The sequence below is a fragment of the Megascapheus bottae genome, chromosome 17, assembly GCF_031878675.1.
Source record: "Megascapheus bottae isolate mThoBot1 chromosome 17, mThoBot2.hap1, whole genome shotgun sequence".
Taxonomy (NCBI): domain Eukaryota; kingdom Metazoa; phylum Chordata; class Mammalia; order Rodentia; family Geomyidae; genus Megascapheus; species Megascapheus bottae.
Genome location: NC_143525.1, coordinates 26,055,041 through 26,301,154, shown reverse-complemented (window position 1 = coordinate 26,301,154; position 246,114 = coordinate 26,055,041). Strand labels below are relative to the sequence as shown.

The 246,114-nt window shown below is 52.8% G+C and overlaps 2 protein-coding genes across 8 annotated transcripts; both read right to left on the bottom strand.

Annotated features, from left to right (window-relative positions):
• Nucleotides 1-2,556: 2,556 nt before the first annotated feature.
• Septin9 (septin 9) lies at nucleotides 2,557-137,483 on the bottom strand. 5 transcript variants are annotated; one of them, XM_090350406.1, is made up of 12 exons: nucleotides 137,450-137,483; nucleotides 123,584-123,640; nucleotides 62,278-62,913; nucleotides 11,820-12,011; nucleotides 10,820-10,948; nucleotides 10,439-10,520; nucleotides 9,996-10,133; nucleotides 8,560-8,677; nucleotides 7,785-7,880; nucleotides 7,512-7,608; nucleotides 5,233-5,284; nucleotides 2,557-4,308 (listed from the first exon to the last, which is right to left on the bottom strand). In XM_090350406.1, the coding sequence occupies exons 1-12, from the start codon at nucleotides 137,466-137,468 to the stop codon at nucleotides 4,173-4,175; spliced, it is 1,752 nt and encodes a 583-aa protein (XP_090206532.1). In that variant the 5' UTR covers nucleotides 137,469-137,483; the 3' UTR covers nucleotides 2,557-4,172. The 5 variants fall into 5 exon arrangements, with proteins under 5 accessions (XP_090206532.1, XP_090206534.1, XP_090206533.1 ...); XM_090350408.1 differs by lacking the exons at nucleotides 123,584-123,640; nucleotides 137,450-137,483 and adding an exon at nucleotides 111,764-112,114; XM_090350407.1 differs by lacking the exons at nucleotides 123,584-123,640; nucleotides 137,450-137,483 and adding an exon at nucleotides 85,405-85,812.
• Nucleotides 137,484-161,659: 24,176 nt separating this feature from the next.
• Sec14l1 (SEC14 like lipid binding 1) lies at nucleotides 161,660-212,907 on the bottom strand. 3 transcript variants are annotated; one of them, XM_090350394.1, is made up of 18 exons: nucleotides 212,751-212,907; nucleotides 211,128-211,210; nucleotides 186,762-186,911; nucleotides 186,545-186,676; nucleotides 184,938-185,066; nucleotides 183,218-183,455; nucleotides 181,514-181,623; nucleotides 179,708-179,897; nucleotides 177,233-177,321; nucleotides 176,516-176,586; nucleotides 175,627-175,798; nucleotides 175,357-175,491; nucleotides 172,916-173,050; nucleotides 171,392-171,643; nucleotides 170,143-170,321; nucleotides 169,839-169,940; nucleotides 162,053-162,150; nucleotides 161,660-161,951 (listed from the first exon to the last, which is right to left on the bottom strand). In XM_090350394.1, the coding sequence occupies exons 2-18, from the start codon at nucleotides 211,188-211,190 to the stop codon at nucleotides 161,872-161,874; spliced, it is 2,325 nt and encodes a 774-aa protein (XP_090206520.1). In that variant the 5' UTR covers nucleotides 211,191-211,210; nucleotides 212,751-212,907; the 3' UTR covers nucleotides 161,660-161,871. The 3 variants fall into 3 exon arrangements, with proteins under 3 accessions (XP_090206520.1, XP_090206521.1, XP_090206522.1); XM_090350395.1 differs by lacking the exons at nucleotides 161,660-161,951; nucleotides 162,053-162,150 and adding an exon at nucleotides 167,710-168,197 and having other exon boundaries at nucleotides 212,751-212,906; XM_090350396.1 differs by lacking the exons at nucleotides 161,660-161,951; nucleotides 162,053-162,150 and having other exon boundaries at nucleotides 168,248-169,940; nucleotides 212,751-212,906.
• Nucleotides 212,908-246,114: the final 33,207 nt, after the last annotated feature.

Sequence of the window (246,114 nt, the reverse complement as noted above, 5' to 3'; positions counted from 1 at the left end):
TGGGAGCACATTTGAGGCTCGGAAGTTGGCCTCGGCCAAGGGACTTGGAGCCTAAGAATTTTCTCCAGGTCGCCGTGGTGCACAGGCCCAGGCAGAGAAGGCTCCATAGGGTGTCGCCTCAGCCGCAGGTTCCACCTGAACCTTTGAGACAAGGGGGGTCTGCCTTCCTGAAATTTCTGCCTACCTCAGTGCTGCTGCACTCAGCTTCCTTTCCATGGAGGCACAAGGCAAGGGTCTCTGCCCACCTCCTTTCCACCTGCTGACTTCAGGGAAAGACCTCATCCTGCCTTCAAAAGATGGATGGCAGCGGGGTGCTGGTGGCTCATGCCTGTAACCCTAGCCACTCAGGAGGTGAGAGCTGGGGGTCACAGTTCTATGCTAGCCCAGGCAGACAAATCCAAACAAAACACAACCTCTTGTACCTGTCTCCAGCCTGACGGTCCCCCAATCCAGCCCAACAGCCCCCGGACTCCTGCCAAGGACAATGTGAGTGCAGGTTCTGCGGACTCACTCAGGCTGGGCAGAGGTGGAATGGAAACCACGTGGCAGGCCTCCAGGGTGGGGCCAAAACCCTGACTCTAAGCAATGTGCATCCAGGCTGGGCGGATGCCTTTGCTGCCAGCTATCCTGAGGGACCCAGCCTGGGACTCAGTCTCTCCACAAAGCCATTGCCCTTTGGGGACTCCGGTTTCTCCATGGGACGGGGTTCTGATGATGTTACTAATCAGGGAGAGGGAAGAGGCCATGGCAACTTGCTGTGCTGGGACTGGTGGATGAGGCAGTGCCGAAGGGGAGAGGGGAGCAGCCGGCAGCAGCCAGCACTGCGAGGCTCCCTGGAAGCCAGCGCTCTCAAAGTTATTAGTTTTTCAACCAGGCAGACGGTTCAAGAACCACTTCCTCTGGGCAGCTTCAATAATTCATGCTCCCGTCTTCTGATTATTAGGACTGTCCTCTGTGAGAGGGAAGAGGGGGCGTTTCCTCCACTGGGCAATCTGTTCACTCAGCTGTATGAAGCCCAGCGGAACCCAGGCTGGGGACAGGCTAATGTGGCAGTATGCCTGCTGAGCAAGCAAGGCCTTGAGTTCAAATTCTAGTACACACACACACACACACACACACACACACAGGTCTAGACCTGGAAGGTGCAGCAAAGCTGCTTTCCAGGGCTGAAAAGACAATGAAGATTCTAGAACCTGGTACAGTGGGTGCTAGTTCCTACTGGCCCCTGGCACAGCTCAGAATCCATCCTGCAGTGGGTTTGCCAGTGTGAACATGGAATTCCACCCCCATTCCCCCCAAACTTACATTGTGCAGAGGTGTGACTAGACCCTGCGGTTCTGGCCTCGTGTGTGTGTGTGTGTGTGTGTGTGTGTGTGTGTGTGTGTGTGTGTGTGTGGCTGTGGGGGGAGAGGTGGGGTCCAGGATTGGATGGCACTGAAAGGAGACTGAAAGAGGCCAGAAATGGAGTCCAGCTGCAGGAGGCAGTCACTGGGACATGTGTGGCTCTCAGGGGTGGCATGCAAGTCCACAGAAGGAGGTCCTGCCCTCCCAAGAGCAGGAAGCAGAGTCCTGATGGAGGGAGGAGAGGAGGAAGAGAGCCAGCCCTAGAGCGGGCCCTGCTGACTTCTGACCCAGGACTTGGGTCTGAAGATGTCATGTAGGACTCAGCCTTGCCCTGTGCAGCCGCCACACCTCTAGAGCCCACAGTCTGGATGAATTCACTGGCCACTTTGCAGGGATTCATATAATAGGACCATTTTGTGCTAGTCCTGGGGCTTCAACTCAAGGCCTGGGTACTGCCCTTCGTTTTGGGGTTTTTTTTCTTTCTTTCTTTCTCCTCAAAGATGGTACTTCACTTCCACTTTTTGGGGGTTAACTCAAGATCAATCAGTTTCCCACCTAGGCTGGCTTCAAAATAAGATCTTCCATCTCAGCCTCTGAGTAGCTAGGATGACAGGGTGAGCCGCGTACTTTCAAGGTTCCATGACTTACGAGGTGGCTCACAGCGCCTCCCTCTGGAGAGCCCTGCTTCATCTTCCCCCCAGTCCCTCTAAAGCCCCAGGATGTTGGGAGCTGGAGTCTGCATAACTCTTCCCAAGAGGCTGAACCACCACCCCAGCTGTCAGCTCCCCTCTCCCCCTTTGTTTAGGAAATGCTCTGAGCTATCAGTCCCTGGCAGCTTTTTTTCCCTCTTAGTCGGTCATGGGCCTGGGAGCTTAAACTCAGGGCCTGGGAGCTGTCCCTGAGCTCTTCAGCTCAAGCCAGAGCTCTACCTCTCAAACCACACTGCTATTTCCAGTTTCTATGTGGTTAACTGGAGGTAAGAGTCTCACAGGGATTTTTCTGACCAGGCTGGCTTTGAACTGCGATCCTCACATCTCCTAAGTAACTAGGATTACAGGTGTGAGCCACCAGCACCTGGCTTTCTGTGTTAATTTTACCTTGAGGAGTTCTACCTCAGGAGCCTGGCCTGCTCCTGATCCACCCCCACTGCCAGTCCTGCATCACGAGCGGCCCTCTGCCCTGTGTCACAAACATGCTCCCATCGAGCCCGAGTTTGCTTCGGAAACATTTATTTCAGGAAATACATTTCAACACTTTTGTTATTTATACAAAAAGATGAATTTCTCAGGAGGCACATAGCAAAAGGCCATTGTGGATCAGCCGGTGAAAGGACATTTTTAAAATCTGGGTACAGAGAGAGAACACAAAGCTACCCCAAAGCTGGGCTCTGTGCCCCTGAATCCTGTGACCCCAGGACTAGGCCCTGGTACTGGACATTTCATTCAAAGTCTTGGTTTTGGCAAAAACAAAAACATGGCAAGGTGGCAAGTAAACTGCCCAGCTGGGGGTGGGGGGATCTTGCCATGCCTGGGGGGGGGGGTGGCTGAGGGCGCCCAGTGCAGGAATACACACACACACACGCATGCACGCACGCGCACACGCACACACACACACACACACACACACACGCACACGCACTGGCGTGCATGCAGCACACGTCTGTCTGCACCCCGTCCTCCCCCATATGCTTGGGCTCCCTGGGGTCTGGGGTCTGCAGATGGACACACCTGTGTCCTACCTCACCAGACTCTTCCGGAGTAAAGATGGGAATGGAGGCCGGAAGAAAGTGACTACAATACAGGTGTTCGAGCCAAGGTGTTACCATGAAATCTGACACAGCCTCGCTGTCGGGCACTGCCAGCCCCTGTCTCTCCCACCTTGGGGATCCGACTGGAGGGCACGGGGATCCTGCACACAGAAGAACACGCATGGCCATGCTCTCCGGGCTCGTGGCCATGTGAGTCCGGATGCTGTGTCTGGGGGTGGTGAGACTCAGAGCCAGTGTAACCAGTGTCTCTGGTCAAACCAAAGACCTGACAGGCAGACAGTTGACCTCCCCTACACCCAGGCAGGGCAGACCCTACCTGTGCCTCCATCTTCCTTCCAGCACCTTCCATGGCTTTCTTCTTCAACTCCTCCACCAGAATCACTTGCTCAGACTTTCCCAAGACTGGAGGCGGGGAGGGGGTGGGGTGCTTTCTGAACCTGTTATCCAGAACCCGGTGTCTGGAGGTGAGGGGGTGTTGGGGAGCAGACATGTCCTCTCTGCAGTCTGTCCCTGTTTCTGGCTGGCGGGGTCTGGGGGGTGAGGGGGAGGCGGTCACACACACAGAGGCGCACCGACGGCGGGGATAAAGGCACTTTCTGCTTCAGTACAGGCTTCCAGCAGGGCCACAAAACCTTGCTGTGTCCAAGCAATCGTGGCAACTGGGTTGTGGATTTCTAGCCTCTCCTTGGGAGCAGCGAGTGAGCTGCTCTCTGAATCATGGCCTGTGCCATGTGGGAGGATGGGGGCCTCCAGGGACACCTGATTGCCCTGTCCATCCTGGCACCCCTACGGGAAGGAGGGGCCTGGTCCCCATGGGTAGGAACTTGGGGTACAAACTATCTGGCCCCCCAGGGGCTGGGCCTGGGTGGAGGTCAAATTCCTGGCTCCTTCCCCCAGCCACTGTCCAGCCTCTCCAGTGCAGGGCGAGGCCAAGCGGGGGCGCTGGTGGGGAGGTCAGAGAACGAGGACAAATGGAGAAAGTGATATAAAATAAGACGGGGTGGGGGCGGGCCTAGGAGGGGCGGAGGGAGTGGGGGCAGGGTCCTGGGGCGGGCGGCATCTACATCTCCGGGGCTTCTGGCTCTTTGTCGTCCACGCCGTTGGCCATGGCACTGTGGCTCTCACTGAGCCGCTTCACGCGGTAGGCCTCGAAGTGGATGCTGCTGGTGATGTCCTTGATGTTCTGCATGTGCGTCCTGTGGGAGGCAGGCGGGGTGTGGGTGGCGCTGCCCGCCTGCCCAGCCTCCACACACCCTGCGCATTCCAATGCGGCCTCCTGGCCAGCAGGAGGCAAACCCCAGCAGCTAACCCCACCCCCGGCCTGGGGTGGACAGAGGCCCTGGGCCACATCCACTCCGCCTTGTCCTGGGCCCAGGACTTGCTATGCAGGCCCAGGGTGGAGCCTGGGAAGGGGCCTGACCGGTGACCCCAGACCTCTGAAAAGAAAGTCTGTGAGACTCTGCCTATTAGCCATCAAAAAGATGGAAACAGAGGTGTGATGGAGTTGTGGCTCAAGTGGCAGAGCACCAGCCTTGAGCAAAAAACACTAAGGGGCTGTGCCAAGGCCCTGGGTTCAAACCCAACAAAAAGAAATTTGACAAGGATAGGTACAAGGGTTGGGCTCCCCAAGACAGCAAGGTCACCTTGAAAGCCCCCATCCTGTGTTTTGACATTGCTCCTGGCATCCCAGTCCCGGTGGCTGAGGGGGCAGGAGGACCCAGCACCACCACCACCACCACCACCACCACCCACCTCCCTCCAGCCCCGGGGCCCTGCCTGTGTGGCAAGTTCAAGAAGAAATCCCAGCCAGGTCAAAGGGCGGGGCCAGGGGCTAACTGGGAGCAGCACTGTGGCCTCTCGGAGCCTCAGTGGCCCTGGTGTGCCAGGCCTCGGCCCGTCCTATCTTGGTGGACTCACCCAAGCCAAGAAGATACTTCTTGCTCCATTCACTGCCAAGAGCTGTTTTTGTTTATTTGTTTGTTTGTTTGTTTTTAAGAACATGGGGTTCTGAGGGCTGGGAGGACCGCAAGCAGGACTGTGCCCAGGGCCCCTGGCTACTCCCGGCCACCCACCACACAGAGGCCCTCAGAGGCCCTTAGGGGTGATGGCTGCCAACTCACCTGATGAGGAGGTCGCGCAGGTAGGCAAACTCGCAGTGCGTGGTGTTCTCCACTGCAAGGGACAGAAGTGTTAGTGTCTCATGGGTGCCTTCCACGCCCCCAGTAATGCCAAGGCCAAGAGCCACTGCCCAGAAGAGCCCTCCAGGCAGGAGGGGGCCCCTGGCACTGGCCTGGTGGAGGGGACACTGGATGGCAAGCAAACTCAGCTTCTGCTGTCTGTAAGATTTTGGCTCTCCTCACCACACCTCCCATCCGAGACTGGGACTTGAACTTGCAATCTGACGCCATAGCCTCATTGTCAGGCGCCCCACCCTGAGCCCTTCCGCCCCGCCCCCCCCGGAAGGTTTTGGTGTAGCGGCTGAGGCAATGGGGGCAGAGGAGCCATAGTGTGGAGGGACAGGGCCCGGCCCACAGGGGGACCAGGGCTTGAGGGATGAGATTGTCCAGGCTGTCCATCAGAGACCCACGGATGGACAGGCCGCAGTCCTGGAATTGATGCAGGGATTTAGAGAAAGCCTGGGCACCCCGAGTTTATTCCACATACCTCTGGCTGCCACATGGGCGCTCGGAGATAGCAGGGGACACACAGGAGATACATGAAAACAATCATAAGTGGTCCCTAACACCCAAAGCCAGCAAGGCTCAACATGACACTATCTAGGACACATGCACATGACAGGTAACAACATGGAAGAGCAGGATGGCAGGGGCAGATAGCTCAGGACAGCAGTCGCTTCTGGAGGGCGCAGGAAGACAAGGTAGGGCTCTCAGGTCTGAGCTCACTGCAGGGTCCCAGTCTCAGCAGACAGACCATTCTGGTACCACTTCCTGCAGTGTTCTGTGGCTCACCGCCGTGTACACACACAACTGGTACGTGGGCCTGCGATCTATGAGGACCCTCCCCACAGAGGGAACTGGGGGTGCCAGGGAGGGGTGCAGGACAGAGCTCAGTGGAGGGTCTGGTGTGGGCAGGCAGGGAGGAGGCTGAGAGAAGTTCTCTTCCACATCACACCCCTGGCAGTCAAATCTAAACTAGAGCCCACACAGACTGGCACTGGGCATTAGTAACTGACGCCCAAGTGGGTGGCGTGCGACCCTGCTCCCTTGCTTGGTCGATTCATCTGGGTCTTCCTGACCCCTGGTTCCTCATCGGCAAAAAGATATGACTGTGTCACCATCCCTCAGGGCCAAGGAGATGGAGCGAGGCTGCAGTGTGGTTTAGAGTAGTACCCTGGGAAGATTCGACAACAGGAAAGGGACCCAGGTGTGCTCACCTAGAAGGAACCAACACCCTTTCTTAAGCCCCCAAATTTTCAACTCTCCAAATCATGCCTTTCACACAAAGGTACTGAAATGCAGGGAAAAGCCTGTGTAAAGGGTAGAACAAGCAAGTAGCTCCCCAAGAGATCCACCTGTGCTGTCAGCACCCCTGGGCCCAGGGCGGAGCTGCAGAATGGACAGGAAGACATCACAGGGTGGTTCACATAGTAGCATCCCCACGGCTCCATGCCTGGCCACAGTGGGGACGGGGGGGGGGGGGCTGGGGGAGCAGATAGGTTATTACACCCCAAAAAGGCCTGTGCACTGCTTCACACCTTCATCCAGCCGCAGACTCCCAACTCCTCATTCAAGGGGCCCGGGAGCAAGGCTGAGCCTAGCTTTGAGAGCTGCCTCCCACTCGGGGCCTTGATGTACCTCCTTTCTGTAAGAGGAAGGGCCCAGGGTCTAAGGGATGGATAACTCCAGAGTTAAAGGAGATACTGACATGGCATGCCTGCCCTGTGAGCCCACTGCCCAGAGATCACCACTATGACCAGTTTCTTGGGATACTCGTTTCCCCTGGGAAACCCTACATGTCTTTGGGTTTTGCCCTCCATTTGCTGGAAGCATTCACACAGTATCCATTTTAGAGCCAGTGGAAACTGAGGCCCAAACTCCAAGTCTCAACTTGTTATCCCTTCTCCGCTCAGACTTTCAGCCAAGCTATTCCCAAGGACCAAGTGGCTCTTGTCCCCTAGCCCACTCTGCCCTTTTCCTCCCCCAGTCTCAAAAGGATGGCGGGCACAGAAGGGCCAAGAAAGGCCTGGGTCCACCCCCTCCAGGCGCTGCTGCCATCAGAGGGGCCAAACTGTATCCCGGCCAGACTCTGCTCATCCCGACCCCGAGACCCCAAGCCTGTGACTGGAGCTTTCTATGAAGTGTTTGTAAAGTAGCTGAGGATTTCAAAGCAGGCCAACCCCAGTCGTGACTTATTTTTGGGATCTCTGGGGTCCCAGTACCTTCGATGGTGCCCCACTTGGTCTTCCGCCCGAGGATTCTCTTGCCGTTGACTTGGTACTCATGGTCGCTGCCCACCACGGCGAATGGAATCATCTCCTGGGAGGGGACGGGGATTGAGTCATGTGAGGGAAAGGCCAAGCCTCTGAGCCCTGGGAGGTGACCTTGCCCCTGAGAACTGAGGGTCTTGGCTGGGAGGACAGGGTGAAGATGCCCTGCCTTCCCTGTCCACCACCTGCTGGGGACGGGAGAACAGCTCCCCGCTGACCACTCACCCGGAACTTCTCATTCACCAGCCGGTCCTCCGAGTCCTCGTCAAACTCCTTCTGGGGGTACACGTCGATGCCATTGGACAGCAGATCTGCCATGATCTGGGGAGGAGAGGGGAGATGCAGGCCACCCCGTGAGGTGAGCTCTGCCCACTGCCAGCCCCAGCCCATGCCATCACCCAAGCAGGAAGGGGTTGACGCCTGGGGCTTAGGGCTGAAGGCAGTCCCTAGAGAACCATGTCCCTGGCAACCTCCAGTTCTGATACCCCTGGGGAGCATCTATCTGCCTGGAGATGCTGTGGAACCCCAAGGGGCTCAGGGTCACAGTCCTGAGTGTCACCCTGCTTTCCTCTCCAGCTCATCACTGCCCCACCCTCACCCCAAACAACAAGGTCACTGAGTCCTTCCTTTCTTGTAGTAGCCTCCAAGCTCAGCACAGATCTGCCCCTCCTACAGATGGGGCGGGGGGGGGTTATACCTGCACTGCTTCTCCCCTGCCTCCCCCCATGGGCCTCCCTGGACTTTCCCTCCAACGGACACTTCCCTGAGCATCCAACCACACCTCCCTAAGCATGCTGGGAACCTCACACTGGCCCTGGAGCTTGTGGAATCCAAAGGTCTCCGTCACACCCATTGGGCTGCAGCCCAGACTCCTCCACTAAAAGTTTCCAGATGGTTGTGAAGGATGGCCCCATCAGGACAAAGTAGCCCAGGAATGGCCACAGCTTGTCCCCGTAGTCCCCAAGAGCAGGGTCAGTGTAGCAGCCCAGGGTGCTCCTACCCGCTGTTTGAAGTAGGCCCTCTCCTCCAGGGTCAGTGTGTCAGCCTTGGCGATGACAGGGACGATGTTGACCACCTTGCTCAGGCGCTTCATGAACTCGATGTCCAGGGGCCTGAGACTAAAAGAGCACAAGGTGATGAGACTCAGGTGGGGGGGCCGGGGGGGAGGAGACTGTCCTGGGGGCCCATGCCTGGGTGCACTGTGGTTGAGCACTGGTCAAGTGGCAAGTGTGGGGGCTTTTGGAGGCCTTGAACACAAGCAGTAGCAGTGGGCAGAGGCAGGAGTGGCGAGGGCAGGGCCAGCTCCAGGCACCTTTGTCCACCAGGCCACTAGAGCCCCTCTGTCCCACCCATGTCCACATATGAGGCAAGCCTGATGCCATCTGACTGTGGGGCTTTGACTGACAAGGACAGGAAAAGAATGGGGGCTAGTACCCAGAAGCTCTGGGGACCCCTAAGGCAGGCTGGCTGCTCCCCAGGAAACCTAGGGTCTGACATGGGGAAGGGTTGTGGAGGTGGAGGCCAGTGGGGTCCCTGACAGGGTGGGAGTGTCTGTCTACTGGGGAAAGCAGGCTTCTAGGCAGAAGTCTCAGCCAAGATGGCCAAGGACCACCCCTCCCCTGGGACTAGGAGCCAGGCACAGGGCCCAGCTGAGGTCCCAGCCCAGAGGGTCAGCTCTGGGGAACCACCCTTGGCTAGCCCGGATGGCGCCACATCAGGGCCCCTGTCTCTCACTATCAGCCCTCAGCCTAGGCAGAGCTTGGAGTGGCCTGGCCCATGGCCACAGGACCCTGAGACCAGCTCCCTGCCTGCAGAGGCCCCATGGCAGGACTCAAAGCATCCTGTCTCAAGTGGACTCTTGCTATTCCACAGGGAAGACTGCCCTGACCCTAAACCCCAACAGATCACCACTAGCTGCTGCCCAGGGCCTCAGCATGAGGTGGCCAGCAGGGGGCAGAAAAGGATCTAAATCCTGAGGATACAGGAGTCCCAAGGAACCTAGGGCTGGGAGGGAGACCCCCATGGGGCACCCAGGGCCGGCCTCTGGGTGCAACTTCAAGGTGGACGGCATGAGAAGACAGTCCTGAACAAGTCAGCCTTGGGCTGCAGCAATGGTCACCCAGCCTTGCCAGAACAGTTGCTCCTGCCTTCCTCCAAGTGGTCCGTCCACAGGACAGAGGCAGAAGAAGGTGGTGTGGGTGGGGCTATACAATGGGCGGGGCCATGGTGGGTGGGCAGGGCACATGCATGGGTGGGGCTATGGAGCGGCAGGCAGCTCAGGGGCTGGCTCCCAAGGGCACCTCGCCCATTTAATGGCATATTGCACTCCCAGCTGGGCCAGGATGTGGCAGCTGGGTGGAGAGCCCCGAGGACTATCCCAGTGGTGATGGCACCCTGGACCCCACCACCAGGACCCAGGGCCCAGTGAGGACATACGAGTGGCCGGTGGCAGGGATGAAGTAGAGGCAGCAATGGACACGCGTGTCTGGGATTCGCCTCTTCCGGTTGATGTTGACCTCCTCCTGCAGGTACCTCTCGTACTGGTCGTTGATGAATTTCATGATGGGCTGCCAGCTATGTGGAGAGACCCACTCAGCCTCATGTAGACCTCTACCTCTACCACCGCCATCCCCCCACAGTAGGGCAGCAAACTCTAGAACTCTGGGCTGGTGCCCAACCTTCTGATGACAGCCTGGGGCACAACGCATGGCACTCTGCACCCAGTTTCCCTGTGCTGACCTCTGGCCTGGGAGGGGCCCACGATTTCCAGGGTGACTGGACCCCAAGGGAAGTGGTATTAGCAGCACATTGGGCCCAAGTCCCTCCAGGTGGGGCCTGGTAAGTGTCTCCCACCTTTACCAGCTCCCAGAGCCGCTTACCAGTTCTCATTGTTGATGTGGTCCCCGAAGCCGGGTGTGTCGATAACGGTCAGCTTCATGCGGACACCCTTCTCCTCGATATCTGTATGACCCACAGCACTGGCGTCAGAGGGGCCCCAGGGGAGGGAACAGCCTCCCCTCAAGCCCACAGATCGTCACCTGGGTGTCCCCTAACATGGTTTTTGGTGGGAAAGATCCCAGGTATCTCTGGGGTGGGGAACCCCCAAGCAACCATGCCAAGTTCTAAAAAGCCGATGGGATCCCAGGGAAGCCCTGGGCTGGCCTGCCCAAGGGCTGCCTTTTGCCTGTGGAAGGAAGGGCCTCACGGCCCAGGCCCCACCCTCAATGTCCAGGCGCAGGCCCTGCCCACACAGTGCTGACCGTGGGTGATGGACTTGATCTCGATGGTCTTGGGGATACGCTCCTCAGAAGAGGGCTGCACGGATTTCCGGCTGATTTTCGACTTGAAGAGGGTGTTGATGAGTGTGGACTTCCCTAAACCGCTCTGCCCTGGAGGGAACAGAAAGCCAAGTGGTGAGCTCTCCTCTCAGGACAGTTTGTGGGCAAGGGTAAAGGGATGCTCAGGCTCATACTACGTGGTTCCTCATTGCCTGGGAAGCCTGCTGGGGGCTTTGCCTCCCATGTGTGGGTCCAGTGACACAAGGAAGAGATACAACTGGGCTCCAGGGCCTGGCCTAACTTGGCCCCTTTCCTAGACAGGGACGTTCAGCCACAGAGGCCCAGAGGAGCTCAGAGACGCTAGGCCCAGGCAGGAGCAGCAGGTATGGGCTGTGCCTACTAAGCTAGATTTCAGCCTGGGATGCATGTGTGTTGGGGGGGGAGGGACGGACATGTGCCCAGACCCCTCCTGCCACCCCAGGCAGCAGCCTGAGCGTGTAAAGACAAGGGAACGTGTGCTCCTAAAGCATGGGTTACCATGACAACTGCATACAGTGGGGCTGGACCCCAAGGCCAGCAGGAGGGGAGCTTCTAGGTCATCTGGACTTTACCGTAGTGATATCCAGTGCCCTGCAGCCACCAGGAGAGGGAAAAAGCCCCTGGGCTTACTTGCCAGTGCCCCAGACCTGGGCTTCCAGGTCGCCAGCTGGGGAGTTGGGCTGAGCTCCTTCAGGCCAAAGGAAGGAGGAACTCAGCAGACACTCCAGGCACAGGCAGGAGTCACGGCTCATGGCTTGCGCACATTCACCAGGTCATGCCAGGGGTTCTAATGCAGTGTGGGCCCCTCTTCCGGGGCCACGCATCCACACATGCATCCACATGCATTCTTCCTCCAGGTCACAGGAGGAAGGACTGACCCAGGGGGGGCAGGAATGGACGGCTCCCCGCGCTCAGCTAGACTGAGGGGGCTCCAGGGACTCACCGACCACCATGATGTTGAACTCGAAGCCCTGCTTCATGGCCTTCCTGCGCATCTGCTCCAGGATGGAGTCGATCCCCACGTAGCCCAAGTCCACTGGGGCCTTCTCATTGCGCGGCGCGGGCGCCTGCTTCAGCATGCTGTCTCTGGAGGTGTCTGCCATGTCGCCCACACAGCCGGGAGCTGCTTCGGAGGCTAGGGAAAGAAGAGCAGAGGTGTCAGGCTGTGATGCAGCCATCCCCAGGCGTCTTCAAACCACCCTGACACCATCAGATGGAGAAGCTGAGGTTCAAACAGCTTGTCCAAGAAACCCATGCAGAAGGCCCAGGGCCTGGCACCTCCAAGCAAACCACACCCTGAGGGCACGCTGTGCTCTGCTCTCAATCGCCTGCTCTGCTAGTAATGCCTTCCCTGACCTCTCTCCTCCCAGACTCCAGGCCGGCTGCCTTCCCTCCTCCTTCAGTCCCCAGGGCCCCTCATCCACAGCCCAGCCCAGGTTCCCTCCGCCTTCAGTCCCAGGGCCCCTCATCCACAGCCCAGCCCAGGTTCTGCATTCAGGTCTGCAGACAGTGGCTGTGAGTCGGGGCTTCTGTGTGAGCCTCAGTGCCTCCCCTGGTCACACATGCAGGTCAGGGGCTGGGGTGGCCAGAGGAACTCAGACACTCCTAACTGACAGGGGTGCTCAAAACCTCCTCAGGGCCCCAGGGGGACCAGTCTGCCCCATCCCGCCCCATGTCAGCTCATGGAGTCACAAATGCCCCCTTCACAGAGCCATACTTCTCATCTCTTCGACCCCCTCCCCAAAGCTGCCCTACCAGCCTGCAGTCCTTCCTGGTCCACAGGTCACCACAAAGGCCCTCTTCATCCTCCGGCCTCCCCCACTTTCCCTGAGCACCCTGAGCTTCAAGGAAGTGCCTGTGCAGGGTACCTGATGCCTCTTCAGACACCTGCTGGGGCCACGGGCACAGCAAGCAGGGGCACTGGCGGTGCAGGTATGCTGCCCTCCAGGCCTGCCCAGCTGTTCCAGGACAGAAGGCCCCAGACAGGGTTGGATTAAATTGCTCTTCTTCCTGGACTGACGCTACACTTGGGGGGGGGCGGGGTCCCCTGGCCAACAAGTGAAGGCCCCATGGCCCAGCCAGACCTCTCTTGGGGTGACCAGTGGGACCCCACTATCTGTCCACGAGGTGGGGGACAGAGAGAAGGCTTACAATGTCAGTTCCAGGAAAGGGGGCAGCAGGCACAATTCCGGGTCAGTGACTCCTGGGCCTCTCCACATGCAGAGCAAACATCTCCACTTCCCGGAACCAGGGGCCAACACAACAACTGAACGCAAATACAAATGCCAGGAACTGACTGCCACGGGGAGGCCAGGCTCTGGGCGCCAGGCTGCCCTACCAGCCCCACCCGCCCCGCCTGGGGACACACAGCCCTGCAAGGCGTTGAGGCAGGGGCTCTGCTCCCTGCTCAGAAATATCCTCCCCAGCTTCCAGCATCTTTAAATAAACAAAGACACAGTATTGCAGCTGGCCTAAGGAACTGTGGCTTTGAGGCCCCGCTTCCTGGAGACAGACAGGGGGCCCTGCCTTGCAGGGCAGCGGTTCAGCCCTCACCCATGTGACTGAAAATTGCTTCCATCTGTCTGTGGGTCTGGGAGCCATTTTGCCCATGCTGGAGCCAGTTTCCTCCCCCACCCCTGCCCATCACCCCAGGCAAGGCAGGAAGGTCTGCAGTGGCTCCAGGTGGGCCCTCCACGGGCACCAAGGTTCAGGCAGAAACTCCAACCAAAGCAAACAGCCTGCCCACCACGAGCCCTAACTGAAGTAACCATCAAAGCACACAGAGGAGCCCCAGCCTTTCTAGAAGCAACCAGAAGTTTCTAACTCCTCGCACAATCTTGTACAGAGCCTGCCTGGCTGGGAGGTGAGTTTTGGAATCCTGTAATCAGGACCCTTAACCCAGAAAAATCACCAGGGTCCTAGCCAGGCCCCCAGAAGCTGGAGGCAGCAGGGAAATCATACCAGAACCCACCTACTCAGTCATCTGTGCAGGGCCACAGCTGGGCCAGGCACAGCTTGTAAGAACTGGGGTGACCGTATGGTCCTAACCATCTCAACATGGACAGCCCACAGGGGGAGGCAGACACACGTCGCTGTGCAGCCTTCCGGATGTTCTGACCTTGCAAAACTGCAGCCTTGTGCCCAGCCTGCTTTCTGCCTCTGAGTCTGACTGCACCAGAGCATCAGAAGTGCAGTCACACAGAACTGGCACTCCTGTGCCTGCCTCTTTAGTTCTCTTAGCACAACAGCCTCCTGGCTCATCCACATGGGAGCATGCGCTAGGATTCCCTTCCTTTTCAAGACTGAATAATATTCCTTAGAATTGGTATAAGCATATTTTATTTATCCAGTTTTAACTGCTCACATCTGACTTCAGAGCACTGCAGACCAAGCTGTCAAATGAGGGACTGCATTTTTACTCATTTAAATGTAAATAGTTACATGTCCTTAGCAAGAACTCTTCTAGACAGTGCTAAATCCTAGCCCAACCCATCTGTTACACACAAGACCCTGGTCCACGCAACAAATGGCTTCCAAAGCTGTCAGGCCAATAGGAGACCCTCACAGAACCCACCGATCCAATATGACAGACACATACAGCATGGGATACTCGATGCTCATCCCCTCACGCAGACCCTGAGCTCTGGGCCCTGTCGACCTGCCTGGGGACTGGTCCCCACGTCTCCTGACACCCCGATCCCCTCCAAGACCTATTTGAAGCCCCTACTGCCAAGGCTCTGCTCAGTGCATTTCCAACTCTAAGGCCAATAAATATCTAAGGCCAGGCACCATGATGCCTGGCTGTAGTCCCGGTACTTGGAAAGCTGAAGCAGGGAATCCCAGGCTAGCCACACAGTGATACTTGTTTCAAAAACGGTGTAGAAATTGTATAAGGCACCCACCCATCCACACACACAGGAGTGTGTGAGGAGGCTGCCTTACAAAGGACATGCCCCTTCCCTGGAGGAATGAAGCTCTGAATGAATGAAGGAACGGAGGACAGCATGGATCAGACTCGAAGCCACCATGCTGAGTGGAAAAGATCTGGCACAAAGTGCCAGGTTACTGGTGACTCCATGCATATGAAATACTCCACATTAGTGTTTGAGGGGAGCTGGTTGGGGTGGGGTGGGGGGAGGGAACTGTGTAAAGAGCATGGAGTTTCCTTTTGGCAATGATGAAAATGTTCTGGAGTCGAAGGTGATAGTTCCTGGCCACCGGGAATGAATGCCCAAGCTGGACAATCTGAATGGCAGAATGGAGGGGTGGGGAGGAGGCAGGCTGGGAAGGAGGGAGGGAGGGAGGGAGGCGCTCCTCTCTTGCTACAGCTGGGGGGACAGAATTCCTCTTGTAGTGTGGCCAGGCAGTGGCAGTGTTCCTGGGGAGCTAGGGGTGGGGGGCCTGGCAGTGTCTCTGCACCTCACTCTGGCCCTCTCTGTGGCTTCCTCTTCCTACTTCTGCCTCATGTTCAGAGTTGAGGGGGCTTCCTCGGAGAGAAGCCTGTCCAGCTCTCCGTAGGCTGGGCCCCTGTGACAGACTGAGTGTCCACCCCAGGGTCCACTTGAACTCGAGGGGTGCTCCCCTTGCAGCCTGCTAGTGGAGACAGAGATGGGTGTCATGCATGTTGGGATGCTCTTACTTCATGGGCCTGCCTGGTGGGGCTGGCTGGCTAGAAACAAACACCCCCAGCCAAACCCACAAGGCCCCCCTTTCCTGCTATGGGGGCAGAGGAAGAGGAGGGGCAGGGACAGGGCACCCAGGCCACTCTCCCACCCGGCTCTGCCTCTGCAGGGAAATGGCCTTGGAGCCAAAGCCCAACAGCTCCCAGTTCCAAGAGACAGTCAGGTGGTACCAGTGCCTGATAGACCTGCACCCCAGACAGAGCCAGTGTCATCCTCACACTTCACCCCAACACAAGGCCAGCCCAGACCTCAATCTCCAGGAGCCAGAACCATCTGCTCTACTCATCTGGCCGGGCCAGCCTGTCCATGCAGCCCATGTGGCTCACGCCCCACATTGGGGATCAGTCACAAAGAAGGCCCGGGGGCAGCTGAGCCCTCTGTTCTCATAAACATCAGATGTTCCCTGACCCCTGAAAAAGGTGTGTGTGTGTGTGTGTGTGTGTGTGTGTGTGTGTGTGTCTTTCACTCAAGGCTGATGATTTTCAGCCATATTTCCACTTGGAGCTTGTGTGTGTGTGTGTGTGTGTGTGTGTGTGTGTGTGTGGTCTTTCACTCAAGGCTGATGATTTTCAGCCATATTTCCACTTGGAGCTTTTTTGGAGGTTAACTAGAGATAAAGTCTCCTGCACTTTCCTGCTCAGGCTGGCTTCAAGTCTTCATCCTCAGAGCTGAGCCTCTTGAGCAGCTAAAATTTCAGGTGTGAGCCACTGGCCGCAGGCTTGCAAAGGGCTTTTTTTCTTTTTGCCACTCCTGGCTTGAGCTCAGGGCCTGAGCACTGTCCCTGGGCTTTCTCAAGGCCAGAGCTCTACCACTTGAGCCACAGCACCATTTCCAGCTTTTTCTACGTATGTGGTACTGAGGAATCAAACCTGGGTCTTTGTGCTTGCTAGGCAAGCATGCTACCACTAGTCCAAACTCCTGGCCCACCAAGGGTTTCTTAAAGTGGGTGAGTCCGGGGTGGAAGAGAGGCAAGGATTCCAGCCCCCCTCTCCTTCCCTCCCATTTCCCTGGTCTTGCACAGTCCTTCCCACCCTCCTGGCTCTCTTAGCCTGGGAGCTTCTCCCTAAGTTCCAAAACCTGTGACAGACTGCTACTGCTGCACAAAGAGCCCTGCACAAGGGTGGGATGTACCCAAAGCCCAGGCACATGGAGGCTCACGGGTATAACCACCACCAGGTGCAGGGAGCGCCACCCCCTTAACCACGCACACATGAGGACATGGGCTAGATCACAGAGCTAGCCAGAGGCAGAGGCAGGATTTGAACTCGGGTTCAGGACTCCACAGGCTGGGTCCTTCAGCACTCTGGAAAGCTGGAAGGAATTGTGATTTCCCACAGCTACAATCCAGAAGGGGACTCTGGGTGCAGAAGGCTCCAGGGCGCCCCAGCTGCTGGCCTCAGGGAAGCAGGATCCGGCCCAGCCCCAGCCTGCAGGATCTCTCACAAGGACTTTACACATCTACCTCCACAACGACCCAAAGCTGGCCGAGCCCTCTGCCAGCTGCTGGGACCTGTCCTGGGGCCTGAATCCACGTGCCCAACGCAACGGGGTCCTGGTGCTGGCACAGGCCACTCCTGGTGTGTGCCAGGCCCCACGTCTTTAAACAAAGAGGCCCAGCAGCCTTGGGGGTGCCATCCCCCATGCGTGGATCCACACCCTGAGTGGACAATACCCCACTGTTGGAAGCCACCCAGGAGGGTCTGAGAAAATCCTCAAAGATGATTCCCCACTGTGGGCAGGCATAAGTGGGTGGAGGGAGAGGAGGACACAGTTCAGGAAATAGGCGGAGAATGGGGCCCAGACAGAGCTGCAGATCACACACACACAGAGGTATGTGGACGGCTGGGACAAGATGCTAAAGACCTAACTATCACAATAAAAGTAGAAAATGACCCTGGGGCCCTCGTAGCTTGGGACTGCAACATTGATTCCTTCCACAATTCAACAAGCAAAACAGTGACATCCCAGACCTGAAATCAGGTGACAAACCATGATGCTGGGTGACGTGCCATCCCTCAGCCAGGACTACCGGCAGGCAGACAGACCACAGATAAGAAGCTCTGGGCTAACCCAAGCCCAGCACGTTCTTGTGTCACTGTCCCCTTTTAGAGGCTGATAGAGGCTGATGAAAGGCAGGCTAAGGTCATGGCTCAAGTGGTAAAGAACACAAGGCTCTGAGTTCAAACCCCAGTAACACACACACACACACACACACACACACACACACACTCAGCAGTTGATTATATGTATGGACTCTTCTTGGCAAAGTACACAGAAGATGTACACATGTACACATACAAGACTCACACATGTGCCCACACATACATATGTACAAATTCACACATGCAAACACACTATCGGAGTAAGCAATGAACCCCTGAAGCCCAACTTAAGAAAACAACTTGGTCTCACGAGGCCCTAATCAGGTTGTCTGTGCATTGCCTCCAGCACCCATGACTCTTTTGCAAGACACTCAGAAGCAGCCTTGGGTTTCATGCTGGTGTGAATCACAGGAAGAGGAAGGCAAAGAGCAGGAGGGAAAGGGTCAGGGCCAGGGCAGGCTGCCAGGCTCCGGGGACTTATTCTCTGCTGTGTCACACCACACTGTGTGCCCACCCAAACCCCAAGCTCCTCAATAATATCACAGCACTCCAGGACCCCCTGATCTCTTCTAAGTGGGATTGAAGCAGGTGCCAGTGGCTCCTGACTATAATCCCAGCTGCCCAGGAGGCTGGGATATGAGGATGGTGGTTCAAATCCAGCCTAGGCAGCTAAGTCTGTGAGAATTTGATCTCCAAAGAACCAACAGAAAGCCAGAAGTGGAGCTGTGGCTCACTGCCAATCTTGGGCAAAAAAGCTAAGAAACAGTACCCAAGCCCTAACTTGAAGCCTCAGTTTGGGCATTAAAAAAAAAAAAAAGCTAAACTGGTGCATCTTTGCAAATTTGTACAGGCCTGTTTCAAGAACCAAAATTTCAAAGTGTATGCAGCTCATCTAATTTAATAAGGAACTCCAAATCAAATTACACTTCACACTTTGTTCCAGGCAGGAAGTGTCTCCAAGGGGTCTGGTTAGGAACGAAGATGCCAGAAATTTGAGACTTCACCCTCCTGCCTAAAACTCTGCTTAGAAACCCAACACAATGGCAGGCGACGGAGGAGGGGTGCGGGGGGGGGGGGAGGGAGGGAGAAGCAAACACAGAGAAAGCTGTGCTGGCCTGAGAACAGCTGGGGATGCGTTCTCTCTGTGGGCTGCCCTTCGTGGCTGGGCACTGTGCGGGAGGTCCAGAGCTGTGAGGGTCACTCCCCATCCATTCCTCCATTCATTCACCCAGGAGCCTGAGGCACCCCAAAGGCAGGGGCAGGGTCCCCACTCTGGCTGCCAGCCAAGCCCTCCCTCCACCACTGTGGTGAGGAATCTCAAGGAGCCCCGCCATTCTGCCAACGGGGCTTCGATTGGCATCAGTCGGCAAAGACAAACTTGGACTGGGTCCAAGGCGTGCCCCACCCCCACCCCCCTCTTCTGTTCTTCATTTGCAGCCCCTCCTCCACTGCCTGGCTGCCCAGACCTATTGAGACATCAGTCTTTGTTTAAAGCAGGCCCCAACCTGCACTCGGCCCGGCCCACTCTCCTCCTCCAGTGCTGAGGCTGAGCTGCACTGATTCTGGGGGCCCTGCGGGTCGGGATGCTCTCCAGGCTTCCGGTTCCAGCCACACAGGCCCTGCCCTGTGGCTGCTCTGCTGCAGAGGCAGGCAGCAGCTGCAGCAGCGCAAAGCCACCCTAAGGCCCAGCGGCCCCACCCCGCTTGGCCTTGCCCAGCCCCGCCCCTGCTGAGTCCAAAGTAGCAGCTGGAGCAGAGATTGATTAATTCTTGGCAAAGAGGAATCCAGACAGAAAGATCCACTCGGTGGGTTGGGTGGAAGTAGGCCACTCAGCGCAGGGTGGAATTCCCTCTGAACAGGCTATCCCCCTGGGGAGGGGTCAGGGCCAGCTCCCGCCCCTGCCCGCTCCCATCAGCCAGGCTGGCAGTAGACACCAGAGCTGGCAGTGAAATGGACAAAGGCTCCCCAAGCAGAGGAGGACCTGTGGGTGCAGCTGGGCCCCTCCAGGAGCCCGAGGAGAAGGCCTGCCCCTCAGCAATGAAGCCGGTCCCCCAGCTGCAGGAGGTTCCCGAGGTCTCGGTCACGTGGGGGAGGGGGAGGGGCTGACACCAGGATATCAAGACCTGCAGGGAAGGGGGACACATTCCTCCACTATGATGAGAGCTTGAGCAACGAATCCCCTAGGGAGAGGGAAGCACCCGGACTATGTCCAAGGGCTCAGGAGGCGAGTGGGGAGGAAACCGGAGGGATGGCTCATCTCCAGCCTTCTCTCAGGATCGGGGACATTGACTATCAGCCTGGGAGCCTCAGGGTCACCGTGGGAGCCACCAGCATTCACTAGCCCCACACAGGTCCATCTCCCCTAGTCTCTCGCTTCTGCACCCACCTCACAGCATGTCTGCTTAGAATCCTGCGCATCTGAAAGGCCTCACCAAGTGCCTGCGCCCAGCTCACCACGGATGCCAGTCAGCCCAGCATGTGAGTCGGTACAAGTTCACTACCCAGCAACCTCAAGTGCCCTCTGAATCCAGGGTGGGGAAGCCAGGCGCCGTCGCTTACACCTGTAATCCTAGCTACTCAGGAGGCTGAGGTCTGAGGATCACAGTTCAAAGCCAGCCCGGGGAAGAAAAGTCCATGAGACTTATCTCCAATTAACCACCAAAAAGTTGGATGTGGAGCTGTGGCTCAAGGGGCAGAACACCAGCCTTGAGTGAAAAAGCTGAGACACAGCACCCAGGCTGAGTTCAAACCCCACAACCAAAAATAAAATAATAGATCAATGAGAATAAAAATGAATTTAAAGATAGGTAGATGAATGGGTGAGTGCTGTGGACAGATGGACAAACAGGTAGGTGGATGACACAGATGGACGTTGGACAGCCTAGCCAAGGCCTCGTACCTTCGCCTTTCCCAGGTATGCGCCTGCTGCGTGGACAGCTGCCTGGCCATCTGGGATACTTCCATCACCTTTGGAACACTGCCCAGAGATGCTGCCTGCAGACACCCAAGCTCCCCTGAGACCAGCGTAACACGAGAGTGATACCTGCATGCCATGCAAAGCTTGGATGGGACAGACACAACCTTCTAACCTCCAACAAGCCCAGGAACAGGAGCCCCCCCCTGCCCCCACCACACACAGAGGTATGTGGGCTGGACAGCCCAGCCTTCCCTCCCAAAGGCTCTGGCTGTCCCAGTGTGTACCTGTGCTGACTCTGGCCGCCCCAACAACCCTTCTGGGTCTCTGCTGGCTCCTTCTCCTCCTCTCCACCTGCCAAGCCAGGTCTGGCAGTCCTCAGTGGACACAGCCACTGGCTCACTTTATCACTTTGCCTGGCCTTCAACGCAACAGTGCCAAGGGTCCATCCCTGCTCAGCAGGCAGGATGCAGACTGGGCATCTATGGCCACTGTCTGGCTCAGCCCTGAACATTCAACCTCAAATTAGACATTGTTGGACTGAACCTAGGACCCAGCCCCTCTGCCCCCACCCTGGCTTCCCACTTCCCACAGGGCATCTCTAGCCCCCAAGGGTTGGAGACCAACCCTCACCCAGTGCTGCCAACTCCTCTGGGACCACAGCAAACTGTGCAGCCACCAGCGTTGACTGTCACGTCCCCATCTCCAAAGCACAAGAAAGTGGGGGGGGTCAACTCTCAGTACTTCCCCATGGCTGGTGCACACAGCACTGCGATAGCTTCAGAATCCCATTTCACCACAGGCATGCTGACAAACCCCGAGAGACCCTCTGAACCCTTCTGTGCTGCCCTGTTCTTGCGTGTCAATTCGCAATGGGTCAGCTTGGATCAAACAAGGCACAGGCGAGGCACACAGGCTGCGCCCGCACAGAACCATGCAGGGTCTCTGTTGGTGAAACGCTTTCCTCAGCTTGCAGGCCCTGCCTGCCACCCTGGCTCCCACTCGGTCTCCTAACCAGAACCTTCTCTCCCCTTCGCTCCTAGGATGTCCCCTATGTCTCCTGGGCCAGGGTGGCTAATCCACGCTGGGCCCTCTGCCATACCCGCCCGGGAACTCCAGGGTTCTGCCTCACTCACCCTTTACACAACCTCCCACACGAGGCACCCAGGAGGATGCTCGGACTGAGTGAATGGTCAGCCAGCTGCTCTGTGCCCAGCACCTCTTCTTCTCCCAGGCATCTTGGGGGCAGCCACCACTCCCTCCATGCCAGGACCAGTGCCACCTGGGCCACTCTCTGGGGGCGGGGCGCACGTGCAAAAGCTATATGGACAATTCCCAGTTCCATCAGCAGCAGGAGGCGCACAGCACAGGGGCCTGGGAGAAGGCTGGCAGAGCATTCTGGCCACCCTGTGGGGGTCCACGCAGGAAGCTGCTTCAGCCGTGTCAATGGGAAGAGCAGGTAGAGATGGAGGGGCAGGCTGGCCTGTGTCTGTGTCCACACACACACACACACATACACACACACACACACACACACACACACAGGAGCACGCATGAGTAGCATGCTCCTGAGACCTGAGGGCACTCACTGCCCACAGCCAGCTTCATTCGACACAAAGCTTCACAGGGGCTCCGGGAACCCCAAACCTAAAAGTCCCCACTCCCACCAGAGCAGTGCCCCACTACACAGCTCACGAACGGCTCTGATACCTATGGCAATGGCTGTGCCTTGGCAATCCCACCAGTGGAACGGGAGGCCAATAGTCTTCTCTAAATGCAGCGAGGAGAGACAGCTATATGGGGAAGTCCAGAGGTCCTCCACTGTGAGGGAGGCATGCCCCACCCACCTGTGCCCCCCTCACTGAATCCCCCTTCCTCCTCTTCACCCAGGCACTGGCTGTCCTGCTGTGGAACCCTCGGGAAATGTGCTGGCAGCATCCACTGGCCAGTGGCTGATTTTGAAGCCAATGCAGGAACCTAGAGCCGCTGTGGGAGGGTGGGAGCAGCCCCCTCCCAGGACCCTCTGACCCAGGGGGAGGGACCACATTCACATGGTAATTCTGTGGGGGAGGAGGAGGCGGGCCTGGCAGCCTTCCTGGGCCAGAGCCCAGTGGGCCTTCCAAGTTGGCTCAGGAAGTGTCCCCAAGAGTGGATGCACCAGCGGGGTACATTGTAGAGCCCCCCTCCCCACGCAACCCTACTGGGAACCCAACAAGCTGTGCTCCATTTCCTGTTTCACGGGCAACAGTGTCCACAGCCTGCCTGAGTCCTGCAGAAACACAAACACCCTACTTACCTGCTAGGGCCCTGGGCTAGCTGGGAGGAAACAGTGGTGGGACCTCACAGCTAAACTAAACGGCTGCTCCCCCCACCCGCCCACCCGTCACTCAGGATATGAAGCTCTGGAGACATGAAAGGGCCTCCTTAGACCATGGGAAACCACAAATGCCCACAACACAAAACCTAAAACAGGAGGCCCACAGACACAGACTGGCCACACACCATGTTCAGATAGGTTCAGAGGCTTGGCAATGAGTTCACGAGACCCAACAATGACCATGCTATCACAGCAATGTTCACAAGTATCAAAATAAAGTCCATCATCTGATGGGATGAATAAAGGTGTTTTATCCCTACCGTAGAATATTATTCTATGTGAAAAAGAATGAAGTATCAGCAGAGCTGTGGCCCAATGGTGGAGCGTGTACCTAGCATGCTGCAGGTTGGATCTCAGCAGCACAGGTAAACAAAAGGGAGAGGAAGGACCAGGGAGAAATGAAGGAGAGGAAAGAGGAGTGAGTGGCGAAGGTAGTTCTAATACATGCTACAATGGACACGCCCTGAAATGGGCTAAGCCAAAGCAAGCAGACACAAAAAGCCACGAACCGCCTGGCTCCATTTTACGAAGCATCCAGAATGGGTGAATGAGCAAAGCCGGGCTTGAGACCAGTGGGAATGGAGAGTGGCTGGTAGTGGGCTAAGTGGGAGATGACAGACTACTGGACAGTGGTGATGGCTCGTTTTAATGTGTCTGTCACCTTGACTGGTTACAGGCTGCCCAGATCATCACAGACCTGCCTGGTGTGGATAGGCCTCATCCCGTCAGCTGATGACAGCCGTGGGCTCGGGTCTCACTACCCAGCATCTATGGCACCAAGGCATAAATGGCTTTCTTCAGCTGGAGGACCGTGGGGAGGGCAGGAGCAGAAGGACGTGGTCAGCTCCATTAAAGCAGATCTTAAGGCCACCATGGAAAGGTCTCCTTGCTATCCACAGAGGGGCAGCTTTTCCCCAGGGCTTTCTACTCCTCACCAAGTCTCCAGGTCAGGTCAAGCCCAATGCATTTCCTCCACTCACTGTCCCTCCACAGCCTGAGCTCACAAGCACGTGCAGGCGTGCCAGTCAGCCCTAGGGTGCTGGAGGCTGCCAACCTCCACAGAATCCCTCTCTTGCATGGCACCCCACAGTGAACCAGGTGAACAGCAAATGCAAAGTTCCACAAATAATTCAGATAAATAACTCAATAACTTTGAGTACACGATCTTATGATAACTGCTCTATTTCCTTTCTTGTTTGGAACTACTGGGATTTGAACACAAAGCCTTATGCTTACTAGGCAGACACTTTTATCTGAGCTACATCGTCTAATTTTTGCTCTCTGTGTGTGTGTGTGTGTGTGTGTGTGTGTGTGTGTGTGTGTGTACGCGCGCGCGTGTGTGCTGGCCCTGGAACCTGAACTCGGGACCTGGGTGCTGTACCTCTGCTTTTTTGCTTAGGGCTAGAACTCTACCAGTTGAGCCACAGCTCCACTTCTGGCCTTTCGTTAGTTAACTAGAAATAGAAGTCTCACAAGCTTTCCTGCCTGGGATGACTTTGAACTGTAATTCTCAGGTCACAGACTCCAGAGTCACCAGAATTACAGGTGTAAGCCACTGGTGTCCAGGAGCTATTATTTTTTAATAGGATCTCACTCTTGCCTCCTGTTCTCATAGGCTTAGACTTCAAGTCTATTTATGCTTTCTTTATAGTTGAGATGACAGGCAGGCACCACCACACCCAGTTTTTTTTAATTTTTATTGGTTGAAATGGGGAGTGGGGTTCTCCTGAACTTTCTGCCCAGATGGCTTTGAGCTGTGATCTTCCCCGAAGCTAAGATCACAAAGTACAAGCAAGGAGTGCCCAGTTGTAATTGTTCAGTTTCATTATTAATGTTACTCTCTTACCGTGCCCAATCCATAATTAAACTTTGGGAGAGATACATATACATAGCTTAAAAAAATTTTAAAGCACAGTCTAATGGGGTTCAGGCACCCACAGAACATCAGAGATCAGAGGAGGGTCACCAAGTATAAACCTTCTGCTGTCTGGAGAACTCTGACTGCACAAGCACTCGGAGCTGTATACTTCAAATGACTGACTGCTATAATGCATGGATTACATCTTATAAAGCAATTATCAAAAACATTTTAAAAAATGGCTGGGCACATTTCCCCGGAGGGGGAGCGATGCCCTCCTCACCCTCTCCAGACCCCACCTGCCACCCCCACGCAGGCCATGTGCTGTGTGACTCCCACCAAAAAAAAAAAAAAAAGAAGAAGAAGAAGAAGAAAGAAATCCTATCTCAGGCCCTGGCTGGGCCCAGTGGTGTACACCTGTGATCTCAGTGAAGAGGCAGGCACAGGTAGGATTATGGTCCTAAAAGCTGATCCAGGCAAAAAGTGAGACCCTATCAAACAAAGAGGAAAACACAGCTCGGAGCCCACATTCTCTCCACAGAGGCTTTCAGGGAGGCAGGAGAGGAGAGATGCTGCCACCTCTGTCACCAAGCTTGACCGCTCTGGGTCACCACACCAACTGGTGGTGGCCGCATGCAGCCATGCTCTGTGTCCTTGAGTCTCAGCCATGAGCACCCTAGGGTGTAGCACTGGCAGGCCCAAGCCCCCAGTGAGCCAGAATGCAGCAACCCCTGACTTTGGCTCCTGCAAGGGTGCCTGCCCTGTGGCTCTCTGTGCCAGCCTGGTGCCATTCTGCCAGCCACAAACAACAGCAGTTGTCAATGGGCCACTGTCTGTGCGTCATTTGTCTCAGTGCTGCCCTGACAGCCAGCAATTGGTGGCATTTCCTCAGCTCCGCAAACTACACAGGAAACCCCCACTGCTGCCCTGTGACCCCTACTCACATGGGGAATCTGCGGACTGGAGAGCCATCCGTCGTCCTGTCCTCTGCCCTGGGGCACTCAAGTCACCAAGGAAATGGTGCTTTTTGGTCCGGTAGAGGGGAAAAAAATATTCCCGGAGACCTCAAGGCTGGGCCTCCGCAAACCCACAAAACATCAGGATAGAAGCAGCGAATGTGTCGTTCTGCAAGGCCGGCCAAGTCCTTCAATGAAACATTAACCAAGCATCCAGCTAACACCCAGGAAACCCAGCACCTGGATGCAGAGACAAACCTGACACAGTCCTAGCAAGAGACAGACAGACAGACAGCGTTCCAAGGTCTCCATGCAGCAGGGCCCACTGGGTCTCCTGGGAGCTCCGACAGCCTTGAATGGTCAGCAAGTCCCCTCCCTGGCAAGGACATGGACCCAGGCCGGGCAGCTGGATAAGATATGGATCTGGGAGGGCAGGAGCAGGCTGCCCACATTCCCCTGAGGACATGTGCAAGGACAACTGTCCTTATGACCAGCCTGCTGGCCACCTCCCTGGCACCGGCAGGGCCGGACCTGCAGGCTCTGGGGGGCCCAGGCACAGGAGGGGTACAGAGAGCCGGGTGGGACAGAAAGGTGAAGGCCATGCCCTACCTGTGAGTTAGGCAGGGGGTGATGATTGGCATTGACCCCATGTGTCCCCCCACACCCAGGGTTGGGGTTCCTGCAGCCCTGGGAACTCAGGATCTGGCATCTTCCACTATACCTCCTGCCATCAGCTTCAGGAGGATGCTGAAAAATCGGGGGGCTCTGCCCAAGATCTACATACTGCACTTGAAATAACATGCACATATCACATCAGCTGGTCAGCAAGGCTGGCGTCTTTCAGGTTCTTTGCATTGAACTGCAGCCAACTCCTAACCAAACCACAGCTGACTGGTACGTGGGGCACTACAGGAGTGAGGCACTACAGCCTGGGTACCCCGACACTGGGTAGAGCGTCTCCTTTGTGGGCCCTTACAGCCCAGAGAAGTGTGATTCCCGGTATGGATAAAAGACAACAGAGCCAGATGCCAGGGACTTACCCCTGTCATCCTAGCTATCCAGGAGGCTGAGGTCTGAGGATCATGGTTCAAAGCCAGCCCAGGCAGGAAAATCCATGACTCTCATCTCCAAACAACCACCAAAAAAGCTGCAAGTGGGGCTGCAGCTCAAATGGTAGAGTTCTAGCCTGCAGCAAAAATGCTAAGGGACAGTGCCCAGGCCCTGAGTTCAAACCCCAGTATGACCTACCCTCTCCCAAAAAGCCAGCAGCAGGGCTGAGGCAGATGTGCCACCCAACACTGTGAAGCCAGGACACAGGGCTCCCCGCTTTGCTCCCTGGGGTGGTAGGAACAGGAGAAAGGCTTGAGCCCACCTTTCAGGGGTGGACAGCAGCCCCTGTCTGGCCTGTAATTAGACCTGCTGCAGGTTGGTACCTCACAGGACTAACTCTGCTTTGTGCAGAGCCCGCACCCCTCAACGCCTTCCTGGGAACAACTCCCCAGGCTCCACAGGGCTGGGGAAGGCAGGTCCCTGCCTGTCCATCGACCTGGCTGGGGCTCAGTGAACAAATCGAAGCTCTGCGCTGCAAGGCAGGAGTCTGGGAACAGAGCCCGGGCCAAGGGCTGAGGCCAGCTAGGAGTCCCTCCCTGCAGCAAGCGGACACCTCGAGTGGAATCCCAGGCACTTCCCCGTGGTCAGCACCACAGCCTACGCCAAGGCAAGCGGAGCCCGCAGGGTCACCATGGCCCACCCAGCCCAAGCGTGGCCATTGGCCATCAGCCTCTATCCTTGTACATTAAAATATGATCCTTCTTCACACATACCAGCCAGCCAACCGGACACACAGACAGAGGCACACACAGAAAAAGAAACAGAGACAAAGAGTCAGAGACGGAGGGAGGGAGGGAGGAAGAAGAAGCCCAGAAACTTCCGGGGTGGTGTGGGAAAGCGTGTAGGGGGAACTGGAGGCTTCCTAGAGGACTTCTGACCTGTAGACTGGGGCCGGGCAGGACTCCCAAGATGGGTCTTCCTCTTCCGTGCACAGGCCTCAGCCCTGTCGGGCACCCTGTCTGCCCAGAGCAGCCCGATGTTGCAGGAGGCCAGGGACTGTAAGGGCTGGGGAGGAGCCCTGGCTGTCCCATGGCAGAGGCTTGGGGCAAAGGGCCTGAGCGCCACCCTCACAGCCAAAGGGCAGAGGTGTGTGTGTGTGGGGGGGGAATCTGGGCCCAGGCTGGCCACATTGGGCATTGCCAGTGGCTTCATTCCCACCAGGAGTGTGGATCCTCCACACACATGCTGTGGCCCTAGCGGCCCAGCTCTTGCCATGGTTTCACCAAGAGCGGGGCACAGTGGGCACATAAGCCACCCCAACACAGAACTGGCCAGGACACAGGAAGCTGGGCCAGGTCAGCAGTGACTCAGTTCCCAGAGATAGACATACAAAAGGTGAATCACGGCAGAAGCTGGGCTACTCAAAAGGCTGAGATCAGGGGGCTGCAGTTTTAATGAAGCCAGCCCGGGCAGGAACATCCATGAGACTCTTAACTTGGAATAACCACCAAAAAGGCTGGAAAGCAAGGCTGTAGTTCAAGAAGCAGAGCACCAGCCTTGAGCACAAAAGCTCAGGGACAGTGTCTAGGCCCTGAGTTCAAGACCCAGGATCAGTGTACACACACACACACACACACACACACACACACACGAGTGAGGGGCCATCTTCCTCAGCCACCTCTTGGCCCAAGGGTCCCGAGAGGACAATAGGGCAGATGGCATTTTTCCACAGGGTACTCGGGTGGAGATGGCTGCCTGCCCTGGGAAGTAAGGGCATGATTCACCTTCCCCTCTCCTCAGAGGGAGCTCCCTGGCTGTCAAGGGGAGCTAGGCCAAGAGTGACATTTGGGCAAAGGGTACAGAACCCCCATCAATGTGGTGCAGCATGAATGAGGGGGATCAGCACAGCAGGGAAAGAACAGGGCCTTCCCACCTCCTTCTCTGACGCTTGGCCCAGTGAGATGTAAACCAGATCCATGGGTCCGGCAGCCACTGTCCCAGGGGAAGATCCGCTGGAGACCTGCTGCCAGGCCTACCACTTCCCCAACCAGGGACCCACTGCTTCCCGGTGCTACATTTTTCTCAAGGAAAGGAATTTCACACGTCCCTCGGGGAGCAGAGATGCTCCCCTACCTCTGACAGAAGGCAGGCAGCTTTCCTGTCAGGGAGGGAGGGCGGGAGACCAGAGCAACAGATTGGAAACTGAGTCCTGAGCAGATGGCATTGCCTCTGTCCCTTCCTGCGTGAGCATCACATACCATACTCTGTGTGGGAAGCAGCAGTGGTTCACTTAGTCCTGGCTTCTGCAAAACCTTTAGAAAGTTCCAGAAGTGCTCTCGGACAAGACCAGGGCTCCAAGACGTGGCTTCACAGAGCAGATGCACACACACACACACACACACCCCAGTGCACTCTCTCTCTCCACCCCCCCCATACAAATGCATACCAGCCCCCACCCCACCTGGCACATCCTGGAACCAGAAGCCCACTGCCCGGGGAGGGGTCAGGACTAGGCACCTGGGGAAGGGAGGGCAGCAGCGTGCGTAGCCTCCCCCAGCCCCCTGGAGGCCGGGGGAGCTGTTCACGACAGGAGGGGGGCAGCCACTCTGCGGAGTTAGCCAAATATTTACAAAGAGATAGCCATGGTCGCACAAAGCCCCTTTCTTCCACTGCGAGACTGAAAATCTGGTCCCCGCGTGGAGGACGCCCTGGCCACGCCACCCCTCTTCCTGGGGACTCACGGCCGTCTTGCCAGCCCCGGCGGGGCAGGGTGGCCATCGGTGCCCTCCAGGCAGCCGTACCACCTGAGGGCCCCCCCGGAGCCGGCCGTGCAATGCTGGAAGAACAAAGAGCGTGGAGGACTCACCCGGCAGCTGAGAGTCGGCTGGCTGGAAGGCAGAGCGCAGCCCGCCCACCGGGTCACATGGCTCGGAGCCGAGCGAGCCGAGGATCAAAGGGGCTTTGTGGCTGGGGAACAAGGAGCCTCCCAGAGCGCCAGCAGAGGTAGGAGGGCCGGCGGGAGCACTGGAGGGAGGATCGGAGGGGACAGGCAGGCTCACAGGGCAGGGCGAGGAGAGGGGTGGGGGAGGGGCCCTGCGGCAGCCGCAGGGGCAGGGGGAGGGGACTTCCTTGCATAAAGCTCAGAGGAGCCGCCTCCAAGAAGGGAGCCACAGGGTCCCGGAAAAGCATGGGGGGGGGGGGCGCCAGGCTGCATCTATCCATCACCAACCCCTCGGGCTGGCAGTGGGGTGACAAACCCCTTCTCCAGGTGCCTGCTCCACCCCAGCTACATTCTGTGCCCTCTCCTCAGAGCATCCATCCCTCCACTCAGGGGCACCCCCAGTCCCTGTCCAAGGCATCCAGTGGGGCCAGTGAGAGGCAGCCCTGGCCAGGGAAAAAGAGAAAGGCCGGTCGGAGGCCAGCTCGCTCCATGCCTCTCCTCAGGGCCTAGGCAGTGACTCAGGGTGCTGCTCCCTCTGCTCCCCTGCCCTGCAGGCCTCTGGGCAAGGCAGCTCCCTGGGAGGGTGAGCCAGGGTTAAAGGTTTGCTTGGGGCAGGGGCCGTAGGTGATAAGACACCAGGAAAGGATGTCACAGGCCATCTATCTCTGGGCCTCCAGGAGAAATACATAATTCCCGCCCAAGCCCAGGAGCCTCGACTCCCACACACACAGGAAGCAGTCAAAGCCCCAGGGCTTGCACCCCATCAGCCACATGCCAGAACTCCTGGCCCCTGCCCATTATGCAGCCTCTTTGGAATCTGTAAGATGGGCGCCACTAAGTCACAGTGCTAAAGCAATGCCACGGCCACAGCCCGGGAGAGCCACCCTCTCTCCCAAGGCCTTCCCAGGTGTCCCCCATGGCTGTGTAATTCCAGCTGCTTGGGAGGATTTAAGCAAAACTCAAGAGCCCATCTCAAAACTAAAAGGGCTGGGGCTCAAGTGGTAGAGCACTTTTGCCTATCACGTGTGTGGTCCTTAGGGGATTTGGTCTGATCTATGGGTTCCTTCTTAGGCCCTGACAGGCAGCTCCAGGAACCAGCCAACAGCCAAAGGATGCTGGAAAGGACACAGGTCTCCCCTTCATCACAGCTGCCTTGGAGCCTCAGAGCCCTGTCTCCAGTGCCTGCCGGGCCACCTCCCTCCCTCCTGGGAGGCAGAGGGAGACCCCATGATCTTTTGTTCTCTGGCTCTTGGATTTTCCTTTTTTGTCTATCATCTTTCTGGATACACAGGCCATGTTCCCACAATGCATCATGGCTGGTCCAGCAAGCCCATCCCTCGAAGTGCTCCTCCTGATTTCTGGCCAGGGAGGTGGGTGACCGGCTGCTTGGTACAAGATAGCCTGTGCCCCTCTACAGCGGATGCTCACTGGGCACTGAAGGAGACGGTCCAGCGCAGTGGGGGAATTCCCCTGCATCCCAGCCAGGCCTGACTTTCCACATGGGAATTCTGTCCTTAGGCCTATGTGTGTGGGGGGGGCGGGGGGGACAGGGCCCAGCACTCAGCTCTCCAGCTCTCTCAGCCTTAGGGAAGTAGCCTCACAACCCCCAAATGTTCCCCCCCCCCCCCAGTCCTCCAGCGTAGCTGTATGGTACAAGTGTGACCTTAAACTTTTCTAGACACCACATAAAAAACCGTAAGAAGAACCAGGGGACATTCACTGTGATGTATTTGTAGTAAGAGCCAAAATGTTGTGATTACATCCAACACATAATCACCATAAACATGCCAAGAGATATTCCATGGTTTTTGTTTTTTTTTCCCCTGAGGGAAGATTCCAAAATCCAGAATGCACACGTGTGTGTGTGTGTGTGTGTGTGTGTGTGTGTGTGTGTGTTTTGCTGGAGGCTGAACTCAGGCCCTGGGACATGTCCTTCAGCTTTTTCGATCAAGGCTGATTCTCTGCCTCTTGAGCCACAACTCCACTTCCTGCTCCTTGACAGTGAATTGAAAATTAAAGCCTTGCAGACTTGGCTGTCTGGGCTGGCTTCAAATGGCCATCCCCTGGAGCTCAGCCGCCTCAGTAGCTGGGATCCAGGCCCGAGCCACCACCGCATGGAAGGTTACTCTCACAGCACCTCTCAGTCTGGACAGCCCCGTTTCTGGTGGTCCACTGGCTACCACCATGTGGCCAGTGGTGGCTGGGCCAGGCACGAAGACCTCAGCGGTATCATTTCATCCCAAATGGTCCCATGCCACTGGCTGCAATGCATTTCCTAGAGGCCCCAGTTCACATTTAGTACCCAGTCTACAAGGCACAGTCAGAGCTCGGTGGGACATGTGCTGACCGCAAGAGGGCACTGAGGCCCCTGGCACCAGTGGGGCTCCCTTTCTGGGGACATTTCTCCTGGAGTTCACTATCAGAAAGGACAGTTTCTCCAGAGGAATTACTATGCTGGGCACGGAGCCAAACACCATTAACACCGTGCCGAACACACACCAATCTCCGGGACCGTCCCCAGGCCTCTCCCTTCGCTCTCATGTTGGCATCAGTGTGAGCTGTATCCCAAACCCCCAGGCAGACACTGGCCTGTGGGCCTGGCCAGCAGGGTGGCTGAATGTCAAAATGTCCCTTCTTTGTCAGAGAGCTCTGAAGCCTTGAGATGTACAGACTTGGGACCTAGGAAGTTATGGGGCAGGATGCGAAAGGAGTAAAAATTGGGAGATTTCAAGCCAAGACCCATGCAAAGAAGGAGGAAGAAGAGGAAAGGGCGGCAGACACCCAGGCTCCTTCAACCCCTGCCCTTCCGGAGGCCTGGGGAGCTTCACTCCACTTCCGCTGCATGCCTACAGCTCTCAGGCAGCCAGCTCATCGGCGACGTGTTTATTTACTGTGAAGTCACACGGAACAGCACTTTAAAGAATTTACAGAGCTTGAACGCAGAGGTGGCTGTCCAGGGCCGTGGAGGGGAGGAGGCTCGGACATGGGGCTTCCGCTCTGGTGACACTTTCTTGTGTTCATCCCAAATGCAAAGCTCACCACGCTCCCTATGTTTTACAGCAATATATTAAAAAAAAAAAATAAGAATTAAAGGAAAACACACAAACTGTGGCCTCCCCCTCCACTTCACCCCATTGGTTTTGTTGTTGTACATTTTGAAACCACGAGTCCTCCTAGCCAACTCAGGAGGCTGAGATCAAAGTTCAAAGCTAGCTTGTGTCTCAATTATTTTAGAAGAAACATGGCTCCATTGGTAGAGTACCAACCAATGAGCCAAAGCATCAGATACTAAGTTCGAGTTCCAGTTTTAGACTTAAAAAAAGAAAGAAAAAGGGGCCGGGAGTTTGGCCTAGTGGTGGAGTGCTTGCCTGGCATGCACAAAGACCAGGGTTCAATTCCTTGGTACCACATACATAGAAAAAAGCCAGAAGTGATGCTGAGGCTCAAGTGGTAGAGCTCTAGCCTTGAGAAAGTCCAAGGACAGTGCTCAGGCCCTGAGCTCAAGCCCAGGACTGGCAAAAAAAAAAAAAAAAGAAATAAAGAAATAAAGAAAGAAAGAAAGAAAGAAAGAAATAAATAAAGAAAGAAAGAAAGAAAGAAAGAAAGAAAGAAAGAAAGAAAAGGAAGTCTGAATTAACCAGCAAAAAGCTAGAAATGGAACTATCACACCCACCCTGACAGTGCCCAGGTCCTGAGTATAAAAAGGAAGGTAGTGGAGCTGGGAGCATGGCTTAGTGGTAGTGTGCTCGCCTAGTATGCACAAGGATCTGGGTTTGATTCCCCAGAACCACATACACAGAAAATGCCAGGAGTGGTGCTGTGGCTCAAGTGGCAGAGTGCTAGCCTTGAACAAAAAGTGTCTAAGACAGTCCTCAGGCCTTGAGTTCAAGCCCCAAGACTGGCAAAAAAAAAAAAGGAGGATGTTGAGCTGGGAGTGTGGCTAGTGGTAGAGTATTTGCCTAACATGCACGAAGCCCTGGGTTCAATTCCTTGGTTCCACATACACAGAAAAAGCCAGAAATGGCGCTGTGGCTCAAGTGGTAGAGTGCTAACCTTGGGAAAGCCCAAGGACAGTGCCTAGGTCCTGAGTTCAAGCCCCACCACTGGCAAAAAGAAATAACAAAAACAAGAAACAACAGAAGAGGAGTGTCCAGCAACCCCCGTGGGGCTCCCCTTCCTGCACACCCTCTCCTGGCCCCAGGTGGATCCAGAGGGCCTCTGGATCTGAGATGGAGATCCAATCTCCCCATCTGCCAGGACCCTGCACTGGTCTACCTCCCCACTAATCCTCATCTCATGCAAGCAAGAGGCCTGCCTCAGCTCGCCCCCAGTACCCCAAACCCACCTCCCAGGGCCTCTATTACTGGTGCCCCTACCCTCTCAGTGGCCTCTGCTTCCTCCCACATCTCCATGGTAACAGACCACAAGCAGGTGAACCTCCTTCCTAAGAAGCCTCACCCCACCCAGTCAGGGAGCACGAGGGCCTCCAGACAGCCTTCTTCCTCTTGAAAAGCTATCATTCAGCCAGGCACAGTGGTGCAGGCCTGGAATCCCAGCCCTCAGGAGGCCAAGGCAAACTAGGTTAGGCAGTGAAATTTTATCTCAAGAGGGGCAGGGCGGGAGGACACACATAAAGCTACTAGTACACCAGGAGTGGGGGTTCTAAGCAGGTTCTAAGACCTGCAGGTAAAGTGTGGGCTTACTCTCACGTGACCACCTGCCGATGGGCTCTGGCCTGGCACCCCTCCCAGCAGGCTCACCTCCCAACAACATGCCCCAGCACCCCCTCTCACCCTGGTCCACAGAACTAATACCAACTCAGGCCCGGGCTCTAAGCTCGGGGCTGACAGGAGGCCTCAGCTACGCCCCAGGTCCTCAATGAGTATCAAAAATCTACAGCGATGTGCCCCACTTTTCCTGAGGTGTGTGGACTTGTTGTTTTTTTTTCAGTCCTGGGGTTTGAGCTCATGGCCTCATGCTTGCTAGTGTGAACATGCTGAGCTGTTTTTCACACGTATGTTTAGGGAAGGGCCACAGGTCTGAGCTGTGATCTGCCAACTTTTAGGGGAGTCTCAAGGACTTTCCTACCCAGGTCTGCCTGCCACCAGGACCCCAACCCCAACCTCCCATGTAGTTAGGATGACGGGCCCTCCCCACAGGGCCCAGCTACGAGACAAGGAAAGGGCCTTGTGTACTAACTACTGGGCTCAAGCTGGCCTCCCACTCTCAGCCTTCCACAGAGTTCAAATGAGAACTCTGAGCCACTGGCACCCAGCTTTTGGGGGCTCTTGCTGTGTAGAGTTTCAAAATATGACCAATGCGCAGACAAACCCACCTGCTTAATGTCCTAAGTGATCTTTACTAGTACCAGAACTCTGACTGAAAGGCATACCCATAGTCCGCAGGTAACACCATTCAGAAAACACTGGTGGGCTGGGAGTTTGGCCTAGTGGTAGAGTGCTTGCCTAGCATGCATGAAGGCCAGGGTTTGATTCCTTGGTACCACATACATAGAAAAAGCTGGAAGTGGTACTGTGGCTCAACTGGTAGAGCTCTAACCTAGAGACAGTCCAAGGACAGTGCTCAGACCCTGAGTTCAAGGACCAGGACTGGCAAAAAAAGAAAAGAAAAGAAAAGAAAAGACTGGCTTAGCCCTCAGACCTACAGTCTTGCTGTGAGCCATGGCCTAGCCCGCTCTGCAGGGCTAGAGAACTCGGGCCCCAGAGGTAGAAGGGCTTCCCGGGGGGGGGGGGGAGCGGGGGCAGCAGGGCACCCACAGATCATGAGATGGTATTTTAAGATCCCAATTCCTAAATTACCAAGAGATCAAAGAATGATCACTGCTGTATAGTTTACAAAGGCCAAAAAAACCTGGCAAATACCCAGTGGTCCAATAAATACTGCACAGCAATAAAAATAAACAATCCGGAAGCACAATGTAAACGAATCTCAAACTCAGATATAAAGAGATAAAAGGCTGCCAGGCACTAGCGGCTCACACCTGCAATCCTAGCTACTCAGGAGGCTGAGATCTGAGGATCATGGTTCAAAACCAGTCTGGGCAGGTCTGAGTGATAGACATTTTATCTTTTTGCCAGTCATGGGGCTTGAGCTCAGGGCCTGAGCACTGACCTTGGGCTTTCCTCAAGGCTTTAGTGCTCTACCACTTGAGCCACAGAACCACTTCTGGCTTTTTTCTGTGTATGTGGTACCAAGGAATCGAACCCAGGTCTTCATGCATGCTAGGCAAGCACTCTACCACTAGGCCAAACTCCGGGCCCCAGGAAAGTCTGTGTGAGACTTGTATCTCTGAAAAAAACAGCAAAAAGGCAGAAATGGAACTGTAGCTCCAGTGGTAGAGCACTAGTCTTGAGCAAGAAAGCTCAGAGACAGTGTCCAGGCTCTGAGTTTAAGCCCCAGGACTGGCACAAAAGTAAAAAGCTGCAAGATCCAGGGTGCTTACTCCTGAAGCCATGCAACATGACGGCGCAGATGACAGAGGGAGGCACTGTGCAGGGAGCTGGAGAAGGTATGAACAAGAATAACAAGCAAACATGCAAATTGGGCGGGGAGGAGGATATGGCACCCAGGTACCGGCTGTCTGTCTGCAATGGTACTTATTTTTAAAAACCAAAAGCAGATGGGCTTGGTGGCTCACACCTGTAATCCAATCCTACTTGGAGGACAGGGACCCAGAGGACAGAAGTCTGAAGCCAGCCTGGGGAAGAAGTTAGTGAGACCCTCCTCTCAACTCGTGAAGGCTGGGCATGGAGGTTCACACCAATCATCCCAGCTAAATGGGAAGTGCCAATGGACTTGCCGAGGAGGGTAGAAACGAGACCCTGGTGTAAAGTAACTGAAGAGGGATAAGGCATGGGTTAAGGAGTAGAGTGCCTTCTAGCAAATGCAAAACATTAAGCACAAACCCCAGTGTCACCAAACGAACCAACAAAATGCTGGAAGAGGAGCTGAGCATGTTAGTGCATGCCTGTAATCCCAGCCCTCAGGAGACAGGAGGAGGGCAGGCCTCAGCTACAGAGTGAGGCCATCTCCCCAAACAAGCGACAACCATGACAGCAGGATCCGGAAAGACCATCCTTCTTCTGCCCTGCAGTGTAAAAGCCGTGAGGGTTCTGTGGCCAAGTGGCTATGCAGCCTGGGAGACAAGCCATGACCATTCTGAGCCTCAGTTTACCTCTCATGGAAGACGATGAAACCACCTGCTCTCCCATGAGTTAACATAAAAACACTGGAAGTTCATGTTACTATAATCCCAGCTACTCAAGAGGCTGAGATCTGAGGATCATGGTTCAAAGCCAACCATGACAGGAAAGACTTTAAGATTTTAACCTCCAATTAACCACCAAAAAGTTGGAAGTGGCACTGTGGCTCAAGTAGTAGAGTGCCGGCCTTGAGCAAAAAGAGCTCAGAAACAGTGCCCAGGACCTGAACCCAAGTTCAAAGATTGGCATAAGGAAGAACAAAACAAAACAAAACAAAAAACTTTGAAACCATGTAAGCAAGTGAGCTGGTCAGCTCAGGCCTCTTTTCACGCCTGGCAAATGTCCCCTGGCCAAAGGCCCCGGCTTGGAGTCCTGTGTCTCAGCCCTGGAGCCTGATGGCTTCACATCAGCCCATCAGCCTGAGGCTAGCTTGGGGAGGGGAGGGCAGGTGCCCACTCTCCCAAACAGGGGAGCAGGGGAAACAATGTCACATGACAATGAGCAGCTCAACTGCCCTGCTTCCCTTCTGCCCAAGCAAACCCAATCAGTGGAAAGGAACTTGTTTTCCTCTCTGTGCTGTTGGGGATTAAACCTAGGGCCTCCTGCATGCTAGGCAAGTGTTCTACCACTGAGCCCTGCCCAGCCCTGCCCTGCCCTGCCCTGCCCTGGGCTAACATTTTTCTGTATATGTGCGCCAGTCTTGGGGCTTGAACTCAGGACCTGGATGCTGACCCTGAACTTTTCCACTCAAGGCTAGTCTCTACCAGGAGCCACAGCTCCACTTCAGGATCTTTGCTGGTTAACTAAGCCCAGGCTGGCTTTGAACTGATAACCTCAGGATCTTGAGTAGCTAGAACAGCAGGCGTAAGCCAGTGTCCTGGGCAAACTTCTGAACCTGCAGGAGGGCATCCCTTCTCCCATCTGCACAAGTTGGGAGACAGGTCAGTCAGCAAGGGCAGGACACCCCGGGATCCCAGTGGAGGACCCCAGGAGGCCCTGCTCTGGGGAGGGGAGGTATGTGTGCAGCAGTGGGAGGGCGGAGGGGAGGAAAAGAACAGCTGTCAGCCCTGCTCCCTTGCACGCTCATGGGCGCTCCAGTGGAAGTGAGCGGAAACAGCTCTGCCCACGAGCCACCTGCATTTGCCGCATCCACGGGATCTGGTGCTGTCTCGAGAAAGTTTGGCAACATAATAAATACCACACACTTTCCACGCCAGCTGCAGGCCAGAGGCGGTGTTGGCAGCCACGCACACTGCCACTCACATGACCTGGGGTCTGGGGCAGCCACCCTGCCAGAGCCTGGGCCTTCACGGACACAGGTCAGCCCACTAGGGCCTCAGAGTCAGAGGGCAAAAACCAAGACAACGATGACGGAGGGCCAGATGGCAAGAACAAGTCCTAAGGAGCTGGGGCTGTGGTGGGTGGGGTGGGAGGGACCGAAGAGCAGCCCAGGGCTGCTGCTGCTGCTGCCTCTCTGCCTCTCTCTCTCTTGCACGCACCCCCCCATACACACACACAGGGAAGAAGAGCACGTGGGGTGAGATGCTGCCGGCCTTCTGGGAACTCCCTACAGGAAAGACTCTGGACACGCCACTCCACTTCCGTTTCCTCACAAGGCCTGAAAATGCCGAGTCACAAAGAAGGAAGCAGATGCACCAGCCCACACATCCACCTGCCCTATGGAAGGGGGAGCAGTTGTGCTCCAAGTCTCTCCCACCCATGAGCTCCCCAAGCTGTGAGGTCTAGAGGTGCCCAGAGGCACCCAGAACCACCACCCAGGGTCTGGTCACACCTTCTGGGCTGTGTGTTTCTTGTTGCCGCCGCCATGTGTGCCAAGTGACTGAAACACTACCCCGTGTCCCACTGCACAGTGGGCTCGGGCCCCAGGCTGTGCCATCCTCCTGGGAGGCTCCTGCAGGCACCTTGGGAGCAGGTGGTAGACTCGTTTTCCCAGCACTAAAGATAAGATGTGAATATCGCCGAGTGTTGATGCTGTCCATCTCACTGGTCAGTGGGGTTCAGGACCCCCACTGTCTGTGACATGTGTGGTGTGGTTAGGGAGATGCACTGACCACAGGCACTCAGAGCTGTGCCTGGCCCGGCCATGGAGTGACCAGCACAAGCTGGCAATGGCCCGTGCCCCCCGGGTGAGCTCTCGAGGGGGGTCTGGAAAGGGGCGGGAAGATGTCTTTCTGTGACCCACACCTGCCCCAGAGTTCTGGACAGCGTCCCCTGACACTGCCTCTACTTGAGGAGTCTCTCCTGGCTTGGCACACAGCTACCCTTCAAGTCAGGGCCTGGTGGACACATGGCGCCTCCCAGGTCCCTGAGGGAAGGACAGCCTGGGACAGCCCTGGACTTCTTGTCCTCCCCTAGAGAAGAAGGAGCCCCCACTAGCATGAGACCAGGTCATCCTGCCTCCCTGACCAGGACCAGGCTGGGGCAGGACGGGGTGGGGCTCTGGTTCTGGGCCTCATTTCTCTCCTGGACTTCCAGGTCTCCCCATCAATTCTGCCCCCAGGTGATCTGACCTCGCTGGCTACTATCCTGGGCCAACCTCACTGTGGGAGAGAGGAGGCCTGGGCTGTGTGGACTGGGGGAAGCCAGAGCGGGCTTCTCCTCCGTGCACAGGGATCCTATGTGACCAGCTCACCTTGGGAGGGGCATTAGGGGCCCAGGACCAGGCCAGCTGCAGGGAAGTAGGGTCAGCCTCTTCTGCCTGGCTTCCATGGAGGCTGAGGCAGCCTTATAGGAGGGAGGCTGTAGGTGGCAAGGCCAGGACCCCACAGGGAGGGGAGAGTAAGGCTGAGGCTCAGAGGGAAGGGCGGTCTGGTCCAGGACTAGGGAAAGGGGAAGTGAGCCTTCCCATCCCTGGCTAGTGGGGGTGGGGAGAGGAAGGGGCTGGGCCTGACCCCCGCCCCCATGCCATCCCCAGGGAGAAAGCAAGGCCCTGGCTTTGCCAAATCCTGGTAATGAATCCCACACACCCCTTCCCCCCCTGAGCACAGCTGGCCAGCAGAAGTAACTGGAATGGAGCAGAGGTGCTGGCTACCCAGCCCTCCACCCACCCGCCTCTTCCCTTCCTCTGCAGATAAGGCCCCTCTGTTCCTGCCTGGGAATGCTGGAGAGGCCAGAAGCAGAGGATCGCGTTAACCCCTTCCCACCCAGCCTGCAGGCCTGGGCTGGGGACTCAGCCAGGGCCTTGGGTCACAGGCGGTTCTGCCAAGCCCTGAGCTGTGGTGGTAACTGGTGGTGGCAGGCCACAGCCACAGGCCCACACTGCCACCGCGAGGAGGGTCACGCACAGCCTCCTGCAGCCTCCTGAAGTTGGGGGGCGGGGGGAGCAACCGCTACAACAGCCACCAAGAGTGAGTTTCCCACACAGCAGGCCCTGCAGGCTTCCCTCCACTGGTGTCCTCTGGGGAAAGTGCGCTATTCTGCTTTAGGCTAAATTAATCCACATTGCCACTGTGATTCTCCCTGCCTGGGTGCGAGCTCTCCAGGTAGAGAGCTCTACAGGAAAGAGGGCGTTGGCACAGGGGTGGTGTTTGGCAGGTGAGTCACCCCAGGAGGCTGCAGAATCAGGGTCTGTGGAACTCACTCCGGTTCTGCCACTAACCTTGATCCCTCAATGCTGTGTGACCTTGGCCAAGTCACTGCACCTTTCTGAGCCTCAGAAGTCTCTATCTGCTACCACGACAAGCAGGCTGGCTCAAGGAAGAGGCTGGAATCCAAAGCTGTCCCCTGCTGCGTGGCCCTGAGCAGCGTGCTCAGCCTTTCAGCTATTGGTGTCTTGGGGCAAAGTGGCTTTGTGAGGAACTCGCTCCAGCCCTGAAGATGGCTCAGGAAGCTGGGGGAGGCCTGGGACCTGTGGTGTGGCCCTGGACTCTGCAGCTCACCGTGGGACACAGAAGCACAGCGGGCACTGTCACCCTGCCGGTTGCACCATGTGTCCAGACAGTGGAGACAGCAGCTGCCTTGGACCAATGGCCCATGTGGGGTGTCTGGGAACCTGGAGAGGCACAGAGAGAGTCGGGGAGGTGCCCAGGTTCCGCAGCCAAGAGACCGTGAGGCTGACCCTGCTGGCGCCCATGCCAAGAAACCAGGTTCCACGGAACCTTCTACAGGAAGCAACCAGGGAAAGCGGCCTCTTGTCCTGAAGGCCCCCATGAAGGCCGGCCACAGACGCCACCACCAGAGCCCGCACGCGGATGAGCGAGATTGTAAGGGTGTCCACCATGACTGCCAATATCCCAGACACACGCCGGGGGCAGCCCACCACCCCTCTTCCTCTCCCCTGGACCACCCCGGGGGCCCTGGAAAGCCAGGCCGTCACTGTGGGCACCGCAGGTGGTCTGGCAGGACCATGCCAGGCTCCAGGCTGGCGGGGAAGCAACTGGGCTGCCCTGAGGGCCCGAGTGGCAGCAGAGTGGCTGGGTGGCCCCAGCCTCACTCAGCCACCAGCCTGGGTGGGTGCTCAATTCTGCCCAACCGGCCACCGAGGTAAACCCGCAGCTGCTCTGCCAGCCTGGCTGGCCCTCCGGAGCCACACTGCTGTCTAGGCCGTCCTGAGCCCCGGGCCAGCGGGGCAGCAGACACACCTCCACCTGCACTGGCAGCCCCTCTGTGATGGGGACACAGAGGCCTGAGTGACAGGACATGGCACTCATGGGGTCCCAGGGTTAGTGCTGTCCCTGAGCTTTCTTGCTGCAGTCTGGCACACTGCCACTTGAACCACAGCTCCATTTCGGTTGTTTTTTTTTGTTGTTGTTGTTGCTACTGTTTTTTTTTTTGTTTTTGCCAGTCCTGGGGACTGAACTCAGGGCCTGGACACTGTCATTGGACACTTGAGCCACAGTGCCATTTCCAGCCTTTTCTATGTATGTGGTACTGAGGAATCGAACTCAGGGCTTCATGCATGCTAGGTGAGCACTCTACCACTAGGCCATGCTCCTCGCCCTCCAGGGGGGGGGGTGTGTGTGTGTGTGTGTGTGTGTGTGTGTGTGTGTGTGTGTGTGTGTGTGTGTGTGTGTGTGTGTGTGTGTGTGTGTCTGTGTGTGTTCAACTGGAAATAAAGAATCTCATGGACTTTCTTGTCCCGGTGAGCTTTGAACCTCCATCCTCAGATCTCAGCCTCCTGAGAGACGGGTCCTCTACTATTTGAGCCACAGCTTCACCTGCAGTCTTTTACTGGTTAACTGGAGATAGGAGTCTCACAGACTTTCTTTCCCGGCTTGGCTTTGAACCTCAATCCTTGGATCTCAAACCCGAGTAGCTAGGAAGACAGGCTTGAGCCACCGGCAGGCGGCTGGTATCTCATTTTATGTAGGAGAAAATTCTCCTTCATGCCAGGACAGCTGGGAGCTGGGTTTCTATAGCGAAGCCCAAGCATCTGCGGAGCGGAGGCAGCCAGGAAGTGTGGGCCTTGTTGGATGCAAAGACGCCGGGCCTGCCAAAGGCTGTCCGCACTCTGAGCCAGGGCCCAGGCTGCCTGGGACAGCAGGGACTGGGGTCTGATCTAGAGCTCCGGTCAACAACTCTGTGCCCATTATGGCAGCCACCCTACTCTTGCTGACTTCCAGAAAAAAACACTGCGTTCCCAATCACTGTCAGGGTCCTGAGATTCAAGAATATTCTAGAAGGGCAAGTCCAACACAAGCTGGCAGTGGCTAGTGCTCGGAGACACTCTTGCCAGCACATCACACACCCCTCAGCCCCCTCCAGTTCTCCCTTCTTCTCCTTCATCAATACCTCAGGAAATGCTCGGAGAGGTTAAGCAGCCTGCTTCAGATCGCACAGCAGCACAGAGCTGCACACTCTGCCCCTGCCTCTCTCTGCCTCCAGAGCCCAGCTCCAGGCCAGGCGCTGAGAGGCCACTCAATGAAGGACAAGTGAATGACTGCCCAGCATGGGTGGAGGGCAACAGGCCTCAGTCCTCCTGCCCGGGTGACCACAGTGGTGTGGGGCAGAGCTTCTCCCTGGCCGGCTGGTTCTAAGCCAGGTGTGCATCCTGCACACACGCTCGCACACACCATCTGGGCCTCTGGAGCAGACATTTGCAGGCATGTGTTCTCTGGACTGGAAGGTAAGTTACCTCCCTTAGCTGCAGCTGCACAGTCAACAAGGAGCTGGCTGGGATGGAGCCAGCCATTGTGCTCCCCAACGCCCTGTCAGCCTGGAAAATCTCAGCACCCACAGCCATTCCCTACTCCCCGCTCTCAGCAATCAGTTCAGCCTCTGCTGAAAATCCTGCCACATCTGCCCCCGTCCCAGGTCCCACCAGGAGGCCCTCAAATGTTTGTTTTTTTCTAATTGGTCTTGGGGTTTGAACTCAGGGCCTGGGCACCATCCTGAGCCGATTCTGGTACTCTACTACTTTATTTGAGCCACAGCACCACTTCTAGTTTTCTGGTGTTCAATTGGAGATAAGAGTCTCATAGATGGGGCCTGGAGCATGGCCTAGTGGTAGAGTGCTTGCCTAGCATGCACAAAGCCCCGGTTTCAATTCCTCAGTACCACACACACAGACAAAGCCAGAAGTGGTGGTGTGGCTCAAGTGGTAGAGTGCTAGCCTTGAGAAAGTTCAAGGACACTGCCCAGGCCCTTAGTTTAAGCACCAGGATTAGAAAATAAATAAATAAATAAATTGGGCCCAGGTGGCTCATGCCTGTAATCCTAGCTACCCAAGAAGCTAAGATCTGAGGATCGTGGTTCAAAGCCAGCCGGGGCATGAAAGTGAGATTCTTATTTCCAATGAAGCACCCAAAAACTGGAAGTGGTGCTGTGGCTCGAAGTGGTAGAATACTAGCCTTGAGCTGAAGAGCTCAGGGATAGCACCCAGGCCCTGAGTTCAAGCCTCAATACTAGCAGTGCGGTGCTCTGGGAGGGAACAGATGGTTCCTTGGGCTGCTGGAGAGGCTGGACCAGGGCTGAAGTCTCCTCAGCAGTTGCATGGGGCCATGGACCAGGGGCCAAGACCAGGCTCCTCCTCCACAGCTGAGGAGGCCCCACTCCGAGATCGTTTCCCATTCAACACTGGCTGCAGGGCGCACGGGTGCAGCCAGGGTTTGCATCAACACAGTCCACTCTGTCCTTGCCCTGGGGGCCCCCACCCTGGTCATGGCAACACCAGAACAAACGCAAGCCAGGAGGGACCTAGTGCAGAAGAGCCCCTTCCCAGGGACAGATGTGTAGATGCGCCACTGAGCCAAGTCCTCCCCCAGGAACCCTGACCGGGAGGCCAGGCTGAGCGAGCGTAGCTCTAGGCCTTTCCTCCAGCCAGGAGCCACGGCTGAGGCTGAGGGAGGTCCAGCTTCACAGCAGAGGCTGCGGGCCGTGGGGAGCCACCCTGCTTGGCCAGTACACCAGGGTGCCGCTGACCAGTTGTGGGCTGCACAAATGATCCCTGCAAGTCCCAGCAGGCCAGCTGTTCCCCAGCCTGAGTGTGGTGTTCTCACCCAGCTAAAGGTTCCAGAAGGCTCCAAGGGTACCCGGGTTACAGGTAGACGTGCAGGCCATGGGGCTGAGCCCACACTCCCTGTAAAGTTCCCGTGTGCACAGCTGATGGTGTTTTCCTGATGGTTCAGCAGGTGCCCGGACTCTGTGTCCAGAGCCGGCAACTCACCCGCCCCCTCTGACTGATCTCAGACCACCACGGCTTTCCTGCCTGCGCCCATGGGAGCCGGTGGGTGCTCAGGCGACAGGGTCGGATGTCAGGCTTGAACCCTGGCACTGCCTGCTCCCTGCTCTGTCACCACAAGTCAGTCTCGCTACAACGTTCAGTGGGCCCTGAACCTGCGATCCTCCAGCCCTGGTGTTACAGGCGTGCTCCACCCCACCCGTCCCTCCATGAACCCCTGAAACGTGTGGCAGCTTTCCTGCTTCCCGTGCTCTCCCTAGCTCGGCCATGCACTGCAGCCACGAGGGGCAGGAGCAGCCCCCAGATACTAACAGGTCCCCGAAGCTGCTCCACTCATCATCCCCACATGCCAGCGCCAGTTTGATCTGTGGACGGAAGGGTACCTCCATGCTACCCTGCACGAACAGAAGTCATTCCTAGTACTCACCCCTCCCCAGAGCCCAGGCACCTGAGGGGCCCAGACCTCTACTATTGACCTTCCTTAGCGCTGACATCAGCAACCCCCATCTACTGCTAAGTCACAGCTGTGTCTAATCTAACACCTCACACAGACTGGGTGACTCTTCCAGGAAGCCTTCCCTGACTGCTCCACATACTCAGCCTGCTCTCCCTCTGTGCTCCCCAGGCCTATGCCGGGCACGGTGATGCAGTCATGCCCTTTCTTTCATGGAGGTCATAAAAACAAATGACAGGTCATGGGGAGTCCATCGGGCCTTGTGGAAATTCCCCAGGGCCAGCTACACGAGCAGCTGACGCAGCATGGTATGCAAGACCATGGCATGGAGGAGGCCAGGAAGAAACCTCTCCGCAAGGAACAAGCAAGGCGACCAACCTAGAAGTGGGCTGCCAACAAGCCTGAGTGTCCTCGGAGTGAGCAGGGGCCACGGCAGGATGAGCTGTGCTCCCAGCAGAACAGGCTCCACACAAAGTGACCGGCTCTCCACTTGGGCACCGTGTGCTGCCGCTGCACACCTCCAGGGGGCGCCCTTTACCCACACCACCCCTGTGGTGCTCCTGGGGCCGGTGAGCCACAGGTCCTGGCCTGCGATCATGAAGCACAGGATACAGGGGGTGGTGTTGGGCAGGGAGTCTGCTTACCAGGGGCCAAGAGAGCGCTTAGATCCAGAATCTATTTTGGAAGGAGATGCCTGGTCTTGAAAATGTATATGAAGATTCCTAAACTTAGATCCCGCAGCTGGGCCAGCAGGGTGGGCTGGGCCAAGCCTGAGAAGCAGCCTTAGAAGGTGACCCCCCCTCCTCCAGAGGCCACTCCCCCACTCCCCCAGGGCAACCCCTGGCTCTGCCTGACTCCTGTCCCATGCTTCTTCAGACAGCGTGAACATTTCCCAGACCCTGGCACACAGCCCAGCAGAGCCTCACCCCAGCTCCGCCTCCTCTCTTAGATGAGAACCTGCGCCCCTCCCACATCCTCCCGCTGGGTCTGTCCTGGGTCACACAGCCATCACAGGACTGCTGCAACCTGCACTTATACACACACACACTCAGTTCACACACAGACTCAAGTCAGGCAGTGTTTGTTGGATGGATGCGTAGATTGGTGGATGGATGGATGGATGGGATGTTCAAAGTCAATTAGGGATGTAGAAGAGAATAAATGGTAATAGAGGAGATAAATGTGGCCAATGTACATCATATGCACATATAGAAATGTCATAATGAATCTATTTTAAAAGAATGGATGCATGATGAATAAACAGATGGATGGGCGATGTATAGATGATGGATTGACGGGTGATTGATGGAAGGATGGGTAGATGATTAATAGACAGATGATATAGATGGATAGATGGATGAAAATGGATGGATGATACATAGATGGACAATGGATGGATGATTGGTGGATGGATGGATGGATGGATGATGGACAGGTTGGTGATGGAGAGATGGATGATGGATGGGTGATGGATGAATGGTGGATGGATGATTATTGGATGGATGGATGATGGAGAGGGAAGTAGGTGGACGAGAAAGGCAATGGAGGAATATATAAAGATAAGGGAAGTTCCTTCAGCTGAGGCTCCAGTTCCTGAGTGGCAATCACAGCCCACTGGCTGGCTGGCCAGCTAGAGAGAGGCAGCCCATGACAGAGTGCCCTGGGCTGGCCGGTCCAGCTGCCCAGTGCTGCTGGAGTCACACGTCCCAGGGTGCCATCCTGAGGCCCCACACGCCTTGCAGTGGGGCACTCGGGGTGGGGAGCCACCTGGGTACCGCCACATGCCTCCTGCTGCACCTGAGTTACCAGTGCCAGCAGGACTCTGGGCTGTGCTGCCACCTGGGTGTCCAGCTTGCAAAGCTGGCCGCTGGCCACACTTCTGGTGCAGATGGCCATTCCTGGGAGGCCACTCTCTGCATATGTCCCTCCCCTGCGATGTGCCCCTGCCTAGGTCATATGGTCAGGTCACCAGAGTACCAGGGACAGCGGTTGGGGGAAGGAGGGGAATTGGAAGGAGAGCCAGCTGTGATCTCGCACTCCCTGTGCTCAGGGCACGAGTTCCACATGTGGCCTTTTGGCTGAGTTGCCCCTTTACTGGCAGGACTCAGAGCTGCCTCTTTGGCAGAGGTCTCAGCTTCCATCTCAAACCCCTCACCCTGCCTCTGAATCCACACAAGCTCCACGCCCTCAGCACTCCCAAGTTGCCCTGCAAAGGGCAACTTACATCCTCCTTCAGGATTCCCAAGCCACAGGGGGAAGAAGACGCTGGTTAACCCATTTATAGACGAAGTAGTGCAGTCACACATGGCGTGCCTCTGCCAAGTCAGTGCAACAGGGTGGGAGGAGAGAGCCAGCCTTGTCCCTCAGATGTAGCCAGGGTCAGCAGGGGTCCCAAAGACCCCCATGGGAGCAGAAACACAGAGAGGTCAAGGCCTGAAGCCTGGCCCCATGGCACCATCAAGGGGGCCCCTGAAGGGCAAGACATTAGGCCAAGCAGGGTGGCCCTGTCCCCTGCCTGCCCTCTCCCACCCACCTCCAGAAACACAGGGGTGCATGTCACCCAAGGGAATGGCCTTCAGCTGTGGGCCTGCTGGGCCCAAGAGCCCAAACAGAGGCTATCCACTTGGCATAGAAACTGCAAGCCTGGAGTGGGGCCAGAGGCTCATGCCTATCTGTCATCCCAGCTGCTCAGGACGTTGAGATCTGAGGATCGGGTTTTGAAGCCATCCCAGACAAGAAAGTCCATGAGACTCTTATCTCCAATTAACCACCAAAAAGACGGAGCTGTGGCAGAGCGCAGCCTTGAGCAAAAAAGCTCAGGGACAGTACAGTGGACCAGGCCTTGACCAGTGGATTAAGTCTTGAGTTCAAGCCCTAGGACAGGCACAAAGAAAAAGAAAAAACAAGGATGAGAGAGACAGAGGGAGGAGGGAAGGAAAGAAAGGGAGAGGAGACTAGAACCACAGGCCTTGGCCCCTGTCAGCAGGACTGCCCACCCCTGGCTGTGTAGCCTGCGACCAGCCACTCAGTCGCTGCACCTACAATTTTCGCAGTAATCATCTTCTAGAGTTTCGAGTCCAGTATTGGGCGTATACAGTAAGTGCTCATTTATGATTAATGAAAAACTAATAAAGCTGGGGGGGGAATAACTGCTTCCAAAGCGGTCCCAAAATGGAAACACATCTGTCGGGCCTCGGAGCCTCTGAGAGGAGCCATGGCAGACTCCCAGGCAGGCTCGGGCCCGTGGCCATTCTCCCAGTGACCTCACAGCTGGCACCTGCTTCCCAAACACGGGCTGACTTTCCAGATCTTTCCTCCCCTCGCTCTGACCTTCCCCCCCACACACTTTCTTACTCACTCTCTCCTTTCATTCCTGCTCAAAACACAAATGATGGGAGCCAAATGTGTCAGCTGGCTCCCTGGAAAAGCGCCCCTGGAACGAGGAGGGGTGGCAGGCGAGGGGCGGGGGGAACAGAAGACTACTCAACACAAACCTCGTGCTCTCTGGGTGCCGTGGGGGAGACACTGGGTGGGATGGCTCTTGTTCCTGTTGCACCACGCCCACCCCATGATTCCATCTCCCAAGCAGAGGTCTCTCTTGTTTGTGTCAGTCCTGGGGCTTGAACTCAAAGCCTAGGAGATGTCCCTTAGCTTTTTTGGTTTGGGGTGTTTGTTGGTGGTTTGTTTTACTTAGCTTAAGGCTGGTGCTCTACCACTCGGCCACAGCTCCACGGCTGGCTTTCTGGAGATGAGTCTCATGGACTTTTCCTGTCTGGGCTGGCCTTGCCTCACCATTCTCAGATCTCAGCCTCCTGAGAAGCAAGGATCACAGGACTGAGCCACCAGTGGGGTCCCTGCTTTTAGGAGAGCTAGGAGCTGGAGGACAGCAAGGTTCATGATGCTTTCTCTGAGGCAGAGGCATCCCTGGAGGCTGCTGGATAAACAGAGGTGTCCCTCCTCAGAGGGGGGAGGGGAGGGAGGGAATGTGCCAGGACACTGGGAGTGGAGTCAGAACATCCAAATACTCCCTGAAAACAAAGACCAGGAGGGTTGGACCAAGGCCCACTCGTCAGGGAGGCAGGGGCAGATACTGCCACAGAGCAAGGAACTTGCCGTGACAGTACAACGTCCCAAGGGGCCCGCCTGGGGTGTCTCAGCTTCCCTGCCCTCTCCTGAGACCCCAGGCTTGGGGACAGAGGGGCCTGGGATGAAGGGAGCATGGCTTCTCAATTCTCCCAGCCTCTTTCTCTCACCCCAACCACATGCAGATCTGGAGACGGGCCCTGGGCCCAGAGCCTGGAATTAAGGCAGGGAATGGAGGGAGACGAGGCAAGAGGCTCCCCTCCCTGTCCCCTGGGTCACACTGACCAGCTGACCCATCCAAGAAGCCATACCGGCCATTGCTACTGTCCTGGCTGCCCCTCCTGGCCCTGAGGCAGTGGATACAAGACCACCTGCTTTCCCACCAAGGGGTCAGGCTGGGGCTCAGGAGACCAGGGTGGACCCAGGCTTGGTTCAGGGCAATGTAGAGTAGCCTGGCCCAGAGCCTCAGGCCCAGGAGGCACCTTGAGAGTGACACAGGTCTGGAACCTGCTGGTCCCTGCAGTAAGCACCCTGGTGTGGCTTGGTGTGGCTGAAAGTCTTGGGGGGAAGAAGGTTGGGGGGGAAAGCTTGGGACCTGCACACTCGATCCTTCCCTCTTCCTCCTCTGGGCACTGCACTGGGCTCAGCCCAATCAAACACCAGCAAAGCCTCATCTGGCTCCAAACAGAACGACGGGTAAGGTAGGAAGGTCTGTGCACTCTTAGCACCTGGACAAAGGACACAGAGAGCCCCAACAAGCCGAGGGACGCCAGGGCCCCTTCCTCCTAACAGGGGTTTTTGTTTGGTATAATTTCATGACCAAGGAAAGAAGCAGGAGACAAGCCAAGTCCTGAGCCCCCGGGGTCCCCACTAGAGATCCTGGGCAGGGGTCTCAGTCCTTGTGGATCAGTAATGGCACTGCCTGCTCTGCCTGCCTCACAGCGCAACTCAGCAGGGCTGTGGTGACCCAGGCAGACGACTAGACCTCTCTGGGCAGGAAATGGGCAGGGCAGGACAATGGGGAGTGCTATGATGGTCAGTGTCTGACCTCAACACCCCCCAGCAAAGATAAGGTTTTAGGGGATCTAGAGTGGTCAAGAAAGCCAATCAGAACAATTAGATCCCAGTGCCAGGCAGCCATAGCAGGTGAGGGAAGGAGGAAGCCAGAGGCCTCCAGGGAGGGACAGGTGCAAGAGAGGTGGAAGAGGTGACGATGTCCACTCAAACCCTGAGGAGCACCCTCCAGTGAGACACCCCACCCAGCAGGCCTGGAGAATTGGATCCCCACCGCCGAATGAACCCTGTACCCAGAGGCTGGCAGACGTGGAAGAGGCTTGTGTGGGCAGAGACTGGGCAGACACCCTCGCCAGAGTAGCCAGGGCCACCTGTGCTGCCACAGGCCGTGGGCAGGATTGCCTGCCCAGGACAGCATGCTTACAGGGCCCCAGAGGGAAAACCCCCTTCCTGCGCCCAGCAGCAGCGGTGTGGCGCTCCCCACTGGCTTCCTTTCCTGAACAGGGAGAGCAATGGGAGAGACTGCAGATTTCAGCGCTGCCCTGAGCCTGCTGCTGGCCTTTGCTGGACAGTCCCAGGGGTTCCGGGCTGCAGGAGGCAGCAGCAGGAACAGGGCAGGCCCTGGGCCGCCTCTGAGCCCCAGGGGTCTCTAGGATGATGGCCCCACCATGAAGAGCCATGTGGTCTGCCCCAACACTGTGGGTGGGGAGGGTTACTCTCCCATCCCAGGGGGCTGACCGGAATGGGGGAGGGGACCATCCTCCCCCAACGAGTACAGGTGCCTCCCCAGCCTCACTCCAAACAGAAAACCAGAGCTCCCCCTGCAACACCCAGACTTTGAGGTTACCTGGGTCCCAGGGGCCCGAGAGGTCTGGAGGGTCTGAAATCCAGATGGCAGAGGGAGCCGGGGTGTGGCGAGGCCGGGAAAACTGAGTGAAATGGAGGTAGCTGGAGCCCGTGGCAACAGCACACTGCAGCATTATTAGTCAGCGATGGCAGCAGGGAGCCCCAGCCGAGCCCGTGGCGGGGGTGGGGGGTGTCTTTCTCACAGTGGATGGAGAAAAGACCCTCTCCTTCCTCTGGGACTGCACGGCAGATACCACCTCTGCCAAGCCCTCCCCTCCCCCCTCCCCTCCATCCCCCCTCCCCCCTCCCCCCCACCCCCCCTCCCCTTAGAGAGAGCAGGCACTGCAGGGGTCACAGGGCCTGCTGTTCCCCTGAGCTGGGCTCCAAAGCCGGTAAGACCCCTCCTGGAGGAGGCACGGAGACACTGCCAGACCCCCCCCCCCCCCCCCCCCCGCCATGCCCGGCCCAGAAGGAATCACGTTGGGGAAGAGCAGGAAGTTGTGTCTGGAAGGGCAACCCGCCCTAGGAAGGGAGGAGGGGAGGTGTCCACAGCATAGACCCCTCTGCAGATGGCAGCCTCCTCAGGTCCCTCGGGGTCTGCCCAGGAAGTGTCAGGAGAGCAGCCTTCCACAGTGCCGGCCGGTGCCTCCCCCAGCCCAGCTGTACCTGTGACTCAACGATGAGAAGACCACCGTGCACCACAACGCCCACTTCCTTCCCCTCAGCCTCCTGACACCTCGGGGGGACGGCTGCCCAAGTAAGGAAACTGAGCCACCACAGGTGAGCCAGGCCAGGCTGCAGCCACACGTGGTCAGGGCAGGAGTCAATGCAGCAGTATCACAAGTGGTTACTTGTAAGGACAGGAGGGTGGGGGCTATTACTGTCTGTGGGATTCATAGGAGGAAACCAGGATAACAAACAGCCAGGGGGCCCCAGAGCCACAAAGTGGAGGGGGTGATGGGGTGGGGTATGAAACACCACCAAAAGCTAGAGGCAGGGTCCCCACTTCATCCTGGACCTGCAGGTGAAGTGATTAGCACATGGGATGCGAAGATTCCAAGGACCTGAAACCTGGGGGTTCCATGGTGTGCCGTGTGGAGACCTGCAGTGGGTAAACATGGGGAGCGTGGACTGTCCTCGGTCAGGGCAGGCCCCTCCAGCTAGGAGGACATCACTGGCGCTTTTTTGTGTGTGCTGGTCTTGAGGCTTGAACTCAGGGTCTGGGTGCTGCCCCTGAGCTTTTTCACCCAAGGCTGGTGGCTCCACCACTTGAGCCATGGCTCCATTTCTGGCTTTTTGCTGGTTAATTAGAGATAAGCATCTCACACAACAGCGTTCCAGTCCAGGCTGACTTTGAATCATGATCCCCAGACGTTAGCCTCTTATAAATGTCTTGGATTACAAGCGTGAGCTACCAGCACCTATCACTTGTGCTTTAAGAGGCACGGGATCAAGGGGCTTCCCTCCCTGGCACTTGCTCCCACACTAGCTCAGCTCTGGGGGTAGCTGGCTCCAGGCAGCCCCCATCATGTGCAAATGTCCCCACCGAGCCTACCATACCATCAGTATATCCTCCCATACCATCAGTACATGTCAGAAGAACCCAGAGCCCCTGACCCCTTTCTTATCCCCCTGCTCTTATGGGGTCTCTGTGGGGTGCTTCCTACCCTGCCCAAGCCATAGGCTGCACAGGGCAATGCCCGGGTGGCACAGGTTGCAAAGGGCCTCTGTGCTGCTTCCCCTGGTCCCTGGTCTCCTTCTGAAGAGTCTCTTCCTTCCTGCCCTGCACTTGCCCTGAACCCTGTCCTCAGTCTCTCAAGTTCAAAGCCAAACTCGTTAACACCTCAAACCTCAACCCTCACAGGACAGGACTAGAGCAAGGGGTATGTGTGCATGGGTCAGGCTGGAACCTGTCTCTAAAGTTTGCTGTTAGATCATCATCCAAGTTTTCTGGCATAACTTCAGTTTCTAAAAACATTGCATGAAGCTAGGCGTTGGTGACTCATGCCTGTAATCCTATCTACTCACGGGGGCTAACATCCAGAGGATCACAGTTGGAAGCCAACCCAGGCAGAAAAATCCATGAGATTTATAGTTCCAATTAACCAGCACAGAGCTAGGCTAGAAGCATGGCTCAAGTGGTAAAGCACCAACCACAAGGCCAAAAAGCCAAGTGAGAGCTCGAGGCTCCAAGCTTTGGCCCTGGTATCTGCATAAAACACTGACATCATCTTGTTGCTCATGAGGTGAAGAGCCCCCTCCCCAGACACACACACAATAAATGTCCCGCCAGGATGTTCACAGGCCCAAAGGCAGGGCCACCACCAAAGCCACCGGTCCAGCAAGCCTTTCCTCCTCACCAGCTTCATCCCAAGAATAGAAAGCTACCTCATAGCCTCATGTCAGTGGGTAAAACTTCAATTGTATATGGGTGAATAGCCTATTACTATATGGTTAATAAACTTCCTATCAGTTTGTCCTATAAAAAAACAACAACCAAAACAAACGAACAAAAAAACCCCACAAAAGCCAGGCATGGTGGCACACATCTCTAATCCCAGGACACTGGAGGCTGAGGATCCAGAGTTTGAGGCCACCCTGGATATATAAAGAGACCTTATCTTAAAACCTAGAAAAGATTTCCAATAAGAAGCAGCCCAGGTGAGAGCAGACAGGCTGGGCCCACAGCATGAGATGGCAGGATCTACCACCAGGGATTTTTCTGCACAGCAACAAATGCTTACCTCCAGGAGTGTGTTTGCTCCTCGGGATACAGTTTTCAAGTACTGTACACATTTCCATCTCTTGATTCACTGAACAAAGGAGTACTGAGCAAATGCACAAGCACTGCAAGCTCAGAACTCTTCTTGCAAAAGCAATTAGGCTGGGCTCGGTGGCTCACACCTGTAATCCTAGCTACTCAGGAGGCTGAGATCTGAGAATCAAGGTTCAAAGCCAACCCGGGCACAAAAAGACCTGAGACTCTTATCTCCAATTAACCTCTAGAAAAACGGGAAGTGGGGCTTGGCTCAAGGGTAGGGTGGTAGCCTTGAGCTGAAGAACTCAGGGACAGCGCCCAGGCTGAGTTCAAGCCCCATGACCCACCAAAAAAACGAAAGAACAATTAAGCCCTGCTCTGCTAGGATACTGCTCCTTAGCTGCTTCTGTGTGGATGTGTGTATGCATGTGTGTGCATGTTATATTCTGTGCATGTGTGTGTGTGTGTTGTGTGTGTCATAAGCACACAGAGCACTGGGGTTTAAACTCAGCATCCTTGCTACACGGCCACTCTGCCACTTGAGTCATGCCCCTAGTCCTTTTGCTTTATTTTTCAAGTAGGGTGTCTTTTTTGCATGGCCCGGCCTAGACCAAGGTCCTTCTGTTGATGCAGCCCACGTGGCTAGGATGGAATGACAGACGTGAACCATACACAGCTTTTTATAGGTGGAAATGGGGAGGAAATCTTTAACTTTTTGCTTGGCCTAACCTTAAACTGTATGATCCTCCAAATCGCAGTCTCTTGAGTAGCTGGGATTGCAGGCCTGAGCCACCAGTGCTCAGAGAGAAAAGAAACTATGTTTAAGAAGAAATTAAGAAGCCTCCTCAAGCCAGGAGAACTCACAGCCCCAAAAAGGAAAAAAAAAGAATTGTTAGTTTTTAAAGCTTTCCATGCCCACAAAAGTATCAGGCTCAGATGTTGTCACTGGTAAATCCCTAAAAGTTCTAAAAAGAGATGACAAGTATGGCTGTGAGAATGTTCCAGAACAGAGGAAAAATGAAACACGTCCAAAAGTTTTCGCTATGCCAGCACAGCACTGTCACAAAACTGATAAAAATAGCAGATGCACACACCCTACAGGCTATGAAACATGCTCACAACGCACATCCGTGCAAAGCTGCAGAGCCCCAACTCCAGGCCAAAACCAAAATGAGTTCCAATGAATTAATGATTTCATTACATGAAAATAAAACCACAGAAGTACTAGAAGAAAACACAGGGCGCAGCAAGACCAATCTCTAAAGCAAAATGTGAAAGAAGGAACTCGAAGACAAAAGCCTAAAACTTCTTCTGTGTGGAAGAACACTCCATAAAAGAAAAGGCCAAGCTGGGCACAGTGGCTCATGCCTGTCATCCTAGCTACTTATGAGGCTGAGATCTGAGGATCGAGGTTCAAAGCCAGTCCAGGTACTGAAGTCCATGAGACTCTTATCTCCAATTAATCACAGAAAACTGGAAGTGGAGCCCTGGCTCAAGAGGTTGGGCAGTAGCCTTGAGCTGAAGAGCTCAGGCATAGCAACCAGGCCCAGAGTACAAGCCCCATGACTGACAGGAAAGAAAGAAAGAAAAGGGCAACTCTTTGTAGCAGCTGAGACAGAGGTGTACAAAGAACTCCTATAATAATAACAACAACAACAGTAGCTGGTAAAAGAAGGATTAACAACCCAAGGGGAAAGAGAACTCAGCTGTAAACACTACAAAAAGATCCCCTGTAGAGTCTGGATGTTGAGTGCTGTGTTAAAGACTGGGTCCCAGGGCGCGCGGGGGGGGGGGGGGGGGGGCACCTGTGAGGGGAGGGGGCCTGGCAGGAGGAGGGCCTTAGGTCATTGCTTCCTGTCCATATCAGCAGCCCCTTCTTTCCTTTTTTTTGGGGGGGGGGGTGGTCCTGGGGCTTGAACTCAGGGACTAGGTGCTATCCATGAGCATCTTTTAGCTCAAGGCTAGTGTTCTACCACTTGAGCCACAGCGCCACTCCTGGCATTTTCTGAGCAGTTTGTTGAAGATAAGACTCTCACAGACTTTCCTGCCTGGGCTGGCTTCAAACCTAAATCCTCAGATCTCAAACTCTTACATAGCCAGCATTACATGTGTGAGCCACCAGTGCCAGACACATTGTTTCCTCTTCATAACGGCCTTGGGCAGTATCAACATCATCCCATACAAGTAAGAGACCAATCTGAGAGTCCTTCTGCCAAGTGGCACAGGAGGAACTACCGTGGGGGCAGAGATGGAACTTCTCATCTAAGGGATAACAGTAGTCACATGACATGAACGCCGAACCTCTCCCCCCCGCACCCTGCCTGTTTGGTTTTTGAGAGAGAAGGCCTAGCTACATAGCCCAGGTTGAGTTCCCTGTGCCTCAGCCTCCTGAATGCTGAGATTACAGGCAAGCACCACCACATCCCGCTAAGGCCAGAGTACGGTGAAAAGGTAGACAAGAATAACAGAGAGGTATGACGACCTATGATGTCACAGTTCACAGGAATGTGTTACTTCAAGAATAACAGAGAGGTATGATGACCTATGATGTCACAGTTCACAGGAATGTGTTACTTCAAGAATAACAGAGAGGTATGATGACCTATGATGTCACAGTTCACAGGAATGTGTTACTTCAAGAATAACAGAGAGGTATGAGGACCTATGATGTCACAGTTCACAGGAATGTGTTACTTCAAGAATAACAGAGAGGGGCTGGGAGTTTGGCCTAGTGGTTAAAGTGCTTGCCTAGCATGAGCGAAGACCCGGGTTCGATTCCTTGGTACCACATACATACAAAAAAGCTAGAAGTGGTGCTGAGGCTCAAGTGGTAGAGCTCTAGCCTTGAGAAAGGCCAAGGACAGTGCTCAGGCCCTGAGCTCAAGCCCAGGACTGGCAAAAAAAAAAAAAAAAGAATAACAGAGAGGTATGACGACCTATGATGTCATAGTTCACAGGAATGTGTTACTTATGTGGCATGCATGACGCTCTGGTTTCAATACCCAGAGTCTGTTTAAAAAAGAGAGAGAAAGAGAAATGTGCTAAATCTATAAGGCTAAATATAAGGATGTTACATGTTGTTACTAAATGGAAGGAATAAAAAACTAGGTGCAAAAGTCTGTTCTCAAAATGCCTGCATGGTATTTATATAGTCCTTCCTTCCTTCCTTCCCTTCCTCCCTCCCTCCTTCCTTCCTCTCCTTCTCTCCCTTCTCCTTACAGAAAGAAATAGACACAGTGACTTGGCCTGGGCCTGGACACCAGGCAAATACAGAAGTTCCTTATACAAGGCGTGTTCTTCATGAAATGAAGGCTGTGCCTGCCTTCCATTTATGGGCGCCTCTAGCCCAAAGCTCCTGTGCCAGCACCCGGGCAGCCTGCACAAGTTGCTGCTTCCGTTCTGATGACACCACATTAGAGGAATTATACTCACTTCTGACCAGAAGAAAACAGGCCAGTGGGTCGGTCACAGGGCCAATACAGGGGAGCTGGGCAGGCTAAGGTCCAAGGGTGAGCTGAGGCCCAGAGGCGAGCTAGGCACTGCCACTGGGCTGCTCCTGGAACCTCTGTGGCCCTCTGGAAGGAGGAGGGTAGGGCTGTCGAGCACAGAATCCCAAGTTCGGGGCAGACCCCAGCCTGAATCAGGGAATGGTTTTCCACCAGAAGTGAGGCCCAGTCACCGGTCACCCCTGTACCTCCCCACTGCAGGACAGGAGGGGTCTCTGCGTGGACCCTGGTATCTTGGGGCTCCCAGCTTTAATCCCCTGCTGGGCTGTTTGGAGCAAAGTCCAGTCCAGGGCTGGTGAGGCCCTGGCCTGCTAGCCACACCTTGGCACAGGAGTTCTTGTGACAGGGACATCACCTGCCACACCCACAGCAAGTCTGGAAGGAACTAGAATCCAGTCCTGGCCCCCTGAAGGCCTCAGAGGACGCACAGGGCCAGCATGTGCCACGTGGCACCAGCCCAAGCATGCCTATTGGAAAGGAGTCTGTTCAGAAGCTGTGCACTCAGGGTGCCGGCTGGACGTCAAGTGCCTCCTCTAGACTGAATGCACCCTCTGTCCCAGCCACAAAGAGCATGGCTGTCTGGCCTGGGTGGCCCCGCCCTGCCGTGTAGCCTCTGGCTCCCAGCAGCTGTCCTGACCCAGAGGCTGTAGATGCAGGCACAGCTCCCCGAGGCAGCTGCCCCAGCTTCCTGGGACAAGCCCAGGGAGGCCGGCTCAATGCCAGGTGTCTCCCCCTCCTCTTCTCTCCATCCTGGGTCAGGCTGGGTGGTCAGGGCCCCGCCCCATAAACTGGGAGGGGGCGGAGCAGGACAGGGGTGGGGGAGTGCTGGGGGGGGAGCCCCACCTGCCCCGCCCTCCCCTGCAGCTGTGCTCTGCATCTATTTAAGGCATTCTGCAGCTGCTGCTCCCAACCCAGCCCCCAGCTTGGCAGACAGCTAGGCCTCTGGTAGGGGCCCAGAGTCAGGATCTGTCTTCTCTGCCCTCCCCCCCCCCCCCCCGCCCCGCCATGCCCACCTTGAAGGAGGTCCACCTGGCCTGGCCTCTCCTCCCCTTCTCCCCCTCGGGGCTTCCTGTCTTCCCATCTGAAGGGCTTCAGGGTCAGTTCACAAGAGGGACTGGTGGGTAGAGATCTGGTTCCCCGTAGGAAACTGGGGGGTCCCGGGGTAGGTCAGGAAAACCGACGGACTCTGACCATTGCCAGTGCCCATGACCCCCTGTGTGTTCAGAGCCCCATACAGGCGTATGCAAGCTGAGTGCAGGCAGGCAGGGCCTGCGAGCCAGCCCCCATCTCAGCCTGGCATGGAGATGAAGTAGAGCAGCTCCCGGGAGCTCACATGGTGTGGGCTCTCTGGCCGCATGCCTCCGGTTCCCCCCACATCTCCCAAGCTGGGCCTGGCACCAACTCCCAGTTCCTCACCTTGACACCATGCCCGGAGCTTCCCCAGGCACTGCCTCCTCCCTCTCCAAGGGCCCCTGAGCTTCAGGGAGCCAGGCAGCTCCTGTGTGTCCTCCTAGAGCTTCTTCCTGCTCCAGCCTCTGCCCCGTGCCCTCTGTTCCATGCCCTCTGCCCCACACCAGGTGAAGGTGCAAGGGAGGCGTCAGAGTACCACACCCACACTGTCATTCCCCAGCTTCAAGCAGCCCCTGCTGCCCAGACCCCCAATGGCTGAGCTAGACAGGGAAGAATCAAGACAGCCTTGGGCAGCAGCCCCAACTCGCCCAGCTTCAGAAACTAAGGGCAGGAGGAGGAAGGACAGGCTCCTGGGTGGAGCCTGGCCACGCCCAAGAGCTCCAGGCCCTGGCAACTCCAGAGAAGGTGTGGTACCAGCCCATGGGCACTGCATGCCACCTTATAAGGCAGCCCAGGAAGGCTCGGCTACTGTTGTGCGGAGGCCGAGGGGCAGCAGGGGGAAGGGCAGCCACCCACGGCCGAAACTGTGTCCTACAGCCCAGCTACACCCAGAGACCTCAGACACCAAGAGCCCACCCGACAGCACCAGCTCCCCTTCTAGGACCCCCACCATCCTGGAGGGTACTGCCCACTTCCACCCACCCCTAGCAGAGTGGGCACCACAGCATTGAGCAGTTGCTTGGTTTGGGGGGTTCTCAAGTCATCCATGGGGCCCTGTGTCTGCCTACAATACACCCTTAAAGCAGTCCACCCACGGGCCACTCCTCCAACTTTGGTTTGAGACAGACTTGCTAGGCAGTCCAGTCAAATACAGAACTAGAGAGCCTCCTCCCTGCCCCTCTGGAGTGCTGGCTGCAGGTGCACGCTGCCACACCTGGCTCCTTTACTGCACTGAGCATTTGTGGTGCCAGTCACCTACTGCTTTGTTCCAGGACCAAATCCCACCCTCAAACTACATAGGGCCATCAAAGAACTCAAACGAACACATAGTAACTACAGTAGTGAAGTCTTATGGGTAAATTCTGGAAAAAGTCCACCAGAAGAAAGACAGTCCAGTAACAAAAAATTTACATCCTAGGTCAAACACAGGAGCTTTGTTAGGTAAAAGATACAACTTGGCTCAGGAGTCAGAGGAAATGAGGTTGCTTCCAGCTCGCAGGAAGGTTGTGTAGGGGTCTGAGCGATGTGTAGTTCAACAACACTGTGATAGGAAGAAGGGCGGGGTGGGGGGGATTGAGGGAGGTGTGGAGATGCAGAGTCAGACAGGCAGAGGTGGGGGGTGGGGAGGCAAGGGTGCAGCATAGCTGAGACAGAGCCTCAGCATCGACCAGCTCAGGAAGGCACAGGAGAGAATGGATCTCCTGAGGGCTGTGAGCAACTCCCTGGGGGTCCCAGGGACACCTTGTCCCAGAAGCAGAAGCTGAGGGGCCAATGTCCACATAGAGCCCCTCTCTTCCCATCCCCCCAAGCCAGCTGGACCACAGGCACAAGGGACAAGATGACCAGATGGGAATCCAAGCAGGGACTTCCAGCCCAGCCACCATCAAAGGGGCAGAGCGGATGGACGGCCAGGTCCACAGGAAAGATGGTCAGGAAGTGAGCAGAGGGAAACCGGATGCATGTGGACCTATGTCCAGTGGGCAGGGACGGGCTGTGACTCTGAGGGGAGGATGGAGGATGGAGGAGCACTGTGAAGGCATCTGGAAACACCGCCATGGGGAAGGCTCTGGCTCTCCCTGCCCGGCCCCTCCAGGTCTCCCGCTGGCACTGGGGGCATGGAGCGTACAGCCCGCCATGAGGGCAGGAATTCCTGTATGGGTCCAGGGGTTACCCACTCACCCACAGGAATCCCACCCTATCCCAAGTGTGGCCTCCCTCACCTCAGAGACGGCTTGTCTTCCCACCGCACAGACACCCACAATGCTCCCCAACTATTCAACTCCAGCTGTCTGCCATCTTCTTGCCCATGGCTGGGCCCCTCCAGAGGGCAGGGCCCACTGCAGGACTCATCTCCAGCACCACCCACAGAGTCTACTCGCCAAGGAGGGGCTGAGCTGTGCCCCCTGCAGGCTCTCTCCCACCCTCCAACCATTCCCTAAGCTGCATCCAGCAGCAACTGGTCATCAGAGCCTGGTGGCCAGGTGCCTGCATCTGTCTCCTCAGCCACATCCTGTTTGACTCAGCAGAGCATGAACACCTCGTCCCCGAGAGGGCTGCATCCGGCACACCCCAGAGCGCCTGAGCCAACACCAGACTGCGGGCAGAGGGCAGCCTGGATACGCAGGGCGGGTAATGCCCTGTCACTGGTGGCCCCAGGCACCACGTCAAGAGGGGTAGAGCAGATGGGCCGGGAGTTTGGCCTAGTGGTTAAAGTGCTTGCCTCGCATGCAAGAGGACCCGGGTTCAATTCCTCGGTACCACATATATAGAAAAAAGCCAGAAGTGGTGCTGAGGCTCAAGTGGTAGAGCTCTAGCCTTGAGAAAGTCCAAGGACAGTGTTCAGGCCCTGAGCTCAAGCCCAGGACTGGCAAAAAAAAAAAAAAAAAGAGGGGTAGAGCAGAGTCTGTGTAGACTTAAGGCTGGGAGGAAGCTCCAGACAGCCCAAGAGTCCCCAGCTCTGCAGTATGGTGACATGTCACTGGGAACTGTAGGAATTCAGAGCCCTGGATCTCAGAAGACTGAATCAGGCTGAAGTCAATACACATAGGTGTTCTCCCTACATGGGAAACTAGCAGGAGTCCCCACACCCTCCCCAATCGTGCTGGCTATTGGGAACCCCAAGGCAGAAAGGAAAACCAAGAAGAACTGAAAGCAGGGGCTCAAAGCGCTGGGTCCAATCTGTTCACGGCAGCACTCTTCCCAAGAGCTGGTGGAGCCTTGTGTAGTCCTTCAAAAGGAAGTCCCATGCTGTAACTCGAGTGGGCCTGGAGGTCGTCACACTCAGTGAAACACTCCCGACCACGGGCTTCCACTTACAGGAGGGCTGTCATGTGGGGACAGGAAGCAGGATGGGGCTGCCAGGGTCTGGGGAGGAGGGGTAGGAGCTGGCTTATGGGGACAGAGTTCCTGTCTGGAATGTGGCAAGTTGTAGGCATGGATGGTGGTAGCCACATAACCAAGTGCACGGTGCCAATGAATTCTACCTAGAAAATAATGAACATGGCCCCCTTCAGGGCACACCGCAGGGTAGTGACAGCAGAAGGAGATTCTTGGAGGTGCCCAATGCCCAACAACAATCACTGAGTCCTGAGTCCTGCACCCAGGCCCAGCTCAGCTTCCAAAGCCCTACGGCTGGGCCTGGGGAACCAGGACTGGGGGCAGGCTTAGGGGGGAAGCATGCTTCCTCCCATGGTACCCCTCAATCCCCCTACTCCCTCACAGAGGTCCCGATGTGGCCTGCATGGACCAAGAGGCCTGGAAACTCTGCAGTATGGCACAGAGATGCAAAACCAGTTCCCTCTCAGCACCTGTGTTAGCCAATTTGCATTTCTGGGCGTGTCTGTCTCCTCCACCATGTCCTTTCAGAGACTGCAGTGGGGGACCCAGCCCACTCCTGCAGCCCCAGGCACACAGGGCTCCTCCACTCACCCTCCTGGCTCCTGGGCAGGCCCTCGGCAGCAGGAAGCTTGGGCTCCAGCCGGCTGTGCAGCTGAGACATGGGGAGCTCTGAATTCTCCAAGGTCTGTGGCGGGAGGGGGCAGGCAGGTGCCTCGGCTGGCTTGGGCATCTGGATCTCGACCCGCTTAGGGGCCGCGTCGACGGTGGGGACAGCGGGCACCTCGGGGATCTTGGAGCTGGGGACCTCCATCCTGCGGTGGGCTGACTCCTGGGGCTTGACCAGGGTGATCTCCGTCCTGCGAGGGATTGGCTCTGGCGTCTTATGGCCCAGCCCTTCGGCCCTCTTGAGCCCAAATCGGGAGGGCCCGGCAGCCGCAGCATTCTCCACCTGCTTGGAGGAGATGTCGATGGACAGCTCTGTGCGGCGAGACACGGGCTCGGGGGCCTTGGTGCCCGGGAGGTCCACCCTCCGCAGGGACGCCTTAGGCGAGCGCTGGCTCAGGGAGTCTACGTGGCGGCCCACGGGGTCTGAGTTCTTCACACCCAGGTCCTGGAACTTGTGGGTGGAGCTGGCCACAGTGGAGCGGAGCAGGGGCGTCTGGACTCTCCGGGGTGGGGTGGAGTTGGGTGGCTCGACTTCCTCCACCTCAAAGGATCTCTTCAGGGCTGAAAGACATAGAGCAGGACGTGGTAAGTGGCCCTGCAGGTGGCGGAGGAGACGACAGGACAGGCGGCTTGTGGGGGTGGGGTAGGACACACAGCCCATGGGAGGATACAGGGCAGTAATCAGGCTGTTTTCCCCTCCTCATTCCAGCAAAGGCACACGTGCAGATACCATGGGCCACGGGGAGGACACGACCCTACCGTGACCACAAACCTAAGCTCAGAGAATCACCCAGGAAAGGGGGCAGGGCACTGGCCCCCAACAGCAGAGCCTGGGCGCTTCCTTTAGGCCAGGCCTGGGCTGACCGCTCCTCACCACATGGCCTCCCCACGGACTGGAGGCATGAGGAATGGGACTCTACTACAGGGAGGCCGGGGGCACACCTCTCCCACACAAAGCCAGGCGCAGCTGGGTGATGGGTCACTGAACACCAAAGCCAAGGCCCTACCCAGCTCCCCATGTCACCCTCTCCTGCTTAGTCTTCATACGGCACAGGGCACCAACCACTGGACTCCTGACTCCCACCCGTGGACAAGCACATCCTCGCAGCCACCTGGGCAGGGCCCCCTCTCTCCATCCCATCCCCCCATCCCTGGGCCAAATAAGAACCATCTGCTTGGGTTCCGCAGTGCAGTGCAGAGCGGAAGGGGCCCGCATAGCGGGAATGCTTCACAACTCTCTCCTGGGGGGACCCAGTGTCGCCAGGGCCCTGGCTCACCAGAGCCCTGGGTTTTCATGGAGCCCCGTGAAGGAAAGGCTGGCAGCTAGCCCAGCCCCCAACAGTAGGTTCAGAAATGTGCTGGGGCTAGCCCTCCTTCAGTGATCTTTCCCATCAAGGCAAACAGCCCTCATCTCGGCAGTGTCAAAGCGTCCTTTAGAGGACCAGGGGTTGGTAGACAGCCAGAAGGCTGGGGTCTGGGGTCTGGGGAGGCAAGGTCCAGGGGCAGGGGCAGAGGAAGCCCTGGTCCCGGAGCCTGACCACCAGAACCCCCAGCTTCCTACCCAAGGCACTGGTGTGGGGCCCAGCTCTAGCCCTGGGCACCCCTCCTTCTTGGTGGGAACAAAGGCCTGGGCCATGGAGCTCAAACGTCTCAGGAACCCCAGGAAAAGGCACTAAGCAACAGAGTGGTAGGTGTGGCTGGGTCTCCTGCCAGGGACTGGCCGGGCTGTCATCGCCCTATAGACATGTGTGGCCATGGCACCCAGAGCCTCTCACCTCAACACAGCCTAGAAGCCAGGCACCGGTGGCACATGCTGGCAATCGTAGCTATTCAGGAGGCTGAGATCTGAGGATGGCAGTTCTAAGCCAGCCCAAGCAGAAAAATACATGAGTCCCTTATCAACAATAAATGACTCCAAAAGAGCTAAAACTGCCACTGTGGCTCAAGTGATAGAATGCTAGCTTTAAGTACAAAAACGGCTCAAGGATGGAGCACAGGCCCTGAGTTCAAGCCTCAGGACTGGCACAAAACAAAAAGAGCAAGAGAGAATGCCCTTAGTTCAAGTCCTAGTAAAGGACTAGTAAAGGAAGGGAGAGGACTCTAGAAATCTGGGTTTTATGTACCTCTGGAATACTAAGCACTCGGTGCCTATGGTAAGGTGAGTCCTAACAAAACACCAGGCAGTGTAGTTGAAAGCTAGTGAAATCCAAGGACCCTGTGCATATACTGGCCACAAAGTCCAAAAGCTCAGTGTCCAGAGCCGGGTCCTCCCATGGTCCCCAGGGCCTGCCAAGGTTATCTCATCTACCCTCACCTCACATCCTCTGCCCACGTTTGCCCCTCAATAGCACGCTTGTCCAGAGGCCCCTAGAAGAGGTCTCCCCCATGTCCACCCTTGAAACAGGTAACTCTAGGGTTCCTCCATGTTTGTTCCTCATGGCCTTGTGGGAGACAGGAAACCTGGACACAGGTTTGTCCCACGGTTCCTCTGGGTTCTTTTGAGAAAACCCCTCCCTTTGGGGAATCAGGCACCAAAAGCAAAGTGTGCCCAATTGAGCCACAACGGAGTCTCCACGCAGACATGGCCGCCAGCTCCAGCCCGTCTTGTATACACACGTGTGCAAGGTGATTCCAGAACTGGAGTCCATGCCTCTCATGTACACTCCTTTCTCCAGCTGGCTTGCCCCTCCTCATGCACACACGCCAGTTCCCACTGCCACCTGGTTTCTTTCCACACTTCCCATCTCTGTATCCATGTGCCACCCTCCAGGCCACCATCTATCAGGTGTCCCTTGTCCTCATCCTTGTGTCCCTAGACAGCACCCACTGCTCCCCCTGCCCCCACCATGACAGTGGCTGTCCAGTGAAGATGGGGCTCTCAGATGCTCAGAGCCATCAGAACAGATTCTAAGCACGGCAAGAAGAGGGGCCAATGCAGGCCAGGCTCCATCCACCTTCCCAACCACATCCAGCAGAGGTCCAGACTCCATGAGGAAAGGCTCACCCCCAGACAGGTGCCTCTCCTGCTCCCCAAAGCTAGCTTGCTCCCCCTGAGCCTGCCGGGGCTCCATGCTGCCCGCCCCTCTCTCCACACATGGCCAGATCAGAGATGAACGTACCCCTAAGTCCCCAGTGCAGAGCGGGAGCAACTGCTCAAGATTGCACCAGTCCACTGACCAACACTGGGTCAGGTTTCTCATGGTGGGCGAGGGGCCTAGGGAGCGGGAAAGCGCTGGTGTCTCTTCTGATTCAGTCTGAGAAGCCTCATTTTCCTGAAAGGGTCTGCAGTGCCTTGAAATAAGCCCCACCCCCCACCCCCAAAAAGGGAATGTCCTAGCACTAATGTGAGAGCTGAAGGGATAAAGGGTCAAGACCCAGGGCTCTTCAAGGAGCCCCCAGCCAAGGTACCAGCACTGGGCATCCCCTCCAGGTCTTGTACACACCACACAGCAGGCCATCAATCCTCTTGACTCACAGACAGAGACAAAGAACGCAGGCAAAACCATCCCAGAGCCTGTCACTTTGTTCCTGAGGTCCCAAGGGCCTTTGGCAGAAGTGGCCTCCCCAGGGACCTGTGTGGATGGCAAGAGAGGACAGGCAAGGAAGCCCTGGCTTAACACTGTGAACTAGGGGAAATAAATACAGAGCCAGGTCACACTGGAGGGGTCTCCACACGGCCCCTGGGAGGTAAGGCCTGCACCCTCCTCCCCGGCAAAGCCACGTCTGCTGTCCTTGGCCTCCTCAATTTGTACCACAAGCCTGAAGACAAATCCTGTAAGTTTTGGCCCATTTCTGGGAATGTATCCCGGGGTGGAAAAATGAGAAGTACAGAAAGATTTATGTTCGCGGATACTTGCATCAGTGCTAACATTGCAACACTGGAAATAATCCCTGCGTACCAAGATGCCAAAGTCCCGCAGTCATCAAAAGCACATTTTGGAAAGATGAGAACTGCCGAGAATATTTAAGTAAAAATAGCAGAATATTTTTTTAAAAAAATCTTAATTTCATGTCATGTCATGTACACATGTGCAGTTTACACGCACACACAGCAGAAAATGACTCCAGATAAAATCACGCTGAAAATTCATTAGCTCTTCCTGCCGCATTCCCACTCAGCACTAAATGCGAGTTACTAGAATATTCAGACACTAAAAAGTTGGACTTTTCCTCTGTGTGTGTGTGTGTGTGTGTGTGTGTGTGTGTGTGTGTGTGTGTGTGTATGTGTGTGTGTACTGGGGCCTGAACTTGGGGCCTGGGTGCTGTTCCTGAGCTCAATGCTGGCACTCTACCATTTGAGCCACAGGTCCACTTGCAGCTTCTTGGTGACTTTCTTGGACTTTCCCACCCAGGCTATTCGGGAACCACAATTCTTAGATCTCAGCCTCTTGAGTAGCTAGGACTACGGGCATGAGCCACCAGAGCCTGGCTCACAATTGCACTTTTGTAAGGGCACCTAGTGGTCTAGCAGGTTTGAAGGGGGCAGATGCCCTTCCACACTGGCCATACCCACTCCCAGCTGCTCCACAAAAGCGACAGGAGAAGCCCTCCTTCTGGATGCAAACCTTTGGGGAGGCGGGGTGTGGAGGGGTGCTGAACAGGGAGCAGCCTGGATCTGGGCCTGTTTAGGGAGGAATGCGTCTGTACAAGGGACCATTGTTAAGGCCCAGCTCTGACCACAGGCTGCAGGAACCTCTCCCAGCTCCAGACACCCGAGGAAGCACTTCCTGGTTTAGGGCGGGGCTAGAGGAGCAGCCACAAAGCCCTGCCCCAGCTGGGGACAACTGTCTTGCAAAGAAATGTTAGAGACCAAGATCAAAACAAGCTTATCCCCCCCCCACACACACACCCCAGGAGGAAGTACTTGGAGCCCAGGCTCCAGGATATTTCCCCTGCCAAGATGGAGCAGCAAAGGGGATATGGGGGCCCAGGAAATGGGGGGAGAGATGATGCAAGCAAGGAGGGAGCAACTCCCTGTGGCTGTCCTGTGCGCAAGGGGAAGCCCACCCACAGGCAGCAGCACACTCCCGAGACCAGACAGCCGCCTGCTCCATCTCACTGGAAAGCTGGGCCTGGCCTCTGCTCTGTTCAGTGAGGAGAGGCAGAGGGCAGGACCCACCACAGAGCTGCAGAGGGGCTGCCTCTGCTGCCCACCCCCAGAGGGCCAGTAAGCAGGGGAGGGAGAAGAGATCCACATCAAATTGCCTGATTGTCACAAATACATACAGCCTGGTATCAGTGACTCATGCTTGTCATCCTGGCTACTCAAGAGGCCGAAATCTGAGGATTAAGGTTCAACCAGGCCAGGCAGGAAAGTCCATGAGGCTTTAATCTCCTATGAATGACTAAAATGCCAGAAGTGGAGCTGTGGCTCAAGTGGTTGGGAACCAAACCTGAGCAACAAAGCTAAGGGACAGTACCCAGGCCCTGAGTTCAAGTCCCAATACTGGGACACATGTGCACATGAACGCACATGCACACACACACACACACACACACACACACACACACACACACACACACACACACACACACACACACACACACACACACCTCCCTCAAAAGACAGACTCCAATGCTCTAGATCCTCTAGAACAGGTCTAGAGGACTGGAGGTCAGGGGCCTGGTCAGCGAGGCCCAGCAGAGGGCAGCTCAGGGGCATTTCCTTCCTGAGCTGAAGGCGGTTGCATTGCGGCGCTCACTGTGGCATGGACCTGCCTGTCACAGATCATGCCGTGCCCTGGGCTGGTAGGGCATGCAGCAAGTCTCTGAGCCTGTGTCCTCACGCTGCCCAGTGCCTTGTGCTGCAGGAGGGACCAGGACAAGGCAGCACTGGGTGAAGGCCATGGTTCTTGTATATCACCCTCAGCCAAGCCTGTGGGCACCAGAGGGCAGGCGGCCTGCATCCCAGGGCTTCTACAGTCCTCTTCCCTGGGAAGAGGCTACATTAGCCACACCATCCTCACCGAGGCTGACCTCCCGAGACCTAACTCCGCCTCCAACCAGGGCCTTTCCTGGCAGCCATGCCTGCCATAGAAGGCCGGAAGGAGATAGCAGTACAGCCCTTCCTCATGCTGGGACGTCCGCACCCCAGCCCCGCCATGGTGGGGCAACTCTGGAGACAGGGACTGCATGGACTCAGGCCCCAGGGATGAGCTCCACCCTTTGGCAGATCCCACTAGTATCTCCATGTGGGGCTTCCAGGGTCTCAGATCCACTGCCGTCTAGGCTGTTGGGAACAAAAAGGGTGGGTGCTGGGCAGGTGGGAGCAGGTGGAGGAGGGGGCAGACACAGGGCAGGCAGCAGGGTGCAGAGGAGGGGGTGTCTTCAGGAAGCTCAACAGCCCCAGTGGAAGGGCTAGAAAACAGATGCTAGCCACTTAGGAGGCTGAGATCTAAGGATTCTGGTTTGAAACCAGCCTGGGCAAGTCTATGAGTCTCTTATCTCCAATGAACCAGTGGAAAGCAGGAAGTGGAGCTGTGGTTCAAGTCAAAGAGCACCAGCCTTGGATGAAAAAGCCAAGGGACAGTGCCCAGGCAGGCCCTCCCACCCTACTCCTGCCCCACTGGATACCTCACAGGGGACCAAGTTAACATAGACAGGAATGAAGAAGGCAGAGACTCAATAAAAGCAAAGGAAGCTCTCCTTCCCTCGAGAGCCCCAGCCACACCCCTAAGTCTGCAGAGGCCCTGGGAGGAGGTTTGAACAGGGGAAGGAGCATCAAAGCCTAGAGACCTCCTCTCCCTCTCCACCCTCCCAGAGGACCAAGAGCTTCAGAACAGGCCAGACACTAGCTCAGTCCACCCCCAGCTCCGGCTCTGGGCAAATCTGCACACATATCCCACAGATGAAGACAGGTCTGCAGGACATGGTCTATACAGCCCAGTTCTGCACAGGGTCTACCTGCCTTTCGAGGCCTGGCCCAGTCATCAGGGCCCCAACTTGTGTCTACTAGGCAGCAAGAAAAGGACTGGCCACCCCCACCCATGCCTGGGGGAGGTGCAGGCTGTGTCTCTGGGAATTCTGATTCTGCTAGGGGATCTCCAGCCCACGGGGAAGAACCAAGGTCAGTCATTCAGCCCAAAGACAAAGCCATACCCATGAGCTTAAAAGGCTTTTTTTTTCCTCTGCACCCAGCACCAAGGACCACACCTGCCTATTCCAGCCCCCACAGTAGGGGGGCCTGGCACCACTCATCATGTGAGAATGAGCAAGCCAGTAGGCAGACAATGGGGTGACAGCTGTGGTCAGCAGCTCTTTCTTAGCGTCCTTCTTCTCTGTTGTTTCTGGAGATGGAACCCAGGCCCTTGGGCACACGAGGTAAGTGCTCTGCACTGCGCGGCACTGCCAGCTCTTCTCCCATCCTCCCCAGCCCAGCAGCCACTTTCACCTTGGGAAGCGAGGCCAGGGGCTGAACAAGTACTGGCCCCATCCAGCCGTGTCTCATAGCACGGAATCCTTCCAGAATCCGCAGACTGGTACTCACTCCAGGTTTGTCAAATGTAGAGATGAACAACACCAGAATCCTACACTAAGTCCTACATCTAGTGGCGTGGCCGGCCACTGGACCTCTGTAACATAACCAAGCAAGGGGCTGAGAGGCGCACACCACCCGGGAAGAGCTGGAAAAGCATGAAGGTTTCCAGACATGAGCAGAAAGCCATGCCAGAACAGAGGTGCTGGACGCCCTGTCCCCCCTTGATGATGGACTCATGGACTCCACCATGGAAGAGGAGGGCAGGGGGGCCACCACAGCCATCCCGAGAGCCACATGGGAATTCAGCAGTCCCCAGAAGGGGAATAGCTGTCCTGGATGGGCCTCCACTGGCAAGACTGTCCTCAGCCCTGGGCCATCCCAAAACCATGAGCTCCCACCAGCCTTCAGGATGGCAGGGACCCTGACTCAATGGCCCCGTCTGCTGCCTGGCCCAGGGCACCTCAGGACTCCCCCACCCCTCAGATGCACCCTCCTTCTTATCTACCTGGGGCAGAACTGTAATCACTCCCAGAGCCTAGAGGGCACCGCAAAAGCAGTAAGTGGACACTCTTGCCTTACAGAGGGTACACTCCAACCATGAAGTCAGAGACCTCATCAGATAGTCCCAGGCTGCTTCTCACCGACTTCAGCCAGGGCGCTGCAGGGTGAAGGACCCCCTTGTGCTGCTTAGTGACCCCTCAAGCACTGGTCCTGGCACCCCTGGGTCCCCTCAGGAAGGCTTTAATGCCACCCTGAGACACAAGATTCTTCTTGTTTTTGACTTAGTAGGTTACAAATATAGAAACATGGACATCTAGCCAGGCACTGGTGGCTCACATCTGAAACCCTAGTTACTCAGGAAGCTGAGATCTGAGGATCGTGGTCCAAAGCCAGTCAGGACAGGAAAGTTTGTGAGACTTTTTTTTTCCTCATATATTTTTATTGTAATTAATAGAAGGGTTACATGATATTTGCCAGATAGAAGGTGCATTAATTCACATGCATTGATACCCTTTCACATGTCTTGGTCTCCATTTCCCTCCCCCCACCCCACCCCTCATCCTGTTCCCCCCCCTCCCCGTTCTCTATCCAATTTCAGATAACCAAATACAAATATATCCGATATATCAGGTAACAAAGTAAGATACTGTAACAATATGAGATAACCAAGGGACAGCAAAAGAGATGAGAGATAACATAGTACCTTAAGAACAACAATCATTCATTATATGGCTTATGTTTCTATATCTTAGAGATATAGAAACATACTAACTCCACCAGCACAACAATGTTCATTGCAGCACTATTTACCATAGCAAAGATATGGAACCAACCTAGATGTCCCTCAGTTGATGAGTGGATCAACAAGTTGTGGTATTTGTACACAATGGAGTTCTATGCTGCTGTCAGAAAGAATGACATTGCCCCATTTGTTAGGAAATGGAAAGACTTAGAAAAAATCATATTAAGTGAAGTAAGCCAGACTCAAAGGAACTTAGGCTCAATGGTTTCCCTCATTTGTCATAATCAGTAGAAACCTTGGGCTCTCCTAGCAGAGATTTGCAATAGAGCAAAACCTTGATACAAAAGGCCATATAGTAGGACGCTGAATGAAAGTTTGTGAGACTTTTATCCCCAATTAGCCAGCAAAAATATGGAAGTAGAGCCAGACAAGGTGGCTCTTGCCTATAATCCTAGCTACTCAGGAGGCTAAGATCTGAGGACCAAGACCAAGGTTCAAAGCCAGCCTGGGGACAAAAGGACCTGAGACTCTTATCTCTAATTAATCTCTAGAAATCGGGAAGTGGAGCTTGGCTCAAGGGTGGGGTGGCAGCCTTGAGCTGAAGAGCTCAGGGACAGTGCCCAGGCAGAGTTCAAGCCCCATGACCCACAAAAAAAAAAAAGGAAGCAGAGCTGTGGCTCCAAGTGGCAGAAAGCTAGCCTTGAGTGAAAAAGCTCAGGGACAGCACTTCGGCCTTGAGTTCAAATCCTACAATCAACCCCAAAAAACCTGAACCATACACACCCCTAACATCTGTAACCGTCGGTTGGTGGTGGCCGGGTGCTGCTCTCTGCCTTCCTCTAACAACAGTCGCAGGAGGGGAAATGGGCTCACTGTAGAGGGCAGATTGAAAGAACTTACTGTCCGGCTGGGGCAGAATCCCTAGGACTCAGGGTGGCTGGGAAAGCAAGAAGGCAGCTAGTTCCTCCCCCCCCCACAAGCTAGAGGGGGGCCTAGGGGAAGCTGGCTGGGAGAGAGGTGGAGGGTCATCTGACCTCCAGGCTGCCTCAGGTCAAAGGTTCCCTGATAAAGGGCAGCTGATGAAGGCAGGGGGGAGGCAGTGATGACTTCAAAACCCAGCCTGCAGCTCAGAGGAGGAGTCTGGGGACCAGGCCTCTTTCCTGAGCTTTAATCCACCCACATCCTTCGGGCGGGCAGCCCAGACACCCGGCCTGGGCCATGTCTTGGGGGGGGGGGGGAGAGGATAAGACCTGAGTTCCCCCTCCAGGTCCAGCACAGCCCCACCCCCCTATGGGTTCCCTATGGGTCCTCTACCCCCCCACACACATTCCCCTCTTCCCCTACCCCCAGGCTCCTGGCCAGATCCTTTATACAAATACATGCAGCCCAGCCTCCTGTACCTCCCAGCCTGGGCCCCACCGAGGCAGAGAAGACCCCTCTCCCACCCCACAAGCTGAAGGGGTAATTGTGAAAAGTACTTTAAAAATACACACACATTCCCCCCCCCACCCCACCCCCAAAACCCTAGCACCAGAGGCCACTTGGTCCAGGTGGAGCCCTCCATTAATCAAGCCAGCCAGAGACACTGGAGCGCCAGCCCGGCCTCTGGCCCTGCCTCTGCCCTGCAGCCAATACAAGCTGTGGCCTAATTACAGGGGACAGTAACCCCAGAGGGCAGAGGTCAGGCTCTGGCAGAGCAACACCCAGAAGCCAGGCCCTCTGCAGGCCTCCAGAGGCTGGGCAGGGGGAGGTGGGAGATGGGGGGGGTGGGCATTGAGTTCTGGTTAACTAGCCAAACCCAAAGCTCCCTGCACATGTCAGACTTGCCCGGCTTGGGTTCTGCTGGTCCTAGCCAGGAAGGGGTTCAGTGGGGTTCCATGAGGAAGGGGAACACAGTGCTGGAGAGGCCTCAGCTGGACCCTGGGAAGATTCTACATGGGCCTGCCAAGGACCGAAGATGGTCCCTGCCTGAGCAGTGCCTGGGGGAGGGGTGCTGCTGAGACTCCCCCGCTCTCAGCTCTGTCCAGTTACCCCATACAGATGGGCAAGGACACCACCTGGGCCCACCCACATTGGCCGTAGACCAAGTAAGGGGGCTGCAGGGGACAGGGGACAGAACCTTGGTTCCCTTGCTAAGTCAGCTTCTTCCTCCCAGACCCTCCTTCCTGAAACAGAACAGGAAGCCAGTGGCCACTCCAGCCACTCAACTTGGCATGGCCAGTCCTGATTCCCTGGTCCTCACCTGGGCTCCCCAAGCCTGGAGTAGTCTACTGCCCGAGCAATAGCCTGAAGAGGTATACCCAAGTTCTGAGGCTCAGCACGGGACAGTGTTACCTTGTCACTCCATCCCGGCATTAGGGCAAGCTCTAGATGTAATGCCAAGTGCCCTTATGAAAGCAGAGGCTCAGAAAGGAGGCTGCAGGGAGAGGAGTGACGGAGGAGTCTGTACATCCAGACACCGATGGCCTGGGCCAGTGTAGGGACCAGGGAGGCCCCACCCAGCCCGGAGTCCACAGTGAACAGCGTAACTCCTTTCTCTGTGTGTGATTTTCTCTGAGCTGCCGGGAAGGGCGACACCATTCTAAGCAGTGGGCACTGACCTCCACGGCACCCACAGAGGGTGGCCCACTTCTGCTGCGCTTTTATTTGGGGGTGGGGGGGAGATGCCGTACCGGGCTTGAACTCAGGGTCTGTGTGCCAACCCTTACCTTTCTTGCTCAACACTGGCACTCTACCACTTGAGCCACAGCTCCACTTGCAGCTTTGTGCTGGGTAATTGGAATGTCACAGACTTTCCTGCCTGGGCTGGCTTGGGACCACAATGCTCACACCTCAGCCTTCTGAGTAGCTGTATTATAAGCATGAGTCACAGGTCCCTGGCTATGCCAGGCATCAGACTCCTGGGTGGGTAAGGGGCCTTTGGGTCACTCCTCCCCCACTGCGCTCCTGCAGACAGGTACCTGCCTGTCCCGGGCCACATGCCTTTCTGCTTATGACAGAGAAGGCCAACTGGAGGAGTTATTTACAGTAAATGCAAACACTGGCTACCAGAGGACACAGGTGAGTCCACTGCCCAGCCCAGCTAGCAATTCAACCCCTTAACCTCTGACCTGCCTGCTGGCCACAAGCAGGGGACCTGTCAGTCCACATCCCTGCATTCTCATCTGGGGGTGGGGGGAAGGCAGTTGGGTCCCTCCCTCTTCCAGCAGGCACAGGGGTCTGAGCCAAGAAGGGAACCAAGCCCTCATCCCCGAGTCCCCAGGAAGCCACTGCCCCCGCAAGGACCTGGGGCCTGCCAGCCTCAAGTCAAGGGCAGAGAGAAACTGGATGGCACACTGGAGTCTTTTGTTGTTGTTGTTTTCTTCAAGTAAAACTGAATGCCTGGCTAAGCTGTCTTCTGCACGCAGCTCTCTGGGGGAGCGGCAGGGGGGGACATATGGATGCCAGAGCTGGGGGACAGCCAGGTGTGGCACTCTGCAGTCCTCCCTGGGCCAGGCTGAAAAGTCCCTTCACCCTGGACATAGACCCTGAGGTCTACCCCAGCTCAGATGTGCCCTCACTTCTGAATGGAGGCCCAACAACCCCCAAACACAGGACACAGCTGCCAGCGCGGGGCCTCAGCCCCATGGGCCTCTAGAACCCAGGTGGATGACCCCAGCCACTCCGGGTACCCTGTACTTCCGGACAAGATCCAGCTGGGACGTGAGCACTCCAGCTTGAGCACTCCAGCTTTGTTAAGACCCTGGGAGGCGGAGGTCACTTCTTTGGCCTCTGCTTCCCTGTTTCTCAGAGAGGATGGGAAGTTTGTATGGGTGTTGTTTTTCTTTTTGACAATGAACTTTAAAAGAAAAACAATGAGGGAAAAAGTCTACAGACTCACAACCCAGATAACCAATCTCTGAATACTGACCAGTGCCTCCTTGCTCTTCTTACCTTCTGCTTATCTAACCAACATGTCTATTTTTTGTGTGCCAAGACTGGGGCTGGAAGTCAGGGCCTCATGCTCTCCGTTACCTTTTTCATTCAAAGCTGGTACTCTGCTACTTGAGCCACAGCTCCACCTCTGACTTTTTGCTGATTAATTGGAGGTAAATCTCACAGACTTTCCTCAGATCCCAGTTTCTTGAGAGGCTAGGATTAGAAGCCACTGGCACCCAGCAATATCTATGATTTTTTTTCCCGGTTGTGGGGCTAGAACTCAGGGCCTGGGTACTGTTCCTGAGCCTCTCAGTGCTCAATTCTAGCTTGAACCACAGGGCCACTTCAGGGTTTTGAGTAGTTTATTGGTTATAAGAGTCTCATGGGAACTTTTCTGCCTGGGCTGGCTTTGAACCATAATCCCCAGATCTAAGCCTCCTGAGCAGCTGGGATTACAGGTATGAACTGGCATAGCTATACACTTTTACAGCAGGCTGGTCCTGCTTTAAGCTTGCTCTGTGGAATATTATATGGCTGGGGTCCCACACATCCCGAAGCCTCATCTCTAGATTCCTCTACAATTCTAAATCCAGGTTCTGGATTGTCCACTTCTTAGTCTCTGAATTATTTCGGGAGCTTTGTTTAAAAACAAATCAAAACAAAACAAAAAAAGTTAGACTGTTAGACTACAGAGCCAGGTGCTGGTGGCTCTGTAATCCTAGCTACTCAAGAGGCTGAGATCTGAAGACCATGGTTCAAAACCAGCCTAGACAGGAAAGTCCATGACACTCTTATTGCCAACTAACCGCCAGAAGAAACACTGTGGCTCAAAGTGGGAGAGCACTAGCCTTGAGCAAGAGCCCAGGCCCTGAGTTCAAGCCCCACAACCAACAAATAAATAAATACACAAACAAAACTAGACTGCTAGCTCCCACTTCTGGGCAGTTCTAACTGAGGGCACCCTAGGGTGTTTGTGAGGGGTGTCAGGGATGGTCTCCTGCCCTCAGGTGGCCTTAAATGCCTCCACTACCCAAAGCTCTGTAGAAAGAAAGCCTCGAGGGCTGCACAGCTCAGCAGCAGCCCCATGAGCCCTGGAAGAAAAAGCCACATAGATCTTGGCTTACCTGCAGGCACTGCCCACAAAGGGGACATGCTGGTCACAAGCTCCTGCCTGAAGCCTACTCTGTGTCACCACTGGAGAAGGAAGGTTCCACACCCGGGGCCAAACTAGTCTCTACACTTACACTCAGGTCCCTGCTACAGGAAAGAAGTGGCCACCCCATGCCAGCCCACGTCACCCCACAGACGTGTCCACCCCCACTCCCCATCCATCTGCAAAGTCTCTGCTCTGGGTCACAGCCAACCAGCTGTCCCCTACCATGACAGCTGCCCTCCAGGGTGGGGGGGGCGGAGCCAGGCTGGGCCAGCATTCTGAGCCAGGCCTTGCACCCTACCTGGCAGGTGCAGGAGGCCTCAAGGACCCAGAGAGGGCTCACTGCGTTGAATCTGCAAGCCCCATTGTTCACACTACCTGGAGACAAGTAGTACCCCTGTCCCCATTTTCTAGCTGGGAAACCAAAGCACACAAAGACTGCTAACGCATACGACACTGCAGAATAAGAGAGGGAAGTCAGACTGCCCAGGTGACAGGAGTTCCTGCTAGCTGCTCAGGAAGCAGAGGTCAGGAGGACTGAAGCTCAAGGCTTGCCTTGGCAAAAAGACCCCATCTGAAGCAGTAGCTAAGCAGAGTACTACTTGCCTGTCCTACCAGTTACCCAGGAGGCTGATAACAGAAGGGACAGTCCTCAGAACTCAAGCCACAGTACTAAACAAAAATAAATAAGCAACTATGACAAAAAGGGAGGGAAATGTGACTCAACTGGGAGAGTACCGGGCCTAGGGAGCTCAAAACCCTGAGTTCAAACCTCAGTCCTCCCCTAAGAAAAACAGTGTGAAACAGCATTCTACAGACACACATGGAAGGCTCCCACAGCCAAGAGCTCTGCCACAAGCCCTTTACACATCCCATCTCACAGCCCCACAGCACAAGCCAGGCAACAACAGGGCTGGACTGGGGCAGAGGATACCCATTGTGACCCCAGCTGCCCCATCCATCACAGACAGTGCCCTGATTCTGCCCTCACACCCCAGCTTTTGAGCAAAGAAACAGGAGGGGACAGGGATGGGGTCGGGACATCCTGCCAGCCTGCACTGAGCATCAGGGAAAAGGACCTTGCACATGAAGTGAATGCACAGTCAAAGGAAATGGCTATTTTTTTTTTAAACCAGCACAGATACACTTGGTCCAGAGAGGCCCATGAGTGTGGGGAACAGCTGGATGGGCTGGGACTTGGGTCAGAGACAAAGAATGCGAAGGGAGGGAGGCAGAGCCCAGCGGCTGGCTCCAGGGCAGCTGTGAGCAGGAGCCTGAATTCAGAGGTAAAAGTGTGAGCACCCCACCCCCAAGCCTGCCTGACCTCCCAGCCATGCTGCCAGCCAGAGGGGAGGAAGGCTCCAAGGCTGGCGTCCCCATGGAGGACTGGGGGAATAAGAGGCCTGGCAAGGAGAGGAGACCTCTGCCTGCTCTCCCCACCCTCCTCTCTTTCAAATAGGGTTTGCACAGATGCAAAAAAAAAAAAAAAAAAAAAGCCTTTTCTTCCTTCCTGCCCCCATGGATGGCCAGAGCTCTTTTTTTTTTTCCTTTTAGTAGTTTAGAAGAAAAGGAGAAAAAGCAAAGCCAAGATCCTCAGCAGGCTGAGTTCTGAGGTTCATTATTTGAAGCCAGTCTGAGATCATGAGATTCTTATCTCTAATTAGCCACCAGAAAGCACAAGTAGAGCAGCTATAGCTCAAGTGGTAGTAGAGCAACTACAGCTCAAGTGGTAGAGCACCAGCCTTAAGTGAAAAAGCTCAGGGACAGTGCCCACGTCTGAGTTCCAGCCACAGAACTACAACAAAAAGAAAAGGAAAGCTGAGTAGCTAGTGCCTCACACCTATAACCCTAGCTACTCAGGAGGCTGAGGCCTAAGGATAAGGATTTGAAGCTAGCCCAGGCAGGAAAGTCCATGGGACTCTTATCTTCAATAAAACTACTCAGCAAAAGCCAGAAGTAGAACTGAGGCAAGTGGTAGAGTACTAGCCTTGAGCAAAAATAAGTTCAGGGATATATACAGGCCCTACGTTCAAGGCCAAAGACTGGCACAAGAAAAGAGGGCGGAAAAGAGAAAGGGGAGGAAGAGGGAAAGGGGAAAAAAGCAAAGCAGCCCTGAGGCTGTCCACCTCTTCCTGACTGGGGCAGGGGCAGGGGGGAGGGAGGAAGACCTTGAGTTGTACATCCCTCCTCCCCCAGCACTGAGGGCACCATGCCAGGTCTGGGCACAGAAGGATGCCTGCACACACAACAGAAATGCAGAAGTTGGCACCTTGTTTTACCCTAAAGGAACAACCCCAAATCCTGCTGATTTCCAGCAGTCTCCTTGGCCTGGTCTTCAGTGGGAGACCACAAGCAGGGACGGTGGGGAACTTGACCCCTCTGGGCCTGGTTTGGAGCCAGGAAAACTTGCTGGATTTTACTCTGGATACCATGGGTCTCCAGGGGACTGGGGCAGGCTCCTGGCCACCCACATGGTCGGCAGGCCTCCTCACCCTGAGAGGTGAGCTGCTTCACCCCACCAGGGAGCTGTGATCCACCATCCTGCAGGCCACTCCTGGGAAGACCGAGGCCTGGGAGAGGAGCTCAGAAAGGAGGCCCCTCTTAACCCAAGCCTCTAACTGGCTTGTTCTCGCTTCTCTTACCACCAAAAACAAAGTTGAGGTGGGGGCTGTGTCCCAGGTGGCTCCTCGTGCTCCCAGAGGGACCTTCAGCGGCACCCCCACAGGGAGATGCTCAGGACCCCCAGACGCTGCCCTGGCCCACTGCCAGAGGAACTAGGCTCTTAGGAGAGTCTAGAAAGCCCTTCTTACAACTGGCCTAGGACTAGAAAATCAGGAACTGGCACAGGTTGCCAGCACTCAGAGCCCTGCCTGTTGGTGGGGAAACCCGGAGTAGGGGGAGGAGGGGAGCAATAGCTCCCAGGACTCTCCTGTGAGTCCAAGGAGGAGACAAGGACTGGACACAGCCCTCTTCCTCCCACAGCTCCACCCCTGCCAGCCTCAGCCTTCCAAGAGGAACAAATTCATGAATGAGCACCTACAACGGCCCCAGCCTGTGCCGTTTACTGCAGTAGGTGGGGAGGAGGCTTCGAGCTGGAGCACCAGCTCAGAACAAGGGCCTGGGGGCTTTCAAGGGGCAGCTTTCTGGGCCCGAGGGCCAGGAAGTTCCAAGCTGGGTGAGGAGGGGGCACTGTCAGGCAGTGCCCAGGCCCCTTTGAGCTCTAGATTCTGAATGGGAGAAGCCAGGGAGCTTACAGAAGGAAATTCCTTGGGAAGGGGAAGTGGCAGGGAAAAGCATCAGGAAAGACAAGTGGGGGGGGCTCACCCAGCTGGCCTTTCCTGGTGCCTGAAGATGGTGTGTAAGCCACAGAGCAAGGAGTGAGCACAGGGCTCCTTGTTTATATCTCCCTACTCTGTCTAAATTTCTGGGCACTAGCAATATTTTCAAAAAAATAAAATGACAACAAACTTGAAAGCTTCTAGAATTGCCTGTTGGACTCGCCTGAGTGGAGCCTCGGGGTTCTGTCCAGACCAAATTAAACAGACAGCCCAGAAATGCCCTGCAGGCTCCCAGGGGTGTCCTGAGGCAAGCTGGCTGGAGGATGACAAATCCTGAGGCTTTTGCAACTCTGTTCCAGAAAATTCCCGACTTTGGGTCTCATAAGCAACTCAGAGAGCCTCCAAATTTGGAAGAAACCAAGTGAGCTTTGGAAAAAGGAAAGAGGAGAGAAGAGGAGAAGGGAGGGGAGGGGTGTAGGAGAAGAAAGAGGGAAGGAAGGAATGAAAGAAGGACGGAAGGCAGTTTGGTTTCAGCCTCTAAAGAAGCTCCCCTCCGGCTTCTCTGGCTGCCCAGTGTTCAGTCCTGACCACCCCAGCCCGCCACATGCAGCCACAGTCCTGCATAGGTTTATGAGTGCAGACATGCAGCACACGGGGTAGGGGGCTATTGGGGCCCACGGAGATCCCAAGCCTGGCCTGGAGAGCTCTGTCCTGAGTGTGGAGGTCAACACAGGTCCCCAGCAGGGAGCGGAGGGATACCAGCCAGGAGATAATGGAAAGGAGGCAAAACATGGGCTCCAGGCTGAACCATCTGGAATTGGAGTCTCCTCTGACCCCTAGGGCAGGTAAGACGCAGAGGTGAGGAGAGGAGGACACCCAGCCCTGCCTCCTAGCACCAGGGTGTCAGGCCAGGGGCAGACCATAGGTGAGCCGGCTGGATGAGGCCAGCACACACCGCACACACTGACATTTTCCTTGGCAAAGACTGGCAATGGATGCCCACTCTCCACAAGCAGCCCAGTCTTGCCCACAGGCCCGGCTGCCCAGGCTAGCTATGAACTATTGTGATCCTCAGGCCTCAGTCTCTTGAGCACCTAGGATTACAGGTGTGAGGCAGCAGGCTCTGGCGTCTTTGCCAGGGCTCTCCTGCATGGCACTGCTGCAGTTCAGAGCCAGCTCTGCTGCACAAAGATGCTCAGGCTACCACACACACACCCTCCATGGCCCAACAAGGACCCCCACCTCCAGAATGCCAGCTCTGTGACTATCTGGTGCATGCCCTATGGCTGCTGGCAATTGACCCTGGAGAGTGACCCAGCAGATGTCAGCAGAGGCTGGGGAGATCTGTCAGAGGACACGAACCCCAAACTCCCACAAGATACCAGCCTCCAGGGAGAGAAGACACCCTTCCAGGCAAGATGTCAGCCAGGTGGGAAGAAGGGGCTCTTGACAGCCTTGCTAGGGACTGGGGACTGCCCTTGTCAGCAGACACTCTCAGCAGACTCTGAGCATGCGCCAAGTCCCTGCCCAGCCTTATCCTCAATCCAACAGGCTCTTGCCTGGGGGACCTTCCATGAGTCAGAACCTACCTGCCCTGTGCAAAGACCCAGCTCCAACAGCCACAGACCCAAGAGACAGGCTCCGTGTTCAGTGCTCCTGTCTGCATCTTACCAAATCCAACAACCTGAGAAGGAGCCCACTTGACCGCAGAGAAAACTGAGGCTGGGGGTGCACTGGGGAGGCTCCCCTGACCACATGGCAGGCCCCAACGATCCTAATCACCATTCCTCACAAGCCCCTTCCCTCTGGATGCAAACTGTCCCCCAAACTATCCTGGAAAGCCACATGCCCTCCCACAAGCAGTCCAACTAAAGTCACCCAAGGGGGCTGAGGCTGCCTTCCCCGGATTTCTGGCCCAGATGACCTCAGTCCAGCTGCAGGCTGGTCATGGGGTCCAGCCCTCTCCATCAGAAGCACTGGCTCACAGTGGACATAACCAGCTCGGTTATGCTGCACTCCAGACCCACAAGACAAGTCAGCCAGGCCAATAACTAGGTATTTAAGGAGCCCTGTCCCCCCTTGTGTTCTGTGAACCCTGTGAACCCCACAGGGTTTCCCAAAACAGAAGCCCAGCTTTGTCAGCCACAGAGTTCACACTGTGAGGAGGAGGTGTTCCAGAAGCCTGAGTGCTGGCTATAAAGCAAGAGGCCCACTGGCATTCATTAGGGACAGATCTGCGGCCACCTTCAAGCAACAAGCCTTATTCTAAAAGGGGAAGAAAAATGGCGCTCAGCCCCCAGCCATTGGCAGTGCATACTCCCTTCTCATCCAAGAGTCCCTCCCCACCCTCTCAGCCAGCTTGGGGGGGGGTTCCACTGTCCCCAGGACACAGTGCAAAGCTTCTTGGGGGACAGTGGGATGTAGAGAGTTCTGGAGGAAGGCAACGTCACCAGCTTCTGGGGTCCCCGAGTCTGGGTTGTAGGATAGATCTGTTTCAACAAACATCAAGGACTTTTCCAATTCTTTCTGAGCACACAAATCTGGTTACAACATTGCACAGAAAGTAGGCCAACAGCTGGCACTTGGAAGGGCTTTTGTTACAGAGACCCGGGGTGTAATCATGTTTGCGATAATAGATTTGGCCTGCGTTCACAAAAAGGACACACCGTCCAGTCCAGCTAACCCTGGCCGCCCTCCAGAAGGAAGATAGAAGGGGTCGCCGGGCTTGCTACCCCATCATGACAGCATGACCTCTGTGTGGAGAGGGAGGAAATCACTGAGCTCTAAACGCCACATCGGCAAAATACAAAATACTTCCCTCACCTTCCCTTCCTGGGAAGGAAGGCAAAGGCAGGATGCAGGAAACTGGTGTCCTTGGGGGACCCTGCCACCTTCTCAGTCTCCTGGGAGTCACCGTGGGATACCCTGAGCCAGAGAGGCTGAGCCCTCCCTCCCGCTGCCCCTGGGTCCTCAGGGAGGAGGGGGGAAACAGGAAACTAGAAAGAAAGGGAAGGCTGCTGCCCAGAGTGGGGACAGCTGTGCCCAGGACTGCAGGGGCACCAGTGGAATTTGCACACCCACTACACACACACACACACACACACAGTTACCCATCTGCTCTGTAAGAGGAAGCTGCTTTGGCCTGGGGAAACTCCAACATGCTAAACCATATCAATTTCTCCTGCTTTACTCGGCACACTCCTCTGCGCTAGCCATGGCTGCCAAGCTCTTAACCTCCTAGAAACACTCCAGCATGTCCTTTACCTCGCACACCAGCTCTGATGGACTGAACTGATAGACACCTCTGCTCCTAGCTCACCCTACACCCAAGGAAGGCCTCAGGCCTCAGCCTCTGCTTGGCAATAGCCACCGGGCCCCAGCCTCATGAGCACCGTGGGTGTGACCACTGTGGACCTTGCATTCTCCCCCGCGCCCCCCACCCCCCCTTCCTACCTACCTGGTGAGGCCAAGTGGACAGGCCCTGAACCAGACTCACAGAGAAAGGCCGGTGCTCCTCCAGCTCTGCTCTGAGCCATGCCAGCTGCTTCCCGCAGACAGGCCACACTGATCTCCGGGCCGGCCTGACCCTCCTTGGCCCCAGCCTGCCCCCTGGAATCACTGTAAACTGACCCCTCCTCACACCCCAGACCCCTGATGAGCCTGCTCATCCTGCCCTCTCTTGTGACTGCTGCTCACGGCCTGCCCTCCAAGCACTGGCCTCCTTCCTTCCCACAGTCAAATTCCTACTTTCTTTCTTTCCCTCAAGGTCCGCCTCCCCCGTCCCATCTTCTCCTATGAGCCCGCAGTGACCTTTTTCTCAGCCCTGATTTGAAGCTGCCAGCTCCTATCACCCAAGGCTGGGCTGCACTGAACACTCCTCTCTTCCCCAGCTGCCCGTCCCCAGGTCCAATCAGGCATTCAGCTGTCCAAGGCTGTCTTGGCTCTACGTGCACAACCAACTCACAAACCAACCCCACTCCAAGAGTGGTAGGGAAGGAGGGCTTCCAGGAAGTCCCTCAGGTCAGCCCCAGGACTGCACACCACCCCAACCCACTTGAACACGCTCATGAACCCGCGTATCACTTCCACCTGGGTTGCCTGGAGGCTCCAAGGCTCAGCTGACCCCCTCCGTGAACTTCTAAGGACACAACAGGGAGACTGGTGGTCAAAGAACAGGCTCCAGGCCCGAAGATGGAAAAATCTCCCCCAAGTGGTGAGCAATCAGCTGTCACATTCGCATGCATTCATATTTTCTCTCTCTCTCTCAATAAGACCATTGTCTTGGGTGATTTGCAGGTCAAGACACTGGTTGGGGAAGCAGTGTAGAGGACACCAGATGGTGCAAGGCAGGGTGAGAATGGAGTTCCAGAGACCCCCCAGGAAGGGCACTGATATCCTCATGGTGCGGCCTGGGCCTACTGCTAAGACCAACACAAATGCCCGCCGAAGGACTCGGAACAAGACACCTGGATCTTTCTCCAGACATCCTATTGCCAGCTCCTATCCATCAGCTGGGAAATGAAAGACAACAGAGACAGCCCTGAACTGGGAATGCTGGTAAAGAGAGCAAGTAGAAGCCCATGACCTGAAGGGGGCAGTGTATCCTCCACCAACTCTGGCAGGAAAGGGATCTGATTGGTGGCTTTTGCCAATGGGACATTTAGGACCAAAGAGAGGACCTAGAGAAGAGAGGGGTAAAGGGCAAGTAGATGGCTAGGTCTAGTGGCTCATGCCTGTAATCCCCCCAACTCAGGAGGCTGAAAACCAAGGCGTTCAAAGCTAGCTCAGGCAAGAGAGTCTGTGAGACTTTCATCTCCAATTAACCAGAAAAAAACAACAACATCAACAAGAAGTGGAGCTGTGGCTCAAGTGGTAGAGCGCTAACCTTGAGTGATGGAGCGAAGAGGCAGTGCCCAGTCCCGAGTTAATACCCAGGATCGGCACAAAAGAGGGGTGGGAAGACAGCAAAACAGAACAAAACAGATGTGGGGAGACGCCAAGGTAGGCACACACCCCAAGTGAGCAGGGGCGCAGGTCATCCCAGCTCTGCAGACCCAGAATGCCAGACCCCGAGTCGGGGACGGCATGGATGGACAGTGCTAGAAGCAGGAAGGATGTTTCTGCTCTCGAGGCTTTGTGCAGCCGGCAGCGTCACCCGGACGGCGGGGGCTCCCAGGCAGGACGTTCCCGGGTCTGGCGGCGGCGGTGGGGTGCGGGGGTCGGGAGGCCCGGGTCGGGCGGGCCTGGCACCTGCCGGCCACTCCTGGGGCCCCTCTCCCCACCCGGACCCAGCAGGGGCTCTGCTCGCGGCCGCGGCGCCCTGGGGGGCGGGGCTGGGCCGAGCCGAGGCGGCTGCCCGCGGAGCCCGGCCAGGGAGCCGGACGGGCGGGGACCATTGTGTGCGCCTCGCTCCGCGCCGGGGAACGCGGGCCGGGACGGGAGTGGGAGGGGGGTGGGGAGGGCGCCGGGACCGGGGGGGGGGCGCGCACCCAGTCCCGAGGTCCCGCCAAAGACCCCGGGCGGGGCCCCCAAGTCCCCCCGCACGCCGTGAACACGGAGCGCGGCTCTTCCGCACTCGGGCCCCGCTCCCTCGACTCGGGGGCCCCAGGCTCCGAGGGCCCCCGGAGGCGCCGCGGCGGACCCGCGTGGCGGAGGCGCCGCTGGCGGGGCGGGGGAGGGGAGGGGGCCGGAGGAGGGAGGGCGTCCGGCCCCGCTGGACGGGGCGCGCGGGAGCCGTCTCCTCCCCGCGAGGGGCCCAGCGGAGGGGGCACCGGCGTCCCGGGCACAGCCCTCCCCGGCTCCCAAGCCCGCGAGCCCCCGGGGAGGCGGCACGGCCGGGGCAGGGGAAACAACAACAACAAAAGGCAGGCAGGCACCGGGGCGGCGCGAGGGGCCCGCGGCCGGGCGCCCCGCGGAGGGTCCCGCGCCCCGCGCCGCGCCGTCCCCCCGGGGCGGCCCTGCCCCGCTCGCTGCCCCCACCCACCTTCGAAGTCCGAGATGATCCCGTCCAGCTGCGCGTTGACCGCGGGGTCAGACATGGTGGCGCGCGGGCGGCCGGGCGCGCGGAGGGCGGAGGGAGCGTCCCCGGCCGGGCCGGCCCAGCGCTGCCCACGAGCGAGCGAGCGAGGAGCCCCGGAGCCCCTCGGCCCCAGGATCCGCTGAATGAATGGGGGAGGAAGGCGGGCGCCCGGCCCGCCCCGCGCCCGCGGCCCCCGCCCCGCGCCCGCCTCCCGGGCGGATCAGGTTCCCGCACCCGCCGCCGGCCTCCCCGACTCCACTGGCTGCTCCGCCCGCCTGTCAAGGCCAGGCCTGGGGGGCTGGGGCTGGCGCGGCCACCGAGGGGACCGCCGAGCCCGGGCACACGACCTGAGCGTCCCCCCCTTCCCGGCCCGGCCGGCCGCCGCCCTCGCCCCTCCCCCGACGCCCTGCCGCGGCCAGATGCGGGCGGATGTGGAGGCCGGGCCTCCGCGGGGCGGGCGCCGGCGGGGACGCGGCCTCCCCTTCCCGGGATGCTGGGCTCCGGCGGCGGGAGGGTTTATTTACGCCGCCAAAGTTTGCCGGCGCCTCCTCTGCGCGCCCGGCAGCCACGGCGGGGTCCTGCGGGTGACTTCGGCCCCGGGGGCGCTGGAGGGCGTCCACCCTGCCCTAAGCACCCAGGGCGACTGCCTGCTGGCACCGACACCCACACGGCACCCCGGGAGCCGGGGAAGGCCCGGGGCCGGGGCGGGGCGCGGGTCAAAACGCACACCCCGCCCCGCCCCCGGACTGGGCTTCCTGCGGGCACCGGGCCGGCCTTTCCCCCAGAGGACCGGAGGCCCAGGCCAGTATCTGGAGGCAGGGCCGGGAAGTGGGAAGCACGTGGCCAGCTCCGAGGCCCCCACCCCGCGGCCATCTGTACCTGATGGGTCAACAGCCTCCACCCTTCTCCATCCACTCAGAGAACAGACAATCCTACCACCCACCCACTAGGGACAAACTGATGGGAAAGGCAGAGCCCAGCCCAGGCCCTGGCCCCCAGAGGGTCTCCCCACAGCTCCCCTCTGCTCCCGCACAGGGCCCCTGCCAGGCAGGGCTTCCCAAGGCTGCACTGCGTGGGAATCAGGAAGGTGGCGGTGATGGGAGCTGTCCTGAGCCCCGAGCTGGTGACTGCACCCTCCCCTCCTTCCAGAAAGATCCCAGCGGGTTAGGGGAGAAGGGTGAGATGCTGAGACCTGACGGGCAGAGGCAGGCTGGCCTCCAGGGTCTCTTGAGGAGAATGAACTGTGCTTTCTGTGTTTTTTAAGTTGCTGGAAGCAAGTGAGTCCTTCCTTTTTAAGAAAAGCAGCCCGCCCCTCCCTCTCTCCCTCTGTCTCTCCCTCCCTCCCTCCCTCATGCCTTGGATATTTTGAACTATTTTCAACGAAGCGAGTTTGTGGACATGGGAATTGCAAAACCACAGCCATTTCAGATGTGCGCACTCTGGGCTGCAGAGCTGGGGTTTCAGCACCACCCACGATGCCTCCATGGCTTTTGCAGGTACCTGGTCCACCCCTGGGTTCACCTGCCTACTCCTCTGCCTACAGCCTCAGGAAGATGCCCGCCTCTGGGACAGCATCCAACCTGGGCAGCGGTACAGCTCTCCAGTGCTGTTGTCAGGAGCACCTGCGCGGGCGGGCACACCCATGCGATTGTTTCACCCCAAGCCGACTCGCAGGGTGATTTGTTCCAGAGCCCAGGCAGGGTGCAGCCTCACCACAATGCCCCTCGTGGGAATCCAGAGTACAATAGCCGGAGGGAGCCACCCAGGCACCCCGCCTCCTTGCACACCTACCCCTGCCCCGTCGTCATCTTCATCCCTCACTTGAACTGCTGGCCACATTAGCCGGCCCAGGGTCCTCAGAGGTCCTAAGTCTCCTGAGGAAAGCAACACAGGCTTGGCCCAACCCCTGGCAGGAAGTTCACCCTTGTGTCTAACCAAGCTCTAATTGTACATCATTTCTTTCTCTCTCTCACCCTCTTTAATGAGAAACAGCAGAGTCACAATGATTTCTACAAACTCCAGGATCACCAGTCTACCACCCCAAAGCCCTCTCTCTGTGAGCTCAAATCACCCCCTTCCAGGCCTCCAGCCCACCTCCCCACCCCCCAGTTAACTACTCTCTTGACTGGGTCCTCTCTGGGGGCGTTCTGGGATTCTTCCTAAGACTGGATATCCAGGTCATAGGATGGTGAGGGGCCTCAGCCTGGACAACCAACCTTTGGCAGGCAGGCTAGGCAGATGAGCAGCAGAAAGACAATGCCCGAAAGTTTGGCCAGAGACTCTGGCTCTGTAGGAGAGCATGGGGGGACAGGGCTAATGGTGGACCTGCCCAAGGAGCAAGGCAAGCGAAGAGGGATGGCAAAGGGACCAAGGCCCAGCCACAGGCCCCAGAGTGGGAGCAGTTGCAGTTCTCACAAAGACAGTCCCAGGGGACCTCGGAATGTAACCTGACTTGGTTACAAGGGTGCCTGCGGCTATGACCAAGGTTAAGATCTGGAGATGAAAGCTTCCTGGCTTAGCATGGGCCCTCATGATCAGAAAAGCAGGCACGGACACCAGGAGAAAATGAGCCCAGGTTCCTCAGAAGCAGAGGTTGCAGTGGCCAACCGAGGGCAAGGATCGCCAGGAGCCATGGGGAGAGGAGCCGGAAGAGGCAGGGAAGTCCATCCCTGGAGCCGGCAGAGCTGCCCCTCCACAGACACTAACCAGATCTGTGGCCTCTGATTCGGGAGGGAGGCCAGGCCTGAGGTTTTAGTCCAGGCCACCATTGCGGGATGGTTTGTGTCACTGCCCTAGGAAACCAATGCAAACCTAGGGTTTCCAGCTGGCCCAGCCCTGTCCATCAGCGATCAACATGGCCAGTAGGGTGTGGCTGCCCAACATGGCTGTGCCTGGAAAGGAACTTAGGCTGCAAGTTGAAGAGAGAAGCCAGGGTGGGACAGGTAGGAAGGAGTAAAGGAAGCCAGGGTCAGGCCTCTGTGGGAAGGGAAAGGGAAGGCTGGAGGAGAAACACATGGCACACAGCCTGGGAACGTGGGCAGAGGAGAGGCTGTGCAGGAACACATCTGCACCCCTGACCCTGCAGGGGGCCCAGGTGGGGGAAGGGCAGCTCAGCCAGGAAGCCCAGCAGGCCAGGCAGTGGCTTGGCTCAGCTATGGCCAGGCTGGGAACAGGGAGGCTCTCTGCCCAGCAGTGCTGTGCCTTTCTTTGTTCAGCATGCCCAACCAGCTTCTTGAAGACTGCTGCTTCTCAAGGAGGGGACAGAAAGGGGCTCATCCCTGCCTAGGCCTGCCACATATATAGCAGGGCCTCCCTGGATCTGTGGGCCTTCCAGAGCCCCTCACTGCCCCTCTCCACCCCCCCCCACTGTTCACCTGTCACTCAAGCCAAACACCCACCCACCACTCCTACATCCTGCTGCTCACCCACCCAGCAGGTAGCCCATGCCCTCAACCTCTGGAGTATCTGCGGACCCCCTGTGTTCTGGCCATCATCTAATCACAAGCAACCCGGTGTTAAAAATAACGACAACACCACACGGAAAGCCTTTGCCTATTCCCCGGGGAGGATGCTCCGCGTCTAGAAGGCTCTCTTCATGTCACCAGTGGGCATTTTGTACTTGGACGCTAAGCTGGCCTGTGCCCACAGCTGTCAGTGCCATCCTCCTACCACGTAGGTGCAACCTGGGGCAGGAGGGAGGGAGGGAGGGAGAGAGAGAGAATATTAGCTTGCCCACCCAGCGTGGGGAGCGAGGTGGGGGGCGAGGCACCACAAGCAACTGCTGAAAACAGCCGCAACCGCCACCACCACAAAACCTAAGTATAATTAAGTGATACAACATGTACATGAGGTATGCTATTTTTGTCCTGTACTGGGGTTTGAACTCAGGACTTTGTGTCTCCTAGGCAGGTATAATAACGCTACATCACATCTCCAGCCCTTTTTTTGCATTGGGTTGTTTTCTGTTGTTGTTTTTGTGCCAGTCCTGGGCTTCAACTCCGGGACAGGGAGCTAGGTCTTGAGCTTTCTCACTCAAGGCCAGTGCTCAACCCACTGAGCTACAGCTCTGCTTCCGGCTTTTCTGGAGATAACAGTCTCGGGGACTTTCCAACCTGGACTGACTCTGAGTCTTCTCACCCCATTGACCTTGCAAGTCCCTTATTCAGGCCCTGCCTCCTTCTTGGCCTCCATCTACTCAACCCATTAGCATCCTTCCTGCTCTTCACAGGGCCCCCTGCCCCAGGACATTTGCATCAACTCTTCCCTCTGCCTGGACAGCTCCCTGTCCCTTTCCCCATGCTGGCACCTTATCATTTCAAACTTAAATATCAGAGCACCCACCCCAGGGGCCCCAGGACACAGTGGCTTCCTCAGCTCTAGGCATGCAGCAGAGATGCCTCTAGTTTCTGTTTGGCCCTCTGCAATGTCATAGTGGGGTCTCCAGGACTCCCACAGGGGGATTGATCCAAAAGAGCCAAGTGACTGTCAGCCCTCACAGGCCCGCCTGGCCTTGGGTCATTGTTCTTGGAGCACTGAGTCCCCCCTGCAGGCCATCAGCCTCTGAACCTCCCACCTCCCCAGCAGCCCGATGGTCGACACAGCTGACGCCCACCCAGCCTATCACCTCATCTGCCTGGCAGCCCACAGTGGCCAGGGACTCGCTTCAAGGGGGCTTGAGAGGCGTCTGCTCCCCCAACCTCCCAGTTACTCACGGGATGTCTACAGCAAACCCTGACCACAGCACCAGGCGCTTATCTCCCAGGCAGGGGGTTTTCTAAACAAAGTATTAGTCTTCTAAATGCAGGCTTTTGAGTCATCCATGAGGCTCTAAGCCCTGGAGTTGGGCTGTGCCCCTACGCCAAGCCCCCACCCCTGTACCCATGCAGCTGGAGCCCCAAACCACACATGCCTGAGAACATATATACTAAGCCCCAGGGGACTCTGGGAACAGAGAACCGGTGGAGATTAGGACCCCCGAGACTCCCCCACGCCGAGCCAAGCTCAGACCCTTGGGCATCACGTATTTTACTGCTGTCCAGTGCACTTCGATGGTGAGTCCCCACGTCTGGGAGGCCAAGCTGGCCTCCGCTGTAAAGCACAGAGCCTCTCCTGGGGCTCATGCTTCCTCCCTGGCCACTTCTTCCATGCACAGTCTCTTCATTCTCCTCGGGGACACATCCATGGAAGGGGCCCAAGACCCCAACCCTCCAACCAGCCCCCGAGACTGGAGGTGGAGTGGTAGGGGGAAGGGCATCAGCACCCCACAGCTTCCAGAGAATCCCACGCTGCCCCTGAACCTCCTGCCCACAGAGGTGGCCAGCCTGGCACAGGCCCAGCCTCCAGGCAGCGTGATGGAGGCCCTCGGCTGTCCTCCAGCTCTGCCAGCCTGGAGACTGCAGTCACCTGGGCTTCCAGGACACTTGGGCCACAGAAGGACAGGCTGTTCCCGAGGCCCGCAGTGTGCTGGCTGTCCCCCTGGTCCTCTGCAGCACAGCCCCTGGCTGTGAGGCTGGGGCTGGGCACAGCTTGGCACTGCTGTAGTGTGGGGACCAGGGCTGAGTCACCAGCCTCACAGAGTCCACGTCAGCAGTGCAGGGATCCGGCAGAGAAGAAAGCACTTGTTTTTAAAGTTACCATAATGGCCGGGGTGACATCACCATCAGGGACCCCCCCCATGCCCAGCTGCGTTGGTGGACATGGTTCTAGCTGTGGAGACCTAGCAGGTGGACAGCAAGGGGCTTCAGGGGGGAAACAGAGGCCAGGGAACTGGAGAAGGGAAGTATGGATCCCACCCCTCTTTCCCAGCACCCTCGCAGAAGGGTCTGCCAGCCTGCCCTCTGGCACCAGTGCCCTCTGGTACCCTTTACTGTCACGTGATCCCGACAGCCTCCTCCCTCTCTTCTTGAGCACTCCTGGTGAATGTCACTGTCTCTGGCAAGTCGGGGTTGTTTAACTGGGACAGAGGCTGGGGTGTGGCTCGGGGTACAGTACTTGCCTGGCATGCTCAAGGGCATGGGTTCTATCACCAGTGATGCAAAAATAAATACAGAGAAAAGAGACAGAGAAAGGCAAAGAGCCGGGAAGGACAGGATTGGAAGAAAGAGCAAGATGGGAGGCAGAAGAGGAGGCGGCAGGTTCTGGCCTGTGGGAATGGGCATCCACTTTGCTCACTGCAGCACAGAGGAGAGGAGGAAATGTGGGATTTGGGGTCTCTGAGGACATCAATGTCTGCAGCAGAGCCTCGGGGGATCCCCAATCAGGGCTTTCAGGGCCAAGTAGAGCCCCAGAACAACCTGGCTCTCGGTGGTCACCCATCCCTGGGCCCCAGCAACTGGGCCCACACTGCCCAAGGCATCCTGAGGGGAAAGGTGGCAGTGGAGAGCCATCGGACACACCTGGACTCTGGAGCCACATTAATCAGTGACCCAGGACCCTGGCTCACACGTAGAATCCTAACTGTTCAGCAGCAGGCTGAGATCTGAGGATTCTGGCTCAAAGCCATTCCTGGGAGCAGACATTGGAGAGACTCTTAATCTCCAATGGACCACCAAAAAGCTGGAAGTGGAGCTGTGACTCAAATGGTAGTGCTTAAGCAAAAAAGCTAAGAGATAGTGCCTAGGCCCCGAGTTCAAGCCTTGGTACCAGCAAAGAAAAGAAAAGAAAAAGCCCAGGGGGAGTCCACCAGGTACAGAGAATAGAGTGGAGCAGCCCTTTTGCCGTCCCCACAGAGGGGACACCATTCGACCACGTCTCAAGCCCTGGCCCGCCGTCTGGGGAACAGCATGCAAGGGAGGCTGGGAGTGTGGCCCGGAGGGCTCCCGCTCCTCAAGCTGCCTTCCTTCCTTGGTCGTGTCTCCTCTGCCCCAGATGGGGCAAGCAGCAGCAGGCTGCCATCTTCCCTGGCTGGAAGGCAGCAGCCTCAAAACCCGGCCTACTGCTAATGGCAGCCAGTACCCAGCCTTCTTCCCCAGAAGGAGCTGCTGGACAGGGTTCTACAGGCCATGCGAGAGGAGGGAGGCAAGCAGAAAGGACAAAAGGCCTGGACTGCAAGCTGGGGCACGGCAGGGTCTCCACCTGGGCAAGGCCCCGGATGTGTCATGGCTCCGGAGGACCTGGTAGCCAGGCTCTGACCCAGGTGGCGACAGCTGTGAAGGAGGCTCACGCCTGCAGGGATCTAGAGAGTAACCCCCGGTGACAGGGGCCAGGAAGGACACGAGCAGCACAGGCCAGTGCCCCTGGGGGTCAGTGACCACCTCTGCCCTTCAGGGTGGCCAGAGAGAGGCTCTGGTTTGCCTGTTTTTGATCAATAATAAGCATGAGTCGTGGCGTGGCTGCAGTGGCTGTGAGAGAGCACCTGTCTGCCAGCACCACGGGAAAGGGACACCAAATAAAGTGAAATGAAACAAAATGCACAGCTTCCCCCGCCGCCCTCCCACGGGGCTCGGGTCCTCCCGACACCTACTCCAAGCAAGCGGTGGCAGGAAGGCCTTTCCAGGTGCAGGCAAGTCCCGTCACCTCCCTGTGTGTGGCCTGGTGCTGTCACCTGCTGAGCATAGTGCATGGCCCTTGGCCTCCCAGCCACATCTCCCTCCCCTCTGCAGTTCCCTGTAATCCAGGTGCCCCACCTCTGTCCTGTCCTCCTCCATGCCCTCTGCCTGGCAGAACCCTTCCCTTCCTTTCTCCCTCCCTCCCTCCCTCTCTCCCTTCCTCTCTTTTTCCCTCTCTCCCTCTCTCCTTTTCTTCCTTCCTGGCTGTCTTCCTTCTTTGGGCCTTAGCTCTGATGCCGCTTCTTCCAGGAAGCCTTCCTAGAGCCCAGAGCTCTGGGCCCTTCCCCAGCGTTTCCAGTCCCTCAGGCCTGTGTCTCTGGCTGTACCACCAAGTAGAAGCTAAGAGCCTCCTCTAAGTGTACAATGACTTCAGCTGAAGGCAAAGCACTCAAAAACGCCACAGGGACTTGGATATGTTGGGTCTCAATTGTAATCCCAGCTTCTCAGGAGGTAGAGACCAGGAGGATAATGGCTTAAGGCATTTGGACCAAAAAAAAAAAAAAAAAGCTAGACACAGGGGTCCATGCCGGTCATCTCAGCTGTGTGGACAGCACAAATAGGAGAGTAGTCCAGGAAAAAAGTGAGATTCATTTAGAAGCATAACAAAAGCAGAAAGGAGTGAAGGTTTAGCTGAAATGGTAGAACTCCTGCCTCCAAGCCCAAAACCCTGACTCAAACCCCAGAACTGCCAAGGAAAAGGAAGGAAAGAAGGGAAGGAAAGAAAGCCAAATGGGTCACATTGTAGCTCAGAATGAGGCAACACGTAGTGGAGGCTCCCTGTCCCCACCAGCTCCAGAGCCATCCTAGGATGGAGGGAGACACAGGACAGAGTCCTCCTGCTGCCGCCCCCTCCACACGCCCCTCTCCAGCTGCAGACATTCCTCACCTTCAGGGACAGGGCGGGGCCTTCCCCAAGGAATTAAGTCAACACTGTGGACAGGGACCACAGAGACTGGGTTTGGGTGGCTCCTGCCATCATGTGGCCACAGGCCTGGCCCAGGGCCTGCCATGTCCATCCTATACACCCACACCCGGAGGGGCGCAGCCCCTGGGACAGTGTGGAGCACTGGTCTGTCCAGACCCAAGCCAAATGGTACATGGAGTTTTCTAGGAAAATAATGTGGACACTGTAGGCCAGGAAGTCCCAGGATGAGCACATATCTCCACAGGCCCCAGGCCCACCCCTGACACAGGAGGAGGGAGGCCACGGAGCCCAAGTGGAGTAGGAAGATACCCAACGGTGTCCAGCTGGGGATGTAAACTCTCAGGAGAGTCACATCACTTCCGTCTGCCCCTCCTGCCAGCCCCTCTGACAGCTCAGCCGCCTTCCCAGAACCGTCCCCCCCCTATAGGTTACCCAACCTCCCAGTTCACTACTTTCTCCCCATTTCTGAGCCAGGGGAGAGCATGAGCAAGCCTGAAACTAAGCAAGGCCCAAAGGAGGCATGCACTGTAGAGGCAGCCACATTAGCAAATGCACATCGGCGTGAGCCACTAGTGTCCAGCTGTGTTTTGATATCTGAAATTGAAAACTAATGCTCTGGGGCCAGGCGCCAGTGGCTCACACCTGTCACCCTAGCTACTCAGGAGGCTGAGACCTGAGGATTGTAGTTTGAAGCCAGCCGAGGCAGGAAAGTCCATGAGACTCTTAGTTCCAATGAACTACCAGAAAATTGGAAGTAGTTCTAAGGCTCAAAGTGGTAGAGCACTAGCCTTGAGCTAAAGAGCTCAGGGACAGTGTCCAGGTGCTGAGTTTAAGCCCTACAAATGACAAAAATGGTCTGTGTTTAATAAGCAAATAGTGTGGCTCATTTGATAAAATGCCTGCCTAGCAAATGCAGCCATGAATTCAAATGTCAATAGTGACAAAACAAGCTAATATGAGGCCGAGAGAGCCGCAAGAACTGCTCAGGGAAGGCACAGACCTTGAGAGGCGGGGACTGAGGGTCAGATGGGAGAAGGACAGGAAGGAACCAGGCGTTTCCAGGCAGGGTGTGATTTCCAGAAAGCTGCAGGTGCCAAGGCCTGGGCCAGGCACCAGTCCTGTGATGCAGATCCCATGTGGCCGTTCACTGGGACCTCAATATGTCCCTGAACCTCGATGGGCTGCACCCTGGGAACGATACTATCTAAACTGAAGGTCTCACTACAGCTTTCTCAAGCAGCCTGCATGAAACAGGAGCCTGGTGAGTGGCAGCTTTCAGATCTAAAATACATACTTAACACCACCATTTTACAGGTATGAAATAACTTGCCAAAGGTTTGCTGGGTCAGTGGGTTGACAACGGAGCCAGGATCGGAACTTGAGGGTCCCAAATGTGCCTCCAGCACTCGGGCTTTGCCACAGCGCTCATCCCACAGGATGGGATGGAATGTTGGTGAGAAGATTTGAAAATACAGAAATCTCTGACTGGGAATCCAGAAGCATCCAGGATGCCTGACAGCAAGGTCCTTGACATGCATAAAATCTACAACTGAAGCTGGGTGCAGGGGCTCACGCCTGTAATCCTACCTACTCAGGAGGCTAAGATCTGAGGATCACAGATCAAAGCCAGTCCAGGTAGGAAAGTTTGTGATACCTCCAATTAACTGGCCAAAAAGCTGGAAAACTTAGGGAATGAAGTCCAAGCCCTAATAAGATCAAGCCCATGCCTGGCAACAAAGAAAAAGAAAAAAAAAAAGGCACAGATGGAAGGAGAGACAGAAGGTGGCCAGAGAGATGATAAAGTTGAGGAGGTTTGGTGTTCATGATGCATTCCAATGAACATGGGAAACGTAACCACAGAATGCGTTCAGCTTTGCTGTGTCCGAAAATTCTCACGGTGAGAGGGAAAGCGTAATGAGCCACTGTCACACTGGAGCGGGGCTGCACCCCAGCACAGCATGCCCTGGGCAGACTGTGGAGGAGAGGGGATCTTCCCTCCTCTACGATCCTAACACGTCCCCTGAGCACGCATCTCAGTCCCTCCGGCTCCCTCCCCTCCCCTACACACCTGCCCTGGAAGGGTCTTCCTCACGCCCAGGCACAGTGCCCAGCCTATGAGGATAGCCAAGGTCACCCTGCCCTGACATGCCAGGTCTCTAGCAGCCTGGCCACCCAGCCGACCCTCTGATGTCTGACAGACAGCTCCTCAGCTGTGCTCTGATGCCCCCATGAATGCTCTGAGTCAGAAATAAAGCATGCACCTCTGTAGCTTCCTTCCCGTCCCCATGCTTGTCCTCATCAGTGTTGCCCTCACCATGGGGCTGTGTCCACAAGGTCACCAGCAGCCCACAGAGGGCTGAGCCCTGCTGTCAGCCACCACGCCGGGGCCACCCTCCTGTGCCTGAGGCCCCAGCTAGAGAGCCAGCTTGGACCACAGAAAAGAAAGGAGAGGAAAACTGAGGTGGGGCAGCCCCCGCTCACCTGAGGGCCCACTGCACCTTCTCCTCCCCCAGACCCTCCATCTGTCACCTGAATCCTCCCATACGCATTCTGTGGCCGGTCCTCTCGGGCAGAGGGCCCCAGCCGCCCCGAGTTCCACAGCACACAGCTGCACCCTGAGTCTCGGCTGGGTGTCTAGACACAGAGCTGGCGTTGGAGGCTGCCAGGGAGGTCCCTACCTGCACCCCAAGGAATGGGCAGAGGAGTCCTGCACAGTGACATGAATGCCATCAATCACAGCACCAAGAGGCCAGGATGCAACCTGGCCTCCCACTGTGGCCCCCTTGGGCCCAAGCAGAGGTCTCAGACTCCCTGCTCGAGGCATAGCTGTCAGGTGGGGGGTGCCTTTCCTGTGGGACAAAAATGCACTGAACCACCAGACCTTTCACAGACTGCTTTTCATCCAGAACCCTAGCCCAGAGGAAACCCTGCTGAGCCTTGCTCAGGCTGACCCTGTCTTTGCGTGGGAGCCCATGTGTGGGACTAGGGGTCTCCACCCAGAGCACAGACACGTGCAGAAGCAGGGCCCACTCAAGCTGGCAGCCAGGGAGGGGAGCATCTGCACAAATCCCTGCACAGCTCTTTGCACATGTCTCCCTCGAGGGATCTGGCGCACAGCCGAGCAGCAACAGGGCGCTGGAATCCCCAGCTGCTGCTGGGGCCTGCAGTGACACCATCTGAGCAGGGATGACAGCCACTCTGGACCTGAGGAAGGAGACCAAGGCCGCCGGTGTGCAGCCGCCAGAGTCCCTGCCTAACCATGGGTTCAATGTTAGAGTGAAGGGGTGCAGACCACCCTAATCACAGACACCCAAGAATCAACCCGGGATCTTCCCAGGCCTGGGACAGCAGGAAGAACAGAGCTGGGCAGTGGGCAGCAGGAGAAGCAGGTTCCTTCTGCCTGCCATGCAGTCCTCATGAGAGGCCATCAGCAGAGCACCAGGAGCCCGGGGCCCCTCAGCTGGAAGAGAAATGGCCCAGCAGGTATCACCCCTTCCAGACAGCTGCCCGGGGCTGTGGGAGTGCAGAGTGGTGGAGTGGTGCTATAGGCACTGGTGAGGGTGGGGTGGGGGAGACACCGGTCCAGCAACCCCAGAAAGTGTGGGTTCTCCTTCTAGCCAAGAGTGGGGCTCCAGACTGGGCCCTTGAATAAACCCAGCTCCTGGGAGCTGAGCCAGACCACCCGAGGATGAGGCTGCTAGCACCTTCTTCAGTGCCAGGGCTTCATGTGAGAGGGGAAACCATACTGTGGAGTAAGAGCTACACGTGTGTGTAAGGGAAGTCACGTAGGCCGTGGGCAAATCTCCTTTCATCCCTAGAGCCCAGCTCTCTGGTCCATGAACTGAGGAATTATCCAATTCATAGTCATCATTAGGAACTGAAGAGATGAGAACTATATCTGGTTTAAAACAAAACTGGCTCACACCTGTCATCCTAGCGACTCAAGAGGTTGAGATTGGGGATTATAGTTCAATGCCAGCCCAGGCAGGAAAGTCTGTGCGACTCATTGCCAATTAATTAGCCAGAAGCCAGAAGTGGAGATAAGGCTCAAATGGTAGCATGCCAACCTTGAACAAAAAGGCTCAGGGGCAGTGCCCTGGCCCTAAGTTCAAGGCTCAGTACACACAGACACACAGACACAGACACAGACACAGACACACACACACACACACACACACACACACACACACACACCACACAGAACTAAGAACCATGCTTGAAACAGCCGGACTTGCTGTGAGCATGGCCTGCGTGGCTGACATTCTCCAGCACCATTCCAATGCAATCCCCTGAGAGCAAAGAGGAGCAGCTGATCCCAAGCCTGTGCCAGGTGCCCTGAGTGGGGGCTCAGCCCTGGACAATGGAAGCCTACAGACGCTTCTTTTGCTGTTTTCTTGCATATATATACATGTACACACACATGCCCCCCCACACGTGTGTGTGTTCTTACCCATATTTAACTACATGTGCATTCACTAAACCACAGCCCTTCTGCAGCCCCCAGCACCCTTCCACAGTCCTCCCATAGTCCCCTCCCCACATAGTCCCATATCCCGGGGCTGCACCTCCTTCCTAGGACCCCCCCCATTCACCTCCACCCTCCCTTAGGACTGAGCTCTGCAGAGGGCACCGCAGGGGAGAGGGGGAGGGATGGGAGGAGAACTGCATCCAGGGAAGGCACCCTGGTGCTTGGTGTGTGCGGTCCAGTTGTCACAGAGCCCACGGGCAAGGAGCAGCTCTAGCTGGAGTGCTCAGGACGGAGCTCTCCAGACTGCAGTGAGGCCTGACTCTCCATTCCCAGGCACTGCCCAACTGCCCCTGAAGTCATAGCCAGCTTACAATAAATCTCAGATATTTACTTTATCACTCCAATTAAACGCATTCACCTTTTCCTTGCTTTTTGAGGAATCATTTGCTTTTTTTAAAATCTTTTTTTTTTTCTGGTACTAGGGCTTGAACTATGGCCCTGGGTGCTGCACCTTAGCTTTTCTTGCTCAAGGCTAGCACTCTAGCACCATGAGCCATCGTGCCACTTCCGGTTTTCTGGTGGCTAACTGGAGATGAGTCTCACAGACTTCCCTTTTGGGCTGGCTTTGAACTGGGATCCTCAGATCCCAGCCTCCTGAGCAGCTAGGATGCCAAGCATGAGCCACTGGCACCCAGCAAAGTCCAGGTTTTAAGTAAGAGGTTTCCCAGGTCCACTTCATGGCTCAGCCATGGAGTCAGCTGGGAGGGTCAGGGCTGCCATTGTCCCAGGCTGTTGGCATAGAACCTTCTTGGCCAAGAGCTGAGAGGCAGAGCCAGAGCTGCTCTGAAGTCAGCCTTCCCACTGGTGACAGCCTATGAGGAAGAGGGCATGGCAGGCTCTGAGAGACCCCTGGGTATACCGCTGAGCCTCCAGGTCCCCCAGACCCGAAGGCCAGAGCTCCTTAGCCTCACTGCCACTACCAGGGCACTCTGTTCGGGTCCAAACCTGCCGTGCGCCTCCCCCACGCCACTGCCTTGACTGCTTTGCAACACACACTTGAATGTGGCTCCGTGCCAGAGGTGCAGCCCACACTTTCCCAGAGCCAGTTTCCTGCCGGCCTAGGTACAGCCAACAGAGGTGCTGGCCCCTGGCAACAATGCCCAGAGTAAGAGTGTGTGTGTGTGTGTGTGTGTACACCCATGCACTAGCAAGCATGGCCCTCCGTGAGTTCCCTAGAGCAGGGTGGGGACCTAGTGGCCAGGAAGACAGCAAGAGAGCCATTACCTCCATGCATCCATGCATGTACAGGCACACTACACACACACACACACACACACACACACACACACACACACACACACACACACACACACACACACACACGTCCTTTCCCTCTCATCCCGTGGGGCTCTGGGCTTTGGGAAAGGAGACAGAACCAGGGATATTTGTTCCCATCTGTCCCAGGCCCGGCTCACCTCCATTGGCCCTCGGAGCGTGGGAGGCGCCTGTCCTTGCATCCTCTGTTCCCAGCCTCTCCCCAATCCGCTTCCTCTCCTCTCTCCTTCCACCCTGCACTGCCGTTCCTGCTGACCCTAGCTTTGTACAGGGTATGAATCATTTCCTCTATAGAGGCTACATGTGCATACACACGCACACACGCACACACGCACGCACATACAGAAGCTAGGGAAGAACAGGCCTCCTTCCAGCAATCAGCTTTCCTCGCTGGAGCACACACTGTCAAATGCTACCAGGAGAAGACACAACAGAGCCACACAGAGGCCGGGCACCTGGCGGAGGCAGTCCAGCAAACCCGTGGCCTTTCAAGGGACCCCAGGGGTCCCAGCCTGAACCACTGCCCCTCCATCTCAAGGACTGGCCCCAGGGCTCTGGGATGAACAGGAAGGAGCACAGCCCTGCCCTACCCGGCCCCTCAGGTGGGTTCCAGAGGTTCTGTCTGAAGATTGAACAGGCCTGGTGCTCCACACCACGGAGGACAAAAGGCAGCCATGGGGAGCCAGGGGTGCTGGAATGTAGCCCCCAGGCCAGCTGCAGGTTGTGCACTGGTCTAGATGACTACATACTCCACTGCATGAGGACCAGGCCCTTCTCTGTTCTGGCCTCTGTGGATGTGACACAGACCCAGTGAGCTCTAGGTAGGGGGGGTTTTGGGCCTCGGGTTCCACTGACCATCTGCCCGCTCAGAGTCTTTAGGAAGCAGCAGCTGCCAGGCTGGTTCTCCAGGGGCCATAGGTGACTTTAGGGCGAATATGTCACCAACACCCACCACAGGGCCTCCCAGTGGCCTCCTCACAAAAGAGGAGCTGGGTGGCTGGGTTTCTATGCTTGAGGCCTTTCCTCTGAGGGCAGCCATGGAGCCACCAAACCTGGCAGCCAGGGGGAGCCAGGACTCTGGCAGGAGCAATGCCTAATGCACTCTCATCAGAAGCCACAGAAACAGGCCACAGATACTGCCACGGTTATTTTGCTTTTGATACAAGTGCTGGGGTTTGAATTCAAGGCTGGAGCATTGTCCTTAGTTTTCGGTCATTGGGTTTCTGTTTTTGTTTTTGTTTCGCTCAAGGCTAGTGCTCTATCACTTGAGTCACAGTTCCACTTCTGGCTGTTTTGGTACATAATTGGAGATAAGATTCGCCTAACTTCCTGTCCTGGCCTTGAACCAACATCCTCAAATGTCAGCCTTCTGAATAGCTAGAACTACAGACATGAGCCACTGGTGCCTGACAAATCAATTTTAGATATATAGTAAGAAGTAGTCTGTTTTGTTCCTTAAAAATAAGACAAAACAGGGACCAGGAGTTTGGCCTAGTGGTAGAGTGCTTGCCTTGCATGCACGAAGACCCTGGTTCAATTCCTCGGTACCACATACATAGAAAAAAGCTGGAAGTGGTGCTGAGGCTCAAGTGGTAGAGCTCTAGCCTTGATAAAGTCCAAGGACAGTGCTCAGGCCCTGAGCTCAAGCCCAGGACTGGCAAAAAAAAAAAAAAAAAAAGACAAAACAGTGGACCGGGGGTTTGGCCTACTGGTAGAGTGCTTGCCTAGCACGCACGAAGAGCTGGGTTCAATTCCTTGGCACCACATATACATAGAAAAAGCCAGAAATGGTGCTGTGGCTCAAGTGGTAGAGCTCTAGCCTTGAGAAAACCCAAGAACAGTGCTTAGGCCCTGAGTTCAAGGCCCAGGACTGGCAAAAAAAAAAAACTTCTGTGTTAATTTTCTGTACGCTGTATGATTTTTTTCTTGTTTTCTTTTAAGACCCTGTCTCACCCTCTTGCTGCCTCCGCCTCCTGCTTGCTGGGGTTACAGCTGTGCACCAGCAGCACAGCTGGCTAGTAAACTGAGTTTTGTTCACCACGTTTGTCAACTGTTCGGTGACTGTTCTAGGTTGTCTGGCTGAGTTACTCTCATGCACACAGGGCCCCGAGGGCAGCTTCATTTCTCCGCAGTCCTCCCTGAGGACTGGTTCTGCCCCTCCAATCTCATCAACCTCACCAGAAAGTTATCAGGCTGTAAATCACTTTAGAGAACCAATTTTCGACCTTATTTTTTTTTTCTCTCAGTTTCCACTTCCTTGATTTTTGTCCTGATCCCCGTCACTTCCTTCCTTCTACCTACGTGGGTGTCCCGGGCAGGAAACTGCAACCACATCAGCCGTTTCAACAGCAACTTGAAGGTAGCATGTTCAGGGTTTTGTTCTGTGGTCAATGCTGTGACTGTACTCTGCCCACTTGAGCCCCAGACCAAAAGGAACCCTTAACTGACCCTGGTGACAAACTACCCAAAGGGTTAATTTCATCCACAGTGGCCTATGACTGAAGCAATCAGGACAATAGTAACGTCTCCACAGAACCCCAAAAGGATAACACCACCCAACAGTACCAAGAAAGAAGGAAAAAAAAAAAGCCAGCCCAGGAAGAAAGATCTGTGAGACTCTTATCTGCAAATAACCACAAAGCTGGAAGTGGAGCTGTAAAACATGAACCCTGAGCACACAAGCTAAGGGACATCTTCCAGGCCCTGAGTTTAAGCTGCAGTACCAGCAAACGTGTGCACACACACACACACACACACACACACACACACACACCTGGAAATTTTGTTCATGTGCAACCTCAGACTTTGATTCTCCTACTTAAAAAAAAAAGCACAAATCAATAGAAAGTTAAGTTTGAATATAAGTATATATCTGAAGTTTATCTTTTCTTTTGTGTTTGTGTGTGAGGAGGATGGTCATGTGGCTTGAACTCGGCCTGAGTGCTGTACCTGAGCTCTTCAGCTCAAGGTTACCACTCTACCCCTGGGCCTGGACCTTGTCCCTGAGCTCTTCAGCTCAAGGCTATGAGCCCTACCCTTGAGCCAAGCTCCATTTCCCTTTTGTAGAGGTTAACTGAAGAGAAAAGTCTCAGGTCCTTTTGTGCCCGGGCTATCTCTGAACCTTGGGCCTCAGATCTCAGCCTGCAGAGTAGCTAGGATTACAGGCAGGAGCCACCCGGCTTTATCTTCCTTTCTTCAGACAAAATCAGCTGGCCTTGAGCTCATAGTCTTTAGCCTTAGCCTCTCAAATGCTGGGATTATAGACATGCAGCACTAGCTTCCTTCAACTGATTTTCAACAAAAAGTGCTCAAATCAATCCAAAGGGGAAAAGTCTTTCTAGTAAGTGGCCTGGAGAGCCAGATACACCTAAAACAACACTAATAGCCAGGTGTTGTGGCTCATGCCTGTCATCTTAGACAGTGAAGAGGCTGAGATCTGAGGATCAGGGTTCAAAACCAGATAAGACAGAAAAGTCTCCCTGAGATTTTTATCTCCAATAAATTACTAAGAGAAAGCCACATGTGATGCAGCGGCTCAGGTGATAGGGCATCCTTAAGTACAAAAAGGCTCCCGGACAGACCCCAGGTCATTAGTTCAAGCCTTAGGACTGGCAACAAAACAAACAAAAAGACAATGGTAACAAAATGAATGAATCCTGACCCCACCCCACACCTCATAAAAGTTGTAACTATAAACTGACCAGATGAAAACACTGCAAATATCTTTGCAGCTTGGTATAAGCAAAGGTTTCCTATAAAGAACACATAGAGTTAGGTGCCAGTGGCTCACGCCAATAATACCAGCTACTCAAGAAGCTGAGATCTGAGGATTATGGTTCAAATCCAGCCCAGACAGTAAAATCCATAATGTTTCTATCTCTCTACACACAGACACACACTGTAGCAGACAAAAGACCAGTATCCAGAAAGAATAAGGGCAAGTCAAGCTGTCCAAATGAGTTTGAAATGAGCAATAGATACTTTGAAAAGATACTTTGCAAAGAAGAAACCTAAGACTAGCTGGTAAGTACATGGAAATGCACTCACCACTGAGCAATGCAAGTCGGAGCTGTCACACAATGTCACCACACGCCCACGAATGACTAAAACCTAAGTGGGACAGCACCAAATGTTGGCAAGGAGTACTGGCCCAGTGCATACCGCTAGAGGACCCCAGGGTACCTCTCCTGCTGCACAGCTCAGCCTGTGCCTCTCAGAATTCAAGTTGGACTTATTGTAGGCTCAGCAATTCTTCTGTACAAGAAAAATGGAAGCATTTACCCATAAAAGAGAAATGATGAGGATGTTTATTACAGGGCTTTATCCTTACAGACTTGTGAGCAGAATAAGCATGAACTCTGCCAGGCATGGTGGCTCACGCCTGTAATCCCAGCTACTCAGGAGATGGATGGAAATTGGGAGGATTAATGTTTAAAGTCAGCAGGGGATGGGAGGGACCAGTTAGAAAAACCACATCTCAATCAATAATACCTACGTATGGTGACACACTTCTGTAATCCCTGCTATGGCCGAGGCAGAAGTAGGAGAATCTCAGTCCAGGCAAAAATATCTGAAAATAAATAGCTAAAGCCCAAGTGGTAAAGAGCCTGCCTAGCGAGTACAAGGCCCTGATTTCAAAACTAAGTGCAACCAAATATAAATAAGTCTGGAGATAGCCCAGCACACCAAGCATCTGCGAATCTCATGACACAGCCATGGATCACAGGCAGGCCAAGAAATGCATCCCAAAGGAGTACGATGATCGGTGGGCAGAGGGGTGGATACAGGAAGCCCTGGTCACCACAGAGGCTGAGTGGGGATAAGAGGGGCTCTGGTCATCTCTTTCTTATGTGTGAAGTTTGTTTGCACAAACTCAAAACATGAAAAAATAAATTATTAAGTGGGGGAGGTATCCGAGACCCTCGCTGCTGCTCCCCTGAGCCTCCAGCTCTGACTGCGCCAGTCCCGAAGGCTGGCAGTCCACCTATGCCATGGGAAGAAGTTCCTTTTGCCCTTCTCTTCTCTCCCAATTCCTCCCCTCTCCCCATTTCCTTCTCCTCCAGGGAAATCACAAGGCCAGGTGCGCCATTCTTGAGGGCTTGCACTGCCCCCTGCTGGAGAATGCACACTCTGTACCGGCTCCCACACCTTTGGTCTGGGGCCCTGGAAAACACCCTTCAAGGTACACCCTGTTTTCCACAGCCAATCAGGGGGGTGCTCATGCATGGGAATTGACTGCCTGCAAAATGACAGGTCTTTCTCTTCCAGCGGAAGGCAAGACCCCTTCCTCCCCTAAAGGAACTCCAGCCTCCAGCCCCTTCCTTTCCTTCAGACAGGGCACCATCAGGGCCTGGACACATTGAAGATGTGACCAATCTATCAACTGTTCTATTGCTCTGTGTGTGTGTGTGTGTGTGTGTGTGTGTGTGTGTGTGTGTGTGTGTGCGCGCACGCGCGCGCGCGCGCGCGCGCGCACACACGTGCATACAGAGAAAAAGAGAAAGGGAGGGAGGGAGAATTTTCTCTTTTGATACTGGGGATCAAGCCCAGGACAGTGCTTGCTAGCAAATGCTTTGCCACTGAGCTACATCTTAATCCCATGTCAATCATTCTCTGGTCCTGGACAGACCAGGCCACACTAAGGCCTTCCAGAGTGAGGATTGGGGGCAGTCAGGAGGTGAGGGAGGGGGCTGGAAGTGACCACGCAGTGCCAGGAGATGGAGGAAGGGACAGAAGTAACCGCAGAACGGCAAGGCCATGGAAAGGGGAGCTCCAGGACAAGGACCCTGATGCTTCTTGCCCAATGCTGCAGGTGTTGTCCACCAAGAAGCAGGCAAGGCCCCGGGAGTGGAGCCCTCCGGACATTGCAGGGTGGACTGCAGGGTGGGGTACGCAGCCTTCCAATTTATTAAAGAGGCTCCCAAATTCTCCTTGTCCGTCCCCACTCCCCCCCCTCCCCCGCCACATACACCTGGTCCCTGCCCTTTCCATGTGAGAAGAAATGCACAAAAAGGCTATACAAAGGCCTGGCTGAGCCCCTAAGCGCAGGCCCCGAAACTGAGGAGGTGATGTCCGCCCCAAGGGGACCCCCAGCCAGCAGGAGTCCATGGCCCCTTCCTTCCTGTATCAACTCTACCACATGGGGTGGCCCTGCGCTGCTCCTGGGCCATCTGTAGTCTCCAAGTCAACAGGGGAGACTAGAGGCGAGGTCACAGTCCTTCTGGGAACCCCTAGAATGCCCTGCCCATGCCCCATCCTCCTGGCATGGCTTACAGGAGGAGCAAATAGCTTCCGCTCTGAAGAAGAGATAAAGGAGAATGGGAAGGTAGATGGCGGGCTGATGGAGGGCAGGATGGCGGGAAGGATGCAGCCTGAGAGTGGGTAGGGCGGTGGATGCCCCACCCCTGGCCCTCTGGGACTGGAGAGCTCAGTCCTTCCACTTGCCTCTCCCCAGGACTGTGTGGGAAGCCTTTAACCCTGGCCAGGGCTCTGGTCATGGGAGGGAGGTTCTGACTCAGCCTCTAGCTCGCAGGGTCACAAGAGACCATCACATTGTCCCCAGAGTTAGAGCCCAAAGCTGGGGAGAAACCAATGGGCAGACGCAAACCCCAAGCACCAGACCCCAGCTCTGGCACAGGGCAGAGACGCGGCCAGGAACTGGGTGTCACCCTGTCTGGCTTCCAGTACTCCACAAGACACAGTGGGGTGGGACTCAGGGCAGGGTGCCTCCTCCAATGCCGTGACCCTTCCTGGAGCGCCCAGGCCCCCAGGGCTCTCTCCCCACCGCCATGCCCTCAGCCATGCACACCACACAACAGCCAGCACCTCTGGGCTCTCACGCAAAAGGCCTTTGCCTGAAGGAGGAAGGCAGGGCAGGGTGGGGCTGGCCTTGACGAAGGTCCACGTCAACGTCCAGTGCCTTCCTTCTTCAACCACCCAGGTCCATGTAGCAATCAAAGAGCCTTCACCAGGGCTGGGAGTTTGGCTTAGTGGTAGAGTGCTTGCCTAGCATGTACAAAGACCCGGGTTCGATTCCTAGGTACCACATACATAGAAAAAAGCTGGACGTGGTGCTGAGGCTCAAGTGGTAGAGCTCTAGCCTTGAGAAAGTCCAAGGACAGTGCTCAGGCCCTGAGCTTAAGCCCAGGACTGGCAAAAAAAAAAAAAAAAAAAAGGCCTTCACCAGCCCAATGGCAGCCTCTGGCAGCCCGCCCTCTTTAAGGCCCTTGCTATCTTGCAGCCTCTGACATGCCTGTCCACTCACACTTTTCTTTTTGCCAGTCCTGGGGCTTGAACTCAGGGCCTGAGCACTGTCCTTGGGCTTTTTTTCTCAAGGCTAGAGCTCTACCACTTGAATCACAGCACCACTTCTGGCTTTTTCTGTGTCTGTGGTACCAAGGAATCAAACCCAGGTCTTTGTGAATGCTAGGCAAGCACTCTACCATTAGGTCACACTCCGGCCCTTTGCTGGACTTTTAACTCGGGCGTCTCATGCTTGCTCATGCTTCACACTTGGTGCTCTGACCCCTTGAACCACATCTCCAGCTCGGCTTTTTGCTGCTTAATTGGAGATTAATTGGAGGTTAATTGTTCCAGCAGGCTCGATGATCCTGGGGGGGTCATTTGGTGGCCTGGGCCTCCATTTCCTTATCTGAAGAGGGAGCAGATTGCACCTGCCTCCCCCCATAGCCCCCTTCCTTCCATGGCCTTCTGAGGTCACAGGGCCTGCTGGGCCTCACTGTGCAGCTGGGCACACTGGCTCAGGTCCTCTCAGCTCCTCTGCCCCTTATGGGGAGCCACACTTCTGCCCCACCCATGTACTATTGGCTGGGGGGCTGGGGCTCAGACAGAGGCCTGGCTGGACACATGCCCCACCCACCAGTCCTGAATGCGTCTGGTCAAGCTGCTCCTGCCCCAAGGGCTGGTGAATGAGCAGGCCCAGCAGCTGCCCAGCGGCTGTCCAGGAGGGGAGATGGGAGATGGTGTCTTTAGGACTTTTCTATTCAGGCTGGCTTCAAACAAAGATGCTCTGGATCTCAGCCTTCTAAGTAGCTAGTACTATATTTGTGATGTGTAGCTAGGATCCTTATTTTCAGTGTGTAGCTTTCTGCTGGTTATTTTGAAGATGTGAACTTTTCTGCCCAGGCTGGTCTTGAACAGTCATCCCTCAGCAGTTAGCTAGGGTTGCAGACATGAGTCACTGGAGCCTGACTATTCCAAGACAGAACCCGGAGTACCCCAAGCTCCTAGAGAGTGGTGAACACTCCCAAACAGCAGGAGGCCATCCCATACTACCTCAACACACAGGAGCAGGATGTTACATTATTACACAGAAAGAGCGGGAGAGATCCCATGTGACAAGTAGGGAGAGGCCCCTGGCAACACGGAGAGGGAGAGACCCCGGAAGGGAGGGGAGGGGAGGGAGACATGGAGGGAGAGACTGGAGTGTAGGGCTATCAGCCAAGGAATGCGGAGACTGCCACAGCCACCAGACACTGGAGAGAGGCTTGGGACAGGCTGTCTAGTCTGCCAGCACCCTGAACTCAGACAGTAGACCTCTAGAACACAGAAAGGAGGGTGAGGAGGCACCAGGCCAGCCAGGGGTGAAGACCATCCAGAAACACAGGGACAAGGAGAGGCCAAATGGACAGTGAGATTGGGGTCCAGCCTCCAGGGATACCCCAAACTCTCCCATGACATGGCAAAGGCCCCCTGGGGGAGCTGGACCTTGCTCTGAGCCTCACTGAATCATCAGCCAGTCTGGCTGGGCCCGTCAGGACCCCATGTCGGGCAGTGACAGGGCACTGACGCTCAGCGTTCCTGGCCTACGACTCACAGGCTGGGCCGGCTGCTCTCACCCCTGCCAGCAAGGCCCGGTAAGCAGCTGCCCCAGTGGAAAGTTCCCTTCTTGAGGATTCTCAGTCTGCTCAAACACAAGCTCTTGGAACAAGATAAAACTGCTTCATTTACAAAAGCCACAAAGCCAGTCCAGAGCAATAACAACAACAAAAAGCCTGGCCCTTGGCTAGAAGAGAGGCATCCACGGCCTGGCCTGCTCTGACTCATGGAGCCCAGTGACAAGCCAGAGCACCTTCCCAGAGGAGGTGATAGCCCCAGAGAGCTGGAGGATCTAGGTAAGAGCCAAGCTAAGGGCTGCCCACACCCAAAGCTGGCAAACCCCACTGGGCCACCAGAGCAGGGCCACACCTCCCATCTCCCCTCCTGGACAGCCGCTGGGCAGCTGCTGGGCCTGCTCATTCACCAGCCCTTGGGGCAGGAGCAGCTTGACCAGATGCATTCAGGGCTGGTGGGTGGGGCATGTGTTCAGCCAGGCCTCTGTCTGAGCCCCAGCCCCCCAGCCAATAGTACATGGGTGGGGCAGAAGTGTGGCTCCCCATAAGGGGCAGAGGAGCTGAGAGGACCTGAGCCAGTGTGCCCAGCTGCACAGTGAGGCCCAGCAGGCCCTGTGACCTCAGAAGGCCATGGAAGGAAGGGGGCTCTGGGGAGAGGCAGGTGCAATCTGCACCCTCTTCAGATAAGGAAATGGAGGCCCAGGCCACCAAATGACCTCCCTAGGATCATCCAGCCTGCTGGAACAAGAGCTTGTCCCCCTGGGATGGGGCTTGGGAGCTTGGCAACAATTAACCCCAATGAACTGAGCAAGAGGAGGGATGCCTCACCCAAGCAGACTCTTCCTGGTATAGCCAGCTGCTATATAATGGAGCTTTAAGAGAAAAAGTTCTTAGCCGGCCGCAGTGGCTCACGCCTGTCATCCTAGCTACTCAGGAGGCTGAGATCTGAGGATCAAGGTTCAAAGCCAGCCCAGGCACAGAAGGACCCAAGACTCTTATCTCCAATTAACCTCTAGAAAATGGAAGTGGGGCTTGGCTCAAGGGTAGGGAGGTAGCCTTGAGCTGAAGAGCTCAGGGACAGCCCCCAGGTCCCGGTTTAAGTCCCATGACCCCCCCCCACACAAAAAAAAATTAAAAAAGAGAAAAAGTTCTTATAAACTAAAATAAAAACATATCCAAATGAGGACTTCCTAGGAGAGTACCAATCATGCTGATGTGTTGGTGTGTGCCTCTAATCCCAGCAGTCAAGAGGCTGAGGAAGGAGGATCAGGAGTTTGAGGCCAGCCTGCACTAGAAGGTAAGAATAAAAAGGGCTGGAGGTGTGGCTCTGGAGGTGGTAAGGACTACCTAGGATGCAGGAAGCCCTAGCTTCCATGTGCAGTGTGGGAGGGAGAGAGGGAGGGAATGGGACAGTCTCTCACCCCAATCATCCTAAGAAAAGTTCCCACATCTTCCCTGGCTGTGCTGTCCTCTCTAGTGGGGAGGATCACAATCAGCTTGATTGTGATGGCCTGGAATTGGTGGTCCTCAAAGACTTCCGTTCCATTTATGGAAAACACATGAACTGGGCACTTGCGGCACAGCTATAATCCTAGCTATTCAGGGGGCTGAGATCTGAGGATCTCGGTTCAAAGCCAGCCAGGGCAGCAAAGGCCATTGACACTCCTAGCTCCAATGAACCACCAGAAAATTGGAAGTGGTGCTGTGGTTCTAACTGGTAGCATGTCAGCATTGAATGGAAGAGCTCAGGGAGAGTCCCCAGGTCCTGAGTTCAAGCCTCCATGACCAAAACAAGAAAGCTCACAGGATCTGATCCAAGTCCCAAATCCTTGCTCCAACCCTGTGGGGAGCGCCTCTCACCTGGCTCTCAGGATGCCCTGCTGGCCGCCCACCCACCTTAGGACTGGAGTTCAGAGCTTGTCTGGCATCCTTAAGGCCCAAAGCTGGGTCTCCAGCTGGGCTAAGTAAGTAAATGAAGGCTGGACCCCCAGGCCTCACAGATCCGGCCATCCATACCCCTGGAGTGACCAGGAGTTGCCAGACCCGATGGAGGTGGTCTGCTCCAAGGACAGCTCCCTGGCTCAGGCCCAGGGGTCTTTTCTCAGCACCCTCTGCCCTAAGACTCCTGGCTTGGGTAACCCAACATACCATCACACCCAATGACAGGAGTCACCCCTTGTCCCATTACCGAGCAACCAGTAGGACCCATCCACAGTGTGGCAGGCGGCTGCTTCTCATCAGATCACCTCCCCCTCCCCAGTCACACCAGAAATCCAAGGAGCTCAAAGTATGAGGGGGGCCAGAGACAGGCCTTCCTTCCCCTACCCAGACCCCAGATCACACTGAGCAGGGCCACTGGCATTCATAGGGCACCAGGCTTAGTCTCACCAAAGACACTGCAGAATCTGAGAAGCCCAGAACGTGGCTCAACCCCCAAGGCTGCATTCCTCCAGTCCCAGGCACAGAGGGCACCCAGTCACAGGAATGACCAGCAACAACTGATGGTCACCACGGTCCACACAGCCTGCGACAGAGGGCTGAATACACGGCAGGGAGAAAGGCATTTTGAACCCAGTAGCTAAGGTGGTGTGGAGAGTCCTTCCTCTCCAATATCCATTCCTGCCCTGCCTCCTGCATCTGAACCAGCTCCAAGGGGGTTTCAGGAATGAATGCATGCGCAGACACACACGCGTGCACATACACGCGTACACGCACACTATTTGCCGCCCCAGTAGACCCAACTCTATAATCAGCTGCCCAGAAATGCTATTTCAGGAAGCAGCAGGCCAAGCACTCCTTGAAGACAGACACAAACCCACCGGCATGGTGGACGCACGTGCCAGGCCACCCCCCAAGCCCCAAGCCCCAAGCCCGAGGCGCAGGGCCTCCCCCCACCCTGCCTTGGAAGAGGGGGGTGGTCTCAACACCCCTGTGGTCACAGATGCAATGACAACTTTGCAAAACGACAAGACACAGCCCAGGGCAAGGAGAGGCAAGTTTAAATAAAAGCCAGACTTGGGGCTTCATTTGTGCAGCCACATTCCATCCCACAAACTTACAACAGCCAAAAGCAGAAGAAATCTCTACCAAAAAAGGGGGGGGATGGGGAGTCCAGGAGACCCTTGGGTGTCAATTCCTGTGACTCTGAGCAGGGGTTCAGGGATACGGGGAGAGTGGACTTTGGCCGTCCGCCTACCTGTAATCCGGTCTCTCTCCATTCCTATGGATATATATATATATATGTATATATTTAGCAGCAGGCGGAGTCCCGGCGTCCCCGTTCAGAGGCGTCCCCCCTTCTCACCCCCGGCGCCCTCCCTCTCTCTGCCTCCTCCTCTTTGTCTTGTGTAATTTCTTCAATCTGTTGCAATCACGAATGCATCCAAATTACCACATTTCCATGTGCTTGTCATATGTTTGAGCTCCAAACTGAAGTAGCGTTGTCTCTTCAAACCAGGAGAGGGAAGGGAGCAAAAGAAGAGACGTTAAAAAAAAAGTTGGAGAGTGGGCCCAGGGTGGGCCTTGCAGTGATGGGGTCCCCTCACGTGCGAGGACCTGGGCCTGGCCTCCCAAAAGAGCGAGCGAGCGAGCGAGCGAGCGAGCGAGCAGTGGTTTCAGGGTCCAGCGTGCAGCTTCCGGCGGGTGGCGGTGGCAGCGCGGTCTCTCTCCACCCCCTCCAGCCCCCGCTGCCTGCCGGGCTCTCTTGCTTCTCCCTTTTAATATTCCCTTGGAGATGTTTAACTTAGGCTCTTGGAAACCAACTCGCAGTCAAATTCCTGGCGGCTTCCAAAGCCTTTCCTCTCCCTCTGGCCAGCGAGGCTGGGAGGCTACGATTTCCTTGGGCTGTGAGCGGTGGTTCACAAGCCTAGTTCCTGAGCGTCTGTCTCCCCTCCTCTCTGCCTGCCCGGTCCAGCCGTCCGCGTCCTGTAATGGGACTCCCCCTGGCAGGAGGGCTCCAAGATGGTGCCTGACACCTGCCCAGGTGGAACTCTGAAGTCCCGGTCCCCGGTCCCCAAGAGTAGCTGCCTGAAGTCTCAGAAGGAAATGCCGTCCCCTCCCCAGCCTCTTCCCTTCAGGCCCCGCCAGCAGGCTTGAGACTTCCTGGCAGATTTCCCTCTCCCACACATGAGTCAGTGTGTCTCACGGTCCCCAGGGAGGGACCCTGTCCCTGGCTGTGATTTCCCCAGACTCAGCGCAGCTCTTTGGGAACTGGCTGAGCTTGGGGGACTCGGTGCTGTTTCCGGCTGACAATCTGGAGGCTTGGAGGATGCTGGCTCAGGCTTGGGGAGGAGGGGGAGTGCTCCCCACCAGCCAGACATATGATGATGGACTAAGCAGAGAAGGTAGGAGGGCGACAGCAAGGGTCCCGGGGGCGGGGGGGGGCGGGGACCCTGTCTCAAGGGCTTTTAAAACTCTATGGTGGAGAGAGGGGCTGTGCTATGCCATCTCTAGTTAGATAAAATGTGTATTCATTCCAGTGCCACAAACTCGGGCTGTTTATGAAAATAACTGATTTTCAGCTTCTCTTGAAACAGAAGCTGATAGTGTGATAGAATCACACCAGGAAGCCTTCCTGCCTGGTCTGCACGCCAGTCTACTCTCAGATAAAATGTGCATTTACCACCCTGCTCTGATCCCCATGGGCCCTGGACAATATTTCCTGCTCCCTGGAGGACTCTAAGATGGTCAGCCCTGCCTACAGGACCACGTGAGTCATGCACAGCCAGACAGGGCGCAGTCAGCCCCAGGAGGAAGCCACAGGCCCTGCAATGGCCTTTCAGCTCTGTCCACGGCAGCTTCCGTCACAACCCTGCCTGGGGCAGGGACCCAGTCCTACCCTTTAGGCAGCAAAATTCTCGATAGAGAGTGCAGTTCCCAGTCTTCCTTGAGAGTAAATGACAATGCCTCACCCCCAGGGGCCTGGAGCACAGCCCCCAGGGCCACTGCACAGCAAGAAATGGGACACTATCTGCTAAGGAGGGATGGGGTTCTCAGTCATTCTAGGGGTATCATAGAAAGTGTGACAAAGAAAAAGACCTTGAGCTACAGAGCTGACCCAGTAAGTAACCTGGAAAGGAGACACACACACACACACACACACACACACACACACACGTACGCACGCATTCACGCATGCACACACGCACACATGAACAGGGGCAAGGATAAAGTAGGAAGAGCTGAAGATACTGCCATGAAGTGATCAGAGTGATTTGGCCACAAGCTAAGCAACACCTGGTGCCCCCAAAAGCTGATGGTCAGGCTAAGTCTCCCTCAGAGTTCCTGGGCAGCCCTGGGCACACTGGGATTTCCAGCCAGTGATGCTGAGCTCAGACATGTGGCATCCAGCTATGAGAAGATACCTGTGTCCTGTTTGCCATTTGTTAGGAAAGCCGCAGGACGCAGACAGGGGTGCCAGACACCCCAGGGCCTGCTGCCCGCCATAGATACTCTGTCACCCTGTGTCTTTCTAAACCACTAATGGTCATGGACTCCAAGAGCTGAGAAGCACAGGCATCAGTTGGTTTCTTTGCTCTCTCTTCTAACACTGAGAAAGTACCGTGAGCAGCTTCTCAATACAGATGCAGGGTCTGTTCACTGTGTTGTTTAGAAAGCATGGCGGACATGCAAGACTCTCACACAAAGCTTCCAAAGAGATAGGTAGACAGGCTGCCAGGAACGGAAAGCAAATCTCCTGCAGGCCCTGTTTCAGGCTTCAAGCACAGCCTTGACCTCCATTTATCACGGCCCAGTTTGACTCAAGCTCCACTTTCTCATCATGCCCAAACTCCAGGCACACTGGCCCAAGTGAGGGGTGATTTGAGCCAGTAGTGCCTGGCTCCAATGTGGCCTGTGTTAGTCAATAGCCAGCAACAACAGGAGGCAGTGAGGGGTGAGGTAAGGCCCACAGCTCGCTGGGCTCAGGGTAGGCACTGGGGTCTCCGTGCCTCCATCGTCAAGACCCACCACATGGAAGCCTTTCCATGCCTATAGAACCCTCCTGCCAGCTGGGTGCTGGTGGCTACTCAGGAGGCTGAGATCTGAGGATCACAGTTCAAAGCCAGCCTGGGCACAAAAGTCCATGAGACTCTTATCTGCAATTAACCACCAGAACACTGTAAGTGGAGCTGTGGCACAAAGTGGTAGCAGGAGCCTTGGGCTGAAGAGCTCAGGAACAACGCCCTGGCCCAGAATTCAAGCGACACATCTAACAACAACAAAAAAAAAGGCCTCATGCCTAAAACTAAGTGCCATGGCTCACGCCTGTGATCCTAGCTACTCAGGAGGCTGAGATCTGAGGATTGTGATTTGAAGCCAAACAGGGCAGGAAAGTCCATAAGACTCTTATCTCTAATTAACTACCCCCAATGCCAGAAATGGAGTTGTGGCTCAAGTGGTAGAATGCCAGTCCTAAGCAAAAAAAAAAAAAAAAAAATTCTGGACCATCATCCAGGTCCTGAGTTCAAGTCTCAGGACTGGCTCTCAGGCAGGCTTTACCCCCTCTTCTGAAGTAGGCTGAAGCTTGCTGTCAGAGGCAAGCAAGACCCCAAAGACTATGCCAACCCAAACTCCTCATGCCTGCCCCCAACCTGCCCAATCCTGGACACCAGTACCAGCAGCCCTTTTCTGTCCTTAGGGCATCACCCTCAGAGCAGCCCACATACCCAGGACGCTGCCATGACCCCCATGCTGACCCACAGAGCAGCCCACACACCCAGACACTGCTACAACCCCCACGCTGACCCACAGAGCAGCCCACACATCCAGGACGCTGCCACAGCCCCCATGCTGACCGGCAGAACAGCCCCATACTCAGGACACTGCCACAACACCCCCACGCTGACCCACAGAGCAGCCCACACCCGGGATGCTGCTATAACCTCCACGCTGACTCACAGAGCAGCCCACATACCCAGGACACTGCCCGGCCCCCAGGCACTGCAGAAGAACTCACTGGGCACTGAACCTGCCTGGTGAAGTGGTAAAGGGCAGCAGGAAAAGGGAGGACCATGGTCCTGCAGAACATTCTGGACAAGGCTTTGTTCTAGAACATGGCCCTCAGGGACCATCCTGCCATCTGAGCCTTCCTACTTGGCTTTCCCTCCTCGTAGAAACTTATGTCCTGAGCTGAGAAAGCCTGCAGACAGAGGCCTTGCCCACGGGAGTCAACAGGATGGGGTGTGCTCCAAGGTTCCTGGGCGCTGAGACCAGGCTCATTGGGGGTTTCTGGGTAGGTGCTTGCAGCAGAGTGTTCTGGTCAGCTGCTCTAGGCCCTGGGCCAGCACAGCAGCATCCCAGAAATGGCATCTGCTGGGAGGTGACACAAAACTGCCAGGTGATCCATGGCCTGCAATGCCATCTGGGAAAGAAAGTATCTTCCATGTATTTGATGGGGCAGCAGGAACCCGGGGAGGGAGGGGAGTCAGGGGGCCTCATGGCCCTGCTTCTGGTGCTCCTCCTGGGGTGAGGCCTAAGGGTGGGAAGAAGGCTCTCTGGCTGCAGGAATGCTTCCAGGCTCGAGGAGCAGACTTTCTGCCACCTTAATGCAGGGACTCGGAAACCTCCACACTGATATCAGGTTGTCAGCAAACACCCTCACTTAAAAAATGAGTTTTCCAGTGTGGGTATAGTAGCTCGGGCCTATAATTGCATCTTCTCAGAAGGCTGAGATCTGAAGATCGCAGTTCAAAGTCAGTTTGGGCAGGAAAGTCTGTGAGCTTTTTATCTCCAATTAACCACCAAAAAGTCAAAAGTTGAGCTGTGGCTCAGGTGGTAGAGCGGCAGCTTTGGATGAAAAAGCTATGGGAGGCTGGGAATGTGGCTCAGTGGCAGAGTACTTGCCTAGCATGCTCGAGGGCCTGGGTTCGATTCTTCAATATCACATAAATAGAAAAAGCCAGAAGTGGGGCTGTGGCTCAAATGGTAGACCATTATCCTTGAGAGTAGAGAGGCTCAGGGACAGAGTTCAATCTGAGTTCAAACCCCAGATCAGGCAAAAAAAAAGGAGGAGGGCCGGGAGTTTGGCCTAGTGGTTAAAGTGCTTGCCTAGCACACATGAAGACCCGGGTTTGATTCCTCAGTACCACATACATAGAAAAAAGCCGGAAGTGGTGCTGAGGCTCAAGTGGTAGAGCTCTAGCCTTGAGAAAGTCCAAGGACAGTGCTCAGGCCCTGAGCTCAAGCCCAGGACTGGCAAAAAAAAAAAAAAGGAGGAGGAGAAGGAGGAAGAAAAAAGAAAAATAAAAAGCTAAAAATCAACACTCAAGTTAAAGCCCCAGTATTAACACATAAAAATAACAATAATAAATAAGTAACTTTTCTAAATGGGCTGTGGTAGCCCTGCCTGTAATTCCAGCGTTCCGAGGCAGGATGATGGTGACCTCAAGGCCAGGCTCAGCTACTTTGCAATCAACACCTTGTCTCAAAATAACCAAGAGAGAAAGGGCTTCCCTGTCCCCTTCCTGCTCGTGGCAGACTTAGCTTCTGAAGTCTGTTTGCCTCATTTCTCTGGGAGCAAAGGAACTCTGTGCTGGGCCCTGCTGCCGGCTGCCCCGGCCCTCCAGGCTGGCCCTCGCCCAGGCCACTCCCCAGCCTGGGACCGCGGCATGCCTTACTGGAATCTTCCCTCCACATTTTATTATACCTCAAGATTCCTAAAGCAATTCAACCCAGCTCTTCTCTGACCTGGAGGCCGCTGCAGGGTCCAGTGGAGCCATCGGCCTGGCCCACTCTGCTCTGGGACCTTTCCAGTCAGCCTTGAAGGTGCCAGGTCTTGGGTTTCACACTAACAGCCCTCAGTCCTCGCACAAAGCCATCTGTCCATGGCCAGAGCCACCACGTCACTCCTAGAGGGATCCCAGGGGAGGAGAGGTAGGGTGGGGGTCACGTGGAGGTCAGGGTCCTTCGTGGAGCACAACCTACCATCCTGCATGCTTGGTAGGTGCCCAACAAACGTTGAACAATGAACCTGAGAATCCAATGTGCAGACAATGCCAGCCAGCACCCCCCTCACACACAGGACCAGCTCCCCACAACGGGGCACACAAGCTGCAACTGCTGTGATCAGTGGTGGCTGCCAGCTGCTAGGAGCCTGGCTTATGCCTACAATCCCAGAGGTAGAGACACTGAGGCAGGAGGATCTTGAGTTGGAGGCCAGACTAGGCTACATAGGGAGGCTCTGGCTCAAAGACATTTTCTTTTTTGGGGAACGGGGGAGGGGGAGAAATACTGGGGTCTGAACTCAGGACGTTGTGCTTACTAACTAGGAAAGTGCTCTATCCCTGAGCAGTTCCTCTAACCCCTTTTACATTGGTATAAACAGGTAAATAAGGTCTCATTTTATTCCCTAGGACAATCTGAACTGTGATCCTCCTGTTGTAGTGTCCTGTGCGGCTGGGGTGGTAGGACACCGCTATTGTTCTTTTTGTGAAGCTAGGATGACAGGTATATGTCACCACATCCAGCTACTAGCTGAGATGGAGTCTCAAGAACTTTTTTGGTCCGGGCTGGCCTCAAACTGTCACCTCCCACCCTCCTTCAATTAGCTACAACTGTATCCAGCTAAAATCATTTTTTTCTTATTTTGGTGGCACTAGGGGTAGAATTCAGGACCTTGTACTTGCTAGACAGGAACTCTCCCAGTTGAGCCATATACCTATCCTTTTCTACTTTTTACCCTTTTTTACTTTTTTTTTTTAACATTTATGCCTGGACCGACCTAGTCCTCAATCCCCCTAATTATATCTCCCAGGTACAGATCACTACACCCAGTTTTGTTGGTTGGAATGGGGCTGGAGAAATCTTTGCCTGGGATGACCTCAAATCCCAATCCTCTTCACCTCTACCTCCCAAACTGCTGGAATTATAGGCATGAACCACTACATCTAGCCAAAAGAAACAGGGAAATGTCAGGAATGCCTTGTGGCTGGCCAGCTACACAGACCTGTGCCTTTCTCTCCCTCCCTGGAGACACTGCTTTCCTCAATGCTTTCTTCCCCAGAAGGCAGAGAGACAGCTGCTTCTCAGACAAAGGAAAGGGAATGGACGTTTCCATTTTCAACTAGCTTTTGGGCCCCTCCCTCCACATGTCTCCTATCAGGTCCAATTTGTCCACGCATACCGATCAATCCAATCGCCTGCAGTGCACCAGGAGTCCCCAGCTCAGCCCCAGTCCAGGGTGCAGATAACCCAGGGCCTGGGTTCAGTGGGATGGGGAGGGTGGGGCCAAAGCAATGCTGCCCCACAGCAGGGACCAGAAGGGTGGAAGGAGCTTGGAGCTAGCATGCCTCATGGGCCCCTCAGCTGGGGAGGCTTGAGGCTAGAGAAGGGAGGCCCACAGGCCAGGGAGCAACCTGAGTGAGTGAGCAACCCAGTGCGTGCTCAGATGAATTCCCATCAGGAGACAAAGATGGCTGAGCCCATGGCCCAGCCTCTTGTCACCAACAAGGGCCTTCCTTGGTAAACATTTCTGATATTGGCTATGGGCAGGGGATCAGAGCGGGACAAGGGTCTGGAGAGAGATGATAATGGCCCAGCCAGGACATGGCCAAGGTCACAGGCAGCCCATCCAAGAGCTACTGGAGGGAGAGGAGTTGTGGAGATGCCTTGGAGTGCAAGGTGGAGCTTTAAGACATGGATAGGCAGCCAGCTAAAGCTTCAGAGGCACGGAGGACAGACAAGCGGACACCAGGATGTGGGGAGGAAGGAGCCAGCTGCTGGGATGCCAGTGGGCACCATGAGGCAAAGCCTTCTAGAGATTTAGGCGACCTCTTCCACCAGCAGCCACCTCCACACAACATGCGTCTGCCCATGTACCCAGAGCAGAGGCAGGAGCCAGAGGTTCCCAGGCCTGCAGCATTTCTTGTGCTGAGCAGCCTGGTGAGAGCCAGGAATGAGCGTGGCATGCACCACCCTCTGGCACCCACTGTCCACTGGGGACTCCCCCAGGGAGGCCCTAGCCAGGCCAGAGGCCTGAGTAAGCAGCCTTCCTTAGAGAGGGGGTGTGCAAGGCACAGGGAGGAGAGGACCAGGAGCTTCAGCCAAGGACACAGCGTTTTGGGGGAGGGGCACTCGGGAGGGAGGGGATGTGTCTCCCACAACAGCTGAGGAGAGTCCTGTAACAAAGACCCGCCGCCATGGGCTCACCTCAAGACCTCCCTCTCCCACAGCTCTAGGGTCACAGATTCAAAATCAAGGTGTCAGCACAGCCTTGCTCTCTCCAAGGCTCTGGGCAGGGCCCCCTCAGGCCTCTTTCCTCCTAACCTCCTCCTGGGGCTTCTAGCAGTTTCTCTGTCCTTTCCTCCTCTTAGCAAGGCACCAGTATGAGTATGTCAACCCACCCTAACCCAAGAAGGCTTCACTGAGTTCTTACACAGTCTTTTCTTCAATACTTTCTTTTTTTTGCCAGTCCCGGGGCTTGAACTCAGGCCCTGAGCACTGTCCTTGGACTTTCCCAAGGCTAGAGCTCTACCACTTGAACCACAGCACCACTTCTGGCTCTTTTTTTTTCTGTGCATGTGGTACTGAGGAATGGAACCCTGGTCTTTGTGCATGCTAGGCAAGCACTCTACCACTAGGCCAAACTCCCCGCCCTTTACACTGAGTTCTTACACTAACCATACTTGCAAAGACCCTATTTGCATGCAGGTCATGCACTGAGCCTCTGAGTGGACATGAATTTGGAGCAGGGGTTGGGGGGAGGGGGAGGCGTTACCGCAACCCTATCCAGAGGAAAGGGGGTTGGTGGTGGAGGGACTGAGATGAGGCCACAGATCCCAGAGGTACTGGAAGGAAGAAAAGCAGAATCAGAGACACCGGAAGTGGCACAAAAGGAAACGGCTCTGGGGATCTGAGCCAGAGATAGGGAAACACAGAGCCTCTGTGGGAACCAGGGCAGAGGTCGGCCGAGCCTGCCATGGGGCTGCTTGGCCCACAGCAAAAGGGTGAGTGTGGGAAGACAGCCCGGAAGATTCTCAGAAGGGCACGAGCCCAGTGGATCCACCCAAAGAAACTCATGTGTGTACAGTTTTCAGGGGAGGTTGAGACAGATAAAAGCCCCCACTGCAGCCTACCTGCAAGCTGAGGGACACACCCGCTCACCCACACACTCACACACAGAGCAAGGCTGACTGTAGGAGGACCTTAATGATGCAATGCTGAGCATGTACATAAAGACGGGCTGTTCAGAACCAGCATGCACCAGACCCGCCTCACAAACCCAGCATGCACCAGACCCGCCTCACAAACCCAGCATGCACCAGACCCGCCTCACAAACCCAGCATGCACCAGACCCGCCTCACAAACCCAGCATGCACCAAACTCGCCTCTCAGGGAGGTGGACGCTGCCACGTGGGCAGGAGAGGGCTGCCCAGGCCCAGCTAACACTGCACTAGGTGTTTTGTTACTGTATTCTTTCGTGTGTGTGTGTGTGTGTGTGTGTGTGTATCAGTACGATACATGAACTGAGGCTCTTTTTGGCCTTCTCACTCAAGGTTGGTTCTCTACCACTTGAGCCACACCTTCACCTCCAGCTTTCTGGTGATTAAGTAGAAATCAGAGTCTCATGGCCCTCCTTACACAGGCTGGCTTTGACCCTCGATCGTCAGGATCTCAGCTTTCTGAATGGCTAAGACGACAGGCAGGAGCAATTGGTGACTGGCTATTCTTTTCCTTTTGTTGTTGGTTGTGGGGCTTGAACTCAGGGCCTGGAGGTGCTGACCCTGAGCTTCTTTGTTCAAAGCTAGTCTTCTCCCCTTCCAGCTTTCTGGTGGATAACTGGAGATAAGAGTCTCATGAACATTCCTGCATGGCTGGCTTTGAACTGTGATCTTCAGATCTCAGCGTCCTAGTCGCTAGGGTTAAGGTGTAAGCCACTGGCATCTGGCTAATTCTAACTTTTTTAAATAGGAAGGCAGAAAGTAAGTGATCATGTCCAAGCCTGGCATGGAGCCCAGACCCAAACTCAGTGAAGGGGGATCTCTGTGTTGGAGAGAGCAGAGACAAAGGGAGAAGGGTGCTCTGTGGGGATTTGGGATGGGGAGGCTGGGATCAGCAAGGCCCCTCTGCCCTGCTGGCTGTGGCGACAGGGCTGGGGGAAGCCCGCAGAGGACTGCATGTGTCAGCAGGCGGCCCCACGGGAAAGCCAGATCACCAGCTTGCAGCTTTGTGCTTCTGCAAATTATGCCTTAGGCTGCCAAGTGCTGACGGCACGGAACTGGCTGGTTGGGGCACAGAAAGCAACAGCCAGAAGGAGACCCCATCCACACAGCACCCCAAAACTGACCCCCAAAGTGCTGGGGCCCCCACCCGTCTCACGAAGGCCAGGTAGCAGGAAGAGAGGTGGGAGGGCAGAACTCATCAGTAGTAAAGGAAAAGGCCCCAAGAAAAGGTACTAGACAGACGGCGGTGGCAGGGGCAGGGCTGGAGCTGGGGAGTGGCTTTGCGTGGCTGCAGTGGGCGGAGACCTCTTAACCACTGCTGCTGAGTCGTCCAGAAGCTGGGGGGCCTCGGCCAGCGTGGCACCGCCTCCTCCCACACCCAGACTCATCACACGCACTCATGGGGACGTCCCAGGCACAGGTCATCCATGATGCCCACCCTGGGCCACTCACCAGGGGCGGGCAGCCCACAGTGCTGGAGCGTGGGCAAACCTAGCACAGGTTTATGCTGGCTCTAGAAAAGGACATCGGAGGGGCCAGGAGTGTGGCCTAGTGGTAGAGTGCTTGCCTAGCATGCATAAAGACCAGGGTTCGATTCTTCAGTACCACAAACATAGTAAAAAGCCGGAAGTGGTGCTGAGGCTCACGTGGTAGAGCTCTAGCCTTGAGAAAGTCCAAGGACAGTGCTCAGGCCCTGAGCTCAAGCCCAGGACTGGCAAAAAAAAAAAAAAAATGTAAATGACACAGGAACATAGGCTGTCAGCGTGGGGTCTAGAACTTTCCATTTTATTGCTACTAACCATGTGTCAATATTGAGTGACAATGAATAGAAAATTAAAGAAACCCAATGCAAGTGAATGAATAAACCAATGGGTGTGGCTAGCAGCCTCCAGCCAGCTGTGGCCACCGAACGAACAACCCTGGTCTAGAGGGGAGTGGGCTGGGGGGGGGGGTGCACAGTGCCCCATGGAAGAGCCACCGGGAGAGGGCGGTGTCGGGTTCTGGGCCCCAGCCATGCTGATTCACAGGTGATTTCTTCCCGTGCCTCCCTCACTTCCTCCGCCTCCTCTGGAGGACACAGCCCCGTCTGTCCTGGGTGCATGCGTCCCCTCTGCCCAGCACATAGGCCAGTCCCTGCACCTCCATATTCGGTGTCCTCACTGACAGAGTCCACATGAACAAGCACATCCTCTCACCACTCCGCCTCACTCTGCAGAGCTGAGAAACAGGAACAGCAGAGCTTGTGATGGCCGTCCTGAGGTTGGGCTGGGCTGGAGAAGCCCAGGGGAGCAGCTGAGTAGGCTCAGGCCTCGGGATCAAGGGGATCAATGCTACCCAGGCCAGCCCCAGTGATTGGCAGGGCTTCTTCCTGGCTTTGGGAGGCAACACCTGCTGATGACAGGGGATCTTTGTTTCCCCTCCACACTGACTATTGTCAAATCTCCAGATGCCCCCAGTGAAGTGAGAGGCACAGCCCCAAGTCCACAGCTTTAATCTCAGGCGACATCCCAGATTTGGAACTGGCCACAGGGTCTATGAATGGCCACAAAGCAGCCCACCATCAAAGACCCTCTGCCACAATACACCCACACCCTCACAGCCCAGCCTGGGCCACCTAACAGTATCCACTGCCTTGCCTTCCTCTGCCCTATGCCCACGGCCCTCCTTCTCCCTAGCCTGGGGTGGCTCTCTGGAGAAGTGGGCGGCCCCTGACCTCACCAGAATTCTCTCTGGTGGGGCTGTGCTGCCAGGCCTAGCAGTCACCAGTATGGGGTCTGTCCTAGGTAAGGAGCCCCGGGCAAGAGCGCCCGCCATGCAGGCAGGACCCAAGGGGGCTGACGCCCATCATGACGCTTACCTGGGCCTGCCAGGTCACCAAGCCTCCGAAGACGGCTGCTGGAGGTCCGCGTGGCCCCTACAGACAGAGACAACAGAGAGAGGTCACGCAAGGTCACCTGGGCGCTGCCTCCGCATGCATGCTCAGCACAGGTGTATCCTCACTTCTTCCCTGCCAAGTAACCCCAGACTGGCAGCCACCTGGAGCACTGGTGATGACTGCCAACACCAGGTAGAAGGGTGCCTTGCACAATCCTCTCCCAACCCTCCCACCCCTTCTGTAGATAAGAGATGAGTCTCCGCAGATGGGTACCTAGCCCACAGGTACATAGTGCCTAGCAGCTGTGCCCAAAGGAGGACTCCAAAATCAAGGCCCACCTCCAGCTTCCTCACTGAGAACGGAGAAGGGCTGACACTTGACCTGGTACAGCCACCCCTCCTGGACCCGAGGCTTCTGTGCGAGGAATTAGTTCTCTACACCAGAGACTGTGGCGCTGGGGCAGCCCTGGCCCAGCCACATGGCTCCCAGGGCTGTGGAGAGCTATGCTGGACTTGGAAGGTGGCTGGGGCTTTTCTCTTTCTGCGCTGGAGCAGTGTGGGTTGGTGCTGCAGGTGACCTCCACCAAGGCTGGCACCTCACACATCCCAACTCAAGGCCGCTGCAGGGCACTAAGCCATGCAGACCGCAAGGGCTGCCAGGAGAAACAGACTCAGGAACCCTGCCTGGGCAATGCCATGCAACCATTCTTCGGAAAGCCAGAGACATCCCCAACTAGCCCAGTGAGGACTTCCTCATCTCCCTGTCAACAGCACAGGCCATCCCCAGACATGTCTGCATAACTTCTACTCCAGCAGCTGGCCAGAGGACGGATTCTTCTCCATGGCATCATCCTTGCAGCATGGATTCACCTTTTCATTCATTCCATCCTTATTCCTACCAACCATCCATCATCTCTTCATCAATCCATCCCTCCATCCATGCATCCTTCCATGCTGTGTCCACCCACCTATTCAGCCAGCCAGCCATCTGTCCAGCCAGCTAGCTAGCCAGCCACTCACCCATCTATCTACCCACCCACGCAGCCATCTCTCTATCTAACCAGCCCCACTCACACATCAACCAATACCCATCCATTTATCTGGCTATCCCCCCATCCATCACCCATCCATCCACCAGTCCCTTACCCAATCATCTATGCAACAATCGACTCAGCCATCTACCCACCCAACCATCCCAACTCACACATGTGCCCACTCACCCATCCATTCCCTGAGCCCATGGGTAAACTGGCCTACTGGAGGAGAAAGCAGCTGGTCTTGCTCCTAAGGCTGGGAGGCAGGTGTTCTGCACACCTGCCTTCTTGTCCTGCTCACCAGGGTGCTTCACAGCTCGCTCGCGCGATCTCTCTCTCTCTCTCTCTCTCTCTCTCTCTCTCTCTCTCTCTCTCTCTCTCTCTCACACACACACACACACACACACATACACACACACACACACACACACACACACACACACACACACACTGGAGAGGGAAAATGGGAAATGTGTTCAGGAATGGGTCACTTCTAAGCCTAGTCTCTTCTGATGTTGAAAAAATGACTCCAAGAAGTGCACTAGTTTTAGTTGAGCACATAATATCCTATAAAGTAGCACCGAGAAACCCACCTAGCTGGCAGCTCTGGGGAGGGAGGGAGCACTCAGGCCTGGAGACCAGGGTCTTCAACTGAGCAAGCAGTGAGCAGCGTAGCTGAGTCCTGAAGAAAACAGGGTGGGGATGCTCCCGCCAAGGCTCTGACAATGGACAGGCACCCGGCCAGCAGGGGTTTGAGCGAGGCCCCCAGACCTCAGGCTGCAGGCCTCCCTCCAAGGCATCTAAGGATTCCACATTCCAGTTGAGAATTGAGTTATTTTTATATGATTTAAAATAAAACACATCTGGAAGGAGAGGCACTGGTGTGAAACCCCGCAGTCTGGAGTGGTCCCCGAGGTGGGGGGGTGGTTTGAAGCCAGAGCTCCTGGGAGCCAGCAAGACTCAGGCAGTCTAACTTCAGATCCAGGTCAGCTCAGACAGACAGAGTCAGCATTCTCTGAGAGTAGGTGAGAGGGTTAGAGAAATGGGTATTGTAAGCTTTCACCTTCAATCATACCAAGGACACACGCACAGAATCCTAGCTCCTTGAGAGGCTGAGAGCAGGAAGACTGTGGTTCAAGGCCAGCCTAGACGTACTCATGAGACTCCCACGCAACGGACAGCTGCATGCAGTAGTACAAGTTTGTCATCCTAGGTATGTGAGAGGCTGAAGTTGGCAGGACCACAGTCTGAGGCTATCCTAGGCAGAAAAATCTGAGAGACTCCATCTCAGTGGAAGAATCTGGACACGGTGGTATGCCCTGGCCATCCCAGCAATAAGAGAAAGCCTGAAATAAGGGATTACAGTCCAGGGCACACCCAGGCAGCAAGTCAGATCCTATCATGAAAGTAACCAGTGCAATGGGATGGAATGATGGTTCAAGTGGCAGAGTACCAGTGGAGCAAGCAAGTCAGCCTGGGCAGGAAAGTCTGTAAGACTCTTATCTCCAAAACAAGTCAGAAGTGGAGCTGTGGTTCAAGAAGTATCATGCTAGCCTTGAGGGGGGGGAGCTCAGGAAGAGTACCCAGGAAGTGGGGGGAGAAGGAAGGGAGGGAGGGAGGGAGGGATGGAAAGAAGAAAGGAGAGAGGGAGAAAGAAAAAAAGAAAGGAGAAGGAAGGAAGAAAAGAGAGCGGAAGGGTAGAGAAAGAGAGGGGAGGAAAGAAGAGAGGAGGCAGGGGAGCTCCAGCCTGTAATTCTATTTGTAAGGTGGAGATCTGGAGCCTGAAACTCAGGGACAGTCTGAGCACAGGAAATTCAGGAGTCCCTCTGAAGGAAAGCTGTGACTCTGGCTGTGGGGCCGCATGGCTGGGTGGGACAGGGCGCAGGTCATTCTCAGCCACACAAAGAAACAAGCAGGAGCACTGCAGCCCAGGCACAGAGACCCTGCCTCAAAAATAAATCAACAGCGCTTGCGGAGATAAAAACGCTCAACCTTGGGCTCGGAGTTTAGCCTGTAACTCTGCTGCTGTAACACACCGGCCTGATCACCTGCACGGTCCATGCTCGGCTGCTGGTGATGACATGGCTGAATAAAAAATGAGTTACAACCATGGCCCGGGTGCTGCCACACCCAGAAAGACCCCTGCTCCCACAATCCAGGGGAGCCAGCACCCTGAAGAGGAGAAAATGCAGCACTCGACAGCAGGAAAGAAGACATCAAGAGGAGCTGACACACAGAGCGTGTGCAGGTGATGGTCCTTCTGCAGGGCTCCGCCAGGCCTGGGCCCCGCTGGCACAGCGCTCTCCTGTCTCTGCCCACTGCTCACCAGGGACTTCTTCAGAGGAGAGGGAGACCTGAGCAGGTGGGGTGGCGACAGCTGTGACACAACCCCCACACCACCTGCAGCTGTCCTCATCTGCCTACACCCGGTGCACCTGCGCCTTCATTTGACGAGAACACCCGTTCCCTGAAATGCGCCCCACCCTCCTGGCCTCATTTTGCCCTCCTGTCTCCCTCCAGGGCTGGTCTCCATTCAGCTGCCCTAGGCTGAGGCACAGGGCGGCTGGTCACGCTCACAAGGGCACCTGCTGAAGACCACAGAGGAACTGGGCCTGGGCCAGGCAGGTGCTTCAAGGAGCAAGGAGTGGGGCCCAATTGCTTCCTGCCTAGACGAAGTGTAGGGTGGTTTCAGGGTCCCATTCCTCACCCAGTCCAGGCCCGCCTTAAGATAGCAAGGCTGACTGATATGGACTAAAGGGCTCCTGGCCTCCCACACCTGCTGAGGGAGGGGAAGGGGAATGGGGAGAGCCTGGGGGGTCCTGTCCCCTTTGAGCTGTAGAAGGTGTCCCCAGCAGCAGGTCTAGTCTCTTCTGAGAGGACGCAGTGTCCTCGAGCTCTGACATAGGGTAGACTCTGCTGTAACTCTAAGCTGCCTCTACCACATTAAGGAACCTTCACCTCAGAGGCCCTGCCGAGCCACACTGAGACAGGCCCTGATGACACGCTCACGTGGCTAAAAGCTGTAAAATGCATTCATTGTGCCGGGTACAGTGACGCAAACCTGTAATCCTGGCTCCTTGGGAGGCAGAGATCAGGGGTTAAAAAAAAAAAATTCCAGGCAGGGAGTTTGGCTTAGTGGCTGAGTGCTTGCCTAGCATGCACGAAGACCCAGGTTCAATTCCTCGGTACCACATACATAGAAAAAAGCCAGAAGTGGTGCTAAGGCTCAAGTGGTAGAGCTCTAGCCTTGAGAAAGTCCAAGGATAGGGTTCATGCCCTGAGCTCAAACCCAGAACTGGCAAAAAAAAAAAAAACAAACCATAGCCCCATCTCACTCAATGGCTGGGCACTGTAGATTATGCTTATCATCCCCAGTAACACGAAAAAGGACCACCCCAGACATAAGAGGAGACCCTACTTTGCAAATAACTGTCATAAAAGGAGCTGGAATAGGTGCTCACACATTCAGGAGGCTGAGACCTGAAGGATCACAAGTTCAAAGCCAGGCTAGGCAGAAAAGCCTGTGAGACTCTTATCCCCAATGAAGGAGAAAAATGCCAGACTGGAAATGTGGTCAAGTGAGTAGAATGCCAACTGGGCAAGCAAGCTGAGCCAAGCTGGCACAGGCCTTGAGTTCAAGTCTCATACCAACAACAGAAGTGATAGTCGTAGTAATAATGATAATCACTCAATGGAAAACGTTTCGCTAAGATCCCCATTTCTTTCTGCTCTGAGCTCCCGACCTGGACGAGATGACACCACAGGGTTGCTGACAGCTGGGAGCCGCTACAAGGGAAAGACATTTGGTTTGGCTGGAGTGGAGTAATATTTATGATACTCCCAGCAATTTCCACGTAGACTCCAGGCAGCACTCTGCATCCCAAGGTGGAAACGGATTCCAGAAATATTCCTTCCTCTGACAGATCCAGGTCCACCTCTGGCTCAATCCAAAATCATCAGACACGAGCATGTCCTGCGGTGCCTGGCGCCAGGAAAGTGCAGCCAGGGAGAGGTAGGATTTGAACCACACACTAGATGTGAGGCCAGGGCAAGGGGGTCTCATCTCTACAGGAGGCATGGTGAGCAGGGATTTGACTCTCGTCCACGTGGTCAAAAACAGACCACTAGTGGGCACCGCTGGCTCATGGCTATAATCCTAGCTAGTCAGGAGGCTGATACCTGAGGATCCTGGTTCAAAGCCAGGCCAGGCAGGAAAATCCATGAGATTCTTATCTCTCATGAACCACCAGAAAACCAGAAGTGGAGCTGTGGCTCAAGTGACAGAGTGCTAGCCTTGAGCAAAAGAATTCAGGGACAGTGCCCTGGCACTACTCCAATATCATTATACACACACACACACACACACACACACACACACACACACTCCATTTCTCCAAACACAAGTGCAGGCAGTAGGGACCGGGAGTGTGGCCTGCTGGTAGAGTGCATGCTTAGCATCCCTGAAGCCCTGGGTTTGATTTCTTGGTACCACATACAGAAAAAAGCAGATGTGGCACTATGGCTCAAGTGGTAAAGAACTATAGCCTTGACAAAGCCCGAGGACAGTGCCCAAGCCCTGAGTTCAATCTCTAAGACTAGCAGAAGAAGAGGAGGAAGAAGAAAAAGGAGGAAGAGGAGGAGGAGGAGGAAGTAGTAGAAGTAGTAGCAGTGCAGACAGTAATACAGCAGATAGATTATCAAGCACATCATAGGTTGCTAGGCCTCGCTGGGCTCACAGCAGATAAAATTTGGCAGAAGTCTGGGGTGTTTAGAGCAAATATTTGTGGCAATACCACAAACCATGTTGACCTCATTTTTTAGGCATCCTACTACCAAAATAAGAAATAATCTTATTTTTGACTCTAGAGGATTAATTTTTTATTTGTCCAATAGAAAATAATATTACAGAGCTTGGCATGATCCCAGCATAGGCTGAGCAGTGAGTTCAAGACCAGCCTGGGCTATAAACTGAGATATTTTCAGGAAGGGAAGAAAGAATGAATGAAGAAAAAAGAAAGAAAGAAAGAAACAGAAACAAAGAGGAAAACAGAAAGAGAAAGAAAAAAGCAAGAAGAAAAAAGGGAAGGCGGGAAGGAGGGAGGGAATGATATTACAAGGTCTTCTTATAAAGAAACAGTGGAAAAACATTGGAAAAAATGTTACTTTGCAGACATGACAGGTAGTTGATTGATAGTTTTTCTGGATTTTATGATGCTTATAATACTTGACAGCTGTTTAAAATTTTCAACTTGAGTGCTTGAGCATGTAGCTGGGGTACTTGCCAACTTGAGCGAAGCCCTGTGTTCAATCCTCAGCACCATCCAAAACAAAGAAAAGATAACTTAGAAGAACACATTATAACTTTTCCTAACGTTTTCCTGCCAGTGCCAGGAACTCAGGAGTTCACACATGCCAGGCAGGCATTTCTACCACGAGCTTCACCCCCAGCCCCAAGATAGAAATCTTTGAAGAATGGACTAAGCCCCAGCACCCTGGATTTGCCCTATGACCTCCCCTCCCACCATCTGTAAAACCTTCCTGTTAGAAACCCTCACAAAGGTTCTACTTCCCATACACTGTGTGGTCTGCCCAGGCATTTGACAGCCATTCACAGCCGAGGGCCAAGGGATCCAGCAGAACACCGGAGATGGGACAGTACCCAGCAACCAAGCTCTGCCGACCACCCCAAAGATGAGCTACTCCAGGGTGCCCACAGTGCCGGGAGCACTGTTCTGGCCTTTGACCTGTTCTGTGCCACAGACACCCACACACCCACCCTTCAAGAGCCAGCCCAGAGCCAGGAGTTTGGCCTAATGGTAGAGTGCTTGCCTAGCATGCAGGAAGACTGGGGTTCAATTCCACAGTACCACATATAGAAGAAAGCCAGAAAGGGTGCTGTGGCTCAAGTGCCAGAGTACTAGCCTTGAGGAAAAAAGTCCAAGGACAGTGCTCAGGCCCTGAGTTCAAGCCCCAGGACTGGAAAAAAAAAAAGCCAGTCCATTACAACCAAGGAAGTACCACAGAAACAGGGATGGTGTGGCCAGAGAGGCTCTTGGAGGACTAAAGAGGAAAGGAGGAAGACTGAGAGGAGCGGGCGGGCGGGCGGGGGAATAGCCACAGTTCCAAGCAGGGCCAACCTCTGGCTCTGCTGACTGAATGGCCAGAGGAACTGGAAGATTCCAGAAGAAACGGCTGGAAAGTGGCCAGGTGACAGGAGAGTGACCACCATGAGGTCAGGTCAGATGAGGCGGGCCAGTCTCGTGGGGTGACTGGATGGTCTCCAGGTCTGCAGTGGGCCGAGAAGCAGTTACCTCATAGGGCAGACAGGAGAAGGTGTGGCAGAGGGCCCACACAGAGCCCGGGCATCACCAGCCTCACACAGCAACAGGCAGAGAGGCAGGCAGACAGCTTTCCAGCAAGTGACCTGGGACTTCTCAGTGACCCACTGGCATCTTCCATTCACTGTCTCTGAATAAAATGCCAGGGTGAGAATCCTTGGGTGGCTCTTGGGAGCCCTAGGAGTGCCAGTAAAGAGTCTTACCTTGGGTAATTATCTACTTGAAAAAATACGCACATGAGCGCGTGCACACACACACACACACACACACACACACACACACACACACACACGTCACTGTAAATGTGCCCAAGAGGCAAATGATGACAGAACATTATTTCAAGAAGCAAGAAACAAGCTTCAACCAGTGCCGTGGCTTACGCCTATAATCCTAGCTACTCATGAGGCTAAGATCTGAGGATCATAGTTCAAAGCCAGCCCTGGCACTAAAGTCTGTGAGGTTCTTACCTCCAATTAATTACCAGAAAACTGGAAGTGGCACTGTGGCTCAAGGGGTAGGGCAGTAGCCTTGAGCTGAAGAGCTCAGGGAAAACACCCAGGCCCAGAGTTCAAGCCTCATGACTGACCAAAATAAAACAAAAGTAAAGAAGCAAGCTTCATGACTAGAGCTAATCCCCAGCCAGTCAAGCCCCACCTACTGTAACAGGGTCAGGGCCTGATAGACAGCCATGGTTAGCAGACCCTTTATAGAAGCTGGGCCATTCACTTGAAAAAAAACATTAACACAACCATCTGAGCCATGCCAGTGATTTGATTTCAACTGAAAAGAATTACCATGAAATACTTCCCCCGAGCCCCCCGAGCCCCCCCGTGCCATCAGTGGGCTTGAACTCAGTGCCTGGGTGCTATTGCTGAGCTCACTCAAGACTGGCACTCTACTCCCTGAGCTACAGCTCCACTTCTAGCTTTCTGTTGGTTAATTGGAGATAAGAGGCTTTCAGACTTCCCTGCCATTCTGGTTTTGACCTGCGATCCTCAGATCTCAGCCTCCTGAGTTGCTGGGATTAACGGCATGAGCCACTGGCACCCGGCAAAACACTTTCTATGCAGAACACAATTCTGAAAACACAATTCTAGACCTCTGACAATTCAGGGATCACTGGCGGGGACAAGTCCTGGCGGGAACGAAGAAAGGAAATGTTACAACTGAGCCACTGCTGGATTTACCAAGGTCGCCTTTCAGTTTTGACTTGGCATTGTTTGGCAAAAAAGTAACAACACAAAACTAATAGCCACCAACAATACCAATAGGAAAGGAGAGATATCGTGTGTGTGTGTGTGTGTGTGTGTGTGTGTGTGTGTGTGTGTGTGTGTGAAAGAGAGAGAGGGAGAACAGAGAGAGAGAGAGAGAACAGAGAGAGAGAGAGAGAACAGAGAGAGAGAACAGAGAGAGAGAACAGAGAGAGAGAGAGAGAGAGAAAGAGAGAGAGAGAGAGAGAGGACAGAGCCTGGCAGTAAAGTGTTAAACCCCAGCTACCAGGAAACTCTATCCACACTGACTCACTCATAGCTGAGGTTTGCCACACCTTGGAAAGCGGGGAAGCAGTGAGATGCCAATCTTGGCAAGAAGTCACCACCGTGTTCCTCCCCTCACCCCATGAGGCCAGCCGCTGCGTGCGTACACTTGGCTGTTCCACTTCCCAGCGCTTCTACCCAACAGGGTCTCTTCTGAGCCCCCCCCAACCCCTCAATCTGCTCACACATTTGGCCCTTGTGGCCACAGGGCCAGAGTCACAACCCTTGTTAGTGAATTTCAGCAATAGCCCAGCAAATCGATCTATTGAGTCAGCCAGATTCTCAGCCAGCTGCAAGACGACAAGGTGAGCCCACTTCCAAGGGGCCTGGGCTACACAAGTGCTATTCCCTCGCTGGGGTCCGACCCTGGTGGAAACAGGAGCCATGACTGATGGGGAGGCTGGGAAGGGAGGCCCCAGGATGCAGATCTAGTGGACCTGCAGCACAAGGCCCGGCTGCCTGCCAGCTCACTTCACTCCCGCCCAGCCCTTCCTGTAGTCACCTGCAGCCCAGTTCCCAGTTTGCCCCAGGCAGAGTCCCCACTGTTCCCCAACACGCTTGGCCCCGCCTCACTTAGCCTGGCAAAGCCCAGGTGCTCCGGATGTCTGCGCAATGCAGGGACCAGAGTCCTGACCATAGCCTGGCTTCTCATCAAGGCTTGGGGGGGGGGGGCAGGAGGGAAACAAGGTGGACAAAGAGAACAATGGAACTAACCTAGACGGGGCTGAAGCCATGGCCACCACCTGGGCTCCTTCTCTGATACCCCAAGTCAGGGCAGGGTGAGGAGCCAGCAAATCTGAGGCTCCAGGGAGGCCTTCTGGGCTCTCTTTATCCCTTGGTCTAATGTTCTAAGAGCCCAGGGGCCAGGATGGTCTCCCCTCCCTGCTGCTTCCTGTCCTCAGGCTTCCCTGCTGCCAGCAGTCATGCTTCAGAGAACCAGGTCAGATTAGGCTGGAACAAAGCTCAGTTGTTGCTGAGCTGCCAGGAGGCCATGGATAAGTGAGACGCCTGGGGACCAGCCCCCTCCACTGCCCCTTCACAGGGCCGCAAAACCCAGCGGCTCAGGGTGGAGCCAGGAAGATACATGGAGAAGATTAGGCCAGGAACTGAGTGATCACTCCATACTGGGGACCTGAGGCCAGGTTGGTGCCCAAAACTACCTGGGTATAGCCAGAACAGAGGCTGGCACCCAGAAGTACCTAGGAGACATTTCTAGAATGAACAATCACATTCACATGGAAAGATAAACAGACCAGGAGCCTCAGGAGACAAGGTCCTCCCAGCCCAGCTGTGCTGCCCCAGCCCCACTGCCAAAGTTCCTGGGGCCAGGGAAGGGACAGAGGTGATCGGACTCACAGTAGGGCACTTCACTGTTACCGGGGAAGCTGGCGCCCAGCAGGCTTGGCAGCTACAACCTCTCCCTGCCTGCCATCACAGTGATTCCCCCTCAGGGGCCAGTATCCACCAAGATAGATCCCCTCCAGTTTTAATCCCGGGTCAAAGACCTCCAGTCGTTGTCATGGAGCCCATCCGAGGCCTCTCCAGGGTCCCAGGTTACTCTGCCATACAACAGCGCCCGTGTATTATGCAGCCCCAGGGGGCTTCGCCCAATCCTCCATAAGTCCTTGGCCAGGGCATTCCCATGGTAACAATCCCAACAAACAGAGGAGTAGCAACTCCTTACTCCAGAGGCTCACACCCCTCAGGCCTGGGGCCTCTCTCTGGAGCCTCAGAACCAGAAGGCCTGTCTAGGATCCTCTGCTTATCACGGGGCCTGCTCTGTGGTGTGCTGTACCTTCCTTATCAAGAGCATCTTAAGCAAACTGCAGAGCCCATGTAATACTGCCCACAGACAAACAGGAGGAAACCAGGGCCTCCAGGTCTTGCCCACGTGGGGGCTCTGGGGTAGACTGGGACAGGAAGGACAATTTGAGGAGGGCAGCCCACAGACTCAGTATGGTCAGGGAGCACTTCTCCCAAGTCCTTAGCTAAATGTCTTCTGCTGATACCAATCCAGGACCTTCAAGCTTACAGCCCACCACCAAATCCAGCTGGATCCCAACTCCATGGATAGCAATCCCAACTTCCCTCTGCACTCATTCCGCCTTGAACTGGCCCAAGATGGGCTGTCTCCTATTCGGCTGTATGGCTGGATTCACTGAAATCTCCCAGAACCCCCTGAGGCAGGCCAGGAAGACACTAGTGGGTGAGCAAGCAGGGTGGGGAGGCCCCGAGCCTTCTTACTGCCATGCTATGCTGGCAAGTGCTTGCCCAGGCCTCGACTCAGGCAGCTCATGACGGGGAACTCAGGGTGGCATGAGTCCAGCAGAGCCCTTTCCCTGCAGTCAGGTCTCCTGAATGAATCTCGATAACAAGCTTGGGCGTGAGGGGACAAGTGGCAGCGAGAATGGACACGGGTTGGCACAGGGGCCTCTGCTGAAGAGGAAGACAATGTCAGCATCCTTCTGGGAATCTGAAGGTTCTGGAGGATCTTGAGGGCTATGCTGGCAACCGCCTCCCTACCCAGACCTTCACAGATGCCACCAGTACAGAGCAGGAGCTCGACTGTCACCCCTTGACTGGGACCAAGAAAGTCCCTAGACATGCTGTCACCCCTGTTTTGGTCACTGGAAGAAAATGCTATGCAACCTGGGGTGCTGAAAGAAGCCTGAATACAGAGCCCAGCGGAGGTGGCAAGCACAGCCTGCAGCAGCGCAGGCGAGGGAGGCCAGTGGCAGGTCCCCGCCCACCCAGGATGGAAGCAAATGGCCTCCTCATTCCGCCCACCATCCAGGCGGATAATGCCCACCGTCTGCTCACACATAGACTCAATCTAGCAAACGGGACACCTGAGATCACCACAGCAAGGTGGCACTTGGGATTCAATGCCAAGAGCCTGTCCCACCTCGGCCTTGGCTTGGGTCTATGCATGGAAAGAGCCGTTTTATTCCTTACTGCCTAAGAACTCCTTCTTCCAGCCTGCAAGCCCCTGCCCCTCCTTGGGGGGGGGGGGGCAGTGGAACAAATTGATGTCCCTCACCAGTATCACCAGGAGAATGCAGGCTTCCGCTAGCAAGGACTTTTTACTGTGGAGCTCTGACTCTGTGTGCCAACACACGAAGCCTGCTGTGGACATGCACAGGAACACTGTCTGACATCCACCCCACACCTCCCATTTCTGCAGACGGTGTGACAACCACTCCGAGCATTTTCTAGTAAACAGGCCAAGAAAGATAATCCCCTCCATCTCTAGGAAAGACAAAATAAAAAGCTTCCCGATTGCCCTTGGATTTTCAGACAATAGAAAGATTTTTAGTATTCCTTGCTACTTTATTTTTGTGGCACTGGTGGCAGCTTAGAGTCCCAACTACCCAAGGCAAGGGTCCCCTGTTTAGAACAGGAGACCTGGAAGGCACTCAGCCTTCCAAGAGCCCCCAGTCGGCTGCCTGCAGCCCTGCCAACCTCCACACTGCCACAATGCAGACCTGGGAGCACAACCAGGTGGGACGCAAACCAGAACAAGTGCAAGGCCTCCCTCTGTCTATCCTGGGGGTGGGGATGACGCTTGCCATTCAGGTAAACATAGGAAGCCACCGAGCCTGGTTGTACCAGAGGTGGCTCCTCTCCCCCTATACACTTTATGTCCACCTGCTGCAAAAAGTTTTGCTGCTAAAAATAAACATTTACTTGGTAGGGAATGGGATAAGTTCAGATGCCAGCAGAACAAATGCCCACTCTTCTCCGAATAACTTCCAGGCTCAGAGATCTTAAACCTGTTTCCCAGGCCCTGGCGTGGTCCAAGCAGGAGGGTTCCCACACCCCTGCAAAGGGGCAGGAAGGATCTGGAACCTACCTGGGAAGCCCCCAGCAGCGGGAGATGAGTTAAGGAAGCCAGTGCAGCCTGGGGCCGCCATACCCACAATCACCCCAAACATCTGCAGCATGCTGGGGGCCGGAGGGGGGGGGGCACCTGAAAGCCCTCTCGAGACCACAGTGTCAACACCCGCTGTGCTCAGGGTCAGCAAGTTGGCAGTCAGGAGGTGGATGGTAATTCTAAGCTTCTGACCCAGAAAGTTATTTTAGGGCAGGTTCTGAATGATCTTCTTTGAGTCGAGGTATTTATTCTTTATTACTCATTTCAATCCCGGAATACAGAATGTAGGAGGAAACAGAAAATGGCCTCAAGGCAGGGGGTGGCCCAGGTGACCTCTTCTCCAATGCAGCCCTGAGATTTCATACTCTCATGGGGAACAATCAATTCACCAGAGCTGGCAGAAAGCTTCCGGCCCAACGGGATGAAGGGAGAGACCTCCTGGGAAGGCTTATGAGACAGTTTGGGAGGACTGGGGAGGACAAAAGATCCTCCCTGGGTCTCCAGGGGAAGGGAAAGAGGCAGGGGACATGGAGATTGCCCACAACCTGCCCTGCGGCCTCAGCGCGTCCACCTGTGAAGTGGGGTGCTCAGCAAGGGTTCTGAGCCAGACCTCCTCCACCTGTGTCCGGTGGGACCCGCCAGGGGGGAGCTAGGATGCGGGGCACTGTGGGCCCCCTGGGACCCAAAGGATGAGCCCGAGCTACCAAGCACGAGTGCCCCTGGATGGCTTCGCTCGAGGCGCCCCCGTGCCCCGCCAGGCAGAGGAGGATAACGCCAAGAAATAACGCCATAGCCTGGACCACCCGCCTGGGAGAGAGGCGCGCAGGAAGCTCGCGCCCCGCCCGCCCCGCCAGGCACGGCCACCGGGGGCTCAGGGCCCGTCCCGGACGCGACTCCAGGGCGGAGGTCAGACGTGGCGCCCCGGGCACGCGGAAGGCTCCACGCGCCGCGCCCTCGGTCCCGCGCGCGTGGAGGGGCCCGGCCCACCCCGGGCGCCTCGACCACTCCCGGCCGCCCGCGCTCCCGCACCGGGCGCCGGCCCCGGCCCCCCACGGGCGCTGCGCCCACCTGAGTACGACTTCTTCATGGCGCCGCCCGGACTGCCGCTCCCTCGGAAGACCTTGTGCGGGGAGGCGCGGGGCGCGGGCTCCCAGGTCGCCGATCCCAGCCGCGGTGGGCGGGAGAAGGCGGCCCCGCCCCGTCGAGGTGCGCGCCGCGCCCTCCCTCCGCGCCGGGCTGCGCTGCACCTGGCGGCCCCCCGCGGGGGCGCGGAGCCGGGCCCGGAGGGGGCGTCGGGCCGCGGGGTCCGAGGTCGAGGTCGGCTCGGCTCGGAGACCCCGCGCCTCCCGTCCCCGGGGCCGGGAGTCCGTGCGGGACGGAGCCGGGCCAGGTGGAGGCTCGAGGGAGGAAACTCCAGGAGCCGCCCCGGCGCAGCCCGCGCCCCGGGCGGGGATGCTCCCCCAAGGGGCGGGGCCGGCGGCTCGGACCTGCCCGCTGACCGCCGCAGCCAGGGAGCCGCTCGCTTCCGACGGCTCCGGTGACGCGGGGCGGGGCGCGGGGGGACCGGCACCCGGCTCCCTTACTTCCCTGGATTCTTGAATCCGGAAAGGCTTTATCCCATAATGAACGTCAGAGGAGAGCGGCGGGCTTCATGCGCAAGAGTCGATGGAGACCGACACGGGGTGGGGAGGAGGAGGAGGAGGAGGAGGAGGAGGAGGAGGAGGAGGAGGAGGAGGAGGAAGAAGAAGAAGAAGAAGAAGAAGAAGAAGAAGAAGAAGAAGAAGAAGAAGAAGAAGAAGAAGAAGAGAAAGAAGCACCTGCCCCATGGAGCCGCCCCCCCCCCGTCCCCACTCCGTGCGCCCCCGCCCACCCCGCGGCCCCGACTCTGCCTCCCAAGCCATCTGCCACGCCACAGCCCCCGCCCTTCTGGGGTCTCCAGCACCTCCGCATCGCTGGGTTCTGGGAGCAGGGGCGCACAGCCATGACCTGGGCACCCACAGCCCATCACAGCCAAGGCCAGCACCTGCACTCTCCTCTTTGTCCAGGTCTAGCAGATGCTGAATTCCAAAATCTGCAAGCGGGAGTGGGCGAGAGGAGGAGAGCACTGGGGGGTCTAGAGGGGGGCATCAGTAACTGTCGTGTGACCCCCCCAGGGGGGCATCAGTAACTGTCATGTGACCCCCCCGCATGGGCAACGCTCCAAAATGGATGAGTGAAGTGTAAACGCTGACGCCCTTCCTCTTGGTTCAAGCGTACTACAAACATCGGTTTGCTCTTTTAATAAATGACCACAGGCTATATTGTGCTATCAAAACTTCTGGCCTTGAGCTCCCCGTCCTCCTGCCTCATCCGCCCACAGGCCTGTAGGGGGAATTTTGAAAAAAAAAAAAATTGTCTTTCAAACACCCAGTTCCTCTGCCAGGTCATGAAATGTCTCCACATCTCCGTTTTCACTCTCCTAAATGGAGATTGCAATACTTTACAAGATGGTATGAAGTGTCTCTTCTACTTTAACTGAAAAACCCAAAACTTCGGGGTGAGCAGAATCCTGAGTGGCTCCACCGGTGAGGGAACCAGGGAAGAAGACACTGAATGCCAGAGGACTCTGCTTCCATGGGTATCAGACAGTTTAGAACTGCTACCTGACAGAGCCTGGGAAAAAAAGAATCCATGAGTGTGTGAGGTGCTGAGGACCAGCAGAGGCTTCCAGGCAAAAGGCTGAAGGCATCACAGAGCTTTTCTGCTCATTATAAAAATAAGGAGAGAGATGACCTAACACAACCAGCTCAATCTCCCAGTGGGACGCAGGAGGACAAGCAAAGGGCTGGAGCAGTCTTTTGACCACCAAAGGATTCCTGAAGAGTTTTAGGATTGTACCTCAGAAAAGACAGGTGAGGTGAAGCCACCTGTAATCCCACTTAGGAGGTGGCGGACAAGGGCCCAGCCTGGACGACACAGCAAGACCCTGGATAAAACAGTAGAGGAGCCTCGTAGACCCCCAGACAGATGAAGACATTCTGAGGCGCCCCTGCAGCATCCCACAGCAGTCCTATGGAGCCAAAACTCAAAACTGGTAGGATGTGCACCAGAGTAAGCCCTCACTCAAGCCACTGGCCTTAGCTAATAATCCCCTGTTAATACCGGCTTATTAATACCTGGCCCCACAGGTGCCACACACATATAAGCCTAAGTCCTAAGATGGAAGGTGGAACGCTGGCGAAGTACTTGGGAATTCTCTGCATGTTCTGGGTGACTTTTTTCTATCAACCTAAAATTGCCCTCCCAAAAAGTTCTTTTACTATGACTACTGTGCTAGCTCTGGGAATGAATTCAGGAGTGGTGCTCTACCACTTGAGCCACAGCTCACTTCCAACTTTTTGTTGTCATTGGGGATTCGCGTCCCACAGACTTTCCTGCCCCAGCTGGATTTTTCACAATCCTCCTGAGTAGCTAGGATCACAGGTGTGAAGCTTATTATTTTGTTCATCAATTCTGTGAGCTTTTGTTCTGTTCTGATTTGGGTTGGACAGAGTGGGTTCTAGTTGACGTGTTTAAAAGTCCCAGGCTTTTGGAGGAATCGGGTTCCTGCCCTGGATGGGGTGAAGCCAGGCCATTGTGAAAGAGGCTTTTCACCCGTGAAGAGGGGAGTGGCTGGGAAGGCGGTAGTGCCAGCTCCCTGTGGGAGACAAAGTGTGACTCAGGACAGGGCTGGATGAACTCTCCCTCTCCCCCTGCACCTGCCACCTGTGCCCCAGGACGGGTCACATGACTAGATGCTAGCCCCGTGTGGGTGGAGGAGGTGGGGGGATCCATGTGGCCAATGTAAGGCTTCCTACCCCCCACCCCCCCGCCCCATCCCAGTGTGCTCTGACACTGCATGAAACCCCTCCCTTTGAGCTTGAGGTTTGGTCACAACCAAGAAAAGCAGCCTCTTCTGAGGCTAGGTCAGAAAGGGGCTGATGTCGCCCCTCAAACCCAAGCCTGAGCAACTCCACCTCCTGGGGCCTCCTCGTGCCCCATGGAGGCCAACACACATGGGACATGTATCAGCTAGCTGCTGCTGTGTAACAAGTCACACAAAGGTGGTGGTTTCATACCACACACTGGTCCATGGCCAGATCTAGGCTGACTCCCGTCTCTGGGTTTCCACAGCCCAGTCACAGTGCAGGCCAAGGCTGAGCTCTCATTGCAGGCTCCAGGGGGAAGATCCGCCTCCACACTTAATGGTAATGGCAGACTTGTTCTTTGAAGGCCAAGACCTCTGTTTTCAGCCAAGCAGGAGGACCTCCTCCACCAGCACCAAAGCCAGCTGGGGAGGGATACTGCTGGCAAGACAGAACTGGCAATCTCCTGCCATAGGAGTGCCTTGGCCCATTTTGCGTTGCTTTAACAGAAATGCCGAGACTTATAAGGAAAAACAGGGTCTGTCAGACCCCCCAGCCCCGCCACCTCTCTCGTCCATCTTGGGGCTTGATCTCAGGGCCTGAGCACTATCCCTGAGCTTTTTGCTCAATGCTAGCAGTCTACTATGAGCCACAGGGCCGCTTCTGGTTTTCTGATGGTTCATTAGCATTAAAGAGTCTCATGGACTTTCCTGCCCAGGCTGGCTCTGTACTGTGATCCTCTGAGCTCAGCCTTTTTTTTTTTTTTTTTTTGTCAGTCCTGGGCCTCGAACTTGGGGTCTGAGCACTGTTCCTTGGACTTTTCTCAAGGCTGGAGCTCTACCACTTGAGCCACAGCACCACTTCCATCTTTTTTCTATGTATGTGGTACCGAGGAATTGAACCCATGTCTTCGTGCATGCTAGGCAAGCACTCTACCAGTAGGCCAAACTCCCGGCCTGTGAGCTTAGCCTTTTGAGTTGCTAGGATTGCAAGCATGAGCCACTGATAACTAGCTTTGGAAAAAGAAGTCTCCTTGGCTGCAGTTCTAGTGTCCAGCATCTGGAAAAGTGTCTCATGACACAGTAGGAAAGTGAGTACAAGGGAATAAGAGAAGAAATGCCAACACAAACACACCTCCAGGCTCAGGTCTGGGTTCAGTACAAGGCCCTGAGTTTAAATCCCACTTCCACTAGAGAAACAAATAACTGAGCTTCTGTTACTATTACCAATGGCTAAGAACTAGAAGTAGCACCAGGACCTCAGGTATCCTAGGCAAGTGCTCGACACGCAGATGTACCCCCAAAGTTACTTTGTGAGAAGCCATTCTGAGGAACTGGCCACTCCTCAAGAGATCATCCCTTGGGGCTCTGCTATCCCCCAACATCACTGAACCGGGAATCTTTGGGAACACAACACATCTAAGCCACAGGATAAGGTGGGAGTGAGGCACCTCCATGCTGAGTTCTGTACTGAGGAGTCAGAGACTGCGGGACTCCTCGGAAGCCACACCCCGAAAGGCTGCTAGGCACCTCAGAAGCCAACCTCTGGGGAAGGCCCAGCTGGAAGCCCATCTGCAGGGCAAGTGCTAGTGCCTGAACTGCAGCAGTGAGCCTCAGCTGGTCTTCAGCCGTCCTCCACTGTCCCCTGTCAGCCAGCCCGGATGAATGTGCTCAGACTTTCAGGTCTGGGCCAGTCTGTGCCGGTCAGTCCTGAGCACCTCCCCACGGCCCAGCTTCTCAGCCCGCCTGGCTCAGCATCTTTGCTGCTGACTCTGCTCTGCTTCTGGCCATCCTGGGGGCCTAGACCTGTCAGATGATTGAGGACTTGCAGTGTGTGTGAAGTTTGTGCAAAGGTGTGGCTCTGGAGCAGCACTCAGCGCAGTGGATGTGCCTCCACACCACAGCCCCAGACACTGGAAATTCCTACCCAGAGCTTCAAAACACCCACACACCTGTCTCGGTAATAATCTCTTTCCAGCTGCTGATTCAACTTGTAGTTCCTGAATATTTTCCTCTCATCCCCATAGGCCCAGTGGATAGTATTTATGCTTTGATTGGGAAGATGTCACGTAAGACAGAGCATGTGACAGTGGCCACAAAGATACAGAAGGGGGAATACCAGAGGATACACAGCAGGATCTTGGTTCAGAAGGAAGTTCAGGAATTCAACTCAAGTAGACGTGTGAAAGGCTGTAGGCTACTCCAAGGCCCTGTGCTAGGCAGAAAGAACAGGGAAGTCCCTCCCACACAAGAAGCTGGAGAGGGGGCCCAGGAGGCTGAAGCCCAGAAAAGCCAGAGACATGGTGGGTGAGGAGTCCTAAGAAGAAAAGGAAGTCTTAGATTCTGAGAGAGGCCAAGTGCCAGTGGAAGCCAAGTGCCACTGGCTCACAGCTGTACTCCCAGCTACTCAGGAGGCTGAGATCTGAGGATCGCAGTATGAAGCCCATCGGGGCAGGAAGGTCCATGAGACCCTTAGCTTCAATAAACTACTCAGAAAAAGCTGGAAGTGGTGCTGGGGCTCAAGTAGTAGAGTGCTAGCCTTGAGCACAAAAAAGCGGTTCTGACAGGGGCCAGGCAGATCAGCAGGTCAGCGTTTAGGAAGAATGGATGTAGATGACCCTTTGAGCCCATTGGGATCACAATTCAGGGGACTCAGCTCTGGGAAGAAGCTGACTTGCATGGCGATGGAAGAGGTAGAGATGGGAAAGGTGTGTGGGACCCAGGAGGTAAAATCACCTGTGGCGGGATGGGGGTGGGGGCAAGCTGAAGGGGGCAAGGTGTCAGGATGATACGATGAGGGGCCTACAGAAGTCGCTGGGTGGCAGGTGGGGCCTCTGGCAGTGAGGGCACCACAGGACAGGCTGACAGGTGAGTGAAGGTCTCAGCTGACCCTGGTGAGACCCTGGCTGTCTAGGCCTGGATCAGATGCCAATGACCAGGGCCTTTAGCCACAGGTATGCGGCTCTGGACAAGACAGAGCAGCGCCCCAGCACGCATCAACCGCAGGGGGAGGTAAATAATAGTCCTCTTCCAAATGGAGGCTGCAGGGATCACCCCCAACTCCAGAGGGGGCCCGTTCTTGTTTAGTCCCTGACTGAAACCTGACACTTTTGTTCACTGGCTAGCACTCTACCAGCAGAACAGAGCAGAGCCTTCACAAACACAATCAAGTGTTTGCTTTCAATCAGGGTGGGTGTTTTTGTTTTTGTTTTCCTTTTAGAGTAATGGGAATGAAACCCAGGGCCTCATGTCTGCTAAGGCAAGTGTGGTTCCATGAACAACCCTCCACCTCCAAACAAGTGTTAATGACATGCAAAATTCACCTCCATCAACGTGTGTTGAAATGGGGGAGGGGTCTCACTGTAAAGCCCTGGCTGGACGTGAACCACCATCCTCCAGCCTCAGCTGGGATTACAGGTGCTCAGAGTCTGCCAACGTGGAAGTGGGCCCTGAACCCCAGCCCAGCAAGGCGCATGCTCAGCAAGGCACACACCCACTATGCACGCTCTTTCTCTCCCCACCCCCCCTTCCTCTTATAGTTGGCAAGAAGCTACCAATGACCTTTGGCCAGCTCTCTTTTACAGGTCACTTCCTCCTGTCTATCTCCCTCTGGCCCCTCCCTCCAGGGGGCAGGGCCTGAGTAAATTAGAGGGAAAAGGTCACTCCAGGGCAGAAAGAAGGAAAAAGCAGACCTCCTTGAAGATATTTCACTAAAGGGGAAGCTAAGGATCCCTTAAAAAACAGCAGCAGGACCCCAAAGCTGTCTTAACTGTTTTGAATCTCAAATTTAACCATGAATCTTCTGGACTTGCCTGCCGGTCACTTTCCCTGAGTGTCCACTGGACATATCCAACCCTTGGCCTTTGCACACCACCCTTTCTTTCTCCTGACACACCCTTCCCTATCTCTAAGCTGTCCTGGTGGAGATTTTCCTCCCCCAGGCCATCTCCTCCTCTTGTCTAGCCTGGGCTCTGCTGGAATCTCCTAGGGAGCTTTAACAACCATTCAATCCCTGCAGATGGAACTTTTACCATGTTCCCTGAGCTAAGATCCTGTCTGGCAGATATCTGTGTTAGGACCTCCACTCTGTAACAAATCATCCCTTTACTCCCCATCCTGAGCCTTAGCATCCCCGGCTCCACAGAGCTAGCCATGCCTGCACCACAGTGGTGGTGTCACACAGACTGAGGACAGGTGCGTGAGGTGAGGGCAGAAAGCAGGAAGGGGCCATCCAGACTCCCTGGCATAGTCAGCCCCACCAGATGAAGACAGGAAGAAGGATGAAAAGTGGCTTGTGGGCACAGGCTGGCCACAGAGGAAAGCCAGGCGTGGCCACCTGGCACCCAGCAGTCCTGTCTGGTCTCAGCACATTTGTGTTTTCACTGAGAATGTAAATAAACATGGGGCCAGCCAAGCAGGTGGGTGAGGCAGGGCTGGGACACAGGCCAGGCCCTGAGGGCCCAGGGAATTAGCATCAGGGAGCTTATGGCCTGCATGACCCCCGCAAGGGCGGCCCTGGCTCTCCTGGCACTCAGTGCGTGACACCTTCTCCAGTGCTCCTGTGGGTCCAGGCTGCCCAGAATACCTGAACGTGAACACCCACACATCTCTGTAGTTGAAGTATTAGGTAGGTTCCTGTCGCTAAAAATACCTTGTCTGAAATTCAAATTTGACCTGTCAGCTGTATTTGCACTTGCTAAACCTGGAAACTACAGTTCAGGTACCCCCAGACTGGGCAACGAGCCCTCAAAGGGAGCTTTGCCCTTAGTCCCCTGCCCAGGGTCCCCAAATGCCAGTGTGAGGGTGAGGCCAGCCCGTGACAGGTTCTCACCTGTCCTAGGCATCATGTGGTGCCCAAGAGTGATACAGAGAGGGTATTGTGCTTGTTTGCTGATTTGATTTTGTCATTGGAGGCCAGCCTAGGCAATACAGACACCCAAACTCATAAAAATAAAAAACACAGAACCAGCTTAGTGCAAGTGGCTCATGCCTGTAACCCTAACTACTCAGGAGGCTAAGATCTAAGAATCATGGTTTGAAGTCAGCCTGGACAGAAAAGCCTGGGAGACTCTTATATCTCCAATTAACCAGCAAAAAGCCAGAAATGGAGGCATGGCTTAAGTGATAGAGCACCAGCCTTAGGATCTTAAGAGACGGCACAGAGGCCCTGAGTTCAAGCCTCAAAACCCCAAAACAGTTGGAGACTCTCAGGATGTTTTGTTTTGTTTTGTGGGTTTTTGTTTGTTTATCTGTTTTTTGCCAGTCCTGGGCTTGAGCTCAGGGCCTGAGCACTGTCCTTGGACTTTCTCAAGGCTAGAGCTCTACCACTTGAGCCTCAGCACCACTTCCGGCTTTTTTCTATGTATGTGTTACCGAGGAATCGAACCTGGGTCTTTGTACATGCTAGGCAAGCATTCTACCCTAGGCCAAACTTGGGCCACTGCTTTGTGTTTTTAAATACTGGGCATGAAACAGAAATGTCCAGGGAAGTAAATGGCTGCCCCAACTTGGATGGGACAGAAAACACCAGGGTTCCAGGCCCAAGGCCTGAAATGGCCCCAGTTCCTCCTCTGCCCAGCATGGGCTCTGGAGACCTGGCTGTCTCTCTATGCCTGCCTCTTCCTACTCTTGGGAAATTTCCCTTAACCTCTATGACCTTTATTTCCTTCCAGGAGATAAAAGAGTCAAGTGCTTCCCCCCCACCCCCCGCCCCCGACCCCCAGGCTGCCCATGACCTCAAAGAGGGACCAAGGGCGCCCACAAGTGGATGGCTGGTGCATTGCATGTTTATAATCTGCATTTTTTCAGTGTCAATGTTATAATTCAATAAGATGGTCTATTAGTGGTTAATAATGAACTTTAATTAGCAAAGAGGAAGGCTAATAGAATTTATCTTGCAGGGAAGTTTTATTACCACCCCGTATAAATGGGAAAAGAAATTTATTATTTGTTGTCTGTGCACAGCTGGCCGAGTCTGCCACTGAGGGGAAAATGCCTTCATCTGAGCTGGCCTTGGGATTTGTTTGATGGGGTTTTATTTTTCAGAATTAACCTCCAACCCCATTACATTCCAGAATACTAAGATATTACCCCAGTTTTCTACTTTTAATAGACTATCAATAAAAGAAAAACTTTAAAGCATGAAAAAGATGGCATTTTAAAGTTCCTATTTCAAGTCATTCCACAGAGCCAAGACCTAAACTTGAAAATGAAAAGATGCAACACAATAAAAAGTTATGCAGACCATCAGCATGTGACAGACGAAAACAGTGAGGCGGGGCTGGGGCTGGGGCCGGTGGCTGATGCCTATAATCCTTGCCACTCAAGAGGCTGAGATGTGAAGATCACAGTTCAAAGCGATCCCAGGAAGACATGTCTGTGAGACTCTTAACTCCAATGAATACCCAAAAGCCAGAGGTGAGGGTCAAGTCCTACAGTGCCAGTCTTGAGCAAAAATAAAGCTAAGGAAGAATATGAGGCTCTGAGTTCTAGCCCCAGTACTGGCATACGAATGGAAGAAAGTGGTGGGGGAGAGGAAGGGAGGGAGGGGAAGAGTCTGGAACCAAACTATGTAGAGGCTCTAAGATCGGGAGGAGGATCCCCACTAAACTGGAGAGGTGGGACAAAGTAGTCCTATCTCCAGCATCTGCATTGCTCCCCAAAGGTGTGGCAGTGAGGGCGGCCTCATCCATGGGGGGACGGGGATGGGGACGGGTGGACGGGAGCTGGCAGGGAGGAGGAGAGACAAGGAGAGAAGAGGTCTGTTTAAGACAAAGCTACAGAGCTGGTGGAGAGGCTCAAGCGATAGAGTCCCTGCGCTGCACACACCAGGCCCTGAGTTCCAGCCCACTACCTCCCCCGACCCAAACAGAAAAGAGCAAAAGCGGGTTCCGCAGACCTGAGCCCCAGCACCCGGACCTGTGATCTCCAGCACCGGAGACCATGAGGAGTCACCACTGTGCAGATACCAGGGAGTCATGTAAAAATCTGAAGATGATGGTCACATATGCAGGAATCAACCAAGAAAGTAAGCAATTGTGAAACCTCAACTGACCTTAGGAAAAGAAAACCAAGTGGTCCTGAAGGAGACACCGAGAAATTCTCCAAGTCTGAAGTGTGACTGCTGACATTTGAGAGGAGCGGGGCGGGGGGAGGGGTGGGCAACGGGAGGACTTAGTTGGCCGACTGCACAGAGGGGAGCTCAGTGCCAGGCAGAAGGTGAGCAGACAGACTGCAGGACAGACAGAAGGAAGATCCTCAAACTGCTTTGAAGGACAACAACTGCACTTCTCACCAGCTGAAGACAGGAACCCTCAAACAAGAAGGCCCTCGGAGGCTGGTGGACCAACGCCTCCTGGATGTTGCGGAGGAAACCACAGTGCATCTGAGGACAGGGAGGAGATCTGGACCAAATGCCCACACCCACCTCTCAAGAGGTCCCAGCTACTCAAGAGGCTGCGATGGGAGAATCGCAGTTATAAGACAGACCAGGCAGAAAAGCTCAAGAGACTCCAGCAAAAAGAAGGACTGGAGGTATGGATCAAGTGGTAGAATGCCAGCCTTAAGTGAAAAAGCCAGGAAGAGCTCTGATGTCCAGAGCTGTTAGCTTAGTGGAAAAAGAATGGGGCGAGTGGTCAGGTTTGTAGGAAACTGGAGCCCCGTGCTGGGGCAGTGGGAGGGCAGTGGTGAGGTGGGGGGACACAACAGTGGGGCATGAGGGGAGGGGGCCCAAGGGGAGGCAGACTCAGCCTCTCTAGCGTGGCCCAAGCACACAGAGATCACATCACAGGGCCAGTGACATGGTTACATGGCCCACAGCAGAAAGCAGGGCGGGTCTGGAACCTGGGCACACCAGTGGCGGAGACACTAGGAGAGGGGGGAAAGTGTGACGGGACCCAAGGAAAGCAGGGAGGCCCAGCTCCAGCCTCCTGAGCTTGCGGGTGGAGTGGAGCGCAAGGTCCACACAGATGCCATGCCAACGGCACTAAGCCAAACCACCCTGCACTGGGTGAGGCATGGCTAGCTGGAGGAGGCTCACAGCTCAAGGCCTTTGCTGTTTCCAAGATAAGGTGGGCAGCGGCCCAGGATGAAGCAGCAGCCACTGGCGGCCCAGACACAACCCACCAAGCAGAGGCCTCGAGCTATGGCATCACAGACACTCTGCTCATGGTCAAGAAAGGGCCGGTGGGGCCGGGCTCTAGGAAAGGGAGCTCCAAGATGGCAGCCGGGAGGGGACTGGCTCAGCCACGGCTGCGGGGATGTCCACGAGGGGCTGAGAAGAGCGACTCTCCCACAGGGATATTGGGTGTGGAGCCCCGAGTGCCCCATCCAACAAAGAAGAGACGGGTTGGACCAGAACATTCCCGGAGAAGGTAAGGCAAGGCCAGGGTATGGCTGAGGTGATTAGAGAAGTGATTTGAAGAAGTCTAGGAACTGGGTGGAACATCAAGTAGACACAGAGGTGGAAGGAATGACTTAAATGGAGGAGGTGATGGATGAGGAGATGATGGATGAGGAGGCGATGATGGATGAGGAGGTGATGGATGAGGAGGGGAGGGATGAGGAGGAGATGGAAGAGGAGGTGATGAAGAAGTGATGGAAGAGGTGATGATGGATGAGGAGGTGATGGATGGAGGAAGTGATAGGCACGGTGATGGATGAGGAATGATGGAGGACTACATGATGGAGGAGGAGGTGGTGATGGAGGAGATGAGATGATGGATGAGGAGGACATGGATGAGGTGATGGGTGAGGAGGAGATGGATGAGGAGGTGATGAAGAAGTGATGGAAGAGGTGATGATGGATGCAGAAGTGATAGATGAGGAGGTGATGGATGAGGAGGGGATGATGAGGAAGGATGGCTGAGGTGATGAATGAGAAGGGGATGGATAAGGAGGTGATAGATGAAGAGGTGATAGAAGAGGGTGATGGATGAGGAGGGGAGGGATGAGGAGGGGAGGGATGGAGGTGACTGCAAGTTCAGAGTGTGAGTTTGCCGCTCTAGGTCATGTAGCTGTTCCGTGGTCTCTTTTTTTGGGGGGTGGGGGTAGGGTCATGGGACTTGAACTCTGGTCCTGGGCACTGAACCTGAGCTCTTCAGCTCAAGGCTACCGCCCTACCCTTGAGCCAAGCCCCACTTCCCAGTTTCTAGAGAATAACTGGAGGTCAGAGTCTCAGGTCCTTTTGTGCCTGGGCTGGCTTTGAACGGCGATCCTCAGATCTCAGCCTCCTGAATAGCTAGGATTACAGGTGTGAGCCACTACGCCTTGCTCCATGGCATATTGTAAACTCAGCCTTACATTGCTCCCTGGGCCTGTGCTCAGAAGTTCTGTGTTCTCCTGTACCTCTGCAGGTCTTGGTTAGGTACATTGGGTACCTTCTACGCAGGCGCCCTGGGGGGGGGTCCCATGAGGTACACAGGTGCCTTGTCTGGACTGCACAGGTGCTGAGGGCCCTGATGTAGTTCATGGGGTAGCTTGTCTTAACTGCAGGTGCCCTGGGCATCCCCCTTCCCAGCTTTACTCCACATCCCAACCATAGGGAAAGTCTCTGGTGACAGATGGCCAGCAGTTCCACGTGTGTTGGGTGAGGGATTCTTCACCTGGCCTCTGTCTGTCAGCACTTACTCACGGGGTGAGCCTCCTGGACAGGGTCTGCGCTGTGACCTGCTGGTGCCAGGGCTTCCGTCAGTGCCTGGGCTAAGTAGCCACTCACTGGCTTCAGCCATCCTGAAGTGACTCCATCCACAGAGACTGTAGCTCCTTTGGAGGTGGGGGCATTGGAAGGAGAGATGGTAGAGGCCACACAGGAGGATCAAGAGTTCAAAACCAGGGCCTGAAGGATGTCCTTATGCTTGCCAAGCATGCACAAAACCCTGGGTTCGGTTCCTCGAAATCACAGGCACAAAAGCTGGAAGTGGTACTGTGGCTCAAGTGGTGGAGCACTAGTCTTGAGAAAGCTCAAAGAGTGTCCAGGCCCTCAGTTCAAGCCCCAGGACTCCCCCCACCCCCCAAAAAACAAGAGTTCAGAGTCAGGGGAAGCCTGTCTAGAAAAACAAAATTCAAATGAAAGGCCCATGATGTATCTATGAATCTAATTTCCAGTGCTTGCAAAAGAAAGACAAAAGAAAGAAATCCAAGAATCAGCCAGCAGTTGGGCCCCATCAGGTTAGGAAGAAGGTAGGGGATGGTGCAGTGCAGCAAGGCTGGGGTGACTGCAAGCATCCCAGAAGATGTCCCTGTCGAGTCTGAGGTGAGATCCAGCCCAGCTCAGCGTCCTCCATGCGGGGCTGGCCCCTGCAGCCCCTGCAGTGACCTGCAGCCATGTCCTGCAGCGAGGGCACCCTCCAGTCTGGCTTCTCCACTACACTGCTCACAGCCACCATGCAATGAGCTAGGAACTAGCTGGGCAACAGCACCTGCCCTCGAGCGGTGGGTCCCAGGAGGGCATCTGGTGCTTGGGGTCCTTGTTTTTTAGGCTGGGGAGGGGAAAGGTGGGCTCTGCCGCTCACTGAGGATTGAGCGGTGGATTCTAGGCCTCAGTGAGCACCCAGAGCAGCCTGGATGGAGAGGATGTCTCTGTCAAAAGCTCAGAGTTCTGCAAAGGTCCTTATGTCCACAGCAAGGGTCTCCGGGGCAGCTGGTGGCTCTTTTTAGGACCATTTTGAAGTCACCCAGGAAAGTCCCTTTTCAGCTTCATCTGTGGCAGGTGGTCTGACAGCCCAGTGAGGAGACATATGTGATCCAGCAGGTGGCACTGTCGTTCTGCAAACAAGGCTAGTCCTTCCAGGCCAGCACTGGTGACTCTAGAGAGAGGCCATGTCCTTGATGGCTCCTTGCCAGGAATTTTCCATTTTCACAGTTGCCCCCACTCACTGGTCACACAACCCTGTGTCAATCAGAGTTGTGGAACTCAAATCAATCAGGCCAACCCCTAATCCTCATCTCATCACACCTGGGCTCTTAAATGGGACATAATGTACATGCATACACACATATACATATATACGCCAGGTGTGTGCGTACATGTAGCCACCCATGTACATGCTCAGGTATGGCTTTCTGCACATATGTGCACCTGTGTCTGGTCACATGTGTGCTGGTATATTTGTACATGCATGTGTACATGTAACTAAGATGCATACTCACCTACACAATGAATGCATGCGTGCACACACACTTTAGCTGGCACTCCAATACAGATCCCTGGGCAGCAATTCATCTCATATGCTGATACCTGGACCAACACCAGACCCCACACATCTGGTCAGCATCCTGCTCTAGGCATGGACCCTGGAACTGCAACCTTCATCATCTGCCCACATCTGAAGTCATAGGTCTAAACAGAAACCATCTGGGTGCTAATGACTGCAGGGACCAGCAAGTTTTCAAAGGAAGCAGGATGAGGCAGTCACCAACGGGGGCGGGACACAGCACTCACCACTCACTCAGGGATAACCCCAGAAACCCCCAAAAATCACAATATGCCTCCCAGTGACCTAGAAGACACTCGGGCTCTGAAGTCTCACCTGTGTCTAAGCCAGATCTAAGTCAGATCTAACAGGTACATACTTGTGGGCCACAGGTAAAACAAAATGAGCAACAATCAGAGAGAGAGGATGAATCCGAGGCTGGGCATTCAGAAAGTCAGCCAGCCCAGTCTCTTCTACAGTCAAGGCCAGAAGAGCTAAAGGGTATCTTAGCTGGATTTGTGTTATATAACAAAATGCAAGGGGTTGGGTAACAAGCATGGACGGCTACCCCCAGAGACTTGGCATTAATTCCGGTGTCAGTGCCTCATGATCTGGCCAGCTCTGGTATAGTGGTTCTACCACACCAGACCCCTTGGAGGACATTCCCAGCCCCATTCAAACCATAGCATGGTGTCAACTGGATTTAAAGGTGACAGAAGGGTTGCAACAAGAAAGCACAAAGACAGATCCTACAGGCAAAAGGAAAAGTAATGTAGGGAATAGAGGTGACTGAGAATGGACAGCCATGAAGTGACATAAAGGAATGACTGTTTTGTCAGCTGTCATGGGGCCATAGGTATGTAAAGACACGACACTCTAAAAAACAAAAACAGCCTGCTGGGCACTGGTGGCTCACACCTGTAACCCTAGGGACTCAGGAGGCTGAGACCTGAGGATCCAAGGTCAAAGTCAGCCCAGGCTGGAATGTGAGACTCTAATCTCCAATTACCCCAAACGCCTAAACTGGAGCTCTGGCTCAAAAGGCCGAGTGTTAGCTTTGAGCCAAGGAGGTTCAGGGACAGCGTCAACGTCCTGAGTTCAAGCCCCAGGACCAGCACCTCCATCCCACGCCCTCACCCCCGCCAAAAGAAAAAAAAAAAAAAGCCTAAAAAATAAATACTTGAGGAGAAATGTCACCACCACCTGGCAGGCCGTGGAAGGCCCCGGCTCTGCTCCCTCTTCACCCAGGACTTGGACTTGGCCAATGGCGGATCCTCCATCCCGGCCGCTGGGGGACCCACGGGAGGCGAGCCGGGGCCGCGCCCCCAAGGAGCAGCGTCCGGGCAGACTGCCCAGAGCGCCTCCACCGTGCTCCCGACCCCGCAGCGGCCCCGGCCTGGGCGACGCGGCCCGGCGAGCAGCGCCCAGCGCCGCAGCCTCCAGCCACGCGGCAAGTCCTGGCAGCCATGTTCGTGCACGCAGGCTGGCGGCGCCTGATTGGACCAGGCGAGATCATGTGACCGGATCCGAGCCAATCAGAGTCCCAGGCCCAGGAGCATGCGGTTCAATGGAGGAAGTCCTGTAGGCGGCTAGTGTGCGTCTGCGCTCGTGGTGTCAGAAACGTGGAGGAGAATGGAAAGGGAATAGGCCGGACTCGATGGTCAACAGGTGAGAACTGTTTATCGAGGAGCAGGGAGGGGCGCAGGCCTTCCCGCGGGAGTGGAGGTTGTGCTCGGGGCCTGGGTTTGGGCTTAACAAGGAAACGAAAATAAAAAAGACGGGTTATGGGCTCGTGGGGCCCAGGGTGATGTCCCCGGCCAGGCCCACAGTGGACTGCTCCACCCGGGGCGGCGGGGGCATTGTCTCCCCAGGACCACGGTCAGAGAGACCTGCAAGCCTGTGACCATGCGCCTGGTGCTTTGCTTGACCCTGGGGAATAAGGCAGGCCTCGCTCCTGTATATTCCACCTTTAGATAAGTAAAAGGAATGGGCTGAGGGTCTTTTGGATCAATAAAAACGTATGGGCTGGGGCCGGGAGTTTGGCCTAGTGGTCCATCATGTAGTCAGCCATGGTATGCTGGGTCCTCTCAGAGCCTCCAGGGAGAACCACTTTGGGCTGGGGTTGGGTGGGTGGGGGACTGATTTTGACCTCTGGCCTTTAGAAATAGAAGCAATTAGGGGCCAGGACTGCTGCTGATCTCTTCACAGTCCGGTAGCTTTTCTGTCCCATCCATGTGGCAAGATAGACAGAGGCCCTGATGATAAGACTGCTTTGTTCTTGTAACTCCATGTTGCTCCCTTCTCAGCTCATACTTTTTTTTTGTTTGTTTGGTTGGTTGTTTTTTTTTTTTTTTTTGCCAGTCCTGGGCTTGAGCTCAGGGTGTGAGCACTGTCCTTGGACTTTCTCAAGGCTAGAGCTCTACCACTTGAGCCTCAGCACCACTTCTGGCTTTTTTTCTATGTATGTGGTACCAAGGAATTGAACCCTGGTCTTTGTGCATGCTAGGCCAGCACTCTACTACTAGGCCCTGCTCTTGGCCCCTAATTGCTTCTATTTCTACAGGCCAGAGGTCAAAATCAGTCCCCCACCCACCCAACCCCAGCCCAAAGTGGTTCTCCCTGGAGACTCTGAGAGGACCCAGCATTCCATGGCCGACTGCTTGGTGGACCTTGGTTCACCCATGCCCAGAACACAGAAACCAGGACAGAACTGCACCCTTGAAGAGGAAACAGGGCTTCTCAACCATCATTGGCATTTGTACCAGTTCATTCTTTGACATGGGACTTGTCCTGGGCTTTATCACCTGCTTGACATGGTAGGAATAGCATCCTATCCCCCTCACACATAAAATTGTGACCACCGACAAAGTGCCTCCAGGGTTAAGAGCCACAGTGGGGGGCAGAGGGCTGGCCCCCAGGAGCACAGAGGAGGAGAGAGGAGAGGGCCGTGACTGGGGCCACAAGTCTAGCCGCATGAGAGTCTAGGTATGCCACACCACCAAGTCCTAAAGTCACGGTGGGACCAGGAGGGTGACTGCCCACCTGTGAGGATGGCCAGCTCCAGGCACTCCAAACTGAAGCTGAGCTCTGGGGACCCTCCAGGAGCTTCTTGTACTGGGCTTCCGGGGTCCATGTGGCAGCACACATGGACTTTGGGCTGCTTCCCATCCAGCAGCCTGTCCAGGACACAAAGCCACTTGTACCCAACTCCCACTCAATGACCATGAAGGCTGCTCAACTCACCTAGTTTTCTAAAAAAAAAAAAAAGTGGGGGGAGGGGGCTGGGGAGTTTGGCCTAGCGATAGAGTGCTGTGCTTGCCTAGTATGCACAAAAACCCGAGTTCAATTCCTTGGTGCCACATACATAGAAAAAGCTGGAAGTGGTGCTGTTGCTCAAGTGGTAAAGCAGTAACCTTAAGAAAAGCACAAGGACAGTGCTCAGGCCCTGAGTTCAAGCCCTAGGACTGGACCAAAAAAAAAAAAGTTTTCTTCTCCACCTGATCGTTTCTGCTAAGACAGAGCAAGTCTCTGGTTGGCCATGGAAAGCTGAGGCCATGACCACAGCACACATGCCTGTGATCCCAGCACTTGTAGAGGCAGGAGTAAAGGATTTCAAGTCTGAAGCTACATAGACCCCATCTCAAAAAAGAAAAGAAGGCCAGGCGCTGGTGGCTCACACCTGTAATCCTAGTTACTCAGGAGGCTGAGATCTGAGGATCACAGTTCAAAGCCATCCGGGGCACTAAAGTCCATGAGACTTTCATCTCCAATTAACTACCAGAAAACTGGAAGTGGAGCTGTGGCTCAAGTGGTAGAGTGCTAGCCTTGAGCTGAAGAGCTCAGGGACAGTGCTAGGCCTAGAGTTTAAGTCCCACAACTGACAAAAAAAGAAAGAAAGGAAGGAAGGAAGGAAGGAAGGAAAGAAAGAATCCAGGGAGAGGTGGCTCATGCCTGTAATCCTAACTACTCAGGAGGCTGAGATCTAAGAATTGAGACTCAAAGCCAACTAAGGCAGGAAAATCTGAAAGCCTTGTCTCTAATTAACCAGCAAAAAGCCAGAAGTGGAGTTGTAGCTGAAGTGGTAGAGCTCCAGCCTTGAGTGAAAAAGCTAAAGATAGCACTCAAGTCCTGGATTCAAGCCCTACTATCAGAAAATAAAAGAAAGGAAAGAGGGAAAAAGGAGAGACAAAAATGAAAGAAAAGCTGGGGCCACAGCTAGCTGGGCAGGAGCCCCTTGTGAGGACTCTGGGATCCAACCAGTGGTTGCAGACGTAGCTAGAGCCAGCTGTAATCCCTTCTGGGAAAGGAGTTAGCCTGGGCACCAAGTTAGCCTGGGCTCAGTATCTCTATCGTGGTCGTCATTGTCATCATCTTCATCATCATACCACCTAACATTCATGCAACACTCCCCATGGATGTGCCAGGCTCAGTGCTGAGTGTTCTCTGCCAGTAAGTAAATTTGATCCTTGTGGAGACCTAAAGAGGGATGAGCAGGTCCCCAGCGTTGTACAGCTCTTCCTTGGTCGAGCTGAACACAGGAGCCTCTCACCCAACAGCAGATGCAGGGGAGACACCCACAGGGCTGCCCAGGCTTTGCCTGCTGAGCTTGCAGCAGTCTGCAGTCAAAAGGCAGCACTGGGCCCTGACCCCCAGGAGAGTCCTGGGAGTTGCCGGGAGGGGAGAAGAACTCCCATCTGCTTGGCCAGATGCATGCCTACGGATGCAGGAGGAAGACTGAAAATAGAAGCAATGTGCTGTCCATTTGCATGTCGTTTCCCTCAGATTTGCATATTCAGTGTCAGATCCACTAACTATAGATTTATAAAACCAAATGCTTGAACAGATTCGTGGGCCCTTGTAGCTAGTACCGACACATTCAGTCCTTAAGGTTCTTGAAGCCATAGCACATGTGAGCGCACACACACACTCACACTCACACAGGTTCTCTCTAGAACTCCTGAATAAATATGTTCATGAGTTAAGAAAATTCCCTACTGTGTGTCACATTGCCTATCAAACAGAAAATTGGGAAGTTATAAGAGAAATTTAGCATTATGAAAAGATTCTTACTAGAGTTTTTCAACATGCACAGTGTGTGTGCGTGTGTGCGTGTGCGTGTGTGTGTGAGCACACTGATGTTAGGGCTTGAACTCACAGACCAGGTGATGTCCTGGCACTTGAGCCACAGCTTTACTTCTGGCTTTTTGGTGGTTAATTGGGAGACAAAAGTCTCATGGACTGACTTCAAACCACAACCCTCAGATCTCAGCCTCGTTGAGTAGCTAGAATTACAGGAATAAGCCACTGGCACCAAGCTCAGAAAGCAATAGTCTTTTTTAAAAACAATTTAATTCAACTATAAGGGTGATGTCAGAGGGGTTACAGTTACAAAAGTGAGGTAATGAGTACATTTCTTGTCAAATAGTTATTCCCTCCCTTGTTTTTTTCCTATTTTCCCTCCAGAAAGCAGTATTCTTTTTCCTTCCTTCCTTCTTCCTTCCTTTTCCTTTCCTCCCTTCCTCTCTCCCTCTCCCTCCTTTCTTTTTTGTTTCTTTCTTCCCTCCCTCCCCCATTTTTTTCTTTCTTTAATGACAGGGCTTGTACTCAAGGCCTGAGTGCTGTCACTGAGCTTTTCTGCTCAAGGCTAGTGCTCTATCACTTTGAGCCACAGCACCACTTTCTAGCTTTCTGGTGGTTAATTATGAGTCTTACAGACTTTTCTGTTTAGGCTGGCTTTGAACTGCAGTGCTCAGATCTCAGCCTCCTGAGTAGCTAGGATTACAGGTGTGAGCCACTGCCTGGCTAGCAGTCCCATTTTTCTTGAGGTTGCACTTTCTCTTCAGCTTCCCCTTGTGATTTTCCAAACCACCATAAGTCCTGGGAGGCAGCTGAAGTGTTTACAAATGAGACAATAAAAATAAATCGTTTATGTTCAGAAGTCGGCTCAGTTGTTCTTCGGAGGGCCAGCTCGGCTGACTAAATGCTGACATAAGGTTGCTCATGGCAGGACCCACCAGGCACCTGCCACCTTGGTGTACAGAAGTGTACTTCAAAACCAAAGACCCAGACCACATCACCCAAGGCCTCCATGGCCAGAAACATTGCCCCCTGGTGGTGGGTAAACGCCTGAGCTAAGTGGCCTGAGTGATATTTCAACAATGCTTATCAATTTTCTAATTGTCCACAAGCTGCCCCCTCCCTCCGGGATCTGCTGGCATCTGCTTTTCTAAATTCTTCCTACCTGGAACCCAGCATCTATTCCTATTGATTTCTCAAGGTGGGGGAGGGAGGGTGGAGGCTAGCAGCAGCCAGCATGGTTATACACTAGCAATCTCTGGATCCAGAGAACCACTTAAGATTAATTATGTCCTAGTTAACACAGGACACTCAGCACTTGATACATCACACACCAGGAGGAAATGGAAAAATTAACTTGGAGCAGTCTTTTCTAATAAGACATAAAACCCAGGAGCTATTAAGTAGAAGAAAACAAAAAGAAAAAGTTTTATCTGGTAAAATTATCTGAAAATTTTCTGTGGGTGGCAAAGGGGTGGGGAGGGCGGCAGACAGGGCTACTTCAGACGTCCAGAGTTCAGAACAGAGGCTGGTATCCTGGCCAAGAACCAAGGCCCTACAGGACCTGTTCCTTCCCTCACTCGCTAATCTCTGACCTTTTTCCCACAGAGGTCAAGATGAGCTCTTGGTTGGTGACCTCTCTCAGGCATAACGTAGTACCAAGAGATTCTCTCCAGAGTGGCAGCTACTACACACACTGACTCACGGATCCACCTGGACCCTTGACCCTTCTGGCCTGTAGTGACCACTCATATAAGGGAAGTGAGAAATGGAGATATTACCAGGCATTGGTGGTTCACACCTGTAATTCTAGCTACTGAGACCTGAGGATAGTGGTCTGAGGTCAGCTCAGGTAGAAAATCCCATGAGGCTCCGTCTTTAAAATAGCCACCAAAAGCCAGGCTAGCGAGGGGGTGGGGTTCAAGTGGTATAGTGCCAACCAAGCAAGTGAAAGGCTCTGAGTTCTAACTCCAGAACAACTAAGAGGAGGAGGAAGAGAAGCGAAGGAAGGCAGGAAGTGCCGTTGGGGCTAGAATTTGTGTGTGTGTTTATACAGAAGTCAAGAGGCACAACCTGTAGTCTGCAGCGGACCTGACTGAGAGTGCAGAGGTCTGTGGATGTGCAAGAGCCTTTGGAAACGTAACACAGCCAGCCCTCCCTCTGCCTCTCCCACTCATCGAGCCATGGAGAGGACACGGGAAAAAGAATTGTCCCTGCTCTGAACACATACAAAGACCTGTTTCTCATCCCGATTCCCTCTAAATACAGTAGAGCAGCTACATCAAGTGGCATTCGCCTTGTATCTGCCTGAAGATATCTGGGAATGCCTTCAAGCATGGGGAGGGGAGGGTGCAGGAAGTTCGGGGCCACTACTGTGCCATTCTACAGAAGGACCCTGAGCATCCAGGGTTTGGGTACCACAAGGGTCTAGGAAGCAGCGCCCCCTGCCAGGATTCCAGGGGCATGAACGTCCAGCCAATGCTTTAGGAGGAGGTGAATGAGGAGAGTCAGCGCGAGGTGCTTTGGGTATGAAATTCTGCTCACTCAGTGGGTGCCTGGTCTCAGCTGGAGATGCTGACTCGCCAGGGGCTGCTCAGTGGCCAGTTCATGGCAAGTGGGAGACTATAAGCAAAGACACTTCTCTCCTCCATATGCTCTTTTCCTTATCTGGTCACAGAACAAACATTGCTCCCCAACCCCACCACCCAAACTGCAGACAAGTAAAGAAATCCATTTGCTGGCTGTTGGTCCACAGCCACACCCCAAGGCCCAAAGCAGACACTCAGCAAAACACGAGGAGTAGAGAAGTCCTCTGCTCCTGGAGTCCAATATGAACAGTGAGCAAATGAGGCCATGCCTCATCTCTACCGCCTGCCCTCCCCACTCGCCTGGGGAAAGTGAGACTGAGCAAATAGCAAATGTGTCTCTTCTTCTCAGTTAACAAAAAGATACAGGGTCCTGCCTGGCCATGGCATCCTAATACCGCACAGCAGACTAGGCGCTGCTGAAGGCCTGCCGTCCATCCTGGCAGGGGACTAACCTGGCTGGGAGCCAGCTGCTACTTCCCTGGTGGCCCCAGCCCTGCCCAGCTAACCTGTGGCCTCATGCATCTTTCTCACCCCTGTCCCATTCCAAGTAGCCAGTCTCTACCGCCATCAGTGAAGGGCTTGACATGCCAGCTTCACCAGTGTCATGTGGGAAAGCATACAGGGCATAGAGGGATGGGGAGAAATGCGTACCCCCCCCAAGGTCAGCTCAGAAAGGCTTCCTGGTTCTCTCTGTAAAGGCAACCTGGCCATCAGTGATGACACCTAAATCCTTTTGCCAGTAGTGATGTGCCTCTAGGCAAGAGGTGAGCCCAGATTCCACCGGAGGCAGCAGGGGAGACCAATCCATCTATCTGTGCCTTCAGTGAACTTGTCCAACCTGAATAACCACAGCGCCTTGGATCCAGCAGGCGGCCTGGAGAGCTGACGGGGCTGTAGTGTCCTGTGCCTAGCAGGGTGGGAGGCAGTGACCCTGGGAGACCTGCAGGACTGTCTGAGCACCCTTGGGCTCAGGCTGGCAGGCAGAGCTGTGAGGGACAGGGACCCCTCTTACCTCTGCTCCCCATGACTCGGTGACCACTGCTCCCTTCCCAGTCCTGACCTTCCTGGGGCTGGGCTGTGGATGGAGCTGGGTGGGTGTGGAATGGAGACTTCACTGGACACCTCACAGGATTGATTGCCTCTGCCATCCCCGACTCCAGCGTGAGAACCTGGGGCCCAGCACAGGCTAATGGCCCACCTCAACCCCGCTGCCAGTCCCTTCCAGCCTCACCCAGAGGGAGTGTAGCTGTACAGTCTTCTAGAAGCAGACTTCCAGCTCCTCTGATGCTCACACTAGGCTGGGCCCTACCTTTCTGCAGGAAGCAGTTGCTCTATAGCCTCCAGGAAGGCAGAGTCCTCAGGGCGGCCCAGTAACTGAGCCTGAACCACCCCTGTATGTGGAGACTGTCGTGGCAGCACCTTTTTCCACAGAAGAACCTTGCACCCATCCTTCCCCAGAGTCCAGATTGTGGGTGGGCAGAGGGCTGCCCTGCCACCTGCCAGCTGCATGGTCAGCAGGCATGGTGGCAGGTCCCCTCACTGTGAGAGTATGGGTGCTACACTTTCCCTTCCCTGCCTTCTCCAACAGCCCCTCACTCTTTCAGAGGTCTTTCTCAGTCCTCCCTCCCTCCCTCCCTCCCTCCCTCCCTCCCTCCCTCCCTCCCTTCCTTCCTTCCTCCCTCCCTCCCTCCCTCCCTTCCTTCCTGTAGTGGTACTGGGAATTGAACCAGGAACTCACATTTGTTAGACAGGCACTCTACCACTTGAGCCATACCTCCAGCCTTTTTGAAGGTCAGGTCTCAGCTTTGTGCCTGGGCTAGCTTGGACTGGGGCTCTACTTGTGTTTCCCCATTGTTGCTGGAAGTGGGAGCCATGTGCCACTGTGCCCAGCCATGGTGCTTCCCCCGTAGCTGGAGTGACAAGAGTGTGCCATTGAGTGAGACTGAGTCTCGCCAACTTGTATACAGGCTGCCTTGAACTATAACCCCCCCCCCCAAAAAAAATGCTAAACTAGCTGTGGTCCAACTGGGCCTTTCAAATAACTAGCATTCTGGACCTGTGTCACCATGCCTGGCCAGTTTTAGTTTATTTATTTATTTTTATTTTATTTTTTTGCCAGTCCTGGGGCCTTGAACTCAGGGCCTGAGCACTGTCCTTGGGCTTTCTCAAAGCTAGAGCTCCACCACTTGAGTCACAGCTCCTCTTCTGGCTTTTCTTTTTCTATGTAAGTGGTACCGAGGAAACTAACCTGGGTCTTAGTGCATGCTAGGAAGCACTCCACCACTAGGCCAAACTCCCGGTCCTAGTTTCTTTTTCTTTTTTTCTTTTTCTGTGGGTCATGGGGCTTGAACTTGGCCTGGGTGCTGTCCCTGAGCTCTTCAACTCAAGGCTACTGCCCTACCCCTGAACCAAGCCCCACTTCCCATTTTCTAGAGGTTAATTGGAGATAAGAGTCTCAGGTCCTTTTGTGCCCCGGCTGGCTTTGAACCTTGATCCTCAGATCTTAGCCTCTTGAGTAGTAAGGATTACAGACATGAGCCACCGTGCCCGGCTGTTTTAGTTTCTTTTAAAGACAGAAGGAAACACATGCTGTGGGGAAAGGGACCCCAGAACACAGCTCCTCGGGGAACACCACCAATTGCCTGCAAGGCCTAGGCCCTGAGCATTGCTCAATTTGACTCCACAGGGATTTCTGGGTCCCCCCGCTTTTTTTTTTCCTATGCCAGGCTGCCTTGGAGCTCCGATGGGCAGTCAAGAACCAAACAGACCTCTCAGCTTGGTGAGCTGTGCCCTCCACAGAGGTTGGTATGAGGTGCATACAGGAGACTGGCCTGGGGAAGAGAAGAGAAGGAGCCAGAAGGACTGGCCATAGCTGCCGTGCCTCTCCCAGCACCCTCTCCGTCCACACCTGAATTTCAAATCTGGCGCTCACCCCAAGTGGTGTGCCCGTTTACTTCTCGGCGTTCCCGAGCTGGCAGGCAGCCTGGAGACATTCTAGTTGCATGCCCTCTCGTCACCTCATGTCCTCTCCTGAAGAGGGAAGGAAATGGAAGAAAGCTTGATCTGGCCCTTCTCCCTCAGTGCCTTGCCTGCCCTTGGCAAGGCATCCCTAGGTGATCTCCTTTCCCAGGGTACCCCCTTGGCAGGCCTACAGTGAAGAAGGGCACCCCTGGGCTCTCTTCTGCTAAGATACAGGTTGGACACAGCTCCTTGGCTGGTCTGGAGCTGTGCGGAGCTTCTATTTGACAACTGCCCACAGTCCTGGCCTCCATGCCATGGGCAGCTCCTGGCAGCTGCTATGTCCGGCTTGGCCTTTACTGTAACCTGATGAGTAGAGGCTGATAGGGTCCTGTGGCTGCCCAATGCCCCACAGGCAGCTCCTTGTGTGTACCCCCTTCCCCAGGCTGAAGCGGTAGAAATGGCACTTTCCAGGTTCGCAGTGCAGCTGCACAGACTGTCTTTGGTCCCCACCTGGGTAAATTCATGGCTGGGGAAAAGGCCCAGGCTGGGCACTGGTAGCTCATGCCTGTAATCCTAGCTACTCAGAAGGCTGAGATCTGAGGATCAAAGTTCAAAGCCAGCCTAGGCAGTAAGTTTGTGAGACTCTTATCCCCAGCTAACCACCAGAAAACTGGACATGGTACTGTGGCTCAAAGTGGTAGAGTGCTAGCCTGGAGCAAAAAAGCACAAGGATAGCACCTGGGCCCTGAGTTCAAGCCCCATGACCAACAAACAGAAAAATACCCCCTACATCCCAACACACAACACCACGCTGAGGACAGGGTCTTGGATGAACTAGGTTTTTTGGAAAGGTCAAAGGTTTGGCAAGTACAGTGTTTTGGAGCACACGCCCTGTATTAGTCTCTAGAACGTGTGTACACACGAAGGTCTCTTCTGCTGAACATCCCTTGCTGGGGGAATGTTTTGGAATGTGATCTGGTCACGCAAACACCACAGTGTAACTTACACACATGCACGCACGTGCGTGGGAACACACACCACTTGGATGATAGAGGTGGGATGGGATAGAGGTCAGACATTCCATGCTGGGTCTGATGGCGACACAACATGATTGTGTTACAGGAAATAATACTTTCACTTTTGCTCCAAGCCCAGTAAATACATATTCTCTTATTATGTGATCATGTAGTACACGCTGTACTATGGGAGCTGTGGGAACACAGGCCACTGTGCCCACTGCGTGCCCACTTCAGTATGCCGCAGGCACAAGATGCACCGCGCTGAGGTGGGTAAGACGGATACTACAGTAGACAAGGGGAAGCTCGTCTCTGCTGCTAGAGATGGGGCCATGGGTCATTACAATCCTATGGCAACGTATGTACACATGGTTCATGACAGACATGGGAGGGAAAGGGGAAGGATGGGGGGAGAGAGAGAGGTGAGGAGGAAGAGTGTGAGGAATTGGCGCATACAAAGGCTGGCAAGTCCTAAGTTGAGCAGGAGACCCAGGAGAGCTAGCAGGCTTCAGACCAAAGGTTCAAGGCCCTAAACAGGACAAATCCAGCGATCTGGTTTGAAGGTGATCCAGGCAGGGGAGTCCTCTCTCTGAGAAAGGCCTCTTCGTTGTAGTCAGGCCTTCAACCGACAGAAATGGCACCCCCGACCCCAGGGAGGGCCCTACCTTACTCAGTCTGCTGATTTATAAGTTGAATTCATCCAGAAATATCCTTGGAAGCACTGTGTGAGACAGGGCTGGATTTCCTGACAAGAATCAACTTACAGGGGCTGGGAGTTTGGCCTAGTGGGAGAGTGCTTGCCTAGCATGCCCTAAGACCCGAGGTCGATTCCTTGGTACCACATACATAGAAAAAAAAATGCTGGACATGGCGCTGTGGCTGAAGTGGCAGAACTCTAGCCTTGAGAAAGACCAAGGACAGTGCTCAGGCCCTGAGTTCAAGTCCCAGGACTGGTTAAAAAAAAAGTCAACTTACAGAGAGGTGAGATTTCTTTTAGCTCAGTGTTGGCAGTTTCAGCCACTGGTGCCACTGGCCTGTGGTGAGGTGACACATCATCAAGACATACAATAACACAAATCAATCCATCGACAACCAGGCAGCAGAAGAGGCAGCAGAAGAGAAGTGGCGGCCACAGTGACCCTCCTTAGTCCCTTTCATTCCCACTTCCCTGAAGATGCTGGCCCTACTTTCACTAGCACAACCCTGGGGCCAAACCTTTGGCACTTGGGCTTTCGGGAATTCATTCAGACCCAGACTGCCACAATGTATGACCAAATATCTGGGAACCTTATGGCTGTCATGTGGACACATCAAATCAGCCCTGTTCAGCTGACCCGGGCAGGAATGAGGGCTGGAACAGTTCCCCCATAGCACTGACTCCAAGTACAGAGCTGAACAAAGGCCTTGCCATCTCCTAGCACCGAGAGCCTTGGCCTGGTGGTAGAAGACGTGAGCCAGTGCCAAGGGCAGAAGGCCTCCTGGGCAAGGCTGCCTCTCATGGCTCCATTGGGCTGTCCTTGGGTTCCACCCCCGCTGCAGCATTACAAAGCCACTGTCACGGGTGCAGATGGCCTCACGAAGGCCAGGGGTAGAGCTGGGCAGCCAGGCTGTGGTAGCAGTGTATTGTGAACTAAACACACCCTTGGTGGGAACTGTAGGGTCTGGGGAAGAAGCTGGGGTGTGGGAAGGGCTGGCCTGACCTCTGCCAGCTCTTCTCTTCATCTCCCGTCTCTGACTTGGACATGGACACACAGCTGGCACACAGACTTGGTGATGGCTCCTGAATATTTCTCTGTCACTGTCAAACTGGGACTGGGTGACTGGTTGTCGATCCCAAAGACAAGACGGGGTGGGCAAGGGTGTAGGACTTCTGTGTGGGGTCCGGGAGGCCTAGTGCACGATGAGGGTGGGCTGGCTCCCTCCCTGAACCAAATAAGATAAGCAAAGAGATGGCCCAGAGCCTCGCTGCTTTTCTATCCTGCTCTCTGACTCACTGTCCCTGGCATGGCCACAGCACCCTGAAGCACAAAGGAGCTGCTACAGGGCAGCCCAGCCCAGGGCACCTGTGCTGGGGGTTTAGAGAGAAGAAAACCTGCATTTCCAGATGAAGAATAGGCATTGCTGTCCTTTAAGGCATACTAATAGCCCTCTAAAAACCCTTACACGAACATACACAAAACCCCTGAACAATCACAAACCTTTTTATTACAATATATAGAAAGCTGGGTGCTGGTGGCTCATGCTTGTAATTCTACACAGGAAGTGGAGATCCAAGGACCAAGGTTCAAAGCTAGCCTGGGTGGGAAAGTTTGTGAGACTCTTCCCTCCGATTAGTCGCCAAAATGCTTCCTTGTTTTAAAGCTGGTTTATTGCTCAAATGTGCAACTCAAGATAAAAAGTTCAGTCTTGTCCATTCATTCATTTCTGGGGGGGTGGTACTGGTGTTGCTGCCAAGGCAAGCCCTCTACCACCCTTGGTAAATGTTAAGTTTTATAAATAATTTTTGTTTAAAGGCGTCTCTGCCTCCACAGCTCATAGCTTCAAGTTTAGTCTTCCAAATCAAAGTTGAGATCAGGAAAAGAAATGAAAAGAAAAAAGGAAGGAAGGAAGGTTGGCTCTTGGGGTTGGAAGTGTGGCTCAGTAGGTAGAATGGCCAGCCAATGAGCAAAAATGTCAGGTACCAAGTTCCAGTCCTGGTCTCGGACCTAAAATAAAAAGCAAGTTGAGATCAGGGAGTTAACCTCCTCCTGTCTGTGTCTTCCATATTCGGCGGTGGGGAAAGGGGAGGAGGATTTAGGACAGGGGAGGCTAGAATTTGACAAAGGAGGCTAGAATTTGATTCTCTTGGATGCGCTTATTTGTTTTATCCCATTACCACAGCAACTCCCAGGATAAGGTGAATGCTGTCTAGTACAGTTACTGAAGAACACAGACATTCCCATCTGTTCCCCATGCTTGCAGAGTAGCGTGGGACACGTCCACACTGGGTGTTGTCTTCTTCCCTTCTTGATCTTAGTCCTTCAGGCCTAGGCATGCCAGTGGGTCTCCCCAGTACATCTCCATCTGAAAAATCTTAATTATTCCATCTGTAGCTGGCCTGAAGCTCAGTCCTCCTAAGCCCCACTGTTTCTCTGCCAATTACCCAAGGACTTGGTCCCATAGCACCCCCTCACCCCCCGCTTCATTTTTATTCTGGTCCTAGGGTTTCAAATCAAGGCCTTATGCTCTTGCCTGGCTTTTTGCTCAAGACTGGCACTACTGTTTAAACCACAGCTCTCCTTCTAACTTTTGGCCAGTTATTTGGAAATGTCTCAGGTTTGTCCATCTGTGCTGGCTTTGAATTGGGATGCTCAGATCTCAGCCTCCTGAGTAGCTAGGATTACAGGTATGAGCTACAGGTGCCTGGCTCCAAGGACTTTTGTTTCATAAAAATATCCAGCACATTTGCTCAGCTGTTTCTTGATCACTCGGTCCTTGCTCATTTATACAAACTTGTTCTTCTGTTGACATTTTTTTTTTTCATTTCATGTGTTGGGATTTAATCCCAATTCTTGAAATAACGTTCTGGTTTACTTCTAATTTTTGAGTCTCAGCTCATTTCTGTTTTCTTCCTTCTCACTTATTGCTTTTCCTAAACACAAAAACCAAGATCTTAGCTGGGAGTTTGGCCTAGTGGTAGAGTGCGTGCCTAGCATGCACGAAAACCTAGGTTCAATTCCAAGGTATCAAACACAAAGAAAAAAGCCAGAAGTGGTGCTTTGGCTAAAGTGGTAGAGCTCTAGGCCTTGAGAAAACCCAAGGACAGTATTCAGGCCCTGAGCCCAAGCCTAGTACGGGCAAAAAAACAAAAACAAAAACAAAAAACCCAAAAAACAAAAAAACAAAACAAGATCTCATCTTTTTCTTTCCTAATTGCTTTATGTTCATTAGCTCATTTTTAAAATGCAATGTTTAATGGTGGGTTGTTTGCCAGGCATGTCTTTCAGTTCAGGGACCTTACAAAGTTAGCTTCTTGTGACTTAACTCTGACCTTTCCTGACACTCATGTGAATGTAATTATTCCTGAGACAAGGTCTCAGCAGTCCAGGATGGCCTCCAACGCATGGCCCTCCACACTCAGCATCCCGTGGGTTGGGATTACAGGTGTGTGAGACCTGGCTCTGCATATGAAACTATTTCTAAACCTTCCCGATGAAACAGGCTCAAGAAGAGGTCTCTTAACTTACTGAGGTCCTTCTGTGGTTAACCCCGCTCACTCATGGCTTCAGATGCAGCCACCGACCGCCGCCCCTGCTGCCACTGCCCTCGCCTGTGCTGCCTGCCCTGCAGTCTGTCTTAGGAGGATGGCCGTCAGATGCCAGCCCTGGGCAACAGTGAGACCCTCTCCACTGGAGTAGAGGGGAGGCCTTTCTGCTCCCGCAGGCTGAGGCTGGGCAAGGAGCAGATCACCAGGCTCCACAGGTTTGGTTTTCCAAGACGCCGCCAGCTGAAATGGATCCCCTCCTTACAGAACGTGCCAGGTGTGTGGAGGGACATTTTCTCAGAAGCCGGCGTGCACCTCTTTCCTTTCTCTTCTCACAGGAGACTTGGTCCAAGAAGGAAAAGACACTGCTTTCTTAAACAGTCACATTTATTATTGTAACAATAAAAAAATCTTTTAAAGACTATCCGTATTGTATTACCAAGAGTGAGGTAATATGTTTACAAAACATGTACAGAATCGATATGCAAACAATGAGCTGAGGAAGGAAAGTGAGTGAGACTCTGGTCAGGGAGAAGCCCGGAAGCCTTAGTGCTGAGAGGAGCAGAGCACACAGGTGCGCAATGCCATCCCAGAGGGGCCGTGGGCCCCTCCACGGAGGACCAGCGGCCGGGGCCAGGGAGAACCCTGGAGGCCATAAATAGCAGTCAAGTGCTTTCAACTCTCAGACGCACTCAGCTCTTTGGGGCTAGAACAGTGCCACTTCTGAATCAAGTTAAAAAGGACAGATCTTCAGCCTGGGGCTGGGGGGTATGGCTGCAATTCACATAGTTCTAGAAACATCTCTGGGCACATGTGGAGTGGAGAATTTTCTTGGAAGTTGTCAGCAAAATCGCCATCTGAGACACAGAGAAAGAGAGGAGAGAAAGAGAGAAAAAGAGAAAGAGAGAGAGAGAGAGAGAGAGAGAGAGAGAGAGAGAGAGAGAGAGAGAGCAGGGGCCACCTTCAGGTGCTGAGAACTGGGAGTCAGAAGCCTGACTGGAAGCAGCAATGAGGTGCTAAGCACCATCTGTACTTTCTGGAAATAAGGCTTTGTGCCTATGGAGCTCAGCCCTCACAAGAAATGCAGTCAGACCAGGCAGGCAGGCAGAGGAGCCCAAAGCAGGTGACTCAGTTTATCCCCATGGGGCACACGGTGTCTCCATAGCTCCTAAGTCTGGGGCCCATGCTGGGGCACATGCACACACGTGCATGCATGCACGCACGCTTGCACGCACGCGCACACACACACACGCACACACACGGGGCTTGGCACACTGGGGCCCATGCTGGGGGCATGGGTGTGCGAGCACACACACGCACACATGCATGCACGCGCACGCACACATACACGCACTCAGACACAGACACACACACATACACACACAGCTTGCCACACATCTCTACAAGTCCCTGCCACACACAAAACACACAGTGCATGCTTTTACCAGAGAGAGCAGTCACAGGCAACTCGTAGATTTGCATATACTCCACTTTTCCCATAAAAAGCCAGAAAACTGAGGGTCTACCCAACACAGCCGGCTTCATGATGAGAAGTTATAGGGCAAGCTACGCCCAATTCTCATTGCCTCTGTGGAGACTTTTGCTACTGCAATCCAGTCCAGGTCTACTGCTCCCCTCCCAGCACCCCACTGCTACAGGCACCCCTCTTCCCCACACACATGTCCACAACATCCGCTGACCAAGACTGGGGCTGCTCCAAGGCCCATGCCCCAAGGCGCGACGCTCCAGGCTGCTGGCCCACAGACCTGCAAGTGTGACACTCTGGTTCCACAGGGCCCACACACCGAGCTGAGCTGAGCACAGCAAGCTGCGAGCACCCAGGCCAGAGCCTTGGGCGTGTGCACAGCTCTCCATAGGCAGGAAGAACCCTCAGGAGGAGAGGGACAAAGCTACCCAAGCCCACGACAGATATGCCTGCTCTGACACTATCAGAAGACTTGGAAAGGAGGAAGGAGAAAGTCACGTTTAATGATGGCGGCGTTTCCTGGAGTGGTGGATGTCCCGAGACTCCCTCCTGAGCCACCAGCGCCCTCTAGGAATGGGGTGAGTGCTCCTGGAGGACAACACAGCGCCTGCGCAGGACGGGGCAGCCACAGAGCCTGGCTCTGAAGGGCGCTGTAGGAAGTCACCCACTAGTGGACAAGGTACAGTTTGTTGAAAAATTTTTTGCATCAACATCTGAGACAGAATGAACCTTAACTGGTATATAAACTACTTTTCTTTCAAGAGAGCCCTTGTGCTCTGTGTTGATTTTGTGCGCGCTGCATACAAAATCTATGGCTATTGAGTTAGTCGGGGTTAGATGAAAACCGCCTGTGGAGACAGCTAGGTGGCGACTACTTTTACATCTGGAGCACTACTGCTATCTAGAGGGGAGGAGTGCACAGGTGGCCACACAGGCGCAGCTGGTGGTGGAGGAGGTGCAAGGAGGCGCAGCCGTACCCTCTGCACACCAGGCCCAGGCTTCGCAGCACTACCTGGAAATCATGGAGCTGGAGTGCGACTGGCTGGAAGAGGTGGTGGCGGCACTCAGCTGGGAGAACCCACTGTGGCTGGACTCCAGACTGGTCATTGAGCCTCTGCAGACAGCACAGGAAGGAGACGAGGTACTGAGATCCCAGCGTGGAGCACCTACCTGCCCAAACCCCTCACTGGGAAGAGCGGATGCCCTCCCCACCCCCACCCCCACCCCAGCGCCCCATGCAGCACAGTGAGTTAGAGCCAGCAGGCCAGGCTGAGCCGCCTCCCCCTCGTGCTGCTACCCCAGAGCAGGAGCCACACCTGAAGTCCTCGGAGCCGATGACCTCTGTGTAGTACATGACCTTGCACTTGTGGGAGGAGACCTGCAAAGAGGCCAGCACATCATCCACCCGGGGCAGGTTGGTGGCAGCACACGCTGGCGTGCTATGGAACCGCCATTGTAGGATATAGAACCCGGGCCACCTGGTCACGTGAGAGCCCTGGAACAAGAAAAGGCAGGCTGAAGACCTGACCAGTGGCCATGACTTCGGGACCATCTTGTGGGAGGAGGGATGGTTCACTGCTGGTGGGAAATGGACATCACCAAGCCATTTACTGAGGGCTGGCCCTGTGACAGGCACAGGGACACCCCTAGCATCTGTCAGCCTCAGCTGGGCACCAGTGGTTTACCCCTGCATTCCTAGCCACTCAGGAGGCTAAGATCTGAGAGGACTGCAGTCCACGGCCAGCCCAGGCAAAAAAATCTGACTTTTATCTCTAATTAACTATCGAAGTTAGAAGTGGAACTGTGACTCGAGTAGGAGAGCACTAGCCTTGCTCAAGAAAGCTCATGGACAGTGCCCTAGCACTAAGTTCAATCAAGCCTCAGGACTGGCACACTAAAAAAGAACCTTCACCCTCATGATGTACTCTCTCAGGGAGAAAATCCACAAGGCAGCGGGTATCCCACAAGAGGGGTCCTTCAGCTGGCAGGCCCGATACTGCATTCTCTACTACACTTCCGGTCACCTCTCCCGGAAGCCCTGGCTAAAGGGATGTCAATCGAGTGAACAACTTTCCTGTTAAATCTGGATTAGAAACTGATACAGCTTAAAATAATCTCTAATCTTAAAGTGGGTGGAAACATTTCCTTTCTGTCTGTCTCCTGGACTACCAAAGCAACCAGGCTTGTCCTGGAGAGCCACAGAGCAAAACTGTGTCTGCTCGCAGGTCCAGGGCAGCCACCAGCATGGCATGGTGCCCCAGCGCACTTCTCCCTCGCCAGCAGCTCCCTCAGGGGAAGCTCCTCTGAGGCCTACAGCCATCAGTCATGTCTGAAAGCCAGCTCTGCACGTGCTTGCAGCCACTCTCCTTCCAGTGATACAGAGCTTTGCTGCTGGGAAAATTCATACTCTTCAGGTGAGTTCTGGGCTCAGTCTTGAACCTATGACCCAGTGCATCCTTGAACTCCTCTCCTCCTCCGACTTTCTGATTGTAAGAAGCACTACATGAGCAGGCTGGTCGTGCCCAGCATGGGCCACAATGCCCAGCATCCCAGGCATGCAATTACCTGCACACTTTCGCCTTCTTTGCAGATCAGAGGTGACTCTACCATGCTGTAGTCTCGGCCCAGTTGCCAGACTTTGTCTATGAGTTGCACGTTGTTCCCGCCTGGAGAAGTGATGCTGTGGGTCCCCAGGGAATCCTTTTTGGGAGGCTGTGGTGCCCTCTTGGAGTGATAGATATTAAAGACAATGTCCCCTTTGCACACGTCAAAATCCCAAGTGATCACGGATGAGGCATCCACAATCTGAATGAGAATCTGGAAGAAGAGACCTTATCAGCCCACCAACCCACACTTTAAAGCCCAGGCCAGTGCTAACCTGGTGTGTGTGTTGGGAGGGGTAGGGGAGCGTTGCCCTGGGAAGGCTGATCAGCCAGTGCTCACACTCCATTTGTCAACCAACAGTTCCTGCTCGGAGGTGAGGAGAGCTGAGTGAGCTGCCTGCTCTACCATGTTCACAGCATCCCAAACCAACATCTTTCTAGGCATTTCAAATCCATGAGACTGGGCATGGAGCGCAATGGGCTGCTTGGGCTCAGGGGGGGAAGCCAGGTAACCAGCAAACGGAGGGCCCCAAACAGGGGAGTAGGGTGGAAGAAGCCCATGAGGTGGGCAGCTGTCCTGGATGCTGAGCCCCTAGAAAGCTTCCTAAAAGGAAGATGGTCAGTCACAGACTCCAAAGACCAGTCGGGGAGACAGAGAAAAACTAGCTGAGGGAGGCCCTGTAGTCACCTCACACGCCAGGATCACAGGAGGCGGGAGTGGCACGGCAGCATGGCTGTCATGCTGAGGCTGGTGCCCCACTGTGGCCGAGCTCTCTCTGCTCTGAAGACACTGTGGGACCCTCGGCTGGCCCTCACTGAGGACAGCCTGGACAAGCCCTTTCCCTTGCTTCCTGAGGCAGAGATGGTCTGACCCACAAAGACCACTGGGCTCTAAGCTCCTGAAACAAAGACAAGGTGTGTCGACAGGCCTGCAGACTGTGTTTCCTTCTAGCCAGCATCTCCCCTGCTGCCCAAACTCACCCTGCACGCTCCCCTGCTCTGTGCAGAGGGCACTATCCCGCCAGCCGTGCTGAGCCACTGTGCCCTAGAGCTAAGTACAAGGCAGTCAGCATGCACACAGCCTGCCAGCTCCAGGACAGACATGTGGCGGATGCCAAGCAGGACATGCCTGTTTCTACATTACATGGCCCTCATCAAGAAAAATCAGCATGTCAGACTGTTTTCTGTGACCTTAAATAAACTACCTTCAGGGTTTGACTCCCGCTTTCCCAATAGACACACACAGATTCCTGCGCACACGCACGCACGCGCGCACACACACATACACGCTCTTCATATCCTCAGGTGTCTCCAGTGAAGCAGAAGTGAGGGGCTAGTGTCCTCCCAGACCTCTGACCACCCTGCCATGCTGTACTCCAGGGCTCGGTCCTCCACACTCCGCCACACTAAACACCCATGTCACTGCCCTAAAGACAAAGGACAGATACACAAGTGGCCCTGTTGAAGGCTGGGCTCCTCCAGATACCTCGTGGGGTGCTCCTTTGAACACGCTTGCAGACTGGTAGATGGTCTCTGTCCAGAGCTTCAGGTCCTCATTCTCCAGCTCCTCTGCAGTCCGGTACAGAGACTTGGGGACCAGTCCACCCTCTGGCACCTCACACTGGAAATGGAGACACAGCGAGAGCCATGTGGGCGATACCCTCACAGCCACTGAGCAAAGGCAAGCACTGGCAAGGCTGTCAAGTATTCTGTACTACTTAGCGAAATGTTTTTAAAACCACTTCAATGCATGTTTTACTTTGAATAAATTAGGACAAGTTGAAGCTGGCTTACCACAAGCTTTTCACTGATATGTATGAGGTACTGGACTGAATTACTAAGGATGGTTTGTGTAAGAATTGAAAGAATTATATTGTGCTGTAAAGGAAGAGCATTATGTTGGGAGACACATTTTATTCCCAACAGCTAGAGGCATTATTCCCCTGTGAAATCACAACCAGGTGGCAGAGCGCCTGACCAGCAGCGCAAGGCCCCAAGCCCTAACTCATAAAACTTTTTGTCATTTGTTTGGAACAGGCTAAGTAGAATAAGAATTTGTATGTACCGTAAATTCTCTAATGATCTTCATAGAATGACTTCAATCTCAAGTCTTAATAGCCCAGAAGTCCCTGTAGTCTCCACTCTGGAAATAACCACAAATCAAGCCCTACAGCAGTAGTAGAGTCCACGGAATGTGGTCTCAGAAAACCTTCTGATCCAGGTCAAACACCCTCTAGGAAAGCCGTGGCCCTCCAAGATAAGACACAGTTTGGATAGCTTGACTAAGCTAAACCTCCTGACACTAAGGCACAGGAACCCAGCCCCCAGTCCAGCTCCTCAGTGATTTGTCATCCCAGGACAAATCTTTTTGAGAGTGGGTTTAATATTTTAATAATTTTGTTTTTATGACAGTCTTGGGGCTTAAACTCAGGACCAGGGCACTGTCCCAGAACTCTTCTTGTTCAAGGGTAACGATCTGTTTGAGCCTTTGGTTCACTTCTGAATTGTTTTGGTGGTTAACTGGAGAAAAGAGCCTCAACAGGGGCTGGGAGTTTGGCCTAGTAGTAGCATGCACAAAGACTTGTGCATTTGATTCTTTGGTACCGCATAAATAGAAAAAGCCAGAAGTGGTATGGTGGCTCAAGTGGTAGAGTGCAAGCCTTGAGAAAGCCCAAGGACAGTGCTCAGGCCCTGAGTTCAAGCCCCAGTACTGGCAAGAAAAAAAAAAAAGGAGTCTCACAGACTTCACTACAGGTGCTCCCAGGAAGCTAAGGTTATAGGTATGAGCCACCAGTGCCCGACAGTATTTACTTAAAATATACACAACTCCGGGCCGGGAGGTGGTGCTGAGGCTCAAGTGGTAGAGTTCTAGCCTTGAGAAAAATCCAAGGACAATGCTCAGGCCCTGAGCTTAAGCCCAGGACTGGGGGAAAAAAAATAAATAAAATTATATATATATATATATATATATATATATATATATAAACACACACACACAACTGTTTACTATAAATGACTCCTGATTAAATATGAGATAATTAGCTCTAATGACAAAACCTGACCCACAGTTTACCTCGGGGGCACTTGATAGGAGATGGCACTATACTTTACTTGTCCTTTGTACTATGAGGGTCTGCAATTTTCTTAAAGCTGAACTGTACAGCAAGACCTAAGCTCCTGTTTCCAGAAAGACCTTTGACAGTCTAATTCATTCATTTAGCAAATAGTCTGGCCGAGTGTGTGCTGGGCATGGCTCAAGTGCCAGAGCACCTGCCTCTCCAGTGCCATGCGCAGGATGCTCTTTCCTTTCCTTTCCTGCTACGTCACAGGCCACTGTTCCCAATGAAGCAAATCACAGACCTCTTCCATCTTCTTACTGTTAAACATTCCTAATTAAAACAACAAAAATCACATACTAACACTGGGTGTGGTGGCTCACACCTATAATCCTAGCTACTTAAGAGGTAGAGATCTAAAGGGTAGTGATTTGGGGCTAGCCTCTCCTTCTGAAAAACAAGGGAGGGACAGCAAAACCCCATTTCAACAAATGTGTGGTGGTTTTCACAAGCCCGTAGGTAGAAAAGTAAAGGTCTTAGGCTTGCCCTGGATAAAAACACCAGGGGAACCTCCCTGAAAAGGAACTAAGGGGGTAGCCCAAGTGGTAAAGTACTTAACTAGCAAAGGGCTTCAAAGACCCTGAGTTCACAGCCCATCAATCCTCTACAAGAGCGGGATTCACACAGGCTATGTGGATAAAGCAAATCCCATCTATTTTTGTTTCTAAAGCAAGTTCTCATGTGCAGAATCCAGTCATCTCAATTAATGAAAAAATACCAAACAACCCAAACTACACGTTTTGAAATTGTGCACACCAACACCCACCTTTCCCACCGCACAAACTCAGGCAACTCCCTGCCCGACACGTACCATGCACTCCCCACTCAGGAAATCTGGAATGATCTCTTTGTCGATGTAATCCAGCAGGCCTCCAGGACCCTGGTAGTCATTGCCCGCATAGATGAGGAACTTCCTTCGGGTGTTGTCATCAATGAACGGACTAACCTGTGACAATCAGAAAGGAGTGTGTGGTTTGGCTCTCTAAGGTGACAGATAAGGATGTGGCTCCGTGCAGGCCTCGCTAGGACACTCCCAACTACATTCCTGACTGCACCCCATGGCAGCGACACCCAAACCCACCAGAGTCCAGAGAACCGGGAAGACCCTGGGGGCACGGAGGATGAGGAGGCGGCCCAGCGTCTCCGGGTAGTTAGCCTCCACCACCTCGATGATCCGCAGCAGGGCTTTGACCCCTGGTCGCCACAGGTGGCGCATGTTCAGCCCTTCCAGGTCCACCAAGCAGGTCCACGAGCTGTGGGCAGAGCAGAGAATGGCCTCACTCACCTGACAGCAGGTGGCACTTAGCCAGCAGCGTCCCATACCTCATGTCTCTCTCCTGGTACACAAGTCAGTTACAATCCTTTCTGAGGAAATACTGGTTTTTCAAAGGATAGTGATAAGCTCTTATTTTGACCCTTTATGAAAACACATAGCTCAGCCTGAACTAGACACTGGAGATTGAACTAGACACTGGAGACAAGCCCTCACAGATCACTCAGTGACCAGCAAGGCACAACGTGCTGTCCCCAAGCAAGATTTGGTATATACACCAGGTTTGAAGTGCAGACAGCCACAGCAAATCTTCCTGGGCAGAGCGCTATGTGAGGAGCTGAGGACCCTGCAGTGAGTGAGACCCTCCCACTGCTGTCTGGTACCCTAACACCAATCACTACCATTCTCATAACAGTTTATTCTAGCCAGAAGCCTGGCACAGGACAAAGACAGCAACCTGCAAACACCTGTAGCCCTGGGCTCCCGGCAGCCACCCAAGACTGCCGCCTAAGGGGATGAGAACACTGATGCCCAGTAGCTCCCTTGTGGGCTCACCTCATCACCCACTCATCTAGTCACCTTCCAGAACACCTTGGAATAGCAAAATACCAAGATTTGGTTCCAAGTATCAACTACAAAGATTGAACTGAGATTCAGCTTCTGTAAGCTGAAAGGAAGAACACAACCTCCCACCCACCTGATAGGTCGTCCAAAGACTTTCGTATTTTCTTCACATCGCCTCAGACCTTCTTCGTTTATGGAGAGAACCTGTGCACAGAGGGCCGCACCAAGGGCCAGGATGAGTCAGCTCCACAGAGGACCGTGAACAGAGCCCATCACAGGCAGGGCTCCCCAGAGCGGCACCCGCTCTGTCTCCTGACATGCCCGCACGCCAACCCCTTACCAGTGCAGGAAGCTCCGCTATGCAGAGGGGCTATGAGGAGTCACTAGGTGAGCAGGGACTGTGGGGGGGATAGGGAGGGAGTGTGCACGCTGTCTGGACCCAATGCAGGAGGTGGTCTCACAGCAGCCCACCAGAATGTGTCAGGAGAGCGCCAGGTGCAGCCCTTTATATGTGTACATGTGTGTAAAGATGTGGAAACACACACAGCTGGGAGCCCCACACAGCAAGTACACAACACTATGTGTGTGAAGGTCGTGGACTCCAGATGCCTCTCTAGGGTGTGCCTGTCTGGAAAGTGAAGCTGCGACTAGAGGAGCGGCTTGGGACTAGGCACGTTGGGCTGCAGAAAAAGGATGGAGGGCAGAGCTGCAGCAGGACCATGGGAGGCAATGGAGTATGCTCAGAATTTCCTACACACAGAGCTACATTTCCTCTCTAAGTGAAAAAGTGAAGCATGCTTATCCCAGCAGGCTACAGAGCAAGTGAGAGAGCACGCAGCCCAGCACTTACGTATCGCAGCAGGGCCTCTTCTCCGAGAGCTCGCACCAAGCCTTTGGTGTCCATCTGCCCCAGCCTGAGCACATAGAGAGGCCGCCCGTCTGCAGGGAGGAAAGGAAGTGATCAGGACACGGCCCTGGTCCCAGCAACAAGGCAGAGGACACACCTTCATGTCCTCGTACAGTGGCCCAGGGTACACTTTAGAGGTAGTAGGGCCCTGCCAACTAGGGGAGGCCCTGGCTGCATCCCAGCACCTTCACAAGCAAAGGTGTTTGAGAGCAAGTGGGCAGGTTGCCAGCGTGTTCCAAAAAGCCATTCATAAAAGACTCAACGCAACCACTGAGCAGCTGAGCAGGAGCCCCACCACACCAGCAACACGAGTGGGTTCGGCCTTGATGGTGGGGGAGCCTAGTGAATGGTGCCTTAGGACTCTGTTATGGATGGACGACTCCGAGGACCTCAGAAGCCACAGCACACCCTGCTGTCAGCACACCTATTGCTCTGTGTCAGACAGCAGCGGAGATGGGCAGGCCAGGTTCCAAAAACTAAACCGGGTCTGGTGTGTGGCTGATGGCAGACAATTAGAATCAGCCAGCACAGTACTGGCACGGGATCTGGCACCTGGTGAGCGCTACCTGAGGCGTTGACCTACAGCTACTTGCACAAAGCAAAATGGTGTGAGTTGAAATTCTATAGAAATGTAAATTCATACCAACTTCCTTCTGATATTTAATAAAGCACATTTGTCAATATCTTACTACAGGCCAGGAGTTTGGCCTAGCAGTAGAATGCTTGTCGAGGATGCACGAAGCCCCGAGTTCAATTCCTTGGTACCACATACATAGAAAAAGCCAGAAGTGGTGCTGTGGCTTAAGTAGTAGAACTCTAGTCTTGAGAAAGCCCAAGGACAGTGCCCAGGCCCTGAGTTCAAGCCCAAGACTGGCAAAAACAAAACAAAACAAAACAAAAAAACAAAAAAAAACTATATATATAGATCTATCTATCTATCTATCTATCTATCTATCTATCTATCTATCTATCTATCTTACTAGCAATCTTTCTACCCTTTTACCAGCTAGGTCACAAAGTGGAATAAAGAGAAAAATGGTGTTTCCCGTAAAAATTAAAAGCTATTAAGCATATAATCCCATAGTCTGGAGGCTGAGGCAGGAAAAACAAGGTCTGAAGCCAGCCTGAGCTACATAGACCCTGCCTCAAACAAACAAAAAACAAAAAAGTCATAGTGTAAACCTTCAATACACATCTTTGTCTTCTCTTTTCTTCCTTCTCTCCCTTCCTTCCTTGTTAGTATGAGCTTCATGTGTGTTCAGCTTGCTTACTCAACTGGCCCTCTACTACTTGAGCCATGCCTCCACCCCTGCTTCCTGCTGATTATGTTGGAGATGAAGCTTCATGAACTTCTCTGCTTTGAGCCTTGATCCTCCAGATTTCAGTCCTGAGTGGCTAGGATTACAGGCATGAACCAGTGATACCTGGCCAATACACATCATTTTTAAGAACTAAAGCTGCAAATGATCTGGAGAGGTACAAGTGGTTAATTGAAGAGAACAAGATAGCTAGGCATGGTGGCTCACGTCTGTAATCCTAGCTACTCAGGAGGATGAGATCTGAGGAACAAGGTTCAAAGCCAGCCCAGGCACAAAGGAGCTGAGACTCATCTCCAATTAACCTCTAGAAAATGAGAAGTGGGGCATGGCTGAAGGGTAGGGTGATGGCCTTGAGCTGAAGAGCTCAGGAACAGTGCCCAGGCCCAGTTCAAGCCCCTATAACCCACCAAAAAAAAAAAAAAGTGAACAAGATGGATGGGCTCAGCTAGGCATGGAAGAACTTTTTCAGAGGAGTAGGAGCAGATCCATGGTGAACCTGTCCTCTCTCCATGGGCTGGAGCCAGCCCTAGATCAGCACAGGGCCAGCCCTTCACAAGACAGATTCTTCTGGAAGGCCTAGGTGGAGCTTCATGTCGAGGTGGGAGAAGGGGGGGTATGTCAGGATCTGCCCTTTGTTTACTTAAGTTCTACACCGTTTCCAGGTAGAAAACCTGGCTGGACATTTTATAGCTACAAGAATCTAAGTCACTGAAGTTCTTTTACTGAAAAGCCTCAGAACCAAATATTCAGGGTTGCTTTGGGGGAGGTGTGCCTTGAGGCTTGAACTCTGGGCCTGGGTGCTGTCCATGAGCTTTTTTGCTCAAGTCTAGTATACTACCAATTGAACCACAGCTCCAATTTCCCAAATATACAGTTTTTAAAAAGCCATAGCAGACTTTACCTAAGGAAAGAAGTAAACCAGGGTGACCTGAGTTAAAAATGGTCCAGGACCATCCTCGGCTGTCCAGGCTAGCACGGAGCCTGTGGAGGGCCTCTCTCCCCAGCTATCCACTGGTCAAAGCGAGAGGGACCTGCCTAACTAGACAGGGGCCTGGGATGCTTAGGGACACGAGGCACAGAGGTATCGGGAACACCCTACCTTTGTCATGGTGATGCCAGCCTCCTGCATAGTAGTCCTGAAGGACCTGGGGTGGGGTCCACGTGTCCAGGATGTAGTCTACCTGATGCTGCTTCCGCCATGTTAGGGACTGGCACATTATCTCTCTGGCTTTGTCGATATTAAAATCCCGAGCACGTAGGAACCGAAGAATATGCTCATCCTTAGGGATCTAGGAAGAAAAGAAGTTTCTAAGCAGTGCTAAAGTTACTAAGGGAAAACAGTGAGGTTGCTAAGGGAATAAGAGTCAAAAACTCCCACCTCCTGCCAACAGTAACACTGATTAAAATGAGCTTTCCTCGGGACTAGAGTGCAGCTCAGTGGTAGAATGCTTGCCTGCCTAGCATGCACAAGGCCATGCATTCATCTCAGGGGAAACAAAACACTTGTGTGTATACACATACATGTTCACACATATATGTATATATTCACAAATAATATGTATATATTTATATCTGTGTTTATCTATATGTGAATATATTCCCAAAAAGTCATGGTGACACTGCACAATTCCAGCACCCAGGTATGGATCCTCTTTCTAGTTCTCAGGACTCAATCTCAGCTGAGTGAAGCCAAGGCACAAATGATTCCGTACCTATCAAATGCTTTGAATCTAACCCTTACCTAGGAGTGAGCTGCCAGGATGTCCCCTTCTCCATGCACACCCCATACCACAGCCTGGCTTGGGAGCGTGGAGTGTGGCTGCCCACAGGGGCCTCTCTGATCCCACCCTTGTCCACCAAGAGACCCTCTTCTCGGAACAAGAACAAAGCCCATCATGTGCTCAAGTCTGCAGTGGCCACACATTCACCTAATGTCAGGCGAGACCATTAGCCTCTGCACCTGGCAACACAAGGCCAAACTGCTACTCGGCAGGCCTCATCTTGCTCCAGAAAGCACAGATAATGGGGGCATGGCTCAGAATGTGGAGTAAGTGTTCAAATCTGCCCTGCCACTACCCCCACTGTAGCCTTAGATGCTGCCTTAGCTTCCTCAAATCAGAACCCACTTTCAGGGCTGGTAAGGGAGAACCATGTGGACGTGCAGTCAGCGCACACAGGGTCCAGCCCCTCTGCTGTGTCTTTCTGATGGCCCAGAAAGACTGATGGCTGTTCACATAGCACTCAGGTGTTCAGCTTCCAGGAAGCAAGACTGGGCCAGCTAAAGCCAGCTTGCAAGACATAATGTCTGGTTGTCCTGTACTAGAGAATGCACACAACTCGCTGGACACCTATAAAGGTCAGTCAGTCCTTATGGGCTAAGATTTCACCCACACCTCAGAATCAAAGCTTATCCATTCCTCCTTTCTGTGATCCTGAGCTCTTCCAAACTTCTGAATAGGAAAATATGGGAATCTTTGTGTACAAAGTTACTTTTTATCCTTGTTGTTTGCTTGTTTTTGTCAGTTGGAGACTTAAACTCTGGGCTTCAGTGCTGTCTATGAGCTCTTCAGCTCAAGACTAGTGCTCTACTACTTGAGCCACACGGCCACTTCTGCTTTTCTGGAGGCTTTAGTGCTGGGGCTGGCATTGAGTCTTGATCCTCAGATCTCAGCCTCCTGAATAACTAGGATTACAGGAGTGGGCCACCACACCCCAACTTACAAAGTTACTTGTAACTCTACATTTACTTGTCTCTAAATTGCACCATTCTCTTAAAGCCTTCCTTATACAGGAAGGACCCCCTGCCAGCCATGCAGATAGATCATTGACAGACTGGCTGTCAGTGTGATTATGCAGACTCCATGGAATATCAGCACCGTCCTGCCACACACAAGGCCATATTCACCTTGCCCTTGTGGGTCTCCTGGAGCCACTGGCGGAGTCTGATGAGGCAGCTTTCCTGGAGTGGGGTCAGATCACCCAGGTATCGCTTGATGTAGTCCGCATCCAGTTTATCTGCAATAGAAGTTGCATGGCAAGATTTACAACAAAGACCACTGGTCCTGAGGCTCGGAAGGTCCTCTTGATAAAGCTAGCATGTGCCCTTAGGTGCTGGGTTTGAGCAGCTCCCCTGGCAGACTTCAGTGATGGCCTTAGATAAGATCACTGATATCCACAGGCAAGCTTTCTGACTCAATTACCTTCCCCTGATTACCATCTAGTCTCCTCTGCTGGCAAAACCTCAGTGCAGTTTATGACTACAGCAGATAACCTAATGAGGTCCTCTTTATACAAAAGTAACATCAACCAAATGATGAGTTGGTATAAAAATGTAAGTAAGGGGCCGGGGGTTTGGCCTAGTGGTAGACTGCTTGTCTAGCATGCACAAAAATCCAGGTTCAATTCCTCAGTACCACAAACATAGAAAAAGCCAGAAGTGGTGCTGTGGCTCAAGTGGCAGAGTGCTAGCTTTGAGGAAAAAGCCCAAGGACAGTACTCAGGCCCTGAGTTCAAGCCCCAGGACTAGCCAAAAAAATAAATAAATAAATAAGTAAATGCAGCTGGGTGCGGTGGCTCACACCTGTATTCCTAGCTACTCAGGAGACTGTGATCTGAGGATCAAGGTTCAAAGCCAGCCCAGGCACAAAAGGACCTGAGACTCTTATCTCCGATTAATTTCTTGAAAATAGGAAATGGAGCTTTGCTCAAGGGGTAGAGTGGTAGCCTTAAGCTGAAGGGACAGAGCCCAGGCTGAGTTCAAGCCCCATGACCCACACAAAAAAAAGTAAGTACATGCATGCATGCAACAAGAAAAATTCACAAGGTGAATTTCAGCAAACCCTAAACGTGGATAATTGCGTAAGGTGAACAAATAGCTAGCAGCAGAGCACTGTGTATGGAAAGATAAATACTGACATCATTATAGAATTCATGTTTTCATATCTTCCATGTTTTATAAGGGACATCATTCTGTAACTAAAAATCTAACTACTTAGCAGGCCGAGATCTGGAGGATCAAGATTCAAAGATACTCAGAGCACAATCATATCACCAATCAACTAGTAAAAACCAGGCTGTAAGGACAGTTCTAGTGGCAGAGCACCAGTCAAGCAAAAGTGAGGCTGGGGTTCAAACTCCAGTAGCAGAAGAAAACAACAACTGCGCTCCTTATGTGGAACATGTAGTGACTGTGCAATGACAGAAGCTGACCCTTCAACTGCCTCTTCACTCTATTTCTCTGTGCCTCAGTTCACCAAATAAAATAGAGGGTCATCAGCACATCCCACCTAAAGGGAGCTGTCATGAAGGGTCACCACTGACACAGTGGTCAGGACAGTGCTGGGCGTGGTGAATACAGCATGTCTAATGACGATGGAGGTCCAGACGGCTGGATTACTGCCTCAGATTCACTAAAGGCCCCATCAGTGACTACAAAGGTCAATCTCTGGTCTCAATGAAAGACTAACTAGAGTTATATATTGGAGGAGAGAGAAGGGAAGACGATAGATCATGGTTCAAGGCAGAGGCAGACCAGGCAAAAAGTTGATGAAACCAGAACTTCATGATTCCCTTGGTCATGCTGGAAGAAGGAAACATCTCTCACACCCACCGTCAGGGGTCCCCACCACGGGCTCAGGCGCCCCGGTTGGGTTACTGAGGGCCTCGCCACCCAAGCCCTCCTTGAGGGTAGCATCTGGGATGATGGCAGCCGTGGTCACTGCTAGACTCTTGCTCAATGACAATGTTTCTTTGGAGGGCCCAAGGGAAGGTGGTGGTGTCCAGCGGGGGACGTGTGTGATGCCTTCATCTTCTAGCTGGCGAAGGTAGTATTCGATGATTTCTTTCCCCTTTAAGATGAAACCAATCACAAGCTGAGACACAGTCAACATGCAAATCATTCATCCCTCACCAACTCCTAAGGCCCTGTCAAAAACTGAATTCTGTGCCACAGGGTGTCCTAACTCTTCAGGACACTGAGGCAGCAGGACTCACTGACCACCTGGTGCACAGTGAGACCTGTCTCTACAAAACTAAAAACAGTTATTTTAGCCAAGCACTAGTGGCTCATACCAGTAATCCTAGCTACTCAGGAGGCTGAGATCTGGGGATCATGATTCGAAGCCAGCCCAAGCAGGAAAAGTCCGTGAGACTCATCTCTAATTAAGCACCAAAAATAGCTGGAAGTGGGGCTCAAGTGGTAGAGTGCCAGTTTTGAATGAAAAAGTTCAGGAACAACATCCAGGTCCTAGTTCAAGACCCTAACACTGGCACCAAAAAAAAAAAAATTATTTACTTCATTTTCTCCAAAATTTAGGGAATAATGAATATGGAATTCTTTTTCTTTTCTTTTCCGGTTATGGGGCTTGAGCTCTGGGGCCTTGGCACTGTCTCTCAGCTCTTCAGCTCTAGGCTAGCACTCTACCACTTGAGCCACAGTACTACTTCTAGTTTTCTGGAAGTCTAGGCTGGCTTTGAACCATAATTCTCAGATCTCAGCCTCCTGAGTAGCCAGGATTACAGTTGTAAGCCACTGTACCCCAGAAGAAGATGGAATTCTTATATGGCTTTTTTTTTTGTATCAGTACTGAGGCTTAAGGGCATTGTACTCTTACTTGACTTTTTCACTTAATGCTAGAGCTCTACCACCTGAGCCATACCTCTACTTCTAGATTTTGCCGGTTGATTTTTTTTTTTTTTTTTTTGCCAGTTCTGGGGATTGAAGCCTTGACCTGGGTGCTGTTCCTGAGCTTCTTTTTGCTCAAGACTAGCACTCTACCACTTGAGCCATAGCACCACTTCTGGCTTTTTCTGAGAATTAATTGGAGATAAAGAGTTTCACAGACTTTCTTACCTAGGCTGGCTTTGAACTGAAATCCTCAGATCTCAGCCTTCTGAGTAGCTAGGATTACAGGCGAGAGCCACCAGTGCCTGGCATATAATTTTAAAACAATGAAAAATCAAAGACTCCCTCTGAAGGCTTGCATCACCCTACATGAACCCTTTATCATCCCCATCCCTAAGAGCCATTGAGCCTGACAGTCCAAGGGCTGATGACCCTGTTTCCACCTTTTAAGAATCTCAGCACAACTATACCTCACATCAGCAAACCTGGAGGGGAAACTGGGGTGCTGTGAGCTGGCTGCTGTCACCGCACTGCAACCTCCACTGCTCCCAGCAATTCCCTTCCCCTTTGCCACCAGCACCATGTAACCCCTTCCAGCTGAAGCAGTGGCTTGAACAAGCAAGGGAATCCCTCACTTCCAAAACACACCCAGCTCAGAACTCCTCAAAGTCCACGTCCTCTCTGCCACAAGAACCCAGAGACTCACTTTTTTAATGTTGCTGGTATATTGTTTCATTGCGATTTTTTCCACTGTACTTTCAAAACCAAAGAAGGATTTAATATCTAAACTTGCAGACTGTTCAAAACAAGTCCAGTCTTCATTCTCGGGGTGAACCTGCAGAGACAAAAAGGGCTCCACTAACACACTCAACGCCGAGACATTCATCACACACCACTCCTCCTCCAACTAGGAACTCAGGGAAACTTTACTTAAAATACTGCTGTCGGGCCAGGAGTTTGGCCTAGTGGTAGAGTGCTTACCTAGCATGCACGAAGACCTGGGTTCAATTCCTCGGTACCACATACATAGAAAAAAGCCAGAAATGGTGCTGAGTATCAAGTGGTAGGGCTCTAGCCTTGAGAAAGTCCAAGGACAGTGCTCAGGCCCTGAGCTCAAGCCCACGACTGGCAAAAAAAAAAAACCAAAAAACAAAAAAAAAAAAAAACACTGCTATCATCAGGAAAGCAACAGGCAGAATTAGAGTGGGGTTCAAAATAGTGACAAGTCCCAAATCACAACTGCAAGGTAGTCTGAAAGTAACTGTAAGTGCAGCCTTGGGGAAGCTGCCTCCTGTCTATGGCAGCAGGTGTCACAGGCGTGGGCACAGTGAAGGGACAGAGACAATGTGACTAGAGGAAAAGGAAGGGGGAACAGAAGCCACTGAAGTGGAGAGCTAGCAGGGACGGTAGTCTACTGAGCTGCTAAGAGGAGCTGTGCCAATCAGAGAAGGCAATACAAACAGGAAGGTAGATGCTCTCAGTTCTAAGCTTTTTGCTTTTTGTATTTTTGTGTTGCTAGGGACTGAACTCAGGGCCTCCTCCATCACTGGTCTCAGCTCTAATCTTATTTATTTCTCAGTCGTGAGGCTTTGAACTCTAGGCCTAGGCACTGTCCCTGAGGCTCTTCAGCTCAAAGCCACCACTCTACCACTTTGAGCCACAGTGCCAGTTCTGGTTTTCTGGTGGTTAATTAAAGATAAAGAGACTTAACTGACTTTCCTGCCAAGGCTAGCTTTGAACTGTGATCCTCAGATCTCAGCCTCCTGAGTAGTTAGGATTGTAGGTGTGAGCCACTGGCTCCTGGCTCTCAGTCCAATCTTAAAGAAACATGGAATATTAGTCTGTCAAATACATTTCTAAAGTACTAAAGTGGGAAGAGAGAAGTCATATTTAAAACCAAATTGAGCTGAGCGCAGTGGCTCATGCCTATAATCCTAGCTACTCAGAAGGCTGAGATCTGAGGATCAAGGTTCAAAGCCAGACCAGGCACAAAAGGACCTGAAGGACCTGAGACTCTTAACTCCAATTAACCTCTAGAAGGGGAAGTGGGGCTTGGCTCAAGGGTAGAGTGGTAGCCTTGAACAAAATAGCTCAGGGACAGTGCCTAGGCTGAGTTCAAGCTACATGACCCACAAAAAAAAAAAAAAAATTGAAGCATGTTTGGCTGACATAATTGTTAAGAGCAATCACACTGTGCCACAGCCACATCTTCCATCCCCCGATCAGACACACAAAAGAAGAGCTGCCCAATTCACACAACAGTGGCATGGTGCCACAAGGCTCTGGTGGCCCAGGGTGGAGGTGGTCACTCACCGTGTAGCAGCAGTGCTCATTAATGATGACCCGATTAGAAAATGTTTCATTGTGGGCCTCAATGTGCAAAGTACGTTCCCGAGAATTCAGGGAGTTTTTCTGAACGAAATAGACATAATCCACTCCTGCAATCTGTAACAAAGAAGTACAAAGAAAAGGCTTTGTCAGCACCTTCTGGGGGGAAGAAGCTGTAAGCAGGCCACTCATCCTCACTCACCTTCTTCAGCAACCTGGGGGCATCTATATCCAGCTTGCAACGCCTCTCAATGACGTGAACGGCCCCATCTTCACTTTTGAATTCACTCACAGTGTCGCTGTCCACGAACATGGGGATCAAAGGACATGTAGGGAACCTCCTCTCATAGGCCTATGGTCAAAAGAACAGAATAGGAAGGGAGAGTGGGCCTCCCTCTTCTCTCTGGAGAAAGAAGTAGCTCTCCATGCATGTCCACCCACCACAGCTTCCACTAGAAAGGAAAAACTATCCCATGTTCATGGAACAAAGACTCAACTGAAGAGGGGTGCTGGTGGCTCATGCCTATAACCCTAGCTACTGAGAATCTGAGATCTGAAGATCCCCAGCCCCTGGCAGGAAAGTCTGTGAGACTCTTTATTTCCCATTAATCACCAAAAAGCCAAATGGGGCACTCTGGCTACTAACCTTGAGCAAAAAAGCTCAGGGTCAAAGCCCAGGCCCCTAACTCTAAACCCCACAGCCAATATCCCCCCAGAAAAGAAAACCCCACAAGTTTAGAGGACGTCAGCTCTGCTCATCTGTATGCACAGGCCTAGCACAATTTCTACCAACCTCTCAGTAAGATGGTTGGTTCTGCAGCTACAGGCAAGAAAAGAACAGAGTTGATAAAGCTGGCTCTCTCCTACTTGAACCACACCTCCAAGCTTTGGTTTTTGCTAGTTAACCAGAAATGGAATGTCAGTGTTTTCTTTGAGCCATGATCTTCTGATATCAGCACATTGAGTAAGTAGGATTACAGGCATGAGAGCCAACCAGTACCTGGCTAGAAACAATCTTGTTTTATTAAAAACATTAAGACCCACTGGAAAAGCCTAGATGCAAGGACAGTATATCAAGCCGCAAATTTGACATGCAGACCTCTGAAGCATTTCTTCACACAGACAATTGACAAGAACACTTATATCCAAAGGACACCAGAAACAGCCCAGAAGGACTCCAGCCACCAGTTAAAACACCAGAAAGGAAGAAGATGCACAACTGTATAACCCATAGTAATAGTAAGCAAAGTGGCCAGGGAGAAAACTGTGTCTGTGAGAGGCACAGGAGGAATGTCAGGGTGAGGTAGTGCCTCTACTCAGCCAGAAGCATGATCAGGAAGCCATGCAGATGGGGACTGGCAATGGAATCCATTCCAGATCAAAAGTGGCTGTCTCCAATCATTAGTCTGCAGTCTCTAGTTATAAGGGTGCCTGTACAATGCAAAGATCTAGCGGGCACAACCTTAACTGAATGATTGGACTTGGGGCCAGTAAGGACACAGTCTGGCAATATGACTGCACTGGGGAGGTAGGCAGGGCTAGGAAGGGCTCTCCAGTCATCTCCCACACACAACCAACCTCGAAACTAATTATGAGGAATGCAGAAGAGATATTCAGATTACAAAATGGTTTACACAATACCCCGCCTGAACTCAACAGGAAAAATTGTCAGGGTCAGAAAAGACCCTAGAATAGAGGCTTCTAAGGAGACAGGCTGTCAGTGCAAGGAGGCCTTAGCTCCTGGGCAGGAATGGCCACAGCTAACAAGAACCTGGGTAGGGACCTGGTGTTCCTTATTAAGTGAGATGATTCTATCACAATGGAATTCCTTGGCTGGGTCACCACAGTGTGGGGAACAGCTGGTCAGAGGCAAGCCACACTTCAGAATTCAGGGACGGTGTCATGACTTGCTTTCAAATGTTTCTACTAAAACAAGAGCCAAGCTCTGGTGGCTCAAGTCGCTTATCCTAGCTACTCATGAGGCTGAGATCTGAGGATCATGGTTTGAAGCCAGCCTGGGCAGGAAAATCCAAGAGACTCTTTATTTCCAATTAACCACCAGAAAACTAGAAATAGAGCTGTAGTTCAAAGTGGTAGTTTCAGCCTGAGCAAAAAAGCACAGAGACAGACAATGCCCCGGCCTTGAGTTCAAGCCCCATGTTTGGCAAAATATGTATGTATGTGTGTGTATGTGTGTCATATGTACATGTGAGAAAAACAGGTACATGTGCTTGTAATTTCTTTTTTAGTGGAAATTTTCTTTTTTTTTTTCTTTTTCTTTTTTTTCCACTCCTGGGGCTTAAACTCAGGACCTGAGCACTGTCTTTGGGCTTTCTCAAGGCTAGAGCTCTAACACTTGAGCTACAGCACCACTTCCAGCTTTTTTTATGTATGTGGTACCAAGGAATCAAACCTGACTGTTCGTATATGCTAGGCAAGCATTTTACCACTAGGCCAAACTCCCAGCCCTTTAGTGGAAATTTCTAAGGTAAAAAGTTGGAGAAAGCATTAACAACAACAACAAAAAAACAGTAGCTTTAGGGTTGGGAGTTTGGCCTTGTGATAGAGGGCTTGTCTAACATGCATGAAGACCGGGGTTCAATTTCCTCAGTACCACATACACAGAAAAAAGCAGAAGTGGTGCTGAGGCTCAAATGGTAGAGCTCTAGCCTTGAGAAAATCCAAGGACAGTGCTCATGCTCTGAGCTCAAGCCCAGGACTGGTAAAAAAGAAAAATTAGAGGAGAGATGTGTTCTTATTGCACAAAGCTATAGGATACATATAATGGCACCAATCAGGAAACCAGGTCTAGAGTGGAGGCTTGGTATGTTTAGTGTGTGCAAGGACCTGGGTTCGTTTCCCATCACCATTACCACCACCACCACTGACTCTTGCCAGGTTCAAGCCACTGCCAGAAGAGCAGCAGTAAATCCTCCCCAGCCCCCCACTCCCACAAAAAAGAAAGAGAGAGAGAAGGAAGAGAGAGGAGGCCAACCTTCAGTCTCTTGCATGTGACAGATTAAACAAAATTTCCACACCTTGAGCCTAAAATCTCATATATAGCTTTGTTTTCCCTAAAGCTTATACCAGAAGCAAGGGTTTCCCTCAGATCCAGGCCAGCAATGCAAGTTTCACAAGGCTATGACCCTGACTCTCACCCAAGAGCCACATCAGCAGACTTGCATTTGGCTCTGAACGAGAAGAGCAAGCAGGCCAGGTCTTAACTCTCGCCAGGTTTCAGCCACTGCCAGAAGAGCAACAGCAGCGAGTCCCAATGTCTTCCTTTCCCCCAAGGCCTATGCAATGTGATCCAGTCACACCTAGCGCTGACCAGTGCCAGTATCAGGAGGCTAAACAAAATGAACTCTTCCGGAAGAAATTTCTTCTAAGAGGACTGCTTTTAAAGGATCTTACTTTTATAAGAGAACTACTGTAGTCATTTGCTCACTCCTTATGTTTAACACAGCAATTGTCCCAGCAATAAAAACAACACTGGGCCTAATCAGCTTGCTCTCCTTTGTAATCAGCTTGTTCCCCTTTGCTCCCCCTCCTCTGGAAAGCAGCCTTCTTCCCTGGGAGCTCTTTCCTGGCTCTTCCTCCCACCTTCCCACCCACTCTTCCCATTCAAAGAGTTTCCGAGCCTGCAATTTGGAAGCCTGGCAACAGTACTTTGAGCTCTTAACCAACCTTTGAATGCAATTTTGACATATTACAAGTTCCTATCTTGCTAAAGAAAACCATATTTTGGTGAAAGCAACTGAACTTGATAATTACGGAGCTGAATACTGCAAAATGCAGAAAACCCCATTTGGAAAGCCTTCCCTTTAAACTGAGCTATATTCAAACACATGGTCAGCCAAGGGAGAGACACGACCCTCAGACTGACTCATGAACAAAGTTGGTTTGCAGTGGCAAGAAGTTGTGACTACATAATGCCTTAGCCTCTCTAGGATCACACACTCAGCATATTAAGAAAATCCCTTGGAGCCAGGTGCAGTGGCTCCTAGCTACTCAGGAGGCTGCGATCTGAGGATGGAGATTCAAAGCCAACCTGGGCACTGTTAGGTCCACTTGGAAGAAATGACTTCTTCCCTTGGCTCTCTTCCTCTGCACCCTGAAAATCCCAGCCCAGCACCTGTAACCCTGGCAACTGGCATGCCTGGGGGCAGTGGGAGGTCCCCCAGTCTGAGGCATTTCCCCATCCTCTGAGATCACATCCACTAATGCTGTGTCTACATCCCTCCCCCTACATAATCTCTCACTTCCCGCCCTAAGCTCTCTTGCTCTCCCGCTCTCCCAACTCCATCTTGGGTGGTAGGAGTCTGCTCTTCCCTCAGGCAATAAACCCTCCTCTCCTGAACTGAGTGGAGTTTGGTGCCTGACTTGGATAGGGCAGAGGGTCAGGAGTCCCTGGATCCCCTCCATTTCCTGAAGGTAAATTTACCAGAGAAAGGAAACTCCACTCCCCAACCTCTGCCTTTCCCATTGCATTCGCTACAATGTTTCCTGTCTGCACCTGGTGACTCCTGCTTGCAGGTCTCTTTTCTGTCTCCTTTAACCCACCCCTGCCTAGGGCTCTCTCCCTGTGTCTAGTTTAAGAGCCCGGTACCCCGAATCTGTTCTGGTGAGATTGGATTCCACTCTACATCCTTATTGACTCCACCCCCTGCCGTTCTGACTCTGCCCCATGTTCAGTGATTCCAACCCCTGAAGTCCTCACTGACTCCACCCTTCCCTGGAGTCCTCACCCACTGGGCCCCCCCATGTCCTCACTAACACTTCCCCTACCTCCTCACTGACCACTCCCCATCCCCACAGACTTCAGTTCCTCTTAATGTTTCTTATTACAATGGGGTCTCATCAGTCTCACCCAAGCCAAGACACCCCCTTGGGATATCTTTTACGCTCTTTAGATGTTCTTCTACTCAGGGACTCCATAAAGCCAAAACGGCTCATCTTTTATTGCAATCGTGTCTAGCCAAAGTATAGGCTAGACAATTAGTCTCAATGGCCCCCAAATGGGATTTTGGATTATAATATTCTCATGAATTTAGACAGTTTCTGCTGCCGATGCAGAAACAGAGCCAGAGGTTCTATATGTTCAGGCTTTCTTTGCCCTTCTCTCTACCAATCCTACTCAACTTTCCCTAGCCTCCTGGCACAGGGGCATCCTGTCCCTGCCAAATCACCTAAGAGCCTGGAGCCTCTTCCTAAAGTGCCTGATCCCCTGCTCAACAATGAAGACTCTGCTTCTCCTCCCCAAGCTGAACCTTTCCTTCCTTCTCCTCCCCCTTCATCTCCTTTTTCCTTACCTCCTGAAACTCACACTTAAATACTGCACTGGTGGCTCACAGCCTCCAGCAGCCTCCTTATTTCTTCTGGAGAGGTGGCAGGGGCGGATGGAGTTTTTCATGCACCCCTTTTCAATGATCCATCTTTCCCAGATCGAGAAACAACTGGGATCTTACTTCTAAGACCCTAATAATTATACCAAAGAGTTTAAATACCTTGTTCAGACTTATGACCTCACCTGGTGTGACTTATATACAGTCCTGTCCTCTACCCTACCTCTGAAGAAAAAGAAAGGGTTTGGGTTGCAGCCCAGGCACATGCTGATGAAACCCACCACCTAGACAATACTTTCCCCGCAGGGGCAAAGGCTGTGCCCAGGGAAGAGCCCAAATGGGATTATGAAAATGTTCCTGGAAGGGTTAGCAGAAATAAGATGGTAACCTGCCTGGTAGCTGGCCTCCAGAAGGCAGCCCACCATGCAATCAACGATGATAAACTAAAGGAGGTTACCCACAGACCCACTGAAAACCTGGCCGAATGTCTTGATTGCCTCACAGTGGCACTCCAGTGTTATACTAGGCTGGACCCAGAGTCAAAAGAAGGTATAATGGTCCTTAACACCCATTTTATTTCCCAATCAGCTCCCGATATTTAAAAAAAAGTTGAATAAGGCTGAGGATGGCCCTCAAACCCCTCAAGGAGATCTGATGAGCATGGCCTTTAAGTTTTTTTTTTTTAATTGAAGAATTTATTAACATTGATTTTTACATCGTATTTCAAATGACGTGTTTAACAAACAAGTATTCAAGAAGGGAATCTATATACAATCACAGGCACTTAGTTTTTAGAACATAATCAAAATTAGGCTAAGGGTTTGTATATCATAGACACATATTAATCAATGTACTAAAACATGTCTATAGAGTCATAAGTTTTTATGTCTATGTAGTTGTGTTTATATTTCCCGTACCATGTCCATGTCATTGGGCCTTTAGGGTTTTTAACAACCAGGAGGAACAGAAAAAAAAAAAAGCTGATAAGGCTGCCCGTAATAGGAAAAATTGCCAGCTCCTGGCTGTTGCCCTTCGGGCTCCTCAAAGAAGAGAAGCCCAACACACACCACCCAGACCATGCTTTAAGTGTGGCAAGGAAGGCCACTGGGCAAGGGCTTGCCCTACTCTACAACCATCATCTGGACCTTGCCAAAGTGTGGACAGCCAGGACACTGGGGAGTCTATCCCTCCTCGTCTCTACAAGGTGGGCCAGTCTCTCCCACACCCCCCACACATGGGGAGGAGCCCAACTTATCCAAGATACTCAGGTTGGCAACACAAGTATGATGGTGCCCAGGGCCACTGGACCCCATAAGCATCACAATGGAGGAGTCCAGGGTATGTCTCCAGGTTGCAGGCAAGCTACTTGTATCCTTTCTTTTGGATATGGGAGCCAGTTATTCGTTGTTACCTGAGTATTCCAGCCTGTCTTTTCCCTCCCAGATCTTAGTGGTGGGTGTAGATGGCCTGCTTACTTGCTCTGTAACTACCCATGTAGAAATAACTTTCCTTTTTTACATTCCTTTCTAATCTTACTCCGCTATCCCATATCTAAGGCTCCCTCAGCCCCTTAAAGCCCTTTTCCTCTCCCCCAATTTTTCCTGAGGATGGAGTCTTTCTCAAGACCCTTAGTCTGTCTGGTTTACACCCTAAGTGGACAGGCCCTCATCAGGTCCTGCTGACCGCTCCCACTGCAATTTAGCTCAATAGACAGCCACAGTGGTTTCTTCTATCAAGAGTGAAAAAGGCTCCTGCTCTTGCCCCTTCTATGACTCCAAGGCGTCTTTGAATCCCTGAAAAAGATGGCACCCCTGCTTCTTAAGACTTCTTTTGAATTTCATTCAAGGGCACATATGCATGTTCACTACCATGGAACTGTTACTGCTCCTTCTGGACAGACAGCATTCCCACCTTCTACCCTCAATGCCGATGCCCCTTGTCAGCAAGAAGTAGCCAGAAAAAGTCGGCACCCCTTTATAACTATCAGAAGGCGGAATGTTAGGTTTGCCTGGAAGAAATGACTTCTTCCCTTGGCTCTCTCCCCCTGCACCCTGAAAATCCCCGCCCAGCACCTGTAACCCTGGCAACTGGCATGCCTGGGGGCAGTGGGAGGTCCCCCAGTCTGAGGCATTTCCCCATCCTCTGAGATCACATCCACTTCCGATGTGGGTATACCCCTCCCCCTAGATAATCTCTCACTTCCCTCCATAAGCTCTCTTGCTCGCCCGACTCCATCTTGGGTGTCAGGAGTCTACTCTTCCCTCATATAATAAACCCAATTCTCCTGAATTGCGTGGAGTTGCCTTTCGGCAGATCTTACAGACACTGAAGTCTGTGAGACTCTTATTTCCTATTAACCACTAGAAAATCGAAAGTAGTGCTATGGCTCCAGGAGTAGGGCGGTAGCCTTGAGCTGAAGGGTTCAAGGACAGTCCCCAGGCCCAGAGTTCAAGCCCCAATACCAACAAAAAAGAAAAGAAAAAAGAAAACCCCATGTAGTTCTAGGATTTACCATCAAAACAAGGGCAGATCAAGGCCACACTTAGGCCCTGTGACCTGTGGCAGAGGAAGATGCAGGAACGTGACCTAGTCAGAGATGGGCCCTGAAACTCAGACGTGTGCACCGGAATAGACAAGGTGACCGGATGTGACAATGACCTGCCTTGGGCTACGGAATCATGCCTAGCCAGCTGGCTAAAACAGGCTCCTTTGAGGAAGGGGTCTGCAGAGAGGGAGAAGCCGGGGAAGAACTATAGAATCCATCAAAGAGGACCAAGCTGCTCAGCATTTGAGCTCTTGTGGCAAGCACAAGAAGGGGCTAAATGATTAGTATGTTTGCATGGCTACACTGCAGCTCCTACTTTAGATATAATGTACTAAGGTTACAAGACAGAGCTCCCTTTTTTCTTCCGGAATCAATTAATTCCTCTTCTAAAGTCTTAACAAGCTCTTTTAGACATCTGCACGTGACAAGCACTGATCAGCTACAGAGATCTGAGAATAAGTGAGAAGCCAGCCTTGGCCTCTGAGATCCTTATCTACAATTCACCAGAAAAACAAAACAAAGCACCCTGGATAGAAGTGCGGCTCAAGTGGTAGAGTGCCAGCCTTGAATGGACAAAACCAAACAGGAGTATGAGGCTGCTCTATGTTCACACCCAAATACACATACCACCACGACGACCCAGAGCATTTTATCTTGAAGTATTTGTAATGTATTCCTCTTCAAAACATTCTAGGCAAGACCACAAGGACTCTTACAAACACTGACAGACTGACAGATTTCTGAGCTTAGTTTTGAGACCATAACTAAGTGGACTTCACTAACTGAAATGAGAAAAATGAGGCCATCCCTTATTCAAATGTCAGCTAATTTTTTTTTAACATCTCAAAACTGACATCTCAGAGGACAAGCTGAGACCCCAGGCTTTAAGTCGGTTTATGCTCCAGAAGACTATAAACAGAATATAAGTCATCTGGAATATTCCAGACATGCCTCTCCAGCCAGGTCTGTCCATAGGCACTGGTTCAGAGGCTCTATGCTTAGAGGTACCAAAAAAAAAAAAAAAGATTTATAAAACAGGCACCAGATTTAACTTATGTGTTAACCAGCCTAAAATGATAATTATCTTCTCATGAGCTGAAAAATACAAGATGTAAGTTTATAATTCACCAACTTTTTTAAGGAACTAGGTATAAATGTCAGCATACAGGTCTTCCATCTGTGAGGAAAAGGCAAATGGAAGATAAAGACAGAAAATGATCTTATTTCAGAGAACAAAATATTCCACTTATGTAGGGAACACAGGAAATACTTGCAGTTATCTAATCCACACATTAGCTAAGTATACTAGAGTTGGTTAACAGAGCTGAGAATATGACCCTGGAGGCAAGTGTAACTCCAGTTGGGAGGAGAGTTTTCATACAATCACTGGAGAAGGGCAGGGGTGGCAAGAAGCAGACTTCACCAGGCTTTGTGCTAATGGTGGGAACAGCTCCCCGCCCCCCATTATCTCCATTAAACTCCTGTCAGGAACTCCAAGGTGCCCCAGGGAGCCACTTAACATTCTCAGGACAGCAGATGACCTTCTGGGGCAGGGTTGTACAATTCTGTATCAAAGACCACACCAGCACCTTGGCCTCCTCCTGACTGTTTTAAATTCCTGTTCCCTCCCCCAGGCCCACTCTTCCCCACCCAAGCATCATCATGCCACTCTCTAAACACTATAATTTTGAATCAAAGACAATCATTGCAGAGCAGATGGCAGAGCAAATAAGAGCCTGAGCTCTCCTGTTTCCGGACCTTGACCCAAACCCCAGCTGCAGCACCCACTAGCTACAGCTCCAGCTTCTGAGAACAGGATGATGAGGCTGGGAATGTTACTGCCAGCAGGGAACCCAAGCAGACCTGACAGATCGGAGGAGAGAGGTTAAAGGAACAAGAAAGAAGTCCATTAAAACAGACTCATTGTTAGAACCTGAGGACTGTGAGGAGATGAGTGGCTGGGGGGACAGGAGTAAGTAACCTCACAAGTCAGGGACTGGCCCTTGGCAGGCAGCTTCAACTTCACTTTTCTCTTTTGTGAAGTGGGATAGACTTTGTCTATCCCCAAAGGAAGTCTGAGAATAAATGAAATACTGGCACATGGTGTTTGCTAAATGCCGCTCCACTTCCTTTACAGCTTTTGGGTGGTCTTCACATGTTTTTGCTTTTGTTGTCATTGTGTTTCTTTTTGTCCTGTTTCAGGAGCAGGAACCCTGTCAGGTCAGGCAAAGGCCCCTCCGATCCACAGAAATGACTTGGCCAGCAGCAGTACTAGAGAGCTCACACCACAAGTGAGCTTTGTCAGTCTTCCAGGAAACAGCAGACCCTCAGAAGTAGTCTGCTGACCTGCTTTAGTCCTTTGCTGCCCCCAGGATAGATGGCCTTTTTTTGCCCTGTTGGTTCACTAAGATTCTCAAACTAGATCCCTTCCAAATTTTAAAGTTGTGAGCCAGATGTGCTATCTCTTGATTGTAATCCCAGCTGCTGGGAAAGCTGAGGCAGGAGGACCTCAAGCCAGCCCAGGCTCAGGCTTTTTTTTTTTTAACTCTGAAGTTAAAAATATGATGTAGTTGGCCGGGGCGCAGTGGCTCACATCTGTAATCCTAGCTACTCTGGAGGCTGAGGATCAAGGTTCAAAGCCAGCCCCAGCACAAAAGGACCTGGGACTCTTATCTCCAGTTAACTTCTAGAAAACAGGAAGTGGGGCTTGACTCCAGGATAGGGGAGCAGCCTAGAGTTGAAGAGCTCAGGACAGTGCCCAAGCCCAGGAGTGGGTTGGTAGCCCTGACCTGAAGAGCTCAGAGATAGCACCCAGGTCAAGTTCAAGCCCCATGACCCACCCCCCCCCCAAAAATAAGATGTAGTTGTAGTTGAGGGTATCATTATAAAGCATTCTAAAATGTTCATGATCGACCGGGAGTTGGCCTAGTGGTAGAGTGCTTGCCTAGCATGCACAAAGAGCTGGGTTCGATTCCTGGGTATCACATACCTAGAAAAAGCGGGAAGTGGTGCTGTGGCTCAAGTGGTAGAGTTCTAGCCTTGAGAAAACCCAAGGACAGCACTCAGGCCCTGAGTTCAAGCCACAGGCCTGACAAAAAATAAAAATAAAAAAATAAAAAGTTCAGCCAGGCACAGTGGCTCATATCTGTAATCCTAGCTACTCAGGAGGCTGAGATCTGAGGCTCAAAGTTCAAAGCCAGCCCAGGCACAAAAGGACCTGGGACTCTTATCTCCAATTAACCTCTATAAAACTGGAAGTGGGGCTTGGCTCAAGGGTAGAGTGGTAAGCCAGAAGAGCTCAGGGATAGCACCGAGGCTGAGTTCAAACCCCATAACCCCCCCCACCCACACACACACACAAAATAAATAAATAAATAAAATGTTCATCATCACTAGTGTCCACAGACTTTCTTAGCACTTTCCAATAACAACACATCTGTGTCACTTTGCAGGAAGTCACCAAGAATGAGAGCTGTGGGAGGACTATGCACTGGCTGCAGAGGGCAGCCTCATGTGTCTGAAACACTGAGATAAAACCCTTGGTGTGGACAGTAGGAGGTTTGCTCCCTGCTTCTCCCAGCCACTCGTGGCTTCCCACACCAGCTGGAATTCACACAAAATCCAGCTTAGGACCTGGCTGGTCTAGATTTGTGTAAGTAAAGCAAAACCCTGGGATCTAGAGAAGAATTTACAAACATGTGTAATGTTCCATCCCCTTCAAAGACATTTCCTTGAATGTAAGTGTGGCTGGTTATTTCCACGAGCAGGGAGTGCTGACTGGCTATTTTTATTATGTTACTTAAACAGTTGTACAAAGTAGGGGAGGCCCAGCACAGTAGCCTGAGCCTGCAGCCTAGACCGGGCCGGGAGTTTGGCTAAGGGTAGAGTGCTTACTAGTAGGCATGAAGACCAGGGTTCTATTCCTCGGAACCATACAACCTAGAAAAAGCCGAAAGTGGTGCTGTGGCTTAAGTGGTAGAGGGCTGGCCTTGAAAAGCCCAAGGACAGTGCTCAGGCCTTGAGTTCAATTCCCAGGGCTTCCCCACACACACACCAAAAAAAAAAAAAAAAAAGATTAGCCCAGAGTAGCACAGTAAGACCTGGGCTTGGGAGCCAGGGAGGAAAGGAGTCATGAAATGATAAAACCCAAAGTAACAAACACATCCCGTGGGACAGACAACGGCCAAGAGGCTGGAACACAGAGGTCCCCTACAAGCAGTGGCCCAGCCTCCGCCTCCACTGCCTTGCTCTATTTAAATTCTCATCTGCACAGCTCCAGCTCAGCTCTGTCAAGTGGCTTGGGTTATCCTTAGCTCAAAAGCATCATGTGCATGTTAATTCCACCCCTGCTCTTACTTCTATTTGCATTCTACCATCAAAATGGCAGTATCTGGTCCCTTAAAAATAAATATAAAGGCAAACAAACCACTGCTGTCTGTTAATGCTTAACATTCACATAGGACACCTATACAGATTCCAAAGTTTTCATGTAGCTTTTCCATTGTCAAAATAAATTACAGGTGGCTCACACCTGTAAGCCTAGCTATTCAGGTGGCTGAGATTTAAGGATCACAGTTCAAAGCTAGCCCAGGCAGGAAAGACCGGGACACTCTTATCTCCAATTAACTATTCAGAAAAAGCAGGAAGTAGGGCTGTGGAACAAGTGGTAGAACATGAGCCTTGAGCCAAAGCAGCTCAGGGGCCATACCCAGGCCTTAAGGTCAAGCTCAGGACTAGCAAAAATATAAATAAATAAAATTACATTAACTGACCTGTTAGAAAATGAAGATACTAGCCAGAAAAAAAAAATAGAGCTCTTTTATACTAAGATATGTCTCAGCTGGGCAAGGTGGCTCATGCTGTAATCCTAGCCACTCAGGAGGCTGACATCTGAGGACTGTGGTTCAAAGCCAGACGAGATACTAAAGTCCATCTCCAGTTAACCACTTCAAAACTAAAAGTGGCACGGTGGCTCAAGGGGTTGGGTGATAGCTTTGAGCTGAAGAGCTTAAGGATAGTGCCCAGGCCCAGAGTTCAAGCCCCATGACTGACCAAAAAAAAAAGTTTTCTCTTTCAATAAATCTTAAATGTCTAGGTCCACAGGCCACAATTACTTAAGCCCAAGGCTGAAAAGAATGTCTGCAGTGCTCTGAAGGTTACCCTTCTCAGCTTCCAGGACTTTCACTGTGTACCTAATGTACTTGCATGATACTTAAGGGAATCCAAAGGCTATTCCTAATCCATAAAATGTACGATTTAATAAAGAACAAACTGAGCATAATATATCTCTGACAATAAAATAGCAGTTTTTTCTATTTCTTCAAATCAAACGGACTCGGCAGAGTTATTTTATTTTCCGTGGTGTAAAGATAGCTCATGGACTTCAGAAGAACATTTGGTGTTCCAGGGAATTGCAGCTGTCGACTTTCAAAGATGCCATGTGTGTGCCCACATGAAAGAATGCAATGAGCTGGGGGAATGCTATCTGGTCTCCTGCAGCAGAACAAAGCTTGATGGAGCCAGCAGGCTGACAGGAGGAGTTGCACTAATCCATCAGGAAAAGCTCTCACATGACTATCAAATGACAAAAGTTATCAAATAACTCTTCTACAAGTGGTACACCACAGACCTTGAAGAGTTTATGATTTAAAACATTCTCAGAAGAACAAACAGAAGACAATCAGGAGTTATATCCTGAACACTAAACTGGCAGATAGGGCCATGTGTACGATTCTCTCCACCACTGCCATTCCCAAACTTCAGGAGTTCTCCCTTCAGGTGAATGGAGTGAGTACTGGTGACACATGTAATCTTGACTACATGGAAGGCAAACTTTGGGAGGGTTCTGGTTCTAGACAAAAAAGTTTGCAAGAATCCATCTCAAAAGAAAAAGCTGGGTGTGGTGGTATAAACCTGTTATCTCACCTACAATAGGAAAACAGGAGGTTCACAGTTCTAAACCACCCTGGGGGAGAGAGTAAGATGCTACTGAAAAAAGTGGCTCATGCCTATAATCCTACAGCCACTCAGGAGGCTGAGATCTGAGGATCCTAGTTCAAAGCCAGCCTGGGCACAAAAAGTTTATAAGACTCCTATCTTTAACCATCAGAAATCTGGAAGTCCCGCTGTGGCTCAAGTGGTACAGCACTAGCCTTCAACTGAAGAGCTCAGAGGCAGCACCCAGGCCCAGAGTTCAAACCCTACAACTGGAAAAAAAAAAAAAAAAAGACATCTGAGGCCCTAGGTTTACAGGGATATGTCCAGGCAGTGCCACTGGGGAAGAAAAGAGCTGGGAGGCTATTTCTACAACAACACCAACTACTAAGTAAACGCCTATCATAGCCAGAAAATGTAAAACTTAAAACTTGAGGTGCCAAGCAGCAAAACTAGAGCGAGATTCTACCTGAACTCAGAAAGGTAGAAAGAGGGATGGAGAAAGAAAGGCCAGAAATGTCAGAAGAAAGAGATAAACACTAGAAAAAAAGAGAACCAAGCACGCAATCAACCTTGGCAATAACCTGAATCTTATAAAACAGGGCGGTATATAAATCCATGAAATGCCCAGGCAGCAGATTTATTTACCTATTTCCTTTCCTTTTCCTTCTGTCCTGTTTTGTTTTTTGTTTTTTGCTATTTCATCTGAGATGAACTCTGACTACAATTATCCAGGATGGTCCAGAATACCAGTCTCAAATGATCCTCCACTCCAGTAGCTGGTGAGATTCACAGAAGCACGCCCCATTCCTGCTGTAACATTTTCCTTAGCTGGCCACAATGGTGTATACTATGTAATTCCAGCCATCAGAAAGCTGAGGTAAAAGAATCACAAGTTTCAGGATAGCCTAATCTAATATATATATATATTTTTTTTTAATTATTGTTTTTTTGGGTGGGTCATGGGGCTTGAACTCAGCCTGGGCACTGTCCCTGAGCTTTTCAGCTCAAGGATACTGCCCTACTCTTGAGCCAAGTTCCACTTCCTGTTTTCTAGAGGTTAATTGGAGATAAGAGTTTCAGGTCTTTTTGTGCCTGGGCTGGCTTTGAACTTTGATCCTTGAACTCAGTCTCCTGAGTAGCTAGGATTACAGGAGTGAGCCACTGCACCCCGCTTACAATATTTTTTTAATAGACAAAGAAACAAAAAAGAGTAGCAGAACTAACATGACACTGTTCCTTTCAGAAGAATTACAATGCAGTATGTTTAAAACAATATTACTGGGCTGGGAGTTTGGCCTAGTGGTAGAGTGCTTGCCTAGCATGCACCAAGACCTGAGTTCGATTCCTCAGTACCACATACATAGAAAAAAGCAGGAAATGGTGCTGTGGCTCAAGTGATAGAGCTCTAGCTTTGAGAAAGTCCAAGGACAGTGCTCAGGGTCTGAGCTCAAGCCCAGGACTGGCAAAAAACAAAACAAAAAAAGAAAAAACTAGGGCTGGGAGTTTGGCTTAGTGGTAGAAGTGCTTGCCTAGCATGCACGAAGACCCGGGTTCAATTCCTCAGTACCACATACATAGAAAAAAGCCAGAAGTGGTGCTGAGGCTCAAGTGGGAGGGTTCTATCCTTGAGAAAATCCAAGGACAGTTCTCAGGCCATGAACTCAAGCCCAGGACTGGCAAAAAAAAAAAAAGAAAAGAAAAAACTAAAGCAATGTCACTTGAAAATACACAAAAGCTGTTTTACTCTACTGGTTAAAAGTGAAGAAAGAGAGGTCCTTAGTAAGGGTTGCCATCTTACCCTCTTTAGTAGACGGATTCTCAGAGGAGCCCCCTCTCCCACCCCGAAGCCCATCCAAGGCTCTGAAGATGGAGAAAGGCAAAGATGAATGGAACAGCCACTCACCCTCCAGCCACACTTCTGCCAAGATTTCTGCACATACCACACAGAAACCTGTCAATAACTCATTCCACTCAGCACAAAGAGGGCTGGCTCAAGTCAGTGGGTTAAAAAGAAACTATAAATAGAATGGCCCAGTTTACACTGGGACAGATACTCTGCACCTTATTTGTAGCCCCAAATTATCTTAAATCATTATGGGAACAAAAGGGAGACAGCTGGTCTTAACCATTAGTATTATCTCCATAGCAAGTGTCAGCAAAACAGGAGAGAGGGGGGTGAAGTCACTGAGAGGGAGGCCTTCTCCTCAGCCTCCTGCCATCAGAACAATTAAACCAGCCAAAGGGAGAGGTGCCCTCAGGACCAGTGACCCGGTTTCTCTGACAAATCAATGGCAGCAAAGAACCAGAAGGAAAGGGAGAAAAGCAAAGATTTAAGAAACAAAGTAACCAAATACAATTTCACTTGAAGCAGAATCCAATTTCAATTTTCTTTCTTTTTTTTGGGGGGGGGGGTCATAGGGCTTGAACTCAGTCTGAGCACTGTCCCTGAGATCTTCAGATCAAGGCTACCACCCTACCCCTAGGCCTGGCATTGTCCCTGAGCTCTTCAGCTCAAGGCTACCCTCTACCCTTGAGCCAAGCCTCACTTCCCCTCACTTCTAGGGGTTAATTGGAGATAAGAGTCTCAGGTTTGGGGCCAGGAGTTTGGCCTAGTGGTAGAGTGCCTGCCTAACATGCACAAAGACCCAGGTTCGATTCCTTGGTACTGCGAATATAGAAAAAGCCAGAAGTGGTGCAGTGGCTCAGGGTAGAATTCTAGCCTTGAGGAAAGCCCAAGGACAGTGCTCAGGCCCTGAGCTCAAGCCCAGTACTGGCAAAAAATTTTTTAAAAAGAGAGTTTCAGGTTCTTTTGTGCCTGGGCTGGCTTTGAACCTTGATCCTCATATCTCAGCCTCCTCAATAGCAGAATCCAATTTCTAAAATGACACTATCTTTTGACATAAGTGAGAAAACCTGAACATTTCATGTGGTATTACATAATGTCAAGTAATTATTGTTTTAATGCAGTGATGTGATTTTAAAAAAGAAAAACACTTAGAGATGCATGAAATACTTATCAATGAATTAAAAGATCTGCAATCTGCTTTAAATGCGAGAGGTGGAGAGAATGGAAAATTATTGCAAGACAACAGTACCAAAAGTGAGTGAGTGGTGGTGGCCGGGAGTTTGGCCTAGTGGTAAAGTGCTTGCCTAGCATGCACCAAGACCTGGGTTCAATTCCTTGGTACCACATACATAGGAAAAAGCTGGAATTGGTGCTGAGGCTCAAGTGGTAGAGCTCTAGCTTTGAGAAGGTCCAAGGACAGTGCTCAGGCCCTGAGCTCAAGTCCAGGACTGGCAAAAAAAAAAAAAAAAAAAAGTGAGTGGTAGGTACATGGCCATGGCATTCCTGTACACGCTCCACTTGGGTAAGCCTGAAATTTTCCATGATACCAAGTTTGGATTTCTATGGATAAAAAAAAAAAAAAAAAAAAAAAAACAGAAACAGGTGAGAGAGGTGAGAGCTAAATCAAGTGCTGAGACAATTCCCTGCGGTACACTGTGTCTCCCATGGTGGCCATGGAGAAAGGGAACAGGCCAGGCCATCTCTGAGCAGTGTGTGCAGAAAGCAAATCATAACTGCCCATTTTTAGCAGTAAGTAAACCCTGACTAGTTGCTCCCCAGCTTCTATGAGCTGCAGGGGGCACACCCTTTGGCAACTCAAAACCTTCATAGATGAGAGGAACACAGGCCTCCCCAAAACAATCCACCAGGACCCTCAGGGTTTAACCTATAGATACACGGCTGCTTTTCCTCTACTGCCAGACTTGAACAAAACTAGGCTTCTTAGTCAGGCTATACCCCTGTGAAGAGGACTGATTCGTATGATTAATGGGCATGGTGGTATACTTTACACCACCAGCTAATCCAAAGGAGAATAGGGAGGATGCAGAGGCAGAGGGCAGCCTGGACTACACAGCAGCGACTATATCTGAAAATGAAAAAGGAGGCTCCAGAAGGAACAGAACCTTGGTGAATGAAAAAGGCGTATTTCACCAAACTGCCAGAACTAGGAAAGCAAAGTCAAAAGGCCTAGGGATGAAGTCCAGGGGGAAAGGAGTGCTGAGATGAAAGGTGGAATGAAAACATTTCTGAGGAACTGAGCTGGTGCTTGAAGCCTGCTATGCATAGAATTTGAGTTAGCTGGGAGGGCTGAGGGGGACAAGATGGAGAAGCATCAGAAGACTAAGAGCCCCCCCCAAAATAAAACAAAAGCAAAAAACTATTCCTCTGCCCCACCACTGGCCACCTGTCTGGACATAGCCCACCCCTCAGGACACTCTGTATGCACTCACCACACTCATTTGTACAAAAGCATCATTTCACAGCACCTGAGGGGTCAAGTAGGGCTCCCCCCACCCCGTTCACCACCTGCAGAGCACTCTTGTCATCACCTACCAGCCACTCAGCTAGTTGGTGGCAGGCAGGATTTGCACCTAGTCCGTTTCTCTTCCCGTTACTGCTAGCCTTAGAAGAAAGACAAGACACAAGGGAAGGAAAGAGGACCCAGCCAGAAAAGCCAGAGACAAGAGAAGCAGAGACCATCACACTGAGTGAAATGGCCAAACCATACGGTCCGTGATAAATGATCACTCACGTGGAATCTAGGTCTGAAGTGGTCAAAGTAATAATGGGCCTTAACTGTAAGAGAGGAACTAGCAAGAGGGAGAGGAAAAAGAGAGGCCCTGGGGCATAGGATCAAAGTCTACTACCTACTTAGGTCTGAGATGCACCAGATGTTTCTCAAAGGTTGGGGAGAGCAGAGGGGACTAAGGGAACACAATACCGAGGGTGAACTAGCTCAACAGTATGCATCTATGGAAATTTCACAAGCGACTCCCCTATTAATGACTCCTTAAAAGGGACAATGATAAATTTGGTTTATTGGCTCATTAACCAACAATTGTCCACTGGCAAATCAGTTATTCAGTTTTCAATCTAGGGAAGTATCAAGTTTTTTTGTTTTGCTATGTTTTTATAGGTCCTGGGGCTTGAACTCTAGGACTAGACGCTGTCCCAGAGCTTCTTTTGCTGAAGGTGAGCGTTCGACCACTTGAGACACAGCACCAATTCCAGTTTTTTGAGTAGTCTATTGAAGATAAGAGTCTCACAGACAGGAAGAGAGACAGAGAGACAGAGAGACAGAGAGACAGAGAGAGAGAGAGAGAGAGAGAGAGAGAGAGAGAGAGAGAGAGAGAGAGAGAGAGAGAGCGCGCGCGCGCGCATGAGCGCGTCTCACAGACAGCCGGGCACAGGTGGCTCCATGCCTGTAATCCTAGCTCCTCAGAAGGCTGAGATCTGAGGATCCCTGTTCAAAGCCAGCCCAGCACGAAGCTCCATGAGACCCACCTCCAATTAACCACCAGAAAGCCAGTGGTGCTGTGCCTCAAGTGGTAGAACATTAGGCTTGAGTTGAAGAGCTGAGAGTTCAGGCCGAGAGTTCAAGCCCCACACCAGACCAAAAAAGAGTCTCACAGAGTTTCCTGCCCAGGGTAACTTTGAACTGCCTCCTGAATAGCTAGGATTACAGGCATGAGCCACCCAGTGCCCAGCAAGCTAGAAGTTTTAAGTGGAAAAGCATGCTGTGTCAGTTCTGTTAGTGTTTACCAACAGAGTTTTACATGACTTCTGAGGACAAAAAAAAAAAAATTAGCCTACTTCCTTCCACGTGGGCTTGTTCACTGGGAGGAACTGGTGACTGAAGGATTGCTTTCCTCTATTAAAAAAAAAAACAAAACACATATTCCTTGCCTAAAACTCCAATTCAAGATCTGCATTTCTACCAAGCCCATTCACATACTCCAAGTTCCTATGAGCAAACAGAAGTCCACTGGCCACACATCTGCACACCTGTTTGCACCCTAGAAGGACCAAGAGATTAACAGACAAGCCCCTCCTCTGAAGGACATGAGACAAAAGCAAGCACATTAAGGCCCCCAGTAGAATTAAGAACATAGTAGAATTAAGGTGTAGCTCAGGGACAGATCACAGGGCACAAGAAAACCTGGGTTTGTCCCCCAGGACCCGAGGCCTGTCTTGGGAGCCATAGGATAAGAACATGCATGAGAAGACAGATGGGAAGAGACAAGCATGTGAGGCAAGGAAGTTGGAAAAGCTGTGGTGTTGGGTACAACAGAACAGACTGCAGCCCTCACAATGGGAAGTCCGTCTGATTGATGGAGCAAGGTGAAAGGAGGCAGAACACAAGTAGAACGGGCCTTACAGGACTGACCAGATGGGAGAGCAGGGGAGTAGGCTGAGGGATGAAGGGAGGAAAAGGAACAAATAGCCCTTTGGAAAAGAGGACTCCCAGCTGGATGGTGGTGGCTGGAAGAGAAAGGAACAGGACTGGGGGACGAGAAGGGAGTGTGTGCACAGAATGGAGACGAGGAAAGCTGTGGGGAACGAGGAAAGCAGCTCTATCCAAAGAGCAGGGTGCTGCAACCAGAGGTGAGACGACCTCACATGTTCCAGGCAGAAATAAGACTCAGCAAGGTCTTAAGTGCTGAGATGTACAAAAGTAATGCATCTTTCTGTCATGTGTCTCAACTGTCTAGAGTGACAACTGTCCTTAGCGGAGAAAAGTTCAAGAGCCCAAGCCATGACCTCGGTGAGCTCTAAGTACTCCTCTCATTAGCATGGGGGAGGGCTGCCTCAGAAAATATCTAAGATTTAGACTATTTGGGGTTGTTTTTGTTTTGTTTTTGTTTTCAGTGCCAGTCTTGGGGCTTGAACTCAGGGCCTAAGTGCTATATCTGACCCTTTTTTGCTCAAGTCTAGCATTCTACCACTTGAGCCAAAGTTCCACTTCTGGCTTTTTTTTTGGGGGGGGGGCGGGGTTAGTTTACTGGAAATAAAGAGTTTCACAGACTTTACTACTCAGCCTCCTAAGTAGCTATAAGTATAAACATGAGCCACCAATGCCCAGATATTTTAGGTTCTTTTGAGACAAGGTCTCCCTATGTAGCCCAGAGTCTTGAACTCATGATCCTCTGGTCTCTGCCTTTCAAATGCTGGGATTATAGGTGTGCTTTAGAGCTTACATTTTATCCTAGAAGTTTCAAGATAAAACACTCCACACCTCAAGCCTGACCTGAGATTCTGATCTCTGGTGTCCACAGTGGTGCCAGGAAGAGTGTCAACCCTTGAACTAGAGTCAGCTGAGAGTCCTCTGCTGACCCACATCTCTACCCTACTTAACAAAGTCTCCCCACAGCATACATGTCTGGCCAACACCATATCTGAAGAGCTTTCTTACGTGAGTGAGTGTGTGTGTGTGTGTGTGTGTGACCACACAAGAATCAGCAAGAACTGAGAATCAGCAAGAATCTGGCCACAAATCGTGTGGTCTGAACCCCAGTGAAGCAGTTCACCAGAGCCCTTGGCTTCCAAGGGCGATAAGCCTCTGCTGAAAACCTCCACTTCAGTGCTTAAGATTTGGCTTCAAAATGACCTAATGAAATCTTTTTTTTTTTTTTTTTTTTTTTTGCCAGTCCTGGGCTTGAGCTCAGGGCCTGAGCACTGTCCTTGGACTTTTTCAAGGTTAGAGCTCTACCACTTGAGCCTCAGCACCACTTCTAGCTTTTTTCTATGTATGTGGTACCGAGGAATTGAACCCAGGTCTTCGTGCATGCTAGGCAAGCACTTTAATCACTAGGCCAAACTCCCGGCCCCACCTAATGAAATCTTTAAGATGATTTTACGTTACTAACCCTCAAACGGTAAATTTTCATTAACTCACCTAATGCAATTAACATGTTTCATCCTCCATTTTCCTATTTACATTAGGTACTTTTCACCTCCATCCTTTTCTGGTTACCTTAGATTACAATTAAACTCTTGGTTAAAACAAACCAACGAGAGCATTAGACAAGTTTCTTTTATTGAGTCTTGGTGTCTGTGAGATTGAGGCACACCTATCACCTCCCGGCCACCTGCCAAATCCTCCTCGGCCCCGGGTGAGCCCCAGGGTGACTACCTAGCATGCACTTACTTTTGAAGGTTGGCAGGGGCATTCCAGCTAAAGCTACAGCTCTGCCCCTGCCTTAACTGCGTACCTTCCTCCTGTTGAATGGTTCTCCTTCATGTAACAGGGTAAGACAAAGTCAGTCCTGAGGATGTATACCACGCAGCCAGAAAAAAAGGGTCAGGTGACTACAAAATCTTAACAGCATAATAAACATTCTAGTTTTGTATTTCAAATTTAGAAAAAGAAGTACAAGTATGCTAGCTACTCAGGAGGCTGAAATCTGAGGATCTTGGTTCAAAGCCAGCCCAGGCACTAAAAAAAAACAAAAACAAAAACAAATCGGAACTCTTATCTCCAATTAATCACTAGAAAATGGGAAGTAGGGCTGTAGTTCAAGTGGTAGGGCAGTAGCCTTGAGCTGAAGAGCTCAGGGACAGCGCCCAGGTCCAGACTTCAAATCCCATGACTAATTTAAAAAATATATTTTTTTCTAGCAATTCAAGAGGAAGTTAACCATCTAAAACAGCAGTTTACAAATGGCTTAATTTTATAAGGGAGGGAAAGCCTCTAAATTTGAATTTTCAATTTTGCACAAAATTTGCAAACTAAACTTCACAATTTTAAAAACAGTAAAATAAGGGAAATGAAGATGTTTGACAAAGCCATTTTATGAAATTTATGTGTCCAGAGAAGAGACCAACCTGTGAGCCCAATTATCAGGCTAACTCCAAGCTTTCTAAACTCTACTTAAGGTTTCAGAAAACAAACTATCCCTGTCCTTTCTCTCTTCTCTACTTCACCTGACACTGTCTTTCAAACTTCCCTCCAGAAAATTTGGCTTTGACCTCCACTAGTCCTGAAAGGTGAAGAAGGATCAAATATACACATACATACATACATACATACATACATACATATACACACACACACACACACACACACACACACATATACACACCCCACACCAGCAGACATTCTGCATTCTGACGGGCCCAACAGCCCCATACAGAAGTCCCAGGGAAGGAAATCAGTCAAGTTTTTCTCAAGAATACAAAGCAAGAAATATGACAAGAATTGGTCACTGAAAGAACACAAGATATGCCATAAATGTGAACCAGAGCCAGAGGGGTTGTGGCTAGCAGAGAAAGCATGTGAGCTGGAACCACAAGGGAGGAGAAAGCCCTTGGCGGCTCTGGCAGCTGAAGGCAGCAGGGTCCCCTAGGGTGAAGTTCCAGGGACAACTGTTCCTGAGTGTCCCTGAGCTGCCAAGAGCCTCCCTCTGTGCCAGGCTCCAGCCTGTCCCAGCCAGAACTCCCAAACCCGGTGATTCCCACCACACCACTAACAAAACTCCCTTTCACTCCTGCAGCAGCATAGGAAGCAGCAGTATGCAGTGGAAGAGCGCCCTTCACACTGAGGACTGGACAGCCTGGCTAAAGCAAGACCATGGGACAGAAAGGACAGGGAGGAGGCACAGAAGCATTCTGGGGGTTGGATGAAAGGGTTCTGTGTAGGCAGAGGTGTGGGTGGCAGTTAACTAATCAAGCCATACATACCATTTCACTGCGAATTAACACCTCATTTTTTTTTTAATGGTAAAGAAAGACTTCCCCTATAGTGGATTTGAGCTTTTATTTTGCTTAAGACCAAGTGGATCTAATAGCACAAACATAATACTAAGTAGAAACACCCAAATAAAAAAACACATGGATTCTGTTGCTACAAAGAACAGAAAAAGGAAACCATCACCTATGACAAAACAGCAGTCAGGTATGGTGGCATATTCTAGCCAGAGTTCAAGGCCAGACTGGACAACACAGAGCAACCCTATCTCAACATAATATAAAACAAACAAAAAAATGGCTGTTAAGATTAGCTCAAAGGTACAGTGATTTCCTGGCATGGGCAAGGCCCGGTGTTCAATGCCCCATATAGACAAAAAACAAGATGGGAGGGAATGAAAGAAACCTCCAAGTCAGTGATTCCCTCTGAGAGGTGGAGAACAGGAACACATGGGAGCAGAGCCACTCCATCCTGTGTATGTGTATGTGTATGTGTATGTGTATGTGTATGTGTACACTGACTGTGTATGCCCAGTTTCCTGAGCATGAGACCATCAACATATTTGCTTCCATTAGATATTTTCCATCACAACTTAAAGTAACAGAAAAGAAAATAAGGAGTATCCAGAACTAATAATCTAAAAGTGACTGGGTAAGTTTGATCTTTTATGTCTAGAAGGATTGTTATTGTCAATCAAATTCTTGGCTAGATAACAAAAGCAGACCAGTATCCCACATGCAAAATTCCAACAGGACTCACATGTGACAGGAAGGTGTACTCATTCAAGAGTCACTAAACAATACAGCCTTCCATTCTCCCCACTGTGCTGGGCTGGACTGGGCTCTGACCCCCTAAAGTGGTCCCGGGGCCCACCACACTCACTCTTCTTAAGGAGCAGCAGAGGAAAAAAACAGTGATCTGCCTTCCTTCACTACTCCAACAAACAAAAAAACACAGCAAAATCCACAGGAAGTATTTAGTCAGAACCTCACTTCTGTGTTTTCAAAGGAAGAGTGGATACATTTCTTTAAAAAAAAAAGTGCATGTTTTGATTTTCAGAGGCTTCTGTTTTAGAAACATCTTACAGACACTAACTAGATATAGTTCATAAAGACAAGATAAATGAGTGAACATTAAACTTATAGATTATTAAATTTTAATAATTAAAGAAACAGGCCAATGAGTAAGCTGAAATGTAAAATACTTACAGCCATAATTAATTCGAAGGGGTGTTTATACACCCGCACTGGTGACTGGTACTTCTGCACCATGATTGTGTCTCCTCTCACACCTGCAACACATGCACTCATGTCAAGGAAAAACGTGAAGTCGGTGTTAACATTTCATGCCCCATTCTAAGGTCAAAAGGGGACAGCAGGTCAGAGTTCCATGCATACATAAAAACCAAAATGACAGGGAGGTATGAGACCATTAGACCAAAAAAAGAAAAAAGCCACAGCTGCTGGCTAGCAATGCAATGCTAGGACCCAACGATTTAATCATTTTTCTCTTAAACAACTTCTAGTAAGAGCCAAATAAAAAATGGTAACATGTTTCAACCGGAGTCCGGGGAAGCCACCAAAATAAAAATGGGAAAAAATACTACTGTATCTCAAGCCAGCTTGAAAAGGAACTTCTGTCCTTTCCTGTTTTCTAACTGTGTACACTACCAGTTCAGAGACCTGTTTGCAAACAGCAGCGAGGCCAACCAAGCACCTCGCTAGCAGGGCTCCCTGAAAATCTCCAGCCTCCGACCTGGCCGGAGGGGATCCGCGGGCTGCTCGCTCTCTAGTGCCGGCCTGTGCGGACTTTTCTCAACACGCGTTCGGGTCTGGACTCCTCTGTAACTCTTTCCACACCTACGGTAAGGCCAGGAGGAGAGAAAAGACATCTGGTGGGTGCGCCTGTCTGTCCTGCCTAGGGTTAAGAACGTCACTGTATCGGCAAGAGTCCTGCCAAGCACAAAGCTGCGTGGAAGTCTGTCTGTACACGAAAAGTGTGGAGCTCTATTTCATCTCGGCGGCCTTTGTACGGTGTGGGGGGCGCTCGACCCGGCCCGACCCGGGACGCGACCTCCGGCTGGGGTCCGGCACAGCCCGGGAGGCTGCCGCGGCACTCCCCCGTCCGGGGCGGTCTCCCTCCCTAACTCCACGCCGTGGGGCGAGGCTCGGGGCAAGGGGGCCTCCAAACGCGCCGGTTCCAAACTCAGGAGCCGAACTCGGGAGTTCTCCGGACTCAAAGCCACAGCCGGACCGAAGGCTCCTCCGGGTGCGCGGGGACCGCGTTCTATTTACTTCTGCAAAGCTTTCCGTGCGGGTGCACAATGGGGGAACCGAGTCATCGCCTTCAAATCGTGCTGGGGAAAAGATTAATCTTCAAGACTCTCCCCGGTTTAGGGGGCTGCGGTGGGGAGAGGACGCCCAGAATGGCGTGCGGTGGCTCGGACCCTGGCGTGGACTGGGGGTCCGCGGGGGAACCACCCCGGCGCAAAGCCAACCGCCGGCTTCGGCCGGGAGGGCCGGGTGGACGCCCAGCGCCCGCAGCGGGTGGCCAGCGCCCCAGGAGGCCGGGCAGCCTCGGCGGTTCCGCCGTCCGGCCGGGGGCTCGAACTAGCCGAAGGGCCTGGCCCGACCGAGGGCACCGGTGGCCGAGCCCGGATCCGCCGGCTGACGAGGCGGGGTCGGCGGCCCACCCCGACGCTGCCCCCGGAGTGGGGGCGCGGGGCCCGCGCCGGGTCCCGGCCGAGAGACTCCCGAGCGCGCCGCGGATCGCCGGCTGACGAGGCGGGGTCCGGGCCGCGCTCCGAGCCCGCCGCGGCTACGCGCTCTTACCTCTAGTCAGAAAGGCCGGGTCAGGGACGCGGGGCGGCGGAGGACGCTCATGCCGGCGCCTCCGCGGGGACGTCGCCGTTCCACAGCTCCGCCGAGCGGCGGCCGCCGGTTCCGGGGAGGGGGCTGGGACGGGAGGGGAGCGGGGCGCGGCGAGGGCTCGAGTGGTTGTTACGGGTGACGGGGAGGGCGGGGCCGAGAGCCGGAAGGAGCGCGCGTGCGTAGACGCGGCCGGGAGGCGGGGGCGGGGCTGGCGACGGTTGCTAGGGAGGGGGAGGGGTGACAACTGGGCCAGGTCGGAATTGCGCAGGCGCCAGATTAAAAGCGGCGGGCGTGGGAGGAGCTAGGGAAGACGTCCAATTTGACGCACCCCGGGCTGGCTCCGGGGCCGGTGGCTCCTCCCTGTTTTGCGTCAGGGGGCGTGGCATGGTGAAGGGGGTGGGTGCGGCTAGGGGGCGTGGTGCTGGGGGCGTGGCTAGGGAAGGGGCGTGGTGTGGCCAGGGGGCGTGGTGAGTAGGGGTCCTGGAATAGTTGTGGGGGAAAAGGGGCCGCGAGCCAGGGATGAGAGCGTCCTTCCCGCCTTGGCACCCTGGGATGGAGCCGCGCCGGCCGGCCCCGCGACCTGCCTCTTAGCTTCCACCTCCCCCACCCCGGGCTTCTTCGCTTTTTGTTTCCCGTTCAGGAGCTAGGCACCCCCGCGGTGCCCTGACCACATTCCCGGGGAGTAGCGCGGAGGTGGCCGAGGCCGGGTGGGGAGGGGTTGGGCGGAGCCCCGGCGTCCTCGCGAGCGCGTGGTGGGGGAGGCTGGGCCTGAGAGACGCACGTGGGCCTTCCTGGGGCGGTGAAGTGGGCCTGGAATGTCATCGGGATCCAGTTTAAAACGAGTGTGGAAGACCCGAGACCTGTCAGACGTCTTTGAACGGGTGAGGGCTCGGTGGGGCCGCCCGGCGCTTCCACCCACGCGGCGACACACACACACTTTCTCCGCCGGTGTCACGGTGTTCCACTCACGCTAGTCACTCTGGGTGGCTGCGCATTTGAGCTGACACTGGTACATTGGAACTGTTTTGGAATTTCCTTCAGGGCTTGTTTACCAGTCACACAAGTAAGTTATTCATGACATGATCATACCTTCCTTTTTCACCCAAGCCATCCCTTTCCGGCTTGCTCACCCCCATTATTTGCTAGGCTGAGTCTTAAGTCGCAAAAATCACATCCACCTTTAAAAAATGAAAACACACAGATCGGAAGTGACGAGTCATCTGTCAGAGCAAAGAGTGGCACCTGTGGAAATGGTCTTGCAAAGAAAAAAATCGTCCTTATCGGACAATCTTCTAACCACAACCACTTTATGAAACAACCTGCAAAGCTTATTTTATCAAGTAAGTTTGAGAGGCAATATGAGCTAGCGAAAAGTTTATAGCTTGAAAAGATCGGATTAGGGCTGGGAGTTTGGCCTAATGGTAGAGTGCTTGCCTAGCACGCACTAAGACCGGGATTCGATTCCTCGGTGCCACATACATAGAAAAAAGCTGAAAGTGGGGTCGGGGGAGGGAAATGGCGAATATAATGTAACCTTTCTATTAATTACAATAAAAGAAATTTTAAAGAAAAAAATCTGGAAGTCGTGCTGAGGCTCAAGTGGTAGAGCTCTAGCCTTGAGAAAGTCCTGGGACAGTGCTCAGGACCTGAGCTCAAGCCCAAGACTGACCCCCCCCCCAAAAAAAGATTAGATTAAGCCCGGCAGTGTGGCTTAGACCTGTAATCCTAGCTTCTCAGGAGGCTGAGATCTAAGCATAGCAGTTTTAAGCCAGCCCAGGCACAAAAGACCTTAAGACTCTCTCTAATCAGTAGAAAACCAGAAGTGCAACTATGACTCAATGGTAGAGCGGTAACCTTGAGCTGAAAAGCTCATAGACAGTGCCAATGCCCAGAGTTCAAGTCCCACAACAACAACACAACAAAAAAATTTTAACACATGGATTATTGACGGAGCGATGACTCACACCATCCTAGCTTCTCCAGAGAATGAGATCTGAGAATTGCAGCTCAAAGCCAACCAGGGCAGAAAAGTCAGTGAGATTCTTCAATAAACTACCAAAAAAGCTGGGAGTGGCTTAAGTGGTAGAGCACTAGCTTTGAACAAAAAGAGGCCCAGGGACAGCACTCAGACCCTGAGTTCAAGCCCCAGAATCTGCAAAAACAAAAATGGAAGAATTTGTAGTCCTTTTTTTCTGTGTATACTATCCTTTAGTTAAGCATCTTAAAGAAAAAAAGACAAATCATAAGCCAATTACCAAGTATATATTTACTTCCATCTTGATTTAAATAAAATAGTAAAAATAACAAAGGAAAATTTAAACGTATAACGTAGAGAATTATTAATTTTAGATGGGATGATGGAATTATGTCTAATAGTTGTCTTTTATGCTAGTATCAGTACCTCTCCTGTAAGGACCTCAGAGAACAGACTACAGACTCAAAAATCAAATCTTAAGTAATTAATAGCAAAAAGGAAGTCTATAACTAATCATAACCTGCAGAGACTACTCCTAGGCTTTGGGAACCCAGAAGCAGTCCTGAGTAACAAGAAGCAGTTTTTTTTTGTCTTTTTGTTTGTTTATTTTGTTTTTTTGTAGGTCAAGGGGCTTGAATTCTGGGCCTGGGCACTATTCCTGAGCCCTTCAGCTCCAGGCTACCACCCTACCTCTTGAGCCACAGCACCACTTCCAGTTTTCCAGTGGTTAATTGGAGATAGAGTCTCCCAGACTTTTAGTGCCCAGGCTGGCTCTGAATCTTGATCCTCAGACCTCAGCCTCCTGAGTAGCTAGGATTACAGGCGTGAGCCACCAAGCCCGGCCAAACGAGTGTTTTTTTATACACCAAAATAGGATGCGGTGGGAGGGGGGATCATGCATTAAAGGGAACCTTTCCAACTCTCCTATATTATGCAAGCTAAACAAGATACAGAAGCAGAATACAGAAGTAAAATATCTGGTTGTCAGCAAGAATGTAGGTGCCAAACCCACTTCTCAAAATTGGCTGTCCACAAACTCTATCCAGTACTTGGTGTTTCTTAGGGGCTGTCACTAGTCTGTCCAGTGGTTTCTTGCCCTGGCATTCCAGCATCATCCTGACTCCTGCCATGACTCTCCAGCACTATTATGGCTCTGCTCATGCTGAGTACCTCATTTCATTCCCTTTTAATCTCACACTTGATCCATACCTCCAGTCTAGTCTCTTGCTGATTTTTTTTTTTTTTTTGCCAGTCCTGGGCTTGAGCTCAGGGCATGTGCACTGTCCTTGGATTTTCTCAAGGCTAGAGCTCTACCACTTGAGCCTCAGCACCACTTCCGGCTTTTTTCTATGTATGTGGTACCGAGGAATCGAACCCGGGTCTTCATGCATGCTAGGCAAGCACTTTAACCACTAGGCCAAACTCCCGGCCTCTTGCTGACTTTTCAGTCCAGCATGAACCATGATGTTCAGATCTCAGCCTCCTGAGTAGCTAGGATTACAGGGGTAGATTAGGATAAATAATTTGAAGGAAATAACACTTGTTCAGGTGTGAGGAATCCGTATGGATGTTTCTGGGTTTATTGGGTCTTGGCCTGTGGGTATAACTTGTGTTTTGTAGTTGTTGGCTTTTTGTTTTCAAGGGGCTGGATGTCCAACACAGGGTCTTGTGCATGCTAAGATCATCTAACACTTAGCTACATATACCCCTAGCCTGTTTGCTCTCAAGTCAACACTATTGGACAGGTGTCCAAAATCCAATAAATTCAGTGAATTCATGTCCCTGGGTGAAATGAGGAACTCCAGGGAGTCCTCATGCTTTTACCATCTGTGCACAGAAGTCTGGTCACTTGTCAGCATCTATGAGGCACAAAGATAACTACGGGGAAGAGGGGAGATTGCTGGGATCAGGTTTGGCTGCCAGTGATCAAAAGCCGAAGTGAAAGTGTCATGAACTAGAAGTTGAGATCCCTGTGTGAAGCAGGTCGCAGGCAGGCTGATAAGACACAGTGATCACCCTTAATTGCTCAAGCCAAGTTACAATGAAGATGATTGGGGGAGAGGGGAGGGAGGAGGTTCAAGGGACTGGAGCCAGGTATGTGTTTTAAGGTTTGGGAGTCTTAGCTCCAGGGCTTAAGGCAAGTGTCACTGCTGACATCTCAGAGAATCTAGTAGTTTGTGGTGTAATCGGTTAAGCATGGTGGATGGAACAAAGTCTCCAGTCTTAATAAATAAATAGTTGCTGGATAAGTGGGCTATTTGCCCAGGAGAGCAGATTTGTCATCCTGAGGAGCAGGTTATTTACCAAGATAAGAAATCTTTTGTTAAGAGTGAAGTCTTCATGAGTTTCCCCAAAGCAAATGGTCAAGCTAGATCCTGGTTTACAGTTTAATCTTCCTGAAGGAAAATTTCCTGGATCAAACAGGAAATTGTGTTGACACAGGAGGGCTGAGTTCACAGGACTGGTGGTTCAGCTATGAGATGTCTCCTTCCTCACTGCTAGGGAGAAGGGCTCCCTCTGGCTTCCTGCTCTGCTGGTATCACGCGATCTCTTCTATCTCCAGCGAGGGAACAGAGAAAAGATCAAACGTCCCGCCTTGAAGGACAACTGGAAACAGTGCAGTACCGGTTGCTGTAACCCTAGCTACTCAAGAGGCTGAGATCCCAGGATCATAGTTTGAAGCCAGCCAAAACAGAAAAGTCTGTGTCACTCTTAATACCAATTAAGGAGCAGAAAACTGGAAGAACTGTGGCTCAAGTGGTAGATTGCTAGTGTTGATCAAAAAAGCTCAAGGGCAATGCTCAGATCTGAGTTCAAGCCCCACACTGGCCAAAAAAAAAAAAAAGTGGGATTAAACCCTTGATAAGTAATATAGTGTTTGCTGCCATCAGCAGCCATCCTCTGCTTCTTTCTTACTAACAGAACCCATCTTTTTTCAAGCCAGGCATGCGGCCACTTGAAAGAATATGGTTCCCATTTTCCTTGTAATTAGGCAAGTTTCTGTGACTCAAGTTCTAACCCGTAGAATGTAAAGGAAGGGTGGAAGTGTGTGTGTGTGTGTGTGTGTGTGTGTGTGTGTGTGTGTGTGTGTGTGTGTGTGTGTGATGTGTGGTGACACTGTTATTGGTTTCTAGTCTAGTCTGTATCTTTTCCATTGCTCTTGGCACAATGTTAGCAGTGTTCTCAATCAAAGCCTAGGAAATGGGTAGCACAAAAGGATTGGGAGGGAGAGACGGGAGAGTCACTGCAGGCTAAAGGAGGAAAGAAACTGTCAACAAACATAGTAGCTTCCTGCTAGGAACCAGCAGCTCATATCTGTAATCCTAGTGACTCTAGAGGCTGAGATCTAGAGGACTGCAGTTCAATGCTAGCCAAGGGAGAAAAGCTTGAGACTCCAGCTCCAAAATAATCAGCATAGAGCAGGATTAGAGGTGTGGCCCAAGTGGTAAGAGGGCCAGCCAAGCAAGCAGGCCCAACCTTTTCACCACCCTCACCCCTGTCCCCACACCCGGCTAAAGAAGCAAGAGATAAGACTGAACAATTCCTCCACAGTTGATCAAAGTCAAGGTCCATCAGTTATCTAGGTTGTACTGCCAGGGTGGGAGCATTAAGTTCTCACGTGGGTGTCCTGTACACACCAAGACTCCCCTTCTGGAAGAGACCCCATTCCTACATGGTAGCAAAGGAGTTAACAACTTTACAGAGCAAGATAGTCTGACACTGTCTGGCAAAGTTTGCAGCCTGGAAAAATACTGAAAATGTAGGTTACCCTACAGGCACAATTTCCTAATTGAGCTCTGGCGGTAAGCCAGTGGCCTTAAGCTAATACATTGCATCATTCACAAGCTGTGAAAACTTTGGGCCAAGAAGCCAGTTCTGCACAAGGTATTACACAGCCTCAGATACTCCTAAAATATTTCCTTTCAGTCGTGGCTCACCGTAACTCCATTGTTCTCTTCTGTCTTGTTTGGGGGGTACTCCCCAGATGATGGGTAGAATCATCCTACCAAAACACAAACTAGCTCGCTCTCTACATCAAAACAATGTTGACTACACAGTGAGCTTCAAAGCTCACCATTCAAGGTGACAGTCCTGGAAAGTCCTTTCCATCATTCACCTGATTATTTATTCTTTCCTTTGTTAATTCGACAAACTGATTCAAACAGTTTTATGATACATAAAAGCAAAAGTATTAGCTGGGAGCCTGTGGCTCATGCCTGTAATCCTAGCTACTCGGGAGGATGAGATCTGAGGATCCTGAGCCTGGGCAGACAACTCAGATTCTTACCTCCAATGAACCAGCACATAGCTGGAAGTGGAGCTGTGGCTCAAGTGGTAGAGAGCCAACTTGAGTGAAAAAGGTAAGGGATAGAGTCCAGGCCCTGAATTCAAGCCTCAGAACTGACTCTCTCTCTCTCTCTCTCTCTCTCTCTCTCTCTCTCTCTCTCTCTCTCTCTCTCTCTCTCTCTCTCACACACACACACACACACACACACACACACACACACACACACACACACACACACACACACATCATTCAGTTCTATAGCAGCCATTGTGGTTCCTCCCAGAATCCTCCCCTGATACCTTTCCATGTCCATTGAAAGGAGCATGTGTGCATCTTAGACTGTGAACTGCAAGTTATTTGTGTGCTGAGTGGGGTCACTTGTTTTCTCCTACTTCTCAGAGCACCTGGCATTTTCTAGAACCCATTAAGTATCAGTTGAATGGAACTGAATCAGGCTTCCATTCTGCGTGCATTAAATGTTTCCCCCTCATGTGACCTGGGTAGGAGCACCTTGGTCACCACACTGTCACCCTCACCCTGCCTGCAGCACCCTCCCCTGGGCATGTGTCACCAAGCCAGGACATAGCACTGGGGAAGTGGCCAGGCCTCAGCTTTGGGAAGAGGAAATTTCAGACCACAAAGCAGGTGCCCAGACTTTCTCACTCCCAGCTCAGAGAAATGGAAATCACCAGCCCAGTTACACTTCTTGTTTTGTTTTGTTTTTGGCAGAATGTAGTCCTGCCTCCACCTGCTTTGATCCACCCCAGCTCCCGATCTGAGACACAACCACTCAGGTCCCCAAATCTACTATAGTTTCAGGTTAGTTTTTGATCTGGGGCCCATCTTGCACCCAGCCATCCTACAGCTCTGCCCCAAGCAAATTCTGGCTTTTTTTTTTTTTAATGGTGTACTGAGGCTTAGTTAGACTCAGAGACTGTACACTGTCCCTGAGCTTTTTTACTCAAGGCTAGTGCTCTACCAGTTGAGCCACAGCTCCACTCTGGGTTTTTGGTAGTTAATTGAATTGTCACAGACTTTCCTGTGTGTGCTGGCTTTGAACCAAGATTCTCAGATCTGGGCCTCCTGTGTTGTTTGGATTACAGATATGAGCTACCAGCACTAGCCCCAAGCAAGTTTTGACACACCAGCTTACCTCACACCTTGCTGGAAATTTCCTGTTCTTTCTCACCCAGGCCTTCTGCACCCAACCCAGCCTTCTCTATACCCAAAGTTACTTTTTTGGTTTCTCTCCTCCGGATAAAAACAGTAATTTAATTGAATGTTTATGGGATTCGATGTCAGAAAACACATCTCACAGGGTGGGTACTCTTGGATAAGAAAACATTTATGAAAACACATTGTAAATACTTCCCTCAGTCCAGCATCGCCAGCTCTGCCTCACAATGTTCTGTGCACACAGCTTATTATTCTCATCCCACCCACTTCTAGGTGGCGACTAGTGCCATCTTTATATTTAGACAGAACCCTCTTCCTGTCTTAAATGTCCCCCACACATAGAAAAATAATGTGAACACTATTCAGAAGACCAAAAGGAAAGAAAATATGATTAAAAGACCAAACTTACATCCAGACACAGGTGGCTCATATCTGTCATCCTAACTCCTCAGGAGGCTGAGATCTGAGGATCTCAGCTGAAAGCCAGCCTTGAGACTCTTATCTCCAATTACACACACACACACACACACACACACACACACACACACTCAGAGACAAAGGTGTGGCTCAAGTGACAGAATACTAATCATGAGTGAAAAAGTTAAAGGATATAGCTCCCAGGGCCTTGAGTTCAAGTCCAAGTACTGAAACTACCCCTCAAAAGAAAAACACCAAAACTAGCCAAGCACTGGTGGCTCATTCCTATCCTCCTGGTCACTTGGAAAACTGAGATCAGGAGGCTTACAGTTCAGGTCAGCCCAAGCAGAAACATCTATAAAACTCTCAGCGAAAAGAGCCGGGCATAAAGGTGCTCCCCTATCATCCCAGCTACTGTAAGTAAAAAATAGTAGAATCAAAGTCCAAGCACTATAAACATGGGCATGAAGCAATACCCCATCACAATGAAAAAAAAAGAAAAAAACATTGGGGTAGGGTGGGTATGGCTCTATGGTAGGATATCTGCCTAACAAGCACAGGCTCTGGGTTAAAAATAAAAGGGGGCAGGGGATGGGGCCACACTTTTCTGTGTTCCTATGGAAACTATTTGCATATTTGTTTTCTATGGATTTTTATTCACTTTTCCAACATGTTATAAAGAGTGCCCTTCGCTGCCAAGCAAGCATTTGTAGCTTGTACAATGGCAGCAAGGGCCAGAAGCTTAGTGTTGGGAGCTGTTTTGAAAATAAAGTATCTTGAAATAATGAGAAAAAAAAGGGGGGGGGCAGGGGCCACAAGTGTGACTTAGTGATAGAGTACTTGCCTAGCATGCATGAAGACCCAAGCTCGATTCCTGGGTACTCCATATATAGAAAAAGCCAGAAGTGGTGCTGTGGCTCAAGTGGTAGAGTTCTAGCCTTGAGAAAGTCCAAGGACAGTGTGCAGGCCCTGAGCTCAAGCCCTAGGACTAGTACCAAAATAAATAAATAAATAAATAAATAAATAAAAGGTGAACCATCATTTATATGGGCTTTAATAGAGACAGGCTGAAAAAATTCAAGGATCTTTTTTAGTAAACCACCTTCTATGTGGGACTAGAAGCATTTGGCAATACAGTTACCTCGCTTGGCTGGGCCTGCCATTCTCCAATCTCTCCAAGGTCAGAAAACTCACACAGCTTTAAAATGCTACATAGTAAATGTGTAACCAGCCTTCCAAGGGCCTCGGTGCCAGCTCCACCGCCCAAGGTGGCTCACACATGACCCCCAACTTCCTGAAGAACTTAGCAGGGGGCTCTGTCTACTCCAGCAAGGTATAACAATGCTGAAACATGACCTCCCTTGGCACCCCCAGATCCAACGACCTAGTTCCAATTTCACACTGCCAGGAAGGGAGCTCAGGCTGGAATGCCAGTCTCCGGTGGCCATCCTCACACAGAGCCATGAACTGGGTGGCTTGAAACAACAGAAATAGATTCTTGCAAGGAGGCAGCAGAATCCGCTTCTTCCTGTGAGCCTGGGGAAGAAGGGAGCAAGGCCCACTTCCCATGGCCTCAGTCAGCCCCTGGTGTGGGACCACACCACTCCAGTCTTAGCTTCTGCCTTCTCTCCTGTGTGTCTCCAGGCATCAAATTTCTCTTCCTATGCTGGGCTCTGGCAGCTCACGTCTATAATCCTACCTACTCTGGAGTCTGAGATCTAAGGATCCCAGTTTGAAGCTAGCTTGGGCAAGAAAGTACATGAGACATCTCCAAGAAATTACCAAGCCAGGCACAGTGGTCATACCTGTAATCCTAGCTACTCAGGAGGCTAAGAGCTGAGGATCGTGATTCAAAGCCAGCCCAGGTACTACTAAAGACTGTGAGATTCTTATCTCCAATCAACCACTAGAAAACTGGAAGTGGTGCTATGGCTCAAGGGGTAGGATGGTAGTCTTGAGCTGAAGAGCTCAGGGACAGCGCCCAAGCCCAGAGTTACAGCCTCACAACTGACAAAAAAAAAAAAAAAAAAAGAGGTCCAGGCGTTTGGCCTAGTGGTAGAGTGCTCACCTAGCATGCACAAAGCCCTAGGTTCAATTCCCCGGTACCACATAACACAGAAGAAAAAGGCAGAAATGGTGCTGTGGCTCAAGTGGCAGAGCACTAGCCTTGAGAAAGCCCAAGGACAGTGCCTAGGATCTGAGTTCAAGCCTGAGGATTGGGAAAAAAAAAAAAAAGACAATAAATAAATAAATAACCAAAAAAGCTGGAAGTGGAGCTGTTGCTCACATGGTAGAGTGCTAGCTCAGGGACAGTGCCCAGTTCAAACCCCAGGACTGGAGCAACAACAAACAAACAAACAAGCAAACAAAAAACCCCTAAGATTTCGAACCAACCCTAACTCCACAATAGACTCATCTGTAAATCCTTAATTTCTAGCTACAAAGAAGTTATTTTCAGCTAATGGCACCTTCCCACATCCCACATAAGGAGGAGGTGGACACATTTTTCTGGGTTACATGAAACCCTCCTCAACTCCCTAGAACAGGGCTTGAGGTGTCTTCCAGGGTGAAGTTGGGGGCTCCTGGCACACTTCTGCCTGGCCCACCCACCCCTGACTTGTAGAAGTACAGCCAGGCTGGTCAAGCTGTAGCCCCATGCTGTCCTTGGAGGCAGAGGCCAAGCTCTGTTCTAAAGCTCAGTGTGCAGGGGCCCTCTTTTTTTTTTTTTTTGTCAGTCATGAAGCTGGAACTCTGGGCCTGGACACACAAAGGATGCTGCTAGGAACCTGTGTGGGGCGAGGGAATACTTATGACCCACTGGGCTGTGTGAGCTCATGACACACTGGGGACACTGAGGCACAGGTTTTAATCCCCACAGACAATGCAGAACATGGGGACCAGTTCCCGTCCCCCTATGACCTCTAACTACAGGACCCTATTTAGTGTCAGGGTCACCCTTCACTCACGCAGCACATGTGGGGAAAGGCTAGGGGTGGAGGTTGGTATTGACTCTGTGGGTTTTTTTTTTCTTTCCCTTCTTTTCTGTTCCTTCCTCAACCTTAAGCTCTACAGGCCCAGGTGTTGGGGTGCAAAGCCCAGCCCCCACCACTACAGAAGGCATGTGGAATGACCAGGTGGCTGCCAGCTGAAGCCCGCCCCCAGGGAGTACCTGGCAGGTGCAGTCCCTGTGCGTCTGCACACGCTCTGCCAAGCAAGGTGAACCAGGGCGTAAACGATTTCCATGTGGCTCAGGAGTAGCCACTGATTCTTGATTCTTGATTCTTAAACTCCTTACATAGCAAGCAGCAACAATCTATATGACTCCTTATTGAGAGATATAGGCAGTAAGGGCTGGGAGTTAGACCTAGTGGTAGAGCGCTTGCCTTGCATTCATGAAGACCCAGGTTCGATTCCTTCATACCACATACATAGAAAAAAGCCAGAAGTGGTGCTATGGCTCAAGTGATAGAGTTCTAGCCTTGAGAAAACCCAAGGACAGTGCTCAGGCCCTAAGTTCAAGGCCCAGGACAGGCAAAAAAATAAAAAGAAAGAAAAAGAGTTAGGTTGTAGTTTGCATGCCTCCAGCCCTCTTTTAGTTTTCTCTTCTTCCCCCTTTCTCTTTCCTTTTTGAGTGAGTGTGGAGTATGTGTGTGTGTGCTGGTATTGGGACTTGAACTCAGGCCCTGGGCACAATCCCTTAGCTTTTTTGCTCAAGGCTTTCACTCTACCACTTGAGCTATACCTCCACTTGCTGGTTAGCTGGAGATAAGAGCCTCATGGACGTCCTTCACCATCCTCAGATCTCAGCCTCCTGAGTAGCTAGGATTATAGGCATAAACCACCCATGCCTAGATCTTTTCCTTTTGTCTTCCCCTTCTTTGATATCATTTTTTAATCTCTCTATTTAATTTTTAAATTGTTATTATAAAGATGATGTACAGAAGGTTTACAGTTTCCTAAGTCAGGTAAAGAATAGATTTCCTTCGGACTATGTCGCACCTTCCCTTGCTGTCTCTCAGTTTTTCCCTCTTTTCTCTTTTCTTTAAATCCATGTATTCTCACATCCTGGTAATAAAGGCCACTACTTGATTCAAATCCTCATAAAAAGCTGTTTTGATAGAACACATCAAATCTATCATCTTAATTTCTGACCTTAAAGAGCTGAACAAATGCTGGGAGCCACAGTCACATGCCTGTAATCCTAGCTACTCAAAAGGCTGAGATCTAAGGATCCTAGTTCAAAGCCAGCCTAAACAGGAAAGTTCACGAGGTTCTTATCTTCAATTAACCACCAAAAAGACTCTGAATTGGAACTGTGGCTCAGGTGGCAGAGTACCAGCCATGAATAAAAAAGCTAAGGGACAGCACCCTGAGTTCAAACCTCAGTACTGATACAAAAATAATACAATAATAATAGTATATGCTACAGCAGAAACTCACGCTGCTCTTTTATATGGAAACTGCATCTCCTTTCCAAGACCAAGACTTTTGGGGTCTGCCCTCCCTCCTGCCTTTTCAGGAGGCTCCAGCTGGGCAGCAGAGCCCAAAGGACTACTCCTGTCCAGGACTGGTTCAGGAGAGCATGGGCACGCAGCGCCAGTCACGGGCTCAATGGTGTGGCTCTGTGGCATTGCAGTGGTACCAGCAAGGGTAAGGTTTCAAGTTCAAACCCCAATACTGCCAAAATAATCCCAAACACTTAGGCAATACAAAAAGGCAGCCCATTGCTATGTCTGGGAGCCATCATGCCCAGGCTGATCCCCAAGCTGTCCTGGCTGTGCTGTGCCCAGGAGCGAAAGCACGGAAGAGCAAAGGCAGTCCTGGGGGGGTGGGCAGTCACTGCTGCTCCACCATGTTGGGGACCGGCTTCTTCACCACACTTCCCGTGTGGGCTGAGCCGAGCTCATTGTGCCTCCCACAGTCAGGATTCTCAGTTTGCTGTAGCTTAGAAGCAGCGTGTGCACACTGCTCCTTTTAGAAACATGTTGGATGCAGAAACACAAGAAGGAGAAGATAGAAGTCAACCCAGTCTTGATGCCTAAGGACAAAAGCAATTGCCTGCTTTATATATATATATATAAAACAGCACCATGTTTGAATGCTCAAGGTGAATAGTTTCAGGAATCACACCTCCCCGTGATAGACTGAATGATCACAGTGTGTCATCAGTTCTGGAAATTTTCCCCTGCTGTATCAGATTTCCTAATGGAGGCCCTGTCCTGCCCAATGACCATGGCTTTTTATGGTATGCATGTAGCATTCAGGACTTGAATTCAAGACCTGGGGATACTGTCCATTAACTTATTTATGCAAGGCTGGCACTTTACCACTTGATCCACAGGTCTACTTTTCACTTTTTGGTAGGTAATTGGAGATAAAAAGTCTCATGGATTTTCCTGCCTGGGCTGGCTTTGAACCATAATGGTAAGATTTTAGTCTGCTGAGTAGCTAGTTACAGATATGAGCCACTGGCGCCTGGCTTAGGCCTTTTTTGTGTGTGTGTGTGGAGTGGGGGAGGAGATGGGATCATGGGGCTTGAACTCTGGCCTGGGTGCTATCCATGAGCTCTTCAGCTCAAGGCTACCACCCTACCCCTGAGCCACAGTCTCACTTCCCACTTTCCAGTGATTAATTGGAGATAAGGGTTTCATGGCTTTGTATTGCCTGGGATAGCTTTGAACCTCAATCCTCAGATCTCAGCCTCCAGAGTAGCTAGGATTACAGGCGTGAGCCACTCTGCCCAGCTAGGCATTTACTCATTTTTGTACTGGTTTTCCATCTTTAAACTAAGAATAATAATTCCTGCTAGAGTTGTTGCAAGAGTTAGAGACAGTGTACATGATACAGCCTCATCAAGCAGTAGCTGCTATTCAACTTCCATTCTTTCTTCTGGACCTTCCCACCATTTCCTGATGTCCTATTTCCCTACCCCTGCTACCTTTGCCTTGTGTCAGCTGAAGGTGCCTAATTACAGTCAACAGGATCGACTCCAGCTATTTCATGCCAGGGTAGATTATGAAGGGACGTAGTGGAGCACACAGGATTGTGAGAAGGCTGTAGGCACCAGCCTTGGGCATACTCTAGGGACAACCAAGTCAGCACATCACACAGAAAGCGTGGCTCACCTGGACAGCTGTCCAGTCAGGATGCAATGTCTTGTCCCTCTTCAAGATCCAGCTTCCAACTACAGGCAACACCAACAAAACCATGTGCCATTGCCTGCCCACTCCATATGTAAGTCTGTTCTGAGACCGTCTCCTGAAGAAACCTGTGACCCTCTAAATCACACATCACAGCCAGCTTCCTATTTATACACTGTAAAATGATTTCTTACATTAGGATCAATGTGGAGCTGGGTGCCAGTGGCTCATGCCCATGATCCTAGCTTCTCAAGAGCCTGAGATCTGAAAATCACATCCTGGGCAGAAAAGTCCATGAAATTCTAGTCTCCATTAACCAACAAAAAGCCGGACGTGGAGGTGTGTCTCAAGTGTCAGTGCCAGCTATGGGGCAGTGCGGGGGGGAGGGGGAAGAATATGGAGAAAAGATTCCAGAACTCTGGGGTCATGGCTGGTAATGTAGTTCAGTGGGAGAGAACTTGTCCAGCATGTGCAAAACCCTGTGTTCAATCCTCATCACAGTAAAAGAAACCAAAAGGCTCTAAGCAGGCCAAGAACTTGGGGCGGGGACAGACTATGCTTGTGTGCTGTGCAGGTGTGAAGTGTGAACTCTCATCCTCACCTGTCAGAGTTGACATCGTGAGGGGTCTGGGGTAGTTCAGATGGGGGCAGCAGAAATGGCAACCACACAGTCCATTCCTAGGGAACCCTATGCACCTCACATTTTAAAGAGTTGCTTGTCAAATCTAATCTGTAATCAGTGCCCTCCCACACAGTGAAACCAATGATCTGAAATCATTCCTAATGCAATGAAGGCAATTTTCAGTTAAGGCAAGGGAATATGGAAGGTCAATCCAAGGTCAGATTCCTGAAGTTGCTGCCGATGGCGTAAGGGCCTGGCTTTTCCTTGGCATGGGGTCAGAAAGCCCTCATTTTTCTCCCCTCTAATAATTACAGCCTTTGCAGGAGTGTGTAGAGCCTGGAGATGTCAGCACATTGTGGTTTGCGTAAACCAGAGACGATGTATGTCACATTAGTAAAACTTGCCAGAGCGTCAAAACCCTTCAGGACAAGCCACACTGTGGTTCTGCTCCTCCGTGGAGAAATCACCCATTACCTGTGGTGATGCCACAGGTCGGGTTTTGCATTCACTCAGCACCAATTTTGCATTAAATACACACTCACTTACCCTGTGGGTCAATTGAAAAACTGATTGCTTCTGTCTGTCCTGTCAGAGAGCTTGTGTCAGCGTCTCCCTCGTGATGCCCCTGAAGCTCACTTCCCTCTCCCCCTAAATCAGCAGCAACTTTTCTTTGCACATGTGACCCTAAGAATGGAACCCTTCTGGGCCAGAAGATTGGCTTAGTGGTACAGTGCTTTCGATTCCTTAGTACCACATACATAGGAAAAACGAAAGTTGGAAGTGGCACTGTGGCTCAAGTGGTCCAGTGCTGTCCTTGAGAAAAAAGCCCAAGGACAGTGCCCAGGCCCTGAGCTCAAGTCCAGGACTGGCATCCTGACTAGCAGAGATTTCCCTTTCTTTTTCTTTTCTTTTTCTTTTTTTTTTTTTTTTTTTGTGTGTGTTCATCCGAGCACTTGAACTCAGGGTTGGGTGCTGCCCCTGAGCCTTGTTTTTTGTGGTTTTTGTTCAAAGTCAGTGCTCTACCACTTGAGACACAGCTCCACTTCCAGATTTTTGGTGGTTAATTTGGGGATAAAAGTCTCACAGTCTGGGGCCAGGAATTTGGCCTAGTGGTTAAAGTGCTTGCCTAGCATGCACGAAGGCCCAGGTTTGATTCCTTGGTACCAAATACATAGAAAAAAGCCAGCAGTGGTGCTGAGGCTCAAGTGGAAGAGCTCTCACCTTGAGAAAGTCCAAGCGCCTTAAGAAAGTCCAAGGACAGTGCTCAAGCCCTGAGCTCAAGGCCCAGGTCTGGCAAAAAAAAAAAAAAAAAAAAAAGTCTTACAGTCTTTTCTGCCTGGGCTTGAACCACAGTCCTCACATCTCAGCCTCTTGAGTAGCTAGGATTACGGATGTGAACCACGGGTGCCTAGCTCTTTTCTTTCTTTTAGGAATGTATTTATTTTGTGCCAGTGCTGGGGCTTTGGTGCTATCCTTCAGCGTTTTTACTCAAGGTTAGTGCTCTACTACTTGAGCCACACCTCCATTTTTGGCCTTTTGGTAGTTCACTGGAGATAATAATCTCATAGACTTGCCTGCCCACTCTGGCTTCAAACCATGAACTTCAGATTTCAGTCTTCTGAATAGTTAGGATTACAAGCATGAGCCTCTGGTGCCTGGCAGGTTTGCTTTTCTGGATGTGAAAATGGCTTTGCTTTAAAAGTCAGCAGAGGGGCCGGGAGTTTGGCCTAGTGGTTAAAGTGCTTGCCTAGCATGCATGAAGACCCGGGTTCGATTCCTCAGTACCACATACATAGAAAAAAGCCGGAAGTGGTGCTGAGGCTCAAGTGGTAGAGCTCTAACCTTGAGAAAGTCCAAGGACAGTGCTCAGGCCCTGAGCTCAAGCCCAGGACTGGCCAAAAAAAAAAAAAAAAAGTCAGCAGAGCCAGGACTGACCGCCTTGTGTTGAGGTGGGGGTGATGGGAAGATGCTGGCTACTTCTCCCTCATCTTAAGCCCCCTATGATTACCCTGCCAGTCAGATCCCAGACTCCCTGCATCATGAGATGGGCACACTGTGCTGGCATCCATCACGTAGAGCAGCTATATATAATCAGCATCGCGTAGGCACAGGGCCTGCCTGTGTGCCCACGTGCATGTCAGCAGGATCACGGGAAGAAGGCATAATTATAACCTTGATGTGGAGAAGGTTCTTCCCTGCCTGAGCCCTAGGCTTTCGTCACATGAAGTGGTGTTTCCGGGGGGGGGGGGGGATGAGGGGAAAGGACAGCTGGAAAGCAGCTGGAAAGCTTCCGAATCTTTGTCTCCTTTGGACTCAGTGGTGCTAGGAGTGTATGATAGGACAGAAATGTGTCCATTATCACAGGCAGTGCTTGAGATCTGAAGCAGTCCTTTGCCAGACAGAGATTGGAAGCCTCATTAACTAATCCCTCCCCCTCCTGCATAATTAGAGCAGCATACCATTGGGTTGGCCCAAGACAGCCTCAGTTTACACCCAGTGACTGAAAGTCATCATTAGTCTTTTTAATTTTAAGATAACTGATGGATATTCCTGGAGGAGGAGGAGGAGAAGGAGGAGGAGGAGGAGGAGGAGGAGGGAGTCAGGCCCAGTAGCTATAGACCCCCTTGAGAGCCTGTTCACAGTGCATTAGGGCCCCAGTCCCTCATACCCATTCCTTCAGCTACTCAGTAAGCCGAGAACTGAGGATCCCAGTTCAAAGCCAGCCCAGGCTTATCTCCATTTAACAATTAACAAAAACCAAAAGTGGAGGTGTGGCTCAAATGGTAGTATGCCAGCCAGCCTTAAGTGAACAAAAGACTAAGCCAAAGCATGAGGCCCTCTGTTCAAACCCCAGTACACACACACACACACACGCACATGCGCACGCGCGCGCACACACACACACACACACGCGTGCATTAGGAAGACAGAATAGATTTAGAAGCAACCTTTCTGAGCATCTGCCACCTTCACCCTCCATGGCTCTGGGCACCCCATTCCTCAGCTGCTGGGTACAACATGGCCATATCGCACCAGATGGCTTGCCCAGCCATGCCCAGATCAGAAAAAAAAACCTACATTATACCTGCTAACCAGTTCACTTGAAGCTGACCCAGATGAAACGCTGGCTTGTGGCTGGCCACCCCACAAGCCTTTGTTTCAAATCTGGGGTTCTGAGGAACCTGAGTTCCAGCCCTGCAAAGGAGGCCTGGCCATCTATCTGTCTGGCCAGTCTTGATTTAAGGGGTCATATCATGCCTCCCAGGTCACTTTGAAAGGACAAAGCATTCCATCATTGTTTGCAGCTTCTCCCCTGAAGGATGAGAATGGAGGCTGAGAGGACAGGCAATCTCACAGAGTTCCTGGAGACCTCAAAACATCCTAATCCCACTCCCACTGTCACAAAAGACTTTCTCACCCCTCAGCCCTACTGATTGTTTCCATTGTTTCTTCCTGTAGGGTCCACAAAAGGCTGGGTTTTCTTGAATAATTTGCCAGTGACCGGTGAACTCCATGGGGAAATTCTCACTTCAGCCTTGATCGTAGAGTTACTCTATAATTCATCAGCTCTGCCTAAAAGCCGGGCAGCACATGGATTGCCATTAGGCTGTCAAAGCATCTCTTCCGCCTGTGCACAGAGCTTATTAGGGCTTTAAAAAATACCAGGCTCTGCATGCCCCCAGAGTACCTCCAGGAGCAGATAAGGTAAGGAGCCTTACTGCAGATGATAGGGAGAAACACAAACCGCCAGGGATCCACTTAACAGACTCCAGAGACAGCCAGTTGTGCAAATGAAGAGGATGCTTCTGATTTAATTTTGTAAATCTGGACTGTTGGGTGTGATGGTCCACGCCTTTGATCCCAGCACTTAGAAAGTGTAGGCACGAAGTTCAAAAGTTTTAGGCTATAGTGGTAGAGTATTTGCCTAGCATGCACAAAACCCTGGGTTCAATTCCCCAGTACCACATACACAGAAAAAGCTAAAAGTGGTGCTGTGGCTCAAGTGGCAGAGTGCTAGCTTTGAGCAAGAAAAAAATGAAAAAAGCTAACGCATAGAGCCAGGCCCTAAGTTCAAGCCACAGTACAAAATATGCACACACGAGTACAGACACACACACAAACACACATACACACGCGTGTGCATACACACACACACACTATTCTAGACCAAACGCTTTGAGTTTGTTTTTTGTTTTTTGGTTTTTTTGCTAGTCCTGGGCTTGAGCTCAGGGCCTGAGCACTGTCCTTTGACTTTCTCAGGGCTAGAGCTCTACCACTTGAGTCTCAGCACCTCTTCCAGCTTTTTTGTATGTATGTGGTACCAAGGAATTGAACCTGGGTCTTTGTGCATGCTAGGCAAGCACTCTACCACAAGGCCAAACTCCCAGCCCTGAGGTTTGTTTTTTTTTTTTTTTTTTTTTAAACAGGTGTACATCTGTGTTGGATGTCAGACTCACAAAGCACATTATGCAAAGCAGGATGGAATGTGAGGTCTCAGTGGTTCTCCACCTAGGAGCCCATGTTGCTGTCCCTCAGGGAAGGGCCACCTTGGCTCCTACCTCACGGGGTGCCACATTGAGCCTCTTCCCCCTGGAAGGGCTTTCTTTCCAGCCTCAGCCTCCTGAACCCCTGCATTCTTCATGCTCAGCTAGCCCCTCTGCAACTCACCAAAGTCCAAAGTTGAGACTACTTGTCAGTAGGACTTGTCTGGCTCCTGCTGCACAGCTTCCAGAACATTCTGCCTTCCTTGGAAATACCTCAGTCACACTGAATATTTTTCAACAATGAAAGCACTCCAAATATTTCCACTGGTTCATTTATTTATTTATTTATTTATTGTGGTGCTGGATCGAACCCAGACCTTTGGCTTCGTCGATAAGGGCTCTACTCCTGAGACTCATCCCTACCTTCGACAGAATTTTTGTGAGCTTTAAACATAGGAAAGCCAAATGCTTTTTCTTTTCTTTTGCAGGTCCTGGGGCTTGATCTCTGGGCCTGGGCTCTGTCCCCGAACCTCTTTGTGTTCAAGGTTAGCACTCTACCACTTGAGCCACAGCACCATGTCTAGATTTTTCTGATTAGTTTATTGGAGACAAGAATCTTACCGGGGGGTGGGGGGCAGTGTAGCCTAGTGGTGGAGTGCTTGCCTAGCATGCACAAAGCCCTGAGTTTTGATTCCTTGGTACCACATACACAGAAAAAGCTGGTGGTGGCACTGTGGCTCAGGTGGTAGAGCGCTAACCTTGGGCAAAAAGTGTCCAAAGACAGTGCCCAAGCCCTGAGTTCAAGCCTTAGGATTCGCAAAAAAAAAAAAAAAAGTGTCTCACAAATTTTCTTGCCCAGGCTGGCTTTGAACTGTTATCCTCACAGCCTCCCAAGTAGCTAGGATTACAGGCATGAGGCATCAGCGCCCAGCTTCAAATGCCTACACTTCTTTATTTTTCTCTTCCACAACGTGAGCTGACTTCAAAATCAGTGTGTCAAGGCGCATTTAAACACCAAGGCCCCTGCTTCACTCCGCCAAGGATGCAGGACTTGGAAAGTGTCTCCCACAGCCTCTCTCAGTGCCAATTCTGCTCCTTTCCATTTAGGAAGCAGTGACTTATTTCCTGTGTTTGGAAAGCCAGAGAACACACTGGTTTGCTTTCAACAACACCCAGGGTTACCAGGGAAGTAAGTGCCCCGTTTCACAGAGCCAGGTACCAGAGGGTACAGAGGGGTGGCAGCACTTAGAACGAAGGCCTAGAACCCCCACATGGCCAAACAAAGGATCTGATTCCCATCCAGGGCCTAAACAAGTAGCACCATTGATGAGAATGCCTTTGCCATACACGGTGGAAAAAGATAAACTTAGTAGGCTCCAGCCTTTACCTAAATACACGGCTGCGGCTCGCTGGCAAAGGAGAGATGTCAGTTCATTTCCAAGTGGTGGGTGCCAGGCCCAGGAGAAAGCAGGAAGGGCGCAGTTTTCTAGAATGGTGATTGAACTAAGTGACTGAAAACAAAACTAGAATATAGTTCTGCCCGCAAGAACAGAGCAGAGACCTGTGTCCCTGGCACTGAGAGTGATGGGGACAAGGTCATGGCTCTGAGGTCCCTGTGAAATCTGTGTCTTCAGGGATGGGACAGGCAGATAGCATGTCTGTGTCTTCAGGGAGGGAGGGAGGACCAGAACCTGGACTCACAGTGACTACTGAATCTTTGTTTTGTTTTGTGCTGGTCCTGGGGTTGGAAATCAGGGCCTACGTGCTGAGAGGACAAAGGATGTAAGATGCTGGCTGACCTACTATGAGTCGCATTCTCTCTGATTCCTCAGAAGAGAACTCAGTTAGCAGCGGTGATTTCATTTTTTGTGTGTGTGTGAGTCAAGGGGCTTGAACTCAGCCTAGGCACTATTCCTGAGCTCTTCAGCTCAAGGCTACAACCCTACCCTTGAGCCAAGCCCCACTTCCTGTTTTCTAGAAGTTAATTGGAGATAAGAGTCTTAGGTCCTTTTGTGCCCGGGCTGGCTTTGAACCTTGATCCTCAGATCTCAGCCTCGTGAGTAGCTATGATTACAGGTGTGACCCACTGTGCCCGGTTCCATTTTTGTTTTTAAGTCTGGCCTGTTGGAATCAGTGCTGGAGTTTAAACTAGTGGCCTTCTATCATTTTTTTGTTCACATCCCCTGAAGACAGCTCCTGGAGACTATCACTATATCAAGTCACATGGCAAAGGGGAACTAAGGTTAGAATGATGGTTCCTAGGGCTTAGGACATGGAACAGGTGGTGGAGCATAGCCTGGAAAGCGCAGGGCTCTGAGTTCAAACTCAGCACTGTTGAGACAGTGTGGGGGTGTGGGGGAGAGAGAAAGGGGGAGGTTAAGGTTGCTGACTTGGAGAGAGGGGGATTCCTTATGTGAGCTGGTGTAACCTGAGGTTCTGCCTAGGCCTTGGCTCTGGCGGAGACCTACCTTAGATCTACCTTAGTGTTATCTTGTAAGATAGCACACGTCTATTGCTTTGATTTGTGAGGACGGCCATTGGAAATAAATAGAGTGTCCTGGTCTTTTGCTCTGTATATAGATTTTGAATATCTTTTTTTTTTTTTTTTTTTTGCCAGTCCTGGGCTTGAGCTCCAGGCCTGAGCACTGTCCTTGGACTTTCTCAAAGCTAGAGCTTACCACTTGAGCCACAGCACTACGTCTGGCTTATTCTATGTATGTGGTACCAAGGAATTGAACCTGGGTCTTCATGCATGCTAGGCAAGAGCTCTTACCACTAAGCCGAACTCCTGGCTCCGAATATCATTTCTTTGAATAAGCTTTCATGGAGGGTCAGCATATCAAGAGAAAAGCACACATCGGGGGCTTGGGGTACAGTTTAGTGGTAGAGTCTTTACTTAGTATGCATGAAGCCCTGAGTTGGAGTCTAAGACCACTCCATCCAAAAAAACAGAGAGAAAGAGAAGTGAAAGAGAAAACAGGAACAGGAGCAAGAAGAGGTGGCACACATCACCCATGTACAGATACAATATGGCAGAGAACACACACCTGGGTGTGGGCCATGGCTGTCTCCAGGAACCCAGTTGTCCTGTTTTCAGTCAACTCTTTCCCAAGGGGAATCATATCGACTATATTATAGTATTTACTTTGTGCCAGTTCTGGGGCTTGAACTCAGGGATAGTATTCTACCACTTGAGCCACAGCTCCACTTCTGAGTTTTTGGTGGTTAATAGAAGATAAGAGTTTCATGGACTTCCCTTCCTGGGCTGGCTTTGAACCTAGACCCTCAGATCTCTGCCTTCTGAGTAGCTAGGATTACAAGCATGATCCACCTGGCTATACTGGATGATTATGAGGATTACATATGCATGAGGCATCTGGTTTCCTTTGTTCATGGTACTCCCAGGGAAATCCCCAGTGCAGGAGTGGCTGCAGTGGCTGCAGTGGTTGGCGGTGTCAGTACTGGGGTCCACACCCAGTCACGGGGAGACCACAACTACCGAGGGGTCCTTAAGACTGAGACCGTGGGAGCAGTCTTCTTCCTTCCACTCCCAGAGTACAGGTCACGTCCTGTCCCGGCAACCTGGAAGCCAAGAAGGCATTTCCTGCGTGGCTCCATGGGGCAGCCTGGTTAGTCCTGTGGAAAGTCACCATCAGGCTTGCTGCTCTCAGACAGGAACTCTTCTGCATTCCTTGGAAGACAAAGAATGTTCCTCTGTGGAAGCCAAGTAAACAAGCGCACGCCTGGATTCCGGGTAACAAGACAGAGTGGAGAGCCAGGCAGCAGGGCTGTGGCTGGCGCCAACTATTGTGTTAGCTGCACACAGAAGGTGGGATTAAGAAACTCAAGGGACCTGAAGAGTTCCAAGGAAAGCATGTGTGAGCATGTGTGAGCTCACACAGGAGGAGTTATACCAGTCCCTCCCCAAACAGGCACAGCAATGGGTTAGCTTTCCTCCCTTAGACATGTGTGTGTGTGCTTTGAACTCAGGACTTTGCATTTGCAAGGCAAGATACTCTACAGCACGTGAGCCACAAAACCAGCCATTTTTATCTTTTTTTTTTATTTTATTTTTTTTGCCCATCCTGGGCTTGAGCTCAGGGCCTGTCCTTGGCCTTCTGGCTATTTTTTTTTTTCTATGTATGTAGTACCGAGGAATCGAACCCAGGTTTGTGTATGCTAGGTAAGCACTCTACCACTAGGCCAAACTCCCGACCATTTTTACCTTTTTAAAAAATGGTCTTGGGCCAGGAGTTTAGCCTACTGGTAGAGTGCTTACCTAGCATGCATGAAGACGTGGGTTCAATTCCTCAGTATCACATATGTAGAAAAAGCCAAGAAAGGTGCTGTGGCTCAAGTAGTAGAGCTCTAGTCTTGAGAAAGCCCAAGGACAGTGCCAAGATCCTGAGCTCAAGCCTCCAAACTGGCAAAAAAACAAAACAAAACAACAGTCTTAAAGCTGGGAACCAGTGGCTCATGCCTGCAATTCTAGCTACTCAGGAAGCTGAGATCTGAGGACCAAGGTTTCAAGCCAGCCAAGGCAGAAAAATCTGTGAGACTCTTCTCTCCACTAAATTACCAAAAAGCTAGTTTGGAGTAGTGGCTCACATGGTAGAGCTCTCTGCCTTGCCAAAGCAGCTTAGGGACAGAGTCCAGGCCATGAATTTAATTCCCAGGACTGGTGCACACATGCATGCATGCACGTACACACATACACATACACACACACACACACACACACACACACACACACACACAGTACAAATGCTCATGTTCAGGACCAGCTGGTCTCAAATCCTCCTATTCATGTGTCCCTGGTAGCTGGGATGCCATGCATGCACCCATCCCACCTCTTTTGTTGCTATTATGCCTTTTCTGTTGTCTCTGCAGGTTCATCTGAGTGTTCCCTGAAACATGGAAGGGGAAGGCCTTTGTTTGGCACTAGGGACTGTACCCAGGGTTTGTATACACTGGGCAAATATCTTTTACTTAACCACCCCTACCCCAGCGGGTTGGCATGGCTTACTTCAGGCCTACTAGGTTCCAAATACTTAGGGGAATGGGCTCAGCTAGGGGCAGTGGCTGAGGCCCCAAGGTTGCCAGCAAGGCTGACTTTCTCCTTTACAAACACTGTGTGCACTAGGGCTCTGGGCCATGCTGGGTGACAGGGACACCCAGGGGCAAACAAGGCCCTCACTACAGCCTGGAATGGACTGTCTTGCTGAGCCAAGACCAAGAAAGAAAGAAAGAAAGAAAGAAAGAAAGAAAGAAAGAAAGAAAGAAAGAAAGAAAGAAAGAAAGAAAGAAAGAAAGAAAGAAAGAAAGAAAGAAGGAAAGAAAGAAGGAAAGAAAGAAAGAAGAAAAGAAAAAGAAATGCATACCAAAACAAAACAAAACCCTTCAGGAGGCCCTGATGGCCTCAGGCTTTGCCACAGTCAAAGTTGACAGGCAGTCAGAGATTTATCTGAGCTGTTGTGGTAGGCCCCAGAGTACCTTCCAGTGCTGAAGTTGAGCCAAACTAAACTGTAATCTGACCTTCGGAGAAACTGACAGAGAGATAAGGTGTAAGTCCCAACGCTGTGGTTTGACCTTTAGGGAACCAGCAAGGAGGACCTGTGGGGGCCTCTCTCCCATTCCTTAACTCCACCTTCTTCACCCTCTATAGCTACGCATACTCAGTGCCCACAGTCCAGAGGGCTGACAGGTCCCTAAGCACTTCTCCTTTTGGTACCCAGAGCTGCACAAGTTATGATCTCCTCCCATTCCTCAAAAAATCTGCAAACATTTATTTTGTCAAAAGTTTTTGTCAGAACATTTCTGGAAAAGAACCTGCAAGATGGTAGAAAGTGGTCAGATAGCAAAGCACTGCCATCAGCAAGTCAGGGCTGTAAGAACCTCTGCAAAGATTATAGGGAGCCAGGCAGAAAACTCCCTGTGGGACTCTTATCTCCAATTAACCTCTCAAAAACAGAAAGTGGCACTGTGGTAGAACACGAGGCTTACGCACAAAGAGGCCCAGGGATAATGCCCAGGTCCTAAGTTCAAGCCCCACAGCCAACTGACCAAATAAAATAAATAACCAAGGTACAGTGGGATAGCACTTGCTGTACAAGCTTGAGGCCCCGAGTTCAAATCCTAGTACTTAATAGGAAGTAAAAAGACTTGGAAAGAGCCAGGTATAGAGAAAGGAATGAACAGCTGGGACCCTTAGCCTGGGAGGCTCCATTCCTCTGAGGGCCTCTAGGAAGGGCTGTGCCTGGCTCTCACTGAGGCTGGACTCAAGTTGAGGCCTAGAGGAGGAGCTGCTTTAGCAGGCATCAGTCTGGCTGATTAGCGCAGACAAGCAGTGCTCTAAGACCAAGATGGGAGGAGTACGATATACAAGGGGGTGGGGCATCTCCAGGATCTTCTAAATCTGGTCATCAAAACTGTGTAGGAAAAAAACCCAAAAACTTGGGGCTGGAGGACTGGGAGTTTAGCCTAGTGGTAGAGTGCTCGCCTAGCATGCACGAAGACCCAGGTTCCATTCCTTGGTACCACATATATAGAAAAAAGCCAGAAATGGTACTGTGGCTCAAGTGGTAGAGCTCTAGCCTTGAGAAAGCCCAGGGACAGTGCTCAGGCCCTGAGTTCAAGCCCCAGGCCTGGCCCAAAAAAGCAAACATAAAACCCCCAAACAAACAAAAACAAAAACCCTGCAGGGTGTTTCTTAAGCTCTGCCCTTTCCAACTCAGAAGCAGGTGAAATGGACTCAGGGGAAGAACCTAAGCTACTCAGAGCTAGACGTCCACAGTGGGAGCCTTTCAGGCTCCTCTCTTCAAAATCTCGAAGATCATTTGGGTTTGACTGAGTTACAGTTGCCAGCTGAAGTATAAAACGAACCAATTAGATTTTAAGATTCAGATACACGTTTTAAATATAGGTACACCCCCTGCCACATTTAGGACTGAGAGCTACAAGAATTATCCATCATTTGCATTCTGAAATGCAAACGTAGCTTGTCTTGTACTTTTATTTGCTAAATCTGACACCCCTACATGGAATGTATATCTCAAAGCTGTCCCCAAATCACCTCTCAACCTTCCCCTCACAGTGCCTACTCCTAGGTCCACCACCTAGCCTGCCCCCCACCCCCGAGTCTCTCCCTTTCTGTCCTCCATTCTCTATCACTCCTGTCCAGGCCCTTCCTCACAGATCAGGCAGGCAGGGATTTCTTTTCTGGTGGAAAGGTTTTTGTTTTTGTTTGAACGCGGGGCCTAAGGAGTGTCCTTGAGCTTTTGTGCTCAAGGGTACGTGCTCTACCGTATACACCACTAGTAAAACGGTGGTTAGTTGGTAACAAGAGTCTCTTGGAACTTTCCTGCCTGGGCTGGCCTTGCTTCAAATCTCAATCTTCAGATCTCAGCCTCCTGAGAAGCTAGGATTTCAGGTGTGAGTACCCAGCTATTTATTCATTTTAATCTCCCTGTCTCATCTTTTGTCTAACCTCAGAAAGTCTTTTTCAGTTCTTTTCTGATGCTGGGAACTGAACCCAGGGCTGTGTTACATTCCCAGCCCCTCTAATGGGAAGATTTGGGGAATATTTCACTCGTGTGTGTGTGTGTGTGTGTGTGTGTGTGTGTGTGTGTGTGTGTGTGTATGCACTGGAGATAGATCCCAGGGCCTGTGCATGCTAAACAAGCAGTCTGACCACCAGCCTCACACACTACTCCACTGCCCCTGGCTTTTTTGCTCTTCCAAGTGGTCCACACCCTTTGATGAACATGGTGCACATCTGATTTCACAAATAAGAAAATAGAGGCTGGGATTCAGTTCCTTACTCAGGCCTGCAGCACAACCATAAGTTGAACCATTTGTCAGAATCTGGTAAAAACTCCACACAGAGCTGGTACAGAACTTCTCAGAGTGACACACACAGGCCTGTGCCACTCTGGGAGGAAGGCCCCACCTTCCCTGGAAGTGCTGCTACTCAGAGGCTCCATGACAACACTGTCCTTCTGTCCTTCCCGCCCAGGATATAATTAGGCACACCTAATCCATGACCTTGTTTGTGCCTAAAGTGTGGTGCTAGGGACAGGGTTGGACTTTCTGTGGGGAATGCTTGGTCCCTGATTGACAGGCCGCTAATGTCCTTTGCAGAAGGTAGGCCCAGGAGTGGTTTGGGGTGATTTTGACAGTCTCAGCTTTACTAACTTGGTTCAGGGTCTCTGAGAAAGGGTCTATATAGCTGTCCTGCAGGAAGCTAACAATTTGGTAAAATATTGTGCAAGGAAACACAAACTCAAACCTGAAGGTGAATGTGAGGAGGAAGAGCCTTCCTTACACTCACTCTGTTTCAGACACGTAAATCTGTGTGTGTGTGTGTGTGTGTGTGTGTGTGTGTTTGTGTGTGTGTGTGTGTGCATGCACCAGCACTGGGACTTGAACACAGGGGCTAGGTACTGTCCCTAAGCCTTTTCACTCAAGGCTAGCTCTCTACCACTTTGAGCTATAACTCTACTTCTGGTTTCCTAGAAATTAAGAGATAGGAGCTTATGGACTTTCCTGTCCCAGCTGGCTTTGGATCATGATCCTCAGCTCTCAGCCTCCCGAGTAACTAGGATGACAGGCATAAGCAATGATCTAGGTGTGTAAGTATTTTGGTTTTGGTTTTTTTTTTTTTGCCAATCCTGGAGCTTGAACTCAGGGCCTTGGACACTTTTTGCTCAAGGCTAGCGTTCTGCCACTTGAACCACAGCGCCACTTCCGGACTTTTCTGTGTATGTGGTACCAAGGAATCAAACCCAGGGCTTCATGCATGCTAGGCAAGCAGTCTACCAGTAGACCACACTCCTGGCCCTAGGTGTGTAAGTCTTTACAATGGTGAAGACATTTCCTCTAGGCTAAACAGAGCCACCCCTGAACTGTGTCATCCAGGAACAGAAGGGCCTACCTTCAGCTGTCATCTGACCCAATGACACATTGCACAGGCTGGGCCACTGAGCCCACAGGAGGGAAGTTTCTATCTCTACAATTTCTTCCAGGGCCTGTGATGCGCCATTCACGTTTGATAGTCATAGAGTGTCTTCTTCCTCTCTGATCTTTGTGAAGAGGCTTTTTGGGCCAGGAGGAGATGCTGGGGTTAATTATGTTTCCCCAACATGAGAGTTGAGTATTATCAAGCCAGCAGCAGATGCTTGCTCACCATCAACTATGCAAACAAATGGCCTAGAGACCCACGGCACAGAAAACATGCCCAGGTAAGCGCTGGGACTGCTGGAAAATTCTTCCTTGTTGTGCCAATATCACTGTGGACATCAACTGAATAGGTGGCCAGGAGGCCACAGGCCTGTTAGCAAGGCCACTCTTGCTGTAAGGAGGGCTGGGGGCTGGTGAGAAATGCAGGCCTAAGAGGAAGCTGTGTCAGCTGAGGCTCTGGGACTTCCTTCACTTATTCTACCAAGCACACAGCACAGATGACCAGAACATTGGTCTATTGCAGGCTGTTGCACAGCCGTCCTAACTGATACCCAGCCTAATTCATACTCCTTTCTAGCAAGAGATTGGCCAGATCTGAATGTTTTCAGGAAAACCAGTTACCCATTCATATTTAACCAGATTCTTTGAGTATTTCATTTTACCTAAGCATTTTCCCCCCTGGTCTTAGGGCTTGAACTCTTGTCTCTGAGTTTGTTTTGCTCAATGAGCCACCAGCACCTGGCTGATAATGTTTTTCTATTAAATACCTTCACTGAGAAATAAACTTCTGGGTTGTTATACTAGGTCCAGGCCCTTTGCACACAAGCCTGAGACAGAAATTTCCACACATACTCATAACCAAATTGTCTGGAAAGTTTCTTTTCGTGCATCTAAGATGAAAGCAGGTGGGTCAGTGACTTAATGTGCCACGCTGAATACAGGCAGGGGGGAAGGCCTCTGGGAAATGGAGAACCACCAGAGGTGCGAGCAAGCCCAGCCAAGGAAAACACAAAACCACCAAAGGAAAAGGAGAAGACCCAGGAGGAATATCCCTGGTGGTAGCAGTGTGAATATTTGTATTTAAGTCCTGAACACAGATATCAACAGAAGGGGGGGAGGGACTGGAGCCAAACCCACCAAAAGGAAATCAACAGCAGAGGACGAGGGGGTAGAGCTCTTCCAGACCTCTCCTCAGAGAGTGCTGCATGGGAGAAAGAAAGGAAAGACCAAACAAGATGAAGCCTTCATTTTATTTTGATTAATACTTCCTTAGTGTCTTCTGCATCAACTCTGGAAAGGACGCAGGGCTATGGGACAGAAGCAGGACCCCAGTTCTTATTAGAAAGGAAATGGAGCCACAAGGACAGTAAAGAAAGAGCAAGCCGGGTGCAGTGGCTCATGCCTGAAATCCTAGCTACTCAGGAGATCTGAAGATCGTGGTTCAAAGCCAATGGCACTGAAGTTCATGAGACTCATCTCCAATTAACCACTAGAAAATGGAAAGTGGGGTAGGGGGCTCAAGAAGTAGGAAGATAGCTGAAGAGCTCAGGAACAATGCCTAGGCCCAGAGTTCAAGTCCCAAAACCAACCAAAAAAAAAGAAAGAAAGAGTGAGCAGAAGCCAGACAACTCAGGAGGCTGAAATCTGAGGATCACAGTGCAGAGACAGCTCAGGAAGAAAGTCCGTGAGATTCTTTATTTCCAATAAACTATCAGAAAATGTAAGAAGTAGCACCGTGGCTCAAGTGGTAGAGTGCTAGCCTTGAGCACAAAGAAGCTCAAGGACAGCACCAGGCCCATAGTTCAAGCCCCAGCAACCAGAAGAAGAAGAAGACAAACAAAAAACAAAAAGAAAACAAAAGAGCCGAAAAACAATCCCAATAAACCAGATCAACTCTAATGAAGAGAGTTGAAGAGGGATGCTACGGTGACCTGAGAAGAGGCAGGAGACACAAGGCGTGAGAATAGCAGCAGTCGCAACTCAAGAGCTCAGTCTCTAAAATTCATGGCATGCTCTGGCAGGTCCACCTCTGCTTCTAGGAATTCAGGCACACCTCTCCTCTCACCTGGGGATGGGGGTGAGATTTCACCTCTAAGAGTTTTTGGAAAGTCCCTATCATCCACCGAGATGCCAAGATGGTGCCGATTAGACCTACTATTGGTATTTTATAGCAAAAACACCAGGAATGTGCTCAGCTCCTGTGGTGCTTTGCCCAGACTCGACTGGAGAAAGATGACCCAGTCCCCAGAGGAAATGGGCTGGAGCTGGGCACAGTGGCCATACCTGTCATCCCAGCTACGAGGGAGGTTGAGATTGTTGGGATGGCAGTGAAAGCAGCCTGGGGAGGAAGAGTAGTTTTTGACCTTTTTCAAGGAAGAGCTGGACGTGGTGGCCTACGTCTGTTATCCTAGCTACCAGGAAGCCTACCATAGGAGGATGGGTAGGAAGCTACTCTTATCCCCCAAATAACCAGCAAGAATCAGAGCTGGATGTGGAGCCCAGCCCAGTGGCAAGACTGCCTGCTTGGAAGCTTGAGGCCTCAGGTTCAAACCCTAAACCCCAGTACTGCAAAGTAAGAATGAAGAAGTCAGCTCAGGGAGGACGGCCTTGGGCGGAAGTGGAAGGGAAGAGGGTCCCAGCTGGAAGAGGCAGTCTTGATTTGATCCATTACGACAACGTATGTAAATGTTTGGCCCAGGGTGGCTGCAGGCGAACATTGCATAACCATTACATAACTCCACAGCTGACGGTTGGAGACAAGTGACCTTCCCATGACTTTAATCATATTAGAAAAAATACAACTAGTTTTCTGCTGTAGCTGCACAACTGATCCAGAAGCAAAAAAATACAGAGCCAGTAATTGTTTTATGTGAACCATGAAAAGCCTGAATAGGCTTTTACTTGTAAAGATTATACAAGAATGTATTTTTTTTATTGCACTGTTCCTGTTAGCAATTTAAACAGTGATTCAAATGACACAAACAAATGTACTCTTTGTTGAAAAGCCAAGTGGGCACAGTGTTTTTCCCACTGTGAAGAGAGCTGGTACAGAGTAGAGATGAGCAGGAGAGGAGTTTGGAGATGGCAGCTGGGGCTGGCTTGTCCCAGCTGTACCTGCCATGTCCACACTGCCTGGTCCCATGTCACTTACCTTGCAGATTGAGGTCCGACAGCAGCTAGGATGGTGCAGCCTTGATGCATGTGCATTTCTCTGTGCATGCACGTATTCACACACATGCACATGTGCCAGGTCTCAGCAGGGACATCTGAGCATGGAAACAAGAAAGGCTTTCACCGGAAGCTCTCAAGGTGAGTTAAGGAAAAGCTACCCCCTCACGCCCAGATACTTCTCAAACCATTAGGACCTACAAGGTATGGCCTGGCTCCTTTCAAAACCTTTCTAGTTAGCAGTGTACGGGGTAAGTGTCTATAATTACAGCTCCTTGGAAAGTAGAGACAGGAGTTTGCTCCAAGGTCTGGCGCCTCCTCAGCCTGTGTGTATGTCTTCATGACCTTTTTGCTAAAGGTTACCTCCTCTTTGAGCATTTTCTGGCCACCCCCCTCCCCTCAATTGCCAACAGCACTGGCCTGGCTTCCTCAGTCTGGCAGTGGCTTTCCTTCCACCTGTGGAAGTGCCCCTAGGGCCAGTGTGTCTTGCCCTGATCCAGCCTAACACAGCCAGCTCTAAGTGCTCCTTTGTTCAATCTGTTGAAAAAGGTATTTGGGCTCCCAGGATACACAGTATCTAAAATGACATATCCAGAGCCGTGACTTTCTCCCATTCACCAGCAGTCCACTATCGAAGCCTCACTGGCTCCACACACTCAGCCGAGTCTCAATCTGTACCTGCTGATTTCAAGTACAAGCAGTTTTCCTGCCACAGCCCACACACACTGTCTGAGACTGCAAATTTCATGTGCTGGTTGGTGATCATCACACTGGACTCTTTTCCAACACCAGAGAACTTTCCTAAAAAGTAGCCCATCGCTGGCATGAGGAGCAGCCTGGCCCCTGCTGGGGTACCCAGTGGGAGCTCAGGGAGGGCTTAGAAGCTCAGGGACAAGACAAGCCCCCCACCAGGAGCTTTCCACATGGGTACCAGCAGATTCCAGAGCAATAGCCTGCCTTGCAGCCTAGTGTCCCAGCTTTGGTTGTGTAGGAAGGTACAGAAGCCCAGTGTGAAGAATCACACCCTCTAGTGGGCAGAGAGAGAAGTTCAGGATCTTCCTGCCACCAGCAACTTTCACACAACTTCAGATCTTGGTGTTCCCCATTGACCCTGAATGTTTTACAAGGAGCCCCATCTTCCCAGACCAGGGCTAAGAGCAGACTCTTAGAAAGATGCTCCACTCAGTACTCTCACATAATTCAGAGGAACAAAATTCAAGAGGCCAGGCCAACTCAGGATACAAGATGTCCTGTTTTGTTTTGTGCACTAGTGATGCTGAAACTGAGGTCCTCCAGCTCTTTTGTTTTCAGATAAGGTCTCTAGCCTGGGCTGGCACCTAAGACCAACACCCTCCTTTTCCATGGTCTCCTGAATTGCTGGGATAACAGGCACACCACCATGTACATGTAAGGCTACTATAGTTGGTGGGGGGGGGGAGTTGTGTGTCGGGGGGGGGGGGGGGGGAGGATATGACCTTGGAACCTTATGCGTGATAGCTGGCACTCTGTCTAGCAAACTTTTTCGTCTGACCTCAAACCATGATCCTCTAGATCTCAGCCTTCTGGGTAGCAGGATTCCATGTGTGAGCCATCAGTGCCTGCCCAGCTTTATTATAGCTTTTTTTTTTTGCCAGTCCAGGGTCTTCAACTCGGAGCCTAAGCACTGTCCTTGGGCTTTCTCAAGGCTAGAGCTCTACCACTTGAGCCACAGCACCACTTCCAGCTTTTTCTATGTATGTGGTACTGAGGAATCGAACCCGGGTCTTTGTGCATGCTGGGCAAGCACTCTACCACTCGGCTAAACTCCCAGCTCTTACCGTAGCTATCTTAACTTACATGCGTTCTATGGGAGTAAACAAGTTACTCATCTAGGCTGGTAGGGGCAGAGTCCATGAAGAAGTAGGAGAGAAAAGCAGAACTGATGGCTGAGGACCATCTACAAAAATTTCTGAGGGCTCCCCAAGGGGGCCTTGGTTTCCATCCTTTCACACCTGAGGGTCCCCAGTACTGTGTCGATGTAACAGACAGAGCATGGTAGAGATGGTTAATGTTAGGAAGCCATCGGGGCAGCACTTCAGTAGATGCAAAGAGGGCGGG

Coding starts and splice junctions, on each gene's coding strand:
- Septin9 (XM_090350405.1), bottom strand. CDS start 83,089: ATGAGCAGGCTCATCAGGGGTCTGGGGTGTGAGGAGGGGTCAGTTTAC. Junction 12,012..62,277: donor CCTGCCCAGGAGCCAGGAGG/GTGAGTGGAGGA, acceptor TTCTTTCCCTAG/CCTCCGAAGCAGCTCCCGGC. Junction 10,521..10,819: donor GATCAAGTCCATCACCCACG/GTCAGCACTGTG, acceptor TGGGTCATACAG/ATATCGAGGAGAAGGGTGTC.
- Sec14l1 (XM_090350394.1), bottom strand. CDS start 211,190: ATGGTGCAGAAGTACCAGTCACCAGTGCGGGTGTATAAACACCCCTTC. Junction 176,587..177,232: donor AAGAGGCCCTGCTGCGATAC/GTAAGTGCTGGG, acceptor CTCTGTGCACAG/GTTCTCTCCATAAACGAAGA. Junction 161,952..162,052: donor AAACGGGCACACCACTTGGG/GTGAGCGCCAGA, acceptor TCTCTTCCCCAG/GCCAGTCTCCTGTATGCACC.